Source organism: Hyla sarda, chromosome 12, assembly GCF_029499605.1.
Source record: "Hyla sarda isolate aHylSar1 chromosome 12, aHylSar1.hap1, whole genome shotgun sequence".
Classification (NCBI taxonomy): domain Eukaryota; kingdom Metazoa; phylum Chordata; class Amphibia; order Anura; family Hylidae; genus Hyla; species Hyla sarda.
The window spans coordinates 16,627,560-16,915,917 of NC_079200.1; the positions used below are offsets into that span (position 1 = coordinate 16,627,560).

The following is a 288,358-nucleotide window of genomic DNA, read 5'->3' on the forward strand; positions in this document are numbered from 1 at the left end:
ACATCACTCAGCAAAGACTGTAGCCCCTCCCACAACCCCCCCCCTCCCCCCACATTGAACAATGAAGCAGACTCACCAAGCCTCTCTGGCCCCAGGTGACCAGCGGCTGTAGCTCCCGAATCTCCAACCTCACCCGATGCAGCAGCTCCCGTAGATCCAGACGGCACGCGGTGGGCAGACCCCGCTGTTGCAGCTCCACGAACATCCGCTCCATCAGCAGAAACACTGCCTCCAGCTGGTGCAGGCGGCTCCACCACACTCCCAGCCACAGACAGCCTGCGTCTTCCTCCTGCCCCGACTCCTCTTGTCTCCACTCTCCTGACAACAGAGGCAAGTCTCTCTCTTGTAGCACTCAAGGCAGGGGAGTCCCGGCCCCTCCCCTCCCCATCACTGCTCAGTTCAGCTGAGCTCACCTCAGACGTGCCCAGGGCCAGACCATTCCCCGACCTCCCCCGTGTAGTATCTTGGCCTCTCCCGTCGTCATGGTGCCCAGACTTCCGGCCCCCATAGTTCCTGGGGGCCTCAGCGATACCGGAAGCCTCTTCCTGGCTCCCTCCAACAGCCAGCCGCGTGGTTCGTGCGCCCCTCCGGGCCACTGGGGAAACACTGCGCCTCCTCCCCGACCTCCGGGCCCCCCTCGCTCTCGGAACATCAGAGCGAGGAACAGCCGTATCCTCCAGGTTCGCGTTGCGGCCTCCTCTCCCAGCAGCCGCGACAGCGCCGCTCGTCTCCGCCACCCGCTGCACGCCCGGTGGATTCCTCCCCGCCCCCCTGCCCTCAGGAGTGGGATCGGATGGTGCAGGGGTAGCGGGAGGGTCCCGCAAGGGGCTCGCATGGCGGCGGCGGGTGCGTGGAATTATCTCCGGGCTCAGACGAGAAGGGGGCCTGGATCGGCGGGCACTGGACCTGGGGGCCCCGGATCCCTCTGCAGCGCTCCCGGCCTGAAGACCCTGCAGCTGTGGCACCAGCCAGTCAGCGCCCCTCGCCACCACCTCGTCCCGGACCCTCCGCATCAGATCTTCCAGCGCAGCGTCCATGGTAAGCCCAACTTTCTCCCTCGATGTCTCCTCAGCCAGTGGTCACCGTCCCCACTGCCCCCTTTATTTATAACTTACCCTAACTCTCCGCCCCTTGTCCCCCATCTGCCCTCCCTGAACTTTCCCTGACCCCGGACGCTCCAGAGCTGTCCCCTGTCATGGACCCCCTCCCCTCCCATACTGTCCGGTCCGGGGTTGTCTTTGTAAGTTGCGCTGATCTCGCCTCTCTGATGATCTGGAACCCAAGAGATATGCTGCTTGCTTTGCAGCTCAGGAGCAAGAGAGAGATCATTGGCTGTAGCTCCCTTATATGGGCAGGGGCTGGCCTTAAGCTCATTGGTCCATACCATATATCAATTCTCCTTACAAAGGATTATGGTCTGACATGTGACCTTGGAAGGTCCTTAAGCATAACCTAAAGAAGTAACACTAGTCACATGACCTAGGATCCTGCGACACTATATATACAATTAAATATGCAATTAAATATAAGTATAAACATCACAAAATTGAAGAAGGAAGAGGCGACTAGGGGCTATCCCACCAGGACGACCCAACTGGAACGAAGTAACTCTGACTTTGGGGGCCACCATACAAGGTACGGTATACCATATGGTACCGGGACACCACATATTCATACCCTATACTCAGGATGTAGGAGAATACTTACCTCCAGCCTTCTTGGGGATGAGGCCACAACCTGGATTTGGGGATTTTCCCCATTCTTCTCTGCAGATCCTTTCAGCGCTGAGGACCATCAGTGGAAGCCATTTTCAGGCCTCTCAGGAGATGTTTGGGCTCTGGCTGGGACACACGACAACATTTACAGAGTTGTCCCCAAATTGTTTCTGTGCTGTGAAGGACAATGCCTGGTTTCCTCCAGACATGATGCTGCCCCCACCATGATCACTGTAGGGATGGTATTGGGCAGGTGATGGGCAGTGCCTGGTTTCCTCCAGACATGATGCTGCCCCCACCATGATCACTGTAGGGATGGTATTGGGCAGGTGATGGGCAGTGCCTGGTTTCCTCCAGACATGATGCTGCCCCCACCATGATCACTGTAGGGATGGTATTGGGCAGGTGATGGGCAGTGCCTGGTTTCCTCCAGACATTATGCTGCCCCCACCATGATCACTGTAGGGATGGTATTGGGCATGTGATGGGCAGTGCCTGGTTTCCTCCAGACATGATGCTCCCCCACCATGATCACTGTAGGGATGGTATTGGGCAGGTGATGGGCAGTGCCTGGTTTCCTCCAGACATGATGCTGCCCCCACCATGATCACTGTAGGGATGGTATTGGGCAGGTGATGGGCAGTATCTCCAGATTGTGGAGGCTGCAGATATATTTACCTTCTGAAAGTTTTTCCAAATCTTTGGAGCTCAGCCAGAATGACCATTGGGTTCTTGGTCTCTTCTCTTACCAAAACCCTTCTCCCTCAATTACTTAGTTTGATGGGGCGGCAGCTCTAGTAGAGTCCTGGTTTTTCCAAACTTCTTCCATGTAAGAATTATGCAGGCCACTGAGCTCTTGGGAACTTTCAGTGGATCAGAAATGTTTTTTGTCCCCTTCTCCAGATCTCTGTCTTCACATAATCCTGTCTCTGAGCTTTACAGGCAGTTTTTCCTCATGGCTTAGTTTTTGCCCTGACAAATACAGACAGGGCGGTGTCTTTCCAAATCCCATCCAATTAGCTGAATTTACCACCGGTGACTCCAAACAAGGTGGAGAAACATGTCAGAGATGATCAGGGAAGGCCACCAGACCTAAATATCACGTGTCATAGCTAAGGGTCTAAATACTTATGTCTCTTCCTCATTTTGAGGAATTAAAGGGGTACTCTGGTGGAAAATATATTTTTTTTTTATCAACTGGTGCCAGAAAGTTAAACAGATTTGTAAATGACTTCTATTAAAAAAATCTTTATCCTTCCAGTGCTTTTTAGCAGCTGCTACAGAGGAAATTCTTTTCTTTTTTAATTTCTTTTTTGTCTTGTCCACAGTGCTCTCTGCTGACACCTGTTGCCCGTATCAGGAACTGTCCAGAGCAGCATAGGTTTGCTATGGGGATTTTCTCCTGCTCTGGACAGTTCGTGATGCGGGCATCAGGTGTCAGCAGAGAGCACTGTGGACAAGACAAAAAAGAAATCCCCTCTGTAGCAAACAGCTGCTAAAAAGTACTGGAAGGGTAAAGATTTTTTATTAGAAGTCATTTACAAATCTGTTTAACTTTCTGGCACCAGTTGATTTAAAAAAAAAAAATTCCACCGGAGTACCCCCTTAAGTGCAAATTGATAGGGGAAATTGCAATCATATCAGCATTGACTTGTATTTCTATAGTTGTCAACGCTCAGTTATTCTGATACAGGACTTCAGACACCTGCAAAGTCATGGAGTTAAATGCAAAAATTCTGGTAGACTGCGGCCACCTAGGGTCGCCACCTTCCTTGCAAAAAAAAAATACAGACCATAATAATTTCCATAATTAATTATATATGCGTGACATCACAGCATACACATATGCGGGGGGGGGGGGGGGGAATTTTGCCCTATTCGGACCCCCTATAACTTTTTATTTCTCTTTATACGGCCTGTGAGAGGGATCATTTTTGGCGCCCCAATCTGTAGTTTTTAACGGTACCAATTTTTTTATATGTGACTTTTTTTATTTGATCACTTTTTTTTTTTAAATAAATTCGTGAGTTGCAGTTAGTTACTAACTACAACTCCCAGCATGCCCTGATACAGCCTGTGGCTCAGCAGCTGCCCCAAACGAAAACTGCAACTCCATGTTGGACTATATAGTAGTATATAGTATAGGTCACTGTTTCCCAACCAGGGGTGCCTCCAGCTGTTGCAAAACTACAACTCCCAGCATGTTGGACTATATAGTAGTATATAGTATAGGTCAGTGTTTCCCAACCAGGGATGCCTCCAGCTGTTGCAAAACTACAACTCCCAGCATGTTGGACTATAAAGTAGTATATAGTATAGGTCAGTGTTTCCCAAACAGGGGTGCCTCAAGCTGTTGCAAAACTACAACTCCCAGCATGTTGGACTATAAAGTAGTATATAGTATAGGTCAGTGTTTCCCAACCAGGGGTGCCTCCAGCTGTTGCAAAACTACAACTCCCAGCATGTTGGACTATATAGTAGTATATAGCATAGGTCAGTGTTTCCCAACCAGGGGTGCCTCCAGCTGTTGCAAAACTACAACTCCCAGCATGTTGGACTATAAAGTAGTATATACGGTAGTATAGGTCAGTGTTTCCCAAACAGGGGTGCCTCCAGCTGTTGCAAAACTACAACTCCCAGCATGTTGGACTATATAGTAGTATATAGTATAGGTCAGTGTTTCCCAACCAGGGGTGCCTCCAGCTGTTGCAAAACTACAACTCCCAGCATGTTGGACTATATATTGGTATATAGTATAGTTCAGGGGTCGGCAACCTGCGGCTCCTGTCCCGGTCCCGGTCACCCTTTCCTTTACTTTTACTTACCTGCCCTGGTGCCATTAGAGCGGAGTCTCTTCTTCCGGGGCCACGCGGATCCTCACTGTCATGTGACAATGTAACGTCACATGACAGTGACGTCGCCGGCCTGCGCGCTCAGTCGAGGAGCGCCGCCGGGAGAGGAAGACGCCTCGCGAGGAGCTGGTGAGTACCATTACTCACTTGCTTAACCCCTCACCCCGCGGCAGCGTTAATGCTGCCGCGGGGTGAGGGGTTAACGCTACCGCTGCCATGTGGTGAGGGGTAACTTAACCCCTCACCAGGCTCATCCCATGGCAGCGGCAGCGTTAACGGTTGGTTAACCCCTCTCCCCAGCCTTCCCCAGGCCTGGGCCTAAAAAAAGCTCACCCCAGGCCTGGGCCTAAAAAAAGCCCACCCCAGGCCTGGGCCTAACTAAAAAAGCCCACCCCAAGCCTGGGCCTAACTAAAAAAAAAAGCCCACCCCAGGCCTGGGCCTAACTAAAAAAAAAGCCCACCCCAGGCCTGGGCCTAACTAAAAAAAAAAGCCCACCCCAGGCCTGGGCCTAACTAAAAAAGCCCACCCCAGGCCTGGGCCTAACTAAAAAAAAGCCCACCCCAGGCCTGGGCCTAACTAAAAAAAAAGCCCACCCCTGGCCTGGGCCTAAACATTGTTAAGTGAAAGTCCTTTTTTTCTTCAGATTGACAGCTGACTGCACGATCCTGTATATATAGCATTAAGGTAAGAAACAATATATGCAGTGTTATATTTGTTTTAAATGTTGCAATGGTTTTGCGGCTCCTAAATGTTTTTTTTTCCTTCGGAAACGGGTCCAAGTGGCTCTTTTTGTCTTAAAGGTTCCAGACCCCTGGTATAGTTCAATGTTTCCCAACCAGGGGTGCCTCCAGCTGTTGCAAAACTACAACTCCCAGCATGCCCGGACAGCCAACGGCTGTCCGGGCATGCTAGGAGTTGTAGTTTTGCAACAGCTGTAGGCGCTCTGGCTGGCAAACACTGGTATAGTATATGGTACAACATTCCGGGAGTTGGAGGATTGGTTGGAGAAATACCGGCCATTGTATTGCCGGTATTAACCCCTACAGGACCCATGACGTAACGGTACGTCCCGACACCCTGGGTCTTAAGGACCAGGGACGTACATTTACGTCATGGGCAGTTTTAGTCCCCGCCGTGCGCCGGGCGGGGATCGGAGCGGGATGGCTGCTGAAATCATTCAGCAGGCATCCCGTGCAAATGACCAGGGGGGTCATCAGACCCCCCCATGTCGGCGATCGCGGCAAATCGCAAGTGAATTCACACTTGCGATTTGCGCGATTCCGGGTCATTACGGGTCTATAGTGACCCGGTGACCCGCAATGTAAGGGGGATCGCGGGTGTCTAAGACACCCACGATCCCCCTGAAGCGATAGGAGTGAGGTGGCACGGGTGCCACCCCTCCTATCCCTGCTATTGGTGGTCTAGACGCGACCACCAATAGCAGATCGGGGGCGGGGGGGTTTACTTTCGTTTTCCCCGTCCTGCCCTCCCACAATAGGCGGGGCAGGACGGGGAAACGACGGGGACCGGCGCCGAAGATCCACTTACCGATCCGGGCGGGCGTCGGAGGCTGCAGGCGACAGAGATCGGCGGGCGGCGATGACGTGCGGCTGGATCCGACGGAAGCCGGTGAGTTGCCTAGCAACATCTGGAGGGTACAGTTTGAGACCATTATACAGTGGTCTCTAACTGTAGCCCTCCAGATGTTGCAAAACTACAACTCCCAGCATGCCCAGACTGCTGTTTGGGCATGCTGGAATATGTAGTTTTGCAACAGCTGGAGGGCTACAGTTTGAGACCACTATATAGTGGTCCCTAAACTGTAGCCCTCCAGATCTTGCAAAACTACAACTCCTAGCATGCTCAAACAACTGTTTGCTGTCAGGGCATGCTGGGAATTGTAGTTTTGCAACAGCTGGAGGTCCACAGTTTGGAGATCACTTTGCAGTGGTCTCTAAAACTGTAGCCCAACAGATGCAAAACTGCAAATCCCAGTATGTCCAAACAGCAATCAGCTGTCTCGGCATGCTGGGAGTTGTAGTTGCGTACCTCCAGCTATTGCATAACTACATCTCCCAGCATGCCCTTCGGCGATCAGTACATGCTGGGAGTTGTAGTTTTGCAACAGCTGGAGGCACACTGGTTAGAAAATACTGAGTTAGGTAACAGAACCTAACTGAAGGTTTTCCAACCAGTGTGCCTCCAGCTGTTGCAAAAGTACAACTCCCAGCATGCACGGTCTGTCAGTACATGCTGGGAGTTGTAGTTTTGGAACAGCTGGAGGTTTGCCCCCCCCCCCCCCCCCCCATGTGAACGTACAGGGTACATTCACACGGGCAGGCTTACAGTAAGTTTCCTGCTCCAAGTTTGGGCTGCGGCAAATTTTTCGCCGTATCTCAAACTTCTAGCGAGAAACTCACCGTAACCCGCCAGTGCGAATGTACCCTAAAAACACTACACTACACTAACACCTAATAAAGAGTAAAACACTACATATACACCCCCTTACACTGTCCCCCCAATAAAAATGAAAAACGTATTGTATGGCAGTGTTTCCAAAACGGAGCCTCCAGCTGTTGCAAAACAACAACTCCCAGCATTTCCGGACAGCCACTGACTGTCCAGGCATGCTGGGAATTTAGCAACAGCTGGAGTCACCCTGTTTGGGAATCACTGGCGTATAATACCCCTATGTCCACCCCTGTGCAATCCCTAATTTAGTCCTCAAATGCGCATGGCTCTCTCTCACTTTGGAGCCCTGTCGTATTTCAAGGCAACAGTTTAGGGCCACATATGGGGTATCTCTGTACTCGGGAGAAATTGCACTACTAATTTTGGGGGGCTTTTCCTCCTTTTACCCCTTAGGAAAAGGAAAAGTTGGGGCTACACCAGCTTGTTAGTGTAAAAAAATAAAAAAAATTACACTAACATGCCGGTGTTGCCCTTTACTTTTTATTTTCACAAGCGTTAAAAGGAAAAAAAAGACACCCAAAATTTGTAACGCAATTTCTCCTGAGTACGGACATACCCCATATGTGGATGTAAAATGCTCGGCGGGGGCACAACAAGGCTCAGGAGTGAGAGCGCACCATGTACATTTGAGGTCTAAATTGGTGATTTGCACAGGGGTGGCTGATTTTACAGCGGTTCTGACATAAACCCCCCCCAAAAAATACCCACATGTGACCCCATTTTGGAAACTACACCCCTCACGGAATGTAATAAGGGGTACAGTGAGCATTTACGCCCCACAGGTGTTTGACAGATTTTTGCAACAGTGGTCCGTGAAAATGAAAAATTTTATTTTTCATTTGCACAGCCCACTGTTCCAAAGATCTGTCAAACGCCAGTGGGGTGTAAATACTCACTGCACCCCTTATTAAATTCTGTGAGGGGTGTAGTTTCCAAAATAGGGTCACATGTGGGGGGTTCCACTGTTCTGGCACCACGGGGGGCTTTGTAAACGCAGATGGCCCCTGACTTCCATTCCAAACAATTTTTTTTCCCAAAAGCTCAACGGCACTCCTTCTCTTCTGAGCATTGTAGTGCGCCAGCAGAGCACTTGACGTCCACACATGGGGTATTTCCATACTCAGAAGAGATGGGGTTACAAATTTTGGGGGGTATTTTCTGCTATTAACCCTTGCAAAAATGTGAAATTTGGGGGGAAACACACATTTTAGTGAAAAAAAAAATTTTTTTTTTACATATGCAAAAGTCGTGAAACACCTGTGGGGTATTAAGGCTCACTTAATTTCTTGTTACGTTCCTCAAGGGGTCTAGTTTCCAAAATGGTATGCCATGTGAGGGTTTTTTGCTGTTCTGGCACCATAGGGGCTTCCTAAATGCAACATGCCCCCCAAAAACCATTTCAGAAAAACGTACTCTCCAAAATCCCCTTGTCTCTCCTTCGCTTCTGAGCCCTCTACTGCGCCCGCCGAACACTTTACACAGACATATGAGGTATGTGCTTACTCGAGAGAAATTGGGCTACAAATACAAGTATACATTTTCTCCTTTTACCCCTTGTAAAAATAAAAAAATTGGGTCTACAAGAACATGCGAGTGTAAAAAATGAAGATTGTGAATTTTCTCCTTCACTTTGTTGCTATTCCTGTGAAACACCTAAAGGGTTAAAACGCTGACTGAATGTCATTTTGAATACTTTGGGGGGTGCAGTTTTTATAATGGGGTCATTTGTGGGGTATTTCTAATATGAAGACCCTTCAAATCCACTTCAAACCTGAACTGGTCCCTGAAAAATAGTGAGTTTGAAAATTTTGAGAAAAATTGGAAAATTGCTGCTGAACTTTGAAGCCCTCTGGTGTCTTCCAAAAGTAAAAACACGTCAATTTTATGATGCAAACATAAAGTAGACATATTGTATATGTGAATCAAAATTTTTTTTATTTGGAATATCCATTTTCCTTACAAGCAGAGAGCTTCAAAGTTAGAAAAATGCAAATTTTTCAAATTTTTCATCAAATTTGGGGATTTTTCACCAAGAAAGGATGCAAGTTACCACAAAATTTTACCGCTATGTTAAAGTAGAATATGTCACGAAAAAACAATCTCGGAATCAGAATGATAACTAAAAGCATTCCAGAGTTATTAATGTTTAAAGTGACAGTGGTCAGATGTGCAAAAAACGCTCTGGTCCTGAGGTGTAAAATGGCCTGGTCCTTAAGGGGTTAATATAAAAATACAGTCTGGGTGGCCAAAATACCGGCTGTGCCGGTAAAATACCGTCCAGGTGGCGACCGTACCACCACCACTAGGGGGAGCTTACTGCATATCTAAAGAATCAACCAATGGACTGACAAGTAATGGTGCCAGCAGAGAATCCAGGCTCTAAACAGAAGGAAAAAGGAGATGAGCCAGCTTAGATGTTTGTCCTGTTCCCATCACAAATACTTTGGTATCCTATCAAAAAGGAATGCTGACTTTTTGCTAACATAGGGGGAGATTTATTAAAACCTGTGCAGAGGAAAAGTTGCCCAGTTGCCCATAGCAACCAATCAAATAGCTTCTTTCATTTTTAACAAGGCCTCTGCAAAATGAAAGTAGCGATCTGATTGGTTGCTATGGGCAACTGGGCAACTTTTCCTCTGCACAGATTTTGATAAATCTCCCCCATAATGGGTCAAGCGTAGTCAAATTGTGACCGTGTTTGGTCCATTTCGTGAACATATATGCCGTGTGTGCAAGACTCAAACACATGGTTGTAGAGGCAGAGAAAAAAAAAAGAAGAAAAGAACAGAGAATGGCGCTAATTTAGTGGTCCCTCAACATACAATGGTAATCCGTTCCAAATGAACCCTTGTTTTTTGAAACCATCGTATGTTGAGGGATCAGTGCAATGTAAAGAATAGGAAGTTGTACTCACCTGTCCCCGCCGCTCCGGACCGTCACCGCTGTCGCCGCGTCCCCGTGATGTCCCCTGCCGCTCCGGAACGTTTCTGCTTCCCGGGATCGTCGGTCTCATGTCGCCATCATCACGTCACTACGCACGCCGCTCCTATTGCATGACAGGACGGCGCACGCGGCGACGTGATGACGTCGATGGAGAGCGCCGGCGATGCAGGGGATCCAGAAGAGGAGCTCTGGAGCCCCGCGGACAGGTAGGAGACCATCACCGGAGCACACGGGGCACTGTAAACGGCTATCAGGTGGCAGCTGAAGCAGTCTGCGCTGCCGGATAGCCGTATAGGCGATGGCCCCGACATACAAAAGCATCATATGTTGATGCTGCCTCTGAGAGGCCATCGCATGTTGAAATTATCGTATGTCGGGGCCATCGTAGGTCGGGGGATCACTGTAGTGCCGTTACCAGGTTATGCAAAAGAGAGAGGGGTACGGGGAGTAGAAGGGTATAAGCCCTTACTCACTTGGTGGTGTTGCACGTCAAGCACAACACTGTGGAGCGCTTGCAGGATTTAAAGGGAAACTGTCACTAAACTCCCCCCGCACTAACCAGAGGTACTGGCTGGTAGTGCGGGGGACGCTGATCAATACGCTGCCTATCATGCCCGGATCCGTTCCGCCATTCGCCCGTTACAAGGCTCCATCTGGCACTGTGACGTCAGCGCCGCTCGTCCGCAGCACCATCGGCTTATGAATATGCTCTCTGCCGACACCTCTGTCCATTTCAGGAACTGTCCAGAGTAGAAGCAAATCCCCATAGAAAACCTATCCTGCTCTGGACAGTTCCTAAAATGGACAGAGGTGTCAGCAAAGAGCACTGTGGTCAGACAGAAAGGAAATTCAAAAAGAAAAGAACTGCCTGTGGAGCAAACACCAGCTGATAAGTACTGGAAGGATTTATATTTTTAAATAGAATTTATTTACAAATCTGTTTAACTTTCTGTCACCAGTTGATTTAAAATAAGATGTTTTCCAGTGGAGTACCCCTTTAATTAATGCAAATTTTGGTGGCCACTTCTTGTCTGTACAGTTAGGCAAACAGTTTCGGGGTACGTAGAGTAGCGGAGGATGAGGGTTTCCTGGCAGGAATGCCCTTGTCCGAGAATAATCCGACTTCTGGAACGCTCATCAATGGATAAAAGAATACGTGTTTTCTTTTTAGTGTTTTTATTTTAACACATATAGAAAATAACAAAAGTATCAGCGGACAACGCTTTTCAAAGGATACTTCCTTCTTCATCAGGTTCAATGGACCTGATGAAGAAGAAAGTATCCTTTGAAAAGCGTTGTCCACTGATACTTTTGTTATTTTCTATATGTGTTAAAATAAAAACACTAAAAAGAAAACACGTATTCTGTTATCCATTGGTGAGTGCTCCAGAAGTCGGATGAGGCTGGGTTCACATCATGTTTTCATCCATTTGGGACCGAATACGGCTGGTGGGAGTTAAAACCGGGCGCTCCCGTATCCCTGCCGTATGCCGCTCGTATGTAATTTATTTCAATGAGCCGAACAGAGTGAAGCGCTGACTCCGGTCGGCTCATTTTTGCCTCGTATGCAGCTTTACCTCTGGACTTAAAACCGTACGGTCGGTTACATACGGACGGCATACGGCAGGGATACGGGAGCGCCCGGTTTTAGCTCCCCCCAGCCGTATGCGGTCCCGTTTGGCTGAAAACGTGATGTGAACCCAGCCTTATTCTCGGTAAACCCTCATCCTCCGCTACTCAAAAACATGGTTGACCAAGTCTAGGAGTTCGTCGGCATCAAGCCGGGCTGTATGTCGGCATAGCGTTTTGGCGGGATTCGTACGTACAGCACGAAGGAGGGCACAACTTGTAATGTGAATGTAGTTTAACCCTTTCCTTGCGTACTTAGATACAGGGTAAGAGCAATAAACTGAATGTTTGGCCCAGGTGAAAGAAGACCTATGTCTCCGCAGGTAGGTGCACACCATCTGTAGACAGACAAGACAGGGCTATTATTGGCCGGTACATAGCCTTCTAATTTGGTGAACAAACAGACCCCGACACCGGTATCACCTAGAGAGTTCAGCTAAGTATTTTCAGTATTACCTGCACTCTGACGTCCTTTCGCCGGGTGGACTCTGCCCTCTGCATTGTCAACAAGGCTATTTTCACCATTTCTTCACCATTTCACAGTAATATAACACTGGTCAACAGCTTTGGCTCCCCCCCCCCCCCTTACCCCTACCTGCGTCATCCGTGTAATTTTGTGTTGCTACAGAGATGCTGATGGGGTCAAAGATCACAGGGTCTGCCCTGAGCGGCAGGCCATATAATAGGCGGCTGTAGGAAGTCAGACATCAGCTCAAGAGAGCCAAGGCAAGTAAACAACCTTCTAAGAGCTCCACAAAGAGATGGAGAACGGGATGGATGCCCTCCACCACTCTGGGGTCCAAATGGTCCAATATCTCCAGATCAACTACAAGAGTTCCCAAGACTGGTTCATGTTCATCTCTTTTGCTGCTGATCTGAGAAACACCTTCTTCATCTTCTTTCCCATCTGGTTCCACCTGTGTGAGTCCGTGGGCATCAAACTCATCTGGGTGGCGGTGATCGGGGACTGGCTCAACCTCGTCTTCAAATGGTGAGTAGGGTCGTCAACTTTCTTGCAAAAAAAAAAAGTATTTGCATAAATAATTATATATGCGTGACATCACAGGATACACATATGCGGGGGAAATATTGTCCTATTCTGACCCCTATTACTTTTTTATTTCCCCTTGTAAGGGCCTTTATTAGGGCTCATTTTTTGCGCCCCCATCTGTAGTTTTGAACAGGACCATTTTTGTTTTGATGTGACTTTTTGATCGCTTTTTCTTTTAAATTAAATTCAAGAGTTGCATTTATTTATTAAAGGGGTACTCCGGTGGAAATTTTTTTTTTTTTTTTTTTTTTTTATCAACTGTTGCCAGAAAGTTAAACAGATTTGTAAATTACTTCTATTAAAAAAAATCTTTTTAGCAGCTGTATGCTAAAGAGGAAATTCTTTTTTTTCTTGTCAACAGTGCTCTCTGCTGACACCTGCTGCCCGTATCAGGAACTGTCCAGAGCAGGAGAAAATCCCCATAGCAAACCTATCCTGCTCTGGACAGTTCCTGACACGGACAGAGGTGTCAGCAGAGAGCACTGTGGACAAGACTAAAAAGAAATTCAAAAAAGAAAAGAATTTCCTCTGTAGCATACAGCTGCTAAAAAGTACTGGAAGGATAAAGATTTTTTAATAGAAGTCATTTACAAATCTGTTTAACTTTCTGGCACCAGTTGATTTAAAAAATGTTTTCCACCGGAGTACCCCTTTAACTACAAATCCCAGCATGCCCTGATACAGCCTGTGCTCTGCAGCTGTCCCAAATGAAAACTACAACTCCCAGCATGTTGGACTATATCGCAGTATATGGTATAGGTCAATGTTTCCCAACCAGGGGTGCCTCCAGCTGTTGCAAAACTACAACTCCCAGCATGTTGGACTATATCGCAGTATATAGTATAGGTCAATGTTTCCCAACCAGGGGTGTCTCCAGCTGTTGCAAAACTACAACTCCCAGCATGTTGGACTATATCGCAGTATATAGTATAGGTCAATGTTTCCCAACCAGGGGTGCCTCCAGCTGTTGCAAAACTACAACTCCCAGCATGTTGGACTATATCGCAGTATATAGTATAGGTCAATGTTTCCCAACCAGGGGTGCCTCTAGCTGTTGCAAAACTACAACTCCCAGAATGCTGGACTATATCGCAGTATATAGTATAGGTCAATGTTTCCCAACCAGGGGTGCCTCCAGCTGTTACAAAACTACAACTCCCAGCATGCCCGGACAGCCAACGGCTGTCCGGGCATGCTGGGAGTTGTAGTTTTGCAACAGCTGGAGGCACCCCTGGTTGGGAAACACTGGTATAGTATATGGTGCAACATTGTGGGATGATTGGTTGGATAAATACCGGCCATTGCGTTGCGCGTATTTTTAATATAAAAATACCGACAGGGTGGCCAAAATACCAGATGTGCCGGTAAAATACCGGCCAGGTGGCAACCCTAATGGTGAATACGTTGTAGGAATCTTCTACAATATTACGGTAATAGAAGGTCTGGTTGAGTTACTATGGTTCATATTAGGGTGCGTTCACACGGCCGTCTGTCCCCATTTTGTCCCCCGTTTAGGTTCCGTTGTTGCTGCCTGTAAACGGATTACAAACGGTTGAAAAAAAATAATCCCATTAATGTCAATGGGATTTTTTTTACAATCCTTTCACATCCATTTGCACCAGTCTGCGCTCATTTCCATTTTTTTTTTTTTTTTTCTGGGAGAAAAGACTGTGCATGCAGTATTTTTTCTCCCGTCAAAAAAAAAGAAATGGAAGAAAACACGGATAAAGTAAATTTAACAATGAAGTCTATGGAAAATGGACGAGCCTTTAAAGTCATCCGTTTGCATCCGTTTTTTTCAATCTGTTTTTGATCAATTCAGTTTTTGATCCGTTTTTACTTCTGAGCATGCTCAGAACAAAAAAAAATTTTTGGGGGGGTTTGTTAACTGAACAATGACGGATCCAAATGGATACAAATGAATAACATCCGTTTGCATCCGTTATTGTCCGTTTTATTTTTGACGGGAGAAGAAGGCGACGGGTCTAGACGGCCGTGTGAACGCAGCCTTAGTAGTCACAGTTCTTGAAGGTGCCCAATCTGCCGCTATCCAGCTGTAGCAAAACCCAAACTTCCTGCATGTCCTTAGGATTTCCAGGTCTGCAAAAAATCCCCCCCCAAAAATCCCAATCCTTCCAGTACTTATCAGCTGCTGTATAATACACAGGAAGTTCTTTTCTTTTTGAATTTCCTTTCTGTCTGGCCACAGTGCTCTCTACTGACACCTCTGTCCATATCAGGAACTGTCCAGAGCAGGAGAGGTTTGCTATGGGGATTTGCTCCTACTCTGGACAGTTCCTAAAATGGACAGAGGGGTCAGCAGAGAGCACTGTGGTCAGACAGAAAGGAAATTCCAAAAAGAAAAGAACTTCCTGTGCATTATACAGCAGCTGATAAGTACTGGAAGGATAAAGATTTTTTAATAGAAGTAATTTACAAATCTGTTTAACTTTCTGGCACCAGTTGATTTAAAAGGAAATGTTTTCCAGTGGAGTACAACTTTAAGGATTCGCTCCAGGGTTGAGGTTCTTTTACTAAAATATCATATTAATATCATTATGAGAAATTACCTAATGTTTTCTTATTGGTTAAAATAAGATTTGCTATTAATAATTTTGCCATATTAATAATTTTGCCATAGACCGTAAAGTACATGCCGGAGAGTGAAATCCATCTACGAGCTACAGACCACTGCATGTTATTGTTACACATATATCCCGAACGTATGGTCAATAATTCCAATGTGCGAAGGGAGCGGGCGGGGTGAAACCACAAGTGTTTTCATTGAATGATTTTCCTGCTATGACAAATCATAGACTTTCAGTCAGGTGGACAGGATAGTAACAGCATATTCTGTCCGGCCAATAACTAAAGGTGCGACATTTAAATGGGCACTGTCAGATACAAAAACTTTTGCTATGTTGTAAAGCATGTATAACCAATAGGATTAGCAATTGTTTTCATTAGAAACTTTTCAGTATTTCATACCAAAAATCCAGTCAAACAACTGCCCCCCCCCCCCCTGCCTGCTTGGACACATACTAGTCCTGCTGTGTCCATGAGTCATCACCTATGTCATGGACACACTTCCTTGATTGACAGCTGTGAGCGCAGGGCTCCTCCCACTGTCAGCTTGTGTCCCGCTACTGTCAGTGAGGACAAGCTGGGAGTTGTAGTTTTGCTAATGCTAGGGGAGATGTGAGGAGACAGCATACTGAGGGAGGGGGCGGAGACCTGCACAGTGAGGCCACGCCCCCTCCTTTAGGAGGAATTCAGACTAGTGAGATAAATTAAAAGTGTAAGAAAAAAAATAAAGGTGCTAGACACATAAAAATTAGATGTACATGGTCAGGATTAGGTACTAAGTCATATATTATAAAACAAAAAAAATGTTGTTGAATCTGACGGGTACACTTTAAAGGGGTATTCCAGGCAAAAACTTTTTTTTATATATCAACTGGCTCCGGAAAGTTAAACAGATTTGTAAATTACTTCTATTAAAAAATCTTAATCCTTCCAATAGTTATTAGCTTCTGAAGTTTTCTGTCTAACTGCTCAATGATGATGTCACGTCCCGGGAGCTGTGCATGATGGGAGAATATCCCCATAGGAACTGCACAGCTCCCGGGACGTGAGTCATCAGAAAGCAGTTAGACAGAAAACAGCAACTCAACTTCAGAAGCTAATAACTATTGGAAGGATTAAGATTTTTTAATAGAAGTAATTTACAAATCTGTTTAACTTTCCGGAGCCAGTTTATATAAAAAAACGTTTTGGCCTGGAATACCCCTTTAAGTTCCCCCCCTGCTATGTGCAGAACTGAGTCATTCAGGCTTTAAACACTCTGCTGCCGTCTACTGGGAATTTAGTAGAATTGCAATGGATTTAACTTTCCTAATATGACAGCTGGACATGTAATAAATATGTATTAGTTTATTTTTAGGGGGTGCCTGTTTTTGAGATACCTTAAATTATCTGCCTATGGTATATTGGCTACATCTCATATCTATCTATCTATCTATCTCATATCTATCTGTCTATGTATCTGTCTCATACCTATCTATCTCATATCTATCTATCTATTTCTCATATCTATCTATCTCATATCCATCTATATATCCATCTCATATCTATCTATCTCATATCTATCTATTTCTCATATCTATCTATCTCATATCTATCTATCTATCTATCTATCTCTATCTATCTCATATCTATCTCATATCATTCTATCTATCTATCTATCTATCTATCTATCTCATATCTATCTATCTATCTATCTCATATCTATCTATCTCATATCTATCTATCTATCTATCTCATATCTATCTATCTTATATCTATCTATCTATCTCATATCTATCTATCTCATATCTATCTATCTCATATCTATCTATCTCATATCTATCTATCTATCTCATATCTATCTATCTATCTCATATCTATCTATCTCATATCTATCTCATATCTATCTATCTCATATCTATCTATCTATATATCTCATATCTATCTATCTATCTCATATCTATCTCATATCTATCTATCTATCTCATATCTATCTATCTCATATCTATCTATCTATATATCTCATATCTATCTATCTATCTCATATCTATCTTTCTCATATCTATCTATCTATCTCATATCTATCTATCTATCTATCTATCTCATATCTATCTATCTATCTCATATCTATCTATCTATCTATCTATCCATCTCATATCTATCTATCTATCTATCTATCCATCTCATATCTATCTATCTATCCATCTCATATCTATCTATCTATCCATCTCATATCTATCTATCTATCTATCTCATATCTATCTATCTATCTATCCATCTCATATCTATCTATCTATCTATCTCATATCTATCTATCTATCTATCCATCTCATATTTATCTATCTATCTATCCATCTCATATTTATCTATCTATCTATCTCATATCATATCATGTTCTTCCTTCATATTTCTCATTCCTTTCACATCCACTTCTGGCTCAGACGCTGCCAAGTGTAAAGCATCTCTGATCTATAGATTGTATGGATTCATCAAAAAAAAAAAAAAATGTTGCCCAGTTGCCCATAGCAACCAATCAGATGGCTTCTTTCATTTTGCAGAGGCCTTGTTAAGAATGAAAGAAGCGATCTGATTGGTTGCTATGGGCAACTGGGCAACTTTTCCTCTGGACAGGTTTTGATAAATTTCCCCCTATATACCTAAGGATCTGGGGATAATAAACATGCTCATGTGAGAGTAGAGATTAAAGTGTTAATAATTCCTTATAGTAGTGGTCCCAAACTGTGGCCCTCCAGATGTTGCAAAACTTCAACTCCCAGAATGCCCGGACAGCCGTTGGCTGTCCAGGCATGCTGGGAGTTCAAGTTTTGCAACATCCGGAGGACTACAGTTTGAGACTACTGCACAAAGGGATGACACAAGAGGAAAGCCTTGATTTACCTTTCAGGGACAGTGTGGATCCTTTGGAGAAGGCAGACAGGGTTTTGATTGTTCGGGCATGCTGGGAGTTGAAGTTTTGCAACATCTGGAGGGCCACAGTCTGGGACCACTGCCCTATAGGATTCCACTGACAATCCTTATATAAGGTTTTCTTCTTCTTCTGCAGGATCCTGTTTGGGCAGAGGCCGTACTGGTGGGTACACGACACCAATTACTACAACAACATGACAACCCCCATCATCCAGCAGTATCCTGTTACCTGCGAGACCGGACCAGGTGAGAAATCCTCCGCTCTCCCATTGGTTCCCCATAGCAGGTAGACCATACACCCGTCACTATAAGAAGCCGTATCTGATTCCATCAAACCAAAGAAACAGACCAATACACCAACGTATCCACATAGACCCTCCACCTATATATATCCGGTTATCATGTAAGATGATATATATACCTTGTGTCCTCATAGGGAGCCCCTCAGGCCACGCCATGGGGTCTGCCGGAGTCTACTATGTCATGGTGACCGCACTGCTCACAATCCTGCTGGACAGGAGGCGAAAGACCACATTCACCAGCAGGTAAGTCATATCAATAAAGATTAGGGGGGATAGATATATAAATAAATAGATGATAGATAGATAGATAGATATGAGATAGATAGATAGATATGAGATAGATATGAGATAGATAGATAGATATGAGATAGATAGATAGATATGAGATAGATATGAGATAGATAGATAGATATGAGATAGATAGATAGATATGAGATAGATATGAGATAGATAGATATGAGATAGATAGATAGATATGAGATAGATAGATAGATACGAGATAGATAAATAGATATGAGATAGATAGGAGATAGATAGATATGAGATAGATGTGAGAGAGATAGATATGAGATAGATAGATATGAGATAGATAGATATGAGATAGATAGATATGAGATAGATAGATATGAGATAGATAGATAGATAGATATGAGATAGATAGATAGATATGAGATAGGTAGATATGAGATAGAGAGATATGAGATAGATAGATATGAGATAGATAGATAGATATGAGATAGATAGATTAGATTTTCCATAATAGCGGGCTCTGTTGCTCTATTGTATTGATGGCGTTTCCCTCTTTCTAGATGTCTCCAGGCTTCTCTGTGGGCCGGATTCTGGGTTGTCCAGGTTTGCGTCTGTCTGTCACGAATTTTCCTGGCCGCGCACTTTCCCCATCAGGTGGTGTGTGGAGTCATATCAGGTCAGTATTGTCAGTATATAGAACAACCCTCAATATAACAACCTGAGCCTATAGACAATACTAGTCGATTGGTCCCTCTGCCTGTGAGTCGATTGGTCCCTCATACTTTTCCCTGGAGATAAGTGGCGCCCAGTTTTCTGGTGGCCCATTTTCCTCCACTTCCATAAATGTAGAATGGGGGGGGGGGGGGGTGTTGGCATTGACCCTACTGATGGACAACCAAAACACCTTCATGATAAAAATGACTCAAGACGTTGCGCACTCATTACTGACCGTTCTTATTGTAGGAATGTTGGTAGCTGAAGTTTTTGGGAACGTTCAATCCATCTACAAGGCCACTTTGAAGAGATACGTGTCTACGACGCTCTTCCTGTTCTTCTTTGCCTTGGGCTTCTACTTGGTTCTGAAAGCGTTGGGGGTGGACCTCCTGTGGACACTGGAGAAGGCCAAGAGATGGTGCGACCGGCCCGAGTGGATCCACATTGACACCTCTCCTTTTGCCGGACTGCTGAGGAATCTCGGGATCCTCTTCGGACTCGGACTGGCCCTCAACTCCCAGATGTATAAGGAGAGCTGCCAAGGGAAGCTTTCCAACCGGTTCACATTCCGGATCTGCTGTATTGCGACTTCTTTGTTCGTTCTCCATATTTTTGACAGCTTTAGGCCTCCTACGAAAGTCGAGATGGTCTTCTATGTCCTCTCCTTCTGCAAAAGTGCTGCTGTTCCCTTAGCTTGTGTCGGGATCGTTCCTTACTGTATATCCCAAGTTCTTACCAAGAAAGAGAAGCTTCTATAAGAGATGGTCAACCGGCCATTGTTGTGCATCCCATACTGGACATGTGTAGGACGGTATTATTCCAACATGGTTGCCATCTGCCGTACGTAGGGTCACCACCTGGCCGGTATTTTTATATTAAAAATACCGGCAATGTAATGGTTGGTATTTATCCAACCAATCCTCCAACTCCCGGAATGTTGCACCATATACTATACCAGTGTTTCCCAACCAGGGGTGCCTCCAGCTGTTGCAAAACTACAACTGCCAGCATGCCCGGACAGCCGTTGGCTGTCCGGGCATGCTGGGAGTTGTAGTTTTGCAACAGCTGGAGGCACCCCTGGTTGGGAAACATTGACCTATACTATTTACTACTATATAGTCCAACATGCTGGGAGTTGTAGTTTTGCAACAGCTGGAGGCACCCCTGGTTGGGAAACACTGACCTATACTATATACTACTATATAGTCCAACATGCTGGGAGTTGTAGTTTTGCAACAGCTGGAGGCACCTCTGGTTAGGAAACATTGACCTATACTATATGCTACTATATAGTCCAACATGCTGGGAGTTGTAGTTTTGCAACAGCTGGAGGCACCCCTAGTTGGGAAACATTGACCTATACTATATACTACTATATAGTCCAACATGGACAAAATTTCCCCCGCATATGTGTATTCTGTGATGTCACGCATATATAATTAATTATGCAAATTAGCATGACCGGAGTGTTTTTTTTGGGGCAAGAAAGGTGGCGACCCTACCCGTACGGTGAAGAAATGTTCCTTTACTAGAGACTGATGACCGTCAACGCATTCATTTTTAATTGTATGGACAAGGTCAAACCAAGGAACGGACCAAATGGACAATTGGGCTAAAGTGACCTACTACCACCGGGGGGGGGGGGGGGGGGGGGGGTGACAAAAAAGACTGATACTTTTGTATAGGGCTGGATCAGGATCAGCCGAGGGGACGATGACCTGTACAAAGTACAAACAATGGCGGCAACAATTTTGTTGATATTCGAGCCTCAAGGGGGTTGTTCTGGATTAGATAAGATTAGGAATTGTCCTTGTCCACCCCCCCCCCCCCCCCCCCCCCCAATTATTTCTCTCCAGACCAGAGGTACAGTAGTCGTCACCGAAATCATAATTTCCCTATTATCACAAATGAAGATCAAAAGTGGTAGATTGTCTTTTTTTATTGTGTGTTTTTTATTGTTAAACTTATTATAATAAATATTGATGTTTTTGTAAAATTCGGGTTTATTTGTTTTTTTTGTGTTTTTTTTTCTTTTCTCTTCAATATACAAAAAAAAAATTCAATTACAAAAGATAATAACAATTTGACCCATTACCCTCCCACCCTCTCCTCCCTTAGCTTGTGTCGGGATCGTTCCTTACTGTATATCCCAAGTTCTTACCAAGAAAGAGAAGCTTCTATAAGAGATGGTCAACCGGCCATTGTTGTGCATCCCATACTGGACATGTGTAGGACGGTATTATTCCAATATGGTTGCCATCTGCCGTACGTAGGGTCGCCACCGGGCCGGTATTTATCCGACCAATCCTCCAACTCCCGGAATGTTGTACCATATACTACGCCAGTGTTTCCCAACCAGAGCACCTCCAGCTGTTGCAAAACTACAACTCCCAGCATGACCGGACAGCCGTTGGCTGTCCGGGCATGCTGGGAGTTGTAGTTTTGCAACAGCTGGAGGCACCCCTAGTTGGGAAACATTGACCTATACTATATACTACTATATAGTCCAACATGGACAAAATTTCCCCCGCATATGTGTATTCTGTGATGTCACGCATATATAATTAATTATGCAAATTAGCATGACCGGAGTGTTTTTTTTGGGGCAAGAAAGGTGGCGACCCTACCCGTACGGTGAAGAAATGTTCCTTTACTAGAGACTGATGACCGTCAACGCATTCATTTTTAATTGTATGGACAAGGTCAAACCAAGGAACGGACCAAATGGACAATTGGGCTAAAGTGACCTACTACCACCGGGGGGGGGGGGGGGGGGGGTGACAAAAAAGACTGATACTTTTGTATAGGGCTGGATCAGGATCAGCCGAGGGGACGATGACCTGTACAAAGTACAAACAATGGCGGCAACAATTTTGTTGATATTCGAGCCTCAAGGGGGTAGTTCTGGATTAGATAAGATTAGGAATTGTCCTTCCCCCCCAATTATTTCTCTCCAGACCAGAGGTACAGTAGTCGTCACCGAAATCATAATTTCCCTATTATCACAAATGAAGATCAAAAGTGGTAGATTGTCTTTTTTTTATTGTGTGTTTTTTATTGTTAAACTTATTATAATAAATATTGATGTTTTTGTAAAATTCGGGTTTATTTGTTTTTTTTTTGTGTTTTTTTTTCTTTTCTCTTCAATATACAAAAAAAAAATTCAATTACAAAAGATAATAACAATTTGACCCATTACCCTCCCACCCTCTCCTCCCTTAGCTTGTGTCGGGATCGTTCCTTACTGTATATCCCAAGTTCTTACCAAGAAAGAGAAGCTTCTATAAGAGATGGTCAACCGGCCATTGTTGTGCATCCCATACTGGACATGTGTAGGACGGTATTATTCCAATATGGTTGACATCTGCCGTACGTAGGGTCACCACCTGGCCGGTATTTATCCGACCAATCCTCCAACTCCCGGAATGTTGTACCATATATTATACCAGTGTTTCCCAACCAGAGCACCTCCAGCTGTTGCAAAACTACAACTTCCAGCATGACCGGACAGCCGTTGGCTGTCCGGGCATGCTGGGAGTTGTAGTTTTGCAACAGCTGGAGGCACCCCTGGCTGGGAAACATTGACCTATACTATATACTACTATATAGTCCAACATGCTGGGAGTTGTAGTTTTGCAACAGCTGTAGGCACCCCTGGCTGGGAAACATTGACCTATACTATATACTACTATATAGTCCAACACGCTGGGAGTTGTAGTTTTGCAACAGCTGGAGGCACTCCTGGTTGGGAAACATTGACCTATACTATATACTACTATATAGTCCAACATGCTGGGAGTTGTAGTTTTGCAACAGCTGTAGGCACCCCTGGTTGGGAAACATTGACCTATACTATATACTACTATATAGTCCAACATGCTGGGAGTTGTAGTTTTGCAACAGCTGGAGGCACCCCTGGTTGGGAAACACTTACCTATACTATATACTACTATATAGTCCAACATGCTGGAAGAAGTTGTAGTTTTGCAACAGCTGGAGGCACCCCTGCTTGGGAAACATTGACCTATACTATATGCTACTATATAGTCCAACATGCTGGAAGTTGTAGTTTTGCAACAGCTGGAGGCACCCCTGGCTGGGAAACATTGACCTATACTATATACTACTATATAGTCCAACATGCTGGGAGTTGTAGTTTTGCAACAGCTGGAGGCACCCCTGGTTGGGAAACATTGACCTATACTATATACTACTATATAGTCCAACATGCTGGGAGTTGTAGTTTTGCAACAGCTGGAGGCTCCCCTGGTTGGGAAACACTAACCTATACTATTTGCTACTATATAGTCCAACATGCTGGAAGTTGTAGTTTTGCAACAGCTGAAGGCACCCCTGGTTGGGAAACATTGACCTATACTTTATACTACTATATAGTCCAACATGCTGGGAGTTGTAGTTTTGCAACAGCAGGAGGCACCCCTGGTTGGGAAACATTGACCTATACTATATACTACTATATAGTCCAACATGCTGGGAGTTGTAGTTTGGCAACAGCTGGAGGCACCCCTGGTTGGGAAACATTGACCTATACTATATACTACTATATAGTCCAACATGCTGGGAGTTGTAGTTTTGCAACAGCTGGAGGCACCCCTGGTTGGGGAACACTGACCTATACTACTATATAGTCCAACATGCTGGGAGTTGTAGTTTTGCAACAGCTGGAGGCACCTCTGGTTGGGAAACACTGACCTATACTATATACTACTATATAGTCCAACATGCTGGGAGTTGTAGTTTTGCAACAGCTGGAGGCACCTAGCATAGCTGTAGTTATTATCCTGGGCACATTACTACAGTTTAGTTTATGACAAGTCAGACGACCAATTTATGGCTACTTGGCTTTTTGATCTCCAAATATGACCCTATCTGGAGGAAGGTGCGATGAAAAATGCCGCTGCCATCCAGGAGTGGCTCCATCCGGATCTTGGTTATTACTACCTTTATTTTGCTTATCTGTTTGTATTGTTTTTTTTTTTCCCCAGTCCAGTCCCCTGATGATCCCGCCACAATCCAGGGGGAAACGCGTAGGAACATGTTTAGTGGGGCACGTTTAGTAGTGTCTTTTAAATCTTTCCTCTTGTAATACTGGGTGTATTAGAAATGGATTCTAGATGTTTGGACCCTATATATGGGTTCTCTGGTGACAGAGTAAATATTTTTGGTGTCTCTGGTTCCCATCTGTAGCTCCATCTTATACTTGGTTGATGAATGTGTTCACTTCTGTTACTATCATTATATCTAAGGGTTGGTTCACACTACGTTTTGAAGATACGGTCACCAAATCCGTCTGGTGGGAGTGAAAACCGGGCGCTCCCGTATCCCATTCATTTGAATGAGCCGACCGGAATCATATAGTGACTCCGGTTGGCTCATTTTTGCCCCGTATCCGGTTTTGGGACCGGACCTAAAATTGTGGAATGCCGTGGTTTTAGGTGCGGCTACAAACCCGAATACGGGGCAAAAATGAGCCGACCGGAGTCACTATATGACTCATTCAAATGAGTGGGATATGAGAGCGCCCGGTTTTCACCCCCCCCCCCCCCCCCCCCCCAATCCGGTGATCTTCAAAAAGTAGTGTGAACCCACCCTATAGACATACAGTGGTCCCTCAACATATGATGGTAATTCGTTCCAAACGAGCCATCGTTTGTCGAATCCATGGGTATGTTGAGGGATTCGTAAAATGTAAAGTATAGGAAGCTGTACTCACCTGTCCCCGCCGCTCCCGATGGTGACCCCGGGCCTCCACTGGGCTCTCCGCTGTCTTCTCCGCTCCTCCGCTGTCTTCTCCGCTCCTCCGCTGTCTTCTCCGGTCCTCCGCTGTCTTCTCCGGTCCTCCGCTGTCTTCTCCGGTCCTCCGCTGTCTTCTCCGGTCCTCTTCTGTCTTCTCCGGTCCTCTTCTGTCTTCTCCGGTCCTCCGCTTTCTACCGCAAGGCCTTACTGGGCCTGCGTAGTGAAGTCATTACGCCGCTGCGTACGCCATTCCTATTGGATGACGTGCGCAGCAGCGTATTGACGTCATCGGAGAGGACCGAGAAGACACTGGAAGACCAGCGCTGGACCCGGAGGTCACCCCGGAGCATCGTGGAGGGGTAAGTAATACTTACCGCACCACACGGGGAACATTAAGCTGCTATCCGGCAGCAGCTTAAGCATTTGGCGCATAGAAATACATTCTATGTCCAAGGAGGGTATGGAAACATAGATAATGTGGATAGATATGAGATAGATAATAGATATGAGATAGATAGATATGAGATAGATAGATAGATATAAGATAGATAGATAGATATGAGATAGATAGATAGATAGATAGATATGAGATAGATAGATAGATATAAGATAGATAGATATGAGATAGATATGAGATAGATAGATAGATATGAGATAGATAGATATGAGATACATATATAAATATATGAGATAGATAGGACAGATTTTTTTTTACATTTCCTGTTTTCCACAGCACAATTCTCCAGTTTCCCCCAATGTGAACACAGTCCTAAGCTGTAGTCAATGATTTCTTTATTAACTGAAGAGCCGGCCATGTTTTGGTCTGACCCGCTGTCCTCCGTCTTCTCGGAGCTCTGCACTTGGCAGATTTACAGCAATGATGAAAGTCATTGGAGTGAAAACATGTTTATGTATAAAAGCACAAAAATGGGATTCCTGGCTGGTGTCACGTACAATAACCTTTTGTTTTCTTGGAATTTTCCCAGTAACATTCTCACCTATCACTATGAGGCCTCTCACCTATCACCTACTCTCTTAGGGCAGATAACTCACTGTCATGAAAAACAACTGTCAGGACAAGTATACAGCAACAAAAACAACTGTCAGGACAAGTATACAGCAACAAAACCAACTGTCAGGACAAGTATACAGCATCAAAAACCAACTGTCAGGACAAGTATACAGCAACAAAAACAACTGTCAGGACAAGTATACAGCAACAAAAACAACTGTCAGGACAAGTATACAGCAACAAAAACCAACTGTCAGGACAAGTATACAGCAACAAAAACAACTGTCAGGACACGTATACAGCAACAAAAACCAACTGTCAGGACATGTATACAGCATCAAAAACAACTGTCAGGACAAGTATACAGCAACAAAAACAACTGTCAGGACAAGTATACAGCAACAAAAACAACTGTCAGGACACGTATACAGCAACAAAAACAACTGACAGGACAAGTATACAGCAACAAAAACAACTGTCAGGACAAGTATAAAGCAACAAAAACAACTGTCAGGACACGTATACAGCAACAAAAACAACTGTCAGGACACGTATACAGCAACAAAAACAACTGTCAGGACAAGTATACAGCAACAAAAACAACTGTCAGGACACGTATACAGCAACAAAAACAACTGTCAGGACAAGTATACAGCAACAAAAACAACTGTCAGGACACGTATACAGCAACAAAAACAACTGTCAGGACAAGTATACAGCAACAAAAACAACTGTCAGGACAAGTATACAGCAACAAAAACAACTGTCAGGACACGTATACAGCAACAAAAACAACTGTCAGGACACGTATACAGTAACAAAAACAACTGTCAGGACAAGTATACAGCAACAAAAACAACTGTCAGGACAAGTATACAGCAACAAAAACAACTGTCAGGACACGTATACAGCAACAAAAACAACTGTCAGGACAAGTATACAGCAACAAAAACAACTGTCAGGACACGTATACTGCAACAAAAACAACTGTCAGGACAAGTATACAGCAACAAAAACAACTGTCAGGACAAGTATACAGCAACAAAAACAACTGTCAGGACAAGTATACAGTAACAATAACACAACTGGATGTCCTCAAAGTCTCTACAAAAGGTAAGTACAGTGAACCTGGTATACACCAAAAAGGAAGAGAGAGGACGCTTCATAAACCAGGACAAAAGTTCTCAGACCCTGTCCTTTTGGTCACATTTTGTTATGTTGCATATTCAGACCTAACGGGACTTAGGTGAAGCCCCTTTGGCAGTGATTCCAGTCTCCTTTAGGATGAGGCCACAAAGTTTACCTGGATTTGGTGATGGGCAGTACCTGGTTTCCACCAGACATGATGCTGCCCCCACCATACTTCACTGTAGGGATGGAATTGGGCAGGTGATGGGCAGTGCCTGGTTTCCCCCAGACATGATGCTGCCCCCACCATGATCACTGTAGGGATGGTATTGGGCAGGTGATGGGCAGTGCCTGGTTTCCTCCAGACATGATGCTGCCCCCATCATGATCACTGTAGGGATGATATTGGGCAGGTGATGGGCAGTGCCTGGTTTCCCCCAGACATGATGCTGCCCCCACCATGATCACTGTAGGGATGGTATTGGGCAGGTGATGGGCTGTGCCTGGTTTCCTCCAGACATGATGCTGCCCCCACCATGATCACTGTAGGGATGGTATTGGGCAGGTGATGGGCAGTACCTGGTTTCCCCCAGACATGATGCTGCCCCCACCATGATCACTGTAGGGATGGTATTGGGCAGGTGATGGGCAGTGCCTGGTTTCCCCCAGACATGATGCTGCCCCCACCATGATCACTGTAGGAATGGTATTGGGCAGGTGATGGGCAGTGCCTGGTTTCCCCCAGACATGATGCTGTCCCCACCATGATCACTGTAGGGATGGTATTGGGCAGGTGATGGGCTGTGCCTGGTTTCCTCCAGACATGATGCTGCCCCCACCATGATCACTGTAGGGATGGTATTGGGCAGGTGATGGGCTGTGCCTGGTTTCCTCCAGACATGATGCTGCCCCCACCATGATCACTGTAGGGATGGTATTGGGCAGGTGATGGGCAGTACCTGGTTTCCCCCAGACATGATGCTGCCCCCACCATGATCACTGTAGGGATGGTATTGGGCAGGTGAGGGGCAGTACCTGGTTTCCCCCAGACATGATGCGGTCCCCACCATGATCACTGTAGGGATGGTATTAGGCACGTGATGGGCAGTGCCTGGTTTCCCCCAGACATGATGCTGCCCCCACCATGATCACTGTAGGGATGGTATTGGGCAGGTGATGGGCAGTGCCTGGTTTCCCCCAGACATGATGCTGCCCCCACCATGGTCACTGTAGGGATGGTATTGGGCAGGTGATGGGCAGTGCCTGGTTTCCCCCAGACATGATGCTGCCCCCACCATGATCACTGTAGGGATGGTAGCCTCAGTTTCCTGTTCTTAGCTGACAGCAGTGGCACCCAGTGTGGTCTTCTGCTACTGGAGCCCATCTGTTTCAAAGTTGGATGGTGTTCTGCAGACAGTTGTAATTCGAGTTACTGTTGCCTTTCTGTCATCTCAAACCAGTCTGCCCATTCTCCTTTAACGTCAACAACGCATTTTCCTCCATACAACTGCTGCTCACGGAATATTTTCTCTTTAACAACCTCAGCATGAGACTGTATTGCGGCTGACTGACTCCCTTAAGGACCAAGCCCATTTTCAACTTAAGGACCAGAGCCTTTTTTGCACATCTCACCACTGTCACTTTAAGCATTAATAACTCTGGGATGCTTTTACTTCTCATTCTGATTCCGAGACTGTTTTTTCGTGACAAATTCTACTTTATGTTAGTGGTAAAATTTCATCAATACTTGCATCATTTCTTGGTGAAAAATGCAAAAATTTGATATAAAAAAGCATTTTTCTAACTTTGAAGCTCTCTGCTTGTAAGGAATATAGACATTCCAAATAAATTATATATTGATTCACATATACAATGGGGGAGATTTATCAAAACCTGTGCAGAGGAAGAGTGGTGCAGTTGCCCATAGCAACCAATCAGATTGCTTCTTTCATTTTCCACAGGCCTCTTTAGAGGCCTGTGGAAAATGAAAGAAGCAATCTGATTGGTTGCTATGGGCAACTGCACCACTCTTCCTCTGCACAGGTTTTGATAAATCTCCCCCAATATGTCTACTTTATGTTTGGATCATAAAATTTACGTGTTTTACTTTGGGAAGACATCAGAGGGCTTCAAAGTTCAGCAGCAATTTTCTAATTTTTCACTAAATAATTTTCAAAATCTGAATTTTTCAGGGACCAGTTCAGTTTTGAAGTGGATTTGAATGGCCTTCATATTAGAAATACCCCATAAATTACCCCATTATAAAAACTGCACCCCCTCAAAGTATTCAAAATGACATTCAGTAAGTGTGTTAAACCTTTAGGTCAGTGGTCCTTAACTTTAAAAACACAGGGGCCGCCGGGACATAGCGCACGTCCCGCGCGTGCGCCCATAGAAACGAAGGCGCTGAGGACGGGAGGATAGAGAAGGAGGAAGAAGCGCACTGGCCAGCTTGGTAAGTGACCAGCGGCACATCATCTTCGGTGCTCCGACCACCGGTCCCGAGACCTACTGCTATAGCCGGAGCGGTGGTCGGAGCACTGAAGTGGGGGCAGTACTCAGGCATACAGCCTCCAGCCATACACTGTATATGGTTATAGGCTGTATGTCTGTGGGGGAACACTGCCTGCGCCTAATGTGTGGGGGAACACTGCCTGCGCCTAATGTGTGGGGGAACACTGCCTGCGCCTAATGTGTGGGGGAACACTGCCTGCGCCTAACGTGTGGGGGAACACTGTCTGCGCCTAATGTGTGGGGGAACACTGCCTGCGCCTAATGTGTCTTAATGGTTTTGTTGTTAATGGTTTTGTTCATTTTGTGCACCTATGTATAAATATATACTTAAATATATACCTCCTATGTTTTGAATTTGAAAAAAATCGTATTTTATTTTTCCAATTAAGAAGAGTGAAACTGGTGGGGTTCAGCACCTCCAACAAGGTTGAGAACCCCTGCTTTAGGTGTTTCACAGGAATTGCAGCAAAGTGAAGGAGAAAATTCAAAATCTAAATTTTTTACTCTAGCATGTTCTTGTAGACCCAGTTTCTGAATTTTTACAAGGGGTAAAAGAAGAAAAAGCCCCCCAAAATTTGTAACCCAATTTATACCTCATATGTGTATGTGACGTGTTCAGCGGGCGCAGTAGAGGGCTCAGAAAGGAAGGAGCAACAATGACATTTTGGAGAGTGAATTTTGCTGAAATAGTTTTGGAGGGGCATATCGCATTTAGGAAGCCCCTATGGTGCCAGAACAGCAATAAAAAAAATAAAAAAACGCATGGCATACCATTTTGGAAACTACACCCCTCAAGGCACGTAACAAGGGGTCCAGTGAGCCTTAACACCTCACAGTTGTTTGACTGCTTTTCATTGTGTCGGATGTGTAAATGAAAAAAAATTTCTTCACTAAAGTGCATTTCCCCCCCCCCAAATTTACCATTTGGAAGAAAAAGGGTAATGGAAGAAAATGCCCCCCCCCCCCAAATTTGTAACCCCATTTCTTCTGCGTAAATAAATACCCCATATGTGGATGTAAAGTGCTCTACGGGCGAACTACAATGCTCAGAAGAGAAGGAATGCCATTGGGCTTTTGGAAAGAGAATTTGTTTGGAATGGGACCGGGGGGCATGTGCGTTTACAAAGCCCCCATGTTGCCAGAACAGTGGCCCCCACATGTGACCCCATTTTGGAAACTACACCCCTCACAGAATTTAATAAGGGGTGCAGTGAGAAATAAAAAATGTCATTTTCATGGACCACTGTTCCAAAGATCTGTAAGACACCTGTGGGACGTAAATGCTCACTGCACCCCTTATTACATTACGTGAGGGGTGTAGTTTCCAAAATGGGGTCACATGTGGGGGGGGGGTCCATTGTTCTAGCACTATGGGGGCTTTGTAAACACATGTGGCCTTCAATTCCGGACACATTTTCTCTCCAAAAGCCCAAAGGCGCTCCTTCTCTTCTGCGCCTTGTAGTTCGCCCGCAGAACACTTTACATCCACATATGGGGTATGTTCTTACTCAGAAGACATGGGGTTACACATTTTGGGGGCTTTTTTCCTATTTTCCCTTGTGAAAATGAAAAAATTTAGGGTAACACCAGAATTTTAGTGAAAATTTTTATTTTTTTTCATTTTCCCATTCAACTTTAATGAAAATTTGTCAAACACCTGTGGGGTGTTAAGGCTCACTATACCCCTTGTTACGTTCCGTGAGGGGTGTAGTTTTCAAAATGAGGTCACATGTGGGTATTTTTTTTTTGTGTTTATGTCAGAACCGCTGTAGAATCAGCCACCCCTGTGCAAATCACCAATTTAGGCCTCAAATGTACATAGTGCGCTCTCATTCCTGAGCCTTGTTGTGCGCCCGAAGAGCATTTTACGTATTTAGTATGGAAATACCCCATGTTAGGGTGTAAAATGCTCTGCGGGCGAACTACAATGCTCAGAAGAGAAGGAATTATACTTGGCTTTTGGAAAGCAAATTTTGCTGAAATGGTTTTTGGGAAGCCCCTATGGTGCCAGAACATCAAAAAAAATAAAATGGCCTTTTTGCGCTCGCAGAACATTTTACATTCACATATGGAGTATTTATGTACTAAGGAGAAAATGCATTACAAATTTTGTTTTTTGTTGTATCTTTTTTTCCTATTACCTCTTGTGAAAATAAAAAGTATGGGGCACCAGTGTAAAATTTTACATTTTTTTACACTAACAGGCTGGTGTAGCCCCCAACTTTTCTTTTTCATAAGGGGTAAAAGCCCCCCAAAATTTGTAGTGTAATTTCTGTCGAAATTTCTGCACCGAAGTGAGAGAGCGCCATGCGCATTTGAGGACTAAATTAGGGATTGCATAGGGGTGGACATTGGGAATCACTGGCGTAGAATATCCCTAACAGGGTGCCTCCAGCTGTTGCCTAAACTCCCAGCATGCCTGGACAGTCAGTGGCTGTCCGGAAATGCAGGGAGTTGTTGTTTTGCAACAGCTGGAGGCTCCGTTTTGGAAACACTACGATACGTTTTCATTTTTATTGGGTGGGGACAGTGTAAGGGGCTGTTATATGTAGTGTTTTACCCTTTATTATGTGTTAGTGTAGTGTTTTTAGGGTCCATTCACACGGGGGGGGGGGGTTACGGTGAGTTTCCCTCTAGGAGTTTGCACTTTGGCAGAAAATTTACCGCAGCTCAAACTTGAAGCAGGAAAGTCACTGTAAACCTGCGCCTGTGAATGTACCCTGTACATTCACATGGGGGGAGCAAACCTCCAGCTGTTGCAAAACTACAACTCCCAGCATATACTGATCGCCAAAGGGCATGCTGGGAGATGTAGTTATACAACAGCTAGAGGTACGCAACTACAACTCCCAGCATGGCGAGACATCTGTTTGCTGTTTGGGCATCCTGGGAGTTGTAGTATTGCAAGATCTAGAGGGCCACAGTTTAGAGACCACTGTAGAGTGGTCTCAAACTGTAGCCCTCCAGATGTTGCTAGGCAACTACTCACCGGCTTCCGTAGGATCACTGCACCAGGGAGCCGCATCGCCGTCCTCTGCCGCCCACCACTGTCGGTTCCCCCGTCCTGCCCGAACTACTGTGGGTGGGCAGAATGGGGAAACCTCATTTTAATCCCCCCCGATCTGCTATTGGTCGGTCGCTTCTGACCAACCAATAGCAGGGATAGGATTTGTCGCCCCTGCCACCTCACTTCTAAACCTTCAGGGGGATCGTGGGTGTCTTGGACAGCCCAGATCCCCCTTATTTTCTGGGTCACGGGTGACCCGGAATCGCCATGGAGGGTCTCAGGACCCCCCTGGGCATTGGCACGGGATGCCTGCTGATAGACATCACCAGTCATCCCGGTCCAGTCGCCACCCGGCAGGGACCGAAATTCCCACGGGCATATAGGTACGCCCTTGATCCTTAAGTACCAGGGAGCGAGGGCGTACCTGTATGCCCGTGGCCCTAATTAGTTAAAGGGGTACTCCGGTGGAAAACTTTTTTTTTTTTTTATCAACTGGTGCCAGAAAGTTAGATAGATTTGTAATTTACTTCTATTAAAAATTCTTAAGCCTTCCAGTACATATTAGCAGCTGTATACTACAGAGGAATTTCTTTTCTTTTGGGATTTCCTTTCTGTCTGACCACAGTGCTCTCTGCTGACACCTCTGTCCATTTTAAGAACTGTCCAGAGCAGCATATGCTTGCTATGGGGATTTTCTCCTGCTCTGGACAGTTCCTGACATGGACAGACGTGACAGCAGAGAGCACTGTGGTCAGACAGAAAAGAAATACCAAAAAAAAAAAATGTTCTTCTGTAGTATACAGCAGCTGATAAGTACTGGAAGGATCATAGATGAGACGTTCGTAGTAGTTGGTTATTGAATTTTCCCTTTTTTGTTCCTCTTGGCCGGACAGGAGCGTTAATGACGGGATCTCTGTGCCAAGAACTGTGTCTGAAATATTACATTTACCGGAAAAATCCTTCTAAGTCCAAAAACACGAGAATAGCGTCCGATTACCTTAAGGGACCAAGTTGTTTTTGCCAATTAAATTTTTCTAATGATAAATTTAGCTGCCTCAGTGTAACCTAGTATTGTTTCCAGCATCATAATAAAGAAACATTAAAGGGGTACTCCATTGCAAGACTTCTTATCCCCTATCCAAAGTATAGGGGATAAGTTGTCTGATCACAGGGGTCCGGCCGCTGGGATCCCCCGCATTATCCGTGCCCGACACCTGGATTTCTGGACATTATGTTCAGAACACTGGGTTGGGGCGACTGTGGTCATGAAATGACACCATGCACCTTCCATTCATGTCTGTGGAAGGGGGCGTGACGGCTGCCGATGGCTGTCCGGGCGCAGGGAACATATCGTACGTGGAAAAGTTGTGTGGTGATGATGATACGGATGACCCTTATCATTTTGATTACTAATCGATATATATTCCATATATTTATTGAGAAATAGACACATATGCTAAAATGCTGCAGAAAAACATTATTTTCCTTATAACCCATATATCAGTTTGCTATTTGCCCGTAACTAAGATGAAGACCTTGGGATGACGCCAGAAGGACCAAGAGGAGACGTCAGAAGACAACATATTTGAAGAAGATATAGACTGTATAGAAGGAAGGGATCGACCGATTATCGGATTGGCCGATATTCACGATTTTTTAAGTTATCAGTATCGGCATCTAACTTTGCCGATAAGGTGCGCCCCCGATACCTGATGCTGTGCGGCCCTGCTCCGCTGTCCCGTTCTCCCGATCGCATCATGGCATCGTATAGAGGAGCATGTGACACACACGTCACTCCTCCTCCCCTGCGCCCAGCGTAACGCTACGGAGGAAGCAGAGTGACGTGTTTGTCACATGCTCCTCCATAGGATGCCATGATGCGATCAGGAAAAGGGGACAGCGGAGCGGCAACACCCAAGGACAGCCGCAGGTGAGCTGTCTAAAAGAGGAGGAGGAGGGGGACGGCTGTCTATAAGAAGGGGGGGCCTGCTGTCTATAAGGGGGGGGGCCTGCTGTCTATAAGGGGGTGGGGCCTGCTGTCTATAAGGGGGGGGGGGGGGAACTGCTGTCTACAAGGGGATGGGGCCTGCTGTCTACAAGGGGAGAATATCGGTATAAGTTATCGGCCAGAAAGTTCACAGGTTATCGGTGTCGGCTCTAAAAAAATCAATATCGGTCGATCCCTAATAGAAGGACAAAGAAATCTGGAATTTTCAGGTAGAAGACTGAGGGGACCGCATAAATGAACTTTGGCCAAGAAAGAAATGGATGCTAAAATATGCTAATATATTACAGACACAAAACTCAAATAACCAAATCAAAATATAACATGATGATTTTGACGCGATAACTAACCTCCCCTTTTTGTCAAATGTAAAAACTAATGCACTTCCGTGTAATAGACTGAACTCTCTCTCTCTCTCTCTCTGGGAACTCTCTGATAACACTTGGAAACAGCTTCTGAGTTTCTTGCTGAGAAAGAGCTTAATACCAACTTTTTGTCTGGTGTATATTTCTTGTGTCGACACTCAGCAGTATACAGCAGCAGTCATGCACATGTTAAGGCCTAACCAGCAGCCATCCTTGACAAAGAGTCAAAGGCTAAATTATAAAATATAGGTTAACGTGTATCTGCCTCTTAGAAAAAAAAAAAACTTTTGACATGTCTCTAGGACTTTGTTCTCCAACCATCGTGCCTCCAGCTGTTGCAAAATTGCAACTCCCAGCATTCCCTGATACAGCCTGTGGCTCAGCAGCTGCCCCAAAGGAAAACTACAAATCCCAGCATGTTGGGCTATATAGTAGTATATAGTATAGGTCGGTGTTTACTAACCAGGGGTGCCTCCAGCTGTTGCAAAATTACAACACCCAGCATGCCCGGACAGCCAACGGCTGTCCGGGCATGCTGGGAGTTGTAGTTTTGCAACAGCTGGAGGCACTCTGGCTGGGAAACAAAGTCCTAGAGACATGTCAAATTTTTTTTTTAAAGAGGCAGATACACGTTAACCTATATTTTATAATTTAGCCTTTGTCTCATCACACAACTTTTCCACGTACGGTTAGTTCTCGGCGCTAGAGAAACGTCATCACAGGTGGAAATTGCGCGACTGTCCCAGTCACAGCTTTGTAATGTGTACCGTCACACACACCTCCATTCATACAGACTGTCACAAGACAAGAGCCTACGTGTGGCCCCTGTATAAAAGACAGGGGTTGTTGTGTTGCTTTGTATACTTTGTATACTTTGTACACTTTGTATATAGATGTCAGTATACACAGCTCGGCATTGGACGGATTTTCCCAAACATTTGGATTTTATTCCGGTCCTTGAAGCGGCAACGGACGACAATCCGGTCTATTCAGACTGATAAATATTCATAGGGGCAAAGACATAACGTGTGCATGTGACTAAGGGACGGTACTCTGCCTGGATCATCGGCGCCTCCTAGTGGTGACCAAGGTCTGTACAGGACGGTGCGGCACCTTCTTCATTCCTCTTTCAGTGCTGATCCATTTAGGACTTCCCGGAGCAGACGCTCCACCTCTCCTCTCTGGCTCATTTTGTTGGCTTTGCCTTGAAATCGACCCTTCTTTCCGGCTCCTTTGCCATCCAAAATATTAGCAGCTCTGCAATGATATCAAAAATATATATATATTAAAAAAAAAAAATAATAATAATATTAAAGGGGTACTCCCATGGAAAACATTTTTTTTTTTTTAAATCAACTAGTTTTAGAAAGTTAAACAGATTTGTAAATCACTTCTATTAAAAAAATCTTAATCCTACCAGTACTTTTTAGGGGCTGTATACTAAAGAGAAATCCAAAAAAAAGAAATGCATTTCCTCTGATGTCATGACCACAGTGCTCTCTGCTGACCTCTGCTGTCCATTTTAGGAACTGTCCAGAGCAGGAAAAAATCCCCATAACAAACATATGCTGCTCTGGACAGTTCCTAAAATGGACAGCAGAGGTCAGCAGAGAGCACTGTGGTCATGACATCAGAGGAAATGCATTTCTTTTTTGGATTTCTCTTTAGTATACAGCCGCTAAAAAGTACTGGAAGGATTAAGATTTTTTTAATAGAAGTTATTTACAAATCTGTTTAACTTTCTGGCACCAGTTGATTTAAAAAAAATAATACGTTTTCCACGGGAGTACCCCTTTAAGTTATTGTATCATCCCATTAAAGGGGTACTCCCCTGGAAAACATTTATTTTTAAATCAACTGGTGCCTGAAAGTTAAACAGATTTGTAAATTACTTTTATTTAAAAATATTAATCCTTCTTCAGCTTCTATTTGTATTTATCAGCTTCTATTTGCTCCACAGGAAGTTCTTTTCTTTTTTAATTTCCTTTCTACCTGACCACAGTGCTCTCTGCTGACACCTCTGTTCATTTTAGGAACTGTCCAGAATAGGAGAAAATCCTCATAGCAAACCTCTCCTGCTCTGGACAGTTCCTAAAATGGACAGAGGTGTCAACAGAGAGCACAGTGGTCAGACAGAAAGGAAATTCAAAGAGAAGAGAACTTCCTGTGAAGCAAATAGAAGCTGATTAGTACTGGAAGGATTAAGATTTTTTTAAATAGAAGTAATTTACAAATCCGTTTAACTTTCTGGCACCAGTTGATTTAAAAAAAAAACAATAAAGTTTTCCAGGGGAGAACCCCTTTAAGCCCTTGCTTATCCCCAGACCCCACAGTAGGCAGGTGAACACCATTACATCTCCATTCTCTCCTTCTCTGGTCACTAGATTTAAAGGGGTACTCCACTGAAAACATCTTATCCCCTATGTAAAGGATAGGGGAAGAGATGTCTGATCACGGGGGTCCAACCGCTGGGGACCTTCGCAATCTCCAGACTGGTGGCAGCGGCAGCATCCGGAACACGGAAGCTTGGAGCTTCCACGTTCGTGACGTCACACCACGCCCCCTCCATTCATGTCTATGGGAGGGGGCGTGGCAACTGGCATCACCAGTCATTGGGCATGGAGGGGAGTTTACTCCGTGCAACGAATGACAAGGGTGCCGCAGAGGAGATCGTGGGGGTCGACCCCCGCAATCTAACATCTTATCCACTATCCTTTGGCTAGGGGACAAGATGTTTTCAGTACCCCTTTAAAAGGGGTACTCCGGTGGAAAACATTTTATTTAATTTTTTTTTTTTTAAATCAACTGGTGCCAGAAGGTTAAACAGATTTGTAAATTACTTCTATTAAAAAATCTTAATCCTTCCAGTACTTATTAGCTGCTGAATACTACAGAGGAAATTCTTTTCTGTCTGACCACAGTGCTCTCTGCTGACACCTCGGTCCGTGTCAGGAACCGTCCAGAGCAGTAGAGGTTTGCTATGGGGATTTGCTTCTGCTCTAGACAGTCCCAGACATGGACAGAGGTGTCAGCAGAGAGCACTGTGGTCAGACTGGAAAGAACTACACAACTTCCTGTGGAGCATACAGCAGCTGATAAGTACTGGAAGAATTAAGATTTTTTAATAGAAGTAATTCACAAATCTGTATAACTTTCTGAGTAAAAGGACACACGTATGAGCCATAAAAATTTACATTATGGCGTCGTTGTGACCCATCCGACCAGAGACGACTACCACCAGGGGCCCAGTTACACAACAAGCAGGACGCTGATATCAAGGCTGAGGAGGTTATAAAGAGGTGAAAAGACAGGATTTTAGTGCAATAAAACACTTTATATTCCATTTATCCCACAGAAGACAGATTATCGTCGGGGACCATAAATTCTCACAATTTTCTGGGTGATCTCAGTTTGCACTTGGCACAAGATAAAAGTGAAATTACAGGGTAGTAATAAAAATGTAAAAAAAATTAATAAATACACACTCAACAAAAGGGTGTAAAGTAGGAGAACAACAAGTACCAGAACCTCCGGTCCCAGTATAAACCATTGTGACTCCACACACCATGAAGACAGACGTACCTTGGTCCTACTTGGTCAATGATTTCAGGAGGACCAGAGAGGAGGAATAACCCGCAAGTCTTTTCATCTCCAACGGTTAAGAAGACAACGGTGTCCTGTAATATATATAAATATATAGGATTGGAGATCAGAAATTTAAAGGGATTTTCCAGAGAAAAACTACTTATACCCTTATCCACAGTAAGGATCTCCCAATACCGATAATGGTATCGCTCCTGATACCGGACAATTGCACAAGTCCTTGTATTCCTGGGATCAGGATATAGAGTATATACACACACCTCCTCTCCAGCTCTATCTGTATACTGCTGTTGCTATCTCTATGGGAATAGTAGTTATATACCTCTTACCAAGCTCAATATATCCTGATCCTATAGAGATAGCAGCAGTATACAGATAGCCCTAGAGGAGAGGTGTCTACCTACTATATATCCTGACTCCACAGAGATGGCGGCAGCAGTATACAGATAGAGCTGGAGGAGAGGTGCATAACAACTACAGTAGGGATCAAAAGTTTGGGCACCCCAGGTAAACATTTGTATTAATGTGCATAAAGAAGCCAAGGAAAGATGGAAAAATCTCCAAAAGGCATCAAATTACAGATTAGATATTCCTATAATATGTCAACAAAAGTTAGATTTTATTTCCATCATTTACACTTTCAAAATAACAGAAAACAAAAAAATGGCGTCTGCAAAAGTTTGGGCACCCTGCAGAATTTATAGCATGCACTGCCCCCTTTGCAAAGCTGAGACCTGCCAGTGTCATGGATTGTTCTCAATCATCATCTGGGAAGACCACGTGATGTCAATCTCAAAGGTTTTAAATGCCCAGACTCATCTGACCTTGCCCCAACAATCAGCACCATGGGTTCTTCTAAGCAGTTGTCTAGAAATCTGAAACTGAAAATAGTTGACGCTCACAAAGCTGGAGAAGGCTATAAGAAGATAGCAAAACGTTTTCAGATGTCAATATCCTCTGTTCAGAATGTAATTAAGAAATGGCAATCATCAGGAACAGTGGAAGTTAAAGCAAGATCTGGAAGACCAAGAAAAATATCACAAAGAACAGCTCGCAGGATTGTGAGAAAAACTATTCAAAACCCACGTTTGACTGCACAATCCCTCCAGAAAGATCTGGCAGACACAGGAGTTGTGGTACACTATTCCACTATAAAGAGATACTTGTACAAATATGGTCTTCATGGAAGAGTCATCAGAAGAAAACCTCTTCTACGTCCTCACCACAAAAATCAGCGTTTGAACTTTGCAAATGAACATATAGACAAGCCTGATGCATTTTGGAAACAAGTTCTGCGGACCGATGAGGTTAAAATTTAACTTTTTGGCCGAAATGAGCAAAGGTACGTTTGGAGAAGAAGGGGAACAGAATTTAATGAAAAGAACCTCTGTCCAACTGTTAAGCATGGGGGTGGATCAATCATGCTTTGGGGTTGTATTGCAGCCAGTGGCACAGGGAACATCTCACGAGTAGAAGGAAAAAGGATTCAATAAAATGTTAGCAAATTCTGGATGCTAACTTGATGCCATCTGCGAAAAAGCTGAAGTTAAAGAGAGGAGGGCTTCTACAAATGGATAATGATCCTAAACACACCTTGAAATCCACAGGGGATTACATCAAGAGGCATAAACTGAAGGTTTTACCATGGCCTTCACATTCTCCTGACCTCAACATAATTGAAAATCTATGGATAGACCTTAAAAGAGCAGTGCGTGACAGACAGCCCAAAGAACTGGAAGACTTTTGTAAGGAAGAATGGGTAAAGATACCTCAAACAAGAATTGAAAGACTCTTGGCTGGCTACAAAAAGTGTTTACAAGCTGTGATACTTGCCCAAGGGGGCAGTACAAGATATTAACTCTGCAGGGGGCCCAAACTTTTGCAGATGCCATTTTTTTGGTTTTCTGTTATTTTGAAAGTGTAAATGATGGAAATAAAATATAACTTTTGTTGACATATTATAAGAATGTCTAATCTGTAATTTGATGCCATTTGGAGATTTTTCCATCTCTCCTTGGCTTCTTTTTGCACATTAATACAAATTTTACCTGGGGTGCCCAAACTATTGATCCCCACTGTATACAGCATATCCTGATCCCATAGAGATAGCAGAAGTATACAGATAGAGCTGGAGGAGAGGTGTATAACAACTATACAGTATATCCTGATCCCATAGAGATAGCAGCAGTATACAGATAGAGCTGGAGGGGAGGTATATACCTACTATATATCCTTATTCTATAGAGAGAAAGTATCAGCAGTATACAGATGGGGGGGGGAGTGGTCTGGGAGCTAGCCAGAGGGATCTGGTAGGTCTTAATGTCATCCTGTAGTTCACAGAAAGTCAGTTGACCCAGGACTGACCACTGCTAATTCTGAAACATTTTCTGTGGGTCAGGCTGGTGATCACATGACCCAATTACATTAATGAAACACATGGACTCAGCTGTACTGGAATGGCATTGTAGGACAAGTGATGGTAAGTGTGCATGATTTAGGCAATAATAATAATTAATAATAATAAATAAAATAAATTAATAAAATAATAATTAATGGTTGTTTTCAACTTTTCTAGAAACAGTATAATGTAGCTGAATGAAAGCAAGAAGAAAGAAATTGTGTAAAAAGCTCAGTAAGTCTGGAAATATCCGTGCAGATACACAGAACACTACGGCTGTCAATGATGGGAGTCACTATGGGACATGTGAGAACTTAGATTAACCCACCACATCCCCCTTCCCTATACTGAGGCTAACTGTGGACCTAGACTATGGCTTATAAAGTACACATATATAGCATTATACACACACACACATATATATTATATATATATATATATATATATATATATATATATATATATATATATATATATATATATATATATATATATATATATATACATACACACACACACACAGTCATGGCCGTAAATGTTGGCATCCCTGAAATTTTTGGAGAAAATGAAGTATTTCTCACAGGAAAGGATTGCAGTAACACATGTTTTGCTATACACAGGTTTATTCCCTTTGTCTGTATTGGAACTAAACCAAAAAAGGGAGGAAAAAAAGCAAAATGGACATAATGTCACCAAACTCCAAAAATGGTCTGGACAAAATTATTGGCACCCCTAACTTAATATTTGGTTGCACACCCTTTGGGAAAAATAACTGAAATCAGTGTCTTCCTATAACCATCAATAAGCTTCTTACACCTCTCAGCCGGAATGTTGGACCACTCTTCCTATAACCATCGATAAGCTTCTTACACCTCTCAGCCGGAATGTTGGACCACTCTTCCTTTACAAACTGCTCCCGGTCTCTTATTGGAAGGCGCCTTTTCCCAACAGTAATTATAAGATCTCTCCACAGGTGATCAATGGGATTTAGATCTGGACTCATTGCTGCCACTTCAGAACTCTCCAGTGCTTTGTTGTCATCCATTTCTGGGGGCTTTTTGACGTATGTTTGGGGTCATTGTTCTGCTGGAAGACCCAAGATCTCGGACACAAACCCAGCTTTCTGACACTGGGCTGTACAGTGCGACCCAAAATCCCTTGGTAATCCTCAGATTTCATGATGTCTTGTACACATTCAAAGCCCCAAGTGCCAGAGGCAGCAAAACAACCCAAAACATCACTGACCCTCCACCATATGTCACTGTAGGTACTGTGTTCTTTTCTTTGTAGGCCTCATTCCGTTTTCAGTAAACAGTAGAATGATGGGCTTTACCAAAAAGCTCTATCTTTGTCTCATCTGTCCACAAGACATTTTCCCTGGGGTCCTCCTGGGTCTCCTCCATAGTGGGGTCCTCCTGGGTCTCCTCCATAGTGGGGTCCTCCTGGGTCTCCTCCATAGTGGGGTCCTCCTGGGTCTCCTCCATAGCGTTTCATTTCATTTAAATGTCGACGGATAGTTCGCACTGACACTGATGCTCCCTGACCCTGCAGGACAGCGTGAATATCTTTGGAACTTGTTTGAGGCTGCTTATCCACCATCCAGACTATCCTGCGTTGACACCTTCCATCAATTTTTCTCTTCCGTCCACACCTAGGGAGATTAGCTACAGTGCTATGGGTTGCAAACTAATTGATAATGTTGCGCACTGCGGACAAAGGCTAATCTAGATCTCAATTTTGGTTCCCAAGACAGTTCTCTTCTTCTCCTCTTTCTGTTGTCCATGCTTAGTGTGGCACACACAGACACACAATGCAAAGACTAAGTGAACTTCTCTCCTTTTTATCTGCTTTCAGGTGTAATTTTTATGTTGCCCAAACCGGTTATTTGACCCAGGTGAGTTTAACCCGATAACGACCATGGACGAGTATAGACGTCCAGGTTGGCGGGCGTTCCAGCACCTGGACGTCTATACTCGTCCATTATTCTCGTGGGTGCTGCCCAGCGCACCCACGAGATTGCGGCAGGGACTCGGCTGTATCACACAGCCGGGACCCTGCTGCACTGCCGGGACCGAAGTAAACTTCGGTCCCGGCAGTTTTAACCCATACAGCCGCGGTCGGAAGTGACCGCGGGCTGTAAGTGTTATGACAGAGGGAGGGGGCTCCCTCTGTCTCCTCTGCAGCACCCCGCATTGCGATCGTAGGGTGCTGTGTGTGGCCGTGTGACTGTGTGTAAAGTTCCCGCCAGCAGTCATGAGCGGACACACTGAGCTACCCAGCCGCAGCAGTGATTGATATATTCGCCATGAGCGGGTGCTTATTCCCACAACATGGCGGATATATCCATCAGGAGCCTTAACTGTCACATACAGACGCGTTATACTGCCAACCGACCAAGGACCAATCAGAGAGGTCCCTGGTCCAGCCAATAACTTGTAGGGGTGCGGTATATAAATGGGGTCACTTGTGGGGGTGGGGGTACTGTTCTGCCCTGAAAGCCAAATGGCGCTCCTCTCCTTCTGAGTCCTACCACGCGGCCAAGGAACCATATATGGCCAAAGCGGGGGTATTTCCGAACATGGGACAAGCAGCTAAATAAAATATTGGGTGCATTTCTTTCAATATCAGAAGTGATGTACAAAAAATATGCCCCCCAAATGATGCATTTGTGAAAAATTGCAAATTTCAAATTTTTTACACTGACTTTGTAATAATTCCTGCCAAAAAACTATGGTGTTAAAATACTCACTGTACCCCCTAGCGAATACCTTGAGGGGTCTAGTTTTTAAAACGGGGTCATTTGGGGGGGGGGGGGTGTTCCTATGTTCTACTACCTTTTAATTTCTGCAAACCTTGCATAGCACACAAAAAAAGATGTACTTTTAAAATTTTCAAAATTTCAAGTTAAATTGTTAGGCTTCTAACTAATTTAAAATGTTAATTAAAAACAAAAAAATGACATCAAAATAAAGTAGACATCAGAAAGTATAAGTTTCATAAACTATTTGGTCAGTAAGTATAAATATATGCAACCTATTAGTGTTAAAATAGCAAAAAATCTTAATTTTTTTTTAAATTTCATGATTTTTTGCATTGTAAAAAAAAAACTACAAATTATATCGGTTACTTTTACTATGTACATGAAGGACGACTTGTGACAAAAAAACAATGTCAGAATTATAGTGATTGGCAAAACGTTACCAGAGTTATTCTCTAATAAAGACACACATCCCCGATTTGAAAAAAAACGGCCTGGTCTTTCAGGGGCGTACAGGTTTATTTGTATTGGTCCTTAAGGGGTTAATGGAGCATCAATCTTATTTTTCCACAATTTTGAAAGGTGCCAATAATTTTGTCCAGCCCATTTTTGGAGTTTGGTGACATTTTGTCCAATTTGATTTTTTTCCTCCCTTTTTTTGGTTTAGTTCCAATACAGACAAAGGGAATAAACGTGTGTATATAGCAAAACATGTGTTACTGCAATCCTTTCCTGTGAGAAATACTTCATTTTCTAGAAAAAATGTCAGGGGCGCCAACATTTACAGCCATGACATATACATATATATATATACACTGCTCAAAAAACTAAAGGGAACACTAAGATAACACATCCTAGATCTGAATGAACTAATCGTATGAAATACTTTCGTCTTTACATAGTTGAATGCGCTGACAACAAAATCACCACAAAAATTATCAATGGAAATCAAATGTATTAACCCCTGGAGGTCTGGATATGGAGTCACACTCAAAATCACAGTGGAAAACCCCACTACAGGCTGATCCAACTTTATGTAATGTCCTTAATACAAGTCCCAATGAGGCTCAGTAGTGTGTGTGGCCTCCACGTGCCCGTATGACCTCCCTACAACGCCTGGGCATGATCCTGATGAGGTGGAGGATGGTCTCCTGAGGGATGTCCTCCCAGACCTGGACTAAAGCATCCGCCAACTCCTGGACAGTCTGTGGTGGATGGTCTCCTGAGGGATGTCGTCCCAGACTGGCTCAGGATAGCTGCAGGTGTGATCCGTGGCGGGGGCCGGCTGTCACACATGGTCAGCCAGCCGCCACTACTATCAAATGTGGAGCTATGCTTTGATCCTGACCGTTTTCAAGATTTAGGGTGCGTTCACACGCTCTTTGTTTTTGCGGGTTTTCCGCTGCGTATTTGAAAGGGGCGGGCTCTTCTCGGCTGTCCATAGCAGATTTTCCACGTAGGAATTTACGCTGCGGAAAATCCACCACAAGCCCCATTGAAGTCAGTAGGGACTGCGGCGGATTTTCAGCAGCGTAAATTCCGCTGCGGAAAATCTGCTGTGGACATCCGAGAGGAGCCCGCCCACTTTCAAATACGCAGCGGAAAACCCGCAAAACCAAAAAGCGTGTGAACGCACCCTAAAAGGGGTATGTTGGTGGAAAACTGGTGCTTTTTTAATATTTTTTTTAAATCATCTGGTGGCAGAAAGTTAAACAGATTTGTAATCTGCTCCACAGGAAGTTGTGTAGTTCTTTCCAGTCTGACCACAGTGCTCTCTGCTGACACCTCTGTCCGTGTCAGGAACTGTCCATATAGCAAACCTCTTGGACAGAGGTGTCAGCAGAGAGCACTGTGGTCAGACTGGAAAGAAATTAAAAAAGAAAAGAACTTCCTGTGGAGCATACAGCAGCTGATAAGTACTGGAAGGGTTAAGATTTTTATATAGAAGTAATTTACAAATCTGTTTAAAAGGAGTAGTCCAGTGGTGACCCAGTGGTGAACAACTTATCCCCTATCCTAAGGATAGGGGATAAGTTAGAGATCGCGGGGGTCCGACCACTGGGGCCCCCTGCGATCTCCTGTACGGAGCCCCGACAGCCCGCGGGAAGGGGGCGTGTCGACCTCCGCATGAAGCGGCGGCCGACACGCCCCCTCAATACAACTCTATGGCAGAGCCGAAGCGCTGCCTTCAGCAATCTCTGGCTCTGCCATTGGGATGTATTGAGGGGGCGTGTCGGCCGCCGCTTCGTGCGGGGGTCGACACCCGCTATCTGGCCAGAGAGCCGGGGCCCCGTACAGAGAGATCGCAGGGGGCCCCAGCGGTCGGATCCCCTGCGATCTCAAACTTATCCCCTATCCTTAGGATAGGGGATAAGTTTTTCACCACTGGACTACCCCTTTAACTATCTGCCAGCAGTTGATTTGAAAGCATTTTTTCCCCCCTCTGGAGTACTGCCTTAGGCTGGGTTCACATCACGTTTTCAATCAGTTTTTCTAAAGAAAACCGTATGGCAAAAAAACGGATGGAACAGTATGGGAAAAAGTAAACAGTGTGCTTTTTTAAACAGTATACTGTTTTTAAAAGTGCATACAGTTCTGTCCGTTTTTATTTAAAAAAAAAAAAAAACATACGTTTTTGAAAATGTTGTCCATTTTTAATGGGAGGGGTGTTGGGTGGGGACTTTAGGATGCAAATGCGCATGTGCAAAGTGAAAACCGTATATGGTTTCCCATATGGAACCGTATACATGTGCGTTTCCCATTGACGTCCATGTTAAAAAAGACATGCGGTTGCAGTACGGTTTTTCAACCGGAGTCAAAACCGTGGTTGACCACGTTTTTGTCTCCGGTTTAAAAATCGCACTGCAACCGCATACGTTTTTTTTTTTGTTAACATGGACGTCAAGGGGAAACGCACGTGTGTATACGGTTTTCACTTTGCACATGCGCATTTGCATCCTAAAGTCCCCACCCAACACCCCTCCCATTAAAAATGGACAACATTTTCAAAAACTTATGTTTTTTTTTTTTTATAAAAACGGACAGAACTGTATGCACTTTTAAAAACAGTATACAGTTTAAAAAACGCATACGGTTTACTTTTTCCCATACGTTTTTTGCCATACGGTTTTCTTTAGAAAAACTGATTGAAAACAGTATGGCAAAAACGTGATGTGAACCCAGCCTTAAAGGGGTACTCCGGTGAAAACCTTTTTTCTTTTAAATAAACTGGTGGCAGAAAGTTAAACATATTTGTAAATTACTTCTATTAAAAAATCTTAACCCTTCCAGTACTTATTAGCTGCTGAATGCTACAGAGGAAATTCCTTTCTCTTTGGAACACTGATGACATCACGAACACAGTGCTCTCTGCTGACATCTCTGTCCATTTTAGCAACCATGCATAGCAGATGTATGCTAAGGGCAGCATGGTGGCTCAGTGGTTAGCACTGCTGCCTTGCAGTGCTGGGGACTTGGGTTCAAATCCCACTAAGGACAACAATAAATAAAGCATTATTATTATTATAATGTCAGCAGAGAGAACTGTGGTCGTGATGTCATCAGAGAGCATTCCAAAAAGAAAAGAATTTCCTCTGTAGTATTCAGCAGCTAATAAGTACAGGAAGGATTAATATTTTTAATAGAAGTAATTTACAAATATGTTTAACTTTGTGCCACCAGTTGATTTAAAGGGGTACTCTGCTGGAAAATATTTTTTTAATCAACTGGTGCCAGAAAGTTAAACAGATTTGTAAATTACTTCTATTTAAAAATCTTAACCCTTCCAGTACTTATCAGCTGCTGTATACTACAGAGGAAATTCTTTTCTTTTTGACCCTCCTTTCTATCTGACCACACAGTGCTCTCTGCTGACACCTCTGTCCGAGTCAGAAACTGTCCGGAGCAGGAGCAAATCCCCATTGCAAACCTATGCTGCTCTGGACAGTTCCTGACACGGACAGAGGTGTCAGCAGAGAGCACTGTGGACAAGACAAAAAAAGAAATTCAAAAAGAAAAGAATTTCCTCTGAAGCATACAGCTGCTAAAAAGTACTGGAAGGGTAAAGATTTTTTTTAATAGAAGTAATTTACAAATCTGTTTAACTTTCTGGCACCAGTTGATTTAAAAAAGAAAAATGTTTTCTACCGGAGTACCCCTTTAACCCTTAGTCATGGTAACAAGGAGACAAAATTTGTACTTCTACCTCCAAAATCGTTCTACATATGGTCATTTCTATTGTTTTGCAATTTGACACCACGCAAGAATATAGAAACTTCACTGCATTCTATACTAAGTGCACACTGCCCACTGGTGGTCAACCTGCATAATGACAGATGCTGTATGCGTTTTTTAATTTTTGATCAAATCAGGATTAAAAAAAAAAAAAAAACACAAGTCTGTCGAGATCAACCTAAAAGGTGAAAGGAAATTTTTAGAAACCAATCCCAGTTCTGCGTGGATTTCCACGAAAAAAAATAAATAAAATAAACGTTCATTCCACCGCAGAGTTTCTGCAGTGGAAATTTAAAATCTGCAGCTTATACAGTACGTGTGAACATACTCTAAAGCAGTGTTACCCAACCAGGGTGCTTCCAGCTGTTGTGAAACTACAACTCCCAGCATGCCCGGACAGCCAAAGGCTGTCCGGGCCTGCTGGAAGTTGTAGTTTCGCAACAGCTGGAGGCACCCTGGTTGGGTAACACTGCTCTAAAGAGAACCCTCACATAGTGAAGCTGTACGTGTATTCACCGGGTGTATTCGCACTTACAGTATCCAGCGCATATTTGATGCGCAGAATTTGAAGCGGTGTTCAGGAATTTACTTTACATTGTTACAGAGATATATAAATATTTAAGATTTAATATGATTAAAGGGGTACTCTGTTGGAAAACATTATTATTATTTTTTTTTAATCAACTGGTGCCAGAAAGTTAAAACATATTTGTAAATGACTTCTATTTAAAAATCTTTATCCTTCCAGAACTTATCAGCTGCTGTATGCTCTACAGGAAGTTCTTTTCTTTTTGAATTTCTTTTCTGTCTGACCACAGTGCTCTCTGCTGACACCTCTGTCCATTTTAGGAACTGTCCAGGACAGGATAGGTTTGCTATGAGGATTTGCTCCTGCTATTGACAGGTGTCAGCAGAGAGCACTGTGGTCAGACCGAAAAGAAATTCAAAAAGAAAAGAACTTCCTGTGGAGCATACAGCAGCTGATAAGTACTGGAAGGATTAAGATTTTTAATTAGAAGTAATTTACAAATCTGTTTAACTTTCTGGCACCAGTGAATTTGAAAAAAATGTATTTAAGATATTTAAAAATATTTGATAGGTTGAGGTCCCAGACCTTGACCGATCAGTAGAACAAATCAGGAGAAGTGTGCGCTCAGCACGTTCTCACCCGACACTGAGTCACATGACCAAGGTGGACTCATAATGTAAGTCTATGGGACCGTCCGACACAGAGCGGGGCGAGAAGAAAGCCGCAGCGGCTTCTACTGATCGGTCGGGGTCTGAACAGGACAGGGACACTTTAAATCAATCAAATAAAAGGGGTACTCCGGTGGAAAACATTTTTTTTAGATGAACTGGTGCCAGAGAGTTAAACAGATTAGTAAATTACTTCTATTAAAAAAAACTTTATCCTTCCAGTACCTTTTAGCAGCTGTATGCTACAGAGGAAATTCTTTTCTTTTTAAACTTCTTTTTTGTCTTGTCCACAGTGCTCTCTGCTGACACCTCTGTCCATGTCAGGAACTGTCCAGAGCAGCATAGGTTTGCAATGGGGATTTCCTCCTGCTCTGGACAGTTAATGATACGGACATCAGGTGTCAGCAGAGAGCACTGTGGACAAGACAAAAAAGACATTCAAAAAGAAAATAATTTCCTCTGTAGCATACAGCTGCTAAAAAGTACTGGAAGGGTAAATAATATTTTTTAATAGAAGTCATTTACAAATCTGTTTAACTTTCTGGCACCAGTTCATTTAAAAAAAATGTTTTCCACCGGAGTACCCCTTTAATCTTCTGTTTAGATTGGGAAACGATAATTGGACTAATAGACGTTAGATTAAAGGAAATGACTCACCTCTGCGCCAATCTCATTTGCGATAATATTCATAAACTCATTGTCGCCTTCTTTTCTGTTTGGGAAATAAAAACAATTATAAGAAGGGAGTCATATATTATAATCACATAGGAATGAAACTAAACCCCTATCAGCCATAACATTAAAGGGGTATTCCGCTGGAATTTTTTTTTTTAATTTTTTTTTGTAAATTACTTTTATTTAAAAAAAATCTTAATCCTTCCAGTACTTATCAGCTGCTGTATGCTCCACAGAAAGTTCTTTTCTTTTTGAATTTCCTTTCTGTCTGACCACAGTGCTCTCTGCTGACACCTCTGTCCATGTCAGGAACTGTCCAGAGTAGGAGCAAATCCCCATAGCAAACGTATCCTGCTCTGGACAGTTCCTGACATGGACAGAGGTGTCAGCAGAGAGCACTGTGGTCAGGCAGAAAAAGAAATTAAAAAATAAAAGAACCTGTGGGGCATACAGCAGTTTATAAGTACTGGAAGGATTAAGATTTTTAACTAGAAGAAATTCACAAATCTGTTTAACTTTCTGGCACAAATTTTTTTTCCAGTGGAGTACCACTTTAATACTATCTTAGGTGGATTTGATGTGGAATTTTGACTTCCCTATTGAAATTAAAGGAGTAGCTGATTGCGGGGTGGGGGGATCTGACCGCTGGGACACCAAGCAATCTCCGGGACCCCGGCTCTCACAGTGAGGAGCGCGTGTCGTCTAACACTAGACGGCACGTGCCCCATTCATTTCTATAGGCGCGCCGAAGATGTCCGAGTGCCGTACTTTGGTCTTGTTGGCGATCCATAGAAATAAATGGAGCGTGTGCTGTCTGCAGCACAAACTCCTCACTGCGCACTGGGGCCCTTCAGGAGATCAGCTACTTATCCCCTATTCTGTGGATAGGAGATAAAGTTAATTTTCGCTGGAGTTCTTCTTTACCTTTCAAAATTATCTGCAGCGTGTGAACATACACATATAGCTAATCAGTTAATAGTAACAAATGTCAGAGTCAAGTTAAGGCAAAGGAGAGAAAGAAAACAATAATAGATTTAAAAATATAGTATACAGGTCTTAAAGGGGTACTCCGCTCAGCATTTGGAACAAACTGTCCTGAACGCTGGAGCTGGGAGCTCGTGACGTCATAGCCACGCCACACCCCCCTCAATGCATGACTTGCATTGAGGAGGCGGGGCTATGACGTCACGAGCTCCCGGCGCCGGCTCCAGCGTTCGGAACAGTTTGTTCCAAACGCCGAGCAGCGGAGTACCCCTTTAATCATATGCGGCTGGCACAGGGCCAGATGCTTTCCAAACAATAGTTAATAGGTCCATTAATATAACAATAGAATCAAAACTGGAGAAATATATAAAGAAATCTTCTCAGCGTTCCAGGTAAACAGCTAAGCCAGGCTGCATCACTGCGATCCAAGGGCAGGTAAGGGGACCCTCCCCCATCATTTTAGCTCATCGGACCCCCGTATGTGTGATTTAATCCTCATTTGTTTTATTCTAGCATAGCTGCATCCATGCGTTTCATTACTGTAACTGAGTCATGTAATCACCAGTCTGACGCACAGTGTTTAATGTGTCAGAGGAAGTGGTCAGTCCTGGGTCAGCTGACTTCCTGTTAACCACAGGATGATATTTCACCTATTAGATCCCTTCTAGCTCCTCACAGACCCCTCTACTGTGTATACAGCTGCTTCTGCTATTTCTAATAGCTCAGGATATATAGTATAAATATACAGTTTTCCTCCAGCTCTATCTGTATACTGCTGCTGCAATCTCTATGGGACCAGGATATATAGTAGTTATATAACTCCCCCTCCAGCTCTATCGGTATACTGCTGCTGATATCTCTATGGGATCAGGATATATAGTAGCTATACACCTCTCCTCCAGCTCTATCTGTATACTGCTGCTATCTCTATGGGATCAGGATATATAGTGGTTATACACCTCCCCTCCAGCTCTATCTGTATACTGCCAGGCTGAATCTCCGCTCACGGAATTCTGCGAGCGGAGATTCCGTTCACACTCCGTAGTATGAACATACCCTTAAAGTGGTACTCCGCTGCTCAGCGTTTGGAACAAACTGTTCCTAACGCTAGAGCCGGCGCTGGGAGCTCGTGATGTCATAGCCCCGCCCCCTCATGACGCCATGCCCCCCGCCATTCAACTCTGTGGGAGGGGGCGTGACAGCTGTTAGGCCCCCTCCCATAGACTTGCATTGGGGGGCGGGGTGTGACGTCATTAGGGGCGGCGCTACGACGTCACAAGCTCCCGGTGCCGGCTCCATTGTTCAGAACAGTTTGTTCCAAACGCTGAGCAGCGGAGTACCACTTTAAAGAAAGCAAGGGTCAGTGAAGATTGGTTGGTAGCTGGAAATGTGAGGGTTCACTTACCTATGTAAGGAGAATAGTTTGCTCCTGTCTGGGTTGTTTTTAAAGCTCTGGGCTGAAAGGACTGCGAGATCTCGCAATAAAGTCAGATTATTCTGAAAGGAAACACAAACATCATGTGACCCTCACCGTCCAATGTTTACACAGTCATGTCCTGTAATGAGTTAAATGCTTAAAGGTGTTATCCAGGAAAACTTTTTTTTTATATATATATCAACTGGCTCAGATTTGTAAATGACTTCTATAAAAAAAATCTTAATCCTTCCAATAATTATCAGCTGCTGAAGTTGAGTTGTAATGATGTTCAAATAAAATATCATAGGTTTACTTCAGTTAACAATTTTATTAAATATATAAAATAGCATAAATAAAATAAATTGCACTATGTAGTACTCTGGCATTAATATAATAAAAGGGTGAGAAAACCACTGGGCCCTAGTGGTAATAATCACGTGTAAAAAATATTAAAAAAATATATAATATACAGTAATTTGGCGACCTTGTGATATAGATAAGGTTGACTAAATAGTTCCGGTCTATGAGGGTTATTGTGTCAAGAGACATCTAGTCTGTTCTTTACCACTCTTCAGACACCAACAAAATGGTGAATGTGGAAAAAAAATAAATAAAATAAAAAATAAATAAAACTACAAAGCCCCCTAGATGGGCGAGGTCTAATTTGCAGCAGCCAGACAAGCCAGACAATTTTTTTTGTTTTTTTACAAATATTTCCAAAAATATTTAAAAAATGCGAAATCTAAAAAAAAAAAAAAAAAAATACACATTTGGCCCTTTAAAGAGGACCTGTCAGCATTGTGCAATTCCTAATTCCTCTGTTACTCCTCCTGGAAATGTATGAACAAACTGTGTGTTATGGTCCCCTTGTCAATACAGCAAGTGTCTTCACTACCAGTACTGACTGTAAAATGTCAGATTATGTAGGTCGGAAGGTGTAATGTATCTCCACATATAAAGTGCGGTGACATATAGGCTATTCGTGCTCCACTGAGAATTCTGGGAAGAATTATATGCAAAGCAGCTCTCTAGCACCGCCTTTTGGAGGTAGGTCTGCCTTCAAGTCAATGCTGGTGCTCTCTTAGAAAGCCTCGGAACATAACTGGGGATTTAAAAAGCCATAAATCTTCCCTAGAAGGTGGCGCCGCAGAGCTGCTTTTGCGTAGGATGACTATGTAGCTACATGTCCTAGAATAGTGGTCTCCAAATTGTAGCCCTACAGATGTTGCAAAACTACAAATCCCAGCATGCCCGGACAGCCAACGGCTGTCCGGGCATGCTGGGAATTGTAGTTTTGCAACATCTGAAGGGCCACAGTTTGGAGACCACTGTCCTCGAGGAGAATGGAAATGGTAACGCACAGATGTCAATACATTCATACATTAGTAAGGGAACACAGGCAATTTTATAAGTTTTTACTAGAGCTCTTTTTGTTTCTCGGCCAGGTGTCAAGGAGGCGGAGCCAAGCTGCTCAAGTGCCACATCCTGGCATGCCTCCTTGATTGACATACAAAGCCCTGTACAGCAGTCAAAGTTGGGCTGAGAGATGAGGGTGAGCAAGAAGGTGTGCGGGGGGTGTGGCAACTAAACAGCTCGGCTCCACCTCCTTGACACTCGGCTTAAAAATTCTATACAATTCTATATTGTATCCTAATTTTCCCCAAAGAAGTTTTACCACCTTGGAAGAACACCCTTGGACGCGTGAATAATTTTATATGCAAAACTTATCTCACTATGAAGTCCCCTCCCCCCATGTCTGTACCTTCTGAAGACTTTTCACAGACTTCTGCAGTTTCTCCACAGCTTCAATGTGCTCCTCAGGGCCGTTCCTGAAAACCCCAAAGAAGACCGAATATTAAAAAGAGTGCAAAGAATCTATGCAATAGAAAACAGATTAACACAAGGATATTTTATCAGCCCGCATTGTATATGGTCGTGCGAGATGGAGAGGACAATCCTTGGGGGCAGATAATATAAAAGATAGAGTAAAATAATGTATATATGAGAATATATCTGAGCTTTAGAGTCACACACAGTCAAAACAATGGCTTAGAGGGGTTCTTCCGAAAACTGATGATGGTAGGTGCATATGATGTTTGATTGGTAGGAGGCAGGGCTCTCAGCTGCCATTTGGATCAGGGGCTCACCCAGGACCCCTGTGGAGAAGTGCCTTGCCCAAAAGCCCTGTGGATTAGTGCCCCGCCAAGGACCCTGTGCATCAGTGCTTCAAATGGAAACACATGTGGAGCACTGCGTTGCCCAGAGGGACCCATGTGGAGCACTGCCCCGCCCAGGAGGACCCCTGTGGAGCACTGCCCCGCCCAGGAGGACCCCTGTGGAGCACTGCCTCGCCCAGGAGGACCCCTGTGGAGCACTGCCTCGCCCAGGAGGACCCCTGTGGAGCACTGCCTCGCCCAGGAGGACCCCTGTGGAGCACTGCCTCGCCCAGGAGGACCCCTGTGGAGCACTGCCTCGCCCAGGAGGACCCCTGTGGAGCACTGCCTCGCCCAGGAGGACCCCTGTGGAGCACTGCCTCGCCCAGGAGGACCCCTGTGGAGCACTGCCTCGCCCAGGAGGACCCCTGTGGAGCACTGCCTCGCCCAGGAGGACCCCTGTGGAGCACTGCCTCGCCCAGGAGGACCCCTGTGGAGCACTGCCTCGCCCAGGAGGACCCCTGTGGAGCACTGCCTCGCCCAGGAGGACCCCTGTGGAGCACTGCCTCGCCCAGGAGGACCCCTGTGGAGCACTGCCTCGCCCAGGAGGACCCCTGTGGAGCACTGCCTCGCCCAGGAGGACCCCTGTGGAGCACTGCCTCACCCAGGAGGACCCCTGTTGAGCACTGCCTCGCCCAGGAGGACCCCTGTTGAGCACTGACTCGCCCTGGAGGACCCGTTGAGCACTGCCTCGCCCTGGAGGACCCCTGTTGAGCACTGCCTCGCCCTGGACGACCCATTGAGCACTGCCGCGCCCTGGAGGACCCCAGTGGAGCACTGCCGCGCCCTGGAAGACCCCTGTAAAGCACTGCCTTGCCCAAGAGGACCCCTGTAAAGCACTGCCTCGCCCAGGAGGATCCCTGTAAAGTACTGCCTCGCCGAGGAGGACCCGGTGGAGCACTGCCTCGCCATGGAGGAGCCGGTGGAGCACTGCCTCGCCCAGGAGGACCACTGTGGATAAGAGCCTTGCTTAGGACACCTATATATCAGTGCCATGACGGGGAATCCCTGTGAATCAATGGCTGGCTTGGAAATCCCTGTGGAGCAGTGGCTCGCCCCGGAACCCCTGTTGATCAGGGCCTCACCGCAAAACCCCTGTGAATCAATGCCTTGCCCGGGAACCCCTGTGGATCAATGTCTTGCCCATACAGGTAGATGTATGGGATGAAGGTCTCAGCTGCAGGCCTCTGATGTTAGCCTGTATGGTGCTACTGATTTTTGACATTCCGGAAGTCGGGCCCCAACGATCAAACACTGAGGGACTATTCTAATGCGATCAATGTCCGGGTCACAAAGGGCCTCGATTACAGACCAAGATCAGAAATTATAACCATTAGGGTAGGACAGGACTATACAGTATATGATATGACACTATTATATACAGTGGGGACAGGTGTATGCAGTATATGATATGACACTAATACACTATTATATACAGTGGGGACAGGTGTATGCAGTATATGATATGACACTTATACACTATTATATACAGTGGGGACAGGTGTATGCAGTATATGATATGACACTTATACACTAGTATATACAGTGGGGACAGGTGTATGCAGTATATGATATGACACTTATACACTATTATATACAGTGAGGACAGGTCTATGCAGTATATGATATGACACTTATACACTATTATATACAGTGGGGACAGGTCTATACAGTATATGATATGACACTTATACACTATTATATACAGTGAGGACAGGTCTATGCAGTATATGTTATGACACTAATACACTATTATATACAGTGGGGACAGGTGTATGCAGTATATGATATGACACTTATACACTATTATATACAGTGAGGACAGGTGTATGCAGTATATGATATGACACTTATACACTATTATATACAGTGAGGACAGGTGTATACAGTATATGATATGACACTAATACACTATTATATACAGTGGGGACAGGTGTATGCAGTATATGATATGACACTAATACACTATTATATACAGTGGGGACAGGTGTATACAGTATATGATATGACACTAATACACTATTATATACAGTGGGGACAGGTGTATGCAGTATATGATATGACACTAATACACTATTATATACAGTGGGGACAGGTGTATACAGTATATGATATGACACTAATACACTATTATATACAGTGGGGACAGGTGTATACAGTATATGATATGACACTTATACACTATTATATACAGTGGGGACAGGTGTATACAGTATATGATATGACACTTATACACTATTATATACAGTGAGGACAGGTGTATACAGTATATGATATGACACTAATACACTATTATATACAGTGAGGACAGGTGTATGCAGTATATGATATGACACTTATACACTATTATATACAGTGGGGACAGGTGTATGCAGTATATGATATGACACTAATACACTATTATATACAGTGAGGACAGGACTATGCAGTATATGATATGACACTAATACACTATTATATACAGTGAGGACAGGTGTATACAGTATATGATATGACACTTATACACTATTATATACAGTGGGGACAGGTGTATGCAGTATATGATATGACACTTATACACTAGTATATACAGTGGGGACAGGTGTATGCAGTATATCATATGACATTAATACACTATTATATACAGTGAGGACAGGTGTATGCAGTATATGATATGACACTAATACACTATTATATACAGTGAGGACAGGTGTATACAGTATATCATATGACATTAATACACTATTATATACAGTGGGGACAGGTGTATACAGTATATGATATGACACTTATACACTATTATATACAGTGAGGACAGGTGTATGCAGTATATGATATGACACTTATACGCCATTACATACAGTGCACACACACAGCACAGTTCTTACTTCAGCAGAGCGGTCAGAGACTTCTCCACGCTGTAGCTTCGGGCAGCGTACTTCAGTACTCTCTCTCCTGCAATGAATATTAAATTAGTCTTGTTCTTTTTTCCTTTTTCCGTTCCTAGAATCTTTATCACCTGTAGAAGTTACAGAGGACATATTAACATTTACCATGAACTTTCTGCTACACATGTATATATGGTTATTTATCAATTACACATAGATTGTCAGTCAAAAAGGACAGGGTTCCCCAACCAGGGTGCCTCCAGCTGTTGCAAAACTACAACTCCCAGCATGCCCGGAGCATGCTGAGATTTGTAGTTTTGCAACAGCTGGGGGCATCATGGTTGGGAAACACTGCACTAGAACAATAACTAGCCTTATACCGTCATGGCCGTAAATGTTGGCACCCATGAAATTTCCTGCTATTATCCATTTCTGGGGGCTTTTTGACATATGTTCGGGGTCATTGTCCTGCTGAAAGACACAAGATCTCGGATGCAAACCCAGCTTTCTGACACTGGGCTGTACAGTGCGACCCAATGTCCATTGGTAATCCTCAGATTTCATGATGTCTTGTACACTTTCAAGGCCCCCAGTGCCAGAGGCAGCAAAACAACCCAAAACATCACTGACCTCCACCATATGTCACTGTAGGTACAGTGCTCTTTTCTTTGTAGGCCTCATTCCGTTTTCGGTAAACAGTAGAATGATGGGCTTTACCAAAAAGCTCTATCTTGGTCTCATCTGTCCACAAGATGTTTTCCCAGAAGGATTTTGGTTACTCAAGTTCATTTTAGTAAAATGTAGTCTTGCTTTTTTATGTCTCTGTGTCAGCAGTGGGGTCCTCCTGGATCCCCTCCATAGTGGGGTCCTCCTGGGTCTCCTCCATAGTGGGGTCCTCCTGGGTCTCCTCCATAGCGTTTCATTTCATTTAAATGTGGACGGATAGTTCGCGCTGACATTGATGCTCCCTGAGCCTGCAGGACAGCTTGAATATCTTTGGAACTTGTTTGGGGCTGCTTATCCACCATCCAGACTATCCTGTGTTGACACCTTTCATCAATTTTTTCACTTCCATCCATGCACAGGGAGATTAGCTACAGTGCCATGGGTTGTAAACTTCTTGATAATGTTTCGCACTGTGGACAAAGGCAAATCTAGGTCTCTGGAGATGGACTTGTAACCTTGAGATTGTTGATATTTTTTCACCATTTTGGTTCTCATGTCCTCAGACAGTTCTCTTCTTCTCTTCCTGTTGTCCATGCTTAGTGTGCACACAGACACACAATGCAAAGACTAAGTGAACTTCTCTCCTTTTTATCTGCTTTCAGGTGTGATTTTTATATTGTCCACACCTGTTACTTGCCCCTGGTGAGTTTAAAGGAGCATCACATGCTGGAAACAATCTTATTTATCCACAATTTTGAAGGGTGCCAAAAATTTTGTCCAGACCATTTTTGGAGTTTGGTGACATTATGTCCAATTTGCTTTTTTCCTCCCTTTTTTGGTTCAGTTCCAATACACACAAAGGGAATAAACATGTGTATAGCCAAACTTGTGTTAATGAAATATTTCTCACAGAAAAGGATTGCAATTTCTTGAAAAACTTCAGGGGTGCCAAAATTTACGGCCATGACTAAGTCCACAGTCATTATTGTGCCACTACGGTGGTCCCCGATGCGCTTTGCTTACTGTGCCCAGATAACCATGTGACAGCTGCAGCCAATCATCGGCCTGGGCCTTATAACGCCGTATAGCACTGAGGCCAGCGATTGGCTGCAGAAGTCACGTGGTTATAGGGTCTTCACAGCAGCACAGCAAACACAATAACCCTGCAGGGACCACCAGGGAGACAGCGCGGGGGAATTATTAAGACCTAATGATAAGTTTACTATATCTGTATCCAATCTATGTAAGGCTGTATTCACACCACGTTTTTTGCAATACATTTCCTGCATACGCTTTCAATGTGAAAACCGTATGAAACCGTATTGAAAACCGTATGCATTGACTCTCCATTGAAAACCGTATGCCAAACGATGCATCAGGTTGTGTCCGTTTTGCGTCTTGTACGGTTTTTTGTCGTTTTTTTTTCCCCTACCCAAAACCGTAGTCTAGCACGGTTTTTGGTCCGGGTGAAAAACTGTATTAAACCGTATAAGTTTTTTTTTTTCAAATATGGGAGTCAATGGGAACCGTACAGAACTGTATGTGCGTACGGTTCCATCCAGTTTGCACCATACAGTTTTTGACTTAGCACAATTTTTTTCCTTAAAATTTCAAGTGAAACTTTATACATAATGCAGTGAAAAGTTACAAACGTCTATATGTTTTTTTTCTTAAAAAACAGATGCAAGCGGACATCATTTTTTCAAACCGTATACGGGTTAAAGTTTGTACACACGTTTTGATACAGTTTTGAGGAATCAGTTTTTTCATCAAAAACCTGATACGGGAAATGTATTGCAAAAACCTGGTGTGAATACAGCCTAAGGCTGCGTTCACACTGCAGAATCTCCGTTCGCTGAATTCAGCGAGCGGAGACTCTGTCTGGCGGCTGCCGCCAAAAATGCTTCGGCGCTAGGGCCGCGAGGCACTGAACCGTCACCATTGATGGCTATGCAGTGCTCGCGGAATACGCGCAAAGAATGAACATGTTTCTTTGCACGGAACAGTTTCAGCGGCGGAATTGTCGGCCGCTGAAATTCCGCAGTGTGAACGGAGACCCGTTCACACTAATGTTAAGTTCACACCGCGGAATTCCGCCCGCGAGTTTCGCGGGAATTCCGTAGTGTGAATGTACCCTAAGGCGATGTTCACATCTGCATCGGAAGTCTGCGCGGGGGGGATCTGAAGCAGAATCCATTTTATTAGGAGGAACCTGATCGGACAGGAAAAAAAAAAAAAGCTGCAAGCCTTTGGCTGTCCGGGCATGCTGGGAGTTGTAGTTTTGCAACAGCTGGAGAGACACACACTGTTTGCAAAACACTGATCTAGAAGCTGTGATTGGTCCCTATGGGCAAAACCAGACAGTTTCTGTTTCAGGAGGTTTAAAAGAGAGAAACGGCACTCACCAAATCAGAAGAAACGGGAAACAATGATGTCGTTACCAACCGTAAAATGCTGTAAAAAGTGCCGTCTACTGATGCCCAGCGTTACACACCTTACATATTCTAATATATCTATAGAGACTGTGAATTTCTCTTACCTGGAGGTCACTGAGATTAGCAACGTGGGTGCCGCAGCACATGTTCGCATCGACCCCTTCTATGTCAATTATTCTAACCGGACCGGCGTGGTCATCCGGTAAACCTCGGCTTCTGACCTAAGGAAAGAAAGGGTAGGGATGTGCAAGGGTTAATTTTTTTTTTTTTTTTTTTAAAGAGCAGCACAGGTTATTAGAGAATACTCTAGAGCAGTCGTCCCCAACCTGCGGACCTCCAGATGTTGCAAAACTACAACTCCCAGCATGCCCGGACAGCCAACGGCTGTCCGGGCATGCCGGGAGTTGTAGTTTTGCAACATCTGGAGGTCCGCAGGTTGGGGACCACTGCTCTAGAGGTTCTTGTGCGTGCCTTGTGCTTACCTGTTTTAGCTCATGTGACAGGCAGGGGTTAGGCTTTATTTTGGGTGCAAATCTATCATAGAAATGGTTCTGTAATCACTGCACATGGTCATTATGGTGAACTAATTAGACTCAGTTCGAGTGGGTTGGGGTCAGTTCTGTGCAGTTTCGATGCGTTTTATAGGTTTTTTATAAAGATTTAAAGGGGTACTGCACTTACATTTTTTTATTTTTTTTTAGCAAATGGTGCCAGAGTTGTAAATTACTTTTATTTAAAAATCTTAATCCTTCCAGTACTTATCAGCTGCTGTATGCTCCACAGGAAGTTATTTTCTTTTTTGTATTTTTTAATTTTCTGTCTGACCACAGTGCTCTCTGCTGACACCTCTGTCCATGTCAGGAACTGTCGTCAGCAAATCCCCATAGCAAACCTATCCTGCTCCGGACAGTTCCTGAGAAAGTCAGAGGTGTCAGCAGAGAGCACTGTGATCAGAGAGAAAAGAAATTCAAAAAGAAAAAAAAAAAAAAAAGAACTTCCTCTGTAGTATACAGCGGCTGAGAAGTACTGGAAGGATTGAGATTTTAAATAGATGTCATTTACAAAATCTGTTTAACTTTCTGGCACCAGTTGATTTAAAAAAAAATAAATAAAAAAAATAAAGGTTTTCCAGGGAAGTACCTCTTTAAGGGTATGTTCACACGAGCGGATTTACAGCGGATTTTACGCTGCGGATCCGCTGCTGAAGGATCGCTATATGCTGTCTTTACATGTGCCTGCTTGGAGCGGCAATACACCGCTACGAGCAGACACACTGAAGCGATGTGCAAGTCGCCGCACCGCACATGTACTCGCACACATCGCGGCCGCTCCCCCTGCTCTATGAGCTAGGCCGAGAGCTGCCGCGATGTGCGAGTATACTGAGCATGCGCGCGGCGACTGGCACATCGCAGTGTGTCTGCTCATAGCGGCGTATTGCCGCTCCGAGCAGGCACATGTAAAGGCAGCTTACAGAGGTCCTTCAGCGGTGGTTCCGCAGCGAAATACGTGAAGAATATTCCCTGTCTGAACGTACCCTAAAGGAGATCTGTGTCACCGCACTAATCTGTTGGTACAGGTAGGTAACACGCGTGACACTGATGACAATCATACTTACCTGTCCATGGTCCCGTTTTTCCTGCTATCTTCCTCCGTTCCTTCTGTTCCGGCGGCTGGTTTGGGGCAGGGGCGGAGTTTCCCGATTTCAGCGCTGCTGTTTCTCCAGGTCTGCTCGCAGCGGGGCCCAGCAGAGAAGCAGCAGCGGCGACGTCAGGAATCTCCTCGTAATCCAAGCTGGCCGCCGGAAGGGAAGAAACAGAGGAAGATAGCGGGAGCACAAGACCACGGATCAAGGACAGGTAAGTATGGTGGTCATCAGTGTCACCTGCTCTACCTGTTTGTACCAACAGGTTAGTGCGGATAACACTGATGACAGATTTCCTTTAAAGGGGTACTCCGCTGCTCAGCGTTTGGAATAGACTTGTGCACTAGAAAAATTTTCGTTTCGTTTAGTTTTTTCGTTTTGGAAAAAAATTTCGGTTCAGCAATATTTTCGGTTTAGATTTTTCGGATACATTCGGTATTCGGGTTGATTTTTTTTTCAGATACATTCGGTATTCGGGTACATTCGGTAAATCTTTTTATTCTTTTTTGGACTTTAGCGATCCTAAAAAATTATGGAGATACCTTTTTTTTTTTAATTTCGTATGGTACCATAAAAATCATAATAAAAAAGATACAGTGGTGATGGAAAAAATTGTATCCAACGAAATGTATTTTTTTTATTATGAAATGTTTATTAATTTTTAAACAGGGATCAATTTATGTGAGCGGGTAAAGCACTAAAAATGTAGCCGACAATAATTAAAACGTAGTGTGTGCGTGTTTTTCACTTTTTTTTGTTTTACATTTTTTAGGTAGTACTACTACTCCCAGCATGGAACACACTCTTCCATGATGGGAGTAGTAGTTACCTGTACTAATTGACAGATCGCAGGGGTCCCTTGCGATCCTCTTGTATAATGTATAGATGCGGCGGACGCTCTTCTATGGTCCCCTGCACTCACGTATATGTACACATATTCATATTTCCCGCAGAGCTGTGATTGGCCAGATGGTTCCAGCCAATCACAGCTCTCTGTGAGAAATAGGAATATGTGTATATATACGGCCGTGCAGGGGACCATAGGAGAGCGGCCGCCGCATTCATACATTATACAGGAGGATGACAGCGGGTGTCAGGAGTGATACCCGCAGTGATCTTCCCTTAACTACAAGTACTACTACTCCCAACATGAAGTACACTCTGCTCCACTGGGAGCTGTAGTACCTGCATTAATAGACAGATCACAGCAGGTGTCAGAAGTTACACTCGCTGCCATATGTCTATTAATGCAGGTACTACAGCTCCCAGCATGGAGCAGAGTGTGCTCCATGTTGGGAGTATTAGTACCTGCAGTAAGGGACAGATCCCAGCAGATGTCACTTCTCCTGACACCCGCTGCGATCGTCCTTATGTGAATGTCGGGATCAGCTGTTCTCAGGGCTACAGAGCCGGGAGAACAGCTGACGCTGAGCCGTAGGTATACATCGTATATCTACTGCCCAGCAAGAACTTACAGTGAGCCTGCAGTGTGTATACAGTATACTTATTGCTGGCTCACTTAACCCCTTGCTGAGCTGTGCGCTATGTGCAAGCCCAGCAAGGAAAGAGTTAACTTACATTGCTGGACAGTGTAGGTTAACCCTTTGGGCGGTATACACTATATACAGCTATCTATAGATAGCTGTATATAGTGTATACAGAAGACGCTTACTTCCCCCAAGTACCGGGCAGGTCCGTGTAGCTCCGCCCCCTAGTGATGACATCATTAGGGGGCGGAGCTACAGAAGGGAACAAGGCTAGTTAATCTGAAGCTCTGTTCACATTGTCCGTTTTGTATAATGTGAACAGACCCTTCTGGCAGTGTCTACCCAGACAGGGAGACTCCAGCTGTTGCTAAACTACAACTCCCAGCATGCCCAGACAGCCAAAGGCTGTCTGGGCATGCTGGGAGTGGTAGTTTTGCACCAACTGGTGGCTCCCTGTTTGGGTAGACATTACATCATGGGTGCTCTCCCCAGCGGACAGCGCCAAAAATGTCATAACCATATTTTTTGTGTTTTTTTTCTTCTCGTTTCAGATCCGTGTATGCAGAGGATTACTGCGGATTCGATGGATTACGGCGGATTATTATTTTTTTCTTTTAATAAAATGGTTAACGAGGGCTGTGGGGGGGGGGTTGTTTTTATAAATAAAATAATTTTTCCAATGTGTTGGTTTTTTTTTTTTTATTGAATTTTCAGGGTTAGTAGTGGAAGCTGTCTTATTGACTGAATCCATTACTAAGCCAGGGCTTAGCGCTAACCCCCAATTATTACCCCGGTACCCACCGCCACAGGGGTGCCGTGAAGAGCCGGTACCAACAGGCTGTTGCTGTTTGATTGGTATTGTGCTGAGAATGAAAATACGGGGAACCCTATACGTTTTTTTAATTTTTTTTTATTTAAATAAAAAAAAAAAACGCATAGGGTTCCCCGTATTTTCATTCTCAGCACAATACCAACCAAACAGCAACAGCCTGACGTTACCAGGGTGGGCGAGGACCATTGTTACTGGCCCTCCCCAGCCTAAATAATGCCAGCCTGTTACCGCTTAGGCCCAGTAGCGCCATTTTTGACACTCCGGGCCTGTTGGTACCTGCTCTTCCCGGCACCCCTGTGGCGGTGGGTACCGGGGTAATAATTGGGGGTTAGCGCTAGCTGTTTTTGGGGCTAGCACTAAGCCCTGGCTTAGTAATGGATTCAGTCAATAAGACCAGCTTCCACTACTAAGCCTGAAAATTCAATAAAAAAAAAAAAACGCAACACATTGGAAAAATTATTTTATTTAAAAAAAACACCCCCCCCCCACAGCCCTCGTTAACCATTTTATTAAAAGAAAAAAAAATAATCCACCATAATCCATCGAATCCGCAGTAATCCTCTGCATACACGGATCTGAAATGAGAAGGAAAAAAAAAACACAAAAAAATGGTTATGACATTTTTGGCGCTGTCCGCTGGGGAGAGCACCCATGATGCAATGTCTACCCAAACAGGGAGCCACCAATTGGTGCAAAACTACAACTCCCAGCATGCCCAGACAGCCTTTGGCTGTCTGGGCATGCTGGGAGTTGTAATTTAGCAACAGCTGGAGTAGACACTGCCAGAAGGGTCTGTTCACATTATACAAACCGTACAATGTGAACAGAGCTTCAGATTAACTAGCCTCGTTCCCTTCTGTAGCTCCGCCCCCTAATGACGTTATCACTAGGGGGCGGAGCTACACGGCCCTGCCCGGTACTCGAGGGAAGTAAACGGACTTAGTCTTCTGTATACACTATATACAGCTATCTATAAATCGCTGTATATAGTGTATACCGCCCAAAGGGTTAACCTACACTGTCCAGCAGTGTAAGTTAACTCTTTCCTTGCTGGGCTTGCGCATAGCGCCCAGCTCAGCAAGGGATTAAGTGAGCCAGCAATAAGTATACTGTATACACACTGCAGGCTCACTGTAAGTTCTTGCTGGGCAGTAGATATACGATGTATATCTACTGCTCAGCATCAGCTGTTCTCCGGGCTCTGTAGCCCTGAGAACAGCTGATCCGGACAGTCACATCAGGAGGATCGCAGCGGGTGTCAGGAGGAGTGACATCCGCTGGGATCTGTCCCTTACTGCATGGAGCATGCTGGGAGCTGTAGTACCTGCATTAATAGACATATTGCAGCGAGTGTAACTTCTGACACCCGCTGCGATCTGTCTATTAATGCAGGTACTACAGCTCCCAGCATGGAGCAGAGTGTACTCCATGTTGGGAGTGGTAGTACTTGTAGTAAAGGAAAGATCACTGCGGGTATCACTCCTGACGCCCTCTGTGATGCTCCTGTATAATGTATAGATGCGGCAGCCGCTCTCCTATGGTCCCCTGCACGGCCGTATATATACACATATTCCTATTTCTCACAGAGAGCTGTGATTGGCTGGAACCATCTGGCCAATCACAGCTCTGCGGGAAATATGTGTATATATATATATATATATACACACACGTCAGTGCAGGGAAACATAGAAGAGCGGCCGCCGCATCTATACAGGAGGATCGCAAGGGACCCCGGCGATCTGTCAATTAGTACAGGTAACTACTACTCCAATCATGGAAAAGTGTGTTCCATGTTGGGAGTAGTAGTACTACCTAAAAAATTTAAAAAATAAAAATAAAAAAAAGTGAAAAAACACGCACACACTACATTTTTATTATTGTCGGCTACATTTTTAGTGCTTTACCCGCTCACATAAATTGATCCGTTTAAAAATTAATAAACATTTCATAATAAAAAGGTACATTTCATTAGATACAATTTTTTCCATCACTACTGTATCTTTTTTATTATGATTTTTTTATGGTACCCTACGAAATTTTAATACAAATCTCCATATCTCCATAATTTTTTAGGATCGCTAAAGTCCAAAAAAGAATAAAAAGATTTAGCGAATGTACCCGAATACCGAATGTATCCAAAAAATCAAACTATCTGTATCCTTTTTATTATCTTTGTTATTAGAATGAATTCTTTACGTTCGTTTACGGATAACGAATGCATTCGTTGTTTTGCTATTTGTATTATCGTGGCTATTCGGGAATGTTCAAAATATGTTTTCGTGCATTCGGATCGGTCTGAATGCCCGAAAACGGTAAAATTCGGTAAATTAGACATACGTGCCGAACCGAATTGCACATGTCTAGTTTGGAACAAACTGTTCCGAACACTGGAGCCGGGAGCTCGTGAGGTCATAGCCCCGCCCCTCATGATGTCACTCCCCGCCCCCTCAATGCAAGTCTATGGGAGGGGGCATGACAGTCGTCACGCCCCCTCCCATAGACTTGCATTGATGGGGCGGAGTGACCTCACGAGCTCCCAGCCCAGGCTCCAGCGTTCGGAACAGTTTGTTCCAAACGCTGAGCAGCGGAGTACCCCTTTAAAAGTATTAATGTATGAACACAGTCCCAGGGTAGGTGTATAACTACTTTATATACTGATACCATTAAGATAGCAGCAGTATATACAGATATACTCCTCCCCTTCTGCTCTAACTACTATATATCCTGATCCCATTGAGATAGCAGCAGCAGTATACAGATGGAACTGGAGGGGAGGACTATAACTACTATATATATATATACTGATCCCGTAGAGATAGCAGAAGCAGTATACAGATAGAGCTGGAGGGGAGGTGTACAAATACTATATATCCTAATCCCATAGAGATAACAGCAGCAGTATACAGATAGAGCTGGGAAGGAAGTTGTATAACTAGGATATATATTGATCCTATAAAGATAGCTGCAGCAGTATACAGATAGAGCTAGAGGGGAGTTAAATATCTACTATATATCCTCATCCCATAGAGACAGCAGAAGTATACAGATAGAGCTGGAGGGGCGGTGTATAAGTACTATATATCCTGATCCTATAGAAATTCCAGCAGTAGTATACAGATAGAGCTGGAAGAGGACGTGTATAACTACTGTGTATCCTGATATCATAGAGATAGCAGCAGCAGTATACAGATAGAGCTGAAGGGCAGGTGTAAAACTGCTATATATCCTTAAAGGAGAACTCCGGAATATAAAAATTCTGGCCCATACTGCCGGCAGTAAAAAAAAAATAAAGATGTACTTACCTTCCTCCGCTCCCCCGGGGCCTCCGTTCACCGCCTCCGGTCTCCGCTGCGATACACTTCCTGGTTGCGGTGGTCGGATGAATTAGCCAATCACCAGCCGCAGCGCAGTCCGACTCGGCCGGCGATAGGCTGAGCGGCAGTGTGATAATGCTTCAGGACACAAAATTCTTCACTACACTGGCACCTGCGGCCGGGGCCGAAAACGTCACACTGCTGCTCAGCCTATCGTCGGCCGAGTCGGACTGCGCTGCGGCTGGTGATTGGCTGATTCATCCGACCACCGGCAACCAGGAAGTGGATTGCGGCGGAGACCGGGGGAGCGGAGGAAGGTATGTACATCTTTATTTTTTTTACTGCCGGCACTATGGCGGACAATTTTTATGTTCTGGAGTTCTCCTTTAACCCATAGAGAAAGCAGCAGTATAACGATAGAGCTGGGAGGGGGTCTGGGAGCTATTAGGAGTTATTTAATAGGTGATGATATCATCTTGTGGTTTACAGGAAGTCAGCTGACCCACGACTTTACTTCCTTTTAACACATCAAGCCAAGTATTTTTTTTAGAGTCATCCTGGGGATCACATGACCAAATTACAGTAATAAAACACATGCAGCTGTGCTAAAATAAAAACAAATGGTGTTATATGGTGAGGGTAAGTGCGCAGGATATGGCCAAGAAAAATACTAACAAATTGTGCAACTGACAACAGTGCCGCACCTTCCATCTTTGTCAGACCAGAAACCGGCTTTAAAGGGGTACTCCGGTGGAAAACTTTTTTATTTTTTAAATCAACTGGTGTCAGAAATTTAAACAGATTTGTAAATTACTTCTATTAAAGAATCTTAATCCTTCTAGTACTTTTTAGCTGCTGAATACTACAGAGGAAATTCTTTTCTCTTTGGAACACAGAGCTCTCTGCTGACATCATGAGCGCAGTGTTCTCTGCTGACATCACGAGCACAGTGCTCTCTGCTGACATCTCTGTCCATTTTAGGAACTGTCCAGAGCAGCATATGTTTGCTATGGGGATTTTCTCCTACTCTGGACAGTTCTTAAAATGGACAGAGATGTCAGCAGAGAGCACTGTGCTCGTGATGTCAGCAGAGAGCTCTTTGTTCCAAAAAGAAAATAATTTCCTCTGTAGTATTCAGCAGCTAATAAGTACTGGAAGGATTAAGATTTTTTAATAGAAGTAATCTACAAATATGTTTAACTTTCTGGCACCAGTTGATTTAAAAAAAAAAAAAGTTTTCCAAGAAAGTACCCCTTTAAAGGGGTACTCCGCCCCAGACATCTTATCCCCTATCCAAATAAGGGATAAGATGTCTGATCGCAGGGGTTCCACCGTTGGGGCCCCCCTGCGATCTCCCTGCTGCACAGGTCGTTCGTTTCGAGCGTTGGAGGCTAGTAACATCACTGCCACACCCCCTCAATGCAAGTCTATGGGAGGGGGCTTGAGCCACGCCCCTCCCATAGACTTGCATTGAGTGGGCGTGGTCATGACATCACAAAACTCCGGCCCCGCATCGCCAGTCATCCGGCTCGGAGCGAAGTTCGCTCCGTGCACCGGACGTCTGGGGTGCCGCAGCCATGATGGCGGGGGTCCCCAGCAGCGGGAGCCCCGCGATAAGACATCTTATCCCCTATTTGGATAGGTGATGAGATGTCTAGGGGTGGAGTACCCCTTTAATCTGCAATCTATCTGCATACAAATCTCACCAACAATCACATGACCCTTAGTCTTCTATATAAGAATTTTCAGGTACAGTTACGAGATCATAAACCCCATAAACTTTCATAATCCCAGTCCCGCGCCCTCCGGATATGTAAACTTACTTGGTTAAACTCGGGATCCTCAGTAGAGATCACCCTCACAATGACGGGCACGCGCTGGCGGATCTTTTCATTCACCAGCTGTTCTACGGCTTCAACCTGATGGTTGGTCATGGTCGCCGTGTCCAGCTCTATAGAACTGCGCTGTCGTCCCAGCTCCCTGTAGGGAAAGGTGTTACTGAAAGAACAGAAGGATTGGGAACCTGTGCTCGAAGTTACATTACTGCCCTACAGGAGGGGGTGGGACTATTCCACTCCCAATTTCATTATAATAGCTCCGCCCCTTCATAAATATTCATACCCTCTTCCTTAGCTTGTCTGGGAAGGGCACGATATATCCAGGCTAGTGCGGCTAACCCTGCTGTCAGTTTCCCTTTAGTAGGGGAGGGTCTATTTTTATTACTATATTTTTGACTAGTATTTAGTCCCCATAGGGGGCTATTACATGCGCGCTTTAGATTGCTAACACGGTTTAGTGATATGCCATAGCACAGCAATGATCAATGTTATTGGTACATGCTAAAGCAGCCGGGAGAAGACAGATAGAGGACAGCACAGAGGCAGGTAGGGACCCTCCGGCCATCATGTCAGCTGATCGGGACCCTGCTATCACCCTGCGGTGGTCACAATCAGCCCCCCTTGTCTCTCCTCGATCAGTTCTGTTTGGCACCTTTGCACCGATTTAGTTTTTTACTGAATTTCATGAATGCAATAGGGTTTTACTAAACAGTTTTGCACAGTTTGGCTTCTGCAGCTTGCATGTATTACAATACAATGCAAGCTGCTTGATGCTGTTGAGTGTCAGGTCTGTCACACAGGCACTATGAAGGCTCGGCCTGCAGGCCTTCATGGTCTTCTCTAGAATGATCCTCTAAGCTGACTTACCACATAATCAAATCCAAATCTGGTCTGTTTCCGGCGCTCCCATAGACGATGAACAATCATGTGCAACTCAACACTTCATTCCCATTGGAGATTCGGGTGCCTGTTCGAGATCGCAGGGAAACCTAGCAGCCGGATTCGCTGCAATCTGACATTTCCTATTGTGTTATGAGTCAAAAGCGGTACTCCACTGCTCAGCGTTTGGGGGCTGTCATGCCCCCTCAATGCAAGTCTATGGGAGGGGGCATGACAGCCGTCACAATCCCTCCCATAGATGTGCATTGAGGGGGTGGGGCGTAAAGACATGAGGGGGTGGGGCAATGACGTCACGAGCTCCCAGCTTCGGAACAGTCTGCTTCAACCGCTCGCTGAGCAGCAGACTACCCCTTTAAAAGGACAAGTCTCAACTTAAAAAAATGTATCTCTCCGAAGGATAGGGAATAAGTTTTAGATTGCGAAAGAAAAGAAGACCAAACATTTAAAGGGGTACTCCGCTGCTCAGCGTTTGGAACAAACTGTTCCGAACGCTGAAGCTGGCGCCGGGAGCTTGTGACGTCATGGCCCCGCTCCCTCATGCCGTCACGCCCCGCCCCCTCAATGCAAGTCTATGGGAGGGGGCGTGATGGCATGAGGGGCGGGACTATGACCTCACGAGCTCCTGGCTCCAGCGTTCGGAACAGTTTGTTCCAAACGCTGGGCAGCGGAGTACCCCTTTAAATCAGCAAAAAATAACACCCAACTTACCAGGAGGTTGTCTTGAACCCATACAAAGAGTCTGCGATGGCTGTGATAAGATGCTGGCCTGCAGATAGGAGAAAGTAACAGATATATGCGGTAAAGGGATAGAAGAAACATGAAGAATCCAATGTAAGCACTCCGGGGAAATACTAAGCCTTCCATACACAGAGCATTCAGAATCTCCTCAGACTCCTCACATTTTGTTGTTATGTTGCTTCTTGTGCAAAAAAAAAAAATAAATAAATCCTCCAGACATGATGCTGCCCCCACCATGATCACTGTAGGGATGGTATTGGGCAGGTGATGGGCAGTGCCTGGTTTCCTCCAGACATGATGCTGCCCCCACCATGATCACTGTAGGGATGGTATTGGGCAGGTGATGGGCAGTACCTGGTTTCCCCCAGACATGATGCTGTCCCCACCATGATCACTGTAGGGATGGTATTGGGCAGGTGATGGGCAGTGCCTGGTTTCCTCCAGACATGATGCTGCCCCCACCATGATCACTGTAGGGATGGTATTGGGCAGGTGATGGGCAGTGCCTGGTTTCCCCCAGACATGATGCTGCCCCCACCATGATCCCTTTAGGGATGGTATTGGGCAGGTGATGGGCAGTACCTGGTTTCCTCCAGACATGATGCTGCCCCCACCATGATCACTGTAGGGATGGTATTGGGCAGATGATGGGCAGTGCCTGGTTTCCTCCAGACATGATGCTGCCCCCACCATGATCACTGTAGGGATGGTATTGGGCAGGTGATGGGCAGTGCCTGTTTTCCTCCAGACATGATGCTGCCCCCACCATGATCACTGTAGGGATGGTATTGGGCAGGTGATGGGCAGTGCCTGGTTTCCTCCAGACATGATGCTGCCCCCACCATGATCACTGTAGGGATGGTATTGGGCAGGTGATGGGCAGTGCCTGGTTTCCCCCAGACATGATGCTGCCCCCACCATGATCACTGTAGGGATGGTATTGGGCAGGTGATGGGCAGTGCCTGGTTTCCTCCAGACATGATGCTGCCCCCACCATGATCACTGTAGGGATGGTATTGGGCAGGTGATGGGTAGTACCTGATTTCCCCCAGACATGATGCTGCCCCCATCATGATCACTGTAGGGATGATATTGGGCAGGTGATGGGCAGTGCCTGGTTTCCCCCAGACATGATGCTGCCCCCACCATGATCACTGTAGGGATGGTATTGGGCAGGTGATGGGCAGTGCCTGGTTTCCTCCAGACATGATGCTGCCCCCATCATGATCACTGTAGGGATGGTATTGGGCAGGTGATGGGCAGTGCCTGGTTTCCTCCAGACATGATGCTGCCCCCATCATGATCACTGTAGGGATATTATTGGGCAGGTGATGGGCAGTACCTGGTTTCCCCAGACATGATGCTGCCCCCACCATGATCACTGTAGGGATGGTATTGGGCAGGTGATGGGCAGTGCCTGGTTTCCCCCAGACATGATGCTGCCCCCACCATGATCACTGTAGGGATGGTATTGGGCAGGTGATGGGCAGTGCCTGGTTTCCCTCAGACATGATGCTGCCCCCACCATGATCCCTTTAGGGATGGTATTGGGCAGGTGATGGGCAGTGCCTGGTTTCCTCCAGACATGATGCTGCCCCCACCATGATCACTGTAGGGATGGTATTGGGCAGGTGATGGGCAGTACCTGGTTTCCTCTAGACATGATGCTGCCCCCACCATGATCACTGTAGGGATGGTATTGGGCAGGTGATGGGCAGTGCCTGGTTTCCTCTAGACATGATGCTGCCCCCACCATGATCACTGTAGAGATGGTATTGGGCAGGTGATGGACAGTACCTGGTTTCCCCCAGACATTATGCTGCCCCCACCATGATCACTGTAGGGATGGTAATGGGCAGGTGATGGGCAGTGCTTGGTTTCCCCCAGACATGATGCTGCCCCCACCATGATCACTGTAGGGATGGTATTGGGTAGGTGATGGGCAGTGCCTGGTTTCCTCCAGACATGATGCTGCCCCCACCATGATCACTGTAGGGATGGTATTGGGCAGGTGATGGGCAGTGCCTGGTTTCCCCCAGACATGATGCTGCCCCCACCATGATCACTGTAGGGATGGTATTGGACAGGTGATGGGCAGTGCCTGGTTTCCTCCAGACATGATGCTGCCCCCACCATGATCACTGTAGGGATGGTATTGGGCAGGTGATGGGCAGTGCCTGGTTTCCCCCAGACATGATGCTGCCCCCACCATGATCACTGTAGGGATGGTATTGGGCAGGTGATGGGCAGTGCCTGGTTTCCCCCAGACATGATGCTGCCCCCACCATGATCCCTTTAGGGATGGTATTGGGCAGGTGATGGGCAGTGCCTGTTTTCCTCCAGACATGATGCTGCCCCCACCATGATCACTGTAGGGATGGTATTGGGCAGGTGATGGGCAGTGCCTGGTTTCCTCCAGACATGATGCTGCCCCCACCATGATCACTGTAGGGATGGTATTGGGCAGGTGATGGGCAGTGCTTGGTTTCCCCCAGACATGATACTGCCCCCACCATGATCACTGTAGGGATGGTATTGGGCAGGTGATGGGCAGTGCCTGGTTTCCTCTAGACATGATGCTGCCCCCACCATGATCACTGTAGGGATGGTATTGGGCATATGATGGACAGTACCTGGTTTCCCCCAGACATTATGCTGCCCCCACCATGATCACTGTAGGGATGGTAATGGGCAGGTGATGGGCAGTGCTTGGTTTCCCCCAGACATGATGCTGCCCCCACCATGATCACTGTAGGGATGGTATTGGGTAGGTGATGGGCAGTGCCTGGTTTCCTCCAGACATGATGCTGCCCCCACCATGATCACTGTAGGGATGGTATTGGGCAGGTGATGGGCAGTGCCTGGTTTCCTCCAGACATGATGCTGCCCCCACCATGATCACTGTAGGGATGGTATTGGGCAGGTGATGGGCAGTGCCTGGTTTCCTCTAGACATGATGCTGCCCCCACCATGATCACTGTAGGGATGGTATTGGGTAGGTGATGGGCAGTACCTGGTTTCCCCCAGACATGATGCTGCCCCCACCATGATCACTGTAGGGATGGTATTGGGCAGGTGATGGGCAGTGCCTGGTTTCCTCCAGACATGATGCTGCCCCCACCATGATCACTGTAGGGATGGTATTGGGTAGGTGATGGGCAGTACCTGGTTTCCCCCAGACATGATGTTGCCCCCCACCATGATCACTGTAGGGATGGTATTGGGCAGGTGATGGGCAGTGCCTGGTTTCCTCCAGACATGATGCTGCCCCCACCATGATCACTGTAGGGATGGTATTGGGCAGGTGATGGGCAGTGCCTGGTTTCCCCCAGACATGATGCTGCCCCCACCATGATCACTGTAGGGATGGTATTGGGCAGGTGATGGGCAGTGCCTGGTTTCCCCCAGACATGATGCTGCCCCCACCATGATCACTGTAGGGATGTTATTGGGCAGGTGATGGGCACTGCTTGGTTTCCCCCAGATATGACAGTTAAAACTGAGCCAAAAAATGTTAAAGGGGTATTTCAAGAATTTTTTTTATGTGACTATGCTACAGGGGCTGTAAAGTTAGTGTAGTCCATAATATAGTGTCTGTACCTGTGTGTGACTGTTTTCTCACAATTCTTCTGAGATTTTCACCCCAATATTTATATTTATCTGCATACAAAATTACTGTTGTCTCAGATTTTTCCCAGCTTGCAATGTGGCCGAGACCTGACATCACTAGTCAGCTGATGACAGGGAGCCTGTCTGCTTCAATGGGTGGAGCAATCGCTTGGTGGGAGAGAGATCAATCTGCAACTAATGCAACAGCTGTAGGCACCCTGATTGAAAACCACAGGTCTTTTGAATGGATGCAGCTAATTTATGTTTCAATGGGTGGGGTGGCTGACGTGTGGGAGGGAGGAAAATGGAATGATGTGATTTGTAATCAAAAAAAGAAAAGTCAAACAGGAAATACCAGTTCACAAAAAGCTAGCCACAGTATTATGGTAATCTCACAACATAGCCATTTAGCCCCAAGACAAGCGCAGATCCTTCCTAAGCATGTCCATTACTGTCTGCCAGGTACCTACTAAAATCCCCTTATGGTGGAGAACCCCTTTAAGTCTTGGTTTCATCAGACCAGAGAATCTTGTTTCTCACAGACTGAGTCTTTTAGATGCTTTTTACAAGCTCCAGGCAGCATGTATGCGTCTTTTACTGGTGATGCTTCTTTCTATCCTCTCTCATAAAGTAAATATTGTGGAGGCTGCAGTGATGGTTCTGGAAGTTTCTCCCATCTGTACACAGGATCTTTGGAGCTCAGCCAGAATGACCATTGGGTTCTCGGTCTCCTCTCTTACCAAGGCCCCTCTCCCTCCATTACTTAGTTTGGTGGGTCGGCAGCTATTGGAAGGGTCCTGGTTGTTCCAAACTTCTTCCATGTAAGAATCATGGAGGCCACTGAGCTCTTGGGAACTTTCAGTGCAGTAGATTTTTTTATACACTTCCCCAGATCTCTGCCTCCACACAATCCTGTCCCTGAGCTCTACAGGCAGTTCTTTCACCTCATGGTTTGGAGTTTGCTCTGATATACATGGTTAGCTGTAGACAGGGCTGTGTCTGAGCTCTACAGGCAGTTCTTTGTCCTCATGGATTGGAGTTTGCTCTGATATAGATTGTCAGCTGTGAGACCTTATACAGACAGGGCTGTGTCTGAGCTCTACAGGCAGTTCTTTCCCCCTCATGGCTTGGTGTTTGCTCTGATATACATTGTCAGCTTTGAGACCTTATATAGACAGGGCTGTGTCTGAGCTCTACAGGCAGTTCTTTCCCCCTCATGGCTTGGTGTTTGCTCTGATATACATTGTCAGCTTTGAGACCTTATATAGACAGGGCTGTGTCTGAGCTCTACAGGCAGTTATTTCCTCCTCATGGCTTGGTGTTTGCTCTGATATAGATTGTCAGCTGTGAGACCTTATATAGACAGGGCTGTGTCTGAGCTCTACAGGCAGTTCTTTCTCCTCATGGCTTGGTGTTTGCTCTGATATACATTGTCAGCTGTGAGACCTTATATAGACAGGGCTGTGTCTGAGCTCTACAGGCAGTTCCATAAGGCACCGGAAGATGCGTGAATAACGCGAAGCGGTGCTGTTGTTCCTGACAGCCGCTCCTCGTCTTCCTGCCCGGAGCAGCTCCTCCTCCCTGCACTCGGGTGTTTTTGTTACTTGCTTTTTAATGGAAATTTGAAGAATCCAATAAAGCGAACTACTTGAAATGACATGGTGAGTGCGGACAAATTTCTATCTTCATTCTACTAGATTTGTAAATTACGTCTATTAAAAAATCTTAATCCTTCCAGTACTTATCAGCTGCTGTATGATCCACAGGAAGTTCTTTTCTTTTTGAATTTCTTTTCTGTCTGACCACAGTGCTCTCTGCTGACACCTCTGTCCATTTTAGGAACTGTCCAGAGTAGGAGCAAACCTATCCTGCTCTGGACAGTTCCTAAAATGGACAGAGGTGTCAGCAGAGAGCACTGTGGTCAGACTGGAAAGAACTATACAACTTCCTCTGGCGCATACAGCAGCTGTTAAGTACTGGAAGGATTAAGATTTTTAAATAGAAGTAATTTACAAATCTGTTTAACTTTCTGGCACCAGTTGATTTAAAAACAAATGTTTTCCAGGGGAGTACCCCTTTAAGTGCAGAATGATAGAGGGAAAGGGTATGAAAACTTTCAAAATGCATTGTAGACAAAGCATAATGGCTACTGAACAGAAGACGTGAATGCACCTGAGTGCTGCTGCATGTGGTCGAATCTACGGCTCCAGTCTATTCTCACTAGTACTTGTGATCCTGGATCCAAGGGAGACGATACAAAATGTACAGCGTCCGGGCCCTGCCGGGTCACACGATGAACAGGGACATCCCCGATAAATCCTCTGTCATCAGGCTGGTAGAAGAGACAAGGAATATGAGAAAAAATTTATAAATATATAAAATACTATTTTATTAAATAAATAAATAAATGAATAAAATTAAATACATAAAATTAAATAAATAAAATTAAAATTAAATACATAAATACAATTAAATAAATGACTAATTAAATTTTTTATTTTTTTTTCTCAAATCACAAACTCACAAACATTTATTTTAGGAAGATGCCCTAACAAAGAGAAGCTGTATCCACCAAACAGCACACATTCTCTAACAGGGCAGAAGGTTACAGGCAGTGTTTTCCAACCAGGGTGCCTGCAGCTGTGGCAAAACTCCCAGCATGCCCGGACAGTCTTTGTCTGTCTGGGCATGCTGGGAGTTGTAGTTTTGCAACAGCTGAAGGCACCCTGTTTGGGAAACCCTACTATGAGGAGTTTTTCATATGGGCTACAGGCTTTCTGTAATGCTGCATCCATTTCCCATGAATCTATGGGCTGAGTGTGTGGTGCTTGATCACTGCACCTGATCATTACTTAGGCTGCTGTTGCTGGAGTGTAACCAGGTGAACTGAGTAGACTTATAAGTAGGTGCAGTTTTAATGTGTTTTCTAATTCAAAGTTACTTTTTTTTAGAGAAATATTGCCATGAGGCAAAAGGGGTTGACCCATAATTACAACAGAGGGGGGTTCACGAAGATATGACGTTTTTAGGCCAGTGTTTCCTGACCAGGGTTCCTCCGGCTACTGCAAAACTACAACTCCCAGCATATTTTTTTAACATCACCAGAAAAATGCAATGTGTGAAAACAGCCTGAATGGAGGAGAGGTGTATAACTACTATATATCCTGATCCCATAGAGATAGCAGCAGTATACAGATAATGCTGGAGGGGTGTATAACTACTATATATCCTGATCCCATAGAGATAGCAGCAGCAGTATACAGATAGAGCTGGAGGGGAGGTGTATAACTATTATATATCCTGATCCCATCGAGATAGCAGCAGTATACAGATAGAGCTGGAGGGGAGGTGTATAACTACTATATATCCTGATACCATAGAGATAGCAGCAATATACAGATAGAGCTGGAGGGAAGGTGTATAACTACTATATATCCTGATCCCATAGAGATAGCAGCAGTATACAGATAATGCTGGAGGGGTGTATAACTACTATATATCCTGATCCCATAGAGATAGCAGCAGCAGTATACAGATAGAGCTGGAGGGGAGGTGTATAACTATTATATATCCTGATCCCATTGAGATAGCAGCAGTATACAGATAGAGCTGGAGGGGAGGTGTATAACTATTATATATCCTGATCCCATTGAAATAGCAACAGTATACAGATAGAGCTGGAGGGAGGTGTATAACTACTATATATCCTGATCCCATAGAGATAGCAGCAGCAGTATACAGATAGCGCTGGAGGGGAGGTGTATAACTATTATATATCCTGATCCCATTGAGATAGCAACAGTATACAGATAGAGCTGGAGGGGAGGTGTATAACTATTATATATCCTGATTCCATATAGATAGAAGCAGCAGTATACAAAGAGCCAGAGGGGAGGTGTATAACTGCTTTATATCCTGATCCCATAGAGATAGCAGCAACATATAGATAGAGCTTGAGGGGAGATGTATACCTACTATATATCCTGATACCAAAGAGATAGCAGCAGTATACAGGTAGAGCTGGAGGGGAGGTGTATAACTGCTATATATCCTGATTCCATTGAGATAGCAGCAGTATACAGATAGTTATACACCTCCCCTCCAGCTCTATCTATATACTGCTTCTTCTATCTCTATGGCATCAGGATATCTAGTTATACACCTCCCCTCCAGGCAATGATGTCATCCTGTAGTTCGGGACTGACCACTTCCTCTGACACATTACACCCTGGGCTTTTCAGTGGGTCGGGCTGCTGATCACATGACCCAGTTACAGTAATAAAACAGATGGATGCAGTTGCACTGGAATTTTACCTGGCCACCCCCTTCCGGGAACAGAACAGTGTCCTTCAATATCACGTTGTATCCCGATAGCGTCTCCTTCTTCCCTGCGTTCTCGGTCTTCAGCTGAGCAGGAGAGCAGGACGTCACCTCGGTCAGCAGCTACAAAGAGAAGAAATGTCTTCTAAATCCTAGAACACTCAGATATAATACATAGACGGCCGCTGTCACACCTAAAGATACATTCACTATGTTACACTTCATCTGCAGGCTAGAAAAGTGACTATAGAGGCTCCGCCCCTCCCGCATGCTTTACACTGCAGCTCTGCTTTTTCTGCCCCTTTAAAGGGGTACTCCGGTGAAAACCTTTTTTCTTTTAAATCAACTGGCTCCGGAAAGTTAAACATATTTGTAAATTACTTCTATTAAAAAAATCTTAATCCTTCCAGTACTTATTAGCTGCTGAATACTACAGAGGAAATTCTTTTCTTTTTGGAATGCTCTCTGATGACATCACGAGCACAGTGCTCTTTGCTGATGTCAGTATAATAATAATAATAAGTCTTTATATATTGTTGTCCTTAGTGGGATTTGAACCCAAGGCCCCAGCACTGCAAGGCAGCAGTGCTAACCACTGAGCCACCATGCTGCCCTTAGCATTCATCTGCTATGCATGGTTGCTAAAATGGACAGAGATGTCAGCAGAGAGCACTGTGTTCGTGATGTCATCAGTGTTCCAAAAAGAAAGGAATTTCCTCTGTAGCATTCAGCAGCTAATAAGTACTGGAAGGATTAAGATTTTTTTAATAGAAGTAATTTACAAATCTGTTTAACTTTCCGGAGCCAGTTGATTTAAAAGAAAAAAAAAGGTTTTCACCGGAGTACCCCTTTAAAGTATTATGGGGAAAACGTATCCCCTATGCAAAGGATAGGGGATAAGTTTTAGATCACTGGGGGTCCGAACGCTTGGATCCCCGACGATCTCCTGCTCTCCCGCACGAACAGCACATCACGCCCCCCACACAAAGCGCCGGCTGACACGCCCCTCCATATGTCGCTATGGGAGTGCCAGGGATTTAGCATATTTCTCATTTAGAGCAAAAATGAACCAAGTTTGATATCAATAGAATCATCCTGACACATAGATTCCAAAAATGCACAATTGCGTTATTTATTTATAAAAAAAAATTTTTTTTTTTTTTTGGTTCTGCCCCAAAATATTTTTTTTTTCTGGCTTCGGAATACAATATAGAGTCTTAGAAGGCGAAGAGGGAGATAATGGAAGACAAAAATTAAAATGTGAAGGTCTGGAAGGGTTGGAGAACACTGCAATATAGCCAGCGAAAACTAATAGTGCATGATGGGAGTTGTAGTCCTGCCACAGGTTGGGGAACACTATAAATATAGCCAGCGAAAACTGTCAGTGCATGATGGGAGTTGTAGTCCTGCCACAGGTTGGGGAACACTATAAATATAGCCAGCGAAAACTGTCAGTGCATGATGGGAGTTGTAGTCGTGCCACAGGTTGGGGAACACTATAAATATAGCCAGCGAAAACTGTTAGTGCATGATGGGAGTTGTAGTCGTGCCACAGGTTGGGGAACACTATAAATATAGCCAGCGAAAACTGTCAGTGCATGATGGGAGTTGTAGTCGTGCCACAGGTTGGGGAACACTATAAATATAGCCAGCGAAAACTGTTAGTACATAATGACTCTGTTTTAAAGATCAGTATGAAGTTCTGTCAGAAAATCAGCTGTAAAATGGCGGTTACAAAACCCTATACGGCCGTTAGAAAATCCCATTATAGTCTACGGCAGTGGTCTTCAACCTGCGGACCTCCAGATGTTGCAAAACTACAACTCCCGGCTGTCCGGGCATGCTGGGAGTTGTAGTTTTGTAACATCTGGAGGTCCGCAGGTTGGAGACCACTGGTCTTTGGGATTTTTCTAGTAGCCATTTTAACCCGTTATCGCCCGTTATTAATAACGGCCGTTATTTTGTGATGGAAGATAGTAACGGGAGAAATAGTGCATGAACTCCCGTCACTATCGTCCGTCACAAAATAACGTCCGTTATTAATAACGGGCGATAATGGGTCAAAATGGCTACTAGAAAAATCCCATATAGACTATAATGGGATTTTCTAACGGGCGTATAGGGTTTTCTAACCGCCGTTTTACTGCCGATTTTCTGACGGAACTTCGAAAACTGAGTCATTATGTAGTGTGAAATAGGGATCGACCGATTATCGGTTTGGGCGATAATCACAATTTTGGGCATTATCGGTATCAGCAATTACCTTGCCGATAATGCCCCGCACCGCCCCCCACCGCACCGCGACTGCCCCCCCCCCCCGACCCGCCGCACCGACCCGCCACACCGCCCCCCCAAACCGCGTCACACCCCCCACCGCACCGCCCCGGCCCCATTGCTTCCCCCATCCCCGGTTTTATTATTACCTGTTCCCGGGGCCCACGCTACTTCTGGCTCCTGCTGCGTCCTGCGTTACGCTGTGCGCAATGATGAGTGACGTGACGTGCGCAATGTGACGTCACCATTAGTGCGCACAGTGACAGCTCAGGTGGACGCCACCGGAGCCAGATGTAGAGTGGACCCCGGGAACAGGTAATTATGAAACCGAGGATGGGGGAGGCAATGGGGCCGGGGCAGTGGGGGTGCGACATGGCGCGGCGGTAGGTGGGGGGAGCGGTGGCGGTGAAAGGTCTTAGGACCCCCGGACAGGCAGGGGGGAGAGAAGCGGGTGGCGGCGGCGGCCTATGGCACCGCAAAAGCCACTGCAGTGCATTGATTTAAAGCGCCCCCTTTAAATCAATGATCTGCAGCGGTGTCGCGGGGGGGGATAAATAGCCGATAACTTATACCGGAATATCGGTATAAGTTATCGGCTATCGGCCCTAACCTCCACCGATTATCGGTATCGGCCCTAAAAAAACGATATCGGTCGATCCCTAGTGTGAAAGGGGCCTTAGTGCATGATGGGAGTTGTAGTTGTGCCACAGATTTGGTGAACACTGCGTTAGGTAGTCACCCGATTCCATTGAACTCCCATAGATGACATCGGACCCTTCAGAAGCAGCGTCGGCCGTCGTGCACTCACCTCTGTGGCGTAGCTGTCTGTCTGACAGAAGAACGCCATATTATCAGCAGGCGATGGGCGCCGCGGTGGCTGTAGCGGTGTACAAGGATGTCAGGTCGTCCTGGGAAGGTAAACACAATGCAGGAGTGAGATACTGACTAGTGTTGAGCACGAATATTCGTAATGCTAATTTTTATCGCAAATATCGGCATTTCGTGAATATTTACAATATAGTGCTATCTATTCGTAATGACGAATATTCGTTTTTACGCTAATTTGGTGAACATAGAGAATATGCGAATTTCACGAACACGGGACAAATTAATCGTCGATATATTCGTGAAATATCGCAAATTTGAATACGGCCCCTGCCGCTCATCACTAATACGGACTACACAGCGCCCCCTACAGACACCGGTGGCCAACAGCTCCACATGGGTAAAAGATCAAGTAACAAAAAAATACCAGAAAATACAAATTCCACAGTGCTCACCCACCCAGCTTTCCCACAGCCCAGAAGGGCGTAACATGGCTCAGCACTGGAGAGATGGATGGCAGCCTGTCTGGGAGCTGTAATCATGGCTGCCACCCAGCTTTCCCTGACACTGAGATAGCAAAGAGAAACTTATACATCCTGAGCCACCGTTCACATTATCAGCAGCCTATGCGATTGCGTTATTACAGCTCACATGGCGCAAGTCTCACCCTAAATACACCGAGGAGCTGCCATTGCCGGGGATTACAGTATAGAAACGAAACTACATATCCCAGAATCCATCGCGGCTTCCTCCCTACGGGTAGCCTCTCGGGTCATTTGGCAGAACGCGCTGATGTACCCGCGGACGGCCGCTAGAGGGCGAGCGGCTACACGCATTGAGTAAGCGGAAAACGAAACCACAAAACATCGCGATAAGTAAACTACTCCCCGAGTTGTGTGTGTGTGTATATATATATATATATATATATATATATATATATATATATATATATATGTATGTATAAAATATAATCGCCTTGTTTCACTGTAGGATGCTTTCACATTTTAGTGCGGTTTTTGGCATAGGTGTCCTTAGTCAAGGGGAATAGCCACATAGGGGCAATGGGGAGCAGTAGGCGGGATTTTCGGTTCCTCGGGGGCGGTCCTAGCATCATGTTGGCTAATTATTTTTATTTATGCCCCTAATAGGTTAAATACAATAGCGGTTGTTATTGTAAATAAGTTATAGGGCCGTGGTCTTTAAACTGTGGACCTACAGATGTTGCAAAACTACAACTCCCAGCATGCCCAGACAGCCAACGGCTGTCTGGGCATGCTGGGAGTTGTAGTTTTGCAACATCTGGCCGTCCAAAGTTTAACCCCTTGGGGACGGAGCCCATTATAACCCTAAGGACGGGAGCATTTTTTGCACATCAGACTTTAAGTATTAATAACTCTGGAATGCTTTTACTTATAGATTTGATTCAGAGATTGTTTTTTCCTGACATATTCTACTTTAGGTAAGTGTTAAATTTTCGACGATACCTGCATCATTTCTTGGTGAAAAATTCCAAAATTTAAGGAATTTTTTTTAAAATTCTGCATTTTTCTAACTTTGAAGCTCTCTGCTTGTAAGGAAAATGGATATTCCAAATAAATTATATATTTATTCAAATATACAATATGTCTACTTTATGTTTGCATCATAAAGTTGACATTTTTTTTTATTTTTTGAAGACATCAGAGGGCTTCAGCAGAAATTTTCCAATTTTTTCCGAAAAATTTCAAAATCAGAATTTTTCAGGGACCAGTTAAGTTTAGAAGTGAATTTGAGGGGTCTTTATGTTGTAAATCCCTTATAATGGATTTTATTTTATGCAAAGTGGAGGAGAAAAATCAAAATCTCCATTTACTTACACTAAAATGTTATTGTAGCCCCCATTTTTTCCATTTTTACAAGGGGTAAAAGGTAAAAAGGCCCCCCAAAACTTGTAATTCATTTTCTCTCGAGTAAGGAAATACCTCATATGTGGATGTAAAGTGCTCTGTGGGGGGGACTAGAGGGCTCAGAAGGGAAGGAGCGACAATGGGATTTTTTGCCGAATTAAGCTGGAATGGTTTTTGGGAGGCATGTCACATTTAGGAAGCTCCTATGGTGCCAGAAAAGTAAAAAAAAAAAAAAAAAAAAAACACATGGCATACCATTTGGGAAACTACACCCCTCAAGGAACGTAACAAGGGGTACACTGAGCCTTAACACCCCACAGATGATTGACGAACTTTCGTTAAATTGGGACGTAAAAATAAAAAATAAATCTTTTTATAGTAAAATGCTGGTGTTACCCCAAATTTTTCATTTTCACAAGGGGTAATAGGAGAAAAAGCCCCCCAAAATTTGTAACCTCATTTCTTCTGAGTATGGAAATACCCCATATGTGAATGTAAAGTGCTCTGCGGGCGAACTACAATGCTCAGAAGTGAAGGAGTGCTATTGGACTTTTGGAGAGAGAATTTAGTTGGAATGGAAGTCGGGGGCCATGTGCGTTTACAAAGCCCCCCGTGGTGCCAGAACAGTGGATCCCCCCACATGTGACCCCATTTTGGAAACTACACCCCTCACAGAATTTAATAAGGGGTGCAGTGAATATTTAAACCCCACTGGTGTTTGACAGATCTTTGGAACAGTGGGCTGTGCAAATGGAAAATTACATTTTTTCATATTAGCGGATCACTGTTCAAAAAAATCTGTCAGACACCTGTGGGGCGTAAATGCTCACTGTACCCCTTATTACATTACGTGAGGGGTGTAGTTTCCATGTGTCCACTGTTCTAGAGAAAGGGGAGGGGGGCTCAGCTAAAATATGTAAACCCTGGGTGCTTAACCAACATTATATGAAGCCAACGCTGCAACAAACCCAGAAACAATGTACAATGGAAGCACACCAAAAAAATACCAAAAAAATGATACAATAGGTACAAAATATGACAATCTTTATTAGGAGCACATGATTACATAGCAAAAAAAAACACACGACATGATAATGATAGACACAAAGAAAGTATGATTAAAACCATTTAAAAAGGCCCATGTCGGGCCACACCACACAGATGAGACATGGTATATGTCTCATCCGGACCTGGGTGAAAGAAATGTAGTGCCCCTACCACAAATGAAGTAATACTACCCTAGGCCCCCACCTGACCTGAATCACCCAAGCACATAAAAAGTGACAAGTGCGCAATACACAATTTAAACCTGTATACAAAGGTGTCACAATGAAATATCGGAGATGACAGGGAATCTCTAGAGCTAAATAACCGAACAGTCAAAATATGAACAAATGAACTAGAGATGCCAATAAAAGATTGCCCAGATACGGTCAGATGGGTGGCAAGGCCAACACAAGGTGGGAACAAATATCACCCGTATACACAGGTCCGAAGAACCTCCACGCGTTCCGTCACTGAGTGACTACCAAAATTCCTCAGGAATGACACTCCTGAGGAAGTCACTCAGTGACGGAACGCGTGGAGGTTCTTCGGACCTGTGTATACGGGTGATATTTGTTCCCACCTTGTGTTGGCCTTGCCTCCCATCTGACCGTATCTGGGCAATCTTTTATTGGCATCTCTAGTTCATTTGTTCATATTTTGACTGTTCGGTTATTTAGCTCTAGAGATTCCCTGTCATCTCCGATATTTCATTGTGACACCTTTGTATACAGGTTTAAATTGTGTATTGCGCACTTGTCACTTTTTATGTGCTTGGGTGATTCAGGTCAGGTGGGGGCCTAGGGTAGTATTACTTCATTTGTGGTAGGGGCACTACATTTCTTTCACCCAGGTCCGGATGAGACATATACCATGTCTCATCTGTGTGGTGTGGCCCGACATGGGCCTTTTTAAATGGTTTTAATCATACTTTCTTTGTGTCTATCATTATCATGTCGTGTGTTTTTTTTGCTATGTAATCATGTGCTCCTAATAAAGATTGTCATATTTTGTACCTATTGTATCATTTTTTTGGTATTTTTTTTTGGTGTGCTTCCATTGTACATTGTTTCTGGGTTTGTTGCAATGTGTCCACTGTTCTGGCACTATGGGGGGCTTTGTAAACACACATGGCCTTCAATTCCAGCCTAATTCTCTCTCCAAAAGCCCAATGGCGCTCCTTCTCTTCTGGCCGCACTCCTCCTGCCCCCGCCGCTACTCCGATGACGCCGCTGGTCCGGTAAGCTGGCCAAGGTCCCCCCCTCGCCGCACATGTTCACCCCCGCTCTGCCCGGACTTTGATCGGTGGGCAGAGTGGGGGAAGTTAACTTTAACCCCCCGCCCCCAACTGCAATTAGTCTGTCGTACTGACCTAGGCATTACCACGGGATGCCTGTTGATAGATATCAGCAGTCATCCCGGTCCGGTCCACGTGCAGCGGGGATCGAATTTCCCACGGGCGTACAGGTACGCCCTCTGTCCTTACGTACCAGGATGCGAGGGCGTCCCTGTATGCTCTCTGTCCCCAACAGGTCAACCACCACTGTTATAGGGTCAAAAGCTTCAAAGGGGGCAGAGCCAACTAGAAAGGGGGCAGAATTTTGGCATTTTATGACGATCCTGGTGGGCTTTAACCCTTCCCGACCCTGTCAAATTTTTACTTTTTTCTTACATCATCTCCATTCTCACCGTTTTTTATTTTTTGTGCTTACTTTACTACTTACTGACACATGTGGGCTGCGTGTGGGCCGCCATTGGTTGGGAAGGGGTTAAATGTTGCAGGATCATGCAACTGTTATTTGTAAAACTTTTGACACGTTGCAGGAACTGCTGCATGAAGAGGAGGAGACATCTGACCTCTTGGACCTCTATGCTGGGCCTGAGTGGTCCAATTTGGACCTGTGGTATTACCCATTCATACATGTGATCTGTTTATTAGCCATGTGATCTGTATGTTTCTATAGATTATCTTGTGTCTGTAATCCCTGATGAACCTCTAGGTTTTGATCCTCTAGGGGGGGAAACACGCCGGGAATGTTTAAACTTTATGCAGGAATTTGTTTTGTGGGGGTCACAACACCACGCTAGGGGCAGCACCAGCAGTATTGACTATGGCGCCCTCCGTCTTTATGGTTGCTTATCATAGCAAGTGTAGTGCTCCTCGTCTACACTTATTTGTTCTACATTTGGTGACTGGGAGGCCTAAACATGATTGTCCCAGTTGCAGAAATGGGTTCAGTAAGTGACACTTACCATGATCAGAAGTCAGAACCCCGCGATCTTTGTGCAGCGCCCGGAGTTCATATAGATTGCTAGGTGCAGGCGTCAGGGGCCGTAAGGCCATGGCCATGCCCCTTGTGATGTCACACCACGCCCCCTCAATGCAAGTCTATGGGAGGGGAAGTGACAGCCGTCACGCCCCCTCCCGTAGATTTGCATTGAGAGGGTAGAAGAGCGTTGCCATGAAATCACGACCCCCACCTGCACCCAGCATTCGGAACAAAACGTTCAGAACGTTGGGGCAGCGGAGTACCCCTTTAAATGCCTAGCACCAATAGTGTGGCGCTGTTGTAAACCTTCTGCACTTTGGCTGTATTGTGAAGTGGTTATAATTGCCAACGCCACTGTATAAAACCAAAGAACGCCTCCCTGACTTTTCGCTGTTTCCACAGCTTTGTCAAGGGCTAGAATTTAGGGGGAACCCCCCAAGGGGTTGGAAATTGATTGTTATAGCCCTGAGACTCACCAGGGAAATTGTGTTTGTTACAGAATTGACCCTTAAAGAATACCTCTCATGATCTTGTTAAATGTTATAATCCTCCCAGGTCACTGCCCCATCATGATAAACCTCCCCCTGCCTTTATTTTTATTATTTTTTAGTTTTCTACCTTGATATTGCTCTGCATTTTCTGCTCAGTCTCAGTCAGATTCAACGACTGGGAAGGGGTGTTCCCCAGCAGGTGTGACATCATCTGAAGCCATACAGGGGAGAAATTCCTCCCTCACTCTGCTACACACAGCCCAGAGCAGTTCAGTGTGAGATGAGCTATGATTGGCTAAGGCTGCACCCCCCCCCTCAGCACTTCAGACTGCATTTCCTGATGATTTTGGACTGCCAGGCCAGCAGGAGTTCAAAGTCTGTGCAAGGGATGGGGAAAATGTGCTCTGGACAAGTAGGGAGACACCTAGTGGCAGCTTTTAAAAAAAAAAAAAAAAACATAAAAAACTTCTTTTTTTTTATTTTTTTTTAAACGAAGTACATTAGATTTTTTATTTACCATAACAAGTGCAATAGCAAACATTGGTTTTCATTTAATTAAATTTAATGGGTTAGCCAGGAATAGAAAAACAGAGCTAATTTATTTCAAAAACAGCTCCATGCCTGTCCCCAGGTTGGGTGTGGTATTACAACTTAGCTCCATTCACTTCAATGAAACTGAGCTGCAGGACCTCCCCCAATTTAAGATCTGTTTTTCTATTCCTGGATAATCCCTTTAAATCATGTTCACACTGCGGAATTTCCGAGCAGAATGTGGCAGAAAAATTCTGCTTGGAAATTTCGTTGCAGCAGTGTCCTGATGTTTTCAGTGGGATTCTGCTGCACCGTGCACATGGTGGAAACATCTGTCGCGGAAATTTCGACTCCAGCATTTCTGAGCCGATTTCGCAGAATGAATTGACATGTCATGAATACGCTTGAAAATGTGTTGTCATCTATGGAGATGGCGCAGTTCTGAACTATCCTAATGCCGTCATGTTCTGCCAGCGCCTGCTGTCTGCGGACGGTCTGCCAGGTCATTTTTAGAGCGGACATTCTGCCGTGTGACCATACCCCAGGGCCGAAGGTTTACACGGTTGAAAATGTGCGGAATGTGAGCCCGGAAATCCCGGGTGGACATTCCGCACATATAAATAATCTGGCGGGCACTAGGACTGCTCGGAAATGCACCATTTCATAGACGGCAATGCATTTCCATGCAGAATCCTTGAAAGAATAGACAATTCTATTCTTTCTGCGGATGCTGGATTCGGGATTTCTGCACAGTTCAGCAGAATCCCATTGAAATCAATAGGACTTTGCTGCAGCGGAATGTCCGTCCATATCCCCTAACATTTACCCAAAGGAAAATTAAGACACAATAAAATAAAAATAAAAAACAACAACAATTTATTATTGTAAAAGTTACAAAAATGAAAAATAACACAATAACTTCTCTCTTCTTTCTCCGATGTAAATTCCGTAGCTCTGGACTCTGAAAACACAAAGAGACATGATTTATTAATATATATATATATATATATATATATATATATATATATATATATATATACGGTATACATATTTCCAAATAGTAGAATCTCCCAATAGCGGACACTCCCGGGGGGGGGAGGTGTCGGTTATTGAGTGATGCCCCCTATTGGGAAAATTACCAAGTTCTGTCCTGTACTCATTCCAGAGTGTAATTACCTATAAAACATGATAATAAGCGACATTACAGTAGAATCTCCCAGTGCCGTTTAATCACCTGTTATCGTCCCCCTCTGTATCATTTCATCCCCCCCTCTTGATCCCTCCATTGCCATTTCATCCCCCCTTTATCCCCCTGTGCCACTTTATTTCCCCAGTTGCCTGTGCCAAATCATCCCACCTCACGCCCTGTGCCACATCATTTCCCCTTGATCTCCCTTGTGCTTTTTCTTCCTCCCTTAATTACCCCCTATACAAAATCATCCCCCTCCCTTTACCACCCCCTGTGCCATTACATCCCCCTTGAGCCATTTCTTACCCCCATATCTCACCTGTGTTATTTCATATATTCATTATTCCCCCTGTGCCCTGTGGCAAATTATCCCCCTTACCCCTTGTGCCACATCACTTTTTCCCCTCCTCCCCTTGTTGTTCTTCTTACCTGGCCAGCAGGCTCAAGTGCAGGGGTTCTCAGTAGCTTTGACGTTTCTCCTGATGTCCTCTACGCTACACTCACTGAGAGGCGGTGAGCAGCGGCAGCTGCCAGCAGTGACAAGTAAGTGCAGCACAGAGCATGTCAGGAGCGTCACTCGTAACTGCTGGCAGCCGCCACTGCTCTCAGTGAGTGCAGCGCAAAGGATGTCAGGAGAACATCAAACCCGCTGAGAACCCCTGCACCTGAGACTGCTGGCCAGTTAAGAAGAACAACAGGGAGAGGAGGGAAGGGGAAAAGTGATGTGTCGTAAGGGGTGAGGGGGATGATTTGGCACAAGGGGAATAAAGTGGCACAGGGGGATGAAATGGCACAGGGGGTGGGGAAAAAGGGGCGATGAATTTGCACAGAGGATAATGAAGGGGGGTGAAATGGCATGTGGGGGCATCAAGGAGAAATGAACTGGCACAGGGGATAATAAAAGGGGAAATGATTTGGCACAGGGGGAATAAAGTGTCACGGGGGATCAGAGAGGGGCAAATGCTGTTTAAATGGCGGGTTTTCTGCTTCTGTGCTGGGGCTGCTGCAGGGGGCGGGGGTACAGTGGGAGCCCGGGCCCCTTACTGGGGTATTGGCTGTACCCCCTGATGGTGGCCATGTGTACAAAGTAGGACCAGGTCATAAGTCTGGTTGTCCCCTATTGGGACTGTTTTGTCCCCTATTGGGTGTATCTGTGTCCGCTATTGGGAGTGTCCCCTATTCGGAGCGTGCAAATACATAAAGTCCTATGGGACTCTGCCGGGGGAAAAAACTATTTCTGCTATTGGGAGGGGGCCACTAATGGAAATTGTAATATATATATGTATCCTGAAGCCTGATGTCATCTTATAGGGTGACAACCCTGGGGGTAATGTAGATGTTGCACCAGACCCGCTCTACCGATTACCCTGAGATGACAAATTAAAGGGGTTATCGAGGATTAGAAAAAAAAAGAGCTGATTTCTTCTAAAAACAGCACCACCCCTCTGCTATGGTTGTGTGTGGTATTGCAGCTCAGTTTCATTAAAGTGAAGGAAGTCAAGTTGTAATACCACACACAACCTAAAGGACAAGGAGTGGCGCTGTTTTTGCAAGAAATTACCATTGATTTTATAATCATGTATAAAACCATCAACCCAGTGTAGATTACAATAGGTTTAGTCGAGGTGTTGAATTTATGGAAATATTCCCTTTTTTTGTGATGTCCGCGTATAGGAGTAGATATAGGGTGCAGAGGCTGCATTGGCGTCTACGAGATGGAACATGACCTTCTAATTCAGTGTTTCCCAACCAGGGTGCCTCCAGGTGTTGCAAAACTACAACTCCCAGCATGCCCGGACAGCCAAAGGCTGTCCGGGCATGCTGGGAGCTGTAGTTTTGCAACAGCTGGAGGCACCCTGGTTGGGAAACACTGTTCTGATCCACCCCCCCCCCCCCCCCCAACCCGTAATCGCCAACTAGTGTTGATAAATAAAAATGAGCACCTTACCTACAGTAGGGACACGTTCACACCTCATACATCATCCTGGTAAAAGAAATGTATTTTTATTAGTTTGTTCTATATGTTTTATTACATCCTGTCTATTTTTATCTTCCAGGGACATTAGAAGAATAATTGCAATGCAAAAACCTTTACCACAGTCTAAGCAGGAAAACGGAGCGATCAGGGCAATAACAAGGAGAAGGTACAGGTACCCGGGCTATATTCTCACCACCCCTCCAGCTCTATCTGTATACTGCTGCTATCTCTACAGGATCAGGATATATAGTAGCTATACTCCTCTCCTCCAACTCTATCTGTATACTGCTACTGCTATCTCTATGGGGTCAGGATATTTAGTAGTTATACACCTCCACTCCAGCTCTATCTTTATACTGCTGCTATCTCTACAGAATCGGGATATATAGTAGCTATACTCCTCTCCTCCAACTCTATCTGTATACTGCTACTGCTATCTCTATGGGGTCAGGAAATTTAGTAGTTATACACCTCTTCTCCAGCTCTATCAGTATACTGTTGTTATCTCTACAGGATCAGGATATATAGTAGTTATAAACCTTCCCTTCAGCTCTGTCTGTATACTGCTGCTATCTCTATGGGATCAGGATATTTTGTAGTTATACACCTCCCTATCTCTATCTGTATACTGCTGCTATTTCTTTGGGATCAGGATATATAGTAGCTATATCCCTTCTCTCCAGGCCTATCTGTATACTGCTGCTGCTATTTCTATGAGATCAGGATATATACTAGTTATACACCTCCCTCCAGCTCTATCTGTATACTGCTGTTATCTCTACAGGATCAGGATATATAGTAGCTATACACCTCCCATCCAGATCTATCTGTATACTACTGCTATCGCTATGAGATCAGGATGTAAAGTAGTTATACAACTACCTAGCTCTATCTGTATACTGCTGCTATCTCTATGGGATGAGGATATATAGTAGTTACACACCTCCAGCTCTATCTGTATACTGCTTCTGCTATCTCTATGGTGTTAGGATATATAGTAGTTATACACCTCCCCTCCAGCTCTATCTGTATACTGATGCTATCTCTATGGGATGAGGATATATAGTAGTTACACACCTCCAGCTCTATCTGTATACTGCTTCTGCTATCTCTATGGTGTTAGGATATATAGTAGTTATACACCTCCCCTCCAGCTCTATCTGTATATTGCTGCTATCTCTATGGGATCAGGATATATAGTAGTTATACACCTCCAGCTCTATCTGTATATTGCTTCTGCTATCTCTATGGTGTTAGGATATATAGTAGTTATACACCTCCCCTCCAGCTCTATCTGTATACTGCTGCTATCTCTATGGGATCAGGATATATAGTAGTTATACGCCTCCAGCTCTATCTGTATACTGCTTCTGCTATCTCTATGGTGTTAGGATATATAGTAGTTATACACATCCCCTCCAGCTCTATCTGTATACTGCTGCTATCTCTATGGGATCAGGATATATAGTAGTTATACCCCTCCCCTGAGGCTGTGTTCACACATTGCATTTCTTGTTGCCTTTTTTCTGTTATTGCCGTGATTTTCCGCAAATCATGGCAAAAATGGCGATATTGTCCTGCAATTCTGCAAAATATGGTAAAAACATGAAATTCATACCACAATTTTGGGAAATAGCTACAAAAATGGCTAAAATGCAGTAAAAATTTGTGAAAAATTCAACATGTGAACACAGCCTGAAGACGTCAAATCTTCATAAAACACCTCGGTTGTGATTATAGGTCAAAACACTTAAGAAAAGCAAAAAAACGACAACACACTTGAGCGGAGATTTATCAATACCTGTGTAGAGGAAGAGCGGTGCAGTTGCCCATAGCAACCAATCAGATCCCTTCTTTAATTTTTCACAGACCTCTTTAAAAATAAAAGAGGGGATCTGATTGGCTGCTATGTAAAAATACACCGCTCTTCCTCTATACAGGTTTTGATAAATCGCCCCCTTTAAATCTTATCAGTTCACCTTGGGTGACCTCCAGCACCAGCAGCCTATTTAGATGACCAGCTGCAGTAATCAAACACCTGACCCTCAGCCAGAGGATTCTTGGGAAAATTAGGCTGCATTAGAGAACCCACCTCATTTGTAAACCAAAATGGAGCCTAGACAATGCCTGCCACATCAGTAAAAAGAGGTAAGCACAAGTCGCACACAAGAACCTCTATATTATTATCTAAGAATAACCTATGCTGCACTATATGATCCTTCAGATAGAGAGGAAGCCGATTTCTCCTGCACCCACGGCCGTCTCCTGTGCACAGACTCTCAGAGGTCAGAGGTCATGTTATTTGCACTCTATGAACAATATATAGAAAATATTTCTGCAATCTGATCCACTCACATCCAGATCGTCCAGGTCGTCCATACTCGGGGGCGCTCCCTTGTCCTTCACTTTGTTGATCAGCTGCAGAACAAAATAATAAATCACAAATCTGAGGCTGTGTATTTATGGTATCGAGGCTTCTGATTCTAAGGCAGTGGTCTCCAAACTGTGGACCTCCAGATGTTGCAAGACTACAACTCCCAGCATGCTCGGACAGCCAACGGCTGTCCGTGCATGCTGGAAGTTGTAGTTTTGCAACACCTGGAGGGTCACAGTTTGGAGACCACAATCTGTATTGTAATAGAAGGCGACAGAAAGGGGTGGGGAAGGTTTTAGTTCCTCAGGGGCGGGCCCTGGTGGGTTAAAATATCCCAGGATCATGTTGGCTTATTATGTTTCGTCACTATAGGACAGCATTTTCATTTATGGCCTTAATAGGTTAAATACAATAGTGGTTGTTATTGTAGAGAAGATATAGGGCAGTGGTCTTTAAACTGTGGCCCTCCAGATGTTGTAAAACTACAACTCCCAGCATGCCCGGACAACCAGCGGCTGCCGAGGCATGCTGGGAGTTGTAGTTTCGCAACATCTGGAAGTCCACAGTTTGGAGGCCACTGTTTTAAGGCACCCCTGATAGATAAACTGATAAATCAGTAGCATTGTAACAGAGGGATACAGAAAGGGGTGGGAAAGGTTCCTCAGGGGCGGGTCCTGGTGGGTTAACATATCCCAGGATCATTTTGGCTTATTATATTTCTTCACTATAGGACATCATTTTTATTTATGGCCTTAATAGGTTACATACAATAGTGGTTGTTATTGTAGAGAAGTTATAGGGCAGTGGTCTTCAAACTGTGGCCCTCCAGATGTTGCAAAACTACAACTCCCAGCATGCCCGGACAGCCAATGGCTGGATGTCCACCGTTTAGAGACCACTGTTCTAATCCCTGATGAATATAATGGATTTGTATTGTAATAGATCCGAACAGATCCCACTGAGCGAAAAAGATCATCAGGAATACCTGACACGATGGAATCAGTATAAACACCAGTGTGAACAGAGCCCCACCAGGTCATGTCATGTAATTACACCTTGTATTATTTGACTTACATCCAAGTAATGTTCTGCCATCGCCATCTCTCCTTCCTCTTCGGCATCCCAGTCCCTCCAGTTGTCAAAGTCTACGAACAACCAGGCAGGCTACAGAAAATCAACCATAAACCAGTTGTTAGATATTAAAGGGGTTCTCCAGGGAAAAACTTATATATATATATATATATATATATATATATATATATATATATAAATATATATATATATATATATATATATATATATATATCCACTGGCTCCAGAAAGTTAAACAGATTTGTAAATTACTTCTATAAAAAAATATTAATCCTTTCAATACTTATGAGCTGCTGAAGTTGAGTTGTTCTTTCCTGTCTAAGTGCTCTCTGATGACACCTGTCCCGGGAACTGTCATAGCAAACATAGCAAACCTCTTCCACACTTCTGTGCAGTTCCCAAGACAAGCAGAGATGTCAGCAGAGAGCACTGTTGCCAGACAGAAAAAGAACAACTCAACTTCAGCAGCTGATAATTATTGGAAGGATTAAGATTTTTTTATAGAAGTAATTTACAAATCTGTTTAACTTTCTGGAGCCAGTTGATATATATATATATATATATATATATACCCCTTTAAATAATTCCTAAGGTATTTTCTACATTTTCATTGCACCCTCCTATGTTGTACCTGTTCACGCTGACGCTACTCAATGGGAACAGGTCTCCACGCCTATTCGTGCTTTGCTTTATAGTGTACATTGGAGCTGTATGTGTGGGCGGTCCGCCTTAGGGTGCGTTTACACTGAGGAATAGGAGAGGAATCCTCACATAAAAATTCAGCCGCGGAATTTACGTTTTTTTTCGTGCAAAATTTGTGCGAATTTTGCATGCAAATCGCGTGGGATTAACGCGGAATTCCGCGCAGATTTTCCGCGTGAAATATTTTTTTGCTGGACTACAACCACCAATTGGAATTTCCCTTTTAAGGGTACGTTCACACATGCGTATTTTCTGCAGCAGATTTGCTGTAGCAGATTTTGCTACTCATTGAAGTCAATGGGCAGCAAAATCTGCAGCAGCAAATCTGCGGCAGATCTGCAACACAAATACGCACGTGTGAACATACCCTTATTTTTATTTATTTTTTGACGTGCGGAATTTCAGTGCAAAAACGATTTCAAGCGGAATTTTTGTTTTACCATCGACTTCAATGGACTTCTGCTCGCGTATTTCCGTAAGAAGAATGAACATGTTCTTTCTTCTAGCGGAACGGAATTCCGTGAGTGGAATTTACGCAGTGTGAACAGTGCAGAGTAAAATACATTGAAGTCAATGGCAAAGCAAATGTTACCGTATTTTTCGCCGTATAAGACACACCCAATTTTAGGCTTGGTTCACACTGTGGAATTTCTGGGCAGAATTTCGGCCCAAGATCGAGACGGCGGCACTAGGACCGCACGGACTACATTGCCGTCCCCATAGATGGCAATGCATTTCTTAGCAGATCTCCCACAAGATTCACCCAGAAATGCATTGCAGTCTATGGGGGCAGTAATGCAGTCTGCTCGGTCCTAGCGCCGCCGGCTCGATCTCCGGCAGAAATTCTGCAGTGTGAACCCAGCCTTAAAGGATGAAAATCTAGGAAAAAAAAGATTCTGGATCTTCAACCTGCGGACCTCCAGATGTTGCAAAACTACAACTCCCAGCATGTCCGGACAGCCAACGTCTGTCCGGGCATGCTGGGAGTTGTAGTTTTGCAACATCTGGAGGTCCGCAGGTTGAAGAACACTGGTATAAGAGGTAATACTCACATGTCCCCGCCGCTCCGGACCCGTCACCGCCATCGCCGCATCCCCGTCGCCCCGGAACGTCTCTGCTGCCCGGCATCCTCGCTCTCCGTCGCTCCTCTTCGATGACTGGACGGCGTGCGCGACGACGTGATGACGACGAAGGAGAGCGCCGGCCATACAGGGGATCCTGGCACGGAGCAGACACCGAGGAGGCAGGTAAAGGTCCCTCCCGGTGTCCTGTAAGCTGTTCGGGACGCCGCGATGTCACCGCGGCGGTCCCGAACAGCCCGACTGAGCCGGGTTAGTGTCACTTCCGCTTCAGACGCGGCGGTCAGCTTTGATCGCCGCGTCTGAAGGGTTAACACAGGGCATCACCGCGATCGGTGATGTCCTGTATTAGCCGCGGGGCCCCGGCCGTTGATGGCCGCAGGGACCGCCGCGATAGGACAGGGTTTTAATGGGGGAGATTTATCAAAACCTGTCCAGAGGAAAAGTTGCCCAGTTGCCCATAGCAACCAATCAGATCACTACTTTCATTTTTAACAAGGCCTCTGCAAAATGAAAGAGGCGACCTGATTGGTTGCTATGGGCAACTGGGCAAATTTTCCTCTGGACAGGTTTTGATAAATCTTCCCCAATGTGTATTTGCCGTATAAGACGCACCAACTTTCCCCCCCCCAGTTTTGGGGAAGAAAAAGTGCGTCTTATACGGCAAAAAATACGGGTAATTATTTCTAAGCGGAGAATTCAAGAGGAATTACTCAGTGTGAACGCACCCTTAGACATATACCATTGGGACGCCATACGGGGGGGGGGGTGCCTCACCTATAGGCTCCATGTTTTGAGGAACACCTCTGGATGGGATAGCACAGCAGATTGCGTTATTCTATTCAGGCCGACATATCGCAACTTTTGGCCTGCATCAGGTAAGACAGACACCACAGTGTGAATTCAGCCTCACGTTGGCATTATTGCGCTTGGTTTGGCGATGCCCCATGCATTTGGTAAGTCCTGGCCCCAGGGAGTCTTAAAGGGGTACTCCGCTGGGGGAAAAAATGTTTTTTTTTAAATCAACTGGTGCCAGAAGGTTAAACAGATTTGTAAATGACTTCTATTGAAAAATCTTAATCCTTCCAGTACTTATCAGCTGCTGCATGATCCACAGGAAGTTCTTTTCTTTTTGAATTTCTTTTCAGTCTGACCACAGTGCTCTCTGCTGACACATCTGTCTGTGTCAGGAACTGTCCAGAGCAGCATATGTTTGCTATGTGGATTTGCTCCTGCTCTGGACAGTTCCTAAAATCTACAGCGGTGTCAGCAGAAAAGAAATTCAAAAATAAAAGAACTTCCCCTTTAGTATACAGCAGCTGATAAGTACTGGAAGGATTAAGAATTTTAAATAGAAGTAATTTACAAATATTTTTAACTTTCTGGCACCAGTTGATTTAAAAACAAATGTTTTCCAGCGGAGTACCCCTTTAACCATATACTTTCGATTGTTGTCGGCCGAATATTTGTTTTGGTGACACCTATCTCTTCCAGTCTCCCCATACACTTGAACCTTCAGTACAGCTGAACATTCATTTGTCCTCTATGGAGAGGGGAGAGGTAAACCACTATTAGGCCGGGTTCACACCACGTTTTTGCAATACAGTTTCCCGTATCAGGTTTTTGATGAAAAACTGATTCCTCAAAACCTGACTAAACTGTATTAAAACGTGTGTACAAATTTCAACCCGTATACAGTTTAAAAAATGATGTCCGGTTGCATCCGTTTTAAAGAAAAAACTTAAATACGTGTTTTTAACTTTTCACTCCATTATGAATAAAGTTTCGCTTGTTTGATTGAAATTTCAAGAAAAAAAAACTGTGCAAAGTCAAAAACTGTATGGTCAAAACCGGATGGAACTGTATGCACATAGGGTTCTGTACAGTTCCTATTGACCATGGTAAAAAAAAAAAACGTATACAGTTTAATACAGTTTTTCATCCGGACCAAAAAACATGTGGTAGACTACGGTTTTGGGTACGGGTAAAAAAAACTGACAAAACTGTATAAGACGCAAAACAGACACGACCGGATGATGCGTTTGACATACGGTTTACAATGTTAAAGGGGTTCTCCTGTAGAAAATTTTCTGGTGCCAGAAAGTTAAACAGATTTGTAAATTACTTCTATTAAAAAATCTTAATCCTTCCAGTAATTATTAGCTGCTGAATACTACAGAGGAAATTCTTTTCTTTTTGGAACACAGTGCTCTCTGCTGACATCATGACCACAGTGCTCTCTGCTGACATCATGACCACAGTCCTCTCTGCTGACATCACAAGCACAGTGCTCTCTGCTGACATCATGGCCACAGTGCTCTCTGCTGACATCTCTGTCCATTTTAGGAACTGTCCAGAGCAGCATATGTTTTCTATGGGGATTTTCTCCAACTCTGGACAGTTCTTAAAATGGACAGAGATGTCAGCAGAGAGCACTGTGGTTGTGATGTCAGCAGAGAGCTCTGTGTTCCAAATAGAAAATTATTTCTTCTGTAGTATTCAGCAGCTAATAAGTACTGGAAGGATTAAGATTTTTTAATAGAAGTAATTTACAAATCTGTTTAACTTTCTGGCACCAGTTGATATATAAAAAAAAAAATGTTTTCCACAGGAGTACCCCTTTAATTCAACGCATACGGTTTGCTATATGGTTCCGTACAGTTTTTAACTTAAAACCGTATACGGGAACTGTATAGCAAAAACATGGTGTGAATGCAGCCTGAGACAGCTTGAATGGTGCCTTATCTCCACCAGGACTATAAGCTCCGGCACATGAAACCCAACAGGCCTGATCCTTCTATTCACCAACATGTCATTAGTAGAGAGTCAGGAGGCGGGATTGGATAATTATCTAAAATATATATGGGCGCCTTCAGTCACATGATCATCAATAATCGGATACCACCTTGTTGTTCTCCTTGGTCAGTCTCGGCCAAGCCACTTTCTCCTTCCACTTCCTTAGAAAACAGGTAATCGACCTGTCTGAACGTTTCTCTCTGGAATCCTAAAGATAGAAATACCAGTCACTGAACATCGCTGTAAACATGGCGAATTAGGAGGGTGGAGGTCTCTGGGCAAAGCATTTTGGTAGAACACAGACCCCAGGGGACCCCCTATCACCATGACCCCCTATCAGGGCTCAAGTCCTGCAGGAACTCATCAGTAACGGAGTTCCTGCACTTTTTCCACAGCAGGAACCCAGTTCCCATTAGCAGGAGTCCTGCAGGACCAGCCCTTAAAGGGGTACTCTGCCCCTAGACATCTTATCCCCTATCCAAAGTATCTCGTTTTTTTCAAACGGGTGCCGGATCCAGCTGGGGGAGGGGAAAACCGGGCGCTCCAGCTGGATCAGCCCGTAAATCCATTTACTTTAATGAGCCGACTGGAGTCAAACGGTGACTCCGGTCGGCTCAGTTTTGACCCGTATCCAGTTTTGTGACCGGACCTAAAACCGTAGTAAACTACGGTTTGAGGTCCGGTTGGGAAACTGGATACGGGTCAAAACTGAGCCGACCGGAGTCACCGTTTGACTCCAGTCGGCTCATTAAAGTAAATGGATTTACGGGCTGATCCAGCTGGGGTACGGGAGCGTTTTCCCCTCCCCAGCTGGATCCGGCACCCGTATGAAAAAAACAAGATGTAAATGCAGCCTTTCTTGCCATGACCTATTAGTCAATATTCACCTCCATAAAATTTTCTGACAATGTAGTTTCCTGGAGAGAGGAGATCTGAATAGTTTTTTTTAACAAAAAACTAAACAAAAAAAAACAGGAATGGGACTAACTAGGACGGGGCCCCCTATCTACAATGGCCCCATAGTAGCTGCATGATATGCTACTATGATACATACGGCCTTGCATGTAGGCCATCTCTCCTCCTCTCTTTAAAGGGTACCTTTCATCAAAAAAACTTTTGATATATTATAGATTAATGTATGCAGAATAACTTTACAATTGCATGTTATTAAAAAATATGCTTCTTTCTATTTCATTTTTCACTTTGAAAAAATGACCAGTAGGGGTCTCCCTACAAGTCCTGGCCGCAATCCCTTTTTATAGATTTCAGACTCATGCTGGAGTCCTAAATCTCAGACTGCAGCTCGGACTCAGACAAGCTCAGCTGGCAGCTCTGAATCTTCTCCTCTCTGTTTACAACTGCATATGCAGAGAGAAGAAAGATCGGAGCTCAGATAGTAAAATGAATGAGGGCCTGCAGTAAGGCAGAGTCAGGAGTATGCCCTGCTGTGCTATGAGCACAGTGCTGGCTCCCGCCTGTCTGATTGACAAGAAGGGAGCAGTGCTGAGCTTGTCTGTGTCTCGGCTGCAGTCTGAGATTTAGGACTCCAGCATGAGTCTGAAATCTAAAAAAAAGGGCTTGCGGCCAGGACTGGTAGGGAGACCCCTAGTGGTCATTTTTTCAAAGTGAAAATTAAATAGAAAGAAGCATATTTTTTTAATAACATGCAATTGGAAAGTTATTTTGTATATATTAATCTATATTATATCAAAAGTTTTTTTTATGAAAGGTACCCTTTAATCCCAGAAGATAGAAAGATGATGGCACTCACTTGTCTCCAATACAAAAATTTCTTTATTCCAAGCTGTAAAAACACATGCGGGAAGGCGCAGGATGACGGAACGATGTACGTTTCACAGCTACTGTCGCTTCTACGGGTCCCTATGTCATCTTGGAAACTCCACCCTTAAAAACGAGCTTCACACATTCCGTTCACAGATTAACTCCTTGTACACCGGATCTTTAGCTACAACATTACACCTTCCTATGTGGAGTATACATAAAAACATCTAACCATAAATATAGTAATACAGCGTGTATAATAACCCACAACCAAGGAAGGTATTACGAAGAACCATCAAATATATCCAAATAAGTACAGGAATTAGGAAAATATGTTCACATCACTCATTTCATTTAGGCCTAGCAGTCCTAGTGTCTTAATAATCATAGCTGTCTCTCTCTCTCTCTCTCTAATAACATTCAATTTTTTTCTCCCCCTTCCGTGGAACCTTCCAAACGAGATAAACCCATACATTTCATATGTTCAATTCTCCCTCCATTAATTTGCTGCATATGTTTAATTAACTTTGGGCATCCCCTTCCTGTTTTCAATGATGTTGCATGTTCAGAAAAACTAGTGCACATCTGTCGGATCGCCTTCCCAACATAGAACATGTCACACGTGCATTTGATGGCGTACACAACGATCTTCATGCGCCAATGTGTTGGTTTATGTGAAAAGACGCAACTCCCAACCGCACCATCTGACCTGGCTCCAAGAAGTTACACCAGTGGCACGAGCCACAGCAGAAATGACCCAGGGGGATGTGTATATTCAACCAATTATTTTCAGAGAGCTCTACCTGTCCTTTTACTATTTTGTCTCTTAAGCTGGGCACTCCGCGGAACGTGATGATAGGTTTTTTTTCTTCATCACGTCCCGCGGAGCCTCATCTTGTTCTCGTCTGTGTTCGTCATTTTTTAATGCTTTTCCCATTGGACTGTGTTGGAATGAGAAAATAAAACGTTTGTCATTTGACTGACGATTATTTGCAATACGTTTTCTCTTTTTCTTTAATAGTGTATCTCTGTCCAGGGATTATGCTCGTAGAAGGGCATTCTGCAGAACATCTCGTAGACGATCTAACAGTTCTTCGCCTGCAATTCAAAGGATGACGTTGAATCATTTAGATGGCGTAACCGGACTAGTTGCCCATAAGGGAGAGATTCTCTAACATATAGCGGGTGATAGCTTTTGTAACTTAAAGGGGTACTCCACTGCTCAGCATTTGGAACAGACTGTTCAGAACGCTGGAGCCGACGCCAGGAGCTCATGACATCATAGCCACGCCCCCTCATGACATCACACCCCGCCCCCTCAATGCAAGTCTATGGGAGGGGGCGTGACGATGTAACGCCCCCTCCCATAGACTTGCATTGAGGGGGCATGATGTCATGAGGGGTGGGGCTATGATGTCACAAGCTCCCGGCTCCAGCATTCGGAACACTTTATTCCAAACGCTCAGCAGCGGAGTACCCTTTTAATAGAGAATTGACAACTGTGTCTTTTCTAAATCCCCTTGTGTGTAATTAACCCATGGAGGTGTCCACTGTTACATTGAGGAAGTTTAAAATTTTCCCCCCTTAAACGCTAGTAAACCGCATGCTGTAGGAGTTGTGGTTTAAAGAGTACCTATCACCATCTAAATTTTCACTAATCCCCCTCCCCATCTGTCCCTGACCCTGACTAACTCTATCCCTGCATTTATTTTCCTTTAAAATCCCCTAAAAATACCTTTTTTCTATGCTCTCCAGTAGCTCAATTCAACTGCACAATGCAGAGGAGGTTGTCATAGCAACCTCAAGTCTCTGGAGAGAGCAGATAAGCAGTGCATATATAATTAGCCATGTGGAAAGTGGATAGAGGGGAGAGGAACTGAGAAAAAGAGAAGAGGGAATGTATCCTCTCTGTTTGCTCCCTGCTTGTGTATGAGCTGAGTGCTCCCTCCCTCCTGCCTGTCTGACCGACAGGCTGGGAGCTGCACAGAGCAGATTTCAGACTCACTGACTGAGTCCGAAATGCTTGCTGACAGGATTGCTAGGGAGACCCCTAGTGGAGAAGTTTTTAAAGTAAAAGAGTAGGAATTTTTTTTTTTAAATAAAAGCAATTAAAAAGTTATTCAGTAGGGCTTTATCTTTAATATATATATAAAGTTTGTTTCATGAGAGGTACACTTTAAGTACTCTACAAATTGGTTGAACTTCTGCTCAGTGTGGTCCCATACAATGAACACGTCATCAATGTACCTGAAGTACAACTTTAGGTACATTAGGTAGGGATTCTGGGAGCTGAATATCATGGTGGATTCAAATTCCGCGAGGTATAGATTTGCATACTCGCGGAATTTGAATCCACTATGAAATACAGCTCCCAGAATCCCTACCTAATGTCGCTGAAGTTGTACTTCAGGTACATTGATGACGTGTTCATTGTATGGGACCACACTGAGCAGAAGTTCAATGAATTTGTAGAGTACTTAAAGAGGTACTCCGCTTCTCAGTGAAACCGTCATGTCCCCTCCCATAGGCTTGCATTGAGGGGGTGGGGTGTGACATCATGAGGGGGCATGGCTATTACGTCATAAGCTCCATGCGCCGGCTCCAGTGTTTGGAACAGTTTGTTCTAAACGCTGAGCAGCGGAGTACCCCTTTAAGCCACAACTCCTAAAACATGCGGTTTACTAGAGTTTTTAGGGGGGAAATGTTAAACATAAGGTGTTGGACACCTCCTCCGGTCAATTACAAACAAGGGGATTTAGAAAAGACACGGCTGTCAATTCCCTATTAAAGGGGTACTCTGGCGCTATGACATCTTATCCCCTATCCAAAGGATAGGGGATAAGATGCCTGATCTTGGGGGTCCCCAGCGGCGGGACCCCCGCGATCAGGCATCTTATCCCCTATCCTTTGGATAGGGGATAAGATGTCTTAGTGCCGGAGTACCCATTTAAGTTACAAAAGCCATCACCCGCTATATGTTAGAGAATCTCTCCCTTATGGGCAACTAGTCCGGTTACGCCATCTAAATGATTCTACGTCATCCTTTGAATTGCAGGCCGAAGAAATGTTAGATCGTCTACGAGATAGGGATTACCCTGAAAATGTTCTGCAGAATGCCCTTCTACGAGCATAATCCCTGGACAGAGATACACTATTAAAGAAAAAGAGAAAACGTATTACAAATAATCGTCAGTCGAATGACAAACATTTTATTTTCTCATTCCAATACAGTCCAATGGAAAAAGTATAAAAAAATGCCGAACACAGACAATGGTATCTCTTGGACCAAGATGAGGCTCCGAAGGACGTGGTGAAGAAAAAAACCTATCATCACGTTCCGCGGAGTGCCCAGCTTAAGAGACAAAATAGCAAAAGGACGGGTAGAGCTCTCCGCAAATAATTGGTTGAATATACACATCCCCATGGGTAATTTCCGATGTGGCTCGCGCCACTGGTTTAACTTCTTGGAGCCAGGTCAGATGGTGCAGTTGGGATGTGCGTCTTTTCACATAAACCAACACACTGGCGTTAATTAATCATATGCAGGAAATCCATGGAGGTAGAATTGAACATATGAAATGTATGGGTTTATCTCGTTTAGAAGGTTCCATGGAAGGGGGAGACAAAAATAGAATGTTATTAGAGAGAGAGAGAGAGAGAGAGAGAGAGACAGCTATGATTATTAAGACACTAGGACCGTTAGGCCTAAATGAAAGGAGTGATGTTAACATATTTTCACAATGCCTGTACTTATTTGGATATATCTGATGGTTCTTCGTAATACCTTCCTTGGTTGTGGGTTACTATACATGTTGTATCACTATATTTACGGTTAGATGTTTTTATGTATACTCCACACAGTAAGGTGTAATGTTGGAGCTAAAGATCCTGTGTACAAGGAGTTAATCTGTGAACGGAATGTGTGAAGCTTATATTTAAGGGTGGAGTTTCTAGGATGACGTAGGGACCCGTAGAAGCGGCAGTAGCTGTGAAATGTACATCGTTCTGTCATCCTGCGTCTTCCCGCATGTGTTTTTACAGCTTGGAATAAAAAAGTTTTTGTATCGGAGACAAGAGAGTGCCATCATCTTTCTATCTTCTGGGATTATTGATTGATACAAGCTTGCTGCTGATGTTCAAAGCACCACATGGTTGTCCCGAGGGGATGCTGATGTGACCAGGACATTCACATAGTGCCCCCACAGCCATACCATACTAGGCAGTGCCGACTGCACTCTTGGACTGGGTGTCTCCGCCTCTCTTCACCCGCAAAAGGACCATCAAATCCCCTAGGTCCCCAAAGTGATGAAGGCCCCTCAGTACATGCCCCAATGCCCCCTAACTACACTGCTCAAAAAAATAAAGGGAACACTAAGATAACACATCCTAGATCTGAATGAACTAATCGAATGAAATACTTTCGTCTTTACATAGTTGAATGCGCTGACAACAAAATCACACAAAAATTATCAATGGGAATCAAATTTATCAACCCATGGAGGTCTGGATATGGAGTCACCCTCAAAATCACAGTGGAAAACCCCACTACAGACTGATCCAACTTTATGTAATGTCCTTAATACAAGTCACAATGAGAATCAGTAGTGTGTGTGGCCTCCACGTGCCCGTATGACCTCCCTACAATGCCTGGGCATGCTCCTGATGAGGTGGAGGATGGTCTCCTGAGGGATGTCCTCCCAGACCTGGACTAAAGCATCCGCCAACTCCTGGACAGTCTATGGTGGATAGAGTAAGACATCCCAGATGTGCTCAATCGGATTCAGGGGAACGGGCGGCCAGTCCATAGCATCAATGCCTTCCTCTTCCAGGAACTGCTGAAACACTCTAGCCACATGAGGTCTAGCATTGTCTTTTATTAGGAGGAACCCAGGGCCAACCAAACCAGCATATGGTCTCACAAGGGGTCTGAGGATCTCATCTCGGTACCTAATGGCAGTCAGGCTACCTCTGGCAAGCACATGAAGGGCTGTGCGCCCCCACACCATTACTGACCCACCACCAAACCGGTCATGCTGGAGGATGTTGCAGACAGCAGAACATTCTCCACAGTGTCTCCAGACTCTGTCACGTCTGTCACATGTGCTGAGTGTGAACCTGCTTTTATCTGTGAAGAGCCCAGGGCGCCAGTGATGAATTTGCCAATCTTGGTGTTCTCTGGCAAATGCCAAACGTCCTGCACGGTGTTGGGCTGTAAGCACAACCCCCACCTGTGGACGTCAGGCCCTCATACCACCCTCATGGAGTCTGTTTCTGACCATTTGAATGGACACATGCACATTTGTGGCCTGCTGGAGGTAATTTTGCAGGGCTCTGGCAGTGCTCCTCCTTGCACAAAGGCGGAGGTAGCGGTCCTGCTGCTGGCTTGTTGCCCTCCTACGGCCTCCTCCACATCTCCTGATGTACTGGCCTGTCTCCTGGTAGCGTCTCCATGCTCTGGACACTACGCTGACAGACACAGCAAACCTTCTTGCCACAGCTTGCATTGATGTGCCATCCTGGATGAGCTGCACTACAGGAGCCACTTGTGTGGGTTGTAGACTCTGTGTTACCACTAGAGTGAAAGCTCCGCCAGCATTCAAAAGTGACTAAAACATCAGCCAGGAAGCATAGGAACTGAGAAGTGGTCTGTGGTCACCACCTGCAGAACCACTCCTTTATTGGGGGTGTCTTGCTAATTGCCTATAATTTCCACCTGTTGTCTGTTCCATGTGAAATTGATTGTCAATCAGTGTTCTTTCAGAGTGGACAGTGGGATTTCACAGAAGTGTCAGTGACTTGGAGTTACATTGTGTTGTTTAAGTGTTCACTTTATTTATTTATTTTGAGCAGTGTAGAATTTCACCCTAAAATATAGGTAGTTTTATCACATTTATAATCCATGAAGTAGAATGGGACCGTCATGAACAGTCATGTTGTGTCCGTACCTTTGGTTGCACTCTGTCATACAAGACAATCTCATTATATATCTGAACGTTATCTTCATTTAGACAACTGTGCAATGAAACAAGAGAAGGAAATATTCTGGTTATTCGTAATGAAGATTGTATACCCCACCCCCGCTGTACAATGACTTCTATAGAGGACTAGGCACTGCTTGCTTCGGAGATCGCGGCAGATTACTTGTATTGGCCAATGTCTCTATGGTGCCAGCTGAGACCATCTAAAGACAACTTCTGGAAGTCATATGCTGCACCAAATGTTTTATGGGCTCAGATATTTCTCATATGGCCAAAGGTGGGGTCGGTGACAAGGGTTTTGGCCTTAGGCTATATTCACATTTCAGCTGAGCTCAGCTAAAGGAAGCTACGTCATGGAAGGATGGGAGATGAGTAGAGAAGGGACGTGCACACATAGACTTAAAGGAAAACTAACCAGCGGTACTGGTATCAGTTTGATCCTTACCGTGCCCGGATCCGCCATGCCATTCAGCCGTAATCTTCTATTTTCAGTATATGTTAATGAGGTGCTAACTAGCACCGGCCGGGCTAACTGGCACTCTGACGTCAGTGCCGCCTGCCACAGCGCCGCCCAGCTCATCAATATTCCTCCCCTCTCTCTTCATTACAGAGTGGGGAGAAGAGGCGGAGGGAGGGGAGGAATATTGATGAGCTGGGCGGCGCTGCGGCAGGCGGCACTGAAGTTAGCCCGCCGGTGCCAGTTAGGACCTCATTAGCATACACCGAAAATAAAAGATTATGGCCGAACGGTGTGGTGAATCCGGGCACGGTAAGCATCAAACTGATCAGCATCCCCCGCACTACCAGCCAGTACCGCTGGTTAGCGCGGGGGGAGCAAGCTGACAGTTTTCCTTTAAAAGGGGGCTTGAGCCCCTGCCCTTTTAATGCACCTGCCCTATAATGCCCTCACTGATTGGGACCTTTGTAGGGTGGTGCCGGTCCCATTCATCTGACATGACTGCTGGAGATCCCTTACCTCAGGAACTGTGTTGTGTAAACATATGTAAGGTTTTTACAAACAGTTTTTAATTGGAAGTGCCAATTTTTCTTCTTATGCCCCTGCCCCCCAAAATGTCTGTGCACGTCCCTGGAGTAGAGATCAAAATACTGCATGTCTGATCATTTTTCTCTGCTCAACTTGGCTAAAATAAAAAACAATAAAGTCAATGGGATCCATCAGGACCGGTTAGGGTCAGTTGTGCAAAGGGTTCGTTCGGCTTGGTTGTTTGGTGCCGAACGGACCCTGAACGGGATGGAGCTTAAAGGCGTATTCTAGTTGAAAACATTTATTTTTAAATCAACTGGTGCCAGAAAGTTAAACAGATTTGTAAATCACTTCTATTAAAAAATCTTTACCCTTCCAATACTGTTTAGCAGCTGTATGCTACAGAGGAAATTCTTTATTTTTTAAATTTCTTTTTTGTCTTGTCCACAGCGCTCTCTGCTGACACCTGATGCCCGTAGCAGGAACTGTCCAGAGCAGGAGAAAATCCCCATAGCAAACCTATGCTGCTCTGGACAGTTCCTGACACGGACAGAGGTGTCAGCAGAGAGCACTGTGGACAACACAAAAAAGAAATTCAAAAAGAAAAGAATTTCCTCTGTTGCATACAGCTGCTAAAAAGTACTGGAAGGGTAAAGATTTTTTAATAGAAGTCATTTACAAATCTGTTTAACTTTCTGGCACCAGTTGATATAAAAAAAAAAAATTCCATCGGAGTACCCCTTTAACGGTGGGTTTGAATTTAGTTGTACACATATACATTCATATACTAGTCATAGACGCATTCTAATATCACGAAAGTCATCTTTAAATTTGTAGTATTTCATCTATAACGTTACCTACCTGAAGATGACCTTGTGGTCTTCTATATCCACCTTAACGTTCTGGCTGTTCTCAACACAGAACTCCATATACACGTACTTTGCCCGGTCATACCAAAGAACTTTAGCTGGTTGCCTTGAAAAAAGGTCCATGCAAAAAAAAAAAAAAAAAAGTTTATAAAAAGCACAAGAAAATTATCACTTCATAGAGAAACAAGGTGTGTTGGCACGGGCTCCATGCACTGTCCATGGGAGCGCCAGAGATGCACGAGCGCTGTGCTCGTGTATCTCTGGGGCTCCCATAGAAAATGCATGGAGCATGTGCCGGCATGCCGCTCCATGCACAGGGAGCGACGGTGCCCTGTTCTGGAGATGGTGAGGGGTCCCGGCATTCGGACCCCTTTGTGATCAGATGGTTATTCCCTATCCTGTTCATAGGGGACACTTTTTGAAAAACTGGAGTACTCCTTTAAAGGGGTACTCCCCTGGAAAAAAAATTTTTTTAAATCAACTGGTGCCATAAAGTTAAACAGATTTGTAAATTACTTCTGTGATAGCCTGGGGGTATGTAGGGTATGGGGAGTGTAGCTGTGCGGTAGTTAAAGGGTGCTTGTTAACCCTTGCTATTTGTGATGCTAGGGTGAGGGCTCCTCAGTAATGCTTGTCCTACCGCCACCCTTCCCAAGAGCGATAGGGAGATAGAGAATAATAGATTGTCCACAACCGGAGAGTTTTCTGAAACAGTATTAACTTTTACTGAAGGTTTTCTGCAAGCTTCAATAACGGAACAGTCTGTATGCATACAAGTGCTCTCTCTGGAGATTGACAAAGGTTGGGACTTTAGCTATTTAGAGTCTTTAAGTATTGTGCGCTGTTCCACTGGATTTAGGGGATTTAGTTGCGGTCCAGTAGTCACGCTAGCTTTAGCGGGGGTAGATTAGAACTCACGATTTTGGTTCTGCTAAGGCCGGTAGGTTTTTGAGGCCTAGCGTGTCTTTGAAAGTAGCGCAGATCCGTCCTGCTAGTCCGGCATCCAAGAGAGCGATAATTGGACGCAGCTCCCTTATATGGGCAGGGGCTGGACTAGTGCTAATTGGTCCACACTGATGTCAATCACCATTACAAAGTTTTGTGGGTAACACGTGACCCAAGGACCTCCCACGGTCCTCCAACATAACATAGAGTAGATTATCATGGTCACATGACCGAAGGTCCTGCGACGCAAAACAAGGTAAGTACTATACATTATCCTAGATATATACTATTACGAAATATATACATATATTAACATTAGATAATTGGACTTAAGAAGAGGCGACTAGGGGCTGTCCCACCTGGGGGACCCTACCTGAGCGTAGTTACTCTGACTTTGAGGACCTCTACACTAGGTACGATATGAAATACGGTAGCGGGCAACCACACTTCTATTAAAAGATCTTTATCCTTCTTGTACTTATCAGCTGCTATATGCTCCATAGGAAGTTCTTTTCTTTTTTTAATTTCCTTTCTGTCTGACCACAGTGCTCTTTGCTGACACCTCTGTCCATTTTAGGAACTGTCCAGAGCAGGATAGGTTTGCTATGGGATTTTCTCCTACTCTGGACAGTTCCTAAAATGCACAGATAGGGATAAACAGTTGCCATTGGTTTCTAATGAAAAAAACAATACTGACATTTATCAGCTGAACATCTGCTACAAGGACACAGTTTGGCTAATGATAGCGCCCGCCCAGATCACACATAGTCCCCAAATACAAGGAGAACCGTGTTTATACAGTTGTGACTAGAAAACGAAAAAAACCACAGCTGAAGAGCAGACGTCCCACCAGGTCTTTCTTTCCAGAGGTCGCCCGGATCCCATATGGGTCAAACCTGCAGTCCTAATATTACTGAGATGCCCCAAGACGGCCCTAGACATGAAGTTTCTCCCTATTATTATTTGGTATTGGAATGTTCATCAGGAAAGGGGTACATAATATCCGAAATTAAAATAAGCAATTTAAAAAAATATATTTTTTTTCTCCATGTGTTTTTATTGCAGAAGATTTCTTGCACTATAAGGCCATGTTCACACTACGGAATTCTCGCGGAATTCCACGAGCGGAACTCCGCGGTGTGAACTCAACATTAGTGTGAATGGGTCTCCGCAAGACCCGTTCACACTGCCGAATTTCAGCGGCGGACAATTCCGCCGCTGAAATTGTTCCGCGAGCACTGCATAGCCGTCAATGGTGACGGCTCAGTGCCCCGCAGCCCTAGCGCTGAAGTTTCCTCGGTGGCGGCGGCGGCCGCCAGGCGGAATCTCCCCCCGTGGAATTCAGCGAGCGGAGATTCCGTAGTGTGAACGGGGCCTAAGTCAGATCTAGCATTTACCTCTATATAACAATTATTATTATTATTGTGCTAGCTGAGTAGCCGATCTTCCTACCCAAACCTTGTGGGAAAGGAGAAGCAACGCTCTTCAGAAGACTGAGGATGCCGGGAGGCGAATATCCTGCATATCACCCAGCTTTTCCAGGCTCCTGATAGGTTGCTCGTCCTTCCGGCACTCCTCATTGCTTCCCCGGCAGGAGCTGTCCTTCCTGCTGCTGCTCCCATGATGGGAGCAGTAGTAGAAGAGACGGCTCCTGCCGGGGAAGCGGGTGACATTGCGCTGATTTTGGGCATGCTGGGAGTTATAGTTTTGCAACTGGAGGGCCACAGCTTACCTGACTCTAGTTGTGATGGCATAGTATAATGGCTTCAAACTGTGGCCCTCCAGATGTTGCAAAACTTGAACTCCCAGCATGCCCGGACAGCCGTTGGCTGTCCGGGCATGCTGGGAGTTGAAGTTTTGCAACATCTGGAGGGCCACAGTTTGAGACCACTTATATAGAGGATACTTAAAGGGGTGCTGGAGTGGAAAACATTATATATATATATATATATATATATATATATATATATATATATATATATTTTTTTTTTTTTTTTTTTTTTTTTAATCAACTGGTGCCAAATAGTTAAACAGGTTTGTAAATTACTTCTATTAAAAAATCTTAATTCTTCCAGTACTCATTAGCTGCTGAATACTACAGATGAAATTTTTTTCTTTTTGGATTTCTTTTCTCTGATTTGTTAATGACTTCTATTAAAAAAAAAATCTTAATCCTTCCAGTACTTATTAGCTGCTGCATACTACAGATGAAACTCTTTTCTTTTTGGATTTGTTTTCTCCGACCACAGTGCTCTCTGCTGACACCTCTGTCCATTTTAGGAAATGTCCAGAGCAGGAGAGGTTTGCTATGGGGATTTTCTCCTGCTCTGGACAGTTCCTAACATGGACAGAGGTGTCAGCAGAGAGCACTGTGGACAGACAGAAAAGAAATCCAAAAAGAAAATAATTTCCTCTGTAGTATACAGCCGCAAATAAGTACTGGAAGGATTAAGATTTTTTTTTTTTTTTTTTTTTTTTTAAATAGAAGTCATTTTCAAATCTGTTTAGCTTTCTGGCACCAGTTGATTTAACAAAAATAAATAAATAAATAAAATTTTTCGCTGGAGTACCCCTTTAAGGCTTCTTCGTTCACATATATGGTGGAACCTCCTTTGCAGGTTCTGTTAAGGATACAGAGTAGCGTACGGCACCCAGATGTGAATGAAGCCTTAAAATATTGTATCGTAGTCAGACACACAGATATGGCAGGCGACATTGCGTCCTACTCCTGCGCAGGTGATGATGACTCTTCCAAAGTCTTTCCTTAACTTACCTCATGATGGTCCTGTGCAGCCTGAGGTTCTCCTAGAAGATGGTTCAGCAATGGTGGCAGATTAGGAAGTGTGAGCTCGGCTCCTGTGACCACGACCAAAAGTCACTCCGAATTCCTGCTATTTTTAGGAACAGCTGCTTGGACGACCGGTCTCTCCCCCTCCCCCTTAGGAAACATTAGAATGGTCTGTCACCAGATTAGGAAGACTCCGCCATCTTCTAGAGTATTCCACCATAATATACTCCCTGGGATAACACCATGGTGGGAAATGGGGTTTATTATTGAGAATAATGACTAGGAATAGATATGTGGAATACCCCTGCTGGCACTTCATAGCCAATGAATGACAGTCTTATTTGGGCACTGAGCAAAAGTATAATGACAGTGTTATGGGCACATTGTATAGTGGTATTATTTGGATATTAAATGATTGTGTTATTTATACATTTTATGGTGGTACTAGCTGAGAAACCTGCGTTGCCTGGTCTTTCTACCTAAACCTTGTGGGAGAGGAAAAGCAAGAATGATGCTCTTATATCCCGTCCTCATTTCCCGTCCTCATATCTTGACCTCATATTCCCTCTTTATCCCCACCTCATATCTTTTGCTCATGTCCCGGCTCATATTCCAACCTCCTATCCTGTCCTTATATCCCATCCTCATATCCCATCCTCCACACTAACTATTCTCTGCACCCAAGATAGGAGGTCGGGATAGGAGGTCGGGATAGGAGGTCGAGATAGGAGGAAGGGATAGGAGGAAGGGATAGGAGGACGAGATAGGAGGACGGGATATGAGGACTGTTGGCAGTATATAAGCAGTTAGCGAAGGAAGGTTCCCCTGCGCACAGACTCGGTAAAAGTCCTCAAAGGATGTCGATCTTCAATTCCATGAAACAACAGATGTAATGTTTCGGGTTGTTTTGATGCCCGTAGACTTTACCCAGAGTGGCCTCATTATTATAGGATCGTAAAGATTAAATCTATGTTACCCCAAATTTAACACGAGCGAAGCAGCGGGCAAAAGCTAGTATAAGGATACACTGGCTAATGTCTCAATTTTAACATCAGTTAAATAGCCAATGTCATTGTTATATCTACCACAGTAGTGCACCCATATTCCTGTATTATTCTAATTGTTACACATCCACACCGTCTATCTGGTGTAGGATTCTATTGTGGCACTTGTAGTCCGCTGCAGGCATCCTTCATAGTATGCATTTTATGCTGGGGGTCGCCCCTAGCAACGGACTACAAGGGCAGGATCTGCTCCCCCAGTATAATTGCACAACCACATTTGGGGTTGAGCACCTCCAGCCATTTAAGACCACGTCTTCGTTGTTGTTGAAATTCAGATGGTCCAGGCACCTTTCCATCAGACGCTGGAACATAGCGGGGGCATTACACAGCCCAAACGGCATACTTTTATATTCAAACAACCCCATGAGTGTCACGAAGGCGGTCTTCTCCCGATCCTCCATGGCCATGGGCACTTGCCAGTACCCGCTGGTTAAATCCATGGTAGAGAAGTAAGCAGCCGACCGTGGACAGTAAGCGACTCCTCGATCCTTGGCAAAGAATAAGCGTCCTTATGAGTGCCATTGTTCAGTTTCGAGCAGTCAATACACCGAAGTGGATGGTTCCGTCTTTCTTCTTGACCAGGGCAAGTGGCACCGCCCAGGGACTCTGACTTTTTTGTATCACTTCCGCCTCTTTCATGTCGGCCAGCATCTTCTTGACAGTCTGATACATGCCGGCGCAACCAGACGGTGTCTTTCCTTGATAGGTGGGCTGTCATCTGTGAAGATACGGTGCCGGATCATTGAAGTCTGCCCAAACCCTGGGGGGTGCTTGCTAAAAGCTTCATGACTCCATTGACCTGGTCCCTTGGGGGTAGTGGCGTCCCCAACCTGGAGCTGTGCCCACCAGGGCTCTGGGGTTGTTAGCACTGGATCCACTGGTGACTTTTTTTTTTTTTTTTTTTTTTTTAAATCAACTGGTGCCAGAAAGTTAAACAGATTTGTAAATTACTTCTGTTAAAAAATCTCAATCCTTCCAGTACTTTTTAGGGGCTGTATACTACAGAGGAAATGCTTTACTTTTTAGATTTCTGTGATGTCATGTTGTTCAGAGCAGCATATGTTTGCTGCGGGGATTTTCTCCTGCTCTGGACAGTTCCTAAAATGAACAGCAGAGGTCAGCAGAGAGCACTGTGGTCATGACATCACAGAAATCTAAAAAGTAAAGCATTTCCTCTGTGGTATACAGCCCCTAAAAAGTACTGGAAGGATGAAGATTTTTTAATAGAAGTAATTTACAAATCTGTTTAACTTTCTGGCACCAGTTGATTTTAAAAAAAAATTTCCACGGGAGTACCCCTTTAAAGGAGTAGTCCAGTGGTGATTCAGTGGTGAGCAACTTATCCCCTATCCTAAGGATAGGGGATAAGTTGCAGATCGCGGGGGGTCCGACCGCTGGGGCCCCCCGCGATCTCCTGTACGGAGCCCCGACAGCCCGCTGGAAGGGGGCGTGTCGACCTCCGCACGAGGCGGCGGCCGACACGCCCCCTCAATACAACTCTATGGCAGAGCCGAAGCGCTGCCTTCGGCAATCTCCGGCTCTGCCATAGAGATGTATTGAGGGGGCGTGTCGGCCGCCGCCTCGTGCGGGGGTCGACACCCGCTATCTCGGCGGAGAGCCGGGGCCCCGTACAGAGAGATCGCAGGGGGCCCCAGCGGTCGGACCCCCGCGATCTCAAACTTATCCCCTATCCTTAGGATAGGGGATAAGTTTTTCACCACTGGACTACCCCTTTAACTCTTTTTCAGGTGCAACCTTTACACAGGCCTGCACAATTCTTCTACTGTTCACAATGGCTGATCACAGACTTTTCTTCACCTCCCCCTCTATTTCACAAGCGCCTCGCAATAAACAGATTTCACTGACAAAGTCCCGTACACTTTCTGGCGCAATTTTTGTCGCACACTCGTACATTTTACTCTGCAATACTGACACAGTTCAGACTGGGGGGGGGCACTTTTCGTATAAGGCGCACACCCGTATTCTGTTTGTGACAGTTGTGGTGAGGGTGTGATGAGGGCCGATGTTATTACCCTAGGGGCAGATGGCATTAACCCCTTGTATTTGTGACGCCAGGGTGTGGTTTAACCTCTACACCACCCGAAGGTATACCACTGAATCCTGGGCTAAGCATGGGGCAAATATTGACCCCGACACCAAGTTACGGAACAACGGCAGCTTTACTGAGGTCGACAGGTCTAATAGTCTTGACAGCTCAGTTAGGCCCAAGGAGGTGACCAGTGACTTCAGAGACTTTAGGGCTCGCTGGGACTTATAGTGGATTTGGACAATTTGCTGCAGGACCACGCTGACTTGGTACAGACTGACCTTGACTGACTTGACTGGGACTGACTTCACCCCGTATGTAGCTTACCAGGTTTTGACGTTCACCTGTGGGGCAGTGGATTAGTGGATGCGTGGCTGCGTGGTTGGCCTTGGGCCTCTTCAGGACACCAGACACTCTCTCGGAACGTGACTTCACTGACCTCAGAACTCAAGAGACTGAACTAGTTACTCCCAGGGTTTATATGGGGAGACTCTGGAGGGGTCCCACAGGTCACCCTATAAGTCACGTGATCACTGGTATCTTCCTTGGTTACAACACATGACAACAGTATTTAAAGGCACAGAACAGTATATATACATTGCAATAGATAATATTAGATATAATTAACCATTTACATTGCATAGGGTAAGGAGGGACTCAGAGGTCACTGAAATAGAGTCCGCCTGACATGACAGCAAGGGTACAGGGGTGCAACTCCTGTACTGGGCCACCACAGATATAATATACATAAAGGCAGTCTAAGGTTAGGTTCACACGTGCATTACACAGACAGACCATTTTTTCCATTAAAACTAACTTTATTAGCAATAAGTCACCATAATCGTACATACAATACAACTATAAATGGGAGCAGTATAGGGACCTTCAACTATATATGGGAGCAGTATGGAGGTCTACAACTATATATGGGGGCAGTATAGGGGCCTACAACTATATATGGGAGCAGTATGGAGGCCTACAACTATAAATGGGAGCAGTATAGGGGCCTACAACTATATATGGGGCAGTATGGAGGTCTACAACTATATATGGGGACAGTATGGTGGCCTACAACTATATATGGGAGCAGTATGGAGGCCTACAACTATATATGGGGACAGTATGGTGGCCTACAACTATATATGGGAGCAGTATGGAGGTCTACAACTATATATGGGGGCAGTATGGAGGCCTACAACTATATATGGGAGCAGTATGGAGGCCTACAACTATATATGGGGGCAGTATGGAGGTCTACAACTATATATGGGGGCAGTATGGAGGTCTACAACTATATATGGGAGCAGTATGGAGGCCTACAACTATATATGGGAGCAGTATAGGGGCCTACAACTATATATGGGAGCAGTATGGAGGTCTACAACTATATATGGGGACAGTATGGAGGCCTACAACTATATATGGGAGCAGTATAGGGGCCTACAACTATATATGGGAGCATTATGGAGGCCTACAACTATATATGGGAGCAGTATAGGGGCCTACAACTATATGTGGGAGCAGTATGGAGGTCTACAACTATATATGGGAGCAGTATGGAGGCCTACAACTATATATGGGGCAGTATGGAGGTCTACAACTATATATGGGGGCAGTATGGAGGTCTACAACTCTATATGGGGGCAGTATAGGGGCCTACAACTATATATGGGGGCAGTATAGGGGCCTACAACTATATATGGGAGCAGTCTAGGGGCCTACAACTATATATGGGAGCAGTATAGGGGCCTATAACTATATATGGGGGCAGTATGGAGGCCAACGGCTGTCCGGGCATGCTGGGAGTTGAAGTTTTGCAACATCTGGAGGGCCACAGTTTGAGACCACTGTACTATGCCATCACAATAGTGACAGTGTCAGCTAAGCTACTATGACATCACAACTAGTGTCAGGTAACCTGGTATGACATCACAACTATTTAGATGAACTCAGGGTTTAACATAGAAGTTGTTTAAAGGGGTATCCCGTCTTAATTACAGTATTTAGCCCCTATTCACAGGATAGAAAATAGATAACATGATAATCATGCTGGAACCCCCACTATCCCGACACCAAAGAGTAAATGCACTCCGTTAATTCTCTATGGGTCTGGATAGGGGATGGCTATTTGAGGTGGGAATACCCCTTTACCCCTCTCATGTGTACAGTAACACACAGTTGTTACAGGGGCAATACCATAAATGCAGCACAGAATCTGTACAAACCAGAATCTTCTTTTTAAGCGCTGCCACCTAGTGGTGAATTCTACCCATTTGCTATCATTTCTTTTATATGTTTTACAATTTTTTTTTTATTCGAATTTCAAATTTTTCCCATAAACTCTTTTGAAAGTGAGAAGTGTCATCAGTCTGATGGCTATGGACAATATATTTCCTTTGCTTTTCTTAGACTTTTGACTTTCTAAGGCTAAGCTTCTACTTGTTTTTTTGTCCTGCGTTTTTTGGTTTGGAAAAAAAACGCTTGAAAAAACGGCCGTGCAATTTCCTGCGTTTTTTCTGGCGTTTTTTCATTTGTGTGGAAATTGCATTTTTGGCACCCAAAATCAGTAGTGATGGAAAAAAAATTATTTAACGAAATTTATATTTTTTTTATATAACTGTTTATTTTTATATTTTATAAACAATTTTTCATTTTAACAGTAAGAGAATCAAAAAAGAAAAAACAGACATTGAAAACAAATAAAAAGAAAATATATCGGTATTATCTGAATCCGAACCAATAAATTGTTAGTCCTCTAATTGTATAATTCACTTAGATATGTCTTGTATTTGTATTGAAATTTATATTTTTTATAACAACATTTTAATTAATTCTTTGTAAAGTGTGTGTGTTTCACCTTTTTTTTCTCTATTTTTTAAATTTTTTAGATAGTACTTCTACTCCCAGCATGGAACAGACTGTTCCATGGTGGGAGTAGTAGTACCTGTACTAATAGACATATCGCCCCGGGTGTCAGTCGTGACACCCGATGCGATCGTCCATAATATAGTAGAGATGTGGAGCGGCTCTATACAGCGCTCGCATCTCTGCACTATACTCCGGCCAGTGATGTGAATAGAACATCACTCATTCATATTTCCCACCCAGAATGGTGATTGGCCGGATGGTGGCAGCCAATCACAGCTCTGAGGGAAATATGAATGAGTGATGTTCTATTCACATCACTGGCCGGAGTATAGTGCAGAGATGCGAGCGCTGTATAGAGCCGCTCCACATCTCTGCTATAGACAGGACGATCGCATCGGGTGTCAGGAGTGATACCCGCTGTGATCTGCTCTTACCTGCAGGTACTACTACTCCCAACATGGAGCACACTCTTCTCCATGCTGGGAGCTGTAGTACCTGCATTAATAGACAGATCGCAGCGAGTGTAACTTCTGACACACGTTGCGATCTGTCTATTAATGCAGGTACTACAGCTCCCAGCATTGAGCAGAGTGTGCTCCATGTTGGGAGTAGTAGTACCTGCAGTTAAGGAAAGATCACAGTGGATGTCACTCCTGACTTCCGCTGTGATCCTCCTTTATAATGTATAGATGCGGGCGGCCGCTCTTCTATGGTCCCCTGCACTGACATATATATATATACACCAATTCATATTTCACACAGAGAGTTGTGATTTGCTGGAACCATCTGGCCAATCACAGCTCTGCGGGAAATATGAATATGTGTATATATACGTCAGTGTAGGGGAACATAGAAGTGCGGCCGCCGCATCTATACATTATACAGGAGGATCGTAGCGGGCGTTCTGTCTATTAGTACAGGTACTACTACTCCCATCATGGAACAGTGTGTTCCATGCTGGGAGTAGTAGTACTACCTAGAAAAAATGTAAAAAAAGAAAGAAAAAAAAAGTGAAAAAGAAACACACACACACTACATTTTTATTATTGCCGGCTACATTTTTAGGTCCCCGCCTGCCCACATAAATTGATCCCTGTTTAAAAATTAATTAAAAAAATTGTAATTAAAAAGATACATTTCATTAGATACAATTTTTTTCTTCACTACTGTATCTTTTTTATAAATTTTTTTTAAATGGTATCCTGCGAAATTTTATTAAAAAAGGTATCTCCATCACTTTTTTGGATCGCTAAAGTCCAAAAGAGAATAAAAACCGCCTGAAAAAACGCCAAAGTTAAAACCCACATGGCATTTTTCTTGGCGTTTTTTTTTTTTTTTTGCTCCCATAGACTTCTATGGGAGAAAAACGCCACGATTTCAGGGGAAAAAAACGCCAGGGACTCAACATGCTGCCATTTTGCAAAACCGCCAAGGAGCTGAAAAACGCCCAAAAAGAGTGAAGAAAAACGCCTAAAGGATAAAAAAAAAAAAAACCAAACTGATAAACGCTAAGTGGAAAAAGAATTTTGCAATTTCTCATTGATTTACAGCTAACATCTGGCCGCAGCGTTTTTTGGCCGAAAAAACGCCATGCGGCAGAATTGGATTTTTTTTTTGCTTAAAAAAAAAATAAAGAAAAAGTAGGAACTTAGCCTTAGGCTGGGTTCACACTACGTTTTCTCCCATACGGGAGCGCATACGGCAGGGGGGAGCTAAAACCTCGCGCTCCCGTATGCCTTCGTATGCGCTCCCGTATGTCATTCATTTCAGTGAGCCGGCCGGAGTGAAACGTTCGGTCCGGTCGGCTCATTTTTGCGCCGTATGCGCTTTTACAACCGGACCTAAAACTGTGGTCAACCACGGTTTTAGGTCCGGTTGTAAAAGCGCATACGGCGCAAAAATGAGCCGACCGGACCGAACGTTTCACTCCGGCCGGCTCATTGAAATGAATGACATACGGGAGCGCATACGAAGGCATACGGGAGCGCGAGGTTTTAGCTCTCCCCTGCCGTATGCGCTCCCGTATGGGGGAAAACGTAGTGTGAACCCAGCCTTACTGAGGTAGACAGATGGTAACAGTCTTTACAGCTAGGCCAGGATCCCAGAGTGGTGACCAGTAACACAGGGGACCTCGCAGCTTGCTGGGACTTGTAGTGACTTTGACAGACTTTAGCGCAGCCACGCTGACTATAATAGACTTGTCTTGACTGAAGATAGTGACAGCAGACAGAGATGACTTGACTTACTGCTGTAATTTAGGCTTGAGGCCTCCAGATGTGCTGGACACTGACCCTGAGACGTCTGGACTGGACATGACCTCAGCAGAAAGTGTGGTGGAAGAGAGATTGTAGTACCTCCCCCTTTTATAAAGGGGGGCTGAGCAAGGAGCCCATATGCTAGCTGCAGGTCATCTGATCACCTGGTGCTCTCTGGGTAACAAAGCAGGTGACTTTATCATGTGACAACATTATCATGTGACCAAAGGTCCTTTACACATAATATACAACTAAATTACATTATAGGGGTACAGTGCAGGTGAGCCCTGGGGACGTGCAGGGACTCAAGCTGATGGGACTGGGAGATGCATATCCCGTACTGGGACATCACAACATCATCATAGTTGGGGGTTACCTTGTTAAAGGGAACCTGTCATGAGATTTTACCATATATAATGCGTGGCAGCACGTTATATTTGGTAAATTCTTTTACCTCACCATCCCTGAGAGATGTTGCTGCCTGCAAGGATGGTGAGTATGATGTTAGTAAGTGACCCCCGCCGGGCCTATAAGAGGTCCCCCCGGGGCAGGGAGCTAAAGTCACCTAGTCCCGTCTGCTCTAGCAGTAATCACGCCCCCTCCCATAGACTTGCATTGAGGGGTGGGACATGACATCATGAGGGGGCGGGCGTATGACATCACGCGCTCCCGGCGCCGGCTCCAGCGTCCGGAACAGTTTGTTCCAAACGCTGAGCAGTGGAGTACCCCTTTAAGGATTTTTTTATTCTGATTTCAGCCACAGTATATTTTCCTTCTTTTATCTATTTGTGATCTATATCAGCGGTCTTCAAACTGTGGCCCTCCAGATGTTACAAAACTACAACTCCCAGCATGCCCGGACAGCCGTTGGCTGTCCGGGCATGCTGGGAATTGTAGTTTTGCAACATCTGGAGGGCCACAGTTTGAAGACCACTGATCTATATGATGATGTTGTTTGGCATACCCTGTTTTTAATGTGGTGTGGCCCCCTTGTAAATACAATTTTTGGAGGGGGTTAAAAGCCAAAGGTAAAAAAGTAAAAGCTGAATATATAATTTTACTTGAAATAATCTATTATTCTTCCTTTTTTGAGCTTCTGGTTGTTTGCTAATGTCACATATGGTTTTCGTTGACAGGAGAGACGCAGTTTTCTATTGACCGTGCGGACGTTCATGTACATGGAAATATACTCAGTGCTGAGTGGTGGCGGCGCTGATGTAATGGAACAGAAAACCAAAACCCCTGAGGGTGGAAATAAGACAAAGCAACAAAATCCTACAAAAAAGCAAATAAAGGTAGGTACTACACAACCCTCTCCAAGAAACAGGGTATAAAACACTGAATCCTATACCCTGATGAACACCCATCTAGTTCTCTATACAGTGATCCCTCAACTTACAATGGCCTCAACATACAATAGTTCCAACATACAATGTTCTTTTCTGGACCATCGTAACTTGAAACCAGACTCAACATACAATGTTCAGACAGTCCAGATCTGTGAAACGCGTCACAACTGGAGGAACTGACCAATCAGAATGGGCATTCACTGGTAAATCACCTCTATTACTGAAGTGCATGCACTGACTGGTGTCTGGTAGCGCCCCCTACAGTACAGGGAGGAACTACAAGTCCTGTACTTCTCCTTACCTGTGCCAGGGTTAGCTGCTCCTTTTGGACACCAAGTAAGGGCGGCTCCATTTGGGACACTGGGTGTACTGTATAGGACCCTGAAGAAGCTCCTGTCCTCTACATAAACCATTGTTTCCCAACCAGGGTGCAAAACTACAACTCCCAGCATGCCCGGACAGCCAACGGCTGTCCGGGCATGCTGGGAGTTGTAGTTTTGCAACAGCTGGAGGCAATCTGGTTGGGAAACACTGACATAGACAGTGATTACAGCTCCCAGCAGATCTTTATTACTTTTATATGTAAGGATTTGCTTTATCTGTATCAGTTATCTACTTATTTTTCTTTAATCCTCACTTTTTTATCCCTATTTTTGGATGACATTTTGGTGGCTTCAGAACCAATTACCAGGTTTCCATAGAGTTCTGGTCTCAACATACAATGGTTTCAACATACAATGGTCGTCCTGGAACCAATTAATATTGTAACTTGAGGGACTACTGTATTAACCTCTGTAGACACATTTTGCATGGGCACAACTGACTTTAGTAGCTCGAATATAGTCAGCTAGTGGCCATATCTGGGTCAGGTCCTGAATGTATGTGCTTATTGACTTAGGCCGGGTTCACACTACGTTTTTGCCATACTGTTTTCAATCCGTTTTTCTAAAGAAAACCGTATGGCAAAAAAACGGATGGAACAGTATGGAAAAAAAAGTAAACCGTATGCGTTTTTAAACAGTATACTGTTTTTAAAAGTGCATACAGTTCCGTCAGTTTTTATAAAAAAAAAAAAAAACATACGTTTTTGAAAATTTTGTCCATTTTTAATGGGAGGGGTCTTGGGTGGGGACTTTAGGATTCAAAGGTGCATGTGCAAAGTAAAAACCGTATACGTTTTTCCCTATGGAACCGTATACATGTGTGTTTCCTATTGACGTCCATGTTAAAAAAAAAAAACATATGCGGTTGCAGTACGGTTTTTAAACCGGAGTCAAAACCGTGGTTGACCACGATTTTGCCTCCGGTTTAAAAACTGTACTGCAACCGCATACTTTTTTTTTTTTTTAACATGGACGTCAATGGGAAACACACATGTATACGGTTCCATACGGGAAAAACGTATACGTTTTTACTTTGCACATGCACATTTGAATCCTAAAGTCTCCACCCAAGACCCCTCCCATTAAAAATGGACAAAATGTTCAAAAACGTATGTTTTTTTTTTTTTTTTTTTTTTTAAATAAAAACTGACGGAACTGTATGCACTTTTAAAAACAGTATACTGTTTAAAAACGCATACGGTTTACTTTTTTCCATACTGTTCCTGTTTTTTTGCCATACGGTTTTCTTTAGAAAAACGGATTGAAAACAGTATGGCAAAAACGTAGTGTGAACCCGGCCTTAGAAGTGCAGCACATTGGTCGGCATTTATCATTGTGTTTACCCCCTTTTTTCCCGTCTATATTTGGTGCTATTTTGGCGCAAGTGTCCTTTTTTGCGCCTTTTGGTTTACATGTTTCTGCTGATTTTGAGTTGCAATCCACTGATTTTGGCAATACACATGATATGGAAGAGGTGAAACTTTAAAAAAAAAAACTTGTAGAATGGGGCTGCGGCTCCCACAAAGGATGAAAATGGACCAGAAATAGGTTCAAAGGTTCACGGTAGAATCATTTATTGGGTATAAGAAGAATAAAAAAACAGGAGATGACGCATTTCGGGAGGTGCCCTCCCTTCCTCAGATCAGAATACATTATGGTTGACAAAAATGTATTCTGATCTGAGGAAGGGAGGGCACCTCCCGAAACGCGTCATCTCCTGTTTTTATTTTTCTTGTACCCAACAAATGGTTCTACTGTGAACCTTTGAACCTATTTCTGATCCATTTTCATCCTTTGTGGGAGCTGCAGCGCCATTCTACAAGGTTTTTTACAAGTTTCTCCGCATCCTCACCCAGGACAGCAGTATTGCTTGCTCCTGCAACCCAGAAGGCTGAGCAGCGACTCTGGATCCAAAGTACCCCATTATCACTGGGGTGATAGGCTCATATTTCTGTTCTCCAAGGTGAGCGGCCATCTATATGGTTTTTTGGTCAGCTTCTGGACCCCTCTGGTCCTGTTACCAAGGTTATAGCGCCGGTATTGGTGTTTCTATTATTTCTCCTTAACACATGATATGGAAAGGTTTTATGAACTGTACCTTTTTTTGTGAAAAGGCGCAAAAAAGGCACAAAACCACCAAAAAGGTGCAAAACCACTTAAAACCTACACCAGCCCAGACTTAGCTTAGCTTTTTGGTGTATGTGAAGAGAGAAATCTCATAAAATATTTACCTGCACAAAATGTATCAAATGCCCTGCTAACTTTTGATAAATTTGGCGCTCCTACACATCACAGCACACAAAAAAAGGTATAGAAAAATGCTTCACTTACACCTACAATGATAAATGCTTCACTTTACACCTACAATGATGAATGCCCCCCCCCCCCCCCACACACTAAGCTTTTGAGTCAACAGGGGGGGGGGGGGGCATTTATCAATATAGGTGTAAGTGAAGCATTTATCATTGTAGGTGTAAGTGAAGCATTCATCATTGTAGGTGTAAGTGAAGCATTCATCATTGTAGGTGTAAGTGAAGCATTTATCATTGTAGGTGTAAGTGAAGCATTTATCATTGTAGGTGTAAGTGAAGCATTTATCATTGTAGGTGTAAGTGAAGCATTTTTCTACACCTTTTTTTGTGTGCTGTGATGTGTAGGAGCACCAAATTTATTAAAAGTTAGCAGGGCATTTGATACATTTTGTGCAGGTAAATATTTTCTGAGATTTCTCTCTTCACATACACCAAAAAGCTAAGCTAAGTCTGGGCTGGTGTTAGTTTTTGGTGGTTTTGCGCCTTTTCACAAAAAGGCGCTGTACATAAAACCCTTCCATATTATGTGTATTGCCAAAATCAGTGGATTGCAACTCAAAATCTGCGAAATGTGTAAACCAAAAGGTGCAAAAAAAAAAGGTGCAAAATGTGTATGTCAGAATTATATATATATATATATATATATATATATATATATATATAAAAACAGAAGGAGAGCAGCACATCCCCAATATAAGGTGCACGGGTGCCGTCAGCATAGGGCCCAGGTTCAGGGATCCATACAATAGTAGCAAATAGGCAGCAGCAACTCCATAAAGTGCAAAAAAAGTGGATTTTATTCACACAACGTGAGGCAGCCTCACGTTGTGTGAATAAAATCCACTTTTTTTGCACTTTATGTAGTTGCTGCTGCCTATTTGCTACTATATATATATATATATATATATATATATATACACAATATGACTGTAAAATTGTGTTAAAGGAAATCTGTCATCAGTATCACCCGTACTAACCTGTCATACGGCTTGGAGTGCGGGTGATACTGATCAAAATGATACTTACGGCGTCCGGAACTGTCATGCAGTTTCTCTGTTATTGCTCGTTTTCAGGATATGCAGAGCTCCGGGCACTCTGACATAATCTTCGACTGGCCGGCTCATCCATATGCATAACACAGTAGGACGACCGCACGAGCAGGGTGGTGGTTATACATATGGATGAACCCCACCGAAGATTACGTCAGAGTGTCCGGAGCTCGTTTTTTTTTGCGCATACGCCATTGACCGTGCGGTTTACTTAACAATATATTTTTATCGTTCAGACATTACTGCACGCGGCGATACCACACGTTTATTTTTATTTACAAAGCTGTTGTTTTTTTCAAATGGGAAAAGGGGGGTGATTCTTACTTTCATTAGGGAAGGGGTTAAATGATCTTTATTAACTTTTTTTGCAGTGTTATAGCCCCCTCTAGTGGCTATAGTACTGCACACACTGATCTTATACACAGATCACTACCATGCATTAACATGGCAATGATCAGTGTTATAGGCAGTCTATTCCTCAAGCCTGGATTTCAGGCTTGTAGCAATCAATCGCCGACCGGACGCGCTAGAGGCAGGTAATGGACCCTTCGCTCGCGTTCTAGCTGATCGGGACATTGCGATTTCACAGCGATGGTCCCGATCAGCCCGACTGAGCTGCCGGGAGTGTATTTTTGTTACTTTAGACGCGGTGATCAACTTTGGACGCCGCGTCTAAAGGGTTAATAGCGTGCGGCACAACGATCGGTGAGGCACCCTATTAGCCCAAGGTCCCGGCTTTCATTAGCTGCCAGGACTGACCCGCTATGACCCCGTGTTATAGACCGGGATTGGGCACAGGGCGTACTGGTACACCCTGCGTCCTTAAGAAGTTAAAAGGGTTATCCAGGAATAGAAAAACAGAGCTAATTTCTACCAAAAACAGCTCCACACCTGTCTTCAGGTTGTGTGTGGTACTACAACTTGGCTCCATTTACTTCAATGAAACTGAACTGTCCTAATATCTCTACCTCATATCTTGTCCTCATATCCTGTCCTCATAATCCGACCTCATATCTTGTCTTCATATATTTTTCTCATATTCCGTCCTCATATCCTGAACTCATACCCTGTCCTCATATCCCGAACTTATATCCTGAACTCATATCCTGTCCTCATATCCTGAACTCATATCCTGTCCTCATATCCTGAACTCATACCCTGTCCTCATATCCCAAACTCATATGTCCTCATATCCTGTCCTCATATCCCGTCCTCATATCCTGAACTCATATCCTGTCCTCATATCCCGAACTCATATCCTGAACTCATATCCTGTCCTCATATCCCGTCCTCATATCCCGAACTCATATCCTGAACTCATATCCTGTCCTCATATCCCGTCCTCATATCCTGTCCTCATATCCTGAACTCATATCCCGTCCTCATATCCTGTCCTCATATCCCGTCCTCATATCCTGAACTCATATCCTGTCCTCATATCCCGAACTCATATCCTGAACTCATATCCTGTCCTCATATCCCGTCCTCATATCCCGAACTCATATCCTGAACTCATATCCTGTCCTCATATCCCGTCCTCATATCCTGTCCTCATATCCTGAACTCATATCCTGTCCTCATATCCTGAACTCATATCCTGTCCTCATATCCCGTCCTCATATCCCGTCCTCATATCCTGAACTCATATCCCGTCCTCATATCCTGTCCTCATATCCTGAACTCATATCCTGAACTCATATCTTTGTCCTCATATCTTGTCCTCATATCCCCTCCTCATGTGGGACTGAGCTGTGATAAAGAGATTGTAGGCCAAAAATAGAAGGGGGTGTGGCTTATGGGATGGGCGCGACTTGCAAGTCGGACCAACACATTTACCTTTAGAATAAGGTTGGACTTGGCTGTGATGAAGAGATTATGGTTAAAGGACCTGTGATGTGGGTGTATACAGATTACGGTGTTTTCGACCTTCAGCCAGAAGAAAAATGGGCCAAAAATAGAAGGGGTGTGGCTTACCAGTGGGGACATTTATCACCAAATGGTGCAGGGCATGTGAGAAATATGGGGCTAGTGCACATTTGTGAAATTTTGAGACTTCATCAGCAGTTGGGACTTTAAAAAAAAAATGCTGTGTGGTGGTGGTGTATGTTTGTTGCGTATTTGAGAGCTGTGCGACAAAAATGCCACAAAAAAAAAAAAAAAGTTGCACTTCATAAATCAGCTACTACTGCAAAGTAAAAAAAAAGCAAAAGAGAAGAAACAAAAGAAAATTATAGTAAAAATTACAATAATAAAAAAGTCGCACAATTTCTGAAACTTTTCTACACCAGAAAAGGCTTTAAATCTGTTACTAATACCCCCCCCCCCCCCCCCAAAAAAAAAAAATTCTGTAGTGCAATGTGTAAAAACAGAACCCCACAAATATAAAATTTTTCTCCACAAATAATTTTTGTATTTGGGCTTCACCATAGGTTTTGTGGTAAAATGAGTGATGGCACAGTTGGTCCCGCAAAAAATTAAGGTGGAAAATTAAAAGACTTATGGCAATATAAAGGCGAGACTAAAATAAATGAAAATGCTAAAAAAATTGTCTGCATCATCAAGGGGTTAAAGGGGTACTCTGCCCCTAGACATCTTATTGTGGTGTCAGCAGGTGCAATGTAGGGTAGATGTTATAACCCAAGGGACAGATGTTATTAACCCCTTCTTGTCGTGACGCCAGGGCGTGGTTTAGCCTTAGCCATCCAAAAGGTAATACCACTGGCCCTGGGCTCGGCACGGGGGGCAATGAAGACACCAACACCAAGTTACGGACAACGGTAGCTTTACTGAGGGTAGACAGGGGATACAGTCTATACAGTACAGCCACTATCCCTAGGAGGTGACCAGTGACACAAGGGACCTCGCAGGCTTGCTGGGACTTGCAGTATGTAGAGACACTTCAGTGCAGGCCACGGTGACTATATAGAAGACTTGACTGACTTGACAATTGACATGAAGATGACTTTGATCTTACTTGAGATGACTTGTGGCTGCAGATAGAGATGAGCGAACTTACAGTAAATTCAATTCGTCATGAACTTCTCGGCTCAGCAGTTGATGACTTTTCCTGCATAAATTAGTTCAGCTTTCCGATGCTCCCGTGGGCTGGAAAAGGTGGATACAGTCCTAGGAGATTCTTTCCAAGGAATGTATCCGCCTTTTCCAGCCCACCGGAGCACCTGAAGGCTGAACTAATTTACGCAGGATAAGTCATCAACTGCTGAGCCGAGAAGTTCGTGACTAATCGAATTTACTGTAAGTTCGCTCATCTCTAGCTGCAGACTTTAGGCTTGAGGCCTTCAATGCTCCGGACACAGACACTGAGACGACTGCACTGGACAGCAATGAGCTAAGAGAGAGATTGCAGCGCCTCCCCTGGTTTTATAGGGGGGCTGTGCAAGGAGCCCATAGGTCACTTGGGGGGGGGGGGGGGGGGTCACCTGGTCACTAGTGCCTCCTGGGTAACAAGCACATGGTAACAGCTATTAAAGAAACAGTACATTTTATTATACAACTTATGTACATCGGGGATAACACATAAAGGGGGCCCTGGAGACATGGAGAGAATCTGCCTGACAGGGCAGGAGAAGTATGGGGACACACCATCCCGTACTGGGCCACCACATTATCTGATATTAGATGTCTGATCGCGGTGGGCCCGCCGCTGGGGACCCCTATGATCTCACTGCTGCGCCTGGTGTTTGTTTAGAGCGTCGGGTGCAGCGCCAGAGGCTCGTGACATCACAACTAAGCCCCCTCAATGCAAGTCTACGGGAGGGGACGTGACGGACGTCACGTCCCCTCCCATAGACTTGCATTGAGGGGGTGTGGCTGTGACATCACAAGCGGGACGTGGCCATGACGTCACAAGCCTCCGCCCTGCATCGCCAATCTTCCGACATGGATCGAAGTTCGCTCCGTGCACCGGATATCTGGGGTGCCGCAGCTGAGATTTGGATAGGGAATAAGATTTCTAGGGGCGGAGTACCCCTTTAACTGCCGAAGTAAGCATCGGACGGGAAAGATTCCATTGATCAAATGTGATTCCATCGTCAGAGATTCCGCAGTGTGAACAGGTCAACAGAAATCTCATTGAAATCTATAGAAAGCTTCATGCAACTGAAATTCCGTAGTGTGAACGGGCCCTAATGGAAGGAAATCTCTGCACTGGTCTCGCCTTGACGTGAATAGGTCTCCTGTTGACCCATTTACACTGCCAAATTCTAGCTGCGGAAATTCACCCGCCTAAAGAATAAGCGTTTGTTCCTTCTGCAAAATTACGTGCCATCTGCATCCCCGTCAATGGCCAATGCTCAGACGGAATCTCCAATCTAGACTGAGATTCCTCAGTGTGAACGTACCCTTAAAGGGGATCTCCCTTGTTTATACAGTTTTTTGTTATTATGTTTGTGCGTTATGTGTGTATAAGTATGTTTTTTGTGATTATGTACCGTATTTTTCGCCGTATAAGACGCACTTTTTCTTCCCCAAAACTGGGGGGAAAAAGTCGGTGCGTCTTATACGGCGAATACACCCCTATCGCGGCGGTCCCTGCGGCCATCAACGGCCGGGACCCGCGGCTAAGACAGGACATCACCGATCGCGGTGATGCCCTGTATTAACCCTTCAGACACGGCGATCAAAGCTGACCGCCGCGTCTGAAGGGAAAGTGACACTAACCCGGCTGTTCAGTCAGGCTGTTCGGGACCGCCGCGGTGAAATCGCTGCGTCCCGAACAGCATACAGGACACCGGGAGGGACCTTACCTGCCTCCTCGGTGTCTTCTCCGTTCAGGGATCCCCTGTATGGCCGGCGCTCTCCTTCCTCGTCATCACGTACGTGCGTCGGCGTGCAGAACGACGTGATGGCGGCGACGGAGAGCGAGGATACCCGGCCGGCAGTAGAGACGTTCCGGAGCGACGGGGACACGGCGACAGCGATGGAGCGACATCCAGGGCAGCGGTGACGGGTCCGGAGCGGCGGGGACACGTGAGTATTACCTCCTATGCAGTGGTCTTCAATCTGCGGACCTCCAGATGTTGCAAAACTACAACTTCCAGCATGCCCGGACAGCCAATGGCTGTTCGGGCATGCTGGGAGTTGTAGTTTTGCAACATCTGGAGGTCTGCAGCTTGAAGACCACTATTGGGTTCAAAATCTTAATTTTTTTTGATTTTGCACCTATAAATTGGGTGCGTCTTATACGCCGGTGCGTCCTATAGGACGAAAAATACGGTATATATGTATTTTCTTACCTTTTGTGAAGATCCGGAAGCTGGCCCCTTTTTCTTCCAGTGGCTTGCTGTGTAACCTCGTCCTCCGCCATGTTGTGTTCAGTAAGTGGGATGTCGGGGGGGGTGTGTTCTTGCTTCTGTCCTTCCTATCTTCTGACGTCCGAGGCAAATCTTTTCTTCCTGTTTCTTCCGTGGCTCAGTGACGAATCTGCGGCCTCTTCCGGCGCATGCGCAGGTATTTTTTTTTTTTACCAATAAAGTTTTTTTTGTCTAATTGACAAACTCTCTGCGCTTGCGCGAAGCTACGCTGTTAGCGTAGACCTAACGTACGCTACGCTGTTAGCGTAGCACTTGCGTACCCGCGCATGCGCAGACAGTTTCTCAATTAGACAAAAAAAACTTTTTGGGTAAAAAAAAAAAACAACAACTACCTGCGCATGCGCCGGAAGAGGCCGCAGATTCGTCGCTGAGCCACGGAAGAAACAGGAAGAAAAGATTCACCTCGGACGTCAGAAGATAGGAAGGACAGAAGCAAGAACACACCCCCCGACATCCCACTTACCGAACACAACATGGTGGAGGCCGAGGTTACACAGCAAGCCGCTGGAAGAAAAAGGGGCCAGCTTCCGGATCTTCACAAAAGGTAAGAAAATACATATATACATAATCACAACACACATAAAAAAACACATACTTATACACACATAACACACAAACATAATAACAAAAAACAGTATAAACAAGGGAGAACCCCTTTAAAGGATTAGTTCAGTCCTGAAAAACGTATTCCCTATCCTAAGGATAGGGGGATGTTTCAGATCGTGGGGGCCCGACTGCTGGGGCCCCCATGATCTTCTGTACGGGGCCCCTGCAGCCCGTGAGAATGGGGCGTGTTGACCACCGCACGAAGTGGCGGCTGACACGCCCCCTCAATGCAACTCTATGGAAGGGCCGGAGCGCTGCCTTCGGCAGTCTCCGGCTCTGCCATAGAGTTGTATTGAGGGGGCCTGTTGGCCGCTGCTTTGTGCGGTGGTCAACATGCCCCCTTCCCTCGGGCTGCAGGGGCCCTGTACAGGAGATTGCGGGGCCCCCAGCAGTCAGACCCCCGCGATCTGAAATGTATCCATTGTCCTTAGGATAGGGCAGTGGACTTCAACCTGCGGACCTCCAGATGTTGCAAAACTACAACTCCCAGCATGCCCGGACAGCCGATGGCTGTCCGGGCATGCTGGGTATTGTAGTTTTGCAACATCTGGAGGTCCGCAGGTTGTAGACCACTGGGATAGGGGATAAGTTTTTCAGGACTGGACTATTCCTTTAAAGGGTAGCTCCCACCATTTTTTGCTAGCCCGTTCCCCCCCCCCCCCCCCCCGCTACGGCACTAGCCCGTTACCTCATCCCCCGCCCCCGCCCCGCATACCCCGTTGCCTCATTACACTTGCAGTTACTGCAGAGTCCGGCAGCGGGCATGCAGGGACAGCGGCGGCAACAAGGCGGCGGCAATGTGCGGGAGGAGTGGCCTCCCAGCCAGTGGCCGGGGAGCCAATGTGCTCGCTCCCGCCTGTCTGATTGACAGGCAGGGAGCGAGTGCAGCCTAACTGAAAAAAGACTGATCGCCACTCCAAAATCAGTCCTTATTCAGTAGCCGGTTTTTAAATGTAAATTAAACCTTTTTAATGAAAAAAAATTAAATAAAAGTATATTAGAGATATGTTGTATAACATAAGTACTACAACATATCAAAAAATAAAGTTGGTGACAGTGCCCATTTAAATAAGATTGTTTGTTTCCCATAGCAACCAATCACAGCTCAGCTTTCATTTCACCAGAGCAATGAGAAAGGAAAGCTGCGCTGTGATTGGTTGCTGTTGGCAACGAGGAGAATCTTCTCTTTAGACAGCGCAAAGATTCTGATGACAGGTAAATAGGGCGGGGCTATGACGTCACAAGGAAGCAGCGCAGGCGGCTACGCGTCACTTCTCCATGGCAACAGCCATATGTCAGCGCTCTAGAGCTTACGTCAGCAGCTAGAATTCCAATATGGCGGCCTAGCTCCATCAAGGGGGAAGACGCATCGCCATGTCCGCCGACGAGCTGTCAATGTCCGACGGGGAGCCGATGAGCAGGGAACGCTGGGCTCCGGTCGGGGCGGTGGCGGATGAAGCGGACGGGAGCGGCGGAGGAGGTGTGGAGGGAGCGGAGGCAGGCCGGCGGCGCTCCGGGTCGGTGTCGCTGGAGATGGGGGAGAAGCTGCGGCGGCTGGAGGAGGAGCAGGATCTGCTGAACTCGTCCCTGCTCGCCCTCACCTCGCACTTCGCTCAGGTGCAGTTCAGACTGAAGCAGATCGTGCGGGCGGAGGGTGCGGAGAAGGAGCGGCTGCTGGCAGAGCTGGAGGACTTCGCCTTCAAGGGCTGCCCCTATGTGCAGGGGGTGCGGGGGGCGTCAGGGCAGCTGGACGACACGGTAAGTGCCAAGGGGGCGGGGCCATCCTGACTGTATAACAATCCAACCAATCACAGCGCAGCTTTCACTTCATACTCCTTATAGAACGGTATTAACCCCTTAAGGACCCTGTTTTTTTTATTTTTTTATTATTCCGTTTTTGCACTTTTTTCCTCCTTACTAGAGATGAGCGAATTTACAGTAAATTCGATTTGTCACGAACTTCTCAGCTCGGCAGTTGATGACTTATCCTGCATAAATTAGTTCAGCTTTCCGGTGCTCCGGTGGGCTGGAAAAGGTGGATACAGTCCTAGGAGACTCTTTCCTAGGACTGTATCCACCTTTTCCAGCCCAAGGGAGCACCTGAAAGCTGAACTAATTTACCCAGGATAAGTCATCAACTGCCGAGCTGAGAAGTTCGTGACGAATCGAATTTACTGTAAGTTCGCTCATCTCTACTCCTCACCTTTAAAAAAAATCATAACTCTTTCAATTTTGCACCTAAAAATCCATATGATGGCTTATTTTTTGTGCGACCAATTCTACTTTATAATGACATCAGTCATTTTACCCAAAAATTTACGATGAAATGGGGAAAAAAAAAAATCATTGTGTGACAAAATTGTAGAGAAAACACAATTTTATAAATTTTGGGGGCTACCGTTTCTACGCAGTAAATTTTTTGGTAAATATGACCCCTTTATTCTGTAGGTTCATACAATTAAAATGATCCCCTACTTAAGGCTGGTTCACGTCATGTTTTCTCCTATACGGGAGCGCATACGGCAGGGGGGAGCTAAAACCTCGCGCTCCCGTATGTCATTCACTTCAATGAGCCGGCCGGAGGGAAACGTTCGGTCGGCTCATTTTTGCGCAGTATGCACATTTCCCCCGGACCTAAAACTGTGGTCAACCACGGTTTTAGGTCCGGTTGTAAAAGCGCATACAGCGCAAAAATGAGCCGACCGGACCGAACGTTTCCCTCCGGCCGGCTCATTGAAGTGAATGACATACGGGAGCGCGAGGTTTTAGCTCCCCCCTGCCGTATGCGCTCCCGTATGGGACAAAACGTAGTGTGGACCCAGCCTTAAATAGGTTTGATTTTGTCTAAGGATCGACAGATGTTGATTTTTATTTTTTTTTTAGAGCTGATACCGATAACCTGTGAACTTTCAGGCCGATAACTTATACCGATATTCTGTTGGCAGTATAGTCTCCCCCCACATTAGGTGCAGTATAGTTCTCCCCCGCATTAGGTGCAGTATAGTTCTCCCCCGCATTAGGTGCAGTATAGTCTCCCCCCACATTAGGTGCAGTACAGTTCCCCCACATTAGGTGCAGTACAGTTCCCCCACATTAGGTGCAGTATAGTTCTCCCCACATTAGGTGCAGTATAGTTCTCCCCACATTAGGTGCAGTATAGTTCCCCCACATTAGGTGCAGTATAGTTCCCCCACATTAGGTGCAGTATAGTTCCCCCACATTAGGTGCAGTATAGTTCTCCCCACATTAGGTGCAGTATAGTTCTCCCCACATTAGGTGCAGTATAGTTCTCCCCACATTAGGTGCAGTATAGTTCTCCCCCGCATTAGGTGCAGTATAGTTCTCCCCCGCATTAGGTGCAGTATAGTTCTCCCCCGCATTAGGTGCAGTATAGTTCTCCCCGCATTAGGTGCAGTATAGTTCTCCCCACATTAGGTGCAGTATAGTTCTCCCCACATTAGGTGCAGTATAGTTCTCCCCACATTAGGTGCAGTATAGTTCTCCCCACATTAGGTGCAGTATAGTTCTCCCCACATTAGGTGCAGTATAGTTCCCCACATTAGGTGTGCAGTATGGTTCCCCCACATTAGGTGTGCAGTATAGTTCTCCGCACATTAGGTGTGCAGTATGGTTCCCCCACATTAGGTGTGCAGTATGGTTCCCCCACATTAGGTGTGCAGTATGGTTCCCCCACATTAGGTGTGCAGTATGGTTCCCCCACATTAGGTGTGCAGTATGGTTCTCCCCACATTAGGTGTGCAGTATGGTTCTCCCCACATTAGGTGTGCAGTATGGTTCCCCCACATTAGGTGTGCAGTATTGTTCCCCCACATTAGGTGTGCAGTATGGTTCCCCCACATTAGGTGTGCAGTATGGTTCCCCCACATTAGGTGTGCAGTATGGTTCTCCCCACATTAGGTGTGCAGTATGGTTCTCCCCACATTAGGTGTGCAGTATGGTTCTCCGCACATTAGGTGCAGTATAGTTCTCCCACATTAGGTGTGCAGTATGGTTCCCCCACATTAGGTGTGCAGTATGGTTCCCCCACATTAGGTGCAGTATGGTTCTCCCCACATTAGGTGCAGTATGGTTCTCCCCACATTAGGTGTGCAGTATGGTTCCCCCACATTAGGTGTGCAGTATGGTTCCCCCACATTAGGTGTGCAGTATGGTTCCCCCACATTAGGTGTGCAGTATGGTTCCCCCACATTAGGTGTGCAGTATGGTTCCCCCACATTAGGTGTGCAGTATGGTTCCCCCACATTAGGTGTGCAGTATGGTTCCCCCACATTAGGTGTGCAGTATGGTTCCCCCACATTAGGTGTGCAGTATGGTTCTCCCCACATTAGGTGTGCAGTATGGTTCTCCCCACATTAGGTGTGCAGTATGGTTCTCCCCACATTAGGTGTGCAGTATGGTTCCCCCACATTAGGTGTGCAGTATGGTTCTCCCCACATTAGGTGTGCAGTATGGTTCTCCCCACATTAGGTGTGCAGTATGGTTCTCCCCACATTAGGTGTGCAGTATGGTTCTCCCCACATTAGGTGTGCAGTATGGTTCCCCCACATTAGGTGTGCAGTATGGTTCCCCCACATTAGGTGTGCAGTATGGTTCCCCCACATTAGGTGTGCAGTATGGTTCCCCCACATTAGGTGTGCAGTATGGTTCCCCCACATTAGGTGTGCAGTATGGTTCCCCCACATTAGGTGTGCAGTATGGTTCCCCCACATTAGGTGTGCAGTATGGTTCCCCCACATTAGGTGTGCAGTATGGTTCCCCCACATTAGAGGTGCAGTATGGTTCTCCCCACATTAGGTGTGCAGTATGGTTCTCCCCACATTAGGTGTGCAGTATGGTTCCCCCACATTAGGTGTGCAGTATGGTTCCCCCACATTAGGTGTGCAGTATGGTTCCCCCACATTAGGTGTGCAGTATGGTTCCCCCACATTAGGTGTGCAGTATGGTTCTCCCCACATTAGGTGTGCAGTATGGTTCTCCCCACATTAGGTGTGCAGTATGGTTCTCCCCACATTAGGTGTGCAGTATGGTTCCCCCACATTAGGTGTGCAGTATGGTTCTCCCCACATTAGGTGTGCAGTATGGTTCTCCCCACATTAGGTGTGCAGTATGGTTCTCCCCACATTAGGTGTGCAGTATGGTTCTCCCCACATTAGGTGTGCAGTATGGTTCTCCCCACATTAGGTGTGCAGTATGGTTCCCCCACATTAGGTGTGCAGTATGGTTCCCCCACATTAGGTGTGCAGTATGGTTCCCCCACATTAGGTGTGCAGTATGGTTCCCCCACATTAGGTGTGCAGTATGGTTCCCCCACATTAGGTGTGCAGTATGGTTCCCCCACATTAGGTGTGCAGTATGGTTCTCCCCACATTAGGTGTGCAGTATGGTTCCCCCACATTAGGTGTGCAGTATGGTTCCCCCACATTAGGTGTGCAGTATGGTTCTCCCACATTAGGTGCAGTATGGTTCTCCCCACATTAGGTGTGCAGTATGGTTCTCCCCACATTAGGTGTGCAGTATGGTTCTCCCCACATTAGGTGTGCAGTATGGTTCCCCCACATTAGGTGTGCAGTATGGTTCCCCCACATTAGGTGTGCAGTATGGTTCCCCCACATTAGGTGTGCAGTATGGTTCCCCCACATTAGGTGTGCAGTATGGTTCCCCCACATTAGGTGTGCAGTATGGTTCCCCCACAAACATACAGCCTTCAGCCATATACAGTGTATGGCTGGAGGCTTTATGCCTGTGTACTGCCCCACTTCAGTTCTCTGACCACCAGCCGGAGGAGCGGTGGTCTGAGAACCGAAGCTGACGTGCCGCTGGTCACTTACCATGCTGGCCAGCACGCGTCTTCCACCTCCATGTTCCACTCCTCCGCGCCTCCGTTGCTATGGGCGCATGGTCAGTGACGTCCCGGCGGCCGCTGCGTTTTTAAAGTTGACGTGGGGCCGCAGAGAGTTGACTGGGGCATCCCTGTGTCCCGAAAACATCTTTCGGGACACAGGGATGTCCGGGCTGCAAATATATTCATCGGGGGCGCACGCACTGGACGCATTATCGGCAAGGTTAGATGCCGATAACAAAATCGTGAATATCGGCCGATCCCTAATTTTGTCGTACTCCTGGAAATAATCATAACTACATGCAGGAAAATGTGTACGTTTAAAATTGTCATATTCTGACACCTATAACTTTTTTATTTTTCCGTATACGGGGCGGTATGAGGGCTCATTTTTTGTGCCGTGATCTGAAGTTTTTAGCGGTACCCTTTTTGTATTGATAGGACTTTTTGATCACTTTTTATTCATTTTTTCATGATATAACAAGTGACCAAAATGCGAATTTTTTTGCGCGCACGCCATTGTCCGTACGGTTTAATTAACTATATATTTTTATAATTCGGACATTTTCACACGTGGCGATACCACATATGTCTTTTTTTTTATTGACAGGGTTTTTTTTGTTTTTTTTTTATGGGAAAATGGGGGTTATTCTTACTTTTATTAGGGAAGGGGTTAAATGATCTTTATACACTTTATTTATTTATTTTTGTTCACTTTTTTTTTTTTTTTTTTTGCAGTGTTATAGCTCCCATAGGGCCTATAACACTGCACACACTGATCTTTTACACTGATCATTGTTATCCCATAGGATAACATTGATCAATGATTCTGCTGCTTGACTGCTCATGCCTGGATCTCAGGCACTGAGCAGTCATTCGGCGATCGGACACACAGGAGGAAGGTAAGGCACCCTTCTTGTGTCCTCCAGCTATGCTCCACAGGAAGTTGTGTAGTTCTTTCCAGTCTGACCACAGTGCTCTCTGCTGACACCTCTGTCCATGTCAGGAACTACCGGAGCAGGAGAGGTTTGCTATGGGGATTTGCTCCTGCTCTGGACAGTTCCCGACATGGACAGAGGTGTGGATTTTCTGAAGCGTATTTGCCACCGAAAATCCGCAGCGAATTTCTCTCTCGTTGATTTCAGTGGGTCAGCAGAAAATCCACAATAGTGGCAGATTTACTGATATTCAGCGTGCCCATTGAAGTCAGTGATAGCAAAATCTGCTTCAGATTTTCTGCAACAAATACACTTCAGAAAATCTGCAAGAAAATTCACCTGTGTGAACCGACCCTTAGGTTATGTTCACACGGCGGAATTTCCGAGTGGAATCCGGCAGAAAAGTTTCGCTTTGATATTCCGTTGCAGCAGAGTCTCATTGTTTTTAAGGGATTCTGCTGCACCGTGTGCATGGTGGAATTTTTACGGAATGTCTGCCCAAAAAGTTTCCGCCGGGCGGCAATGCATTCCCGAGCGTATTCTACAGAAAAGATTGACACGTCAATTTATTTTGGCAGAGGCCAAAATCGAGATTTCCACTGCAAATATCTCCGCTTCTGAAATTCCGCCGTGCGCACGGTGCAGCAGAATCCCATTAAAAACAATGAGACTCTGCTGCAACGGAATTCTCGAGTGAAGCTTTTCCGTCAGATTCCCCTCGGAAATTCCGCCGTCTCAACATAGCCTAAGGCAGTGTTTCCCAACCAGGGTGCCTCCAGGTGTTGCAAAACTACAAGTCCCAGCAGGCCCGGACAGCAAAAAGCTGCCAAAGGCTGTCCAGGCATGCTGGGAGTTGTAGTTTTGCAACATCTGGAGGCACCCTGATTGGGAAACACTGGCCTAAGGGTCCCGTTCACATGGGCGGATTTTCTAGCAGATTTTCCAAAGCGTATTTGCTGCAAAAAATCAGCAGCAGATTTTGCTATCAATAACTTCAATGTGCACGTTGAATATCAGTAAATCTGCCACTATTAAAGGACAACGGCAGTGCAGTATACACTTATCCCCTATCTACAAGATAGGGGATAAGTGTTTGATCGCGGGGGGGTCCGACCGCTGGGACCCCTCCGCGATCTCCCTAACGGGGCGCCGCCATTAGCGCTCATAGTGAGCGCTAAGGTGCGTAGCGTTGACCTAGAGGTCAACTGTGACGCCCCGTCTCCTCCCCGTCCCCATACAGTTCTATTGGGGGAGGCACGAACACTGCCTCCCCGCCTCTCCGATAGAGATGTATGGAGGAGGCGTGCCGGCTGCAACGTCATGCTGCGGCTGGCATGCCCCCTGCACGGGACAGCCGCAGCCCCGTACAGGAGATCACAGGGGGTCCCAGCGGTCGGACCCCCCGCGATCAAACACTTATCCCCCTATCCTGTGGATAGGGGATAAGTGTTAATCACGCTGCAGATGTCCTTTAAGGCTTTTCTGCTGACCCATTGAAGTCAATGAGAGAGAAATTCGCTGCGGATTTTCGGCGGCAAATATGCTTCGGAAAATCCACCAGGGGTCTCAGAAGGTGAGAAGGAAGGAAACGTAAGCCACAAAATGGGGTTAATGGCCTTTAATGGAAACAATGGTCGGACACCAGCCGGTCACCATCATCATCCACATGCAATATCTCTGCCTGCCCCCCCCCCCCCCCATCCATTTACCGGCATTCATCTGCTAGATCACCCGGGACCCTATTGAGGGTGGCATTTTTCTATCAAGTTACATTGGCACTAACCCTCTCTTTAGGCCCTTCAGATATCTGGGTCTTCTAGGAGGTATCTCCATTGCATCATGGTCCATTAGGTCGTCATATGTTGTGTACTGACCTTTTGAAGACATCTTTTTGGTGGGATAGTCACCTATACAGTAGTTTCTGAACCATCTTGAACTTTGATTGTATATCTCTTAGCCATTGGGCTTCCACTGAATAAGGTTGTCATCAGAGGGATACATCCATCAATTTTAATATATGTGCTAAGCTTTAATATCCAAAACGTAGGCACTCTGATTGTAATGTGTTAATATTGCATTATATATTTTGTACAATTACCTGTATATGTACAATAGACTCCCCCACCAATTCCATGCTCACTTCATTCTGTGGGTAGGAACGATTCCAATGATACCAAATTTCAATAATTCGTGTTCCCTTCTATAAAAAGCAAATGGAACCACTAGACACCACGGATGAGTGGGATTTAATGTTTGAATGCCATTGATTGTTGCATTTAAAGGACATCGGCATTGTTGCATGAAGGACATCGGCATGATCGCCTATGTCCGTGGTTATCGGCAGACACAACTCCTGAAGCTGCATCCCACTCCCTTACTCGCCCCATTATGTACGTGCATGTCATGGGTCGGGAAAGGGTTAATGTGATTGGACGCATTGCAATGCACCGCCGTATACCTCGCCATCCTACTGGTGGCATAGTGACGGTATACGCTAATTTAACAAGACTTGATAGCCTAGCAGACCGCGCTCTTGAGCTATTTCCATTAGGCAACCCCAGTGTTTCCCAACCAGTATGCCTCCAGCTTTTGCAAAACTTCAGCTCCCAGCATGTCCGGAGTTGTAGTTTTGCAGCAGCTGAAGGCCCGACGTATCCATAGACTTCTATTTTAGCAAGTGTAACACATAAAGGGGACACAAAGGGGAGACCCCACCCCCCCTCCATGATGTCTTACTCTCTTAGTCGTCTGACAGCCACCTATGAACGTGTAATGTTTGCTTATACAGGGACGTCTATGCCGATCCCTCTATAGACACGTGTAGAATAAACAGCAGGTATATATAGCCGCAGTCCCTGAAATCTCAGCTTGTACACAGGCGAGTGCTCCGGCCCTTCATCTCTCTCCGCAACAAAGCGCAGCCCCACCTCAAACCGGAATTTCATGTTTTGGAGCGTTCACACTTCCTTGTAATACAACATTTGGGGAAATGCTGACATTCCTGCAGTGAACCGGCTGATTTCTGAGTGCTCCCACAAGAAAGGGGGCTAGCCGAACGTTGTTATGAATTTAGGAGCCAGGGGGCCACTCGTAACATGACTTCATATGATCAGTCATTACTGCCCCCTCATCTCCCCCTGTGTCAGTCATTACTGTCCCCTCATCTCTCTGTATCACAGTCATTACTGCCCCCTCATCTCTCTGTATCACAGTCACTAGTGTCCCCCTCATCTCTCTGTATCAGTCATTACTGTCCCCTCATCTCTCTGTATCACAGTCATTACTGCCCCCTCATCTCTCTGTGTCATGGTCATTACTGCCCCCTCATCTCTCTGTATCACAGTCATTACTGCCCCCTCATCTCTCTGTATCACAGTCATTACTGCCCCCTCATCTCTCTGTATCACAGTCACTAGTGTCCCCCTCATCTCTCTGTATCAGTCATTACTGTCCCCTCATCTCTCTGTATCACAGTCATTACTGCCCCCTCATCTCTCTGTATCACAGTCATTACTGCCCCCTCATCTCTCTGTATCACAGTCATTACTGCCCCCTCATCTCTCTGTATCACAGTCATTACTGCCCCCTCATCTCTCTGTGTCACAGTCATTACTGCCCCCTCATCTCTCTGTATCACAGTCATTACTGCCCCCCTCATCTCTCTGTGTCATGGTCATTACTGCCCCCTCATCTCTCTGTATCACAGTCATTACTGCCCCCTCATCTCTCTGTATCAGTCATTACTGTCCCCTCATCTCTCTGTATCAAGTCATTACTGCCCCCTCATCTCTCTGTATCAGTCATTACTGTCCCCTCATCTCTCTGTATCACAGTCATTACTGTCCCCTCATCTCTCTGTATCACAGTCATTACTGCCCCCTCATCTCTCTGTATCACAGTCATTACTGTCCCCTCATCTCTCTGTATCACAGTCATTACTGTCCCCTCATCTCTCTGTATCACAGTCATTACTGTCCCCTCATCTCTCTGTATCACAGTCATTAGTGTCCCCTCATCTTCCCCTGTATCACAGTCATTAGTGCCCCCTCATCTCTCTGTGTCATGGTCATTAGTGTCCCCTCATCTTCCCCTGTGTCACAGTCATTAGTGCCCCCCTCATCTAGGTGTCAGTCCCCTGATCTCTCTGTGTCACAGTAATTAATGCCCCCTCATCTCTCTGTATCACAGTCATTACTGTTCCCTCATCTCTCTGTGTCACAGTCATTACTGTTCCCTCATCTCTCTGTGTCACACAGTCATTACTGTTCCCTCATCTCCCCGTGTCACAGTCATTACTGTCCCCTCATCTTTCCGTGTCAGTCATTACTGTCCCCCTCATCTCTCAATGTCACAGTCATTAGTGGCCACTTCATCTCCCTGTGTCACAGTCATTACTGTCCCCTCATCTCTCTCTGTCACAGTTGTGACTGTCCCATCACGTCTCTCTGTGTCATGGTCTTTAGTGTTTCTTCATCTCTCCCTCTGTCACAATCATAAGTCACCCCTTATTTCTCCCTGTGTCACATCCATCAGTGTCCCCTCATCTTTGAAAAAATACAAACTGTTTTACTTACCTCCATACTGATCCCCCTTTTTACCTCCAGTCGGCGCTCTGGTGTTACATGAGCAGCGGATGTCTCATGACTTCTGCAGCCAATCAGCAGCTGCTGTTCACATGACATCTGCTTCTAATGTTACACTGTAGCGCCAACCAGAGGCGGACTGGGAGATCGGTGTGAGAATGGAGGCCTAGGTAATTAAAACTGTTGGGCCTTTTTTTTTTTTTTTTTTTGTGTTTTTTTTTTTTTTTTTGTGTGTGTGTGTGTTTTTAAAGACAACTGCTACTGGAAAGGGCTGACAAAAATCTAGGCGCCACAACAAAATTCTTAGTTGCAGTGGGGACCCGGTGCCTGGGATTTGTCAAGCCTTGGATTAAAGCATAACTTCCTTCAATATTTAAGTAGCCCCAAAATTCTCCTGGTGCATTCTCCCTCCACAGTAACGCTGGTCCAGGAAGCTGAGCAGTGAGGAGCTGTTTGGTGGCTATGTTCTCATGCCAAATATTCATTCTGTTGCATGATAAAGTTATGTAGTCAAAAGTTAAAGGGGTACTCCGTAGGGAGGGGAAAAAAAACTGTTTTTGAAATCAACTGGTGCCGGAAAGTTATAAAAGGTTTATAAATTACTTCTATATAAAAATCTCAATCCTTCCAGTACTTATCAGCTGCTGTATGTTCCAGAGGAAGTTGTGTAGTTCTTTCCAGGCTGACCACAGTGCTCTCTGCTGACACCTCTGTCCATGTCAGGAACTGTCCAGAGCAAGATAGGTTTGCTATGGGGATTCGCTCCTGCACTGGACAGTTCCTGACATGGACAGCAGAAAGCACCGTAGTCAGACTAGAAAGAACTACACAACTTCCTCTGTAGTATACAGTAGGTGAGAAGTATTGAAAGGATTAAGATTTTTAGATAGAAGCAATTTACAAATCTTTCCAGCACCAGTCGATTTAAAGGGGTATTTCTCTGCTCAGCGTTTGGAACAAACTGTTACGAACGCTGGAGCCGGGAGCTCGTGATGTCACGCCTGCCCCCTCATGATGTCTCGCCCCGCCCCCTCAGTGCAAGTCCATGGGAGGGGGCGTGACGGCCGTCACGCCCCCTCCCATAAACTTGCATTGAGGGGGCAGGGCGTGACCTCATGAGGGGTTGGGGCTATGACGTCAGGAGCTCCCGGCTTCAGCGTTCGGAACAGTTTGTTCCAAACGCTGAGCAGTGGAGTACCCCTTTAAAGGGGTACTCCGCTGCCCTGCTTTCGGAGCTCCGCTCCCCAGCGTCCGGAAGCTTATTGTTCCGAGCGGCTGTGTGCGGGCTTCCGTGTTCAGGACCGCCTCTCGTAACGTCAACACTATGGGATGGGGGCGTGACGGCCGTCGCACCCTCTTCCCATAGACTTTCGTTGAGGGGGCGTGACGTCACCTACTAAACAGTGCTTGTCCTGGCACGATCGACCTGGCAATACTTGGTTACTCCAGAACCAGACCCCCTGTTTGCAGCAGTTTCCACCGTTCCGATCCTAATCCGATTTCCCTCGCTATTTTGGGTGTGGATCGGACTGCACCTTGACCTTAATTCTAGTATAGAATAGATGTTTTCTATTGTACTTGGATCCTTTCTGTGGCTCGGCACCATTTCCATATGTAGAGATGTCAGAATGATTGGCTCCTGGCGGTAAAATCCTGCGACTGCTATGAGTAATGACATTATACAAACAACACGCCGCCTCTGCTATCAGCACCTAGAACCTGTTGTGCTTGTACTTATTGCTATAATGGACGCTCTTCTTTTCCTTTTTAATGCTTCTCTGGTGCAGGAACTGGTAAGTGTCTTGTTATGATTTTTCAATACATTTTTCTTTCTGGTCCATTGATGCTTTGTCTGTTTAAAGGGGTACTCCGGTGGAAAAATTTTTTGTTAAATCAACTGGTGCCATAAATTTAAACAGATTTGTAAATGACTTCTATTTAAAAATCTTTTCCCTTCCAGTACTTATTAGTGACTGTATGCTACAGAGGAAATTCTTTTCTTTTTGAATTTCTTTTTTATCTTGTCCACAGTGCTCTCTGCTGACACCTGATGCCCGTATCAGGAACTGTCCAGAGCAGGAGAAAATTCCCATAGCAAAGCTATGCTGCTCTGGAAAGTTCCTGATACGGGCATTAGGTGTCAGCAGAGAGCACTGTGGACAAGACAAAAAAGAAATTCAAAAAGAAAATAATTTCCTCTGTAGCATACAGCTGCTTAAAGGGGTACTCCGGTGAAAAACTTCATTTTTTTTTTGGGGGGGGGGGGGGGGCAGAAAGTTAAGCAGATTTGTAAATTACTTCTATTAAAAAATCTTAATCCTTCCTGTACTTATTAGCTGCTGAATACTACAGCGGAAATTCTTATCTTTTTGAAACACAGAGCTCTCTGCTGACATCATGACCACAGTGCTCTCTGCTGACATCTCTGTCCATTTTAGGAACTGTCCAGAACAGCATATGTTTGCTATGGGGATTTCCTTTTACTCTGGACAGTTCCTAAAATGGACAGAGATGTCAGCAGAGAGCACTGTGCTCATGATGAAAAGAAAATAATTTCCGCAGCAGCTAATAAGTACAGATTTTTTTAATAGAAGTAATTTACAAATCTGTTTAACTTTCTGGCACCAGTTGATTTAAAAAAATTAAAATAAAAATAAAATGTTTTCCACCAGAGTACCCCTTTAACGAAAATCTCCTGATAAAGACATGAAGGAATGTGTAATCAGAAAGTGACCCATTGTTTAAACCATATTTTTAAAGAATTTTTGATGATATTTTTTTCTAATTTTACAATCTAGATTTTAAAATAATTCTAATATCTTGCAGTTCCCATTCTGGTCACTAGGGCTAAAACTAAGCTGAGACGTCTTGTTCTGTACAGATCTTTTCCCAGTAATGCCTTTCTTTTCAGTGCAGACAGGAGTAGAGTAAAAAGTGACAGCAGTATATAGATAACACTGGATCCACCACCATTCACCATAGCTGAAGCTCAGCCTCCCACTTCCCTGTAGAATGTGAAAAGATCACAGAGAATGTCCAGTAATGTCTCTCATTCATCTGAATGGGACAGGTCCTGTCTACAGTTGTCTATGTCCATGGGTCCTCCTGTAAAGCATATCACAAATGCTGATAATCACAGCTCAGGCAAGATGTCTGCCACCATAACAATGCAAAAAATAAATAAAATAAATAAATATATATATATATATATATATATATATATATATATATATATATATATATATTAATTATAATCAGGAAAGAGAAACCGATTGGAAAAAAAAAAAGTATGCTTCAGTATCTGGATCTAATAAGGAAAAAAAAAAAAAAAAGATATATATATAATTAATACACTGCCTCAAAAGGGGTTGTTCGGGGAGCAAAAAAGGTTCTTCCTGTTCTGCCCCACTTCCTGGTCGTCTTGTAAGTATACTGTTCCGAGACGGAAGAGACGGGGGCCAGTCCTGATTATCGCGTGTGGGCGACACCAAACATAGCATAGCAGTTATCAACACTGTTATCGACAGGGCTGGCTCTGCCTATAGGCAAAATAGGCAGCTGCCTAGAGCATCCTCTTGATGGGGGGGGGGGGGTCGGGCGCCGCTCTGCCTTCCGCAAGAAAGTTAGTCAACCAGCTTCCGAACCACTCGCTCAGCCAGCAGCATGAGGAGGAGGTTTGTTACAGTGTGTCACCCCAGTAGTAAGGTGGGGTGTGTCAATGGGCCGGCCAATGGGCGGAGTCAAGGGGGCGGCAAAATTAGCTTTTCCTTACGGTGGCAAAAATCCTTGTACCAGCCCTGGTTATCAGTGCTTTGCTTGTACAGTCTTCCTGAAGCTCCGAGCTGCACAGAGATAAGGGAGAGACCTCCAGCTGCCATCTTATCCGCCATCTTTCAAACTAGCCCCTAAGGATAGAGGATAAGATGTCAAATCGCGGGGGTCCCACCACTGGACACCCCCTCGTTCTCGGCTGTGGCACCCTAGGCATCCATGCACGAAGCAAACTTCGCTCTGTGCTGGAAGACTGGTGATGCAGGGTGGAAGCCCGTGACTCCACAGCCATGTCCCCTCATTGCAAGTCTATGGGAAGGGGTGTGACAACCGTCACGCCCCTTCCCATAGACTTGCATTGAGGGTGTGTGGCTGCGATGTCACGAGCCTCCGGCGCTGCACCCGACGCTCTAAAAGAACGCCAGGTGCAGCAGGGAGATAGCAGGGGTCCAGAGCAGCGGGCCCCCCCGCGATCAGAAGGATAAGATGTCTAGGGGCGGAGTACCCCTTTAAGTATTCAGTATGTAAATACCTTATGGGAACAACCGTTTGCCCTGGTCCCAGAAAATGTTAAAACGTGTCATGAGCCAAAGCTTGGTCTCCTAGGTAACCGTGTGAGACCCCGCACTGAAATGTAATGGCGCCGGTTACCAAGGAGACGGATACCATTTAAACTGAGACCGGGGAAAACGTCCGCTCCGATAAGGTATTAACGTTGAATCTATTGGCAATATTGGAATCGGTAAGTTTTTTCCTAGGGTCAGTGTTTTGGTATTGTTGTTCTTTTGAATCGTATTCTACAATAATCGTCCTTCTTCTTGTTTGTTGTGTAGAGTGAATGGGAGAAGAGGGAACGTATTGAGGCGCAGAGGAAAAAGCAGCGAGAACTTATTGTGCAGCTCAAGACACAACTCGATGATCTGGAGACGTTCGCGTACCAAGAGGGAAACTATGACTCTCTACCCCAATCTATGGTCATGGAGAGACAACGGGTAAGCGGCTCTTTAGATACTATAAATTAATATAATACATATATATTAACCCCTTAAGGACGCAGGGTTTTTCAATTTTTTTGCATTTTCATTTTTTCCTCATCACCTTCTAAAAATCATAACGCTTTCAATTTTGCACATAAAATTCCATATTATGGCTTATTTTTTGCGCCACCAATTCTACTTTGCAGTGACATCAGTCATTTTGCCAAAATTCACAGCGAAACGGAAAAAAAATTCATTATGCGACCAAATTGAAGAAAAAATGCCATTTTGTAAATTTTGGGGGCTTCCGTTTCTACGCAGTTCACTTATTCTGTAGGTCCATACGATTAAAATGATCCCCTACTTATATAGGTTTGATTTTGTCGCACTTCTGAAAAAAATCATAACTACATGCAGGAAAATGTATACGTTAAATATTCTCATCTTCTGACCCCTATAACTTTTTTATTTTTCAGTGTACGGGCCGGTATGATGGCTCATTTTTTGCGCCGTAATCTGAAGTTTTTATTGGTACCATTTTTGTTTTGATCGGACTTTTTGATTGCTTTTTATTAATTTTTTCATGATCTAAAAAGTGACCAAAAATACGCTATTTTGGCATTGGAATAATTTTTTGCGCGTACGCCATTGACCGTGCGGTTTAATTAACAATATATTTTTATAGTTCGGACATTTCCGCACACGGCGATACCACATATGTTTATTTTTATTTACACATTTTTTTTTATTTTATATAGGAAAAGTGGGGTGATTCAAACTTTTATTAGGGAAGGGTTTAAATTACCTTTTATTAACTTTTTTTTACACTTTTTTTTTGCAGTGTTATAGCTCCCATAGGGACCTATAACACTGCACACATTGATCTTTTACTCTGTTCACTGCAAAGCTATAGCTTTGCATTGATCAGTGTTATAGGCGGTCGATTGCTCAAGCCTGTATCTCAGGAGCAATCAATCGCCGATCGGACGCGGCGGAGCAAGGTAAGGGGACCTCCGCTCGGGTGCTAGCTGATCGGGACATCGTGATTTTATCTCGATGGTCCCGATCAGCCCAACTGAGCCGCTGGGAAGCTTTCACTTTAATTTTAAAATTAAAGCTTAAAGGGTTAATAGCGTGCGGCACAACGATCTGTGCCGCACGCTTATTAGCCCAGGGTCCCGGCTATCATTAGCCGCCGGGACCGACCTGGTATGACCGACCACTGCGCGACCCCGCGTTTTATTTACCGGAACATGGCGTAGGGCGTACAGGTACGCCCTACGTCCTTAAGAGGTTAAAAGGGTTCTCCGGTGAAAAACTTTTTTTTTTGTTAATGAACTGGTGCTAATAAGTACTGGAAGGATTAAGATTTTTTTTATAGAAGTAATTTATAAATCTGTTTAACTTTCTGGCACCAGTTCATAAAAAAAAAAAAAAAAAAAAAAAACTACAACTCCCAGCATACTAAGAGCTGTTGTTTTGCAACAGCTGGTGGCATACTGGGATATACTGGTGTAAATAGTGGGCACAAAGGCGCAGTATTGCCCCCACAAGTACAGTATCCATAGGGAACCTTAACCCCTAGACGACCTACATCCTGGTGACCTGGTACTTAACGCACTCGCTTGATAGACTATAAGTGACGGCTGCTAATGGCGGACATCCGTTATCACACAATTAACCCCTTAAAGGGGTACTCTGACCCTAGACATCTTATCCCCTATCCAAAGGATAGGAGATAAGATGTCTAATCGTGGGGGTCTCGCCTCTGGGGACCCCCGCGATCTCGGCTGCGGCACCCCAGACATCCGGTGCACGGAGCGAACTTCGCTCTGTGCCGGATGACTGGCGATGCGGGTGGAGGCTCGTGACATCACGGCCATGCCCCCTCAATGCAAGTCTATGGGAGGGGGTCGTGACACGCCCCCTCCCATAGACTTGCATTGAGGGGGCATGGCCATGATATCGCGGGCGTGGCGCGGCCGTGATGTCCCGAGCCTCTTAACACTCTAAACGAACGCCGGGTGCAGCACGGAGATAGCGGGGGTCCCCAGCGGCTATCCTATGGATAGGGAATATGATGTCTAGGGGCGGAGTACCCCTTTAGGTTCTGTAAACAATAGTGATTATGGCACTTAAGATGCCTAATGTCAGCTCTGCTTAATGTCAGCTCAGTTTACATGCCAACCGGAGTCCACTCACCTGCTTCGTGCCGGCTGTAGCCCTGATAATAGCATTGTTGAGTTTCAGCAATCTAAAGATTGCTTACCCTAAGGGGACTTAAAGGAACACTGACAGCCTGTTCACCCACACTAAACCAAATATACTGGGTTATAGTGCAGGGGAACAGCATTAAAAACATTGGTCACTTACATTAATTGGTTGTGTAGTTGCTGAGTTTTTTTTTTTTTATCCATTGCTATTGTGCTGCTGTGCGCAATGGAGGAGGGGAGCCGGCTTGCCGAGTTCACCTGCCTCCTTAAAGGGGGTACTCCCGTGGAAAACGTATTTATTTATTTATTTTTTAATTAACTGGTGCCAGAAAGTTAAACAGATTTGTAAATCACTTCTATTAAAAAATCTTAATCCTTCCAGTACTTTTTAAGGGCTGTATACTAAAGAGAAATCCAAATAAGAAATGCATTTCCTCTGATGTCATGACCACAGTGCTCTCTGCTGACCTCTGCTGTCCATTTTAGGAACTGTCCAGAGCAGAGGAAAATCCCCATAGCAAACATATGCTGCTCTGGACAGTTCCTAAAATGGACAGCAGAGGTCAGCAGAGAGCACTGTGGTCATGACATCAGAGGAAATGCATTTCTTTTTTGGATTTCTCTTTAGTATACAGCCCCTAAAAAGTACTGGAAGGATTAAGATTTTTTAATAGTAGTGATTTACAATTCTGTTTAACTTTCTGGCACCAGTTGATTTAAAAAATAAATAAATAAAAGGTTTTCCACGGGAGTACCCCTTTAATATCCACCGCCCCTGACCCTCCTCCGTGATGAATATGCAAATGTCTTCACTCTCACATCACTAGGACATGAGAACCTGCTAATTTAAAGTAAGTGACTCATGTTTTTAATGTTGTTCACCCCCACTGTAACCCAGTATATTGCGGGTGAACAGGTCTTTTAAAATGTGTAAATAAGATAATAAAAATAAAGTTTTTAAAAAATATAAAAAACCCTCTCCCCTTAAAAAAAAAAAAAAAAAATTAACTACCCTTTTCTCATAAACAAAATTATAATAATAAAACATATTTGTTGCCTTTTAATATGGAAATAGAAAAATAGAATTTTATTTTTTTCCATACCTTTTGAGGTAAAGTGAAAGGACTCATTACAAAGTACAAATAGTCAAGTCCTCGTGTCTGTGGATGGGAAAATTAGAGCGAGGAAGAAAAGACGCAAAAATAAAAATTGGCCGTGTCTACAAGGCCAAATCTGAATGTGTTTTTTTAAAGGAGTAGTCCAGTAGTGAACAAGTGGTGAACAACTTATCCCCTATCCTAAGGGGATAAGTTTGAGATCGCGGGGGATCCGACCGCTGGGGCCCCCTGCGATCTCCTGTACGGAGCCCCGACAGCCCGCGGGAAGGGGGCGTGTCAACCTCCGCACGAAGTGGCGGCCGACACGCCACCTCAATACAACTCTATGGCAGAGCCGAAGCGCTGCCTTCGGCAATCTCCGGCTCTGCCATAGAGATGTATTGAGGGGGCGTGTCGGCCGCCGCTTCGTGCAGGGGTCGACACCCGCTATCTGGCCGGAGAGCCTGGCCCCCGTGCAGAGAGATCGCAGGTGGCCCCAGCGGTCAGACCCCCCACGATCTCAAACTTATCCCCTATCCTTAGGATAGGGGATAAGTTTTTCACCACTGGACTACCCCTTTAAGGGGTCAGTGATGTACTGTCGTAGCTATTTGCCATCACCTTACTTCACCCCATTCTAGAGGGAACTGCTCTTAGTAGGGATGTCCCGATAAAAATTTTTTAAGACCAAGTACGAGTACCGATACTTTATTTTTTTAAGTACTACTTACCGATACCATTACCAATACTTTTTCAATGTCACGTGACAGTTTTTTTTTTTTTTTTCTTCTTTAAAGGGAAACAAAAAGGGGTATGTTTTTCTACTTTTTATAAGAGAAGGGGCTTTTTTATATTAATAAAACTTTTTTAAAAAGGGGGTGATTAAAAATGTTTAATAGGGAAGGGGTTAATTCACATGTATATTTATTATTTATTACACTTTTTTTTTTCCACAATTTTTTAGTCCCCATAGAGGACTATTACATGCAATCTGTAGATTGCATACACTGATGCCATAGCATTGCATTGATCAGTGTTATCATCGCTCCAATACTAATGCCTGACATGGCTGGCTGCAGTAAAGAAGCGACGATCGAACGGCACGGAGAATGGTAAGGGACCTCCGGCCTTCCTTTCAGCTGATCGGGACACTGCGATTTCACCACAGTGATCCCGATCAGCATTTCTGAGCTAACCGGCAGTTAACTTCAGGACTTTTAGAAGGTTAATGGGGGTCGGGAGTGGGCGCAGGGGAGTTGATCCAGGCGGAGAGTGCAGGCGGCTTATCCCACCTCCGTGATACCTGTCGGAGGGAGTCCCGCTGGCATGTATCGGATTAGGGTATTGGGGACATTTTCACCAGTACAAGTGCTCGTGCAAATGTCCAGTATCGGTCCCGATACCGATACCAGTATCAATGTCAGGATATCCCTAGCTCTAAGTGACCGTCCTCTTAAATAATTGATGTCACTAATTTTGTTAAATCCACTTAAAGGAGTACTCCGGTGACATCACGGCCACGCCCTCTCGTGCCGTTACTCCATGCGCCTTCCATACATGTCTATAGGAGAGGGCGTGCAAGCTGACGTCACGAGAGAGTTTGGCCATGACTTCACGACCACTGCCGTAGGAACCCAGCATTTGTTTAGAATGCCAGGTGCTGCGGGGGGGGGCCACTGCTATCCGACCTCTAATCTCTGATCCTTTACAACGGAGTACCCCTTTAATGCATATAATAAATTATCGTCCTCCCGTAGGTGATCATCGATGAGTTAATAAAGAAACTGGATGTCAATTTAAATGAAGATATCGGCTGCTTGTCCCCTGAAGAACTGCGCCAAAGAGTGGATGCCGCCATCGCTCAGATCGTCAATCCTGCGCGGGTGAAAGAACAACTAGTGGACCAGCTTAAAACCCAGATCCGAGACCTCGAGATGTTCATAAAATTCATTCAAGGTCAGAAACAGGAAAATCAAGAAAAACATATTCCAGTTAAATATATATTTTTATTCAAAATATAATACTAGTAGTGGTTCAAGACAAAATAAAATAATGTAGTAAATACACTCCATGTAATTGAATAATTCCTACCGTATTTTCTGGCATATAAGACGACAGTTAAAATACAGAATTTGGGATATAATCACCATATAAGACTACCCCTATACCGCGATACGGTACCTTACCATTGTTCCCCCCCACATTAGGTTATGTGCATAGTTCCCCCACAATAGGTTGTCAGCATAGTTCCCTCCACATTAGGTTCTCAGGATAGTTCCCCCCCACATTAGGTTGTCAGCATAGTTCCCTCCACATTAGGTTGTCAGCATAGTTACCCCCCCCCACACACACACACACATAAGGTTGGCAGTATAGTTCCCCCACATTAGGTTGGCGGTATAATTCTCCCACATTAGGTTGTAATTCCCCCCACATTAGGTTGGCAGTATAGTTGCCCCCACATTAGGTTGGCAGTATAGTTGCCCCCACATTAGGTTGGCAGTATAGTTGCCCCCACATTAGGTTGGCGGTATAGTTGCCCCCACATTAGGTTGGCGGTATAGTTGCCCCCACATTAGGTTGGCGGTATAGTTGCCCCCACATTAGGTTGGCGGTATAGTTGCCCCCACATTAGGTTGGCGGTATAGTTGCCCCCACATTAGGTTGGCGGTATAGTTGCCCCCACATTAGGTTGGCGGTATAGTTGCCCCCACATTAGGTTGGCGGTATAGTTGCCCCCACATTAGGTTGGCGGCATAGTTGCCCCCACATTAGGTTGGCGGCATAGTTGCCCCCACATTAGGTTGGCGGCATAGTTGCCCCCACATTAGGTTGGCGGCATAGTTGCCCCCACATTAGGTTGGCGGCATAGTTGCCCCCACATTAGGTTGGCGGTATAGTTGCCCCCACATTAGGCTGGCGGTATAGTTCCCCCACATTAGGTTGGCGGTATAATTCTCCCACATTAGGTTGTAGTTCCCCCCCACATTAGGTTGTAGTTCCCCCCCACATTAGGTTGGCGGTATAGTTGCCCCCACATTAGGTTGGCGGTATAGTTGCCCCCACATTAGGTTGGCGGTATAGTTGCCCCCACATTAGGTTGGCGGTATAGTTGCCCCCACTTTAGGTTGGCGGTATAGTTGCCCCCACTTTAGGTTGGCGGTATAGTTGCCCCCACTTTAGGTTGGCGGTATAGTTGCCCCCACTTTAGGTTGGCGGTATAGTTCCCCCACATTAGGTTGGCGGTATAGTTCCCCCACATTAGGTTGGCGGTATAATTCTCCCACATTAGGTTGTAGTTCCCCCACATTAGGTTGGCAGTGCCCCCCCCCCCCCCCCACAGACATACAGCCTTCAGCCATATACAGTGTATGGCTGGAGGCTGTATGTCTGTGTACTGCCCCACTTCAGTGCTCCGACCACCGCTCCTCCGTGCGTGCACAACCTCCCGACGGCCCATGCGTTTTTAAAGTTAACGCGGGGCCGCAGAAAGGTAACCGGGACATCCTTGTGTCCTGAAAAGATCTTTTGGGACACAGGGATATCCCAAATGTGACGGTGGAAGTTAATCTCGGTCGGGACACCTGGTGTATGGATAATCCATACCCTGGGCGTCCCGGCCGACTGCAGCACCAGGCGTATAAAACGACCCCCGACTTTTGAGAACACTTTACGGAGTTAAAGGAGTAGTCCGGCGCGCACTTTTCTTATTTTATCTGGTCCGGGCTGCAAAAAGAAAAAAGAAAACAAACTTTCTCTTGCCTGCCTACGCACCCCCAGAGCTCCGGTACAGGTGTTCAGTCGTCGGGCTGTTTATTTCTTACTTCCTGTTAGCCCGGCACGTCACACGGAGCTTCAACCTATCACCGGCCGAGGTGGGACATCGCTGCGGACGGTGATAGGCTGAAGCTCCATGTGACGTGCCGGGCTAATATGAAGTAAGAAGCAGACGACTACTGAACACCTGTACCGGAGCTCCGGGGGCGCATAGGCAGGCAAGAGAAAGAAAGTGCGCGCTGGACTACTCCTTTTTAAAAAGTCGTCTTATATGCCGGAAAATACGGTAAGTATGCAGCCAATGAAAAAGTCAGGTAGAGGGCCCTGATGTTGCCCTCATCTGAAATGCCTGCCTGTCAGCTGTAGGTCCCCTGTCCTTGTGACCTGGGCCGACACCGGAACCTCCTAGTTGGCCCTTAGCTGAATCGGGGGTACAGATATTGGATATAGTGGACAGGTGGGATTGGCTGCATAAGATAAATACCCAAATACCATCATATATCAATACAAACGCACAAAATGTATATAGGCTGAAATATGTGATAGATAGTTTAGCAGTCCAAACCCATGGGTGTTCCCCAGGGGTATAACACGGTATTCATCAATAAAACATAGATTTATTCATTGCATAACCAAAGATAATATTAAGCATGTGCAAGTTATACCATACACAACCAACGCGTTTCGCTACTCTTACTGCAGGCAGCTCCTCAGGGATTAGTAGGGAATACTTAGAGATGGGTCACCAGGACCCATGCACTGCAGTCAGCGTCATGATGGTTATATTGGTGTGCGTATAATGGTTTCTCCTCACTTGGTTAAAGAAGAGGATAAACGACAGACGTGTGGACAGATGAGGTGAGTATCATAGGGATCTAGAATAAGATATATAAGGTAAGTATACTTGTATTGAAGCAATAATGAAGAAGTCCAGCAACTCACCGCGTTCTAAGACCACATTTTGTAGAGACTATCGGAGGGAGCCGGGGGAGAGACGAGAGACTCAGAGGCTACAAACCGGTAAGTTTTGCGCAAGTGCACTTCTTCCGGGCTCGGAAGAGGCCGGAAGAAGTGCACTTGCGTGAAACTTACCGGTAAGTGCACTTACCAAAACCTTTGTGCATTTACTGGTAAGTGTACTTACCAAAACCTACCGGTAAGTTTTGTGCAAGTGCACTTCTTCCGGCCTCTTCTGTTGTCTCCAGCAGTTCTTTTGTCATTTTTGTATATCAGAACTAGAGATGAGCGAACTTACAGTAAATTCGATTCGTCACGAACTTCTCGGCTCGGCAGTTGATGACTTATCCTGCATAAATTAGTTCAGCTTTCAGGTGCTCCGGTGGGCTGGAAAAGGTGGATACATTCCTAGGAAAGAGTCTCCTAGGACTGTATCCACCTTTTCCAGCCCACTGGAGCACCTGAAAGCTGAACTAATTTATGCAGGAAAAGACATCAACTGCCGAGCCGAGAAGTTTGTGACAAATCGAATTTACTGTAAGTTCGCTCATCTCTAATCAGAACATCCAGGAAGGGCAATTGAGATTGCTGTATTTCTGATGTGAAATGTAGACCGATTTCATTTTGGTTTAATGAAGTGACTAGAGATGAGCGAACTTACAGTAAATTCGATTCGTCACGAACTTCTCAGCTCGGCGGTTGCTGACTTTTCCTGCATAAATTAGTTCAGCTTTCCGGTGCTCCGGTGGGCTGGAAAAGGTGGATACAGTCCTAGGAAAGAGTCTCCTAGGACTGTATCCACCTTTTCCAGCCCACGGGAGCACCTGAAAGCTGAACTAATTTATGCAGGAAAAGTAATCAACTGCCGAGCCGAGAAGTTCGTGACGAATCGAATTTACTGTAAGTTCGCTCATCTCTAGAAGTGACGAAATCATTGAATTGTGTCTTGGAACCTGACCAGATGATGAACACATCGTCGATGTATCTTGTCCACATGATGATATGTTTGGTCCAGTTCGCAGTGGAGTCTGAGAATACGATGGTGTCCTCCTACCAGCTCAGGGTTAGATTGGCGTAGCTGGGGGCACACTGGCTCCCCATTGTTGTTCCCCTGAGCTGGTGGTAGAGGGTGGAGTCAAACAGGAAGTAGTTATGGGTAAGTATGGATTGCATGAGATGGAGGATGAATCTGTGGTGTCTGGAGATAGTTGCTTCTTGTATCTGAGGTCAGACACAGGGAAGGAGGCGGCGCACAGAATCCTTACAGTTTCAGGATTTTAACACAAAAAAACTTCTATTGTTTCAGCAATGACATACGGGTTTTGTAAGATGTCGAATCGGTAGCAAAATCAGCTACAGAAAATCTGCAGCAGATCCTGCAGAATTTCTGCCGGAGATCGAGCCGGCGGCACTAGAACCGCGCGGACTACATTGCCGTCCCCATAGATGGCAATGCATTTCTGAGCAGATCTCCCAAAATATCCACTCAGAAATGCATTGCAGTCTATGGGGGCAACAATGCAGTCTGCTCGGTCCTAGCGCCGCCGGCTCGATCTTCGGCAGAAATTCTGCAGTGTGAACCCAGCCTTAGGGTATGTTCCTCAAATCCCGCAGGAACACATGGGAACTCGGTTCCTGCACTTTTTCCACAGCAGAAACACTGGTCCCATTAGCAGGAGTCCTGCAGGACCAGCCCTTATGTGAAAGAGTTCCCACAATTAATTTTTTCCACGATTTGACCCCTGGTAACCAGAAATATCTCTGGGCGTAGATTCCGTAGTGTGAACAATACCCTTATGATACGGCCACATGTACCAGTAACGTAGATGAGATTTTCTAAGGCCGGGTTCACACTGTGTAATCTCCGGATGGAATTTCCACCAGAGATCCCATGGGTGGCGCTAGGACCGTGCAGACTGCATTGCCGTCCCCATAGACAGCAATGCATTTTTGGGAGGATCTTTTAGCTGACCCCCTCAGAAATGCATTGCCGTTTATGGGAACGGCAATGCAGTCCGTGCGGTCCTAAAGCCGCCTGCGGGATCTCTGGCAAAAATTCTGTCCGGCGATTCCACAGTGTGAACCCGGCCTAAATGTAGGGTTCTAAATCTGCAGTGTGCCAGTTGTTGTCGGATCCGCTTCAGGTTTATTGTGAATCTTCCCCATTGACTTCAATGAGGACATTTAAATCCACAATAAGTCTTGAGAATAAAGCCGCACGATTTTCCAGTGAGTTGCCGTCTCTATCTTCCTTTTGATATTACCACAATAAGTCTACAGGCATTTATAGAACTTTTTTTTTTTTATTATTGATCTGCACAGTAAATGTAAAAAAAGAAAAACGCGAGAATTGTGTTTTTTTTTTGTTTTTTTTTTGTTTTTTTTTTTGTCACGTTGTATCCCATGAAAAACTGAATAATTAGCGATAAAAAACTCTGATCAATTCTAAAATGGTGCCAATACAAACAACAGAAAATGGTGCCAATACAAACAACAGATTATGGCACAAACAATTAGACCCCATTCACTTTCTTAGGCCGAAAAATAAAAAAGTTAAAGGGGTCAGAAATAGCAATAAAAAAAATTTAAAATTGTAAAAAGTTATATATAATTTTTTTTTAAGCTGTAAAACATGACGTAAACTAAACACATTTGGTATCGTTGTAATCGCTCTAAAGCAGTTACCCAAAAAACAATACCAAACACTGGAAAAAGTGAGAACATTTATAGGGGTACTCCGTTAGTAAACAATTTTTTTAAATCAACTGGTGCCAGAAAGTTAAACAGATTTGTAAATGACTTCTGTTAAAAAATCTTAATCCTTCCAGTACTTATCAGCTGCTGTATGCTCCAGAGGAAGTTGTATAGTTATTTCCAGTCTGACCACAGTGCTCTCTGCTGACACCTCTGTCCATGTCAGGAACTGTCCAGAGTAGGAACAAATCCCTTATCGCAAACCTCTCCTGCTCTGGACAGTTCCTGACATGGATAGAGGTGTCAGCAGAGAGCACTGTGGTCAGACTGGAAAGAACTACACAACTTCCTGTGGAGTATACAGCAGCTGATAAGTACTGGAAGGAGTAAGATTTATAAATAGAAGTAATTTACAAATCTGTTTAACTTTCTGGCACCAGTTGATTTTAAGATAATGGTTTTTCACAACACTTACACCTGTCCCCCCCCCCCCCCGTCCTAATGTAAGTATTCCTGAGCTGTCAGTATGTGGGAGAGGATAGTCAGTGGCTGCAAAACTAGACAGACAACTTCTCTGACACCCAGATCAATGCCATTTAACTGTGTCACTAATATATCAATAGTACAACTACATTCTACAGCAGTGTTTCCCAACCAGAGTGCCTCCAGCTGTTGCAAAACTACAACTACCAGCATGCCCAGAAAGCAAAGTCTTTGCAACAGCTGGAGACCCACCCTCTTAGAGAGTCCTTAGCTTAGTGTTTTCCAAACTTCCAGTTGTTGCAAAACTACTACTCCCAGCATGCCCGGACAGCCATTGGCTGTTCGGGCATGCTGGGAGTTGTAGTTTTGCAACAGCTGGAGGCACCCTGGTTGGGAAAAACTGACAGACAACTTCTCTGACCCCCAGATCAATGCCATTTTATTGTGTCACTAATAAAGCAATAGTACAACTACATTCTACAGCAGTGTTTCCCAACCAGAGTGCCTCCAGCTGTTGCAAAACTACAACTACCAGCATGCCCGGAAAGCCAAGTCTTTGCAACAGCTGGAGACCCACCCTCTTAGAGAGTCCTTACCTTAGTGTATTCCGAACAGTGTGCTTCCAGTTGTTGCAAAACTACAACTCCCAGCATGCCCGGACAGCCTTTGGCTGTCCGGGCACGCTGCGAGTTGTAGTTTTGCAAAAGCTGGAGACTCGCCCTCGAAGAGTGTCCATAGCTTAGTGTTTTCCTAACTTCCAGTTGTTGCAAAACTACAACTCCCATTGGCTGTCCGGGCATGCTGGGAGTTGTAGTTTTTGCAACAGCTGGAGTCACCCTGGTTGGGAAACGCTGATCTACAGTGCAGCACACAGCATCACAGTACTAACGCAAAGCAGAGGGACACTAAGGTGTCAATACAACAGCGACGTTTCAGTCAGCTCAACCTGACCTTTCTCAAGAAAGGTCAGGTTGAGAAACGTCGCTGTTGTATTGACACCTTTTATGGAATAAAACACACATTTTTTTCATGAATTTTGGTGCCGTGGACAAGACTTTTTCTTCTGTTTTATCCCTACGATATTTTTCTTCCATTGGTTGTGCTGTTCTTTTTCTACTATATATATATATATATATATATATATATATATGTGTATATGTATGTGTGTGTGTGTGTGTGTATGTATGTGTGTGTGTGTACAGTGGTCCCTCAAGTTACAATATTAATCGGTTCCAGAACGACCATTGTATGTTGAAACCATTGTATGTTGAGACCAGAACTCTATTGAAACCTGGTAATTGGTTCTGAAGCCCCAAAATGTCATCCAAAAATAGTAAAAAGTGAGGATTAAAGAAAAATAAGTAGATAACTAATATAGATAAAGCAAATCCTTACATATAAAAGTAATAAAGATCTGCTGGGAGATGTAATCACTGTCTATGTAGAGGACAGGAGCTTCTTCAGGGTCCTGTACAGAACACAGTGTCCTAAAAAAAGTAACATGGAGCCGCCCTCACCTGGTGTCCAAAGGAGCAGCTAACCCTGGTAAAGGTAAAGAGTACAGAACATGTAATACCTCCCTGTACTGTAGGGGGCGCTACCAGACACCAGTCAGTGCATACACTTCAGTAATACAGGTAAAGAGTACAGAACATGTAATACCTCCCTGTACTGTAGGGGGCGCTACCAGACACCAGTCAGTGCATACACTTCAGTAATACAGGTAAAGAGTAGTACAGACATGTAATACCTACCTGTACTATAGGGGGCGCTACCAGACACCAGTCAGTGCATACACTTCAGTAATACAGGGGGTTATACCAGTGAATGCCCATTCTGATTGGTTGGTTATTCCGGCCATTGACACGTTTCACAGATCTGGACTTTATAATTGTATTGATTTTATAATTATATTATATTCATATTTTTTTATTTGATCTGGACTGTTCGTAGCATTGTATGTTGTGTCCAGAAAAGACCATTATATGTTGAAAGTATTGAATGTATGTGTGTGTGTGTGTGTATATGTGTGTGTGTGTGTGTGTGTGTATATATATAATATATATATTTATTATATATTATATTTATATAACTTTTTATGCTCAAAATTGTCCTCTTCTGACCCCTATAACACTTTTTTATTTTTTATTTTTTTGTATACTGGGCTGTATGAGGGATCATTTTTTTTGTGCTGTGATCTGTATATTTTTTATCATATCAGTACCATTTTTTAAATGGGACTTTTTATTCATGTTTTTTTGGTACATGAAGTGACCAAAAATTAGCAATATTGCTATTTTTGTTTACGTTGACACCATTTACCGTGCGGTTTCATTAACGGTATATTTTAACAGTTTGAACATTTCGCACCCGGCAATATCAAGTAGTTTTATTTTTATTTTTATAAACATAATTTTATGTGGAAAAAGGTGGTGGTGGTGGTGGGGGGGGTGGGGTAATAAAACCTTTTATTAGGCCAGGTGCTTATTCACATGCAATAGGGCAGTGTTTCCCGACCAGGGTGCCTCCAGCTGTTGCAAAACTACAACTCCCAGCATGCCCGGACAGCCTTTGGCTGTCCGGGTATGCTGGAAGTTGTAATTTTGCAACAGCTGGAGGCACCCTTGTTGGGAAACACTGCAATAGAGTAATGTTATATGCAATGATTATTTTTATCGGCGCTCTGCTACTCCATCCTACCGAAGCAGACTGAAGAAGCAGAGCACCATCAAGACAGCACAGAGGCAAATGGAGGATCCCCCTAAAGGACCGGCAGTATTTTACCAGTTTATAGATTCTGTTATCAGTGTCCGGCATAAGCGGTGAGCTCCAGGTGCTGACAGCAGCCAGTACTCACCGAGTGTGAACAGAGCTCAGCTTGTGGGCTTGCTGCAAAGTCCCCTAGTGTGCACTCATAACGTACATGTATATCATGATTTATTAAAGGGTTAACGACTTTACTCTATATTACAGTATACAACCAAGGGCAATTAAATTCAATTATTCTAATGTAGTACGTATCTGCAAGTGCTTTACATTACACTAAATATACGGCCCAATGTGTACTCCATTACTTACAATTAAACAAGAAATAGAGGGCGGAGTCACTCCTTATAATAAAACATATATATATTTTATTGATATACATTAACCCCTTAACGACGCAGGATGTAAATGTACGACCTGGTGCAGTGGTACTTAGCGCACCAGGACGTACATTTACGTCCTGTACATGACTGCGAGCATCGGAGCGATGCTCAGGTCATGCGCGGCAGGTCCCGGCTGCTGATAGCAGCCAGGGACCCGCCGATAATGGCGGACATCCGCGATCGCACGGATGTTTGCCATTAACCCCTCAGATGCCGTGATCAATACGGATCACGGCATCTGCGGCAGTGCGGTCACTAAACGATGATCGGATTGCCCGCAGCGCTGCCGCGGGGATCCGATCATCCATAATGGCAGATGGAGGTCCCCTCACCTGCCTCCGTTCGTCTCCCGGCGTCTTCTGCTCTGGTCTGAGATCAAGCAGACCAGAGCAGAAGATCGCCCATAACACTGATCAGTGCTATGCTATATGCACAGCGCTAACAGTATTAGCAATCAAGTGATTGCTATAGATAGTCCTCTATGGGGACTGTTAAAGGGTAAAAATTTAAGTAAAATAAAAAAGGGCAAAAATCCCCTCCCCTAAAATGTAAATTGTCCCCTTTTCCCTATTTTACCCCCAAAAAGTGTAAAAAAATAAATAAAAATAAAAAAATTTATAAATTAAAAATAATTTTAATAAACATATTTGGTATCTCCGCGTGCGTAAATATCCGATCTATTAAAATTCATTATTAATAAACCCGTACGGTGAACGGCGTGAGCGTAAAAAAATAATAAAAATAAATAAAAGTTCAAACTGCTGCTTTTTTATAACATTTTATTCCAAAAAAATATTGATAAAAAATTTATTGAAAGTTTCACATATGCAAATGTGGTATCAGAAAAGTACAGATCACAGCGCAAAAAATTAGCCCTCATACCACTGCTTATACAGAAAAATGAAAAAGTTATAGATCAGCAAAATAGAGGGATTTTAAACGTACTAATTTGGTTAAAAAGTTAGCGATTTTTTTAAAAGCGGTACAATAATAAAAAAAAAAAAGTGTGTAATCAGTGGTATCATTTTATGCGGTTTTCTTATCAATTTCCCCACACAAATAGTATTTTTTTGGTTGCGCCATACATTTTATGGTTAAGTGAGTGATGGCATTACAACAGACAACTGGATGCGCAAAAAACAAGCCCTCATTCTTGTCTGTGGATGAAAATATAAGAGTTATGATTTTTAGAAGGCGAGGAAAAAACAAAAACGTAAAAGTCCTTAAGGCCCAAATGGGCGGAGTCCTTAGGCCCCTTTCACACTACAAAATTACTCAGTTTTAAAGATCCGTACGAAAATCAGCTGAAAACGGGGGTTACAAAATCCTATACGGCCGTTAGAAAATCCCGTTATAATCTATGGGATTTTTCTAATAGCCGTTTTAACCAGTTATAGCCCGTTATTAATAACGGCCGTTATTTTGTGACGGAAGATAGTAACGGGAGAAATAGCGCAACATCCCTATGTGGAAAATCCCACTTTATCTTTATTTTGTAGGTCCATACGGTTAAAATGATCCCCTACTTATATAGGTTTGATTTTGTTGCACTTTTGGAAAAAATCATAACTACATGCACGAAAATGAATACATTTAAAATTGTCCTCCTCTGACCCCTATAACTTTTTGTTTTTCCGCATACGGGCCGGTTTGAGGGCTCATTTTTTGCGCCGTGATCTGAAGTCTTAATCGGTACCATTTTTGTTTTGATCGCTTTTTATTCCTTTTTTTTATGGTATAAAAAGTGACCAAAAATACGCTATTTTAGACTTTGGAATTTTTTTGCGCGTACGCCATTGACCGTGCAGTTTAATTTACGATATATTTTATAGTTCGGACATTTACGCACGCGGCAATACCACATATGTTTATTTATAGTATGTTTATATATTTTTTATATGGAATTTGGGAGGTGATTTAAACTTTCAATAAGGAAGGGGTTAATGTGTGTGTTGTTTTTTTTAATTTATTTATTTATTTATTTTTTAACACTTTTAGTCCCCTTAGGGGACTTTTAGGAGGAATCATTTGAATCCTCATACAGATCAATGGGATTCCATAGAATCCCATTGATCTGTGTGCTCTGCGCTCGATTGATAAAGCCTGGCCCTGCCAGGCTTTATCATTCAGAGAGCAGGAGCCACCGCAGCAGGAGAGGTAAGCCCTCACGCTACCTCCACAGTCGATCGCACTGCGGGGGGGAGGGGCGATCCACCCCACTGGACCACCAGGGATGGGATACAGGCACCTTTAGACCTAAAGATCTAAAGGGTTAATAGCCGCCTGCTGCGATCGCCGCATGCCAGCTATTAACGCCGGCCCCCAGCTACAGGAATCAGCTGGGGGCCGGCCGGTATGACGCGAGCTCGAGTTGGGAGCCCGCGTCATACCCTGTTAACGGCACATAGACGAGCATAGATGTCCATGGTCGTTAACTGGTTAAAACAATTCCCACCTGATTTGATCTGTTTCCATTCGCACATGCCACCAGGAATGCACAGACTCCTGGAACCTGCGTCACCAGCCTGGTCACGTGAGCGGTCACATGACTGCACCACATGATCGGCTGTACACTATACAGACCCGGAAGAGCTCCGTCCGGCAGACCCGCTAATGCGCACTCTATATTACAGTAGAAAAGTTCCACGTTTTCACATACTACTTATTTATATATATATATATATATTACGTGAATAGTAAAATTGTCTCTCACATTTTAAAGGTCTTAAACAGAGCCGTACTGGAGCAATAAGAGTTAATGATTAACGTGGGTTTGATAGGTTGCTGGGTGGTTGTTTGTTACGTATGGACAAAGAGCTGTTTTGTATTTATTTTTACCATACGGTGATATCATAGAGTGTGACTCAGGATTAGTGTATCCAAGACCAGATAAAGACATGCAAACCGAAGTGTCAGCCTGATGGTAGTGTTTCCTAACCAGGGTGCCTCCAGCTGTTGCTATACTGCAACTCACAGCATGGTGGGAGTTGTAGTTTAGCAAAAGGTGGAGGCTAATTGGTTGGGACACCCTGCCCTATAGCTTTCAATGCAAGTAATTCCATGTGATGTCAGAGCTGTGCTGTGTGTTCTTTATCAACCTGATGCCTTCACTCCCTAAAACAATGCAGCTGCATCCCTCTCCATGAGATACTGCAGCTGCATCCCCCTCCCACCATGAGATGCTGCAGCTGCATCCCCTCCCTTTATGATACTGCAGCTGCATCCCCCTCCCACCATGAGATGCTGCATCCCCCTCCCTTCATGATACTGCAGCTGCATCCCCTCCCACGATGAGATGCTGCATCCCCCTCCCTCGATACTTCAGCTGCATCCCCCTCCCACCATGAGATCCTGCAGCTGCATCCCCCTCCCTCCATGAGTTGCTGCATTCCCCTCCCTCCATGAGATCCTGCAGCTGCATCCCCCTCCCTCCCATCATGAGATGCTGCATCCCCCTCCCTTCTCCCTGTCTTCTTCCAAGAAATTATCTTGCAGTAGGGTTCCTTGTAATGAAAAATAAATGTATTGGTATTAAAAATGTGAATCTGCTAACATTTTGGTTCTTTTTACTAGTTGCCTCTTATTACCACTAAGTTACAGCTCTTTAATAAATAATGTGAAATATCTGTCTTTTTGTATAGATGAAATTGGCAGTCCAGCTGAGAACCCAGTAAGCGGAGCAACAGGGTACACCCCAAGCTCTGGCCCGAATGCACGGACCAATGGTGAGCATACTTCTTTACTTACTACTTGTTATTTTATTATTAAGTGAAATTGTAACTATAACAAATCTACTAAGATATGAGGTTGCACTCCGCTCCCAGCCAAACTTGAGATCCAACCCCTTCTCTGCATGGAAATCTATGCAGTAAAATGTATATATCTTTTATCGCACCAGGGAGTGTAACCCAATGCGCCCACTTCCCTGGCTAATAACTCACTATCGCAGTGGGTCACAGGCATAAGACCTGTTGCAATCCATAACTTCCAATATGTCTCATTGACTTATCATAAGTTCATTTTATAGGCAGTAACACTTTAAAGTATAATTGTACCATCCGTTAACTCCTATACATGGAGGAGAATAGTAATTTGATTATTGTGAGGTATATAATACATCTATACATGGAGGGGAATAGTAATCAGATTCTTGTGAGGTATATAATACATCTATACATGGAGGGGAATAGTAATCAGATTCTTGTAAGGTATATAATACATGGAGGGGAATAGTAATCAGATTCTTGTGAGGTATATAATACATCTATACATGGAGGGGAATAGTAATCAGATTCTTGTGAGGTATATAATACATCTATACATGGAGGGGAATAGTAATCAGATTCTTGTGAGGTGTATAATACATCTATACATGGAGGGGAATAGTAATCAGATTCTTGTGAGGTATATAATACATCTATACATGGAGGGGAATAGTAATCAGATTCTTGTGAGGTATAATACATCTATACATGGAGGGGAATAGTAATCAGATTCTTGTGAGGTATAATACATCTATACATGGAGGGGGAATAGTAATCAGATTCTTGTGAGGTATATAATACATCTATACATGGAGGGGAATAGTAATCAGATTCTTGTGAGGTATATAATACATCTATACATGGAGGGGGATAGTAATCAGATTCTTGTGAGGTATAATACATCTATACATAGAGGGGAATAGTAATCAGATTCTTGTGAGGTATAATACATCTATACATGGAGGGGAATAGTAATCAGATTCTTGTGAGGTATAATACATCTATACATGGAGGGGAATAGTAATCAGATTCTTGTGAGGTATAATACATCTATACATGGAGGGGAATAGTAATCAGATTCTTGTGAGGTATATAATACATCTATACATGGAGGGAATAGTAATCAGATTCTTGTGAGGTGTATAATACATCTATACATGGAGGGGAATAGTAATCGGATTCTTGTGAGGTATATAATACATCTATACATGGAGGGGAATAGTAATCAGATTCTTGTGAGGTGTATATGGCATCTATACATGGAGGGGGAATAGTAATCAGATTCTTGTGAGGTATATAATACATCTATACATGGAGGGGAATAGTAATCGGATTCTTGTGAGGTATATAATACATGGAGGGGAATAGTAATCAGATTCTTGTGAGGTGTATATGGCATCTATACATGGAGGGGGAATAGTAATCAGATTCTTGTGAGGTATAATACATCTATACATGGAGGGGAATAGTAATCAGATTCTTGTGAGGTATTATACATCTATACATGGAGGGGAATAGTAATCAGATTCTTGTGAGGTATAATACATCTATACATGGAGGGAAATAGTAATCAGATTCTTGTGAGGTATACAATACATCTATACATGGAGGGGAATAGTAATCAGATTTTTGTGAGGTATAATACATCTATACATGGAGGGGAATAGTAATCAGATTCTTGTGAGGTGTATAATACATCTATACATGGAGGGGAATAGTAATCAGATTTTTGTGAGGTATATAATACATCTATACATGGAGGGGAATAGTAATCAGATTCTTGTGAGGTATATAATACATCTATACATGGAGGGGAATAGTAATCAGATTTTTGTGAGGTATATAATACATCTATACATGGAGGGGAATAGTAATCAGATTCTTGTGAGGTATAATACATCTATACATGGAGGGGAATAGTAATCAGATTCTTGTGAGGTGTATAATACATCTATACATGGAGGGGAATAGTAATCAGATTCTTGTGAGGTATATAATACATCTATACATGGAGGGGAATAGTAATCAGATTCTTGTGAGGTATATAATACATCTATACATGGAGGGGAATAGTAATCAGATTCTTGTGAGGTGTATAATACATCTATACATGGAGGGGAATAGTAATCAGATTTTTGTGAGGTATATAATACATCTATACATGGAGGGGAATAGTAATCAGATTCTTGTGAGGTATAATACATCTATACATGGAGGGGAATAGTAATCAGATTCTTGTGAGGTATATAATACATCTATACATGGAGGAGAATAGTAATCAGATTCTTGTGAGGTGTATAATACATCTATACATGGAGGGGAATAGTAATCAGATTCTTGTGAGGTATATAATACATCTATACATGGAGGGGAATAGTAATCAGATTCTTGTGAGGTATATAATACATCTATACATGGAGGGGAATAGTAATCAGATTTTTGTGAGGTATATAATACATCTATACATGGAGGAGAATAGTAATCAGATTCTTGTGAGGTATAATACATCTATACATGGAGGGGAATAGTAATCAGATTCTTGTGAGGTATATAATACATCTATACATGGAGGGAAATAGTAATCAGATTCTTGTGAGGTATATAATACATCTATACATTGAGGGGAATAGTAATCAGATTCTTGTGAGGTATACAATACATCTATACATGGAGGGGAATAGTAATCAGATTTTTGTGAGGTATATAATACATCTATACATGGAGGGGAATAGTAATCAGATTCTTGTGAGGTGTATAATACATCTATACATGGAGGGGAATAGTAATCAGATTTTTGTGAGGTATATAATACATCTATACATGGAGGGGAATAGTAATCAGATTCTTGTGAGGTATAATACATCTATACATGGAGGGGAATAGTAATCAGATTCTTGTGAGGTATATAATACATCTATACATGGAGGAGAATAGTAATCAGATTCTTGTGAGGTATAATACATCTATACATGGAGGGAATAGTAATCAGATTCTTGTGAGGTGTATAATACATCTATACATGGAGGGAATAGTAATCAGATTCTTGTGAGGTATAATACATCTATACATGGAGGGAATAGTAATCAGATTCTTGTGAGGTGTATAATACATCTATACATGGAGGGGAATAGTAATCAGATGCTTGTGAGGTATATAATACATCTATACATGGAGGGGGATAGTAATCAGATTCTTGTGAGGTATATAATACATCTATACATGGAGGGAATAGTAATCAGATTCTTGTGAGGTATAATACATCTGTACATGGAGGGAATAGTAATCAGATTCTTGTGAGGTATAATACATCTATACATAGAGGGGAATAGTAATCAGATTCTTGTGAGGTATATAATACATCTATACATGGAGCGGAATAGTAATCAGATTCTTGTGAGGTATATAATACATCTATACATGGAGGGGAATAGTAATCAGATTCTTGTGAGGTATATAATACATTTTTACATGGAGGGGAATAGTAATCAGATTCTTGTGAGGTATAATACATCTATACATGGAGGGGAATAGTAATCAGATTCTTGTGAGGTATAATACATCTATACATGGAGGGGAATAGTAATCAGATTCTTGTGAGGTATAATACATCTATACATGGAGGGGAATAGTAATCAGATTCTTGTGAGGTGTATAATACATCTATACATGGAGGGAATAGTAATCAGATTCTTGTGAGGTATAATACATCTATACATGGAGGGGATAGTAATCAGATTCTTGTGAGGTATAATACATCTATACATGGAGGGGATAGTAATCAGATTCTTGTGAGGTATACAATACATCTATACATGGAGGGAATAGTAATCAGATTCTTGTGAGGTATATAATACATCTATACATGGAGGGAATAGTAATCAGATTCTTGTGAGGTATAATAAATCTATACATGGAGGGAATAGTAATCAGATTCTTGTGAGGTGTATAATACATCTATACATGGAGGGGAATAGTAATCAGATTCTTGTGAGGTATATAATACATCTATACATGGAGGGAATAGTAATCAGATTCTTGTGAGGTATAATACATCTATACATGGAGGGAATAGTAATCCGATTCTTGTGAGGTGTATAATACATCTATACATGGAGGGGAATAGTAATCAGATTCTTGTGAGGTATAATACATCTATACATGGAGGGGAATAGTAATCAGATTCTTGTGAGGTATAATACATCTATACATGGAGGGGAATAGTAATCAGATTCTTGTGAGGTATATAATACATCTATACATGGAGGGGAATAGTAATCAGATTCTTGTGAGGTATATAATACATCTATACATGGAGGGGAATAGTAATCAGATTCTTGTGAGGTGTATAATACATTTATACATGGAGGGAATAGTAATCAGATTCTTGTGAGGTGTATGATACATCTATACATGGAGGAGAATAGTAATCAGATTCTTGTGAGGTATATAATACATCTATACATGGAGGGGAATAGTAATCAGATTCTTGTGAGGTATAATACATCTATACATGGAGGGGAATAGTAATCAGATTCTTGTGAGGTATATAATACATCTATACATGGAGGGGAATAGTAATCAGATTCTTGTGAGGTATATAATACATGGAGGGGAATAGTAATCAGATTCTTGTGAGGTATATAATACATCTATACATGGAGGGGAATAGTAATCAGATTCTTGTGAGGTATATAATACATGGAGGGGAATAGTAATCAGATTCTTGTGAGGTATAATACATCTATACATGGAGGGGAATAGTAATCAGATTCTTGTGAGGTATATAATACATCTATACATGGAGGGGAATAGTAATCAGATTCTTGTGAGGTATATAATACATTTATACATGGAGGGAATAGTAATCAGATTCTCGTGAGGTGTATAATACATCTGTACATGGAGGGAATAGTAATCAGATTCTTGTGAGGTATATAATACATCTATACATGGAGGGGAATAGTAATCAGATTCTTGTGAGGTATATAATACATCTATACATGGAGGGGAATAGTAATCAGATTCTTGTGAGGTATATAATACATTTATACATGGAGGGAATAGTAATCAGATTCTTGTGAGGTGTATAATACATCTATACATGGAGGGAATAGTAATCAGATTCTTGTGAGGTATATAATACATCTATACATGGAGGAGAATAGTAATCAGATTCTTGTGAGGTATATAATACATCTATACATGGAGGGGAATAGTAATCAGATTCTTGTGAGGTATAATACATCTATACATAGAGGGGAATAGTAATCAGATTCTTGTGAGGTATAATACATCTATACATGGAGGGGAATAGTAATCAGATTCTTGTGAGGTATAATACATCTATACATGGAGGGGAATAGTAATCAGATTCTTGTGAGGTATAATACATCTATACATGGAGGGGAATAGTAATCAGATTCTTGTGAGGTATAATACATCTATACATGGAGGGGAATAGTAATCAGATTCTTGTGAGGTATATAATACATCTATACATGGAGGAGAATAGTAATCAGATTCTTGTGAGGTGTATAATACATCTATACATGGAGGGGAATAGTAATCAGATTCTTGTGAGGTATAATACATCTATACATGGAGGGGAATAGTAATCAGATTCTTGTGAGGTATATAATACATCTATACATGGAGGGGAATAGTAATCAGATTCTTGTGAGGTATAATACATCTGTACATGGAGGGGAATAGTAATCAGATTCTTGTGAGTTATAATACATCTATACATGGAGGGGAATAGTAATCAGATTCTTGTGAGGTATATAATACATCTATACATGGAGGGGAATAGTAATCAGATTCTTGTGAGGTATATAATACATGGAGGGAATAGTAATCAGATTCTTGTGAGGTATAATACATCTATACATGGAGGGGAATAGTAATCAGATTCTTGTGAGGTATAATACATCTATACATGGAGGGGAATAGTAATCAGATTCTTGTGAGGTATATAATACATCTATACATGGAGGGGAATAGTAATCAGATTCATGTGAGGTATATAATACATCTATACATGGAGGGGGAATAGTAATCAGATTCTTGTGAGGTATATAATACATCTATACATGGAGGGGAATAGTAATCAGATTCTTGTGAGGTATATAATACATCTATACATGGAGGGGAATAGTAATCAGATTCTTGTGAGGTATATAATACATCTATACATGGAGGGGGAATAGTAATCAGATTCTTGTGAGGTGTATAATACATCTATACATAGAGGGGGAATAGTAATCAGATTCTTGTGAGGTATATAATACATCTATACATGGAGGGGAATAGTAATCAGATTCTTGTGAGGTATAATACATCTATACATGGAGGGGAATAGTAATCAGATTCTTGTGAGGTGTATAATACATCTATACATGGAGGGGAATAGTAATCAGATTCTTGTGAGGTATATAATACATCTATACATGGAGGGGGAATAGTAATCAGATTCTTGTGAGGTATATAATACATCTATACATGGAGGGGGAATAGTAATCAGATTCTTGTGAGGTATATAATACATGGAGGGGAATAGTAATCAGATTCTTGTGAGGTATAATACATCTATACATGGAGGGGGAATAGTAATCAGATTCTTGTGAGGTATATAATACATCTATACATGGAGGGAATAGTAATCAGATTCTTGTGAGGTATAATACATTTATACATGGAGGGAAATAGTAATCAGATTCTTGTGAGGTGTATAATACATCTATACATGGAGAGGAATAGTAGTCAGATTCTTGTGAGGTATATAATACATCTATACATGGAGGGGAATAGTAATCAGATTCTTGTGAGGTGTATATGGCATCTATACATGGAGGGGAATAGTAATCAGATTCTTGTGAGGTATATAATACATCTATACATGGAGGGGAATAGTAATCAGATTCTTGTGAGGTATATAATACATCTATACATGGAGGGGAATAGTAATCAGATTCTTGTGAGGTATAATACATCTATACATGGAGGGGAATAGTAATCAGATTCTTGTGAGGTATAATACATCTGTACATGGAGGGGAATAGTAATCAGATTCTTGTGAGGTATATAATACATCTATACATGGAGGGGAATAGTAATCAGATTCTTGTGAGTTATAATACATCTATACATGGAGGGGAATAGTAATCAGATTCTTGTGAGGTATATAATACATCTGTACATGGAGGGGAATAGTAATCAGATTCTTGTGAGGTATATAATACATCTATACATGGAGGGGAATAGTAATCAGATTCTTGTGAGGTATATAATACATCTATACATGGAGGGGAATAGTAATCAGATTCTTGTGAGGTATATAATACATCTGTACATGGAGGGGAATAGTAATCAGATTCTTGTGAGGTATATAATACATCTATACATGGAGGGGAATAGTAATCAGATTCTTGTGAGGTATAATACATCTATACATGGAGGGGAATAGTAATCAGATTCTTGTGAGGTATATAATACATCTATACATGGAGGGAATAGTAATCAGATTCTTGTGAGGTATAATACATCTATACATGGAGGGGAATAGTAATCAGATTCTTGTGAGGTATATAATACATCTATACATGGAGGGAATAGTAATCAGATTCTTGTGAGGTGTATAATACATCTATACATAGAGGGGGAATAGTAATCAGATTCTTGTGAGGTATAATAAATCTATACATGTAGGGGAATAGTAATCAGATTCTTGTGAGGTATAATACATCTATACATGGAGGGGAATAGTAATCAGATTCTTGTGAGGTGTATAATACATCTATAATTGGAGGGGAATAGTAATCAGATTCTTGTGAGGTATATAATACATCTATACATGGAGGGGAATAGTAATCAGATTCTTGTGAGGTATAATACATCTATACATGGAGGGGAATAGTAATCAGATTATTGTGAGGTATATAATACATCTATACATGGAGGGAATAGTAATCAGATTCATGTGAGGTATATAATACATCTATACATGGAGGGGGAATAGTAATCAGATTCTTGTGAGGTATATAATACATCTATACATGGAGGGGAATAGTAATCAGATTCTTGTGAGGTATATAATACATCTATACATGGAGGGGGATAGTAATCAGATTCATGTGAGGTATATAATACATCTATACATGGAGGGGAATAGTAATCAGATTCTTGTGAGGTATATAATACATCTATACATGGAGGGGAATAGTAATCAGATTCTTGTGAGGTGTATAATACATCTATACATGGAGGGGAATAGTAATCAGATTCTTGTGAGGTGTATAATACATCTATAATTGGAGGGGAATAGTAATCAGATTCTTGTGAGGTGTATAATACATCTATACATGGAGGGGGATAGTAATCAGATTCTTGTGAGGTATATAATACATCTATACATGGAGGGGAATAGTAATCAGATTCTTGTGAGGTATAATACATCTATACATGGAGGGGAATAGTAATCAGATTCTTGTGAGGTATATAATACATCTATACATGGAGGGAATAGTAATCAGATTCTTGTGAGGTATAATACATCTATACATGGAGGGGAATAGTAATCAGATTCTTGTGAGGTATATAATACATCTATACATGGAGGGAATAGTAATCAGATTCTTGTGAGGTGTATAATACATCTATACATAGAGGGGGAATAGTAATCAGATTCTTGTGAGGTATATAATACATCTATACATGGAGGGAATAGTAATCAGATTCTTGTGAGGTATAATAAATCTATACATGTAGGGGAATAGTAATCAGATTCGTGTGAGGTATAATACATCTATACATGGAGGGGAATAGTAATCAGATTCTTGTGAGGTGTATAATACATCTATACATGGAGGGGAATAGTAATCAGATTCTTGTGAGGTGTATAATACATCTATAATTGGAGGGGAATAGTAATCAGATTCTTGTGAGGTGTATAATACATCTATACATGGAGGGGGATAGTAATCAGATTCTTGTGAGGTATATAATACATCTATACATGGAGGGGAATAGTAATCAGATTCTTGTGAGGTATAATACATCTATACATGGAGGGGAATAGTAATCAGATTCTTGTGAGGTATATAATACATCTATACATGGAGGGAATAGTAATCAGATTCTTGTGAGGTATAATACATCTATACATGGAGGGGAATAGTAATCAGATTCTTGTGAGGTATATAATACATCTATACATGGAGGGAATAGTAATCAGATTCTTGTGAGGTGTATAATACATCTATACATAGAGGGGGAATAGTAATCAGATTCTTGTGAGGTATATAATACATCTATACATGGAGGGAATAGTAATCAGATTCTTGTGAGGTATAATAAATCTATACATGGAGGGGAATAGTAATCAGATTCTTGTGAGGTATAATACATCTATACATGGAGGGGAATAGTAATCAGATTCTTGTGAGGTGTATAATACATCTATAATTGGAGGGGAATAGTAATCAGATTCTTGTGAGGTATATAATACATCTATACATGGAGGGGAATAGTAATCAGATTCTTGTGAGGTATATAATACATCTATACATGGAGGGGAATAGTAATCAGATTCTTGTGAGGTATAATACATCTATACATGGAGGGGAATAGTAATCAGATTCTTGTGAGGTATATAATACATCTATACATGGAGGGGGATAGTAATCAGATTCATGTGAGGTATATAATACATCTATACATGGAGGGGAATAGTAATCAGATTCTTGTGAGGTATATAATACATCTATACATGGAGGGAATAGTAATCAGATTCTTGTGAGGTGTATAATACATCTATACATGGAGGGGAATAGTAATCAGATTCTTGTGAGGTATAATAAATCTATACATGGAGGGAATAGTAATCAGATTCTTGTGAGGTGTATAATACATCTATACATGGAGGGGAATAGTAATCAGATTCTTGTGAGGTATATAATACATCTATAATTGGAGGGGAATAGTAATCAGATTCTTGTGAGGTATATAATACATCTATACATGGAGGGGGATAGTAATCAGATTCTTGTGAGGTGTATAATACATTTATACATGGAGGGGAATAGTAATCAGATTCTTGTGAGGTATATAATACATTTATACATGGAGGGGAATAGTAATCAGATTCTTGTGAGGTATATAATACATCTATACATGGAGGGGAATAGTAATCAGATTCTTGTGAGGTATATAATACATCTATACATGGAGGGGAATAGTAATCAGATTCTTGTGAGGTATAATACATCTATACATGGAGGGGAATAGTAATCAGATTCTTGTGAGGTATATAATACATCTATACATGGAGGGAATAGTAATCAGATTCTTGTGAGGTATATAATACATCTATACATGGAGGGGAATAGTAATCAGATTCTTGAGAGGTATTATACATCTATACATGGAGGGGAATAGTAATCAGATTCTTGTGAGGTATATAATACATCTATACATGGAGGGGAATAGTAATCAGATTCTTGTGAGGTATATAATACATCTATACATGGAGGGGAATAGTAATCAGATTCTTGTGAGGTGTATTATACATCTATAATTGGAGGGGAATAGTAATCAGATTCTTGTGACGTATATAATACATCTATACATGGAGGGGGATAGTAATCAGATTCTTGTGAGGTATATAATACATTTATACATGGAGGGGAATAGTAATCAGATTCTTGTGAGGTGTATAATACATCTATACATGGAGGGGAATAGTAATCAGATTCTTGTGAGGTATATAATACATCTATACATGGAGGGGAATAGTAATCAGATTCTTGTGAGGTATATAATACATCTATACATGGAGGGGAATAGTAATCAGATTCTTGTGAGGTATAATACATCTATACATGGAGGGGAATAGTAATCAGATTCTTGTGAGGTATATAATACATCTATACATGGAGGGGAATAGTAATCAGATTCTTGTGAGGTATATAATACATCTATACATGGAGGGGAATAGTAATCAGATTCTTGTGAGGTATTATACATCTATACATGGAGGGGAATAGTAATCAGATTCTTGTGAGGTATATAATACATCTATACATGGAGGGGAATAGTAATCAGATTCTTGTGAGGTATAATACATCTATACATGGAGGGAATAGTAATCAGATTCTTGTGAGGTATATAATACATCTATACATGGAGGGAATAGTAATCAGATTCTTGTGAGGTATATAATACATCTATACATGGAGGGGAATAGTAATCAGATTCTTGTGAGGTATTATACATCTATACATGGAGGGGAATAGTAATCAGATTCTTGTGAGGTGTATTATACATCTATACATGGAGGGGGAATAGTAATCAGATTCTTGTGAGGTATATAATACATCTATACATGGAGGGGGAATAGTAATCAGATTCTTGTGAGGTATATAATACATCTATACATGGAGGAGAATAGTAATCAGATTCTTGTGAGGTATATAATACATCTATACATGGAGGGGAATAGTAATCAGATTCTTGTGAGGTATAATACATCTATACATGGAGGGGAATAGTAATCAGATTCTTGTGAGGTATATAATACATCTATACATGGAGGGGGAATAGTAATCAGATTCTTGTGAGGTATATAATACATCTATACATGGAGGGAATAGTAATCAGATTCTTGTGAGGTATATAATACATCTATACATGGAGGGGGAATAGTAATCAGATTCTTGTGAGGTATAATACATCTATACATGGAAACATTCCCAAATATTTCCTTTGGTAATGAGCGATCTCCCATACATAGTGTACGGGAAGTCTATTATTATTTTTTGCCTGTGAAACTTTGTTACTGATTCTAGATCTGCGGTCTCAAACTGTGGCCCTCCAGCTGTTGCAAAACTTCAACACCCAGCATGCCCGGACAGCCGTTGGCTGTCCGGGCATGCTGGGAGTTAAAGTTTTGCAACAGCTGGAGGGCCACAGTTTACATAGTTACATAGTTAGTATGGTTGAAAAAAGACATAAGTCCATCAAGTCCAACCAGGCAATTGAAGTGAAGGGGATAAGGGGAAGGGATGTAGTTTTATAATTCTGCATAAGCATTAATGTTGTTTTGTTCCAGGAATGTATCTAACCCTGTTGTAAAGCTGTTAATTGTTTCTGCTGTGACCAGTTCCTGAGGTAGACTGTTCCATAAATTCACAGTCCTCACGGTAAAGAAGGCGTGTCGCCCCTTTAGACTAAACCATTTCTTCTCCAGACGGAGAGAGTGCCCCCTCGTCCTTTGGGGGGGAATGCCCCTTCGTCCTTTGGGGGGGGGGGGGGGGGCAGTTTGAGTCCACAGTTCTAGACTCTTTCTCATAAACCTGAACTTTGAAGAATTGTTGTGGTGACCTTTTAATATATCTTATGTCCTCTCTTTAAACAGTGAGTCCAGAGCAAGCTAAGCAAATACGAGAGACGGGCCTACATCTACTACGCCGGGCCCTGGCCGTCCTGCAGATCTTCGCTGCGAGTCAGTTTGGTTGCGGCACAGGTCCCGTTCCCCAGAACCTCTGGAATCAAGATGAAAGCAACAGAGACTTCACTCCACTGATTAAGAAGCTAGAAACCTCTGTGGAGAAGGTGAAGCAGCTGTCGCTGCGCCATCAGCCCCACGATCACGTCATCAGCTTCGCCACTCTGCAGGAGATCGCGCTCGGAGGGAAGGATGAGCTGACGGTGGCCGTCAGGAAGGAGCTGGCAATTGCTATAAGGGACCTCCTGTCACACGGTCTGTATTCTACATCTCAAGGGATGAGTTTGGTTCTTGCACCCATTGCCTGTCTGATCCCGGTCTTCACCGCTTCACCTCCTTCTATGCACCCCTGGGAACTTTTTGTTAAGTACTACAATGAGAAGAACGGAAAAGCCTTTGTTGACTCTCCTGCGCGTAAACTTTCACAATCCTTCTCCCTCCCCGTCTCAGGAAGCCATAAGGTGACCCCCAAGCAGAGCCTCCTGTCCGCCATCCATGCCGTCCTAACGGAACACGACCCATTCAAGCGCGGCGCCGATTCAGAGTTCAAGGCGCTGATCTGCATGGCTCTAAATGAGCAGCGTCTTGTATCGTGGCTCAACCTCATCTGCAAGTCGGGGGTCCTAATACAATCTCATTACCAACCCTGGAGTTACATGGCCAACAGCGGCTTCGAAAGCGCCCTGAACATTCTCAGCCGCCTCAGTAACCTCAAATTCAACCTGCCCGTAGACCTCGCCGTGCGGCAGCTCAAGAACATAAAAGATGCTTTTTGATGCTCATTAGGGAGAGGTCACATTTCTACATCTCGCTGTTATCATTTCAGGGGTCTGTAGAGGAACTGGGCTTTATTTGCATCCTGTTCTCTTTCTGTATCTGCCAGTTCAAGGGAAAAACAAGCATGACTAGGTCTATGGGGTTCGTAAGTTTTAAAGGGGTACTCCACTGGAAAACTTTATTATTATTTTTTTTAATCAACTGGTGCCAGAAAGTTTTATACAGATTTGTAAATTACAGAAATCTCAAAAAGGTGCAGCTCACAACAAAAGGACCGAGGTAGTCAAAGCTATAACCGGTCCCCACCGGCGTCAAGAAAAATAATAATCAAATTAATAGCTTATTCCTCAAGGGCCTCACCATCCAAGGTGCATATTGATATGGGTGGAAATATGTATTATGTATTTTATTATTTCCACCCATATCAATATGCACCTTGGATGGTGAGGCCCTTGAGATATAAGATTTGTAAATTACTTCTATTAAAAAAATCTTAATCCTTCCAGTACTTATTAGCTGCTGAATACTACAGAGGAAATTCTTTTCTTTTTGCAACACAGAGCTCTCTGCTGACATCATGACCACAGTGCTCTCTGCTGACATCTCTGTCCATCTAAAGAACTGTCCAGAGTAGGAGAAAATCCCCATAGCAAACATATGCTGCTCTGGACAGTTCCAAAAATGGACAGAGATGTCAGCAGAGAGCACTGTGGTCGTGATGTCAGCAGAGAGCTCTGTGTTCCAAAAATAAAACCATTTCCTCTGTAGTATTCAGCAGCTAATAAGTACTGGAAGGATTAAGATTTTTTAATAGAAGTAATTTACAAATCTGTTTAACTTTCTGGCACCAGTTGATTTAAAAAAAAAAGTTTTCCACGGGAGTACCCCTTTAAAGGGTTATTCTGCTGGAAAATATTATTATTATTATTATTATTTTTATTACTATTATTATTATTTTTAAATCAACCGGTGCCAGAAAGTTAAACAGATTTGTAAATTACTTCTATTTAAAAATCTTAATCCTTCCAGTACTTATCAGCTGCTGTATGCTCCACAGGAAGTTCTTTTCTTTTTGAATTTCCTTTCTGTCTGATCACAGTGCTCTCTGCTGACACCTCTGTCCATGTCAGGAACTGTCCAGAGCAGGAGAGGTTTGCTATAGGGATTTGCTTCTACTCTGTCCTTAAATGGACAGAGGTGTCAGCAGAGAGCACTGTGGTCAGACAGAAAGGAAATTCAAGAAGAAAAGAACTTCCTGTGGGGCATACAGCAGCTGATAAGTACTGGGAGAATTAAGATTTTTTTAATAGAAGTAATTTACAAATATGTTTAACTTTTTGGCACCAGCTCAAAAAAAATGTTTGTTTTCCAGTGGAGTACCCCTTTAAGGAGACGTAGAATTTCAGGATATCAAGCACAATGACCAGTACTCCATGACTCTTCTAATGACCTGGTTACAAAAAAAATTGGGATTTATTATTTATTTTATCATGTTTAGATGTATTTTAAGTATAGTATATATTATATGTAACTACCGCTAAAAATTCCAATTTCTGAGGATCTAATACAGTGTTTTCCAAACGGGGTGTCTCCGGCTGTTGCAAAACTACAACTTCCGGCATGCCCGGACAGCCAAAAGCTTGTCTGCCTCCTTCAGAGGATTCCTACTGTCCCTGAAATGTAAATCAAGGCTTCCTTCTCATCTCAGAAACCTTTTTGCTGGGAGTTGTAGTTTTTCAACAGCTGGAGAGACGCTGTTTTTGGAAAGCACTGAACGAACACTACTGCCATTGTAGACTTGAGGGCATTCTGCTATTTAGCTGTAATAGCTTTTTACAGCCGTACAGAGAAATAAAACGGAGAGAGCCCAGGGTTGGGAGATGTGAAAAATGACACTGTTTTTTAGTACACTGTGATCCAATGGCTGCTGAAAAGGGAATTTTGGAGGTGCCGCGAAACGCCTTTCACTATTGCAGAGTAGAGTAGAACTGTTCATCCAGAATCGGGCTGTAAATGGTATATTAGGAAAAGACTGGTGCTGATGGGTATCGCTAAAGTCCCTCCGCTCTTCTATACAAAGAATACTGACTTTCTAGAACAGTGTTTCCCAACCAGTGCGCCTCCAGCTGTTGCAAAACTACAACTCGCAGCATGCCCGGACAGCCGTTGGCTGTCCGGGCATGCTGGGAGTTGTAGTTTCGCAACAGCAGGAGACACCCTGGTTGGGAAACACTGTTCTAGAACAGTACCCTATGCTGCCAACGACGCTTTCTTGTAACCTAAATGGATTGTCATTGGGGGCATGTGTGGACCCCCACAAATCACTAGGGTAAGAAAGCATTATGCCGTTGCCACTGCGGCTGACAGCGGTTAAAGGGGTATTCCAGGAAAAATAAAATTAATTTTATATCAACTGGCTCCAGAAAGTTAAACAGATTTGTAAATTACTTCTATTAAAAAAATCTTAATCCTTCCAATAATTATCAGCTGCTGAAGTTGAGTTGTTCTTTTCTGTCTGACAACAGTGCTCTCTGCTGCCATCTCTGCTTGTCTCGGGAACTACACAGAGTAGAAGAGGTTTGCTATGGGGATTTGCTTCTACTCTGGACTGTTCCCGAGACAGGTGTCATCAGAGAGCTCTTAGACAGGAAAGAACAACTCAACTTCAGCAGCTCATAAGTCCTGAAAGGATTAAGATTTTTTTTTAAATAAAAGTAATTTACAAATCTGTTAAACTTTCTTGCGCCAGTTGAGATAGATAGATAGATATATCTAATTTTTTCCCTGGATAACCCCTTTTAGGGTACGTTCACACTGGCGGATTACCTGCGGAATTTCAGCAGCAGATTTGCTGTGGATTTGCTACCATTGACTTCAACGGGTCATCAGAAAATCCGCAATATAGGCAGTTTTCAGATTTTCCTTTTGGACCCGTTGAATTCCATGGTAGCAGATTATCTGCTGCGGATTTTCCGCATGAAATACGCTGCGGAAATTCTGCAGGTAATCTGCCAGTGTGAACGTACTCTTAAAGTGCACCATGCTTTCCTAGCACCACTGCTTTTTGATGGGACTGCCTCTTTAAAGGGGCATCCAAACTTTAGAATTGGAAGGCCTATCCTCAGGATTCACTATCAATATCCGATCGGCAGGGGACGGGTGTCCGGCAACCTTGCCAATCGTCCGTTTCAATGGGCCGCGACAAAGTTCCTGACGCTGCAGCCTCTCTAATGGTTACATCACTGATGTAGCAGCGGCGGTGCAAGGAACTGCAGTGATGTGGCCTCCATGTGAATGGGAGCGTATGGCAGCACCCTGCACCGCTGCTGCTAGTAATAAACTTTATAGAGGATCTGGTGCTTGCACAAGAGCTCCAGCCCCTTGAGACAGCTTAAAAATGCACTCCAGGATTTATTTATTTATTTTATTTTATTTTTGTTTACATGCAGCATAGTCTATAATGTAGAGCTTCTTGTGTATGTCTTGTGCTTACCTGTTTTATCTTATGTGGCAGACAAGGAAAACCACAGCAAAAACTGGAAAAAAAAAAACCTGGCTAAAAATGCAACGTGTGAACAATGCGTCAGGAGAGGTGATAAACTACTGAATATCATGATTCCATAGAGATAGCAGCAGTATACAGACAGAGCTGAAGAGAGGGATATAACTATTGTATATCCTGATCCCATAAAGAGAGCAGCAGCAATATACAGATAGACCCAAGGCGTGTATGTGTGTGTGTGTGTGTGTATATATATATATATATATATATATATATATAATGTGTGTGTGCACACATACATATATATGTGTGTGTACATATATATACATACACACACACACACACACACACACTCACACTCACACTCCCAGGGAAGCAGCACTCTACAAAAAGAATAATGCAGAAGGTGCACACTGTAATAGGTCCCGGTCAGGGGCCCTTATTGATACAGCTTACACATCATATCTGTTCATCTGTAATATGTGTATGATCCCATAGAGATAGCAGCAGTATACAGATAATGCTGGAGGGGTGTATTACTCCTATATATCCTGATCTCATAGAGATAGCAGCAGTATACAGATAATGCTGGAGAAGGGTATAACTACTATATATCCTGATCCCATAGATCTAGCAGCAGTATACAGATAATGCTGGAGAAGGGTATAACTACTATATATCCTGATCCCATAGATATAGCAGCAGTATACAGATAATGCTGGAGAAGGGTATAACTACTATATATCCTGATCCCATAGAGATAGCAGCAGTATACAGATAGAGCTGGGAGGTGTCTGTAAGCTGCTTGGAGGGATCTGGTGATCATGTCATCCTGTATTTTTAAAGGAAGTCAGCTGACCCAGGACTGACCACTTTCTCTGACACATTAAATAGGTACTCCGGTGAAAAACATTTTTTTTTTTATATCAACTGGTGCCAGAAAGTTAAACAGATTTGTAATTTACTTCTATTAAAAAATCTTAATCCTTCACAGTACTTATCAGCTGCTGTATGCTTCAAAGGAAGTTCTTTTCTTTTTGAATTTCTTTTCTGTCTGACTACAGTGCTCTCTGCTGACACCTCTGTCCATGTCAGGAACTGTCCAGAGTAGGAACAAATTCACATAGCAAACCTATCCTGCTCTGGACAGTTCCTGACATGGACAGCAGAGGTCAGCAGAGAGCACTGTGGTCAGACAGAAAAGAAATTCGAAAATAATTTCCTCTGTAGTATACAGCAGCTGATAATTACTGGAAGGATTAAGATTTTTTTATAGAAGTAATTTACAAATCTGTTTAACTTTCTGGCACCAGTTGATTTAAAAAAAAAAAAAATGATTTCCACCAGAGTACCCCTTTAAGCATTGATTTTCTTTGGTTCAGACTGATGATCACACGACCCTGTTACAGTAATGAAACGCACGGATGCAGCTGTGTCAGAATAAAAAGGCGCTGTAGGACTAGCGATGGTGAGCGTGCACAATATGGCATGATATGGGAAAAAAAAAACTGAGTGCTTCTTTAACTTCAGGGGTCCCAGGAGTCAGACTAAAAAAAGATGGCCACGCCTCAGGATACGCCATCAATTTTATGTAAAGCCTGAATACCCCTTTAAGGCTAGGGCTCCGCTGTCACATGCTATTGCTCGTGTCATTGTAATATACCCGGACATTGTTACAACTTCAGTGATTTACTATGAAAAAGAAGAGCGGAGCCCTAACTTTAAAGGGGTACTCCGGTGGAAAACTTTTCTTTTTTTTAAATCAACTGGTGCCAGAAAGTTAAACAGATTTGCAAATTACTTCTATAAAAAAAATCTTTACCCTTCCAGTACTTAATAGCAGCTGTTTGCTACAGAGGAAATTCTTTTCTTTTTCAATTTCTTTTTTGTCTTGTCCACAGTGCTCTCTGCTGACACCTCCTGTCCGTGTCGGGAACTGTCCAGAGCAGGAGAGGTTTGCTATGAGGATTTTCTCCTGCTCTGGCCAGTTCCTGATACGGGCATCAGGTGTCAGCAGAGAGCACTGTGGACAAGACAAAAAAGAAATTCAAAAATAGAAAAAAAAAATCCTCTGTAGCATACAGCTGCTAATAAGTTCTGGAAGGATAAAGATTTTTTAATAGAAGTCATTTACAAATCTGTTTAACTTTCTGGCACCAGTTGATTTAAAAAAAAAATAATTGTTTTCCACCGGAGTACCCCTTTAAAGAGGGAATCTAGTAATATACTGTATATAAATGCAAACGATTGTTCATAATGACGATATAATGGATTCAGCACCAAAGATATATACATTTTATATATTTCTATATCCAAAGGTTTCGGGCACCAATTAGGTTTTAGTGAAGAACTCACTGTTCTTATATTTGTTGAGCAGAATTGGGAAGAAAGTTTAATATTTCAAATATTTGTGTCTATGTCCTGTATGTACCTTCTAAAGCACATTTTTCTATGTAATCCTGCATGGTTTCAGGAACTTAGCTGTACACCTATGTTTCCCAACCAGGGTGCCTACAGCTGTTGCAAAACAATGACTCCCAGCATGCTCAGGCAGCTAAAGGCTTCTGATATGAGACGGAAATCTTGATTTACCTTTCAGGGACCGTGTGGATCCTCTGAAAGAGGCAGACAAGCCTTTGGCTTTCCGGACATGCTGAGAGTTGTAGCTTTGCAACAGCTGGAGGCACCTTGGTTCGGAAACACTGGCCTATGGTTTAAAGCAGTCTATGTTGTTGTCGGTTATTGGGAAATGTATATTTTTATATTTTATGGAGTTGGAGTTCGACAAATTTGAAATAATTGTCATTTAGAATATTAAAGGGGAATCACTGGAATACATTTTTAGCACTAAAATAAGTGTTAAATTCAGCTCGCCAACCAGCGCATCTGCTAACCACGCCAATTTTGGCGCAATTCGCCACCTGGGGAATATCATTCCAAGTGTGAACGAGGCTTTAGACTTCAAATGATTCTCAAAATAAAGGGGGTCACAGCATTTGTTTTGTTGTTTTGAGCAGGAGCGCCAAGTGCCAAAGAGACTTCAGCCCCATCATTAGGGGTCCCAGAAGTTGGACTCTCATAAATCATAATGCTATGGCATATCCTGGAGCAGTGTTTCCTACCCAGTGTGCCTCCAGCTGTTGCAAAAATATTAAAGGGGGGTTCCCACCTTGTAATGGTGTATCTTTAGGTCAGTGTTTCCTACCCAATGGTCCTCCAGCTGTTGCAAAACTACAACTCCCAGCATGCCCGGACAGCCGAAGGCTGTCCGGGCATGCTGGGAGTTGTAGTTTTACAACAGCTGGACACACACTGGTTGCGAAACGCTGTCCTAAAGATACAACATTACAAGGTGGGGACCCCCCTTTAATATTTATGCACATGTACCCCTTCTCTGGTTACATATCTTTAAAGGGGTACTCCCTTGGAAAACATTTTATTTATTTATTTTTAAATCAGCTGGTGCCAGAAAGTTAAACATATTTGTAAATTACTTCTATAAAAAAATCTTTACCCTTCCAGTACTTATCAGCTGCTGTATGTTCCAGAGGAAGTTCTTTTCTTTTTTTAATTTCCTTTGTCTGACCACAGTGCTCTCTGCTGACACCGCTGTCCATTTTAGGATCTGTCCAAAGTAGAAGGAAATCCACCATTGAAAACTTATCCTGCTCCGGACAGTTCCTAAAATGGACAGAGGTGTCAGCAGAGAGCACTGTGGTCAGACAAGAAAAGGAAATTTAAAAATGAAAAGAAATCTGTAGTATACAGCAGCTGATAAGTACGGGAAGGATTAAGATTTTTAAATAGAAGTCATTTACAAATCTGTTTAACTTTCTGCCACCAGTTGATTTAAAAAATAATAATGTTTTCCATCGGAGTACCCCTTTAAACCTTCTACATCTATGTTGTCAGGTCTGCTAAAGGCCTAAAGCCTAGTCCCATATTTCGGATACACTGCACCCTTCAGCGCCCCGGCGGTGCCTCTGATGTCCTGCTCTGAGGGGCGACAGTCAAGCAGGAAGAAGACAGCATCGGGGATCAGAGCAGGACACCGGAGGCACCGCGGGAGCACTGGAGGCTGGGACCCACCACATATATCCTTTAATGCATTAAAGGGGTACTCCGGTGGACAAGAAATGTTTTCAAATCAACTGGTGCCAGAAAGTTACAGATTTGAAAATTACTTCTATATGAGAATCTTAATCCTTCCAGTACTTATCAGCTGCTGTATGCTCCACAGGAAGTTGCGTAGTTCTTTCCAGTCTGACCACAGTGCTCTCTGCTGACACCTCTGTCCATGTCGGGAACTGTCAACAAGATGAGCAAATCCCCATAGCAAACCTCTCCTGCTCCGAACAGTTCCTGACACGGACAGAGGTGTCAGCAGAGAACAGTGTGATCAGACTGGAAAGAACTACACAACTGCCTGTGGAGCATACAGCAGCTAAGTACTGGAGGGATTAAGATTGTTAACCCCTTAACAACTTAGCACGTAAATGTACGTCCAGGTGCTCTGGGACTTAATGCAGGACGTACATTTACAGCCAGGGATCTGCTGGTAATGGAGGACATCAGCGATTGCGCTGATGTCTGCCATTAACCCCTCAGCCGATGCAGTGATCAATACAGATCATAGGATCTGGGCCAATACGGGCGTTAAATTTGGATCACCCGCGGCGCAGCCACGGGGATGTGATCATCTAAAATGGCGGACGGAGGTCCCCTCACCTGCCTCCATTCGTCTCCTGGGGTCTTCCGCTCTGGTCTGAGATCGAGCAGAACAGAGCAGAAGATCACTGATAATACTGATCAGTGCCGAAAAAGTGTAAAAAAATAAAAATAAAAAAATAATTTATAAACATATTTGGTATCGCCGCATGCGTAAATGTCCGAACTCTCAAAATATAATGATAATGATCCCGTATGGTGACCAGTGTAAATGTGAAAAAACATATCACATATACGCAAGAAACTACAGATCACGGCGCAAAAAATGAGCCCACATACATCCCTGTATACGAAGAAAGGAGAAAGTTATAGGTGGTCAAAATAGGGCAGTTTTAAACATACTTTTTTTTTTTTTGTAAAAAAATAAATAAATAAACATTTTTTTAAAAAATGTTTTAAAAGAAAAGTATGTAATTATTTTAACCTTATTACCCCGCAGAATAAAGAAAACATGTTATTTTTACCGAAAAGTGTACAGTGTAAAAAGAAACCCTCCAAAATGTGCAAAATAGCAGTTTTCATTTAAATTTCCCCACACACATAATTTTATTTTTTTTGCCGTACATTTTATTGTAAAATAAAAGCCCTCATATGGGTCTGTGGATGGAAATATAAAAGAGTTATGATTTTTAGAAAGCGAGGAGGAAAAAACAAAAATGCAAAAATAAAATTTCCCCTGCCCGCCCCCTCAATGCAAGTGTAATATCCTCCTATGGGGGCTATAACACTGCAAAAAAAAAAGTGAATAAAGATCATTTAACCCCTTCCCTAATAAAAGTTGGAATCACCCCCCTTTTCCCATAAAAAAAAGTGTAAATAAAAATAAACATATGTGGTATCGCCACCTGCGGAAATGTCCGAATTATAAAAATATATCGTTAATTAAACCATGTCCAAAATAGCGTATTTTTGGTCACTTTTTATTTCATGAAAAAATTAATAGGAAGCGATCAAAAAGTCCGAACAACACAATATGGTACCGCTAAAAACTTCAGATCACGGCCCGTACGCGGAAAAATAAAAGTTACAGGGGTCAGAAGATGAGAATTTTAAACGTATACATTTTCCTGCATGTAGTTATGAATTTTTCCAGAAGTACGACAAAATTAAACCGATATAAGTAGGGGATCATTTTAACCATAAGGACCTACAGAATAATAAGGTGTCATGTTTACCGAAAAATGTACTACGTAGAAACGGAAGCCCCCAAAATTTACAAAATTGTGTTTTTTCTTCAATTTTGTCGCACAATTATAAAAATTTTTTCTTTTCTCTGTAAGACATCAGTAATTTTACCCAAATATCTACAAACTAGAATTGGTGGCGTAAAAAAATATTTTTAGGTGCAAAATTGAAAGAGTTATGATTTTTTTTTTTTAAAGGTAAAGGAGGAAGAAATGAAAGTGTAAAAAACAGAAAAACCCTGAGTCATTATGGGGTTAAATATAAGTAACTTACAAATCCTGTATAACTTTCTGCCACCAGTTCCTTTGAATTTTTTTTTTTATATATTGCGGGTAGAGATGAGCGAACTTACAGTAAATTCGATTCGTCACGAACTTCTCGGCTCAGCAGTTGATGACTTTTCCTGCATAAATGAGTTCAGCTTTCAGGTGCTCCGGTGGGCTGGAAAAGGTGGATACAGTCCTAGGAGACTCTTTCCTAGGACTGTATCCACCTTTTCCAGCCCACCGGAGCATCTGAAGGCTGAACTAATTTATGCAGGAAAAGTCATCAACTGCCGAGCTGAGAAGTTCGTGACGAATCGAATTTACTGTAAGTTCGCTCATCTCTAATTGCGGGGGTCCCCAGCGGCGGGACCCCCGCGATCAGACATCTTATCTCCTATGCTTTGGATAGGGGATAAGATGTCTTAGTGCCGGAGTACCCCTTTAAGCAATAAGGTATAATGAACCACAGTACCTGTATACTGCGAATGGAAAGACCGGTTGCTATGGGATAAAGCACTTTATGGCTTCACATATCATGTTGATCAGATTTACTCAGACCTCCTATAATCCAATGTATAAAATCCTTTTCTTGCCATGTCACGTATGGAATCTGTCTGTCGGTCTGTATAAGAAGCTTCTATTTATGTGGATGTGCCGGAAATAGATAATTTCGTGAGAATAAAATGCTGCTAGTTTTCAAAGGAGTTCATAAAAATTGAAATGTTTTAGGAGATAAGGTATGGGTTTAAAGGGGTACTCCGCTGCTCAGCGTTTGGAACAAAATGTTCCGAATGCTTAGAGCCGCGCCAGGAGCTCGTGACGTCATAGCACTGCCCCCTCAATTCAAGTCTATGGGAGGGGGTGTGACTGCTATGTACTACCTGTCACGCCCCCTCCCATAGACATGAATGGAAGGAGCGTGGCGTCACGGACACAGAAGCTCCAAGCTTCCATGTTCAGAATGCTGCAGCACTGGCCCAGAGATTGCCAGGGGTCCCAGTGGTGAGACCCCCCTATGAACAGACATTTCCTATCCTTTGGATATGGGATAAGATGTCTTTGGGTGGAGTACCCCTATAACTACATCAGCAGGTGTCTTTTGAGGCTATTTGTATCTCTGACCACTTCCCCTGGGTCCCATCTTCACACACCAACCTTCTCATCCATATGCATCTTTACACCCAGTGTGACCTCCTCCCTTCCTCAGCTCTCCATCTTGTGACCTCCTCAGCTCTCCATCTCGCATTACCTCCTCCCCTCCTCAGCTGTCCATCTCGCATGACCGCCTCAGCTCTCCATCTTGTGTGACCTCCTCAGCTGTCCATCTCGCGTGACCGCCTCAGCTCTCCATCTTGTGTGACCTCCTCCCCTCCTCAGCTCTCCATCTCGTGTGACCTCCTCCCCATCTCGCGTGACCTCCTCCCCTCCTCAACTCTCCATCTTGTGTGACCTCCTTAGCTCTCCATCTTGTGTGACCTCCTTAGCTCTCCATCTTGTGTGACCTCCTCCCCTCCTCAGCTCTCCATCTCGCGTAACCTCCCCTCCTCAGCTCTCCATCTCGCGTTACCTCCTCCCCTCCTCAGCTCTCCATCTTGCGTTACCTCCTCAGCTCCCCATCTCGCGTGACCTCCTCCCCTCCTCAACTCTCCATCTGGTGTGACCTCAGCTCTCCATCTTGCTTCTTTCCTATTTAATTTTCTACCAGTCCTGGCCGCAAACCTTTTTTTTTTTTTTTTTATAGATTTCAGACTCCTGCTGGAGTCCTAAATCTCAGGCTGCAGCCGGGACACAGACAAGCTCAGCACTGCTCCCTGGAATTAAATAGAAAGAAGCCTATTTTTTAATTACATGTAATTGGAAAGTTATTCTTCATACATTAATCTATAATCTCTCCAAAAAAAAAAATTTTCATGAAAGGTACCCTTTAATTTTTTTTAGAACATATGCCTTAAAACTGAAAAAAAAATATTTGTGAAAAAAAAAAAAAAAAGAAAATTTAGGGACTTTTCAATTACACCATTAACCCTGCAGCCAAACTTACCTGTTTTTGCACGATTACAACAATATCCAATTTGTATAGTTTCTGTCATGTTTTACCACTTTTAAAAATAATGTAAAGTTTTTAGAAAAAATAACAAAGAATTTTTTACATGGCCATTTTTTTTGAGCCTTATAACTTTTTTATTTTTCAGTATACAGGATTTATTGGGGGAGATTTATCAAAACCCGTCCAGAGGAAAAGTTGCCCATAGCAACCAATCAGATCGCTTCTTTCATTTTGCAGAGGCCTTGTTAAAAATGAAAGAAGCGATCTGATTGGTCGCTATGGGCAACTGGGCAACTTTTCCTCTGCACAGGTTTTGATAAATCTCCCCCATTTTGCTGTGATCTGTGGTTTTTATCGGTTCCACTTTTTCTATTGCTATCACTTTCTACTCCATTTTTTTTCTGAAATGTGATGTGATCAACAAAACACCGTTCTGGGGATTGGTGTGTGTGTGTGTGTGTGTGTGTGTGTATATATGAATGGCGTAAAGGTTAAAAATATTATATTTATATATATATATATATATATATATATATATATATATATATATATATATATATATATATATATATATAATATTTTTAACCTTTACGCCATTCACCATGACCGGAGTGCCACAGGACCGTGGAGCATGTTCGGCGGAGGTTGCCATGTGTCCAGAAGTTGCGAGTAAGGGGTAACCAATATAACCATTACACGGGGTACTCTATCCCTAGACATCTTATCCCCTATCCAAAGGATAGGAGATAAGATGTCTGATCGCGGGGGTCCCGCTGCTGGGACCCCCGTGATCTCTGTGCAGTACCCGTCATTCCTTTAGAATGTTTGGAGCAGGTGGCGGGGGTCGTGAAGTCACTGTCCCACCCTTTGTGATGTCATGTCACACTCCCTCAATGCAAGTCTATGGAAGGGGGCGTTGCTGCCGCAACGCCCCCTCCCATAGACTTGCATTGAGGGGGTGTGATGTCATGAGGGGCGTGGCGGTGACGTCACGACCCTTCCACCTGCTCCAAGCGTTCAGAACAAAATGTTCCGAACTCTGGGGCAGCGGAGTAACCTTTTATAGGGGGTATTCCGGCCTTAAGACATCTTATCCCCTATCCAAAGCATAGGGGATAAGATGTCTGATCAGGGCGGGCCCACTGCTAGGAACCCCCCCCCCCAATATCTCACACAGCACCCACCTGTCTCCGTGTCTGAAGCCTCACGACCACAGGGCCGGAGTATTGTAACATCATGACTCTGCCCCCCCCCCCCCCCCTTGTGACGTCTCGGCTTGCCCCTCAATGCAAGTCTATGGGAGGGGTACCTCTTTGAGGATATAATATAAGATATAAGGTGTCAACAAATTCAGCCAATTCAAGACAGGCACCTTAAAGGGGTACTCCACCCCTAGACATCTTATACGCTATCCAAAGGATAGGGGATAAGATGTCTGATCGCGGGGGACCCCCGCAATGTAGCATGCAGCACCCACCGTATCTGCTTCCGGAAGGGCTGGAGGTTCTGGCTCCCAACTACAGGGACGGAAGATCGTGACATCATGACTCCGCCCCCGTGTGCCGTCAGGCCCTGCCCCCTCAGTGCAAGTCCGGAGTCGTGACATCACGATCTTCCGTCCCCGTGGTCAGGAGCCAGAACCTCCAGTGGTTCCGGAAGCAGATTCGGTGGGTGCTACATGCTACATTGCTAGGGTCCCCAGCAGCGGGACCCCCGCAAGTGGACATCTTATCCCCTATCCTTTGGATAGGGGATAAGATGTCTAGGGGTGGAGTACCCCTTTAATGCTTGAAAAGTTTTAATGAAGTAACTCAAGGAATTACATAACATGAAAATCGTAGGCATACTGTATATAAAAAGATGTAGTTACTTGGAAACCAGTAGGTGTGGACCAGGCCTCGGTGGTTTACCAGTGTCCGATAGGTGAAGGACAAATAAGAGGGGCAGGGGGGGTTGTTCCAGTAAGTACACAGGCCCCTTCACATAGGTGCCCCAAGTAGGTAGGGCCCCCCAGAGAGAGTAGTCTCAGTAGGTAAATCCCTCAGATAGCTGTCCCCTGTATGAAAACTCTCATATAAAAGGTAGTAGGTCTCCCTAATAGCTTGGTAGTCTCCATAATAGCAAAATGTGTGCGGCTCACCCTCGAAGCCGAAGAACTGTAATGCAATCAACTATGGACTCAGCGCAGTTCAACCGTTTATGAACACTGAACTGCTGCTCTTCACTCGCTTTAGTAACCTTGTATGTAAGAGTGTAAACTTTAGTAACGGAAGGTTCTTCTAATTAACGTACAGTCTAATTGATGATATGTCGTAAGGGATCATAACGAGACCTGAGGACGTGACAGGTAATCAATGTGTGCGGCTCACCCTCTAAGCCGAAGAACCGTAATGCAATCAACTATGGATTCAATGAAGTTCAACCGTTTATGAACACTGAACTGCTGCTGTCTTCACCCGCTTCAGTAGCCTTATGGAAAACAAATACTATTGTAATACAACCACCTCAATTTAACATGAACTAAGGCTAAATGTTTAGCGTATCGTACGTAAGCCTAAACATGACCTGAGAAACGTGACAGGTGCGGAAAGAAGCGTGAGGCTTACCCTTCAAGCCGTAGAAACCGATGGCAACCAGCTAAGGTGGTTAGGAAGATTCTACCGCCGTATGAACGCTGAGTTACTGTAATATTCCACCAGTTAAACAACCTTATACAGTGGTCCCTCAACATACGATGGTAATCCCTTCCAAATGAACCATCGTTTGTTGAGTGATCCGTGCAATGTAAAGTATAGGAAGTTATACTCGCCTGTCCCCGCTGCTCCGAACCCGTCACCGCTGCCCTGGATGTCGCCTTCCATCGCTGTCGCCGTGTCCCCGGGGTGTCCCCGACGTTCCGGACATCTCTGCATTCCCGGCATCCTCGCTCTCCGTCGCCGCCATCACGTTGCTACGCACGCCGCTCCTATTGGATGACGGGACGGCGTGCGCAGCGACGTGATGAAAACGATGGAGAGCGCTGATGATGCAGAGGATCCCAAAGAGGACGCGCCGGAGCCCCGAGGACAGGTAAGTGATCGTCAGCGGACCACACGGGGCACCGTAAACGGCTATCCGGTGGCAGCTGAAGCAGTCTGCGCTGCCGGATAGCCGTTTATGCGATTGCCCCGACATACAAAAGCATCGAATGTTGATGCTGCCTCTGAGAGGCCATCGTATGTTGAAATGATCGTATGTCGGGGCCATCGTAGGTCGGGCGGGAGGGGGAGGGGGGTCACTGTATGTACAAAAAAGCATTTTCAGGCATAAATAAATGTATATGGCTAACGTGAGCTAAACGTGACTGACCGTATATCGCAAGTGATGGTGAGGAGATCTGAGGAGGTGATGTTATAAGGAATATTATAGTGTTTGCCCTTAAGAGGGTCACTGATCAAGTCCGAGACGGACTCAGATGTCTATGAGGAAAGAAACACTGGGGGAGATTTGTCAAAACCTGTCCAGAGGAAAAGTTACTGAGTTGCCCATAGCAACCAATCAGATCGCTTCTTTCACTTTCCATAGGCCTTTTCAGAAATGAAAGAAGCGATCTGATTGGTTGCTATGGGCAACTCAGCAACTTTTCCTCTGGACAGGTTTTGATACATCTCCCCCAGTGTACCCTTTGGCACATTTAAAGGTGACCTTTATAGACAAAAATTATAATTTTTTTTTTACTAAGCCTAATTATGCAATTTAACGTTTACCAGAAGGCATAAGACCTCATATCGTGATTGATTATATCGTAGTATGAGAAAGCGCGAAAGATATGATGCGGAAAACGTAATGGTTTACCCTTACACGCGTAGTGAAACAGAAATGACGCAGGGAGGTTGAGGCTGAAATGGATTAGAAAAGTCGTCGCAAACAGGCTGCCTGTAAGGAAAAGTGTAAAAGCGCGCTAATGTGTAGAAAATAACGGTTATTAAAAGTAAATGACGGCAAGCGTGAGCCCCCTATGAAAATGATCTCAGACATCAGGTATGTGTATACATGGGGGAGGGGGATACACATGTGCATACATACACACATGCATGCACACCCATGTATAGACATTATGCATCTGTATCTATGTCATACACCCATTATGATATATTTATCCTTAGTGTCTCCCAGTAATGTACCCGAAAACCGAGGGGAACTCCGCTGCTCAGCGTTTGGAACAAACTGTTCCGAACACTGGAGTCGGGAGCTTGTGACGTCATAGCCCCGCCCCCTCAATGCAAGTCTATGGGAGGGGGCGTGGCGATCGACACGCCCCCTCCCATAGACTTGCATTGAGGGGGCGGGGCTATGACATCACAAGCTCCCGGCGCCGACTCCAGCATTCGGAACAATTGTTCCAAATGCTGAGCGGCGGAGTACCCCCTTTAAAGGGAATCTCTCATCCGTATCACCCGCACTAACCTGTTGGTACAGGCTAGGAATGATGGGAGTTGTAGTCTAGCAACAGCTGGAGAGTCACGAGTTGGAGAACACTGTTTTAAACCATAGCATAGTGCGGCTTTGTTGAGTAATATTGCCATCTTAAAGGGGTACTCCCGTGGAAAACTTTTTTCTTTTTCAAATCAACCGGTGCCAGAAAGTTAAACAGATTTGTAAATGACTTCTATTAAAAAAATCTTAATCCTTCCAGTACATTTTATGGGCTGTATACTACAGAGGAAATGCTTTTATTTTTGGATTTCTCTTCTGTCACGAGCACAGCGCTCTCTGCTGTCCATTTTAGGAACTGTCCAGAGCAGCATATGTTTGCTATGGGGATTTTCTCCTGCTCTGGACAGTTCCAAAAAATGGACAGCAGAGGTCAGCAGAGAGCACTGTGGTTGTGACAGAAGAGAAATCCAAAAAGAAAACCATTTCCTCCTTAGTATACAGCCCCTAAAAAGTGCTGGAAGGATTAAGATTTTTTTAATAAAAGTGATTTACAAATCTGTTTAACTTTCTGGCACCAGTGGATAAAAAAAAAAAAAAAAAAAAAAAAAAAAAGTTTTCCAGTTAACCCTGCTGTAAGGTTTTCTGCAATAAAGAAATAGAGAAGAAAGCTTCAGTATGCAAAATTTTTTATTACAAACCAATACAAATTCTGACAAAACAATACAGAAGATTTCAGTTTATTATTCCAGTTTATTATCCCAATTTATTATTCCAGTTTATTATCCCAATTTTAGAGATGAGCGAACTTACAGTAAATTCGATTCGTCACGAACTTCTCCGCTCGGCAGTTGATGACTTTTCCTGCATAAATTAGTTCAGCTTTCAGGTGCTCCTGTGGGCTGGAAAAGGTGGATACAGTCCTAGGAGACTCTTTACTAGGACTGTATCCACCTTTTCCAGCCCACCGGAGCACCGGAAAGCTGAACTAATTTATGCAGGAAAAGTCATCAACTGCCGAGCCGAGAAGTTCGTGACGAATCGAATTTACTGTAAGTTCGCTCATCTCTACCCAATTTATTATCCCAGTTTATTATCCCAGTTTATTATCCCAGTTTATTATCCCAATTTATTATTCCAGTTTATTATCCCAGTTTATTATCCCAATTTATTATCCCAGTTTATTAAGTGCTCTTAGGATGAAGGGTTAATAGGCAGAAATCCATATGTAACAATAACATTCATTATCCAGACAAAAACAATTATTCTTCACATACTTCCATGTGTTAATGCAACATATAAAGACCGTGAACAACACCTACACAAAACGAATACTTCCGTAAGGCACAGCGTGTATTAAAGCATAGTGTATATTTTACAAAACACACAGTATACGTTAAAGATAAACAAAAACAGGGGTACTCCGGTGGAAAACTTTTTTTTTTTTCTTTTTTTTTTAAATCAACTGGTGCCAGAAAGTTAAACAGATTTGTAAATTACTTCTATTAAAAAAAAATCTTAATCCTTCCAGTACTTATTAGCGGCTGTATGCTACAGAGGAAATGCTTTTCTTTTTGGATTTCTCTTCTGTCACCACCACAGTGCTCTCTGCTGACCTCTGCTGTCCATTTTAGGAACTGTCCTCAGCAGGATATGTTTGCTACGGGGATTTTCTTCTGCTCTGGACAGTTCCTAAAATGGACAGCAGAGGTCAGCAGAGAGCACTGTGGTGGTGACAGAAGAGAAATCCAAAAAGAAAAGCATTTCCTCTGTCGTATACAGCCGCTAATAAGTACTGGAAGGATTAATTTTTTTTTTTTATTTAATAGAAGTAATTTACAAATCTGTTTAACTTTCTGGCACCAGTTGATTTATAAAAAAAAAAAAAAAAAAAAAAAAAAAAGGTTTCCACCGGAGTACCCCTTTAACAGTTTCAATAAAATCCAAGAAAAAAAAAACAGTGTCTGGAAGAACGCCTAGTCAATATGACTGAATCCCCGCTCCTCCCCCAGGCAACAATGTACGGCAATGGTGTGGCGTCAGTCAGAAAATGATGTATATAGGAGAGGTCCCCAGCCCAGTCCTCGAGGCCACAACAGTCTAGGATTAGAATTTTTTTTCCTGTTTTATTCCAATGGAGTCACTGAATAAAGTCACTGGACTGTTGCTTGGCCTTGAGGACTGGGTTAGGGACCACTGGGTATATAGTCCTATCCAAATGACCATCTCCAAATGCCAAACGTGCCAATGTTTTACACTGCAGAGTGACGTTTGGTCAATGTGACCAATAAAGGAAGGGAGACAGGGGGGGGGGGGTTAGTACACATTAAAGGGGTACTCCGGGAGGTGGCACCGGGAGCTCGTGACGTCATAGACCTGCCCCCTCATGACGTCATGCTCCGTCCCCTCAATGCAAGTCTATGGGAGGGGGCGTGACATCCGTCACGCCCCCTCCCATAGACTTGCATTGAGGGGGCGAGTGTGATGTCATAAGGGGGCGGGGCTATCACGTCACTAGCTCCCGACGCCAGCTCCAACGTTCGGAACAGTTTGTTCCAAACACTGAGCAGCGGAGTACCCCTTTAAGGCTATGTTTACACGATGGAATGTTTGCACGGGGAATTTCCGTGCGTACATTCCGCAAACTGCGGTTGCCGGCAAAATGACATTTTTCATGCCGGTGAAGTGGAAAAAAAACGGTCACCCGTAGTCGAATGTGACCTGACCTCCTGAGCTCAGTGCTCGCAACCCTTCTCAGTGCGATCGCTGTTAGGGTTTAGGATGAGGGGTTTGGGGTTAGGATTAGGGGTCAGGGATTAGAAGTTAGAATTAGGGGTTAGGATTAGAGTTAGGGGTCAGGGATTAGAGGTTAGAATTAGGGGTTAGGGGTTCGGGATTAGGGGTCACAGATTAGAGGTTAGAATTAGGGGTTCGGGATTAGGGGTCACGGATTAGAGGTTAGAATTAGGGGTTCGGGTTTAGGATTAGTGTTAGGGGTTCGGGATTAGAGGTCACGGATTAGAATTAAAGGTTAGGGAGACGGCTGTAAAGTAGAAAACTCTGTACCTGTGTGGAAGGTCACATTCCACTACAGGGACACAGTTTTATTCATTACACCGGCGCTAGGTTCATTCTTTGTGCAGACACATAAAACATCTAGCACGGAAATATCTAGCCTGAAATGTCCAGCACGGAAATATCTAGCCTGAAATGTCCAGCACGGAAATATCTAGCCTGAAATATCTAGCACGGAAATTCCGCCGTGTGCACAGCGCAGCAGAATCCTGTCTAATTTATCGGGACTCTGCTGCAGCGGAATCTCCGTGCCGGTTTCCAATGCGGAATCTGGCGCGGAAGTTCTGACATGTAAACATGGCCTAAGGGTTATTTGCAAAGAGCCCTACGTAGGATGAGGGTTTGTGCGTTCTTTGCAGACACTGAAATGAATGGGTTACATCTTCGTCCCCTTTTTCCTTGAGGGATTAGTGAAATCTTAAATTAAAGAAAAACAGACAAATCTAATAACAAGACTCGAGGAGGAGGAAGGACTCCGGTGGCTGCAGGTTACAGCTTTTCCACCTCAATGTGGCCCGTGGACAATGAATGAATGTGCAGATAGCTGAGGGCACTTGTAGCGGCCTCGTACCTGGCCTCCTCCGCCTCCATTTCAATGATACGTTGCGTGGCCACGAGCGCCAGGATCTGCAACCTGCTCAGTTGTTCACCTTCAACAAAGCGAGGGGGGGAGACGGATCGAGGAGATGTTATTGTTGAGAGCGACAGTGGTTTCACGTTAGGCTTTTTCATTGGTGTACGCTGAACAAGTGCAGGGGGCTCCAGGGTCTTGTCTCCGGAGATTGGACATTTATCGGGGTTCGTTCCGTTCTGATTAACCATCTCACGCAGGATCCTTCGACGAGCATTGACGAACCAGTTGGAAACCTAGAGGTGAAGAGAAGAACAAGGTCGGCTGAAATGTTACATGTCCGAGCCATTCTAAAACGTTACATCTTCTGTTCTGAAGGTCTGGAGTCAGATCTTAAAGGGGTACTCCGCTGCTAGACATCTTATCCCCTATTTAAAGTATAGGGGATAAGATGTCTGATCGTGGGGGCCCTGTCGCTGCGACCCCCCCTTGATCTCCATGCAGCACCCGGTATTCTAAACAGTATATTTAGAACGCTGGGTTCCCGCGTCGGGAGACGTGACGCCATGCCCCCTCCATTCATATCGATGGGAGGGGGCATGAATGGAGAGGGCTTGGCATAATTATAGAATTCCGGACGCCCCCTTGTGACATCACGCCCCCTCCCATAGACATGAATGTCTATAGACATCACATCTCCCGCCACGGGAACCCAGTGTTCTAAACATACAGTTTAGAACACCGAGCGCTGCATGGAGATTGCTGAGGGTCCCAGCAGCGGGACCCCGCGATCAGACATCTTATCCCCTATCCTTTGGATAGGGGATAAGATGTCTGTGGGTGGAGTACCCCTTTAACCCCTTAACGACCAAGCCCATTTTGACCTTAAGGACCAGGCCAATTTTATTTTTGCGTTTTGTTTTTTTCCCTCCTCGCCTTCTAAAATCCATAACTCTTTTATATTTCCATCTACAGACCCATATAAGGGCTTGTTTTTTGCGTGACCAATTGTACTTTGTAATGAAACCTCTCATTTTAACAAAAAATTTATGGTGAAAGCAAAGAAATATTTTTTTAGGGAGGATATTTTAATGAAAACTGCAATTTTGCACATTTTGGAGGGTTTCGTTTTTACACTGTAGCCTTTACGGTAAAAATGACATGTGGTCAATACGATTAAAATGATACCCATGGCTAGATACTTTTATATTTTTGTACCGCTTAAAAAAAATCTCAAACTTTTTGTGACAACAAAGCAGCATTTTTGGACTTTTTAAATTTTTTACATTTACGCTGTTCATTGTATGGGATCATTACCATTATATTTTGATAGTTTGAACATTTACGCACGTGGCGATATCAAATATGTTTATTTTAAAAAATTACGCTTTTGGGGGGGGAAAAGGGACAATTTTAGTTTTTATTGGGGGAGGGGATTTTACACTTTTATTTTTACTTTTTATTTTTACATATTTAAACTTTTTTTTAACACTTTTTATGTCCCCATAGGGGGACTATCAATAGCAATCAGTTGATTGCTAATACTGTTCAGTGCTATGCATAGGGTATAGCACTGATCAGTATTATCGGTGATCTTCTGCTCTGGTCTGCTCAATCTCAGACTAGAGCAGAAGACCCCAGGAGACGGACGGAGGCAAGTGAGCGGACCTCCGGCCGCCATTACAGATGACCGGATCGCCGCAGCAGCGCTGCTGGCGATCCGATCATCTATTTTAACATGCGCATTGCCGCAGATGCCGTGATCTGCATTGATCAAGGCATCTGAGGGGTTAATGGCGGACATCCGTGCGATCACGGATGTCGGCCATTAGCGGTGTGTCCCCGGCTGCTGATAGCAGCTGGGACCTGCAGTGTATGACGCGAACACTGCTCCAATTCTCGCGGTCATACACAGGATGTTAATGTATGACCTGGTGCGCCAAGTACCGCCGCAACAGGACGTACATTTACGTCCGTGGTCATTAAGGGGTTAAAGGGAATTTCCAAAATGCTTTGTTTTTCTAGAAAAAACGCACTATTGGTTTTCTGCCACAACCCCTCTGGAATGACTCTGAACTGTAATACCAGACACATTCCAATGGACACTATTTAACCTCTTCAGGACGCCGGGCGTATGCATACGCCCTGAATCCCGAGTCCTTAAAGGGTACTCCGGTGCTTAGATATCTTATCCCCTATCCTGCCGCTGGGGACCCCCGTGATCTTGCACGCGGCACCCCGTTTATAATGAGTCCCCGGAGCATGTTCGCCCCGGGTCTGATTACCGGCGATCACAGGGCCGACGTCGTGTGACAGCACGCTCCGCCCCTCAATGCAAGCCTATGGAAAGGGGCGTGACAGCTATCACGCCCCCTCCCATAGGCTTGCATTGAGGGGCGGAGCGTGACATCACACGCCGTCGGCCCTGTGGTCGCCGGTAATCAGACCCGAAGTGAACACGCTCCGGGGACTGATTATAAACGGGGTGCCACGTGCAAGATCACGGGGGTCCCCAGCGGCAGGACTCCCGTGATCAGGCATCTTATCCCCTATCCTTTGGATAGGGGATAAGATGTCAAAGCACCAGAGTACCCCTTTAAGGACGTGGGGCGTACGCCCGTGGGAATTCCGGTCCCCGCCGCTAGCCGGTTGGGGACCGGACCGGGATGCCTGCTGAAATCATTCCCCCCCCCATGTCGGCGATTGCAGAAAATCACATGTCAATTCAGACATGCGATTTTCTGCTATTCTGGGCTGATCGGGTCTCTGGTGACCCAATCACCCGGAAAATAGGGATGACGGGAGCTGTCAGTGACAGCCCCGATCATCCTGAGGGATAAGAGCGAGGTCGCAGTGCTGCGATCTCCTCCTATCCCCTGCCATTGGTCAGAACTGATTCTGATCAATGGCAGCGCAGGACAGTGGGTTGCCATGGCAACCTCCCATTCTGCCCACCCCTGGATGTTGGACAGAACGATGGAGGGGGAAGATGGAGATCGGTACCTTACCTGAAGATGGCGTGGGGACCGAAGATCATCCTGGAGACATCCTGGTGGAGGGGGGGGGAGAATTAAAGTGAAAGTAAAGCGATCTTTACTGTGGCAACCACTAGGAAGGCAGAACTGCAACTCCTAGCATGCCCAGACAGCCCAAACGGTAGCCCTCCAGATGTTGCCAAACTACAACTCTCAGCATGCCTAGACTGCCCAGGCATGCTGGGAGTTGTAGTTCTGTAACATCTGTCCCTTCAGATTTAGCAATTTTCATGAAATTTGAAGCCCTCTAATTTTTTCAAAAAGTGTATGATGCTTACATAAAAATAGACATATTGTATTTGTGAATAAAAATTAAATTTATTTGGAATATCCCTTTTCCTTACAAGCAGAGAGCTTCACAGTTAGAAAAATGAAAAATTTTCAAAAATTTCATGACATTTTGGGATTTTTCACCAAAAAAGGATGCAAGTAACCATGAAAATTTACCACCAAAATAAAGTAGAATATGTCACGAAAAAACAATATCAGAATATTCGGTAAAAGTGTTTTAGAGTTATTAATGCGTAAAGCAACGGTGGTCAGAATTGCGAAAAAGGGCTCAGTCCTTAAGGTGTAAAAGGGTTGCGTCCTTAAAGGGGTACTCCGCTGCCCTGTGTCGGAAGCTCCGCTCCCCAGCGTCCGGAAGTTTATTGTTCCGGACGCTGTGTGCGGCTTCCGTGTTTTAAGGGCTGCCCCTCGTGACGTCACGCCCGCCCCCTTCGTGACATCACGCCCGCCCCCTCAACAAAAGTCTATGGGAAGGGGGCGTGACGGCCATTGCGAGGGCGGACGTGATGTCACGAGGGGCGGCCCTGAACACGGAAGCCCGCACACAGCGTTCGGAACAATAAACTTCCGGACGCTGGGGAGCGGAGCTTCCGACACAGGGCAGCGGAGTACCCCTTTAAGGGGTTAATAGGGTAGACAATTCCCCCCCCCCCCCAAAAAATGGACAATGGGGGAAATTTATCAAAACCTGTGCAGAGGAAATGTTGACCAGTTGCCCATAGCAACCAATCAGATCGCTTCTTTCATTTTTTTAAAAGGCCTCAGTAAAATGAAAGAAACTATCTGATTGTTGCTATGGGCAACTGGTCAACTTTTCCTCTGCACAGGTTTTGATAAATCTTCTAATGTTCTTAAATATGTCCCTGACTGGGAAAAAAAACTTAAAAAAATACATAAAGTTGGTGTAGGACGCACATTTTTAGGACTGTACCTGATGCACAGTGAGGCGAGTTTGTCTTGACAGGACATTTCTCTCTGCTTTAGATGGGTATGGCTTGAATCTATGTTCATATAACCAGTCCTGCATAATTTTTATGGACTTTTCCGGGAATTTTTGCGGGCACTTCTTCTGCCCACACTTCTTCTGCACACCCTTCTTCTGCCTGCACTTCTTCTTAGGTACTTTCTTCTTCTCACTCTTGTCATCTTCTCCAGCATCAGGGTAATGGATGGCTTCCATTTTCCTTTTCATGGCTGGTCCTGTGATCCAAAACATTGGTCAAACAATGGTAGATACAGTGGGGCATGTAAAAAAAAAATCCATAAAATCACATTGTCTGATTTTTAAAGAATTTATTTGCAAATTATGGTGGAAAATAAGTATTTGGTCAAAAACAAAAGTTCAGCTCAATACTTTGTTATACACCCTTTGTTGGCAATAACAGAGGTCAAACGTTTTCTGTAAGTCTTCACAAGGTTGTCACACACTGTTGCTGGTATTTTGCCACATTCCTCCATGCAGATCTCCTCTAGAGCAGTGATGTTTTGGGGCTGTCGCTGGGCAACACGGACTTTCAACTCCCTCCAAAGGTTTTCTATGGGGTTGAGATCTGGAGACGGGCTAGGCCACTCCAGGACCTTGAAATGCTTCTTAAAAAGCCACTCCTTCGTTGCCTTGGCGGTGTGTTTGGGATCATTGTTATGATGAAAGACCCAGCCATGTTTCATATTCAATGCCCTTTGCTAATGGAAGGAGGTTTTCACTCAAAATCTCACGATACATGGCCCCATTCATTCTTTCCTTTACACAGATCAGTTGTCCTGGTCCCTTAGCAGAAAAACAGCCCCAAAGCATGATGTTTCCACCCCCATGCTTCACAGTAGGTATGGTGTTTTTTGGATGCAAATCAGCATTCTTTCTCCTCCAAACACGACGAGTTGAGATTTTACCAAAAAGTTCTACTTTGGTTACATCTGATCATATGACATTCTCCCAATACTCTTCTGGATCATCCAAATGCTCTCTAGCAAACTTCAGACGGGCCCAGACATGTACTGGCTCATGCAGGGGGACACGTCTGGCAATGCATGATTTGAGTCCCTGGCAGCGTAGTGTGTTACTGATGGTAGCCTTTGTTACTTTGGTCCCAGCTCTCTGAAGGTCATTCACTAGCCCCCCCCCCCCCCCCCCCCCGTGTGGTTCTGGGATTTTTTCTCACCGTTCTTGTGATCATTTTGACACCACGGGGTGAGATCTTGCGTGGAGCCCCAGATCGAGGGAGATTATCAGTGGTCTTGTATGTCTTCCATTTTCTAATAATTGCTCCCACAGTTGATTTCCTCACACCAAGCTGCTTTCCTATTACAGATTCAGTCTTCCCAGCCTGGTGCAGGTCTACAATTTTGTTTCTGGTGTCCTTCGACAGCTCTTTGGTTTTTTCCATAGTGGAGTTTGGAGTGTGACTGTTTGAGGTTGTGGACAGGTGTCTTTTATACTAATAATAAGTTCAAACAGGAGCCATTAATACAGGTAACGAGTGGAGGACAGAGGAGACTCTTAAAGAAGAAGTTACAGGTCTGTGAGAGACAGAAATCTTGCTTGTTTGTAGGTGACCAAATACTTATTTTCCACCATAATTTGCTAATAAATTCTTTAAAAATCAGACAATGTGATTTTATTGATTTTATTTCTTATTATGTCTCTCATAGTTGAGGTATACCTATGATGAAAATTACAGGCCTCTCGCATGGGGGGAATCCACGGTACAAGTTAAAAAATCCCCCGGGAGCCCTGAATGGCCACTTGGTGCCGGACATTCAGGGCTCCTGGGGGGGGGGTATTTGAAAATGAAAGTAAAACACACTCTATACATCACAGAGGAGCAGAGCATGCCGCCCACCCTCCGGGTTAATAGCTTATGATCACAGCGGGTCTTAGGGTATGGTCACGCTGCGGCCGCCACCGAAGATACTTCAGCGGTAGGACCATTGATGGCTATACAGTACTCGCGGAATTCTGCGCTAAGAATGAACATGTTTCTTTGCTCTGAACAATTTCAGAGGCGGAACTGTCTGCCACTGAAATTCCGCAGTGTGAACGGGTCTCGCGGAAGACTCATTCACAGTGATGATAATGTTCACAGCGCAGAATTCTACTTGCGGAATTCCTCAGTGTGAACACACCCTTAGAAGTGAGACCCGGTGCGATCAATCCCTCAGCCCACGTACTACTACCCTCAACATGGAACAGATTCTATTCCATGATAGGGGTGGTAGTACAAGCACTAATGTAGCCTCCCCAGCCGCCTGCAGACTTCTGCAGTTGGGGGAACTACAAATCCCATCATGGAAACGATTCTGTTCCATGATGGGTGTAGTAGTAGTCCCAGCTGCTGGAGTCTGTAGACGACTGACTTTTCATACTAACGGATGAAAAACTGATGCCAAAGGCCACTAAATGGCATCTCTTTGCATCAGTTTGGATCCGTTAGTAGTATGGTCCATTTAGGAGGCAGTGATGGATGAAAATCGGGACTGGGGACAACGGCCATGTGAACCTAGCCTTAACTAACCTTATATTTTAATAGCTCAGACATTTACGCACGCGGTGGTACCACATATGATTGTTTTTATTACATTGTTTTATTTTTTTACACTTTCTTCTTTTTTTTGTTGTTGTGCCCATAGGGAGCTATATCATGCAACCTTCTGATTGCATACACTGATCAATGCTATTCCATAGGATAGCATTGATCAGTGTTATCGGTGCTCTGCTGCTCTAGCCTGCATGGCCGGCTGGGAGCTTCAGAGCACCGATCGGATGGCGAGGAGGCAGGTGAGGACCCTCCCGCCGTCCACTCAGCTGATCGGGACCTGCAATGTCGCTGCGGATGCCCCAATCAGCTCCACTGAGCTACCGGCACCGTTAACCCCCATTTTAGACACCGCAATCAACTTTGATCACGGTGTCTAAAGGGTTAATGCCAGACATTAGCCCGATCACTGGTGCCCGGCATTAACTGTGGATCCTGGCTCCCCGTAGCACCCGGGACCCACCGGGTTTAAAGCGTTCTCCGCTCATTGCTCATGAGAACGGTTTAAACCCAGTTAAAGGGGTACTCCACCCCCAGACATCTTATCCCCTATCAAAAGGATAGGGGATAAGATGTCTGATCGTGGGGGTCCCGACGCTGGGGACCCCCGAGATATAGCATGCGGCACCCACCTGTTTCTGGTCCGGAAGCGCTGGAGGGTCTGGGTCCCGACCACGGGAACGGAAGTTCGTGACGTCACAACTCTGCCTCCGTGTGACGTCACGCCCCGTCCCATAGACTTGCATTGAGGGGACGGGGCGTAACGTTACACGGGGCGGAGTTGTGACATCACAAACTTCCGTTCCCGTGGTCGGGGGACCCAAACCCTCCAGCGCTTCCGGACCAGAAACAGGTGGGTGCCGCATCCTATATTGCGGGGGTCCCCAGCGGCGTGACCCCCGCGATCAGACATCTTATCCCCTATCCTTTGGATACGGGATAAGATGTCTCAGGGTGGAGTACCCATTTAATGGGACCAGGGTGTACAGGTACGCCCTCGGTCCTTTAGTACCAGGATGAAAGGGCATACCTGTAGGTCCTTCATCCTGGATGGGTTAACATTACAGGAGAATTTATTTTCACAGGTTTAGAGCCTTTTTTGCAGGTAGAAAAGTTGCAGAAATGTCTCTGTTGCAACTTTTGGTACACGTCTTTGGCTTTTCACTTTGCAGCGTCTGCTTGTTCATGAAGTGCCACTTTTCTCTAAAAATAAAGTCGAAGCCCCATCAGCCCAGATATGGTGCGCAAAACTGTTTGTTGAGAAAAAAATTTGCGCAAAATGGTGAAAAGTGGCTAAAAAGCTGCAGGAATCATAAAAAGTGGTATTCTGAAGTGATGTTTTACATGCGCAAAATTAACTCCTTAAGGACCAGTTAATTTTTTTTTGTTTTTGCATAACTCTTTCAATTTTGCACCTAAAAATCCATATGAGGGTTTATTTTTGGCGTCACCAATTCTACTTTGGAATGACGTCAGTCATTTTACCCAAAAATCTACGACGAAACAGAGAAAAAAATCATTGTGCGGCAAAATTGAAGAAAAAACTGCATTTTGTAACTTTTGGGGGCTTCCGTTTCTACGTAGTACATTTTTCAGTAAAAATGACACCTTATCATTATTCTGTAGGTCCATACAATTAAAATGATCCCCTACTTATATAGGTTGGATTTTGTCGCACTTCTGGAAAAAATCATAACTACATGTAGGAAAATTTACACGTTTAAAATTGTCATCTTCTGACCCCTATAACTTCCTTATTTTTCCGTGTATGGGGCGGTATGAGGGCTCATTTTTTGCGCCGTAATCTGAAGTTTTTACCTGTATAATTTTTGTATTCATTGGACTTTTTGATCGCTTTTTATTCATTTTTCATTATATAAAAAGTGACCAAAAATACGCTATTTTGGACTTTGGAATTTTTTCTTGCATACGCCTTTGACCGGGCGGTTTAATTAACCTTATATTTTTATCATTTGGACATTTCTGCATGCGGCGATACGACATATGTTTATTTTTATTTACACTGTTTTGTTTTTTAAAATGTGAATTCTTACATTTATTAGGGAAGGGGTTAAATAATCTTCATGAACTTTTTTTTTTTTGCAATGTTATAGCCCCAATAGGGGCCGGGCCCGACCCATTATGACGGGGGCCACGCTGTGGTCCCGTGTTATAGAAAGGGAGAGGACTCAGGACGTACAGGTACGCCCTGTGTCCTTAAAGGGGTACTCCGCCCCTAGACATCTTATCCGCTATCCAAAGGATAGGGGATAAGATGTCAGATCGCCGCGGTGCCGCTGTTGGGGACCCCGGGGATCGCCGCTGCAGCACCCCGCTATCATTACTGCACAGAGCGAGATCACTCTGCACGTAATGACGGGCAATACAGGGGCCGGAGCATCGTTACTTCACGGCTCCGCCCCTCGTGACGTCACAGCCCCCCCCCCTCAATACAAGTCTATGGGAGGGAGCGTGGCAGTCGTCACGCCCCCTGCCATAGACTTGCATAAAGGGGATGGGCCGTGATGTCACGAGGGGTGGAGCCGTGACGTAACGATGCTCCATCCCCCGTATCGCCCGTATTACGCACAGAGCGAACTCGCTCTGTGGTGTAATGAGAGCGGGGTGCCGCAGCGGCGATCCCGGGGTCCCCAGCAGCGGGACCGCGGCGATCTGACATCTTATCCCCTATCCTTTGGATAGGGGATAAGATGTCTAGGGGCGGAGTACCCCTTTAAGGGGTTAATCAACCTCCATGTGGTATTACAATAAATATGTTGCACATAAGCAAAATTGAAGTGAAAATAAATGACTTCAAAACGCACTTTATAAAGACAATAATGATAAATGTCCCTCTATATTTTAATAGTTCGGACATTTACAAACCCGGCAAAACTAAAAATGGCGATGGATCTTTTTTTCCACTTCTTTCTGTAAAATGGGAAAAAGATATTAAAATTTTCATTGGGGGAGGACTTATTTATATTTTTAACCTCTAGGGGACACAGGGCGTAAATAAATGCCTTGGCTGTGGGGTACTTAGTGCACCTGGGCGTACATTTACGCCCTGCCGCATGCTCCATCTTTGCAGCAAGCGCAGGAGCTTCGCTTTCTTTATAGGCCAGTAATGGCAGACATCAGGGATCACGCTGATGCCTGACATTAACCCTTCAGATGCAGTTCAAGTTGCGGGGGTGTCAATCATTACCCGAAACCCCTGGTAGGCTGGGTTCACACCAAGTTTTTTGCAATACAGTTCCCATATCAGGTTTTTGATAAAAAACGGATTCCTCAAAACCTGACTAAACTGTATCAAAACGTTTGTACAAATTTATATCCGTAAACGGTTTGAAAAATGATGTCCTGTTGCATCAGTTTTTTAAAGAAAAAAACCTATACGTTTTTAACTTTTCACTCCATTATGAATAAAGTTTCAGTTGTTTGATTGAAATTCCAAGAAAAAAAACTGAGCAAAGTCAACAACTGTATGATGAAAACCTGATGGAACCGTACGCACATACAGTTCTGTACGGTTCCCATTGACTCCCATGTTAAAAAAAAAAAAGACGTATACGTTTCAATACGGTTTTTTATCCGGACCAAAAACCGCGGTAGGCTACGGTTTTGGTTACGGGGAAAAAGAAGTCACAAAACCGTACAGGATGCAAAACGGACACAACCTGATGCATCTTTTGACATACGGTTTTCAATACGGTTCCGTACGGTTTTCATATTGAAAACGTATACGGGAAATGTACTGCAAAAACGTGGTGTGACCCCGGCCGTAGCTGTCACTTGCCCTTTTAAATGCTACAATTAAAAGGGTACTCCGCCCCTAGACATTTTATCATTACAGCACAGAGCGAGTTCGCTCTGCACGTAATGACGGGCGATACAGGGGACGGAGCAGCGTGACGTCATGGCTCCGCCCCTCGTGACATCACGGCCCGTCCCCTTAATGCAAGTCTATGGCAGGGGGCGTGACGATGTCACGCCCCCTCCCATAGACTTGTATTGAAAGGGGCGGGCCGTGACGTCATGAGGGGCGGAGCCGTGACGTAACGATGCTCCGGCCCCTGTTTTGCCTGTCATTACGTGCAGAGCGAACTCGCTCTGTGCTGTAATGATAGCGCGGTGCCGCAGCGGGGATCCCCAGCAGCGGGACCGCGGCGATCTGACATCTTATCCCCTATCCTTTGGATAGGGGATAAGATGTCTAGGGGCGGAGTACCCCTTTAAATGATCCCTACTGATCAATTGCTAATGCCATTCATTGGCGGCGAGTGCAGGCTCGCTGATAGCAGCCGACACCCGCTGTTTATGAAGCAAGCTCAGCACCTAAGCTCTCATCATAGTCCCTGATGGCAACGCATGATGTACATGTCATGGGGGTCGCCAAGGGTTAAACAATACGTCATGACTATAGATAAGTACATTTGTTGAGATTTGTTTCAGGTCCGATTTTGCGCAACCAACAAAAGTCGTTTTGGAAGTGTTCCAATTGTTAATCGCCCATCCACCGACGCACGGGCTACTGTCAAAAAAACAGGAGTCCCTGCCCCTATACAGTACACGGAGCGGCTGGGCCTGGCGCAGTACTTAGTCAAGCTGCATACAGCAGCACCGCTCACCTCCGGGTAGAGGAGCAGCCTAGAATGAATCACAGGAAGTTAAGATTCAAAACAAGACCAAATTTTTGGTAAAAAATTTGTACCGGATCAGATTTGTTATTTCCAGCCATTACAAAGTACAACCCCCCCCCCCCCCTCATATGACATTATTATGGATCATAGAAGACATACAGCAGGGCTCTCCAAACTGTGACCCCCCATCTGGGTGCAGAACTACAACTCCCAGCATGCAACATGTGGACGTCCATTTTGTAGCCCATCGGCGTGGAGCAGGAGAAGTCACGTGTACAATGTCTTAGGTGCCCGGGGAAGCTTTTTCTTATAGTGCACCGCACCTGACCCTGCAGGGCGCGGAGCCGTCTCCGCGGGGGTGCGGAGCACCCCCGCGGAGACGGCTCCGCGCCCTGCAGGGTCAGGAAGACTCCATAGACGGCCCCAACATGTCTCCTCCTTATACCATCTCCCCCGCCTGAGCGCAACGCACCTGGCGCCATCTCTTCCGGCCTTTTTCCCGCAAAAAGTGTTCAGAGTCCGGCGTGCAGCGCTCCTTCCCCCGCCCTCCTCCTCCGGGGTGGAGCCGAGTCATCCGGCCTGGTAGGAATAACATTGTATCCAGTTTTCTTGCAGCGTCACGTGCTTTAGTCACTGACTAATATTCAGACATACACTTGGCCGAGCTGTGTGCCCGGATGACCAGTACTGTATAGTGTGCACAGGTGTACACAGCGTCCTAATACGGTGCCGCACGGCCTCATCCGCTCCTGTCCACACTGAGCTTCTCTGCCCTGGGAGCCATGATTCTTGTTCACATGTTTTAGTTGTTGTTTTTTGTTGCTGTTGTTGTTGTTTTTGTTGCGTTTTTTGTTTTTTTTCATGAGAAAGGCCATGTTCACACATATACACTTTGGGTCCCGTCTTTTCAGCCACTCCCCCCTACAAAAAAAAAAACAACACATCTGTATTAATTCATTTATAGAGAAGAAAAACTGAGGAGAAATAAGTAAAATTAAAAAGTAAAATAATGATTTCTGACATTTAACCCCTTAAGGACGCAGCCCATTTGGGCCTTAAAGGAGTAGTCCAGTGGTGAACAACTTATCCCCTATCCTAAGGATAGGGGATAAGTTTGAGATCGCGGGGGGTCCGACCGCTGGGGCCCCCTGCGATCTCCTGTATGGAGCCCCGACAGCCCGCGGGAAGGGGGCGTGTCGACCTCCGCACGAAGCGGCGGCCGACACGCCCCCTCAATACAACTCTATGGCAGAGCCGAAGCGCTGCCTTCGGCAATCTCCGGCTCTGCCATAGCGATGTATTGAGGGGGCGTGTCGGCCGCCGCTTCGTGCGAGGGTCGACACCCGCTATCTGGCCGGAGAGCCTGGCCCCCGTACAGAGAGATCGCAGGAGGCCCCAGCGGTCGGACCCCCCGCGATCTCAAACTTATCCCCTATCCTTAGAATAGGGGATACGTTTTTCACCACTGGACTACCCCTTTAAGGACGCAGAAAATGTTATTGTTACGTTTTCGTTTTTTCCTCCCGGCCTTCAAAAAATCATAACTCTTTTATATTTTCATCCACAGACTAGTATGAGGGCTTGTTTTTTGCGCGACCAGTTGTCCGTTGTAATGACATCACTCACTTTACCATAAAATGTACGGCGCAACCCAAAAAAATACTATTTGTGTGGGGAAATTAAAAAGAAAACCGCAATTTTTGCGAATTTTGGAAGGTTTCGTTTTCACGCCGTACAATTTCTGGTAAAAATGACGTGTGTTCTTTATTCTGAGGGTCAATACGATTAAAATGATACCCGTAATTATACACTTTTCTGTTACTGTTGCGCTTAAAAAAAAAATCACAAACTTTTTAACCAAATTAGTACGTTTAAGATCCCCCTATTTTGAAGACCTATAACTTTTTCATTTTTCCGTATAAGTGGCGGTATTTTTTGCGCCATGATCTGTACTTTTTATTGATACCATATTTGCTTATATAAAACTTTTAATACATTTTTTATTAATTTCTTTGGGAATAAAATGTTATAAAAAAAAGCAGCTATTTTGGACTTTTTTTTTCTTACGTTCACGCCGTTCACCGTACGGTATCACTAACATTTTTTTTTAATAGTTCAGATATTTACGCACGCGGCGATACCAAATATGTATATAAAATATTTTTTTAACACTTTTTGGGGGTGAAATAGGGAAAATGGGACAATTTACATTTTTATTGGGGGAGGGGGTTTTTCAAATTTTTTTACTTAATTTTTTTACTTTTATTTTTCCACTTTAATAGTCCTCATAGGGGACTATTTTTAGCAATCATTCGATTGCTAATGCTGTTCAGTGCTATGTATAGGACACAGCACTGATCAGGGTTATCGGTCATCTTCTGCTCTGGTCTGCGGGAAGGCAGATCAGAGCAGAAGACTCCCGGAAGACAGCGGAGCCAGGTGAGGGGACCACCGTCTGCCGTGCAGGATGATCGGATCGCCGCGGCAGCGCTGCGGGCGATCCAATCATCGATTTTAGTAATCGCGATGCTGCAGATGCTGTGATCTGTATTGATCACGGCATCTGAGGGGTTAATGGCGGACATCCGTGGGATCGCGGGTGTCCGCCATTACGGGCGGGTCCCTGGCTGCGATCAACAGCCAGGACCTGCCGCGCATGATGCCGGCATCGCTCTGATGCTCGTGGTTATGTTTAAGACGTAAATGTACGTCCTGGTGCGTTAAGTACCACCTCACCAGGACGTACATTTACGTCCTTTGTCGTTAAAGGGGAGCTCCGGTGGAATTATCTTCTTTTTTTTAAAATCAACTGGTGCCAGAAAGTTAAACAGATTTGTAAATTACTTCTATTAAAAATACTTAATCCTCACAGTACTTATTAGCTGCTGAATAATACAGAGGAAATTATTTTCTTTTTGGAACACAGTGCTCTCTGCTGACATCATGACCACAGTGCTCTCTGCTGACATCTCTGTCCATTTTAGGAACTGTCCAGAGCAGCATATGTTTGCTATGGGGATTTTCTCCTACTCTGGTCAGTTCTTAAAATGGACAGAGATGTCAGCAGAGAGCACTGTGCTCGTGATGTTAGCAGAGAGCTCTGTGTTCCATTAAGAAAAGAATTTCCTCTGTAGTATTCAGCAGCTCATAAGTACTGGAAGGATTAAGATTTTTTAATCGAAGTAAATTACAAATCTGTTTAACTTTCTGGCACCAGTTTATGAAAAAAAAAAAAAAAAAAAAAAAAAAAAAGTTTTCCACCGGAGTACCCCTTTAAGGCTGCTTTCACACCATAGAATTATCAGTTTAACCCCTTAAGGACTCAGGGTTTTTCCGTTTTTGCATTTTCATTTTTTCCTCATCACTTTCTAAAAATCATAACCCTTTCCATTTTGCACATAAAATTCCATATTATGGCTTATTTTTTGCGCCACCAATTCCACTTTGCAGTGACATCAGTCATTTTACCAAAATATCCACGGCGAAGCGAAAAAAAAAATTTATTGTGCGACAAAATTGAAGAAAAAAACGCCATTTTGTAACTTTTGGGGATTCTGTTTCTACGCAGTCCATTTTTCGGTAAAAATTACATCTTCTCTTTATTCTGTAGGTCCATACAGTTAAAATGATCCCCTACTTATATAGGTTTGATTTTGTCGCACTTCTGGAAAAAATCATAACTACATGCAGGAAAATGTATACGTTTAAAATTCTCAACTTCTAACCCCTATAACTTTTTTACTTTTCTGAGTACGGGCCGGTGTGAGGACTCATTTTTTGCGCTGTGATCTGAAGTTTTTAGCAGTACCATTTTTGTATTGATCGAACTTTTTGATCGCTTTTTATAAATTTTTTCATGGTATAAAAAGTGACCAAATATGCACTATTTTGGACTTTGGAATTTTTTTGCGCATACGCCATTGACCATGCGGTTTAATTAACCCCTTAAGGGCTCAGCGTTTTTCCATTTTTGCATTTTCATTTTTTCCCTCATCACCTTCTAAAAATCATAACGCTTTCAATTTTGCACATAAAATTCCATATGATTGCTTATTTTTTGCGCCACCAATTCTACTTTGCAGTGACATCAGTCATTTTACCCAAAAATCCACGGCGAAGCGAATAGTCCCGATCGGCCCGAATGGGCTACCGGGAAGCTTTTACTTTAGATTTGGACGAGTCTGAAGGGTTAATAGTGCGCGGCACAACGATCTGTGCCGCACGCTATTAGCCCAGGGTCCCGGCTATCATTAGCAGCCGGGACCGACCCGGTGTGATGCGGGGTCACGGCGTGACCCCGTTTTAAACAAATGGACCGGACGCAGGCACACCATGCGTCCTTAAGAGGTTAACAATATATTTTTATAGTTCGGACATTTCCGCACGAAGTGATACCACATATGTTTATTTAAATTTTTATTTACATCAGGGAAGGGGTTAAATGATCTTTATTAACTTTTTTTTTCCCACTTTTTTTTGCAGTGTTATACCCCCCCCCAGTGGCTATTACACTGCACGTACCAATCTCATACACAGATCATTGCCATGCATTCACACGGCAAAGATCAGTGTTATCGGCGGTCGATTGCTCAAGCCTGGATTTCAGGCTTGAAGCAATCAATCCCTGATTGGACACGACGGAGGCAGGTAAGGGGATCTCCGCTCACGTTCTAGCTGATCGGGACATCGCGATTTCACGACAATGGTCCCGATCAGCCTGACTGAGCTGCCGTGAAGCGTTTACTTTCATTTTAGATGCGGCGATCAACTTTGAACGCCGCGTCTAAAAGGTTAAACTCTTTTTTTTCTACTTAAAGGGGTACTCCAGTGGAAAACTTTTTTTTTTTAAATGAACTGGTGCCAGAAAGTTAAACAGATTTGTAAATTACTTTTATTTAAAAATCTCAATCCTTTCAGTACTTGCTAGCAGCTGTATGCTACAGAGGAAATTCTTTTCTTTTTGAATTTCTTTTTTGTCTTGTCCACAGTGCTCTCTGCTGACACCTATGTCCGTGTCAGGAACTGTCCAGAGTAACATAGGTTTACTATGGGGATTTTCTCCTGCTCTGGACAGTCCCTGATTCGGGGCCCTGTTGCTGATTTTGCATTGGGACCCAAAAGTTTCAAGCTATGCCAACATCCACATAGTTTTTGTAGTATTGTACTACTTTTAACCCCTTGAGGACGCAGGGTATAAATGTACACCCTTCATGCCTGGTACTTAGTGCACCAGGGTGTACATTTACGCCCCTGCGGCGTGCACAATCTATGAAGGGAGTGCAGGAGCTGTGCTCGCTTCATAGGCCGCGAGTCCTGGCTGCCGGGGCCTCGCCACTAATGATGATGATGCCTGCCATTAACCCTTTAGATTCCGCAATACATATCGCACCATCTAAAGCATCATCAGGGCTTTGTGTGACTTATCAGACCACCAGAAGCGAGATTATGGGGGTCTGATGAGTCAAGATGGTTGGCAGAGGTCCCCTTACCTGCTGTGTGCCGCTTTGCTGCCAATCACATGTATGGTTTGCCTTCTGGCAGGCTGTACAAGTGGATCGCCGACAATACTGATTGGCGCTTTGCCAATGCATAGCACTGAACAGTTAGATCGTGTTCACACGACGGAATTTCTGAGCGGAATCTAGCGAAATAATTTGGCTCAGAAATTCTGTTGCAGCAGAGTCCTAATGTTTTCAATGGACTTCTGCTGCACTGTGCACATGGAATTTCTTCAACGAAAACATCCACTTTGTGATTCCTTTGGGTGGAATCTGTTCCGAAATGCATCGTCTTCTATGGAGACATAGAGTGACCCTAGTGCGCCTAGGCGGAACATGCTAGCTGCGGAATGTCTGACCCTGTTTCACGGCCACTCCCCTCTCAATGCAAATCTATGCCCCGCACCCTCCCATTGACTTGCTGGTTGCAACCGGTACCCAACGGGTATGAAGCTTGCTCCGTTCCTGAGCTCACTTCAAACCCCGGTAAAGGGACCAGGGCGTACAAGTATGCCCTTCGTCCTGAATGGGTTAAGTGGTAGACATGGATGAAGCCTGAATCACATACGCCAGCATACTTTACACACACACACATATATATATATATATATATATATATATATATATATACAGACATTACACACATACCTACACACATACTCCGGACACCCAAGGGTTTGCACCCAATTAGAGTAGAAAATCTGGGCCGCTGTCTTGGCTGTGAAGTCTTTAACTGGTTCACCGACAACCCATATAGAGTAGTGATTCACCATGGTGAGAGCATAAGGCTAAGTTTCTACTTGTTTTTGTTTTTTTGTGGCCCAAAAAAACGCAAGAAAATAATGCCAGAAAAAACGCCACAGCATTTTCCTGTGTTTGGCGTTTTTTGCCTTTGAGTGGAAATTGCATTTTTTGGCAACTTTGACGTTTTTTCAAAATTTGTTGGGTACCCAAAAAAATTTAAAAAAGGATGCCGTAGTGATGGAAAAATTTTTCAGGAGAAACAAATCCCCAATGATCAGCAAGTAAATAGGCCCTAACACCGAGCATTACAAAATATGGCCACTAGGTGGAAGCAGAAAACAGAGAAACAAAACGAAACTAAGCAAACACAGACCTTCATATTTAAAGGAGTATTCTGGTATATAAAATGTTATCTCCCTAACATAGGGGAGATAAGTGTCAGATGGCAGGGGGGGGGGGGGGGGTATGGCCGCTAGGACCTCTCCCAATGATCACCAGTACATTGAGGAGGCATGTTGGCCACAGCTTCATTCGGTGGTCGACACACACTATTCAGGGCCCCGTACGGGACATCGCATTTTTTGCGCCTTTTGATTTACACATTTCTACAGATTTTGAGTCGTAATCCAGTGATTTTGGCAGTATGCATAATATGAACAGGTTTTATGAACCTTTTTGTGAAAAGGCGCAAAAAAGGCGCAAAACCAACAAAAAGTCTTTAAACTACACCAGCCCAGACTTAGCTTATTTTTTTGGTGTCTGTGAAGAGAGAAATTTCAGAAAATGTGACCTGCACAAAATGTAACAAATGCTCTGTGACCATTTAATAATTTTGGTGCTCCTACACATTACCAATACACAAAAAAAGGTGTAAAAAAGTGCTTCACTTACACCTACAATGATAAATGCCGGCCATAGAGAAGGCATTCCTTACTAGCCCCGGAACTATCCAATGAAGCACGTGCCCAGTCCCTGGTATGATGGCAGTCACTGAAGTCTGGTCTTGCCTGAGTTTCATCAATACATTCGGTATCATGAAAAGTGGAAGGAATATGTAGGCCAGCCTGAAGCTCCATGGAATGGACTGAGCGTCTATCGCCACAGGATTGTCCTCTTTGTAAAGAAAGCAAAACCTGCTCACCTTGGCGTTCAGACGATTTGCCATGAGATCTATCTCTGGCACACCCCACCGTAGAGTTATCTTCTTGAAGATATCTTCGTTCAGGGACCATTCACCTTGGACTGGAAGGCCGCGAATTAGACGATCTGCTACTATGTTGAGATCTCCTTTGATATGTACTGCTGAAAGGTGGGTTAGGTTGGTCTCTGCCCAAGATAGAATTAGTCTCCTTAAGGAGCACTTGAGACTACGTGCACCCTGTCTGTTGATGTAAGACACCACAGTCGTGTTGTCTGACCGAACTCTTATCGCTTCCCCTAGAATAAGGGGTGCGAAGTGGTGGAGAGCTAGACGAACTGCTCTCAGCTCTCTCATGTTGGAGGAGAGAAGTCTCTCCTGAGGGGTCCAAGTACCTTGTACAGAATTCTCATCCAGATGGGCTCCCCTGCCTAGAAGGGAAGCGTCCGTAGTCAAAGTGACCCAACGAGGTTGAATCTAGGACTTCCCATATGTCAGATTCATCCACCATCTGAAAGATGCACGGACTTCGGCTGACAGGGTGCACTTTTTGTCCAACCCCTTGGGGTTGCGATTCCAGACAGCCAAGATCTTGATCTTTAAGCAGTAGGAGATGCCATAGGGCCCAAGGAACTGACATATGAGCCATCATCTTCATCAGAGTTCTGATGGAGACTTTGCGAGGAACCATCAGAAACTCAGCGGCTCTTATGACCGTTCTCTTCTCTCCAGAGTGAGAGACAAAGTCATCTGAGAGGAGTTGAGAACAAAGCCCAGGAACTTCCTGGAGGTGGAAGGGATTATTTCAGACTTTTCCCAATTTATAATCCAGCCCAAGCGCTGGAGAAAATCTAGAGCCAGATGAAGATGAGAACATCTATAGTAGCGGCTTTTAGAAGCCAGTCGTCTAGGTAAAGAATGATCTCTAGACCTTTTAGTCTTAGAGCAGAGACCACCGGAGTCACCACCTTTGTAAAGATGCGGGGAGCGGAAGTAATGCCGAAGGGCAGAACGGCAAACTGGAGATGCTTTACCATACCTTTTGTGGTGACAGCAACCCTAAAGAACTTCCTGTGAGCAGGAAATATAGGACATGAAGGTAAGCATCCTTCAAGTCGATGGTAACCATAAGATCTTGAGGGTCCAGGATGCTGATGACTGAATGAATGGTTTCCATTCTGAATCGTCTTTTCTTTATGAAACGGTAAAGAAAGCGAAGATCTATGATCATGTGCCAGTGGCCCGATGGTTTTGGCACTAGAAAGATTGGGGAATACACCCCTGATCCTCTTTGATCGAGGGGAACTTCCTCCAGTGCGTGCTTTCCTATGTACTGGAGGACAGAGTCCTCTAGAATAGCCTGCTTTGGCTGAGGAAGTAGATTTGTTAAAACAAATTTCCTTGGAGGAGGAGAGATGAAATCCATTTTGTACCCCGACTGAATAACGTCTAGAACCCAAGGATCCTGGATTTCTTGCATCCAGGTTGACAGAAACAAACTTAAATGACCTCCGGAGGGGGATCGGTAGATAACTTTTCTACCTAACATTCTAGAGGGAAAGGGAGAGGGGAAACGTTGGTGAACCTTAGAGGAGAGTCATAGCTCGGACTTACGGTCTTTGCCACGGCCGCGTCCTCCACCATGCTTCTGGTTGGACTGGTGTTTTTGGGATCTGGAAGGGCCCTGGTAATTCCCCCCTCTAGCTCTAACTTTTCCATGAAAAGTTTGTACAGGTAGACATTTCCCCTTTTTGTCGGCAAAAACCCTCCATGATACGGTCTAACTCATACACAAAGAGCCAATTAGGTTCAAAGGGCATTCCGCACAGGTTAAACTTAGATGTGTTATCCACCACCCAGGTGCGTAACCATAAGGGCCGCCTGCTTGCAGATGAGAGACCCATGGACTTGGCGGCAAGCTTGGGGTGTTGTAGGGCTGACTCACACAAGAAGTCCACCCCGAGGAACAGAGTCTTGAAGCTGTCTAGGATATTCTCCCTAGCAACATTGTTTTCAATTTCGGACTGGATCCGGAGAACATGCTCCTTAATGAAGCTTGCAACCTCACTTGATGTGACGGCTACCAAGGCAGACACTGAGGCCGTAGAATAGTTGCGCCTTAACAGGGAGCCCACTTTCCTATCAAGGGGGTCCTGGAGGTTGCTGCCATCGTCAGCAGGAACTAACACTCTCTTGGGCAACTTGACCCCCATATCCACTTTTGGCAGTGGAACCCAGGAATCCGATTCAGCTTCAGACAGCAGGTACATCAACTAGAACCACCGGGTGAGAACAGCAGGCTTGTCCGGATGCTTCCACTCGGCCTTCATTAGTTTCCTAAGCATGTCATCCACTTTGAAAACCCAGGGTCCCCTAGAGGTGGATGTTGAGGCTTCCCCCTGATCAACATCCTGATGCCCTGATCGGATGGATCTGTTACGCCTAGCGCTCCGGGTCCCCGCTCCTCCCCGGAGCGCTCACGGCGTCTCTCTCCCCGCAGCGCCCCGGTCGGTCCCGCTGACTGGGAGCGCTGCACTGTCATGGCCGTCGGGGATGCGATTCGCACAGCGGGACGCGCCCGCTCGCGAATCGCATCCCAGGTCACTTACCCGTCCTGGTCCCCTGCTGTCATGTGCTGGCGCGCGCGGCTCCGCTCTCTAGGGCGCGCGCGCGCCAGCTCTCTGAGACTTAAAGGGCCAGTGCACCAATGATTGGTGCCTGGCCCAATTAGCTTAATTGGCTCCCACCTGCTCCCAGACTATATCTGCTCACTGCCCCTGCACTCCCTTGCCGGATCTTGTTGCCTTGTGCCAGTGAAAGCGTTTAGTGTGTCCAAAGCCTGTGTTACCTGAACTTCTGCTATCCATCTTGACTACGAATCTTGCCGCCTGCCCCGACCTTCTGCTACGTCTGACCTTGCCTCTGCCTAGTCCTTCTGTCCCACGCCTTCTCAGCAGTCAGCGAGGTTGAGCCGTTGCTAGTGGATACGACCTGGTTGCTACTGCCGCAGCAAGACCATCCCGCTTTGCGGCGGGCTCTGGTGAACACCAGTAGCCTCTTAGAACCGGTCCACTAGCACGGTCCACGCCAATCCCTCGCTGACACAGAGGATCCACTACCTGGAAGCCGAATCGTGTCAGGATCTAGGTAATCTCTGCGTCTTTTCTACAGGAAAAAGAGGATGAGAGACTACTTCTTCTAGTGATTGCTCCGACTGATCTCCCACGGACATGGCGGCATCTTCCACAATAGAAGGAGGACTAGATGAGGATCTAGGTCTCTTGGTGGAAAGGGAATTCTTGATCTCGTTAATAGAGTTCTCCATAAACTCCTTTATCCAGACAAATATGTCATGGACCGTAGGTTCAGCTGGATTAGCAGGTGGGCGACATCCAGGACACAATGAGCACAAGTCAGATGGCGTCTTTTAGAGGCGGATGTGCAACCTCCAGAATATGGCTCACTCGACTGAGGAGTTGACATTGTTCTGGAACTAACAACAATAGGTTAGAAAAACCTAAACCCGCTTTGTTGCAGCGCAACAGAAGAAAAGATACCTATGAAATGGAAAGCGCTCTTTGCAAAAAACCAACACACAGCAGGTACCATACAGAGTATAGTCTAGCTAGATAGGCAGCAAGAGGCCTAATAGAGGCCAATGCTCTCTATATATAGGGAAAAGGGCACCAAATTTTAAATAGGCTCTGCCCCCGGAAGTGACCTAGCTGCTGAGTGTTAAACTTTTTAAAATACTTAACAAAATATATAATACTTTGTTTGTGCCCCTTCCTACATGCTGGAAGGGGCAGATGCTGATAAATATGAACATATAATACTAGCCCAATCGGCGCTAGAAAAGAAAAAACGCCGGACCGGAAGTCATCAGATAACACCCTTACCCCTTAATTCCCTGGTTGAACTTGATGGACATATGTCTTTTTTCGACCGTACTAACTATGTAACTATATAACTATGTAACATACTTCCGATCCGCGGCTCCGCAATACAGAGTGGAGACCGGAATGCCACAGACAGACGCTGCTGCCCGGGCGCACGGTCCCCCATCTAACAGGTAAGGGCAGAATCGCCCGATAACAGAAATAAATAACAAGCGCCACCCTTAGCGCGACACTGAGAGCACCGCCACCAGTTAAAGAATAAGGCAGCTGGACTCAGAGCCCCTGGACCCGCAGCAGCGTTACACACAACCGCCGCCAGATACAGAGACCCTGAGGCCGCAAAGCAGCAAGAGCTGCAGGAAAATAAGAAAAATAAGTTAAAAAAAAACCCTTAGAAAGGGGAAAAAATTAACCCATGCAGGCTCTGAAAAAAAAATACAGAGCCTGCACTGGACAGAAATAAAGCAATATGGCCTAGGGGATGAGGCCCTTTATAGGGGGGGGGGGGGGCAATTAAAAGTTAATTATTTGGGCGCAATTAAAAATTCCACCATCCTGCCAGCTTCACACACCAGCCAAGACCTGGCTGACAAAACTGGCTGTAAATGGCAGTTCCGCACTAAAGTTGTGTAGAAGAGGGTCAAACAAAGTTGTGTTCTGAAGTGAAATTTCTCAATAATATGTACTAGCCCCATATTTATCACAGGCCATGCAGCATTTAATAAATGTGGTGCATGTACGTTCCAGCTACACCATCAAAACCTGTGTATAACATCAGTGCACTTACACTTACTTTGATAAATCTTCCCTATTGTCTTGTTGGTTAATGGTGTTAATGTCATTAGTAAGAAAAAAAAAAAAAATCAGTGTAGTAATGTGCCCTAAGACCTGTATGCATAATAATATGCATGTATTAATATGTAAAATACATTTTAAAGGGGTTCTCCGGTGCTTACACATCTTATCCCCTATCCAAAGGATAGGGGTTAAGATACCTGATCGCGGGATCCTGTAGGCTTGCATTGAGGGGCGGAGGCGTGACGTCACACGCCGCCGGCCCTGTAGTCGCCCGTAATCACACCCGGAGCGAACACGCTCCGGGGACTGATTACAAACGGGGTGCCGCGTGCATGATCACGAGCGTCCCCAGCTGCTTTAATTTATATATTACTTTGATCAGTCTTTTTGCCCTTTTTGTGGAGGCTGGGGGCGTTTCCCCTGGAGTATGATGAGCTCTTTTCCTCTCCCCTGTCATGAGGTCTGCATCAACATTTTTACATTTGCAAAGCTTTGTGCATGCTCTATATAACCCTAAAACAGCCATGTGGAACATATATGGAGCAAATACACAAGAAGTAAGTTCATAAAATGACCAAAGAGAAACCATTTTGCATATAAATAATTATTAAGTACCTTGTATTCCTTATCGCTGTGCATGGAATTGCTCCTCTACTTAAAAGGCTGCAAGCTGTCTCACACTGGTGAAAGCTGGCTGATCCACTGCACTGAGGCACAGCAAGGAGAGAACTACACCACCCTCCCCTCAGAAAAATAGTCCTGGTCCAAAAAGACCTTCTTCAAGGGTTTGTTTGCAAAATTAAAGAGACTCCTAGTAGCCATTTCTTTTTAATCCATTTTTTCACATCTTTAGCAATCAATGTTTTATAGAAGTATATTAGTTAATGCTTAGTTTTTAAGGTAGTATTAAATAAACAAAAAAGTTGTTTCTAACAACAGTAATGCTTTAAACCTTCAGCCGGCAGGTGATGAGCAGTGCCTGGTTTCCCCCAGACATGATGCTGCCCCCACCATGATCACTGTAGGGATGGTATTGGGCAGGTGATGGGCAGTGCCTGGTTTCCCCCAGACATGATGCTGCCCCCACCATGATCACTGTAGGGATGGTATTGGGCAGGTGATGGGCAGTGCCTGGTTTCCCCCAGACATGATGCTGCCCCCACCATGATCACTGTAGGGATGGTATTGGGAAGGTGATGGGCAGTGCCTGGTTTCCTCCAGACATGATGCTGCCCCCACCATGATCACTGTAGGGATGGTATTGGGCAGGTGATGAGCAGTGCCTGGTTTCCCCCAGACAAGATGCTGCCCCCACCATGATCACTGTAGGGATGGTATTGGGTAGGTGATGGGAAGTACCTGGTTTCCCCCAGACCTGATGCTGCCCCCACCATGATCACTGTAGGGATGGTATTGGGCAGGTGATGGGCAGTGCCTGGTTTCCTCCAGACATGATGCTGCCCCCACCATGATAACTGTAGGGATGGTATTGGACAGGTGATGGGCAGTGCCTGGTTTCCTCCAGACATGATGCTGCCCCCACCATGATCACTGTAGGGATGGTATTGGGAACGTGATGGGCAGTGCCTGGTATCCTCCAGACATGATGCTGCCCCCACTATGATCACTGTAGGGATGGTATTGGGAAGGTAATGGGCAGTGCCTGGTTTCCTCTATACATGATGCTGCCCCCACCATGATCACTGTAGGGATGGTATTGGGCAGGTGATGGGCAGTGCCTGGTTTCCTCCAGACTTGATGCTGCCCCCACCATGATCACTGTAGGGATGGTATTGGACAGATGATAGGCAGTACCTGGTTTCCTCCAGACATGATGCTGCCCCCACCATGATCACTTTAGGGATGGTATTGGGCAGGTGATGGGCAGTGCCTGGTTTCCCCCAGACATGATGCTGCCCCCACCATGTTCACTGTAGGGATGGTATTGGGCAGGTGATGGGCAGTGCCTGGTTTCCCCCAGACATGATGCTGCCCCCACCATGATCACTGTAGGGATGGTATTGGGCAGGTGATGGACAGTGCCTGGTTTCCCCCAGACATGATGCTGCCCCCACCATGATCACTGTAGGGATGGTATTGGGAACGTGATGGGCAGTGCCTGGTTTCCTCCAGACATGATGCTGCCCCCACCATGATCACTGTAGGGATGGTATTGGGCAGGTGATGAGCAGTGCCTGGTTTCCCCCAGACAAGATGCTGCCCCCACCATGATCACTGTAGGGATGGTATTGGGAACGTGATGGGCAGTGCCTGGTTTCCTCCAGACATGATGCTGCCCCCACCATGATCACTGTAGGGATGGTATTGGGCAGGTAATGGGCAGTGCCTGGTTTCCTCCAGACATGATGCTGCCCCCACCATGATCACTGTAGGGATGGTATTGGACAGATAATAGGCAGTACCTAGTTTCCTCCAGACATGATGCTGCCCCCACCATGATCACTTTAGGGATGGTATTGGGCAGGTGATGGGCAGTGCCTGGTTTCCCCCAGACATGATGCTGCCCCCACCATGATCACTGTAGGGATGGTATTGGGCAGGTGATGGGCAGTGCCTGGTTTCCTCCAGACATGATGCTGCCCCCACCATGATCACTGTAGGGATGGTATTGGGCAGGTGATGGACAGTGCCTGGTTTCCCCCAGACATGATGCTGCCCCCACCATGATCACTGTAGGGATGGTATTGGGAACGTGATGGGCAGTGCCTGGTTTCCTCCAGACATGATGCTGCCCCCACCATGATCACTGTAGGGATGGTATTGGGCAGGTGATGAGCAGTGCCTGGTTTCCCCCAGACAAGATGCTGCCCCCACCATGATCACTGTAGGGATGGTATTGGGTAGGTGATGGGCAGTACCTGGTTTCCCCCAGTCATGATGCTGCCCCCACCATGATCACTGTAGGGATGGTATTGGGCAGGTGATGGGCAGTGCCTGGTTTCCTCCAGACATGATGCTGCCCCCACCATGATCACTGTAGGGATGGTATTGGGCAGGTGATGAGCAGTGCCTGGTTTCCCCCAGACATGATGCTGCCCCCACCATGATCACTGTAGGGATGGTATTGGGTAGGTGATGGGCAGTGCATGGTTTCCCCCAGACATGATGCTGCCCCCACCATGATCACTGTAGGGATGGTATTGGGCAGGTGATGGGCAGTGCCTAGTTTCCTCCAGACATGATGCTGCCCCCACAATGATCACTGTAGGGATGGTATTGGACAGATGATGGGCAGTACCTGGTTTCCTCCAGACATGATGCTGCCCCCACCATGATCACTGTAGGGATGGTATTGGGCAAGTGATGGGCAGTGCCTGGTTTCCTCCAGACATGATGCTGCCCCCACCATGATCACTGTAGGGATGGTATTGGGCAGGTAATGGGCAGTGCCTGGTTTCCTCTATACATGATGCTGCCCCCACCATGATCACTGTAGGGATGGTATTGGGCAGGTGATGGGCAGTGCCTGGTTTCCTCCAGACATGATGCTGCCCCCACCATGATCACTGTAGGGATGGTATTGGACAGATGATAGGCAGTACCTGGTTTCCTCCAGACATGATGCTGCCCCCACCATGATCACTTTAGGGATGGTATTGGGCAGGTGATGGGCAGTGCCTGGTTTCCTCCAGACATGATGCGGCCCCCACCATGATCACTGTAGGGATGGTATTGGGCAGGTGATGGGCAGTGCCTGGTTTCCCCCAGACATGATGCTGCCCCCACCATGATCACTGTAGGGATGGTATTGGGCAGGTGATGGACAGTGCCTGGTTTCCCCCAGACATGATGCTGCCCCCACCATGATCACTGTAGGGATGGTATTGGGAACGTGATGGGCAGTGCCTGGTTTCCTCCAGACATGATGCTGCCCCCACCATGATCACTGTAGGGATGGTATTGGGCAGGTGATGAGCAGTGCCTGGTTTCCCCCAGACAAGATGCTGCCCCCACCATGATCACTGTAGGGATGGTATTGGGAACGTGATGGGCAGTGCCTGGTTTCCTCCAGACATGATGCTGCCCCCACCATGATCACTGTAGGGATGGTATTGGGCAGATAATGGGCAGTGCCTGGTTTCCTCCAGACATGATGCTGCCCCCACCATGATCACTGTAGGGATGGTATTGGACAGATGATAGGCAGTACCTGGTTTCCTCTAGACATGATGCTGCCCCCACCATGATCACTTTAGGGATGGTATTGGGCAGGTGATGGGCAGTGCCTGGTTTCCCCCAGACATGATGCTGCCCCCACCATGATCACTGTAGGGATGGTATTGGGCAGGTGATGGGCAGTGCCTGGTTTCCTCCAGACATGATGCTGCCCCCACCATGATCACTGTAGGGATGGTATTGGGCAGGTGATGGACAGTGCCTGGTTTCCCCCAGACATGATGCTGCCCCCACCATGATCACTGTAGGGATGGTATTGGGAACGTGATGGGCAGTGCCTGGTTTCCTCCAGACATGATGCTGCCCCCACCATGATCACTTAAGAGATGGTATTGTGCAGGTGATGAGCAGTGCCTGGTTTCCCCCAGACAAGATGCTGCCCCCACCATGATCACTGTAGGGATGGTATTGGGTAGGTGATGGGCAGTACCTGGTTTCCCCCAGACATGATGCTGCCCCCACCATGATCACTGTAGGGATGGTATTGGGCAGGTGATGGGCAGTGCCTGGTTTCCTCCAGACATGATGCTGCCCCCACCATGATCACTGTAGGGATGGTATTGGGCAGGTGATGAGCAGTGCCTGGTTTCCCCCAGACATGATGCTGCCCCCACTATGATCACTGTAGGGATGGTATTGGGTAGGTGATGGGCAGTGCATGGTTTCCCCCAGACATGATGCTGCCCCCACCATGATCACTGTAGGGATGGTATTGGGCAGGTGATGGGCAGTGCCTAGTTTCCTCCAGACATGATGCTGCCCCCACAATCATCACTGTAGGGATGGTATTGGACAGATGATGGGCAGTACCTGGTTTCCTCCAGACATGATGCTGCCCCCACCATGATCACTGTAGGGATGGTATTGCGCAAGTGATGGGCAGTGCCTGGTTTCCTCCAGACATGATGCTGCCCCCACCATGATCACTGTAGGGATGGTATTGGGCAGGTAATGGGCAGTGCCTGGTTTCCTCTATACATGATGCTGCCCCCACCATGATCACTGTAGGGATGGTATTGGGCAGGTGATGGGCAGTGCCTGGTTTCCTCCAGACATGATGCTGCCCCCACCATGATCACTGTAGGGATGGTATTGGACAGATGATGGGCAGTACCTGGTTTCCTCCAGACATGATGCTGCCCCCACAATGATCACTGTAGGGATGGTATTGGGCAAGTGATGGGCAGTGCCTGGTTTCCTCCAGACATGATGCTGCCCCCACCATGATCACTGTAGGCATGGTATTGGGCCGGTGATGGGAAGTGCCTGGTTTCTTCTAGACATGATGCTGCCCCCCACCATGATCACTGTAGGGATGGTATTGGGCAGGTAATGGGCAGTACCTGGTTTCCCCCAGGCATGATGCTGCCCCCACCATGATCACTGTAGGGATGTATTGGGCAGGTGATGGGCAGTGCCTGGTTTCTTCTAGACATGATGCTGCCCCCCACCATGATCACTGTAGGGATGGTATTGGGCAGGTGATGGGCAGTGCCTGGTTTCTTCTAGACATGATGCTGCCCCCACCATGATCACTGTAGGGATGGTATTGGGCAGGTGATGAGCAGTGCCTGGTTTCCCCCAGACATGATGCTGCCCCCACCATGATCACTGTAGGGATGGTATTGGGCAGATGATGGGCAGTGTCTAGTTTCCTCCAGACATGATGCTGCCCCCACCATGATCACTGTAGGGATTGTATTGGGCAGATGATGGGCAGTGCCTGGTTTCCTCCAGACATGATGCTGCCCCCCACCATGATCACTGTAGGGATGGTATTGGGCAGGTGATAGGCAGTGCTTGGTTTCCTCCAGACATGATGCTGCCCCCACCATGATCACTGTAGGGATGGTATTGGGCAGGTGATAGGCAGTGCTTGGTTTCCTGCAGACATATTGCTGCCCCCACCATGATCACTGTAGGGATGGTATTGGGCAGGTGATAGGCAGTGCTTGGTTTCCCCCAGACATGATGCTGCCCCCACCATGATCACTGTAGGGATGGTATTGTGTAGGTGATGGGCAGTACCTGGTTTCCCCAATGATGCTGCCCCACCATGATAACTGTAGGGAGGGTATTGGGCAGGTGATGGGCAGTACCTGGTTTTCTCCAGACATGATGCTGCCCCCACCATAATCACTGTAGGGATGGTATTGGGCAGGTGATGGGCAGTGCCTGGTTTCCCCCAGACATGATGCTGCCCCCACCATGATCACTGTAGGGATGGTATTGGGCAGGTGATGGGCAGTACCCGGTTTCCTCCAGACATGATGCTGCCCCCACCATGATCACTGTAGGGATGGTATTGGGCAGGTGATGGGCAGTGCCTGGTTTCCTCCAGACATGATGCTGCCCCCCACCATGATCACTGTAGGGATGGTATTGGGCAGGTGATAGGCAGTGCTTGGTTTCCTCCAGACATGATGCTGCCCCCACCATGATCACTGTAGGGATGGTATTGGGCAGGTGATGGGCAGTGCCTGGTTTCCTCCAGACATGATGCTGCCCCCACCATGATCACTGTAGGGATGGTATTGGACAGGTGATGGGCAGTGCCTGGTTTCCTCCAGACATAATGCTGCCCCCACCATGATCACTGTAGGGATGGTATTGGGCAGGTGATGGGCAGTGCCTGGTTTCCCCCAGACATGATGCTGCCCCCCACCATGATCACTGTAGGGATGTATTGGGCAGGTGATGAGCAGTGCCTGGTTTCCTCCAGACATGATGCTGCCCCCACCATGATCACTGTAGGGATGGTATTGTGTAGGTAATGGGCAGTACCTGGTTTCCCCCAGACATGATGCTGCCCCCACCATGATCACTGTAGGGATGGTATTGGGCAGGTGATGGACAGTACCTGGTTTCCCCCAGACATGATGCTGCCCCCACCATGATCACTGTAGGGATGGTATTGGGCAGGTGATGGGCAGTGCCTGGTTTCTTCTAGACATGACATATGTAATAGAGGCTAAAAATTTCAATCTTGGTTTTAATAGACCATATAATATTGTTTCTCACTGTTTTTTTCTTTTTTTTTTTTTTGCAAACTCCGGGCCTCTTTCATGTGTTATTACTGAGGAGAGGCTTCTATCTGATCACTCTGCCATGTAGCCCAGATTGTGGAGGCTGCAGTGATGGTTCCGGACCTTCAGGAAGTTTCTCCCATCTGTACACAGGATCTTTGGGCCTCTTCTCGCCCAATTGCTAAGTTCGGTGGGGCGGCAGCTCTGGGAAAAGTCTTGGATGTTCCAAGCATCCTCCATTTAACAATTATCAAGGCCACTGGGACCTTTCAGTGCAACATATCTGTACCTTCACACAATCCTGACTCTGAGCTCTACAGGCAGTTCTTTCCACCTCATTGCTTGGTTTTTGCTCTGATATACATTGTCAGCTGTGAAACCTCATACAGACAGGGCTGTGTCTGAGCTGTACAGGCAGTTCTTTCCTTCTCATTGCTTGGTTTTTGCTCTGATATACATTGTCAGCTGTGAGACCTCATACAGACAGGGCTGTGTCTGAGCTCTACAGGCAGTTCTTTCCACCTCATTGCTTGGTTTTTGCTCTGATATACATTGTCAGCTGTGAGACCTCATACAGACAGGGCTGTGTCTGAGCTCTACAGGCAGTTCTTTCTACCTCATTGATTGGTTTTTGCTCTGATATACATTGTCAGCTGTGAAACCTCATACAGACAGGGCTGTGTCTGAGCTCTACAGGCAGTTCTTTCTACCTCATTGCTTGGTTTTTGCTCTGATATACATTGTCAGCTGTGAGACCTCATACAGACAGGGCTGTATCTTGTCCAATCATCTGAATTTACCTCAGGTGACTTATCAAGGTGGAGAAACATCTCAGAGATGATCAAGAGAAAAAGGGAGGAGCCAGAGCTAAATGTCATGTGTCATAGCAAAGGGTCTGAATACTTTTGTCCATGAGAAATGTTTCTGTTTGCTTATTATTTAATTAACAAACATTTGCAAAGTTGATTTTACTTTGTCATTATGGGGTATTGAGTGGAAAATAATGGGGAAAAGTAGATAGTTTTTTAGTTTTTTGTTATTATTACTATTTTTAGCACAAGGTGCAACGAAACAAAATGTGAAAAAGTGAAGGGTCTTAAAATTTTTCAAAAGCAGTGTATCAATCTGCTCCATAAAATGATGCCTGCAGCTCAGACAGAATGTTTCAAGGGGTACTCCAATGGAAAACTATTTTCTTTTAATCAAACTGGTGCCAGAAAGTTAAACAGATCTGTAAATTGTAAATTACTTAAAAAATCTTAATCCTTCCAGTACTTATCAGCTGCTGTATGCTCCACAGGAATTTCTTTTCTTTTTGAATTTCCTTTCTGTCTGACCACAGTGCTCTCTGCTGACACCTCTGTCCATGTCAGGAACTGTCCTGAGCAGGGGAGGTTTGCTATGGGGATTTGCTCCTACTCTGGACCATTCCTAATACGGACAGAGGTGTCAGCAGAGAGCACTGTGGTCATAAAGAGAAGAAATTAAAAAAAGAAAAGAACTTCTTGTGGAGCATACAGCAGCTGATAAGTACTGGAAGGATTAAGATTTTTTTTTATAGAAGTAATTTACAAATCTGTATAACTTTCTGGCTCCAGTTGATTTAAAGTAAATAGTTTTCCAGCGGAGTACCCCTTTCAGGTTCATTTCTGCTTACTCAATATTACACAATTATTACCAAGAGATAAAATCTCTCCTGACACGTATCTGTCAATATGAGGTAATGTCTGACAGGATGGCCGTCTCATAGCCTGACTGCTCACAAGGTAATCGTAGGGTTGGACAAGTGTATAATAGTTCATGTTCTCTGAGTTCATTATGTGTCACATCTCTGATTACATTAACGTTTAACCCCTTAAGGACCAGGCCAATTTTATTTTTGCGTTTTTCAGTTTTTCCTCCTCGCCTTCTAAAATCCATAACTCTTTTATATTTCCATCTACAGACCCATATAAGGGCTTGTTTTTTTCGTGACCAATTGTACGTTTGTAATGAAACCTCTCATTTTACCATAAAATGTACGGCGAACCCCAAAAAATCTTTTTTAGGGAGGACATTTTAATGGAAACCACAATTTTGCCCATTTTGTAGGGTTTCGTTTTCACACTATACACTTTATGGTAAAAATGACGTGTGTTCTTTATTCTGTGGGTCAATATGAATAAAATGATACCCATGGCTAGATACTTTTATATTTTTTTAAGCTTAAAAAAAATCTAAAACTTTTTGGACAAAATCAGTCATCTAAAATCGCCCTATTTTGACCACCTATAACTTTTTCATTTTTCCGTATATAGGGCGGTATGAGGGCTCATTTTTTGCTCTGTCATCTGTACTTTTTATTGATACCACATTTGCATATATAAAACTTTTAGATAATTTTTTGTAAATTTATTCTTTTTGGAATAAGATGTGACAAAAGCAGCATTTTTGGACTTTTTTTTTATTTTTTACATTTACGTCGTTCACCTTACGGGATCATTAACATTATATTTTGTGAGTTCTGACATTTACACACACGGCGATACCAAATATGTTTATAAAAAAAAAATTACGCTTTTTGGGGGTAAAATGGGAAAAACAATTTTTATTGGGGGAGGGGATTTTTTTTAATTTATTTTTTGCATTTTTTTTTTACATTTTCACCTTTTTTCTCACTTTTTATGTCCCCATAGGGGACTATCTATAGCAATCATTTAGTTGCTAATACTGTTCAGTGCTATGCATAGGACATAGCACTGATCAGTATTATCGGCTATCTCCTGCTCTGGTCTGCTCGATCTCAGACCAGAGCAAGAGACGCCGGGAGACAGACGGAGGCAGGTGAGGGGAACTCCGTCCGCCATTACAGATGATCGAATCGCCGCAGCAGCGCTGTGGGCAATCCGATCATCTATTTTAACATGCGCATTGCCGCAGATGCCTTGATCTGTACTGATCACGGCATCTGAGGGGTTAATGGCAGACATCCGTGCGAACGCCGTTTACGACAAGAGCACCGCTCCGATGCTCGCAGTTATACACAGGACGTAAATGTACCGCCAAGCCAGGACGTACATTTACATCCGTGGTCGTTAAGGGGTTAAAACATATCAATGGAGAATCTCTATTAAGATACTTGGAAATAACTGGGGGAGATTTATCAAAACCTGTCCAGAGGAAAAGTTGCCCAGTTGGCCATAGCGACCAATCAGATCGCTGCTTTCATTTTTAATAAGGCCTCTGTAAACTGAAAGTAGCGATCTGATTGGTTGCTATGGTCAACTGGGCAACTTTTCCTCTGGACAGGTTTTGATAAATCTCCCCCAATATGTATTACATTTAGCAGAAGCTTATTATAGAGTTGCAAATTTCTCCCATTTTCAGCCACCAATTTACTGGTATCATTGTTTCTTTAGAGCAGGGGTCTCAAACTCAAATTATCTGGGGGCCACTGGAGGTAGCAGCTGATTGAGGCTGGGCCGCATGCGCCCCTTACGTATAATGCCCCCATCATGTGCCCCTCACATATATTGCCCCCATCATGCGCTCCTCACATATATTGCCCCCATCATGCGCTCCTCACATATATTGCCCCATCATGCACCCCTCAGATATAATGCCCCCATCATGCGCCCCTCACATATATTGCCCCATCATGCACCCTTCACATATAATGCCCCCATCATGCGCTCCTCACATATAATGCCCCCATCATGCACCCCTCACATACATTGCCCCATCATGCACCCCTCACATATAATTCCACCATCATGCGCTCCTCACATATAATGCCCCCCATCATGCACCCCTCACATATATTGCCCCATCATGCGCCCCTCACATACATTGCCCCATCATGCACCCCTCACATATAATGCCCCCATCATGCGCCCTTCACATACAATGCCCTGATCAGGCACTCCTCACATATAATACCCCCATCATGCGCCCTTCACATACAATGCCCCGATCAGGCACTCCTCACATATAATGCCCCCATCATGCGCCCCTCATCATCCACCAGCAACCCCCCTCCCTATTCCCCATACCCCCCTATGGTAATAGCATGAGCTGACGGATGATGGGGGGGGTGCTTCTTCTGGGGGGGTTAGCAGTTTCCCCACATTAGGAAGGTAGCAGTTTCCCCACATTAGGAAGGTAGCATGTTCCCCACATTAGGTAGCATTGTATTCCCCACATTAGGTAGCATTGTGTTCCCCACATTAGGTAGCATTGTGTTCCCCACATTAGGTAGCATTAGGAACACACACACATAGACACACACACACAGAGACAGACACACAAACAGGCACACACAGACAGATGTCACGATTCGGCTTACGGGTTGTGGATCCGCTGTGTCAGCGAGGGATTGGCGTGGACCGTGCTAGTGGACCGGTTCTAAGAGGCTACTGGTTTTCACCAGAGCCCGCCGCAAAGCGGGATGGTCTTACTGCGGCAGTAGCAACCAGGTCGTATCCACTAGCAACGGCTCTACCTCGCTGACTGCTGAGAAGGCGTGGGACAGAAGGACTAGGCAGAGGCAAGGTCAGACGTAGCAGAAGGTCGGGGGCAGGCGGCAAGGTTCGTAGTCAGGATGGGTAGCAGAAGATCGGGTAACACAGGCTTTGGACACACTAAACGCTTTCACTGGCACAAGGCAACAAGATCCGGCAAGGGAGTGCAAGGGAGGAGATCAGATATAGCCAGGGAGCAGGTGGAAGCCAATTAAGCTAATTGGGCCAGGCACCAATCATTGGTGCACTGGCCCTTTAAGTCTCAGAGAGCTGGCGCGCGCGCGCCCTAGAAAGCGGAGCCGCGCGCGCCAGCACATGACAGCAGGGGACCGGGACGGGTAAGTGACCTGGGATGCGATTCGCGAGCGGGCGCGTCCCGCTGTGCGAATCGCATCCCCGACGGCCATGACAGTGCAGCGCTCCCGGTCAGCGGGACTGACCGGGGCGCTGCAGGGAGAAAGACGCCGTGAGCGCTCCGGGGAGGAGCGGGGACCCGGAGCGCTAGGCGTAACAGTACCCCCCCCCTTAGGTCTCCCCTTTTTTTTGTCTGGTAACTGCCTCCCCTGGGATGAGGACACCGGGAAAGAATGGAGGGTTTCCTCAACGGCAGGCAGTACAGCAGGAGTTGGAATGGGGAGGGAGGGCAGAGGGTGAAGCTTGGCACGGGGCAGGGAGACACAAGGACGGGAGCCATGAGGAGGCACAGAGGCTTGCCTGACGGGACTGGGAGGGGGGGAGAGGCACTTCCTAAGGCAGGCAGAGTCCCAGTTCTTGATCTCCCCGGTGGTCCAATCAAGGGTGGGAGAATGAAGCCGGAGCCATGGCAGACCGAGGAGGACCTCAGAGGTACAGTTGGGGAGAACGAAGAGCTCAATCCTTTCGTGGTGGGGTCCAATAGACATCAGGAGGGGTTCTGTGCGGTAACGCACGGTGCACTCCAATCTGACTCCGTTGACCGCGGAAATGTAGAGCGGCTTGACGAGACGGGTCACCGGGATGCTGAATTTATTCACAAAGGACTCCAAAATAAAATTCCCAGAGGCACCAGAGTCCAAGCAGGCCACGGCTGAGAGGGAGGAGTTGGCTGGAGGAGAAATCCGCACGGGCACCGTGAGACGTGGAGAAGAAGACTTAGAACCAAGAGACGCCACACCCACGTGAGCTGGGTGCGTGCGTGCGTTTCCCAGGCGTGGAGGACGGATAGGGCAATCCACCAAGAAATGCTCGGTACTGGCACAGTAAAGACAGAGATTTTCTTCCCTACGGCGATTCCTCTCTTCCTGGGTCAGGCGAGACCGATCCACTTGCATGGCCTCCTCGGCGGGAGGCCCAGGCGTAGATTGCAACGGATACTGTGGGAGAGGTGCCCAGAGATCTAAGTCTTTTTCCTGGCGGAGCTCTTGGTGTCGCTCAGAAAAACGCATGTCAATGCGGGTAGCCAAATGGATGAGTTCTTGCAGGTTGGCAGGAATCTCTCGTGCGGCCAGCACATCCTTGATGCGACTGGATAGGCCTTTTTTAAAGGTCGCGCAGAGAGCCTCGTTATTCCATGATAACTCGGAAGCAAGAGTACGAAATTGGATGGCGTACTCGCCCACTGAAGAATTACCCTGGACCAGGTTCAGCAGGGCAGTCTCGGCAGAAGAAGCTCGGGCTGGCTCCTCGAAGACACTCCGGACTTCAGCGAAGAAGGACTGGACTGTGGCTGTGGCAGGATCATTGCGGTCCCAGAGCGGTGTGGCCCAAGACAAGGCCTTTCCTGAAAGAAGGCTTACTACGAACGCCACCTTAGACCGTTCTGTAGGAAACAAGTCCGACAACATCTCCATATGCAGGGAACACTGAGACAAAAATCCACGGCAGAGTTTAGAGTCCCCATCAAATTTGTCCGGCAGGGACAAGCGGAGGCTAGGAGCGGCCACTCGCTGCGGAGGAGGTGCAGGAGCTGGCGGAGGAGATGGCTGCTGTAGCAGAGGCAGAAGTTGCTGTAACGTGGCGGTCAACTGCGACAGCTGCTGTCCTTGTTGGGCAATTTGCTGCGATTGCTGAGCGACCACCGTGGTAAGGTCAGCGAGACTTGGCAGCGGCACCTCAGCGGGATCCATGGCCGGATCTACTGTCACGATTCGGCTTACGGGTTGTGGATCCGCTGTGTCAGCGAGGGATTGGCGTGGACCGTGCTAGTGGACCGGTTCTAAGAGGCTACTGGTTTTCACCAGAGCCCGCCGCAAAGCGGGATGGTCTTGCTGCGGCAGTAGCAACCAGGTCGTATCCACTAGCAACGGCTCAACCTCGCTGACTGACGTCACGGCGGCATCGTACGACGTCACGGGCGGCATCATAGAGAGGAGCGGAGCAGAGAGAGTCTCCCGCTCCTCTCAGTCCCCACACGGCCGCTTCCAGGATCCAGGCCGCATTAGGGGACCCACCGCCGGATATGTGAGTATGTATAATATGTGTGTGTGTGTGGGGGGGGGTATTTATTATATAGTGTGCGTATGTGCGTGTGTGTGTGGGGGGGGGGGGGGGATTTATTATATAGTGTGGGGGGGATTTATTATATAATGTGAGGGGGATTTATTATATAATGTGAGGGGGGATTTATTATATAGTGTGGGGGTGGGGGGGATTTATTATATAATGTGAGGGGGGATTTATTATATAGTGTGGTGGGGGGATTTATTATATAATGTGAGGGGGGATTTATTATATAGTGTGGGGGGGATTTATTATATAATGTGAGGGGGGATTTATTATATAGTATGGGGGGATTTATTATATAATGTCAGGGGGGATTTATTATATAGTGTGGGGAGGGGATTTATTATATAATGTGAGGGGGGGATTTATTATATAGTGTGGGGGTGGGGGGATTTATTATATAATGTGAGGGGGGATTTATTATATAGTGTGGGGGTGGGGGGGATTTTTTATATAATGTGAGGGGGGATTTATTATATAGTGTGGGGGGGGATTTATTATATAATGTGAGGGGGGATTTATTATATAGTGTGGGGGGTATTTATTATATAATGTGAGGGGGGATTTATTATATAATGTGAGGGGGGATTTATTATATAATGTGGCGGGATTTATTATATAATGTGAGAGGGGTTTTTTATATAATGTGAGGGGGGATTTATTATATAATGTGAGGGGGGATTTATTATATAATGTGAGGGGGGATTTATTATATAGTGTGGGGGGATTTATTATATAATGTGAGGGGGGATTTATTATATAATGTGAGGGGGGATTTATTATATAATGTGAGGGGGGATTTATTATATAGTGTGGGGGGATTTATTATATAATGTGAGGGGGGATTTATTATATAGTGTGGGGGGGGATTTATTATATAATGTGAGGGGGGATTTATTATATAGTGTGGGGGGGGATTTATTATATAATGTGAGGGGGGGGATTTATTATATAATGTGAGGGGGGATTTATTATATAGTGTGGGAGTGGGGGGGATTTATTATATAATGTGAGGGGGGATTTATTATATAGTGTGGGGGGGATTTATTATATAATGTGAGGGGGGATTTATTATATAGTGTGGGAGTGGGGGGGATTTATTATATAATGTGAGGGGGGATTTATTATATAATGTGGGGGGGATTTATTATATAATGTGAGGGGGGATTTATTATATAGTGTGGGGGGATTTATTATATAATGTGAGGGGGGATTCCTTATATAATGTGAGGGGGGATTTATTATATAGTGTGGGGGGGATTTATTATATAATGTGAGGGGGGATTTATTATATAGTGTGGGGGGATTTATTATATAATGTGAGGGGGGATTTATTATATAGTGTGGGAGTGGGGGGGGATTTATTATATAATGTGAGGGGGGATTTATTATATAATGTGAGGGGGGATTTATTATATAGTGTGGGGGGGATTTATTATATAATGTGAGGGGGGATTTATTATATAGTGTGGGGGGATTTATTATATAATGTGAGGGGGGATTTATTATATAGTGTGGGAGTGGGGGGGGATTTATTATATAATGTGAGGGGGGATTTATTATATAATGTGGCGGGATTTATTATATAATGTGAGGGGGGATTTATTATATAATGTGAGGGGGGATTTATTATATAGTGTGGGGGGATTTATTATATAATGTGAGGGGGGATTTATTATATAGTGTGGGGGGGGATTTATTATATAATGTGAGGGGGGATTTATTATATAGTGTGGGGGGGGATTTATTATATAATGTGAGGGGGGATTTATTATATAATGTGAGGGGGGATTTATTATATAATGTGAGGGGGGGGATTTATTATATAATGTGAGGGGGGATTTATTATATAGTGTGGGAGTGGGGGGGATTTATTATATAATGTGAGGGGGGATTTATTATATAGTGTGGGGGGGATTTATTATATAATGTGAGGGGGGATTTATTATATAGTGTGGGAGTGGGGGGGATTTATTATATAATGTGAGGGGGGATTTATTATATAATGTGAGGGGAGATTTATTATATAATGTGAGGGGGGATTTATTATATAGTGTGGGGGTGGGGGGGATTTATTATATAATGTGAGGGGGGATTTATTATATAGTGTGGTGGGGGGATTTATTATATAATGTGAGGGGGGATTTATTATATAGTGTGGGGAGGGGATTTATTATATAGTGTGGGGGGGATTTATTATATAATGTGAGGGGGGATTTATTATATAGTATGGGGGGATTTATTATATAATGTCAGGGGGGATTTATTATATAGTGTGGGGAGGGGATTTATTATATAATGTGAGGGGGGGATTTATTATATAGTGTGGGGGTGGGGGGATTTATTATATAATGTGAGGGGGGATTTATTATATAGTGTGGGGGTGGGGGGGATTTTTTATATAATGTGAGGGGGGATTTATTATATAGTGTGGGGGGGGATTTATTATATAATGTGAGGGGGGATTTATTATATAGTGTGGGGGGTATTTATTATATAATGTGAGGGGGGATTTATTATATAATGTGAGGGGGGATTTATTATATAATGTGGCGGGATTTATTATATAATGTGAGAGGGTTTTTTTATATAATGTGAGGGGGGATTTATTATATAATGTGAGGGGGGATTTATTATATAATGTGAGGGGGGATTTATTATATAGTGTGGGGGGATTTATTATATAATGTGAGGGGGGATTTATTATATAATGTGAGGGGGGATTTATTATATAGTGTGGGGGGATTTATTATATAATGTGAGGGGGGATTTATTATATAGTGTGGGGGGGGATTTATTATATAATGTGAGGGGGGATTTATTATATAGTGTGGGGGGGGATTTATTATATAATGTGAGGGGGGATTTATTATATAATGTGAGGGGGGGATTTATTATATAATGTGAGGGGGGATTTATTATATAGTGTGGGAGTGGGGGGGATTTATTATATAATGTGAGGGGGGATTTATTATATAGTGTGGGGGGGATTTATTATATAATGTGAGGGGGGATTTATTATATAGTGTGGGAGTGGGGGGGATTTATTATATAATGTGAGGGGGGATTTATTATATAATGTGGGGGGGATTTATTATATAATGTGAGGGGGGATTTATTATATAGTGTGGGGGGATTTATTATATAATGTGAGGGGGGATTCCTTATATAATGTGAGGGGGGATTTATTATATAGTGTGGGGGGGATTTATTATATAATGTGAGGGGGGATTTATTATATAGTGTGGGGGGATTTATTATATAATGTGAGGGGGGATTTATTATATAGTGTGGGAGTGGGGGGGGATTTATTATATAATGTGAGGGGGGATTTATTATATAATGTGAGGGGGGATTTATTATATAGTGTGGGGGGGATTTATTATATAATGTGAGGGGGGATTTATTATATAGTGTGGGGGGATTTATTATATAATGTGAGGGGGGATTTATTATATAGTGTGGGAGTGGGGGGGGATTTATTATATAATGTGAGGGGGGATTTATTATATAATGTGGCGGGATTTATTATATAATGTGAGGGGGGATTTATTATATAATGTGAGGGGGGATTTATTATATAGTGTGGGGGGATTTATTATATAATGTGAGGGGGGATTTATTATATAGTGTGGGGGGGGGATTTATTATATAATGTGAGGGGGGATTTATTATATAGTGTGGGGGGGGATTTATTATATAATGTGAGGGGGGATTTATTATATAATGTGAGGGGGGATTTATTATATAATGTGAGGGGGGGGATTTATTATATAATGTGAGGGGGGATTTATTATATAGTGTGGGAGTGGGGGGGATTTATTATATAATGTGAGGGGGGATTTATTATATAGTGTGGGGGGGATTTATTATATAATGTGAGGGGGGATTTATTATATAGTGTGGGAGTGGGGGGGATTTATTATATAATGTGAGGGGGGATTTATTATATAATGTGAGGGGAGATTTATTATATAATGTGAGGGGGGATATATTATATAGTGTGGGGGGATTTATTATATAATGTGAGGGGGGATTCCTTATATAATGTGAGGGGGGATTTATTATATAGTGTGGGGGGGATTTATTATATAATGTGAGGGGGGATTTATTATATAGTGTGGGGGGATTTATTATATAATGTGAGGGGGGATTTATTATATAGTGTGGGAGTGGGGGGGGATTTATTATATAATGTGAGGGGGGATTTATTATATAATGTCGGGGGATTTATTATATAATGTGAGGGGGGATTTATTATATAGTGTGGGAGTGGGGGGGGATTTATTATATAATGTGAGGGGGGATTTATTATATAATGTGAGGGGGGATTTATTATATAATGTGAGGGGGGATTTATTATATAGTGTGGGGGGATTTATTATATAATGTGAGGGGGGATTTATTATATAGTGTGGGGGGATTTATTATATAATGTGAGGGGGGATTTATTATATAATGTGAGAAGGGAGGAAATTATACATGTGAGGGGAGGATAATAGTGATTATTATAATCCTCCCCTCACATATATGTAACATCTTCCCCTCACATGTATAATCTGATAATCCCCTCCTCACACTGATTATCCCCTCACATATATAATATCATAATCAGATTATATGTGAGGGGATAATCAATGTGAGGAGGGGGTTATCAGATTATACATGTGAGGGGAAGATGTTACATATATGTGAGGGGAGGATTATAATCATTATTATTATCCTCCCCTCACATGCATAATCTGATAATCCCCTCCCCCGTACGTATCCTGTACTGATCCTGAGTTATATCCTGTATTATACTCCAGAGCTGTACTCACTATTCTGCTGGTGAGGTCACTGTGTACATACATTACATTACTTATCCTGTACTGATCCTAAGTTATATCCTGTATTATACTCCAGAGCTGTACTCACTATTCTGCTGGTGGGGTCACTGTGTACATACATTACATTACTTATCCTGTACTGATCCTAAGTTATATCCTGTATTATACTCCAGAGCTGTACTCACTATTCTGCTGGTGAGGTCACTGTGTACATACATTACTTATCCTGTACTGATCCTAAGTTATATCCTGTATTATACTCCAGAGCTGTACTCACTATTCTGCTGGTGAGGTCACTGTGTACATACATTACATTACTGATCCTGTACTGATCCCGAGTGTGTGTGGGATGGGGGTGGGGGACCGGGGGGACCAAAAAAAATTGCTTGCCCAGGGTCCAATCAAAATTAAAGAAGGCCCTGTCCATTATACATACACTGTACAGCAAGCATACCACCATTATACATACACTGTACAGCAATCATACATCCATTATACATACACTGTACAGCAATCATACCTCCATTATATATACACTGTACAGCAATCATACATCCATTATACATACACTGTACAGCAATCATACCTCCATTATACATACACTGTACAGCAAGCATACCTCCATTATACATACACTGTACTGCAATCATACCTCCATTATACATACACTGTACAGCAATCATACCTCCATTATACATACACTGTACAGAAATCATACCTCCATTATACATACACTGTACAGCAATCATACCTCCATTATACATACACTGTACAGCAATCATACCTCCATTATACATACACTGTACAGCAATCATACATCCATTATACATACACTGTACAGCAAGCATACCTCCATTATACATACACTGTACAGCAGTCATACATTCATTATACATACACTGTACAGCAATCATACATCCATTATACATACATTGCACAGCAAGCATACCTCCATTATACATACACTGTACAGCAAGCATACATCCATTATACATACACTGTACAGCAATCATACCACCATTATACATACACTGTACAGCAATCATAAATCCATTATACATACACTGTACAGCAAGCATACCTCCATTATACATACACTGTACAGCAATCATACATCCATTATACATACACTGTACAGCAATCATACCACCATTATACATACACTGTACAGCAATCATACATCCATTATACATACACTGTACAGCAATCATACCACCATTATACATACACTGTACAGCAATCATACATCCATTATACATACACTGTACAGCAATCATACCACCATTATACATACACTGTACAGCAGTCATACATTCATTATACTTACACTGTACAGCAATCATACATCCATTATACATACACTGTACAGCAGTCATACATTCATTATACTTACACTGTACAGCAATCATACCTCCATTATACATACACTGTACAGCAATCATACATCCATTATACATACACTGTACAGCAAGCACTGTCGCCATCAGGGGGGTACAACCCCTACTCCTGTAAGGGGCCTGGAGCTTTAGGGGGGCCCGCCGACCCTGTGCTTTTTTTTCTTTCTTGTCAGTGAGTGACTGTGTCTGTCACTCACTGACCGCTGGGGGCCAACACTGTGGACTGCTCATTGACTGACTACATACAGTCAGCCAATCAGTCAGACTACAGTAGCGTGCCCCGCACATACCTCCATGGCGAGCATCTGCAGGGCCCCCTTCCCCATCTTATGCAAGCCCCCCTCGTCGGAAACAAAAGAAAGAAAAACTTTACTGACGGCACTGCTCCTGCCAGGCTTCCTCTCGCCCCGGCGACGCTCCGAGCTGTACACAGTATACAGAGCAGGCCGTGACCCCTGCCTTGACGACATCACTCACAGATGCCTGGCCTGTGGAGAAGATAGGACGTGACCCGTTGGACATGGTGTGTATCTCTTCTTTTGTTATTTTTTTGTCCGGGGGCGGTTACACCAATGTTTACAAATCAGTGTGCCTCCAGCTGTTGCAAAACTATAACTTCCAGCATGCCTGGACAGCTAGAGACTGTCCGGTAATGCTGGGAGTTGTAGTTTTGGACCACCTGGAGAGACACTGTTTTGAAAACACTGCCTTAGTCGGTATTTTCCAATCTGGGAACTTCCAGCTGTTGCAAAACTACAACTCCCAGCATTCCCCTGACAGTATTTAGCAGTCCAGGCATTGCTGGGAGTTATAGTTCTGCAACAGCTGGAGACACTCAGGTTTGGTAGGTAGGTCCTTAGTCCATTGTTTTCCGACCTGGGTGACTCCAGCTGTTACAAAACTACAACTCCCAGCAGAATCCTGGACAGTCTTTAGCTGTCCAGGCATGCTTGGAGTTATAGTTTTACAACAGCTGGAGGCACTCAGGTTTGGTAGGTAGGTCTTTAGTCCAGTGTTTCCCATCCTGGTTGCCTCCAGCTGTTGAAAAACTCTAACTCCCAGCTTAAGACTGTCCGGGCATGCTGGGAGTTGTAGTTTTGCAACAGCTGGAGGCACCCGGGTTGGGAAACACTGACTACGGCAGTGTTTTCGAAACATTGTCTCTCCAACTGTTGCAAAACTACAACTCCCAGCATTCTCGGACAGTCTTAAGCTGGAAGTTAGAGTTTTGCAGCAGAAGGTGGCATTTTGGTGGGTAGTTGGGCCCTTAGTCCAGTGTTTCCCAACCTTAGTGCCTCCAGCTGTTGCAAAACTACAACTCCCAGCATGCCCAAACAGCCAAAGCCTGTTTGGAAAACACTGGACTAAGGGCCTACCTACCAAATGTAACATCACCACCCACCTACCAACCAAACATATACCTGCCCACCTACCAACCAAACATATACCTGCCTACCTACCAAACAAACATATTACCTACCTAGTAAATGCTTTTCCTGCCTACCTAACAAACGTATAACCTACCTACCTAGCGGCAAACCTTTTACTTGCCTTCCTACCAACTGAACTTACTACCTGCCTAAATAACTTGCAAACTTACTACTTGCCTACCTACTTACAGAATGTTCTACTTACCTAATTTACTACTTGCAGGCGTACTACCTGCTTACCTAGAAAACATATTACCTGGGTGGGGGTGGGGGGCCCAGGCATATTCTTTGCACAGGGGCCCTCTGTTGTCTGTGTCCGCCCCTGACTGTACAGCAATCATACCTCCATTATATATACACTGTACAGCAATCATACATCCATTATACATACACTGTACAGCAATCATACATCCATTATACATACACTGTACAGAAATCATACCTCCATTATACATACACTGTACAGCAATCATACCTCCATTATACATACACTGTACAGCAATCATACCTCCATTATACATACACTGTACAGCAATCATACCTCCATTATACATACACTGTACAGAAATCATACATCCATTATACATACACTGTACAGCAATCATACCTCCATTATACATACACTGTACAGCAATCATACCTCCATTATACATACACTGTACAGCAATCATACCTCCATTATACATACACTGTACAGCAATCATACCTCCATTATACATACACTGTACAGAAATCATACATCCATTATACATACACTGTACAGCAATCATACCTCCATTATACATACACTGTACAGAAATCATACATCCATTATACTTACACTGTACAGCAATCATACATTCATTATACATACACTGTACAGCAATCATACCTCCATTATACATACACTGTACAGAAATCATACATCCATTATACTTACACTGTACAGCAATCATACCTCCATTATATATACACTGTACAGCAATCATACCTCCATTATACATATACTGTACAGCAATCATACATCCATTATACATACACTGTACAGCAATCATACCTCCATTATACATACACTGTACAGCAAGCATACCACCATTATACATACACTGTACAGCAATCATACCTCCATTATACATACACTGTACAGCAATCATACCTCCATTATACATACACTGTACAGCAATCATACCACCATTATACATACACTGTACAGCAATCATACCTCCATTATACATACACTGTACAGCAATCATACATCCATTATACATACACTGTACAGCAATCATACCTCCATTATACATACACTGTACAGCAATCATACCTCCATTATACATACACTGTACAGCAATCATACCTCCATTATACATACACAGTACAACAGTCATACCTTCATTATACATACACTGTACAGCAGTCATACATCCATTATACATACACTGTACAGCAATCATACATCCATTATACATACACTGTACAGCAATCATACATTCAGTATACATACACTGTACAGCAATCATACCTCCATTATACATACACTGTACAGCAATCATACCTCCATTATACTTACACTGTACAGCAAGCATACCTCCATTATACATACACTGTACAGCAATCATACCTCCATTATACATACACTGTACAGCAATCATACATTCAGTATACATACACTGTACTGCAATCATACCTCCATTATACATACACTGTACAGCAATCATACCTCCATTATATATACACTGTACAGAAATCATACATCCATTATACTTACACTGTACAGCAATCATACCTCCATTATATATACACTGTACAGCAATCATACCTCCATTATACATACACTGTACAGCAATCATACATCCATTATACATACACTGTACAGCAATCATACCTCCATTATACATACACTGTACAGCAAGCATACCGCCATTATACATACACTGTACAGCAATCATACCTCCATTATACATACACTGTACAGCAATCATACATTCATTATACATACACTGTACAGCAATCATACCTCCATTATACATACACTGTACAGCAAGCATACCTCCATTATACATACACTGCCTGTGACTGTACAGCAATCATACATCCAATCCACTATTAATGGATTGGATGTATGATTGCTGTACAGTCACAGTGTATGTATAATGGAGGTATGATTGCTGTACAGTGTATGTATAATGGATGTATGATTGCTGTACAGTGTATGTATAATGGAGGTATGATTGCTGTACAGTGTATGTATAATGGAGGTATGATTGCTGTACAGTGTATGTATAATGAATGTATGATTGCTGTACAGTGTATGTATAATGGCGGTATGCTTGCTGTACAGTGTATGTATAATGGAGGTATGATTGCTGTACAGTGTATGTATAATGGATGTATGATTGCTGTACAGTGTATGTATAATGGAGCCTCCAATCCAAAAAAAAGCCTCCAATCCAAAAAAAGTTTTAATAAAGTTTTTCATTTTGTTTGTATTGATATTTATGAGTGTAGGTATGTTTATGTATGTGTGCATGCAAGCAAGAGTGGGTGTGTATATATATCACACACACGCGTGCGCTGCGTGAGTTTGTGCTTTAGGGTGCACACCCTAATGCAATAGGCTGCGCACGCCTATGGCACCACCTTTAGGCTAGGTTCATACTAAAATTGCAGACAGGAATTCTGCTTACTAAAATGTATTATATTATATAGTTTTCTGTCCACCAGTTCACACTTCGTAATTTTTTAAGCAGAATTTGTGAACGGAAAATTTGCTTTCAAATTTCCGCCTGAAGAATGGTGGTGCTCATTCTTCAGGCGGACCTACTCGCGGAAGACATTGACGTCTATCGGGGACGGCAATGTCCGCGCGGTCCTAGCGCCGACTGATTCAGTCGGCGCTGGCTGCACTCGGAATCTCTAGACAGAATTTTTCCATCTGGAGATTCCGTAGTTTGAACCTAGCCTTTGGGTACGTTCACACAAGAGGAATTTCCTCGAGTAATTCCGCTAGCTTTTTCAGCTTGAAATTATTCAGAAATTGATTTTCCATTCACTTCAATGTATTTTCCGCTTCTCAGTTCACTCTGAGTAAATTCCGACGCTGAATTCAGTTCCGCTTGAAGAAAGTACATGTTCATTCTTCAAGCGGAATCCTCAAACAGAATTCATTAGAAGTCAATGGTAAAAAAAAATTCTGCCCGACATCGTTTTCACATGGAATTCAAGCGGAATTCAAGAGGAATTCGGAAAAGTAGAATTAAATAGCCTCCTCCTTCATTCCTCTTCATTTCCGCGTGAAAATTCCGCTCAAATTCCGCTTGATGGATAGAATGGCAGAAGGCAACAATTTCCTGACCAAAATTATTCCTCTTGAATTCCTCAGTGTGAACATAGCCTTAAAGGGGTGCTAAGACATCTTATAAGATGCCTGATCGCGGGGGTCCCGCCGCTGGGGACCCCCGTGATCTTCCACGCCGCATCCCGTTAAAATCAGCCCCCGGAGCGTGCACGCTCCGGGGGCTGATTCTAACGGGGTGCGGCGTGGAAGATCACGGGGGTCCCCAGCGGCGGGACCCCCCCCCCCCGCAATCAGGCATCCTATCCCCTATCCTTTGGATAGGGGATAAGATGTCTTAGCGCTGGAGTACCCCTTTAAGGTCTTTTCACATGGAAGAATTTCCGTTTGCGAAATTCCACCTCAAATTAAAGCCCTTAGGCTGGGTTCGGAATCTCTGGGCAGAATTTCTGCTGGAGATCGAGCCAGCGGCACTAGGACCGCGCAGACTGCATTGCCGTCCCCATAAATGTTGCTGCATTTCTGAGCACATCTCCCAAAAGATCCACCCAGAAATGCATTGCCGTCTATGGGGACGGCATTGCAGTCTGCTAGTGCTGCCAGCTCGATCTCTGGCAGAAATTCTGCCCAGAAATTCTATAGTGTGAACCTAGCCATAGACTTCTATGGGATTCCGCACCCCCATTCACACTTCTAAATTTCTGCTTGCGGAAATTCAGAGGTGTGAATGGGAGTGTGGAATCCCATAGAAGTCTATGGGCTTTAATTTGATGCAGAATGCTGCAAGCGGAAATTCTGACATGTGAATAGAGCCTTAGGCTAGGTTCACACTACGGAATCTCTGGGCAGAAAATTTCTGCCCGGAGATTCTGAGTTCCGCCTGCGCCGACTGAATAAGTCGGTGCTAGGACCGCGCGGACGCTGCAGTCTCCCATAGACTGCAATGTGTTCTGCGAGGAATTCCGCCTGAAGAAAGAGCACCGCCTTTCTTCAGGCGGAAATTTCTAAGCGGCTTTACTAAGCGGATTTTCCGCTTCACAAATTCCGAAGTGTGAATTTGTGAACGGAAAACCATTCACTACACTATACATTTTAGCAAGCGGAATTTCTGAGGGAAATTTTACGACTGAATTTCTGTCGGAAATTCCGTAGTGTGAACCTAGCCTTAAGCTAGGTTCACACTACGGAATCTCCAGACGGAAAATTTCTGTCTAGAGATTCCGAGTGCTAGGACCGCACGTACATTGCAGTCCCCAATAGACTGCAGTGTGTTCCGCAAGTATTTCCACCTTTAGAATGAGCACCACCATTCTTCAGGCGGACATTTTAAAGCGGATTTCCTGTTCACAAATTCCGCTTCCAAAATTCTGAAGTGTGAACCTAGCCTTAGTCTCGGCTCCTCAGTTTAGCCGCTTATGAAATCCATTGCAGCTCAGTGAATTGGGGTCGGCCAGGTAGGCCTTGCGTGGGGGATTCCATACTAGCAAAGATGCTTTATGTAGGCTGCTATCCAAGTCCTGCAGGAACATGTGGGAACGGAGTTCCTGCACTTTTTCCACAAAAGGAGCACTGTCCGTCAGGATCAGCCCTTGGGGGGGTTCCTACACTTTTTTTTCCAGGACTTGACCCCCTGCTGCTATCCCATATAAGACCACAAGGGATTACAGTTCCAATGCATTGTATTATAAAGAGGAGCACTTATGTAAATTCTCCATTTCACCTTTCCGTGTCAACAAAGGGCGGGGTGCGTGAATAGCAAATATGACCTCGAAATTTCTTTGTGACCTGAACCATTGACAAGGATGTGAGCAGATCCTGCTCCGTGTCAACCAGCTTACTGCAGTCTTCCTTTTCTTGTAAGTATTTTAAATAGCTTAAAGGGGCACTCCGGTGAATTTTTTTAATTTATTTATTTTTTTCAAATCAACTGGTGCCAGAAAGTTAAACAGATTTGTAAATTACTTCTATTAAAAAATCTTAATCCTTCCAGTACTTATTAGCTGCTGAATACTACAGAGGAAATTCTTTTATTTTCTTGAAACACAGAGCTCTCTGCTGACATCACGAGCACAGTGCTCTCTGCTGACATCTCTGTGCATTTTAAGAACTGTCCAGAGTAGGAGAAAATACCCATAGCAAACATATGCTGTTCTGGACAGTTCCTAAAATGGACAGAGATGTCCGCAGAGAGCACTGTGGTCATGATGTCAGCAGAGAGCTCTGTGTTCCAAAAAGAAAATTATTTCCTCTGTAGTATTCAGCAGCTAATAAGTACTGGAAGGATTAAGATTTTTTTTTAATAGAAGTCATTTACAATTCTGTTTAACTTTCTGGCACCAGTTGATAAAAAAAAAAAAAGGGGGGGTAAAATGGCTTTAAAGGGGTATTCCGGCCATAGACGTCTTATCCCCTATCCAAAGGATAGGGGATAAGATTTCTGATCTCGGGGGGCCCGCCGCTAGACCCCCCCTCATACCATGCCGGCTGCTTCTCTGTGTTTCCGGGACTGGAGACGTAATGTCACACGCCGCCACCTCCATTCATGTCTATGGGAGGGGGCTTGACAGCCGCCACGCCCCCTCCCATAGACATGAATGGAGGGGGCGTGACTTAATGAGGGGGCATGGCATGACATAATCTCTCCAGTCCCGGAAACACAGAGGTTTCCGTGACTGGAGTAGCAGCCAGGCATAGAATGCAATGCTGCACGAAGATGGCGGGGGGTCCTGGCGGCGGGACCCCCGCGATCAGACATCTTTACCCCTGTCCTTTGGACACGACTATGCAAAATACTTTTTTCCTATGTAATTTAATACTTGCTTTTAATGTTTTGGCAAATGATATTTGTGTTTTCGGCTTTATGAGCCGGTTATGACACTATTCTGGTTACACATCTGACATTGAGAGAAGTCCAGCCAACACCGTTGCAACATGTGTATTTCAGACGCTGTTCACACAAGGGATATCGTAAGATACGTTTCTGGCTGACTAACTATCCAGCTTATTTACCAATGATGTTGTAATGGGTTTATGCACTCATGTGTAGGGTATCAGGGCTCTGTGCAATCTCTGTGTTACATAAAGTCATAATACAGGACAGTGCAGAATCAAAGGCCTGGAGTTAACCCCTTAAGGACCGGGGGGGGTTTCCGTTTTTGCATTTTTGTTCTTTGCTCCTTGCCTTTAAAAAATCATAGCTCTTTCAATTTTGCACCTAAAAATCCATATGATGGCTTATTTTTTGTGCCACCAATTCTACTTTGTAATGACGTCAAACATTTTGCCCAAAAATCTACAGTGAAATGGAAAAAAAAATCATTGTGCGACAAAATTGAAAAAAAAAACGCAGTTTTGTAACTTTTGGGGGCTTCCGTTTCTACGTAGTACATTTTTCGGTAAAAATGACACCTTATCTTTATTCTGTAGGTCCATACGATTAAAATAATACCCTACTTATATAGGTTTGATTTTGTCGCACTTCTGGAAAAATCATAACTACAAGCAGGAAAATTAATACGTTTAAAATTGTCATCTTCTGACCCCTATAACTTTTTTATTTTTCCGTGTAGGGAGCGGTATGAGGGCTCATTTTTTGCGCCGTGATCTGAAGTTTTTAACGGTACCATGTTTGCATTGATAGAACTTATTGATCGCTTTTTATTCATTTTTAAATGAAATAAAAAGTGACCAAAAATGCACTATTTGGGATTTGGAATTTTTTTGCGCATACGCCATTGACCGAGCGGTTTAATTAATGATATATTTTTATAATTCGGACATTTCCGCACGCGGCGATACCATATATGTTTATTTTTATTTTTATTTACACTGTGTTTGTTTTTTTATGGGAAAAGGGGGGTGATTCAAACTTTTAATAGGGGAGGAGTTAAATTATCTTTATTCACTTTATTTTTTCACTTTTTTTTTGCAGTGTTATAGGTCCCATAGGGACTTATAACACTGCACACACTGATCTTTTACAATGATCATTGTTATCCCATAGGGACCTATAACACTGCACACACTGATCTCTTATACTGATCATTGTTATCCCATAGGGACCTATAACACTGCACACACTGATCATTGTTATCCCATAGGGACTTATAACACTGCACACACTGATCTTTTACATTGATCATTGTTATCCCATAGGGACCTATAACACTGCACACACTGATCTTTTACATTGATCATTGTTATCCCATAGGGACCTATAACACTACACACACTGATCTTTTACATTGATCATTGTTATCCCATAGGGACCTATAACACTGCACACACTGATCTTTTACATTGATTTTTTACATTGACCATTACAAGGACAGAGCATGTAGGACCCCTTAATAATGATAATGGGGAGGTTGTCACAGGCGATCAAGAGAAGGCGGAGCTACTGAATGGGTTCTTTAGTTCTGTATACACTATGGAAGAAGGAGCTGACATTGGCCAGGTCAGTGCTGGTAACACATCATGTAATGTACTGAACTGGCTTAATGTAGAGATGGTACAAGGTAAGTTAAGTGATATAAATGTAAGCAAATCTCCAGGGCCAGATGGACTACACCCAAGAGTTCTTAGAGAGGTAAGTTCAGTAATATCTGTACCCCTGTTCATGATATTTAGAGATTCTCTGGTGTCTGGTATTGTGCCAAGGGACTGGCGCAAGGCGAATGTGGTGCCAATATTCAAAAAGGGCTCTAGGTCTTCACCAGGAAACTATAGACCGGTAAGTCTAACGTGCATTGTGGGTAAATTGTTTGAAGGACTTATAAGGGATTACATACAGGAATACATAGGGGATAATAGTATTATAAGTGACAGCCAGCATGGGTTTACTAAGGATAGAAGTTGTCAAACCAATCTAATTTGCTTTTATGAAAAGGTGAGTAGAAGCCTTGACAGAGGAATGGCTGTGGATATAGAGGGGGGCTCTGTATATAGAGGGGGGGCTGTGTATATAGAGGAGGGGCTGTGTATACAGAGGAATGGCTGTGGATATAGTGTTTCTGGATTTTGCTAAAGCGTTTGATACTGTCCCTCATAGACGTCTGACAGGTAAGTTAAGGTCTTTGGGTTTGGAAATTTTAGTTTGTAACTGGATTGAACACTGGCTCATGGATCGTACCCAGAGAGTGGTGGTCAATGATTCGTACTCTGATTGGTCCCCGGTAATTAGTGGTGTACCCCAAGGTTCAGTACTGGGCCCGCTGTTGTTTAATTTATTTATCAATGATATAGAGGATGGTAATAACAGCTCTGTTTCTATCTTTGCAGATGACACCAAGCTTTGTAGCATGGTACAGTCTATAGAGGATGTGCATAAGTTACAAGATGACTTGGATAGACTAAGTGTCTGGGCATCCACTTGGCAAATGAGGTTCAATGTGGATAAATGTAAAGTTATGCATCTGGGTACTAATAACCTGCATGCGTTGTATGTCTTAGGGGGGATTAAACTGGCAGAGTCACTGGTAGAGAAGGATCTGGGTGACTTGTAGATCACAGACTACAGAATAGCATGCAATGTCAGGCTGCTGCTTCCAAAGCCGGCAGGATATTGTCATGTATCAAAAGAGGCCTGGACTCGAGGGACCGGGACATAATACTCCCCCTTTATAAAGCATTGGTACGGCCTCACCTGGAATATGCTGTTCAGTTTTGGGCACCTGTCCATAAAAGGGACACTGCGGAGTTGGAAAGGGTGCAGAGACGCGCGAATAAACTAATATGGAGCATGGAACATCTTAGCTATGAGGAGCGATTAAAGGAGTTACAATTGTTCAGTCTTGAGAAGAGACGTTTAAGGGGGGATATGATAAATGTATATAAGTATATAAATGGCCCATACAAAAAATATGGAGAAAAACTGTTCCAGGTTAAACCCCCCCAAAGGACGAGGGGGCACTCCCTCCGTCTGGAGAAGAAAAAGTTTAGTCCCAAGGGGCGACACGCCTTCTTTACCGTGAGGACTGTGAATTTATGGAACGGTCTACCTCAGGAACTGGTCACAGCAGGAACAATTAACAGCTTTAAAACAGGATTAGATACATTCCTGGAACAAAATAACATTAATGCTTATGAAGAAATATAAAATCTCATCCCTTCCCCAATATCGCGCCACACCCCTACCCCTTAATTCCCTGGTTGAACTTGATGGACATATGTCTTTTTTCGACCGTACTAACTATGTAACTATGTATCCCGTAAGGACCTATAACACTGCACACACTGATCTTTTACATTGATCACTGGTTTCTCATAGGAAACCAGTGATCGATGATTCTGCCGCATGACTGCTCATGCCTGGATCTCAGGCACTGAGCAGTCATTCGGCGATCGGACAGCGAGGAGGCAGGTAGGGACCCTCCGGCTGTCCTGAAAGCTGTTCAGGATGCCGCGATTTCGCTGCGGCTATCCCAAACAGCCCACTGAGCGATCGGCACCGTGCGCTATTAGCGGCGGGTCCCGGCTTCACTATGACGCCGGGCCCGCCGTGATATGATGCGGGGTTACCGTGTAACCCTGCGTTATATCACGGGAGCAGGACCAAGGACGTATCGGTACGTCCTTGGTCCTTAAGGGGTTAAAGGGGCACTCCGGTGGAAACAAATGTTTTCAAATAAACTGGTGCCAGAAAGTAATACAGAGTTGTAAATTACTTCTATATAAAAATCTTAACCCTTCCAGTACTTATCAGCTGCTGTATGCTCCAGAGGAATTTGTGTAGTTCTCTCCAGTCTGACAACAGTGCTCTCTGCTGACACCTCTGTCCATGTGAGGAACTGTCCAGAGCAGGAGAAAATCCTCATAGCAAACCTCTCCTGCTCTGGACAGTGCCTGACACGGACAGAGGTGTCAGCAGAGAGCACTTCCTGTGAAACACACCAGTTCAGTGTGAGAAGCGTGCGGGTGTGTCCCTGTTTGAGCTCTCCAGGACTTCCAAGCAGACTACAGAGGCAGGTGTTCTAACAGCTTTTCCCAGGAGGGTGGCAGACTCCTGGGGAGAGCCTCCCTGCATGGAGCCCCGGGAATCTCGGGGCTCCACTTCCCGTTCCAGGCTGGCGGGGGGTGGAGAGAAGCCAACTACAGCCAGTCTTCCGGCCTGTGTGAGAAAATCTAGCAGGGACCGCAGTAATGTGGTCCCTGCTCCCCAGGCAACGGCGAGTAGTGGAAAGGCCACTAGTGGCAGGAAGGCCAAGAAAAGCCTGCAGAATGTTGAGATGTGGGGCAACCGAGACCCGAAAGAGTCCGCGGAAATATATTGCTCCAGGATGACGGCTCGGTTTACAGAGTACGACCGCTGTGGGAAAGAACTAAAGGCAGCCAGGGAGGATTTGCGCCTGGCCCAAAACCTGGCTGACAGGGGTCCCAAGAAAAAACGACCCGAGCTGAGGGTGAGAATACAAGCCCGGAAAACAGAGATTAAGGCGTTGGAAGAAAGGAGAAAGGTCCTTTTGGAAGGCAGTGGACTTTTCCGTGAAAAATTGCTAAACAAGGACAGATTCACCGCCATGAAATCCCCAGGTAAGGAGGTGGTGGATGATGGGGAGAGTAGTGGCGGTGAGGAGGAGGAGGTGGAACAGTCAGAGATTGTCGGAGAGGCTAAGGGGAGGGTGGAGAGTGTGGTGCTGGATGGTGGGGCCCCTGCTGTCTGTGTCACCCCTAGCCCCCCCCTCAGTGAAGACCACCTTGCTGCTGCTCAAATGGTGGCCTTACCTGTGTCATCTGCTGATGAGAGCGAGGAGGACAGTGATGGCGGGGTGCTCCGGGCCATCATCCTGCAGGAATCCCCCACTCATTTCCAGAACTTTTCTTTTGGTGATGATCTGGGCCCTGAAGGAGGGAAGAAGGGCAGAGGAGCAAAAAGAAGAGGAAAGTGGGAGAAGTCACCCGTTTTGTATTTAGTCCTTTCCAGCAGTCTGGGCCGGCTGAGAAGTCGGTACAGGCTGCTGGGCCCCCCACTCTGCAAGACCCCACTTCTGAGGTGGAGCGGGGCCAGCACGGGGGGTACAGTGTGAAATCCAAGATGGCGGAGGGAGATGCTGAGAAGCCCTCCTGTCCTGTCGGTAGGGAAGGGCAGGACAGGCTTGAAGTGGGGGGCGGTCCCCTGGGCATTGCTGGTGCTGCAGGGCACTCCCCTGTGAGGGGGGGGGGGGAGTGTCCGGGCATCAGCTGGACAGTCCATGCGGTCGTTCAGTGCAAGTGCTGACATAATGGAAACTTCCCCTGTGAGGGAGGGGATTTCCTACACGTCACATGGTGGAGGAGGGGCGGCCCTGCTCATGGAAGTGACGTCAGGAGATGGAACTAGTGACATCAGTGGCAGAGATGTGATGCCAGAGGCAGAGTTAGTGACATCGGCACCAGCAACATTACAGTCTATCCCGGCCAGCTCAGCCAAAAGTAAGAGTGAAAAAGTTACTGCACTGAAAGGGTTTAGTAATACCTGTGTGGATGAGAGGAGTGGTAGTACTGTGGATGAGAGGAGTAGTTGTGTGAATGGGAGGAGTGGTAGTGCTGTGAATGGGAGGAGTGGAAGTGCTGTGGATGAGAGGAGTAGTGGTGTGAATGGGAGGAGTGGTAGTGCTGTGGATGAGAGGAGTGGAAGTTCTGTGGATGAGAGGAGTAGTTGTGTGAATGGGAGGAGTGGTAGTGCTGTGAATGGGAGGAGTGGAAGTGCTGTGGATGAGAGGAGTAGTGGTGTGAATGAGAGGAGTGGTAGTGCTGTGAATGGGAGGAGTGGAAGTGCTGTGGATGAGAGGAGTAGTGGTGTGAATGAGAGGAGTGGTAGTGCTGTGAATGGGAGGAGTGGAAGTTCTGTGGATGAGAGGAGTAATGGTGTGAATGGGAGGAGTGGTAGTGGTGTGAATGGGAGGAGTGGAAGTTCTCTGGATGAGAGGAGTAGTGGTGTGAATGGGAGGAGTGGTAGTGGTGCAGATGGGAGGAGTGGTAGTGCTGTGGATGAGAGGAGTGGTAGTGGTATGAATAGGAGGAGTGTCATGGATGGGAGGAATGATTGTGATGTTAGTGCTGGTGGCTCTGGTGTGTCGGGGTCTGGTCCGGCTGCCCCCCCAGTCGCCAGGAGTTATGCAAGTGTGGCGGCTGGGGGTTCGGGAGGTTCAGGGAGTTCTTTACCTTTGGAATCTGGAAATGGTCACTTGCAGCGGCGCCTCCTGGAGGCGCTTAGGAGAGGAGACAGGACGCTCCAGGTAGAGGGAAAGGAGGTGGACCTGTCTTTTTGGGTGGAGAGACATGGTCTTGGAGCGTTCCGAGAAAAAGATGGGGAGATCGTATGGTCCCTCCATACACCCGGGCAGGAGGCTGGCCGCAGGAATGTGGCCCGTTTGGTGTGGACTGGCAATGATGCATGCCCACAAAGGGGCAAGGTGGTGGAGCTTCTGCTCCAGATGGGTTTCAGGGCTAGGGACATCTTTGCCCTGATTCACCCCTTCGGCTCCTCCGAGTTTGACGTCAGCTTTGTTAGGCCAGAGGGACTTGATCTTTTCTGGTCTAATTATGAGCTGATGAAGAACGAGCCCGGATGGCGTGATTTTGCTGTAAAAGCGGTATCCCGCCAAAGCATGCTGAAGAAGGTGACCGTATTAACCCGTAATGAGTCACTTTCATGCTACGATATCATGACCTGGCTGGGCAGGTACGGGGAGGTGACGGACGTCCCCCGAAAGAATTTTGATGAACACGGGATCTGGTCTGGGGCCTGGACGTTTTCCGTCCGTCTCAGGCGTTCAGGGAACACAGTCACCCACATCCCTTCGGCCACCTTCCTTGGACGCGACAGGATTCAGGTCTTCTACCAAGGGCAGCCGAAGCTGTGTCACAGGTGTGGTGACCCCAACCATTTTAGTGCAAACTGCACTCAGCAGATATGCGCCCTCTGCTGTGGGGTGGGTCACCTGGCAGCCACCTGTGGGCAGATTAGGTGTAACTTGTGTGGTGACTTAGGTCACCCTTTCAGCCGGTGTCCGCGCTCCTTTTCCTATGCTGCGACCACTCCTGCTGGGGAGAGCCTGTCGGTTGCCTCAGTGGGGGAGGGGACCAGCCATGGAGAAGGGGCACCAAAACCAGTGAGGGAGAAGCACAAGACCCCCTCTAAGCTGAGGCGAGAGGAGAAGCGCAGGTTGGAGAGGGTCCAGGAGATTTCCCAGGTGCCAGGGGTAGCTCTGGGTCCCTCTCCAGGCACGGGCTCAGTTGGTCAGCAATCTGAGGTTTTGGGTGAGACTGAGTTGGATGAGGAGGTCGGGAGAATTCGCAGAGAGGAGGGTGAGATTGCCCTCTCCTCCAGTTCTTCCCAATACGAAACAGTGGATGAGGAGGAGGAGGGAGGGCAGAAACTAAATGGTGACCGTAAAAAGAAGAGGAGGAGGAAAAGGGGAAAAAGTAAGGAGGTTCTGTTCCTCTCTTCTGTTACAGCCCCAGACCTGAAAAGGAACATCCCAGTCTCCGACCCTCTGATCGTCCTCTCGAATCGGTATGAGGCCCTCGGGGATACTATCTCGCCTCCTCCTCTTGAGGGGGAGGAAGAGGGGCGGGAAGTGGTGCAGCCTCAAGGGGGCGCCGAGCCTTCCACCCCTGAGGTGGGTTCCTCAAGGGGAAAGGCAACTCTGGATTCCAAAGGTAAAGATCCTGGGATGGATTTATCCCACAGCCTTAAAAGGGGTAAGGGGTCTTCCTCTGACTCAGATGGGGGTGGGGGAAAGGAGAGGAAGAAGGTGTAAGGGATAGAAGGCTGTCTAACTCAATCACCCATGATGGCGGCACTCACCCCACTGACGCTGGCATCTATTAATTGTGCCAGCATAAAATCTGATACGGCTAGATTTGCAGCCTTTGATTTTCTCGGCCGCGTTGAAGCCGGCATTTTCTTTTTACAGGAGACCAGGTTGTCAGATCTAGCCTCCCTGGTAAAAGCCAGGAGAGAGCGGAGGCGCGGTCCCTCCCACTGGTCTCTTGCGGCTGAGCCGTATAGTGGGGTGGCGGTCCTTTTTACCGCTCCTGTTGAATGCCGACGGGTTATTGAATTAGAAATGGGGAGGTGCCTGATCCTAGATGTCCTCATGAAGGGGCAGGAGCTCCGGCTCATTAACATCTATGCCCCGCAAACTAAGCGGGGCCGTAAAGATCTCTTTATGAGGATTAAGCCCTTTCTTTTTACGAGTCGGCAGGTGATCTTTGGAGGGGACTTCAATAATGTCACGAGGTCCCAAGATAGGAGAGGCTCCAATGGTCCGCTGACTTGTGATAGTGTGGCACTGATTAGCATAGCTAGAGAAGCTCGCCTAGAGGATGCCCACATCCGGAACCCCTCGGGCCACGCGGGTTTCACCTATCATCAAGGTAGTCGCAGGTCTAGAATAGATAGGTTTTATTTAAAGGAGGAAGCCGTCTCTTCCGCAGTGTCCGTGGTTGAGGTGGAGTTCTCCGATCACTGTATGATTTTGTTTTCCCTGAATGTTTCAGAGACCCCCCGGATGGGTAAAGGTTACTGGAAGCTGAATTCGTCCCTCCTGGAGGAAGTGGAGGTAAGACAGTCCTTTGAGGATTTTCTTCAGAGTCAGGTACCTTTACTGGGCCTATGTAGTAGTAAGTCAGAGTGGTGGGAGATATTCAAGAAGCGGGTTGCGGGGTTCTTCCACCAGCTCTCGAGCCTCAGGTCCCTGAACAGGTATCGCCTGTATCAGGGTCTGAGGAGGAAACTCGAGCTTCTCGTCTCGACTGGAGGTAGCCGAGAGGATATCTCCAGAGTGAAATCCTTGCTGATGGGGTGTCAGTATGATAGGCACGCATCTTTGGTTTTTGAGAGGGATTACGGGAGGTACCGCTCGCCCGACCCTTACAGAAACTGTAAGATGTCAGTGAGTAGTAAAGTCATTTCAGGACTGATTGATAGTACAGGATCTCTGAATCGGTCCAGATCAGGGATCTTGGAGGTCGTCAGATCCTTCTACTCGCACCTCTTGGGGAGGAAGGATCTAGATCGAGACAAGATGTCGGTTTTCCTGACTGAAACCATTCCTGAGCCAGGGGTAGACCCCTCTCTTGATGTTTTGGCAGAAGAAATCAGGGAAGAGGAAGTGAGACTGGCGATCGAGGGGCTTGCCCCTAAGAAGTCACCAGGTCCGGATGGCTTAACATCCGAGTGGTACAGGACCTTTAAGGAGTCTTTAGCTCCCCTCTTGACTGAGGTATTCAATGAGTGTCTCTCCTCGGGCACTCTGCCGAAGTCATTGAGGAGGTCAGCCCTGATTCTTTTGTCAAAGGGTAAAGATCCCAGCCGTATTGAGAATTGGAGGCCCATAGCTCTTCTCAATACGGACAGGAAGCTTCTGGCTAAGATACTGTTTAATCGGCTGGTGAAGTTTGCACCCCGGCTCCTTTCGCGGGCCCAGCACTGCTCTGTTCCAGGCCGAAGCACCTTAAGTGCGGTCCTTAGTGTCAGGGAGGCAGTGGAGCGGAGTAGTGCGGGTTTCTGGAAGGGGTACTTGCTGTCCCTGGATCAGGCCAAAGCGTTTGATCGGGTGAACCACGAGTACCTCTGGTCCGTCCTCCTGAGATATGGCTTACCGAGTCCTTTTGTTAATTGGCTTAAGATCTTGTATGCAGGGGCAGAGAGTTTCCCACTGGTGAACGGTTGGTCTGGCCGCTCTTTTGAGGTGGGGTCCGGAGTCCGTCAGGGTTGTCCTTTGAGCCCGCTGTTATACGTGTTCGCAATCGATCCCTTCGTCCGGAGGGTAGATTGTGGGCCGTTGGCGGGAGTCGGGATGAGTCTGGCGGAGCTGGATGTCGCCCAGAGAGTGGTGGCGTACGCTGACGATGTCACCATTTTCGTGTCCTCGCGAGAGGAGGTCGATGTGGTGATGTCGGAAGTGGACCGCTACTCGGAGGCATCCGGGTCTAAGATCAACCGGGATAAGTGTGAGAGTCTCTGGCTGGGAGGGGGAGATCCCACGTTTGATCTCCCGGACACCCTTCCAGGGCCCCAAGAGTCAGCAAAAGTTTTGGGCATCATATTCGGCAAGGATGATTATCCCACCAAAAACTGGGATGGTAAGCTCCAGGATGCCGCTCAGAAGGTGGACCAATGGAAGAGTTGGTCTATGACCCTCAGGGAAAGGGTACACCTGATCAAATCGTACCTGCTCCCCTTGTTTATCTATCTGGGCAGCGTATGTATCTTGCCAGAGGCTTACCACACTAGGATCTACAGCCTGTTTTTCCAACTGTTATGGGGAAACAGGATGAACCTAGTCAAGAGGGAGGTTACGTACCGCACGAGGAGACTAGGGGGTTTATCTATGGTAAACCCTGTGGTGTTCTTAACCAACACTTTCTTGAAAGCTAACATCTCAAACCTCTGGTCAGAGAGGGCTTCTCCGTGGGTACTCTCCTGCAGGGAATGGTTTCGGCCTTTCTTCCAGGAATGGGAGACAGGAGGGCAAGTGAAGGACCTCCGTACGCCCCATGGGCATCTTCCGGCTTACGCTACCCCGACTCTGAAGGTGATACGTCGGTGGGGTCTGGGAGTGTGGGAGATCAGGACCCAGTCAAGGCAGTTCCTTGACAAACGGGTTCTGTTGACCCACTTCCAGAAGCCTCTTGCGCTCAGGGACTGCCCAGGTCGGGATCTGAGGGTGGGGTTGTACCTTTTAAACATGAAAAGGATCCCCCAGAAGTTTTGGGACTTGGCCTGGCGCTGCTTTCAGGGGAAGCTATATGTGAGGGACAATTTGAAGTGTAGGAACTCTGATGACCGGGGATGTCCCCGAGAAGAGTGCGGGGACACGCTGGAAAGCATGGACCATTTCCTGCTTCATTGTCCCTTTAATATAGGGGTTTACAACAGGGTGGGCGCTTCCATCGGCTGGAGTCAACTTGCCGGCCTTACCTATCAGGAGTGGGCTTATGGGGCATTCAGGAACCTGGGTGGCCGAGATCGGGGCACTTTATTCTTAGTTAGTTTAGTGGTTAGGTACTACACGTGGAATGCACGGTGTTTAGTGTCGACCCAACAGAAAATCCTCTCCGAGGTGGAGGTCTGTAGGAACATCACTGGTGACCTCGGGAAGATCAGGTCTTTGGAGTATGGCAGTCTTGGTACCAGTAGGGCTTCTCTCCTATGGAGAGGGTTTTCTTTTGATGTGCCCTAGGTACTAGACCTTTTAGGCAGAGTACCTTTATTTTGGTTAGGGACAGTGTTATAGGGATAGAGATAGGATGAGAACAGGGTTAGTTTGAATGGAGGGATAGGATTAGGGAGAATTGTAGGGGGAGTTAGGGAAAGAGTGTAAAATTATTTTGAATGTATCAAGTCTGCCATCCTTCTCCCTGGTGGTGGGCTGATGCATGTGCACGCTAGCTTTTTGTTTTGTTTTTAAGCTGATATGGTATGAAGGGCTTACAGGCGACCAAACTTGGGCCTAAAGTGGTTTGTGGTTCAGTGTGTATAAGTTTGTGTATAAGTTGGTTGGGAGGAGTGCTAGGTGGGGAGGGTGTGCTTGTGGGTGGTGGTGTTCATCTTTGGGGGACCTGACATGGGTCAGTTAAGGACTGGACTTTGTGAACTGTAAGAACGGTATGGGACTCTGACCCATGTACAGGAGGGGTGGTATGGGTGAGGGTACAGTTTTAGTGTAGGGTTTTTCCTAGGGTTTTCTATTGATCTTGTAGGTGTTTTCTGTAGTGCATATATTTTGTTTATATTATATTTTATTTATATAGTATACTTAGTAATTTTGTACGTATATTGTGTTATATCTATATTGTTATATCTATATTGTTTCATATTGTTTCATGTTATAGCGTTATGGTAGCCGGACCAGTTGTTGTGTTGATATGTGATTTATTTTGTTTATTTCAGTTATTTGGTCTGTTTTATGGTTTCTTTGGTATTTTCATTAGTCCCGGATAGAGGATCCAGTTAATTTGGACATTTTGTAAGTGAATGTATGTGTGATATGATTATTTTGATTATTATTATTCTTATTATTATTGCTATTTTTTTATTTTTTGTTTTTTTTGTTTATAAAAAAAATGTGTGTGTGTGTGTGTGTATATATATATATATATGTATATATGTGTATATGTATATATATATATGTATATATATAAAAAGATTAAAAAAAATATAAATAATGTAAAAAATAAGTAAAAAAAAATATATAAAAAAAAAAAAGTAAAAAAACATAATAATTTTTTTTTTTTTTTTTTTTTGAGGTTTCTGTTTAGTTTTCTTGTTGCGTGTTCCCAAGTATGGATGGTTTTGAGTTATAGTCGGGTAATGATAACTTTTATGTTTATATTTTGACAAGCCAAGTTGTGCTATTTTATTTATTTATTTATTTTTCTTATGTTCATTTTCGGTAAGCGTGTGAGTGTTTGATTTAGATATTTTGGGCATATTTTAATATCTTAGTATTTTAGTATCTTAGTAAAGCTGGGCTGGCCGGTTAGGCAGGGTTTTGTTTGAGGTTTTGTTTTTGGTTCTAGAGTATTTCTTATTTATGTTATAGCTGGTTAAGCTTGCTTTGTGTTTTGTATTTGATAAGTTTTGTATTTTTCTAATAAAAAGAGTGTCAGCAGAGAGTACTGTTGTCAGACTGGAAAGAACTACACAACTTCCTGTGGAGCATACAGCAGCTGATCTGTATAAAATCTTAATCCTTCCAGTACTTATCAGCTGCTGTATGCTCCACAGGAAGTTGTGTAGTTCTTTCCAGTCTGACAACAGTTCTCTCTACTGACACCTCTGTCCATGTCAGGAACTGTCCAGAGCAGGAGAAAATCCTCATAGCAAACCTGTCCTGCTCTGGACAGTTCATGACATGGACAGAGGGGTCAGCAGGGAGCACTGTTGTCAGACTGGAAAGAACTACACAACTTCCTGTGGAGCATACAGCAGCTGATAAGTACTGGAAGGATTAAGATTTTTATACAGAAGTAATTTAAAAATCTGTTTAATTTTCTAGCACCAGCTGTTACTGCCTGCGCTCTGGCCGCACATGTCCGGCCACGCCCGCATGCAAATTCCGGCCCGTCACTCACCCTGTACTGCTGCCGCTTCCCCTCCTGTGTCTCGGCCCTGTCGCGCGCGCCCCTGTCTCCTAGGGTGCGCGCAACGGAGCTCTGAGATTTAAAGGGCCAGTACACCCTTAATTACTGTATGCACCTGACATTAACTAATAAAGTCCCTGCACTTCCCACACTTCCCTGCCGGATCTTCAGTGCCATTTGCCTGACAGAAAGCGTACCCTTTGCCTGTTTGGGGTTCCTCTGCCTGATAGCTCGGATCTTGCACCTAGTGTGGCGCTTCATTCCCAGCAGTTGGCCCAGCAGGCACAGCAGGCTCAACCAGCTAACCGACATGATGCCGCAGTTGCTTTCTGCTCAGCAGCAACTGCCGCAGCCTCCTCCTCCAGCTCCAGTACAGCCTCCCGCTGCTGCAGCCTCCTCTGGAACCAAATTCCGTTTGTTGCTTCCAGAGAAATATGAGGGGGATCCCAAGTCCTGTCATGGTTTTGTGACACAGTGCTCCATGCACATTGAACTCATGGCGGACCAGTTCTCCACGGAACGTGCAAAGGTGGCTTTCGTCATTAGTCTCCTGTCTGGAAGGGCTTTGGCCTGGGCAACCCCACTGTGGGATCGCAGTGATGTCGTCACTACTAATCTCCAGGCATTCCTGACCGAATTCCACACTGTCTTTGAGAAACCTGCTATAGCCTCCTCCGCAGAGACGGCTCTGCTGAATCTTTCATGAAGCTCTCTGCGCTACCTTTAAGAGAGGATTATCTAGCCAAATTAAGGATGTCCTCGCAGCCCGGGAATTGCCGTCTACCTTGAATGAATTTATACAATTGGCATCCCGGATAGATATCCCTTTCTCCGAGCGATGAGAGGAATTACGACAAGAACGGGATTCTGCACGACCTCTGCGCTTTCCTAGTCTGGCACCAGTCTTCCACCAACCATCACAACCTTCTTCGTTACCTCCTGCAGTGGAGGCTATGCAGTGGAGGCTATGCAGGTGGATCGGTCTCGCTTGACCCAGCAGGAAAGGACTCGCCGACGAACCGAAAATCTTTGTCTTTACTGCGCCAGTGCAGACCACTTCCTTAAAGATTGTCCTCTGCGTCCTTAGCCACAGGGAAACGCTCGCACCTAGGGTTTGTAGGAGAGGCCTCCCTAGGTGTGAATTCCTCTCCACGCTTAAATTTGACGGCCCAGCTTCTTCTTTCCTCCAAAGAGATCATCTCCGTTTTGGCCTTCCTGGACTCTGGCTCTGCAGGAAACTTTATTGACGCCTCCATGGTGCATAAGTATCGTCTGCCTGTGTCCCGCCTTCAGAAACCCCTGTACATCTCTATGGTAAATGGAGAAAGACTGTACTGTAAGGAGAACCTGTCCTTCTACGTTCTCCCACACTGTACTTCTCCTCTCCTGCTTGGTCTACCTTGGTCGCAGTTCCATGCCCCACAGTTGGATTGGAAAACTGGAGAAGTTCTATGCTGGGGTCCACATTGTAACAGCCATTGTATTCATGTACGTGTTACTAAGCAGAAACCAACTCCTAGACCCTTGCCTGAACTGCCTTCTTTCCTCCAGGACTTTGCCGACATTTTCAGCGAGAAAGCAAGCTGAAATATTGCCTCCACACCGTTCCTATGATTGCCCCATAGATCTCCTGCCCGGCACCACTCCTCCCAGAGGCAGAATTTATCCCTTGTCTGTTCCAGAAACACAGGCCATGGCAGACTACATTCAAGAAAATCTGCGCAAGGGGTTTATCAGGAAGTCCTCTTCTCCTGCCGGTGCTGGGTTCTTCTTTGTTGAGAAGGAAGACGGTTCCTTGCGACCTTGTATCGACTACCGTGGTTTAAATAAAATTATTGTGAAGATCCGCTATCCACTACCTCTAATCTCGGAATTATTTGATCGCCTGAGAGGTGCCAGAATCTTCTCTAAACTTGATCTACGTGGGGCATATAATTTGATTCGCATTCGTAAAGGGAACGAATGGAAGACTGCGTTTAATACCCGCGATGGACATTTCGAGTATCTTGTCATGCCATTTGGACTTTGTAATGCTCCAGCAGTCTTTCAGGAGTTCGTCAACGATATTTTCCGAGATCTTCTTTACTCCTGTGTCGTAGTCTATTTGGACGACATACTCATCTATTCGCCCAATCCTCAATCTCATCGCGCTCATCTCCGCCAAGTCTTACATCTTCTCCATGAAAATCATCTCTATGCTAAATTGGAATAATGCACTTTTGAAAAGACCAGTCTTCCTTTCTTGGGCTATATTGTTACAAGTGAAGGTCTCCAAATGGATCCCGACAAGTTGTCTGCAGTTCTGGACTGGCCTCTACCGTCTGGTTTGAAAGCGACCCAGTGCTTCCTTGGTTTTGCCAACTACTATCGGCAATTTATACCTCATTACTCCACTCTGGTAGCTCCCATCGTCTCCCTAACCAAAAAGACGGCTAATCCTAGGGTGTGGACACCAGAGGCTGAAGAAGCTTTATAACAGTTGAAGTCTGCCTTTGCTTCTGCTCCTGTTTTATCCAGACCTGATCCTTGCAAGCCATTCTTCTTGGAAGTGGATGCTTCCTCAGTAGGAGCAGGGGCAGTCTAACACAAAAGTCTACTAAAGGGAGAACATTAACCTGTGGATTTTTCTCTAAAACCATCTCCCCTGCAGAGAGAAACTATACCATCGGAGATCGCGAGCTCTTAGCCATCAAGCTGGCCTTAGAAGAGTGGCGTCACCTCCTGGAAGGTTCTGTACATCCCATCAGAATTTATTCTGACCTCAAAAATCTACTTTATCTTCAGTCAGCCCATCGTCTCAACCCATGTCAGGCCCGATGGTCATTATTTTTATCCAGATTCAACTTCTTCATCCACTTCCGTCCTGCAGAAAAGAATGTCCGAGCAGACGCTCTCTCCAGGTGAACCCCTTCCACAGCATATTATCCCGCCAGAGCTTCTGATTTCCTCAGCACCAGCAAGTCTCCAACATCTACCTCCTGGAAAAACGTACGTATCACCTTGTATGAAACTCTGAGTCTTGAAATGGGGACATTCTTCTCTTTTGGCCGGCCATCCAGGTATTCGTAAGACCCTACAGCTCATCTCAAGACATTACTGGTGGCCTACTTTGAAAAAGGATGTCGTTGATTTTGTTCGGTCCTGTTCAATCTGTGCCCGGGACAAGACTCCCTGTTCCGAGCCAGCAGGTCTGCTTCAGCCCTTACCAGTTCCTGAGCTTCCTTGGTCTGATATTGCCATGGATGTCATTACAGACCTTCCATCTTCCCAAGGAAATACTGTGGTAGGGGATCGATTTTCTAAGATGGCTCATTTTGTACCACTACATGGTCTCCCATCAGCTCCACAACTTGCCAAGATTTTTCTTCATCATATCTGTCAGGATTCGGCAGGCTGGAGGTGGATCCTCTGTGTCAGAGAGGGATTGGCGTGGACTGTGTCGGGGGACCGATTCTAAGTTGCTACTGGTTTTCACCAGAGCCCGCCGCAATGCGGGATGGTCTTGCAGCGGCGGTAGCAACCAGGTCGTATCCACCGGCAACGGCTCAACCTCTCTGACTGCTGAGATAGGCGCGGTACAGGGATTAGACAAGAGCAAGGTCGGACGTAGCAGAAGGTCAGGGCAGGCAGCAAGGATCGTAGTCAGGGGAAACGGCAAGAGGTCTGGAACACTGGCTTGGGATACACAAGGAAACGCTTTCACTGGCACAATGGCAACAAGATCCGGCAAGGAAGTGAAGGGGAAGTGAGGTAATATAGGGAAGTGCACAGGTGAACACACTAATTAAAACCATGCACCAATCAGTGGTGCACTGGCCCTTTAAATCGCAGAGAGCCGGCGCGCGCGCGCCCTAGGGAGCGGTGCCGCGCGCGCCGGGACAGCACAGACGGGGAACGAGTCTGGTAAGCGGGTCGGGATGCGCACCGCGAGCGGGCACGTCCCGCATCGCGAATCGCATCCCGGCCGGTGGACATTATCGCGCCGCACCCGGTCACCGGGTCTGACCGGGGCGCTGCGAACAGGAGAACGCTGCGAGCGCTCCGGGGAGGAGCGGGGACCCGGAGTGCTCGGCGTAACAATATCTTTCGTTTGCATGGACTCCCTTCTCATATTGTTTCCGACCGAGGGGTTCAGTTTGTCTCTAAATTCTGGCGGGCCCTATGTTCACGTCTACAAATCAAGTAGGATTTCTCCTCGGCTTACCATCCCCAATCCACTGGTCAGGTCGAGAGGGTGAATCAGGTTTTGGGAGACTATCTACGCTATTTTATCTCTGCAAGTCAAGATGACTGGGTCGATCTGCTACCATGGGCTGAATTCTCCTACAACCACAAGAATTCCGATTCCTTAGGTGCTTCTCCCTTCTATGTGGTCTATGGACTTCATCCTCGTCCTCCTCATCCATTGTCTTCTTCCTCTGGAGTTCCTGCCGTTGATGAACAAGTACGGAATTTTTCTTCCATCTGGCGTAAAACACGTCTTTCACTTCTTCAGGCTACTTCTCGTATGAAAGTTTAGGCAGACAAGAATATCTGCTTTAAGATACCCAGTTATAAACAAGGTCCTCGTTATGTGGGTCCCTATAAAGTCAAGAAACGGCTCAATCCTGTGGCTTATTCCCTCCATCTTCCCTCCTCTCTCCGGATCTCGAACTCCTTCCGTGTTTCTCTCCTGAAACCAGCCATCTTCAACCGTTTCTCTCCAAGGGACATCTCTCCTGCTCCAATCTCCAGAACCTCAGATGTATATGTTGTAAAGGAAATCTTGGATTCCAAGTTCATCAGAGGAAAACGCTTTTTTCTGGTTGATTGGGAAGGTTTCGGACCGGAGGAGAGGTCTTGGGAGCCGCAGGACAATATTCTGGACAAAGACCTTCTCAAGAAATTCCTGAGCCGCAAAAAGAGGGGGAGACCAAAAGGGGGGGGTACTGTTACTGCCTGCGCTCCGCACATGTCGGCCGTTAGCGCATTGTCCCTACTCCCAGCAGGGCCGGAATGCGCATCGCGGGACGCGCCCGCATGTGAATCCCGGCCCGTCACTCACCCTGTACTGCTGCCGCTTCCACTCCTGTGTCTCGGCCCCGTTGCGCACGCCCCGTCTCCTAGAGCTCTGAGATTTAAAGGGCCAGTACGCCCTTAATTACTGTATGCACCTGACACTAACTTATAAAGTCCCTGCACCTCCCACACTTCCCTGCCAGATCTTCACTGCCATTTGCCTGAGAGAAAGCGTACCCTTTGCCATTCCTGTGTTTCCAGACCTTCCTGCTACGTTTTTTGACTACGAACCTTTGCCGCCTGCTTTGACCTTCTGCTACGTTTGACTACGCTACAGCCTCATCCTTCTGTACCTCGCCTTGCCTAGTTACCTGTGTGGTCAAGCCGTGTCGGGGGTAGCGACCTGGGTGTTGCCTGCCGCAGCAAGCCCATCCTGCCTTGCAGAGGCTCTGGTGAAAACCAGCGGCACCTTAGACTCCGCTCCCCGATACGGTCCGAGTCATCAGCCACACAGGTGGAGGATCCACTTCCAGTTCCTTGACAGCCTCCACCCAGGTGCGTGACACCAGCTGATTTGAAAACATCCTATCTTAAATGCCTATCTTATATGAAGGATAGCCTTATGCCTATCCCTATCTTATATGAAGGATAGCCTTATGCCTATCCCTATCTTATATGAAGGATAGCCTTATGCCTATTCCTATCTTATATGAAGAATAGCCTTATGCCTATCCCTATCTTATATGAAGAATAGCCTTATGCCTATCTCTATCTTATATGAAGGATAGCCTTATGCTTATCCCTATCTTATATGAAGGATATCCTTATGCCTATCCCTATCTTATATCGAGGATAGCCTTATGCCTATCCCTATCTTATATGAAGGATAGCCTTATGCCTATCCCTATCTTATATGAAGGATAGCCTTATGCTTATCCCTATCTTATATGAAGGATATCCTTATGCCTATCCCTATCTTATATGAAGGATAGCCTTATGCCTATCCCTATCTTATATGAAGGATAGCCTTATACCTATCTCTATCTTATATGAAGGATAGCCTTATGCCTATCCCTATCTTATATGAAGGATAGCCTTATGCCTATCCCTATCTATTATGAAGAATAGCCTTATGCCTATGTGGTATCTGTCACGATTCGGCTGGCAGGAGGTGGATCCTCTGTGCCAGAGAGGGATTGGCGTGGACCGTGCTAGTGGACCGGTTCTAAGTTACTACTGGTATTCACCAGAGCCTGCCGCAAAGCGGGATGGTCTTGCAGTGGCGGTAGTAACCAGGTCGTATCCACTAGCAACGGCTCAACCTCTCTGACTGCTGAAGATAGGCGCGGTACAAGGGAGTAGACAAGAGCAAGGTCGGACGTAGCAGAAGGTCGGGGCAGGCAGCAAGGATCGTAGTCAGGGGCAACGGCAGGAGGTCTGGAACACAGGCTAGGAACATACAAGGAAACGCTTTCACTGGCACAATGGCAACAAGATCCGGCGAGGGAGTGCAGGGGAAGTGAGGTATACATAGGGAGTGCACAGGTGAACACACTAATTAGACCAACTGCGCCAATCAGTGGCGCAGTGGCCCTTTAAATCGCAGAGACCCGGCGCGCGCGCGCCCTAGGGAGCGGGGCCGCGCGCGCCGGGACAGGACCGACGGAGAGCGAGTCAGGTACGGGAGCCGGGGTGCGCATCGCGAGCGGGCGCCACCCGCATCGCGAATCGCATCCCGGCTGGGGGCGGTATCGCAGCGCACCCGGTCAGTAGATCTGACCGGGGCGCTGCAGTAGCGAGGATGTTGCGAGCGCTCCGGGGAGGAGCGGGGACCCGGAGCGCTCGGCGTAACAGTACCCCCCCCCTTGGGTCTCCCCCTCTTCTTGGAGCCTGAGAACCTGAGGACCAGACTTTTGTCTAGGATGTTGTCCTCAGGTTCCCAGGATCTCTCTTCAGGACCACAGCCCTCCCAATCAACCCAAAAATTTTTTTTCCCTCTGACCGTCTTGGAGGCCAGTATCTCCTTCACGGAGAAGATGTCAGAAGAACCGGAAACAGGAGTGGGAGAAACAAGTTTGGGAGAGAAACGGTTGATGATGAGTGGTTTAAGGAGAGAGACATGAAAGGCATTGGGAATACGAAGAGAAGGAGGAAGAAGAAGTTTGTAAGAGACAGGATTAATTTGGCACAAGATTTTGAAAGGACCAAGATAGCGTGGTCCCAGTTTGTAACTGGGGACACGGAAGCGGACATATTTAGCGGAGAGCCATACCTTGTCTCCGGGAGCAAAAATGGGGGAAGCTCTTCTTTTCTTATCGGCAAACTTTTTCATGCGAGATGAAGCCTGTAAAAGAGAATTTTGGGTCTCTTTCCATATGGTGGAAAGATCACGAGTCACTTCATCCACAGCGGGCAAACCAGAGGGCAAGGGAGTAGGGAAGGGGGAAGAGGGTGACGGCCGTACACCACGAAAAATGGGGATTTAGCAGAAGATTCAGAGACTCTGAAGTTGTACGAGAATTCGGCCCATGGTAGAAGATCTGCCCAGTCATCCTGGCGGGAGGAAACAAAATGCCGTAAATAGTCACCCAGGACCTGGTTAATTCTTTCTACTTGCCCATTGGATTGAGGATGATAAGCAGAAGAGAAGTTTAATTTAATCTTGAGTTGTTTACAGAGAGCCCTCCAGAATTTTGACACGAATTGGACGCCTCTATCCGAGACGATCTGCGTGGGCAAACCGAAAAATGTGTACAAAAAATTGTTTTGCCAACTGAGGCGCTGAAGGAAGACCAGGAAGAGGAATAAAATGTGCCATCTTGGAAAATCGATCAACGACCACCCAAACAACAGTGTTGCCACGGGATGGGGGTAAGTCTGTAATAAAGTCCATACCAATCAGAGACCAAGGCTGTTCGGGGACAGGCAGAGGATGAAGGAGACCAGCAGGCTTCTGGCGAGGAGTCTTATCCCGGGCACAGACAGTACAGGCCCGCACAAAATCAACAACATCCGTCTTCAGAGTCGGCCACCAATAGAAACGAGAGATGAGTTGCAAGGACTTTTTGATGCCCGCATGGCCTGCGAGGTGGGAGGAGTGACCCCATTTGAGAATCCCGAGACGTTGGCGTGGAGAAACGAAGGTCTTCCCTGGAGGAGTTTGCCTGATGGAGACTGGAGAAGTGGAGATCAGACAGTCAGGAGGAATGATGTGTTGCGGAGAGACCTCTACTTCCGAGGCATCCGAGGAACGAGAGAGAGCATCGGCCCTAATGTTCTTGTCGGCAGGGCGAAAATGAATTTCAAAGTTAAAACGGGCAAAGAACAACGACCACCTGGCCTGGCGAGGATTCAGCCGTTGGGCAGACTGGAGATAGGAGAGATTCTTGTGATCGGTGTAAATGATAACTGGAAATTTTGATCCCTCCAGCAGGTGCCTCCATTCCTCAAGTGCCAATTTAATGGCCAGTAGTTCTCGATCCCCGATGGAGTAGTTCCTCTCCGCCGGAGAGAAGGTCCTAGAAAAAAAACCACAAGTAACAGCATGCCCGGAAGAATTTTTTTGTAGAAGGACCGCTCCAGCTCCCACTGAGGAGGCATCAACCTCCAATAGGAAGGGTTTAGATGGGTCAGGTCTGGAGAGCACGGGAGCAGAAGAAAAGGCAGACTTGAGCCGTTTAAATGCGTCTTCCGCTTGGGGAGACCAGGACTTAGGATTGGCATTCTTCTTGGTTAAAGCCACGATAGGAGCCACAATAGTGGAAAAATGTGGAATAAATTGTCTGTAATAATTGGCGAACCCCAAAAAACGTTGGATAGCACGGAGTCCGGAGGGGCGTGGCCAATCTAAGACGGCAGAGAGTTTATCTGGGTCCATTTGTAGTCCCTGGCCAGAGACCAAGTATCCTAGGAAAGGAAGAGATTGACATTCAAACAGACATTTCTCCATTTTGGCATAAAGTTGATTGTCTCGAAGTCTCTGAAGAACCATGCGGACATGCTGGCGATGTTCTTCTAAGTTGGCAGAAAAAATCAGAATATCGTCCAGATACACAACAACACAGGAATATAAGAGATCACGAAAAATTTAATTAACAAAGTCTTGGAAGACGGCAGGGGCGTTGCACAGGCCAAAGGGCATGACTAGATACTCAAAGTGTCCATCTCTGGTGTTAAATGCAGTTTTCCATTTGTCCCCCTCCCTGATGCGGATGAGATTATAAGCACCTCTTAAGTCCAGTTTGGTAAAGATGTGGGCACCTTGAAGGCGATCAAAGAGTTCTGAGATAAGAGGTAGGGGGTAGCGGTTCTTTACGGTGATTTTATTAAGTCCGCGGTAATCAATGCAAGGACGTAGGGAGCCATCTTTTTTGGACACAAAGAAAAATCCAGCTCCGGCAGGAGAGGAGGATTTGCGGATAAACCCCTTTTTTAAATTTTCCTGGATGTATTCAGACATAGCAAGAGTCTCTGGGGCGGACAGAGGATAAATTCTGCCCCGGGGTGGAGTAGTGCCCGGGAGGAGGTCAATAGGACAGTCATAAGGCCTGTGAGGAGGTAAAGTCTCAGCTTGTTTTTTGCAAAATACGTCAGCATAGTCCATATAAGCCTTAGGGAGACCGGTTACAGGGGGACCCACAGGGTCACGGCAGGGAGTACTGGGAACCGGTTTAAGGCAGTCCTTGAAACAAGAAGTACCCCAGCTCTTGATCTCTCCTGTGGACCAATCAAGGGTTGGGGAATGGCGTTGAAGCCACGGTAGTCCAAGGAGAATTTCGGAAGTGCAATTGGAGAGGACCAAAAACTCAATTTTTTCGTGATGGGGTCCGATGCACATTAGGAGGGGCTCCGTGCGGTAACGCACGGTACAGTCCAATCTTTGATTGTTAACACAATTGATGTAGAGGGGTCTGGCGAGACTGGTCACCGGGATGTTGAACCTGTTGATGAGAGAGGCCAAAATAAAATTTCCTGCAGATCCGGAATCCAAGCAGGCCATAGTAGAGAAGGAGAAGGTAGAGGCAGATATCCGCACAGGCACAGTAAGGCGTGGAGAAGCAGAGTTGACATCAAGAACTGTCTCACCTTTGTGCGGAGTCAGCGTACGTCTTTCCAGGCGGGGAGGACGGATAGGACAATCCTTCAGGAAGTGTTCGGTACCGGCACAGTACAGGCAAAGATTCTCCATGCGGCGTCGTGTCCTCTCTTGAGGTGTCAAGCGAGACCGGTCAACTTGCATAGCCTCCACGGCGGGAGGCACAGGAACGGATTGCAGAGGACCAGAGGAGAGAGGAGCCGGGGAGAAAAAACGCCTCGTGCGAACAAAGTCCATATCCTGGCGGAGCTCCTGACGCCTTTCGGAAAAACGCATGTCAATGCGAGTGGCTAGATGAATGAGTTCATGCAGGTTAGCAGGAATTTCTCGTGCGGCCAGAACATCTTTAATGTTGCTGGATAGGCCTTTTTTAAAGGTCGCGCAGAGGGCCTCATTATTCCAGGATAATTCGGAAGCAAGAGTACGGAATTGGATGGCGTACTCGCCAACGGAAGAATTACCCTGGACCAGGTTCAGCAGGGCAGTCTCAGCAGAAGAGGCTCGGGCAGGTTCCTCAAAGACACTTCGAATTTCCGAGAAGAAGGAGTGTACAGAGGCAGTGACGGGGTCATTGCGGTCCCAGAGCGGTGTGGCCCATGACAGAGCTTTCCCAGACAGAAGGCTGACTACGAAAGCCACCTTAGACCTTTCAGTAGGAAACTGGTCCGACATCATCTCCAAGTGCAGGGAACATTGCGAAAGAAAGCCACGGCAAAACTTAGAGTCCCCATCAAATTTATCCGGCAAGGATAGTCGTAGGCTGGAAGCGGCCACTCGCTGCGGAGGAGGTGCAGGAGCTGGCGGAGGAGATGATTGCTGAAGCTGTGGTAGTAGCTGCTGTAGCATCACGGTCAGTTGAGACAGCTGGTGGCCTTGTTGCGCTATCTGTTGCGACTGCTGGGCGACCACCGTGGTGAGGTCGGCGACAACTGGCAGTGGAACTTCAGCGGGATCCATGGCCGGATCTACTGTCACGATTCGGCTGGCAGGAGGTGGATCCTCTGTGCCAGAGAGGGATTGGCGTGGACCGTGCTAGTGGACCGGTTCTAAGTTACTACTGGTATTCACCAGAGCCCGCCGCAAAGCGGGATGGTCTTGCAGCGGCGGTAGTAACCAGGTCGTATCCACTAGCAACGGCTCAACCTCTCTGACTGCTGAAGATAGGCGCGGTACAAGGGAGTAGACAAGAGCAAGGTCGGACGTAGCAGAAGGTCGGGGCAGGCAGCAAGGATCGTAGTCAGGGGCAACGGCAGGAGGTCTGGAACACAGGCTAGGAACACACAAGGAAACGCTTTCACTGGCACAATGGCAACAAGATCCGGCGAGGGAGTGCAGGGGAAGTGAGGTATAAATAGGGAGTGCACAGGTGAACACACTAATTAGACCAACTGCGCCAATCAGCGGCGGTATCGCAGCGCACCCGGTCAGTAGATCTGACCGGGGCGCTGCAGTAGCGAGGATGTTGCGAACGCTCCGGGGAGGAGCGGGGACCCGGAGCGCTCGGCGTAACAGTATCCCGGTACAGGACCTAGTCCTGACCCTTTGTCTAAAGTCCCCTCAGAGTCCCTCCATGTCAATAGGGCTCTCCTGTAGGGCTAACCCCTAGTTGCCTCACATAAATGGTATTTAATGTGTGTATATATATATATATATATATATATATATATATATATATATTGTTTTTTTTTTTTTTTAGATGCTATATAGGAATACCTCTGTATAGGACCTTAGAGGTCACGTGCCTTTAATTAAATTGTATTATGGTTTAAGGACCTTTGGGTCATGTGATACCCAGAGTTCACTGGGTCAGGACTGACAGGTTCTGCTGACCAATGAACTTTGTCCCACTCCCTTAATATATAAGGGGCTGCAGCCACTAAATTCTCTCTCTTATTTCCTGGCTACAAAGCAAGCAACTCTCTTAGTTCCGGATTATCAGAGAAGCACATCTCACCATCTCATCAGCATCAATTCAAGCTGGGCCCAAAGCCTAGGAATCCGCAGCCACTAAACGTGAGTTACTCAAAGCTCAAACTACTGAATCCTCTGTGACTACTAGAAACTCAAATCTAAAAAAATAGTAGCACAGTGGCTAGCAAACAAAGCTCATTGATCCCGGAATCCCAGCAAACCTGTGAGGAACCTGTACCACGGTTATCTCTTTCAAAAGACTGTTATGTTCCATGCCGTTGCATAAAATATACAGTAAAGTTACTTCAAGTTTGCTTCATAAAATCTGCTGTGAACATTCCGTTATTTCTCCCTGCCGTTTGTGGGACAGTTGGCGGTAGGATCATTACATTGAGGAAACCTCACCCTGGCGTCACAAAATTTAAGGGTTAACACCAATAGTCATTACACTATCATCGCAGCAACCCAGTCATCATCGCTCTTCCTCCTGCTCAACACACCTATCCCTATCTTATATGGAGGATAGCCTTATGCCTATCCCTATCTTATATGGAGGATAGCCTTATATCTATCCCTATCTTATATGAAGGATAGCCTTATACCTATCCCTATCTTATATGAAGAATAGCCTTATGCCTATCCCTATCTTATAGGAAGGATAGCCTTATGCCTATCCCTATCTTATATGAAGGATAGCCTTATGCCTATCCCTATCTTATATGGAGGATAGCCTTATGCCTATCCCTATCTTATATGAAGAATAGCTTTATGCCTTTCCCTATCTTACATGGAGGATAGCCTTATGCCTATCCATATCTTATATGGAGGATAGACTTATGCCTATCCCTATCTTATATGAATGATAGCCTTATGCCTATTCCTATCTTATATGGAGGATAGCCTTATACCTATCCCTATCTTATATGAAGGATAGCCTTATGTATATGAATGATAGCCTTATGCCTATCCCTATCTTATATGGAGGATAGCCTTATGCCTATCCCTATCTTATATTAAGAATAGCCTTAAGCCTATCCCTATCTTATATGAAGGATAGCCTTCTACCTATGCCTATCTTATATGGAGGATAGCCTTATGCCTATTCCTATCTTAAATGCAGGATAGCCTTATGCCTATTCCTAGCTTATATGGAGGATAGCCTTATGTCTATCCCTATCTTCTATGAAGGATAGCCTTATGCCTATCCCTATCTTATATGAAGGATAGCTTTATGTCTATCCCTATCTTATATTGTCACGATGCCGGCTGGCAGGAGGTGGATCCTCTGTGCCAGAGAGGGATTGGCGTGGACCGTGCTAGTGGACCGGTTCTAAGTCACTACTGGTTTTCACCAGAGCCCGCCGCAAAGCGGGATGGTCTTGCTGCGGCGGTAGTGACCAGGTCGTATCCACTAGCAACGGCTCAACCTCTCTGACTGCTGAAGATAGGCGCGGTACAAGGGAGTAGACAGAAGCAAGGTCGGATGTAGCAGAAGGTCGGGGCAGGCAGCAAGAATCGTAGTCAGGGGCAACGGCAGGAGGTCTGGAACACAGGCTAGGAACACACAAGGAAACGCTTTCACTGGCACAATGGCAACAAGATCCGGCGAGGGAGTGCAGGGGAAGTGAGGTATACATAGGGAGTGCACAGGTGAACACACTGATTAGAACCACTGCGCCAATCAGCGGCGCAGTGGCCCTTTAAATCGCAGAGACCCGGCGCGCGCGCGCCCTAGGGAGCGGGGCCGCGCGCGCTGAGACAGGACCGACGGAGAGCGAGTCAGGTACGGGAGCCGGGGTGCGCATCGCGAGCGGGCGCCACCCGCATCGCGAATCGCATCCCGGCTGGAGGCGGTATCGCAGCGCACCCGGTCAGTGGATCTGACCGGGGCGCTGCGGGAGCGAGAGTGTAGCGAGCGCTCCGGGGAGGAGCGGGAACCCGGAGCGCTCGGCGTAACATATATGGAGGATAGCCTTATGTCTATAACTATCTTATATGAAGGATAGCCTTATGCCTATCCCTACCTTATATGAATGATGGCCTTATGCCTATCTTATATGAAGGATAGCCTTATGCCTATCCCTATCTTATATGAAGGATAGCCTTATGTCTATCCCTACCTTATATGAATGATAGCCTTATGCCTATCCCTATCTTATATGAAGGATAGCCTTATGTCTATCCCTACCTTATATGAAGGATAGCCTTATGTCTATCCCTACCTTATATGAAGGATAGCCTTATGCCTATCCCATCCATGCTTAAACTCCTTCATTGGATTAGCAGCTACCACTTCTGCAGGAAGGCTATTCCATGCATCCACTACTCTCTCAGTAAAGTAATACTGCCTGATATTACTGCACAAACCTTCCCCCTCTAATGTAAAACTATGTCCTCTATATATAACATTATGTTCTCTATTAAAGGACATCTGTGGCAAAATACAATCTATCCCTTATCCACAAGATAAGTGATAAGTGTCTGATGGTGGGGGGGGGGGTCCGACTGCTGGGACCCCCCGCGGTTTCCTGCGTGCCTCCCCGCCTCTCCCATAGAACTGTATGGGGAGGGGGCGGGGAAGGTGGCATCGCTACATGCATTAGCCACTCACATAGAGTGGCAATACAGGGCCCCGTTTGGGAGATCTCGGGGGTCCCAGCAGTCGGACCCCCCGCGATCAGACACTTATCCCCTATCCTGTGGATAGGGCGCAGATGTCCTTTAATAACACTATGTCCTCTATATAACACTATGTCCTCTATATAACACTATGTCCTCTATATAACACTATGTCCTCTCTATATAAAACTATTTCCTCTATATATAACACTATTTCCTCTATATATAACTATGTCCTCTATGTGTAACTATGTCCTCTATATATAACACTATGTCCTCTATATATAACACTATGTCCTCTATATATAACACCTTGTCCTCTATATAACACTGTCCTCTCTATATAACACTATGTCCTCTATATATAACACTATGTCCTCTATATATAACACCTTGTCCTCTATATATAACACTATGTCCTCTCTATATATAACTATGTCCTCTATATAACACTATGTCCTCTATATAACACTATGTCCTCTATATATAACACTATGTCCTCTATATATATAACACTATGTCCTCTATATATATAACTCTATGTCCTCTATATAACACTATGTCATCTATATATAACACTATTTCCTCTATATATAACTATGTCCTCTATATAACAGTATGTCCTCTATATAACACTATGTCCTCTATATATAACACTATGTCCTCTATATAACACTATATCCTCTATATATAACACTATGTCCTCTATATATAACAGTATGTCCTCTATATAACACTATGTCTTATATATATAACACTATGTCCTCTATATAACACTATGTCCTCTATATATAACACTATGTCCACTATATAACACTATGTCCTCTATATATAACACTATGTCTTCTATATATAACTATGTCCTCTATATAACACTATGTCTTCTATATATAGCTATGTCCTCTATATAACACTATGTCCTCTATATGTGACATATTGCCCAATGGGGCCCCTTTCAAGAAGGGGGCAAAAGAAAGCAATGGATTATTGAATTGAATATAATCTAAGCAGATCAGACATATTGGAGACCAACATTATAATCTTTTCATGTCCTAAACTCTGTTACTGTTGCTAATACTCATGGTTTAGGTGGGGCCCCATCCCTAGTTTTCCTACGGGGCCCCACAATTGCATGTGACGCTTTTTGCAATAGTTTCTTTACAGTTTTCTATTTTTGGGGCCATAATTTGCTGATTACAGTCGATGAGTCAGCGCCCATTAGATGATTACGCCTGGTTATTTACTCAGTGCTGATGTTCCCCGACCAGAGCTACTTCTACGACCTTCCCCTATCCACAACAGCGTTTCCCAATTAGTGTGCCTCCAGCTGTTGCAAAACTACATCTCCCAGCATTGAGTTTGATACCTACCATGCCCAGCGGTGACGTCAGAGTGCCAGTAACCCCGCCTATGCCAGTTTGCACCTAATTAGCATATATGGAAAAACAAAGATTTTGGCCGAACGGCCGGGCGAATCCGGGCACAGTAGACATCAAGCTGATCAGTGTCCCGCAGCGTCGCACTGGTTAGTACGGGGGGGGGGGATCAAGCTGACCGTTTTCCTTTAAAGGGGTACTCCGGTGAAAAACTTTTTTTTTTTTTAATCAACCGGTGCCAGAAAGTTAAACAGATTTGTAAATTACTTCTATTAAAAAAATCTTAATCCTTTCTGTACTTATTAGCTGCTGAATACTACAGCGGAAATTCTTTTCTTTTTGAAACACAGAACTGTCTGCTAACATAACGAGCACAGTTGTCACGATGCCGGCTGGCAGGTAGTGGATCCTCTGTGCCAGAGAGGGATTGGCGAGGACCGCGCTAGTGGACCGGTTCTAAGTCACTACTGGTTTTCACCAGAGCCCGCCGCAAAGCGGGATGGTCTTGCTGCGGCGGTAGTGACCAGGTCGTATCCACTAGCAACGGCTCAACCTCTCTGACTGCTGAAGATAGGCGCGGTACAAGGGAGTAGACAGAAGCAAGGTCGGACGTAGCAGAAGGTCGGGGGCAGGCGGCAAGGTTCGTAGTCAGGATGGATAGCAGAAGTTCAGGTAACACAGGCTTTAGACACACAAAACGCTTTCACTAGGCACAAGGGCAACAAGATCCGGCAAGGGAGTGCATGGGAGGAGGTCAGATATAGTCAGGGACCAGGTGGAAGCCAATTAAGCTAATTGGGCCAGGCACCAATCATTGGTGCACTGGCCCTTTAAGTCTCAGGGAGCTGGCGCGCGCGCGCCCTAGAGAGCGGAGCCGCGCGCGCCAGCACATGACAGCAGGGGACGGGAACGGGTAAGTGACCTGGGATGCGATTCGCGAGCGGGCGCGTCCCGCTGTGCGAATCGCATCCCCAACGGCCATGACAGTGCAGCGCTCCCGGTCAGCGGGACTGACCGGGGAGCTGCAGGGAGAAAGACGCCGTGAGCGCTCCGGGGAGGAGCGGGGACCCGGAGCGCTAGGTGTAACAGTACCCCCCCCCCCTTAGGTCTCCCCTTTTTTTTGTCCGGTGACTGCCTCCCCCGGGATGAGGACAACGGGAAGGAATGGATGGTTTCCTCAATGGCAGGCAGTACAGCAGGAGTGGGAATGGGGAGGGAGGGCAGAGGGCGAGGCCTGGCACGGGGCAGTGTGACACCAGGACGAGGGCCATGAGGAGGCACCGAGGCTTGCCTGAGTGGACTGGGAGGGGGGGAGAGGCATTTTCTGTGGCAGGCAGAGTCCCTAACGACCTTAGGGGGACCGGATACAGGAGGAACCACAGGGTCACGGCAGGGAGTACTGGGAACCGGTTTAAGGCAGTCCTTGGAACAAGAGGGACCCCAACTCTTGATCTCCCCTGAGGACCAATCCAGGGTTGGGGAATGGTGTTGAAGCCAGGGTAGTCCAAGGAGAATTTCAGAAGTGCAATTGGAGAGGACCAAAAACTAAATTTTCTCATGATGAGGTCCGATGCACATTAGGAGGGGCTCCGTGCGGAAACGCACGGTGCAATCCAACCTGGCTCCGTTGACCGCGGAAATGTGGAGTGGCTTGACAAGACGGGTCACCGGGATACGGAATTTATTCACCAAGGACTCCCGAATAAAATTCCCAGAGGCACCAGAGTCCAGGCAGGCCACGGCTGAGAGGGAAGAGCTGGCTGAAGAAGAAATCCGTACAGGCACCGTGAGACGTGGAGAAGCCGACTTAGCATCAAGAGACGCCACACCCACGAGAGCTGGGTGCGAGCGTGCGTTTCCCAGACGTGGAGGACGGATAGGGCAATCCACCAAGTAATGTTCGGTACTGGCACAGTACAGACAAAGATTCTCTTCCCTACGGCGATTCCTCTCTTCCAGGGTCAGGCGAGACCGATCCACTTGCATGGCCTCCTCGGCGGGAGGCCTAGGCGCAGATTGCAATGGAGACTGTGGGAGAGGTGTCCAGAGATCTAAGTCTTTTTCCTGGCGGAGCTCTTGATGCCTCTCAGAAAAACGCATGTCAATGCGAGTGGCTAGATGAATGAGTTCATGCAGATTAGCAGGAGTATCTCGTGCGGCCAGAACATCTTTAATGTTGCTGGATAGGCCTTTTTTAAAGGTCGCGCAGAGGGCCTCATTATTCCAGGAAAGTTCAGAAGCAAGAGTACGGAATTGTATGGCGTACTCGCCAACGGAAGAATTACCCTGGACCAGGTTCAGCAGGGCAGTCTCAGCAGAAGAGGCTCGGGCAGGTTCCTCAAAGACACTTCGAATTTCCGAGAAGAAGGAGTGTACAGAGGCAGTGACAGGGTCATTGCGGTCCCAGAGCGGTGTGGCCCATGACAGAGCTTTTCCAGACAGAAGGCTGACTACGAAAGCCACCTTAGACCTTTCAGTAGGAAACTGGTCCGACATCATCTCCAAGTGCAGGGAACATTGCGAAAGAAAGCCACGGCAAAACTTAGAGTCCCCATTAAATTTGTCCGGCAAGGACAGGCGGAGGCTAGGAGTGGCCACTCGCTGCGGAAGGGGTGCAGGAGCTGGCGGAGGAGATGATTGCTGCTGAAGTTGCTGCACAATGGTGAATACTTCCGACAGCTGGTGGGTTAGATGGGCGATCTGTCGGGATTGCTGGGCGACCACCGTGGTGATATCAGAGATATAAGGCAGAGGGACGTCAGCGGGATCCATGGCCGGATCTACTGTCACGATGCCGGCTGGCAGGTAGTGGATCCTCTGTGCCAGAGAGGGATTGGCGAGGACCGCGCTAGTGGACCGGTTCTAAGTCACTACTGGTTTTCACCAGAGCCCGCCGCAAAGCGGGATGGTCTTGCTGCGGCGGTAGTGACCAGGTCGTATCCACTAGCAACGGCTCACCTCTCTGACTGCTGATGATAGGCGAGGTACAAGGGAGTAGACAGAAGCAAGGTCGGACGTAGCAGAAGGTCGGGGGCAGGCGGCAAGGTTCGTAGTCAGGGTGGATAGCAGAAGTTCTGGTACACAGGCTTTAGACACACAAAACGCTTTCACTAGGCACAAGGGCAACAAGATCCGGCGAGGGAGTGCATGGGAGGAGGTCAGATATAGTCAGGGACCAGGTGGAAGCCAATTAAGCTAATTGGGCCAGGCACCAATCATTGGTGCACTGGCCCTTTAAGTCTCAGGGAGCTGGCGCGCGCGCGCCCTAGAGAGCGGAGCCGCGCGCGCCAGCACATGACAGCAGGGGACGGGAACGGGTAAGTGACCTGGGATGCGATTCGCGAGCGGGCGCGTCCCGCTGTGCGAATCGCATCCCCAACGGCCATGACAGTGCAGCGCTCCCGGTCAGCGGGACTGACCGGGGAGCTGCAGGGAGAAAGACGCCGTGAGCGCTCCGGGGAGGAGCGGGGACCCGGAGCGCTAGGCGTAACAACAGTGCTCTCTGCTGACATCTCTGTGCATTTTAGGAACTGTCCAGAGCAGCATATGTTTGCTATGGGGATTTCCTTTTACTCTGGACAGTTCCTAAAATGGACAGAGATGTCAGCAGAGAACACTGTGGTCGTGATGTCAGCAGAGAGCTCTTTGTTTCAAAAAGAAAACAATTTCCACTGTAGTATTCAGCAGCTAATAAGTACTGGAAGGATTAAGATTTTTTAATAGAAGTAATTTACAAATCTGTTTACATTTCTGGCACCAGTTGATTTAAAAATAGAAAAGTTTTTCACCGGAGTACCCCTTTAATGATAGTGCAGCCTGGATTTCCATAGAAATAGATGTACATACATTTCCAGGAACTGGTTCTCAAAAAAAAAATAAATAAATCCCCCTAGGATCTGTATATACGGTACATGTGGGTTTCCTCTGGGCCCTGCAGTCTTTTCCCTTTGCACAGTGACATTGGTGCTTTGTATATGAACATCATTTATATACGGAATAAATTCGCTCCATTGGAATTCATTGACTCGACTGCGCAGTATGCCGTGTTCTCTTCTATGTCACCCCATGGTGATGTGTCAGCTGACCGGCGGGCCCGCTCCATATATTCCGCTGTTTCAGGAGACTGCGTTCCATTTGTCACAAGCGGAACAAGCGTTTCCACCAGATGCCGTCAGGTTAGAAATCACCGCTGGAAAACAGATGGGATCAATTATAAAAAAAACACCGCAAGAATACGTCAGCTTCCCTTCCCCCCATAACTCTGACGTCCCTGCTTGGGAAGCGTATATCGATGAACAGAGGCAGGCAGGAAGAACGCGACATTTAGTCATGTAGAATTCGCTATTCACAACAGTATTGTTCGGGAAATGTATTTAAACCTTTTAAAGGGGTACTCCCCTGCTCAGCGTTTGGAACAAACTGTTCCGGACGCTGGAGCTGGTGCCGGGAGCTCGTTATGTTATAGCTCCGCCCCCTCATGACGTCACACCGCACCCCCTCAATGACAGCCGTCACGCCCCCTCCCATAGACTTGCATTGAGGGGGCGTACGGAACAGTTTGTTCAAAACGTAGAGCAGCGGTGTACCCCTTTAAGGGGTACTCCGCTTTTTTCTTTTAAAAAAAATGCCCATAGGATCCAAAGGATAGGGGATAAGATGTCTGATCGCAGGCAATCTGGCCGATGGGACCACCCTGCTATCTCCAGGTCAGCACCCCGCATTTAAACATTACGTTCAGAACGCCAGCTTTAGGTGGCCATGGTGTCACGCCATGCCCCCTCCAGTCATGTCTATGGGAGGGGGCGTGACGGCTGTCACGCCCCCTCCCATAGACATGAATGGAGGGGGCGTGGCGTGATGTCATGTCCACGACCACCCAAAGGTGACGTTCTGAACCTAATGTGACGTTCTGAGCCATCCCGGACAGACATCTGACCCCACAGCCCGGTTGAAGCATCTTATCTCCCATCCAAAGTTTAAGATGTCTAGGCACCGAATACCCCTTTAAGGACACCGCCTGTTTTTATCTAAATAACCAAGCCCAAGTTTTTCAAGTCTGCCCTGTGTCTCTTTAACCCCTTAAAGGGGTACTCCGCTGCTCAGCGTTTGGAACAAACTGTTCCGAATGCTGGAGCCATACACAAAAAATCCCCAGGGTAGGTCAGGAACCACAATAATACAACAATATTCCAAAAACCCAGGGCAAACGCCTGGGGCACAAGATTCCTTTTAGAACCCCCCCCCCCCCCCCCTCCCTATAATATATGTTAATATTTAACTTTTATTAGATTTTAGTTAAAAATAAGGGATTGACTGATAATTTAAAATAAAGGCAATACTGCTCTAGACATCAAAACACTCATAATGGGATAAACCCATATATAATTGGTCGCTAGGGGTCTGCAGTACCCATACTACTGGACTTGGTATGCCAATTTAAAATTTTTTAGCCTAAAGTCTACCTGCGTGTTATACACCGATAAGCCGCTGCAGTTCAATGATTTAAAGCGGGCGCTTTAAATCAATAAACTGCAGCGGCTTTGCCGATTCAGAGACCGCCAGCGCTGCCGGCTTCTCTGCCCCTGCCTGCCCTGGGGTCTAGAGCCCTGCTGCCGGCCCTTCTCTCCCCTTGGCTATCGGCGCCGCTGCCCATTCTCTCCCCGAATATCGACGCCGGCAATGGGGCAGCGGCGCCGACAGACAGGGGGAGAGAAGGGGCAGCGGCACCCATTGCCGGCGCCGCTGCGCCGTTGCCTCCCCCCATCCCCGGTTGCATAATTACCTGTTGCCGGGGTCGGGTCCGCGCTGCTTCAGGCCTCCAGTGTGCGTCCCCTGCATCGTTGCTATGCGCTGCACGGCGCGGCGCAATGACTGTGTCGCTGAAGGCTGATATTTCGGTCTACCTGGGGTTTTTGGAGTCGTACAACGGATGGACCTGGTTTCAGTCCCCCGTTGCGATGAACGGGGAGCTCACTCTTCGCGGATGCAGCTGGATCAGTTGGTTTTGGTGCTGTGTTTGGTTTCAGGTGGTGCAATGAGGAGTGGCCGGAGTCTTGGAAATCCTCAGGTTTGCGCCGTAATTTGGTGTTGTTGGAGCTGTTCCCCATAGTAGTGGCTGTGGAGATTTGGGGTGTGATTTGAGTGACCGCCATGTGTGTTTTTGGTCAGATAATTTGGGTGTGATCAATGCAATTAACGCTCTTTCTTCAAGCTCCCCCCTGCCTGTTGCATTGCCTTGTGCTTTGCTGTTTGGAGTTTAACATTTGGTTTAGGGCTTAACACTTGTCCCGTTTTCTTTTGCAAGATTTCCGTCGGCTGCTCCTGCAGGTGGAGTCGGTAGGTCACCCGGCCAGCCTGTGGGACATCGTGGAGAGTGTTTGATGTCCTTGGTCCAATCATCGGTGGCTCCTGCGACTTGGTGATCTCACAGTAATGCGTGGGTGGAGTGGTTGAAGTTGATTCGAGGCCGTGATGTCTCTGGAGTGGTGCCTGACAGGCTGAAGGTCACGTTGGATTATCTGTTGTCGCTGCGCTCCAAAGGGTAGTCTGGTGCGGTTGCTGCGCGGGGCATGGCGGGGGGGTTGGCTTTTTATTTTCAACTCTTGGGATGGTTGGATGTTACCAAATTTTTTGTCATCTGACAGGCACTTAAGGGTTGGCCTCAGGAGCAGGTTAGCTTTGATGTTCGGCGCCCAGTTTCTTATCCGTTGTCGGGTCGCTTGGTGGTGGTTATGGGTCGGGTGTGTTCATCTCCTTTTGAGCCGGTTTTATTTTCCACGGCTTTTGTGCTGGCTTTTTTCGGGGCTATGAGGATTGGTGAGCTCCTCCATTCCGTTTCCGTCCTGGTGGTCTTGGGGAGTCTGATGTCTTTTTGTGCGGCTGCATATACGTAAGTCCAAGACTGATCAGGCGGGTTGGGGAACGTGGCTGGTGCTGTATGAGGTGTCCGGGGATGCCTGCCCTTTCCGGTTGTCGTCCTCTTATTTGGCCTTGCGGCCTCGGGGTCAGTCCTTCCTTTTGCATGAGGATGCCTCCCTGGTCACTCAGTTTCAATTTTCGTCGGTTTTTCCGCTTTGCCTTTCTTTAGTGGGGTTAGATTTTCATGAGTTCGGGACTCACTCTTTTCGGATCAAGGCCGCTACGGAGGTAGCGAGGGCTGGGTTGCTGGAATCAGAGGTGCAACACGTGGGGCGCTGGCATTCTGCGTGCTGTGCCCGGTATATCTCCTCAGATTTGATGGTTGACATGTGATTTTTGTTTTTTCAGATGGCTCTCGGCCGGTGGTGTGGGTGCTGAGGCACTCTTATGTGTTCCGGGTGAGTGGAGATGCGGGTCAAAGAGTGGAGATGCGTCCTGGCTGCAGGAATCTCGGTTTTCAAGGAGTGGAGACATGTTGGTGTGGCATCGGGGGGCTGAGGTGGTGAGCATCAGTCGGTTGTCCCAGGGGCCAGTGTTGTTAGCATTGCATGTCAGTGGCAATGATCTCTGTTCCACTCCTGACCATGAAGAGGACGGATTGAGTGAGGTTCCCGAGTTTTTTCTCAGAGCTACTCCTGCTGTAGTCAAAGATCATTCTCCGAGTGGTGTGGCATGGGGCGCGGCAGTAGAGAGGGCATGCCGGACGATGAATGCGCGAATGTCTCGTTTCGTGCGGCTCCGTTCCAGCGTGGTGGTCAGGCACCTACAGTTAGAGGGGAACAACCGCACATTGCTCAGGTCGGATGGTGTGCACCTTACAGATATCGGGCTCGACATCTTCTTGTCGGGGTTG

General features: G+C 45.1%; 4 protein-coding genes across 14 annotated transcripts; 2 read left to right on the forward strand and 2 right to left on the reverse strand.

Moving 5' to 3' along the window:
* The first annotated feature begins 9,677 nt into the window (after positions 1-9,677).
* On the forward strand, positions 9,678-20,381 carry G6PC1 (glucose-6-phosphatase catalytic subunit 1). Of its 3 annotated transcripts, none has more exons than XM_056547897.1 (6): positions 9,678-9,866; positions 11,936-12,603; positions 18,293-18,402; positions 18,593-18,701; positions 19,268-19,383; positions 19,671-20,381. In XM_056547897.1, exons 2-6 carry the CDS (start codon positions 12,374-12,376, stop codon positions 20,177-20,179), a joined length of 1,074 nt encoding a protein of 357 aa, XP_056403872.1. In that variant the 5' UTR covers positions 9,678-9,866; positions 11,936-12,373; the 3' UTR covers positions 20,180-20,381. The 3 variants fall into 3 exon arrangements, with proteins under 3 accessions (XP_056403872.1, XP_056403874.1, XP_056403873.1); XM_056547899.1 differs by having other exon boundaries at positions 12,241-12,603; XM_056547898.1 differs by lacking the exon at positions 9,678-9,866 and adding an exon at positions 10,173-10,189.
* Positions 20,382-35,890: 15,509 nt separating this feature from the next.
* On the reverse strand, positions 35,891-121,509 carry LOC130296248 (alanyl-tRNA editing protein Aarsd1-B-like). Of its 6 annotated transcripts, XM_056547617.1 has the most exons (17): positions 121,439-121,509; positions 109,473-109,586; positions 107,594-107,660; positions 99,976-100,074; positions 95,272-95,361; positions 94,179-94,241; positions 79,330-79,458; positions 77,188-77,347; positions 71,377-71,434; positions 69,754-69,910; positions 60,760-60,876; positions 57,555-57,685; positions 54,237-54,303; positions 52,463-52,554; positions 50,056-50,110; positions 38,792-38,886; positions 35,891-36,466 (listed from the first exon to the last, which is right to left on the reverse strand). In XM_056547617.1, the coding sequence occupies exons 1-17, from the start codon at positions 121,504-121,506 to the stop codon at positions 36,328-36,330; spliced, it is 1,701 nt and encodes a 566-aa protein (XP_056403592.1). In that variant the 5' UTR covers positions 121,507-121,509; the 3' UTR covers positions 35,891-36,327. The 6 variants fall into 6 exon arrangements, with proteins under 6 accessions (XP_056403592.1, XP_056403588.1, XP_056403587.1 ...); XM_056547613.1 differs by lacking the exons at positions 94,179-94,241; positions 95,272-95,361; positions 99,976-100,074; ... (1 more) ...; positions 109,473-109,586; positions 121,439-121,509 and adding exons at positions 82,418-82,517; positions 82,862-82,882 and having other exon boundaries at positions 35,900-36,466; XM_056547612.1 differs by lacking the exons at positions 94,179-94,241; positions 95,272-95,361; positions 99,976-100,074; ... (1 more) ...; positions 109,473-109,586; positions 121,439-121,509 and adding exons at positions 82,418-82,517; positions 83,102-83,224 and having other exon boundaries at positions 35,901-36,466.
* On the forward strand, positions 83,226-180,405 carry RUNDC1 (RUN domain containing 1). 3 transcript variants are annotated; one of them, XM_056547611.1, is made up of 7 exons: positions 83,226-83,273; positions 91,903-91,989; positions 122,584-122,742; positions 148,465-148,623; positions 153,676-153,874; positions 166,620-166,703; positions 179,155-180,405. In XM_056547611.1, the coding sequence occupies exons 3-7, from the start codon at positions 122,620-122,622 to the stop codon at positions 180,018-180,020; spliced, it is 1,431 nt and encodes a 476-aa protein (XP_056403586.1). In that variant the 5' UTR covers positions 83,226-83,273; positions 91,903-91,989; positions 122,584-122,619; the 3' UTR covers positions 180,021-180,405. The 3 variants fall into 3 exon arrangements, with proteins under 3 accessions (XP_056403586.1, XP_056403585.1, XP_056403583.1); XM_056547610.1 differs by having other exon boundaries at positions 83,258-83,273; positions 91,903-91,995; XM_056547608.1 differs by lacking the exons at positions 83,226-83,273; positions 91,903-91,989; positions 122,584-122,742 and adding an exon at positions 133,720-134,237 and having other exon boundaries at positions 179,155-180,404.
* An 18,618-nt stretch (positions 180,406-199,023) lies between these two features.
* On the reverse strand, positions 199,024-211,900 carry LOC130297123 (homeobox protein TGIF2LX-like). Of its 2 annotated transcripts, none has more exons than XM_056549402.1 (3): positions 211,780-211,900; positions 204,063-204,331; positions 199,024-200,104 (listed from the first exon to the last, which is right to left on the reverse strand). In XM_056549402.1, the coding sequence occupies exons 1-3, from the start codon at positions 211,787-211,789 to the stop codon at positions 199,727-199,729; spliced, it is 657 nt and encodes a 218-aa protein (XP_056405377.1). In that variant the 5' UTR covers positions 211,790-211,900; the 3' UTR covers positions 199,024-199,726. The 2 variants fall into 2 exon arrangements, with proteins under 2 accessions (XP_056405377.1, XP_056405378.1); XM_056549403.1 differs by lacking the exon at positions 211,780-211,900 and adding an exon at positions 211,467-211,581.
* Positions 211,901-288,358: the final 76,458 nt, after the last annotated feature.

What these genes read in the sequence shown, in the direction of transcription:
- G6PC1 (XM_056547897.1), top strand. Translation starts at nt 12,374, where the DNA reads ATGGAGAACGGGATGGATGCCCTCCACCACTCTGGGGTCCAAATGGTC. An exon ending in CTCAACCTCGTCTTCAAATG is followed by an intron (nt 12,604 to 18,292) that starts GTGAGTAGGGTC and finishes CTTCTTCTGCAG; the next exon opens with GATCCTGTTTGGGCAGAGGC. An exon ending in TACCTGCGAGACCGGACCAG is followed by an intron (nt 18,403 to 18,592) that starts GTGAGAAATCCT and finishes GTGTCCTCATAG; the next exon opens with GGAGCCCCTCAGGCCACGCC.
- LOC130296248 (XM_056547617.1), bottom strand. Translation starts at nt 121,506, where the DNA reads ATGTCCAGTCCAGACGTCTCAGGGTCAGTGTCCAGCACATCTGGAGGC. An exon ending in ACGACCTGGACGATCTGGAT is followed by an intron (nt 79,459 to 94,178) that starts GTGAGTGGATCA and finishes TTCTCTTTGTAG; the next exon opens with CTGCTGACCGAGGTGACGTC. An exon ending in CCACATGCAGCAGCACTCAG is followed by an intron (nt 71,435 to 77,187) that starts GTGCATTCACGT and finishes TCCTATCTGCAG; the next exon opens with GCCAGCATCTTATCACAGCC.
- RUNDC1 (XM_056547608.1), top strand. Translation starts at nt 133,854, where the DNA reads ATGTCCGCCGACGAGCTGTCAATGTCCGACGGGGAGCCGATGAGCAGG. An exon ending in CAGGGCAGCTGGACGACACG is followed by an intron (nt 134,238 to 148,464) that starts GTAAGTGCCAAG and finishes TTTGTTGTGTAG; the next exon opens with AGTGAATGGGAGAAGAGGGA. An exon ending in TGGTCATGGAGAGACAACGG is followed by an intron (nt 148,624 to 153,675) that starts GTAAGCGGCTCT and finishes GTCCTCCCGTAG; the next exon opens with GTGATCATCGATGAGTTAAT.
- LOC130297123 (XM_056549402.1), bottom strand. An exon ending in CTCGCCTCACTGTGCATCAG is followed by an intron (nt 200,105 to 204,062) that starts GTACAGTCCTAA and finishes CTTCACCTCTAG; the next exon opens with GTTTCCAACTGGTTCGTCAA.